Source organism: Eubalaena glacialis, chromosome 11, assembly GCF_028564815.1.
Source record: "Eubalaena glacialis isolate mEubGla1 chromosome 11, mEubGla1.1.hap2.+ XY, whole genome shotgun sequence".
In the NCBI taxonomy this organism is placed as follows: Eukaryota; Metazoa; Chordata; class Mammalia; order Artiodactyla; family Balaenidae; genus Eubalaena; species Eubalaena glacialis.
Genome location: NC_083726.1, coordinates 9,175,778 through 9,454,943, shown reverse-complemented (window position 1 = coordinate 9,454,943; position 279,166 = coordinate 9,175,778). Strand labels below are relative to the sequence as shown.

At 54.8% G+C, this 279,166-nt stretch overlaps 7 protein-coding genes and 1 non-coding gene across 10 annotated transcripts; 6 read left to right on the top strand and 2 right to left on the bottom strand.

The window, feature by feature from the left end:
- The first annotated feature begins 12,278 nt into the window (after positions 1-12,278).
- TAB1 (TGF-beta activated kinase 1 (MAP3K7) binding protein 1) lies at positions 12,279-38,348 on the top strand. 2 transcript variants are annotated; one of them, XM_061206174.1, is made up of 11 exons: positions 12,279-12,333; positions 25,719-25,855; positions 26,229-26,382; positions 27,510-27,596; positions 28,090-28,228; positions 29,197-29,310; positions 29,933-30,044; positions 31,808-31,952; positions 33,540-33,762; positions 34,734-34,896; positions 36,496-38,348. In XM_061206174.1, exons 1-11 carry the CDS (start codon positions 12,301-12,303, stop codon positions 36,701-36,703), a joined length of 1,515 nt encoding a protein of 504 aa, XP_061062157.1. In that variant the 5' UTR covers positions 12,279-12,300; the 3' UTR covers positions 36,704-38,348. The 2 variants fall into 2 exon arrangements, with proteins under 2 accessions (XP_061062157.1, XP_061062158.1); XM_061206175.1 differs by having other exon boundaries at positions 36,500-36,608.
- Positions 38,349-64,012: 25,664 nt separating this feature from the next.
- MGAT3 (beta-1,4-mannosyl-glycoprotein 4-beta-N-acetylglucosaminyltransferase) lies at positions 64,013-91,555 on the top strand. Its single transcript, XM_061204512.1, has 2 exons — positions 64,013-64,140; positions 89,650-91,555. Exon 2 carries the CDS (start codon positions 89,651-89,653, stop codon positions 91,250-91,252), a length of 1,602 nt encoding a protein of 533 aa, XP_061060495.1. The 5' UTR covers positions 64,013-64,140; position 89,650; the 3' UTR covers positions 91,253-91,555.
- Positions 91,556-111,049: 19,494 nt separating this feature from the next.
- Positions 111,050-113,313, top strand: LOC133101016 (mitochondrial ribosome and complex I assembly factor AltMIEF1). Its single transcript, XM_061205568.1, has 2 exons — positions 111,050-111,192; positions 113,073-113,313. The coding sequence occupies exon 2, from the start codon at positions 113,101-113,103 to the stop codon at positions 113,311-113,313; it is 213 nt and encodes a 70-aa protein (XP_061061551.1). The 5' UTR covers positions 111,050-111,192; positions 113,073-113,100.
- A 22-nt stretch (positions 113,314-113,335) lies between these two features.
- Positions 113,336-125,307, top strand: MIEF1 (mitochondrial elongation factor 1). 2 transcript variants are annotated; one of them, XM_061205565.1, is made up of 5 exons: positions 113,336-113,415; positions 119,179-119,329; positions 120,167-120,344; positions 120,544-120,806; positions 121,632-125,307. In XM_061205565.1, the coding sequence occupies exons 2-5, from the start codon at positions 119,186-119,188 to the stop codon at positions 122,436-122,438; spliced, it is 1,392 nt and encodes a 463-aa protein (XP_061061548.1). In that variant the 5' UTR covers positions 113,336-113,415; positions 119,179-119,185; the 3' UTR covers positions 122,439-125,307. The 2 variants fall into 2 exon arrangements, with proteins under 2 accessions (XP_061061548.1, XP_061061547.1); XM_061205564.1 differs by having other exon boundaries at positions 113,341-113,429.
- A 2,841-nt stretch (positions 125,308-128,148) lies between these two features.
- Positions 128,149-130,241, top strand: ATF4 (activating transcription factor 4). The gene is made up of 3 exons (XM_061204475.1): positions 128,149-128,352; positions 128,917-129,234; positions 129,322-130,241. Exons 2-3 carry the CDS (start codon positions 129,009-129,011, stop codon positions 130,152-130,154), a joined length of 1,059 nt encoding a protein of 352 aa, XP_061060458.1. The 5' UTR covers positions 128,149-128,352; positions 128,917-129,008; the 3' UTR covers positions 130,155-130,241.
- Positions 130,242-133,292: 3,051 nt separating this feature from the next.
- Positions 133,293-136,771, bottom strand: RPS19BP1 (ribosomal protein S19 binding protein 1). The gene is made up of 4 exons (XM_061205460.1): positions 136,668-136,771; positions 136,377-136,505; positions 134,156-134,253; positions 133,293-133,764 (listed from the first exon to the last, which is right to left on the bottom strand). Exons 1-4 carry the CDS (start codon positions 136,717-136,719, stop codon positions 133,630-133,632), a joined length of 414 nt encoding a protein of 137 aa, XP_061061443.1. The 5' UTR covers positions 136,720-136,771; the 3' UTR covers positions 133,293-133,629.
- A 35,530-nt stretch (positions 136,772-172,301) lies between these two features.
- CACNA1I (calcium voltage-gated channel subunit alpha1 I) lies at positions 172,302-276,744 on the top strand. Its single transcript, XM_061205491.1, has 36 exons — positions 172,302-172,534; positions 191,297-191,408; positions 193,368-193,501; positions 212,088-212,185; positions 226,495-226,654; positions 232,989-233,304; positions 234,459-234,551; positions 237,803-238,109; positions 240,555-240,976; positions 247,173-247,324; positions 247,994-248,179; positions 248,491-248,608; positions 249,340-249,495; positions 249,978-250,071; positions 250,740-250,942; positions 251,613-252,086; positions 252,461-252,561; positions 253,327-253,450; positions 253,725-253,793; positions 254,333-254,517; positions 254,971-255,097; positions 256,413-256,538; positions 258,943-259,032; positions 260,426-260,618; positions 261,165-261,316; positions 262,578-262,687; positions 263,319-263,452; positions 264,303-264,373; positions 267,602-267,680; positions 268,375-268,496; positions 268,976-269,320; positions 269,569-269,715; positions 270,568-270,690; positions 272,327-272,492; positions 273,992-274,188; positions 275,491-276,744. Exons 1-36 carry the CDS (start codon positions 172,302-172,304, stop codon positions 276,139-276,141), a joined length of 6,570 nt encoding a protein of 2,189 aa, XP_061061474.1. The 3' UTR covers positions 276,142-276,744.
- Positions 193,964-194,036, bottom strand: TRNAW-CCA (transfer RNA tryptophan (anticodon CCA)). Its single transcript has one exon. It is a non-coding gene; the product is annotated as a tRNA-Trp (tRNA).
- Positions 276,745-279,166: the final 2,422 nt, after the last annotated feature.

Here is a 279,166-nt window from a genome sequence, read left to right as displayed (position 1 = left end):
AAACTTACTGGGGTCATCATTTCATGATGTATGTAAGTCAAATCACTATGTTGTACACTTTAAACTTATACAGTGCTGTGTGTCAATTATATCTCAGTAAAGCCGACAGAAAATAAAATTGAGCAGGAGGGAATTCCCTGGTGATCCAGTGGTTAGGACTTGGCGCTTTCACTGCCAAGGGCCCGGGTTCAATCCCAGGTTGGGGAACTAAGATCTCACAAGCCATGCTGCGTGGCCAAAAAAAAAGAAAAAATTAAAATTGAGCAGGAAGGGACTTCCCTGGTGGTGCAGTGGTTAAGAATCCGCCTGCCAATGCAGGGGACACAGCTTCGAGCCCTGGTCCGGGAAGATCCCACATGCCACGGAGCAACTAAGCCCGTTAGCCGTAACTACTGAACCTGCGCTCTGGAGCCTGTGAGCCACAACTACTGAGCCCGCGCGCCTCAACGAAGAGTAGCCCCTGCTCGCCGCAACTAGAGAAAGCCTGTGTGCAGCAACGAACACCCAACACAGCCAAAAATAAATTAATTAATAAATTAGTTTTTTTTAAAGTGTTAAAAAAATTGAGCAGGAAATACAGAAAGTTCCCACATACTTCTCGTCTCACTGCCCCCAGAGTTTACCCTATTATTAATGTCCTGCATTACTGATACATTTGTAACCATTGATAAACCAATAATGATGCATTATTATTACTACTTTTAAAAAATTTATTTTGTTGAAGTACAGTTGATTTACAATGTTGTGTTAATTTCTACTGTACAGCAAAGTGATTCAGTTATACATATATATATATATATATTCTTTTTCATATTCTTTTCCATTATGGTTTATCACAGGATATCAAATATAGTTCCCTGCTCTATACAGTAGGACCTTGTTGTTTACCCATTCTATATATAATAGTTTTCATCTGCTAACCCCAAACTCCCAATCCTTCCCTCCCCCACCCCCCTTCTCCCTTGGCAACCACAAGTCTGTTCTCTCTGTCTGTGAGTCTGTTTCTGTTTCATAGATAAGTTCATTTGTGTTATATTTTATTTTATTTATTTAAAAAAAATTAATTTATTTATTTTTGGCTGCATTGGGTCTTCATTGCTGCGCGCGGGCTTTCTCTAGTTGTGGCGAGCAGAGGCTACTCCTCGTTGTGGTGTGCGGGCTTCTCATTGCGGTGGCTTCTCTTGTTGCGGAGCACGGGCTCTAGGCATGCGGGCTTCAGTAGTTGTGGCTCGCAGGCTCTAGAGCACAGGCTCAGTAGTTGTAGCACACGGGCTTAGCTGCACCATGGCATGTGGGATCTTCCCGGACCAGCGCTCGAACCTGTGTCCCCTGCATTGGCAGGCAGATTCTTTACCACTGCGCCACCAGGGAAGCCCTGTGTTATATTTTAGATTCCACATATAAGTGATATCATATGGTATTTATCTTTCTCTTCCTGACTTACTTCACTTAGTATGATAATCTCTAGGCCCATCCACGTTGCTGCAAATGTCATTATTTCAATTTTTTTTATGGCTGAGTAGTATTTCATTGTATATATGAATGATACATTATTCTTAACTAAAGTCCACAGTTTACATCAGGGTTCACTCTTTATGTTGCACATTCTATGGGTTTTGACAAATGCATAATGTCACGTGTCCACCATTACAGTACCATATAGAATATTTACATTGCCCTAGAAATGCCCTGTGCTTCACCTATTCCTCCCTTCCTCTCTCTTCCTGAACCCCTGGAACCACTGATTTTTTACTGTGTCTAGTTTTGCCTTTTCCAGAATGTCATATAGCTGGTATCATACAGCATGTGGCCTTTTCAGACTGGCTTCGTTACTTAACAATATGCAGTTAAGGTTACTCCACGTCTTTTCATGAAGCTTAATAGCTCTTTTTTTTTTTTTTTTTTTGGCCATGTTGCGCGGCTTGCAGGATCTTAATTCCTTCACCAGGGATTGAACCCCGGGTCACAGCAGTGAAAAGTGCAGAGTCCTGACCACTGGACCGCCAGGGAAGTCCCAATAGCTCATTTCTTTTTATCTCTGATAATATTTCATTGTCTGGATTCCCACAGTTCTTTATCCATTCATCTACTGAAGAATATCTTGGTTGCTTCAGTTTTGGCAATCATGAATAAAGCTTCTATAAACATCCATGTGCAGGTTTTTGTGTGGATGTAATTTTCAACTCATTTAGATAAATACTAAGGTGCGCAATTGCTGGATCATATGGTGAAACTATGTTTAACTCTGTAAGAAACCACCAAACTGTCTTCCAAAGTGTCTGTGCCGTTTTGCATTCCCACCAGCAATGAAGGAAAATTCCTCTTGTTCTACATCCTTGCGAGCATCTGGTGGTGTCAGTGTTTTGGATTTTAGACATTCTAATAGGTATGTAGTGGTATCTCATTGTTGTTTAATTTGCAGTTCCCCAAAGACATGTGGAGCATCTTTTCATATGCTTATTTGCCATTCCTGCTCCAGGTTTAATCACAAGCTTAGGTGATGCCTTCTGTAGGAAGGCTATCCTCCCCCACTGTTATCAGTTAGCCTTTGCTGTGTAACACACTATTCCAAAACTCAGTAGTTTATTTATTTTTAATATTTATTTCTATTTATTTATTTATTTGGTTGTGCCGGGTCTTAGTTGCGGCAGGAGGGCTCCTTAGTTGAGGCTCCAGGGCTCCTTAGTTGCAGCACGTGGCCTCCTTAGTTGTGGCATGTGAACTCTTAGTTGCGGCATGCATGCGGGATCTAGTTCCCTGACCAGGGATCGAACCCGGGCCCCCTGCCTTGGGAGCGCAGAGTCTTAGCCACTGCTCCACCAGGGAAGTCCCAAAACTCAGTGGTTTAAAATAAACTCACGCATCTGTGGGTGTTGCAGGGTTCAGCTGATTGCGGCTGGGTGGGGCTGGGTGCTTCAGGCCACACCCAGCCTGAAGACCCGTGGGCTGCTCTGTTCCACGGGTCTCACACCTTCTTTGGACCACTGTAGCCCAATTTAAAAATATATTTTGATAAATGTGTTTCAAGATAATTGGTTTCCTTTGCAAACTTTGGTATATTATTTTATGCATTTTAAAATATTATTTTTGGGTGGTGGGAGGCTTCTCCTGGTGGCCAGAGGCTCTCTTGCATAGAGAAGTTTAAGAAATCTTGGTCTACAGGGATACACCATGCAACCTGGAGTTGAATCCTGAGAAGCAGGAAACAACCAAGACATCATGCAAGGGAAACTGGTTAATTAATCTTGGTTGTATCTTTACAATGGAATACCATGAGGGAAATAAGAACTTTATTGTAGAAGAATAATGAAATAAAACATTAAAATTATATTCAGTGAAAAAAACAGGTTATAAAGTAATATGTACAGTACTATCCAACTGCTTCCCTGCACCCCTGGTACCTACTGACCTGCTTTTGGTGACTATAGTTTTGCCTAAGAATTACTCATTAAAGAAAATAAACAATTGATGAGATGTTTAGAGAAGTTAGCTGAATTCCCTAAGGTTGGGCACCTCCTCCGGGAAGCCTTTTGGATTCTCCATCCTCTTTATTCCTTCCCGCCCCCACCCCATCCAGCATGTCTGTCCTTCTATGCCGAACCCAGGGTGTGTTTTTACTAATCACTGATTCAGGTTCATCTCTCTCTCTCCATTTGCTTCTCAAGGGCAGGGGCTCCATGTTACTTACCTTTCAACCTCCAGCACCTTCTACAGCAGCAACAAGGCCATTTATGGAGTACTCATTGGGTGCCGGGTGCATGCAAAACTCCTTACTGATGTCTATTCTATCTTTCCAGCAGTCCTGAAAAGAGGATGGTAAAAATCCTTCCATTTAACTGATGAGACAAAGAAAGCTCAGAGAGGTTAAGCAACTCATCTGAGGTCACACAGTAAAGGGCTGAGCTGGAACTTGAACCAGGTCTGTCCCTGTCCAGAGTCGTGCATATACTGCCCTCTCTAAGGGTCTGATGCATGGTAGGTGCTAGGTAGGTATTTGTTGAATGAGTGGCTGGATGGAAGGCCATGCAGCTAGCAGTGCTCTAGCTGAGACTCAAACGCCGGTCCTTCTTTTTCCATAGCCCTCTGGATGCTCAGGAAAGACACCTTTTGCCCTTTTCTTTGTCAGCTCTGACCGTCTTCCAGCAAACCCCCCTTCCTTTGGGCTCCTGAAACCTGGGGTGGGCACTGGGGGTCTGGGGTGCTCAGGGAGGGGTCTGGAGTGCCGGAAAGGAGAGGCCTTGTCTCCAGGAGCTGCCAGGTGGGGAAACAGCCTGCCTGGCAGATGGGCAGCCTGGTGGCACCGGGCTGGACTCAAGGAGGACCTGCTTCCCTTGGACGGCTCGGAAGCCAGGAGTCTCCACAGACAGAGCTGAGGGGCAGATGCAGGAGGGAGGTCACGACTGGGCCCTGGGGGGTGGCTGGCCAGAGGAGTCCCCCGCACAGATATCCTCCAGAGGGTTGAGCCACAGGAGGCAGGGACAGGAGCCACAGGACATGGTGTGGTCCGCGAGAACCCGACCATGGTCAGGAGCTGGAACCGAGCCGGGGAAGGATTCCCAGCCTCGGTAATGCTGCTGGCTGGGGGCCGGGGCACATTCCTGCTGGAGTCGGCTTCCTCTTGTCACGCTGGGCCATTTCCAGGGGTTGGCAGGGACCAGAGGAAGTCATATCCACCTGGGGCTCTGAGGGGCCTGCGTTCACATCCTGGCTGTGCCACATTCTAGCTGTCGCTTCAACTCCCTGGGCCTCAGTCTCCCTCTCTGTAATAAGAGCACCACCTTGCCTTTCCCAGTTTGGACATCTTTGCATACATTCCCCCGTGTGTTGTGAACCCATGACAACACTGTGAAGTAGGTATTACAGCTCCACTTTAGAGAGGAATTCACACCGTCATATTGGATTAGAGGCCCACCTGACTCCAGTATGATCACATATTAACATATTACATCTGGGACTTCCCTGGTGGTCCAGTGGTTAAGACTCTGTGCTTCCACTGCAGGGGGCGTGGGTTCGATCCCTGACTGGGGAACTAAGATCCCACATGCCATGCAGCACGGCCAAAACAAAACAAAAAAAAACATATTACATCTGCAACGACCTATTTTCAAATAAGGTCACATTCTGAGGTACTGGGGGTTAGGACTTCATGAATCTGAGGAGACACAATTCAACCCATAACAACACTGTCACGAAGTAGGGGGTCACAAAGACAGCCCTTGAGGCAAAGGAGCTCCACTGCTTCTTAGCTGTGTGACCTTGGGCAAGTGACCTAACTTCTCTGGGCCTCAGTTTCCATGACTGTAAAATAGGGATTGTGCATATCATTGACAGAAGGCTCCAGCTGCTGCCTTTCCAGATTCACCCTCATGTTCCTGCCGAGGTTGCAGGAATGGGCTGCTCCCAACTGGTGACTGAGCAGAGGGGAGCTAACTCGGGCTGGTCCCCACGAGACACAGGACGCCTTTAACCAGGACTTTCCAGGTCACCTGACTGACACTTTCCTATGACTGCACTACCTGCCATCTGAGACCCTTCTTACTCAACCCCCCGCCCCCCACCCCCAGGAGTCAGACCTTCAGACCTGCATCATGGTCCGATGGCATATCCCAGACAGGGGTAATAGTAACACATTCCACAGGAGTGGTTATGACAACCCTGCACACGAAGTAATACGCGTACAGCACTGAGAAAAGTGCTTGGCACTTGGTACGTGCTCAATAAAAGTTCATTCATTCACAAAGCATTTATTTAGTGTCTGCTATGTGCTAAACACTGGGGTTGCAGAGATGAGTAAAACCTAGTCCCTGCTTTCAAAGAGGTCACAGCATCTTTGCAGAGGTAAACCAAAGTGAAGATAGCAGCAGTGCACAGAGAAATTGAGAGCACAACGTGGGGGTGAGCATTCTGGAAATGATCTTAAAGGAGTAATTCAGGGGAAAGTAAAGCTGCAAACATGAGGATGCCCGGGGCTTTCTCCACCACCCACAATCCACCCTGCGCCCAGGAATCATAGAGATCAGAACGATCATCCTCAAATCCAGATCTGATCACATCCTTCCCCAGCTGCCAGGCACCTGGAGGCCCCCAGACACTTTCGGTTCACGAAGCACCGCTGGTCCTGCCCCCGCCTCTGCTCCAGCTTTGGCTCAGCCTCACCAACACTGAAGCCAGACCAGACCATCGCTTCAGGCTTTAGCTGCCACCTTTCTTTCTCTACCAGTTGTATGCTCTTGCAGGTACCTCTGCCTGGAACACCCTTCCCTTCCATATCATTTGACCACCTCCTATGTATCCTTCAGGCCTCAGCTAAGATGTCACTTCCTCTGGGAAGCCTTCCCTGATTTCCTAAGCCAGAGGAGGTGGCCCTCTTCTGGGTCCCCTAGCCCCATGCTAGCCCTGTCACACTGCTCTGCCAGGGTCTGGTTCCTTGTCTGTTTCCTTGCAGGACTGTGAGTTCCTTGAGGGCAGGAACTGTGTTTACATTTCTATTTTTAAATTTTTATGAAAAATTTCAAACATACACAAAAAAGGGAGAGAACAGCACCATAAAATCCCATTCACCCATCACCCCAGATTATACTGATTTTGTCCCATTGGTTCTATCTCTCTCCCCTTTTCTTTGTTTTCTTTTTCCCCCTTTGCTAAAATTGTAAAGCAAATCATTCCTTCCCCCCCCCCCCCCGCCATGTATTTCACTGTGCTTCTCTAAGAAATTTAATGAATAGTTTTTAATCATACGAATGACTGCTGCCAAGCTGTTTATAATAGCCCCCAACTGGAAACACGCTTATCAGCTAACATTTGAAAATGAGGGGGCTCCCAAAGGACTCTGATGCCTCCTTTCAGATGGTCAGCATGAAGACCACACAGCCCCATGGCAAAATGCTTGTGACCAAGAAAAGCCCAGAAAGGCAGAGAGCCCAGTCCAAGGTGGTCTCTGCATTCTCTTTTGGCAACCAGGCCAAAATATCTGCCTGGGTTCCCAGCCAGAATGGAGAAGGCAGAAAGGAAGGTGAGGATGAGGGTGGTGGGATGTGGGCGAATATGCTATTCTCTCTTCCAAATATTCTTCAGCGTCTTTAACAGCACCTTTCCAAGCTGTTACCTGCAAACCAGACTCGCTGCGGGGCTGTGTGTGAGGCTGAACAAAGGACTGATGGCATCTGCTGGCTCCATGGGGAGCTGGCTGGAGCCACAGAAAGCCTTGCTGCAGACCTGATGACACAGGGCGGATCCAACCCCCAGGCACAGCCCTTCTCAGTTCCCAGAAGGTGGCCAACGAGCTGCACGGCTGTTTGTTCTTCTGCTGTTGGGGGTTTGGAAAGGCCACGGTGGGGTGGCACGGAGTCATCTGATGTCCCGGGCCACGTGTGTGCTTCACAGTGCATCGGGGCCCTTGTCCCCGCCAGGTGGCCTGCCCACCTGGGCACCTGGAGCTTGCTCTGGCTGTTTAAACAGTTATCAAGGTCAGCAGTTGTGACATCTTTGTTCCTCTGGCAGAAGCATGACTTGGACTGATGGCAAACCCTGACCCACAGGGTCGTCCTGGGGAAAACAGGATCCACTTTACAGCTTGGTTCCCAGGCACGGTGACCCCAGAGGAGAAGGGGGCCTGTCCCCAGTGGACTTCCTTGGATCCACCCCTACCCCTTGGGAGCTCAGTGTCCTGCAAACAGGAGGCGCTGACTTAATGCTTGTTCTCCCAAGTGCCATGCTGAGCCCAGTGTCTTTTTGCTCCCTGGAAAATCAGACTCGAATTTTGGAAAAAGGAACCCATCATAGTGCATTGGTTAGGGGGTCAGGGGTGGAAAGAGGCATTGGGGGGTTATCTAGAAGCCCCAAGTCTAGTCCCAGCTCTCCTGTAAGTCACTTGGGGACCTTGGGACTGCCTGTCCCCAACTTGCCTCATCTACCAATGTATCCATTCATCTCCATCTGACTCTTCAACCAATTTGATGCCACACACGGTCACTGAGCAGCTTCCCCAGGGCCTACGAGGAGACCCAGAGCTGAACCGCCATAGTTCCTGTCCTCGGAAAGGTCACTCCAAACAATAACTGTGGTTTTAAATGATCAAAAAATGACTGAGGGAGTGAGTCTTGGTGAGGGAATTGATGGGGTTCAAGGCAGGCCACCCCCAAACATGCCACTCTGGCATATTGATTATTTTGAATTAAAGTTTCTTGGGAAACAGCCAGTGCGAGAACACGCTTACCCTCCTTTGTCCCCCTGAAAAAGCAGGAAATAAATCTCCCATGTGAAGATACCCTCTACCAGGAGGAGAGGAGGCATCCTTATCGCCAGAGATAGGAAATTCAAGGTCTCAAGGCCAAGAAGGCTGTATAAACAAACTTTGTTACTTCTTCATTATTAATTTGCTACCCCAAGCAAAAAGGCTTCCGTTTTGTCAAATCTTCACAAGTAATTGTTTCTTTGCCTACAAGGTATAAAAGCTGGCTGCTTTAGTCACTCCTTTGAGCTTCATATGTTTGGGGCTCCTGTACGTTTGAAATTAAATTTGATTGTTTTTCTCCTGTTGATCTGTCTTATGCCAATTTAATTATATTAGACCAGCCAAAGAGAACCTAGAAGGGCAGAGGGAAATTTTTCCTCCCCTACAGGATCAAGAAAAATGTCAAGGGCTTTCATTTGCTAAGGGCCTTGAAGATGGAGCAGAAGTTCACCGGGCAGGCAAGTGTGGGAACCACAGGGACAAAGACGGAGGCAGGAAACATGTGGTTGTCTGAGAAACTTGAAGAAGTTATGCCGAGGCTTAGCTGGGAAGGGCCTTGGTGGGTCTGCTTACTTCACAGGTTGCCAGGAAAGGCCTTGGCGTCTCCTACTAACGTGTTTTTACCCACAACAGCAGGACACTTCTGACACCAAGTGTGTGGGTTCCCCCAGCCAGCAATTCTCCAGTTCTCTGCAGACACCAATGGGGCGCCCTGTAATTTAATTCATTCTAATGCTAACCACCTGTAGTCAGTGCAGACCCCACAGGTTAAGGGTCGAGTACACAAGACCGTCCCCCTCTTCAGTTGCAAGTAGAGGGTCCTCAGGTTACCCACATTTCTGTACAATTTGGCTACAAATCAGGGATTCCCTCCACCCCCTCCTCACCTTTCATAATTTGCTATAACAGCTCACATAACTCAGGGAAACACCATACTTCTGCCGGTTTATTACAAAGGATACAAACAGCTACATGAAGAGGTACATAGGGTAAGATCTGGTAGGGTCCACAGAGGACAGAGCTTCTGTCCCCATGGAGTTTGGGGTGTACCACGCTCCCAGGAAGTGGATGTACTCACAACCCAGAAGCTCTCCAAACCCCTTCGTTTAGGGTTTTTATGGAGGTTCCATTACATAGGCATGATTGATGAAATCACTGGCCACTGGTGATTAACTCAATTTCCAGCCCCTCTCCCCTCCCCGGGGCAGGGGAGGGGGGCACTGAAAGTTCCAATCCTCTAATCACAAGGCTGGTCCCTCTGCGATTAACCCCCAACCTGAAGTTATCTAGGGGCCTCCAGACACCAGTCATTCATTAACCGTAAACTCCAGTACAGTGGAAAGCTGCTTGTTATGAAAAACAAAAGATGCTCCTATCACCTCTGTCAGGAAATTTCAAAACCCTTTCAGAAGCTCTGCGCTAAGAACTGGGACGAAGACAAAATACACATTTCTTATTATATCACAACATCGCAGAGTCAGAAGACCTAAGTTCAAAATCCTGACATTTCTATGTTGGATGACTTGCTGAATTGGAGTTTCCTGCTTTATAAATTAGGATGATTACAATACCTATCTCACCAGGTTGGAGTGAGAAGTAAGTAAGTGTATGATGAAAAAACATCCAACAAGTTCCTGGCATCCAGTAGGTGCTCAATGCGTGTTTATTCTCTTTTAAAAAATTAAAGTTTACTCTGAATGTAATAAACATCAGCACCTACCACAGGTCAGGTCTTCCCGTGGCATCTCATTTAATCCTTGCAGTCATTCTGCCAGGTAGATTATCACTCTCATTCTACAGAGGAAGATACTGAGGCTCAGAGAGGGCAGGTGGCTTGTTCAAGGTCACACAGGCGACAGGATATGGAGCCGGAATTAGAATGGAGTGGGCTGGACTCCAAATCTTAATTCTTTCCAGACTCTTCCTCAACAGACAAACCACCAGGCCTCAGCAACCCCCTTCATGGCAGAGACTGCACATAAGCTCCTGGTATCCATTTCCCAAACCTTTTTCAGTAACAGAAACTGTAGTTGGTCACTTTGTAGCTCAGTCCAAAGTCTTCATTTCCTGACCTCCCTTTCAGTGAGATATGGCCATGGGGCTAGGTTACAGCCGTTGAGATGTAAGGAGAAGCATTATGAGGAACCTCTGAAGTCTCCTTTAAAGGGAAGGGAGATTGCTTGCAAGTAAATGTTGATTTGGAAAAAAAAAAAAAAAAAAGGAGGAAGCAAATGCCATCTTCCTACCTTTCTCTTTCCTTCCTGCTGGATGAACTCAGACTAAATGACTGGAGCTCAAGCAGTCATCTTGGGCCATGTGGAGCTGTGCTGGTAGGACAGCAAGATGGTGAATCACCATCCCAGTCCTAGACTGCCTCCCTCTTCCCTCTTCTGAGTATCAGCTCTTCTCTATTAAGCCTTTCCTTCAGCATTTAAACAGGCTCAAGTTTCTCCCAACCTAAAAGAAAAAACTCTTCTCAAACCCACGTTCCCTCCCAACTGGGAAGAACCACCTATTCTCAAGGTCTTTGTGTCTCCATTTCCCAGCCATTCCTCAACTCACTGCATCTGGGTTTCTGTCCTACCATTCCATCCGAATTGCCTGGGCCAAGGGCCTCCGGACGGCTAAATCTAACAGGCTTTCTTCAGTTACCTTCTAACTGGATCTCTCAAAAGCATGTCAATGTTGCTGCCCATGCCCCCCTCATCTTGGGTTCTGTGCCACCTCTGCTCCTCCTGCCTCTCTAGCTGCTCACTCTCTGTTGGCTTTGCTTACTAACCCACTGCTCTGAGCGCTAGTCTTCTCTGTCTAAGGAATGATCTGACTTCTTTTCTTGCATGTCTCAAAAGCAACTCAAACTCAACATATCCAGGGAATTCCCTGGCGGTCCAGTGGTTAGGACTCTGCGCTTTCACTGCCGAGGGCCGGGGTTCAATCCCTGGTTGGGCAACTAAGATCCCACAAGCCACGCTGCGCAGCCAAAAAAAACCCAACATGTCGAAAATGAACATTCTCCCTCTCCTCACACCTAGCTGTTCTTGCCAGAAATCTGGGAGAATCTTTGACACATCTCTTCCCATCATCACCCACAACCAATCCATGGTCAAGCCCTGACGATTTCATCTCCTAAATAAAGTTCACCAACCGCCATCAGCTGACACAAACCATTCTAGGGACTGTTGCCTGGATCCAGTACAACAGTCCCCTAATTGGTCTTTCTGTCTCCACGCCAATCCTCTTCTAAACACCAATTCTGTACACAGTAGTCAAAGGGATCTTTCTACCAACAGGGTCATGTCAATGGCTTGCTCAGAAGTCAACAACTTTCCTTTGTCCTCCAGACAAATAGCCCAACTCCTGCCTGGGGCTAGCAAGGTCAGAGCCTGCCCCCTACCCCCTTCACCTCACTTCCCCTCCATCTCTGTTCCAGCCACAGCGGCCTTCGGTGACACCCATGCTTCCTGAACCCACCCGCTCCCTTTCCTCGTGCCTTGTGCACTAGCTGTCCCCTCCTGCCCTTCCTTGTCGCCAGTTACCTGTCACACTGCCACGCCTGCCACATCCATAAACTCCCTTCCCAGTAAGCAGCACCATTCGAAATGACTTACGTATGTAAATGTTGTCCTCCCCACTTAAAATGTTAGCTTTTGGAGGGCCTGTCTTGCTTGCTGCTTCACCCCAAAGGGCCAGGCACAGTCACCCAATGAATATTTATTGAGTGAATGAACAATTCGCCCTCTCCCGCCCCCATAGCGCTCATAAAGTACCCTAATCCAGGGTCTTAGGAGCCCCACCTGAAAGGGATCCTGGAGAAAGTTCGTAAATAAAGATGAAGAAGGGCAACCACATAAGGAAGCCGTCCTTCCCTTTATCTCTCAGGGGTGAAAGGATGGAAGAGCGCGCCTGCGCGCTCGCTTCCCTACGGCCGCATCCTACTTCGGCCGTAGGGTGGCGCTGGGCGCAAGCTCTCTGGCAGCGCGGTCCTCCTGGCCGGCTTTGGGCCGCTCTAGCCGCCTTTCTCGCCTGCTCTGCCGGGAGGCGGGCACGCCTGCGGGGGTCCCTCCAAGATGGCGGCGCAGAGGAGGAGTCTGCTGCAGAGTGTGAGGAACCCAGTCGCTCTTCGGGGTGGGGGTTGGGAGCCCGGGGGGACCTGTTGGGTGCAGGCGCGGCTCCTTCTCCGCCTTTGGTCGCCTCCCCGTCCCTAGCGGGGTGTGGCCGCCGCCCTCCCCTTTCCCGGGCCGGCCCCCCCTCATTTCCGACCCCGGGTGCGTGCGGCCCCGCAAGGCCGGCGCGCGTGCGCGTTGCCGGCCGGGCCGTCGGGGGCTCGGATTCGCCATCCAGCGGCCGCGAGCGTCAGGGGCGCGTGGAGGGTGGGAGCGTTCTGGAGCCTGCAGGGACAGTGGCGCGCGGCCTTCGAGAGAGCCGGGGTAGCGAGCCTACCCCGGGCCCTGGGCGGGTCGTGCGATAATAATAAACATAGCAGCAGCAGCAGCAGCCAGTTGTGTATCGCTTACTATATCCCAGGCTTTGTGCCAGTAGCTTTATATTTCTAAGTTTAATTTTTCATAACAGCCCTGTGAGACAAGTACTGTAATTCTTCCTGTTTTACAGATGAGGAAACTGAGGCACAGAGAGGTGGTCATTTGCCAAAGGCCACACAGCTGGTAAGTGGCAGAGGCAGGATTAAAATCAGGGATTCTGATTCCAGAAACCCTCTTAACCTCTAAGCTATACGGAAGGAATGACTGGGTTCTGGTCTTGGCTGTAACTCACTGTGCTTCCATCAGCCTCAGTTTCCTTATCCGTTAGGTAAGAGCAGGCAGTGGGAGGATTGTCTTGAGACTCCCCCCTCCCATCTCCCCCGAGTCTGGACCCTCATGGGTTTGTCACTGGTGTCTTCCAGCCCCTGCATCCTTTTGACACTCATATACATAGATGCACATGCGTGTTGGCACCATGGACCGAGGGCAGGTTGCTGGTCCCCTGGGTCCTCCTCAGACATGGCAGTCTGTTGTACTTGCCTGTGGACTTGTCTGCCTCCTGTAGTGGAAAGTGAACTTGAAGAGAGGGTAACACTGAATAGTGTTACCAGCACCTCCCACCACTAGGTGCCGGGCATTCAATAAATTGTTTATAAAATAATGAGTAAAGCATTTGAGGCCAGGTCCAGTCCTCAGCCCTGACTTTACAGAAATGCAGCAGATCTTGGCCCTACTGCCCTAAGGGGTCTTGAAGCATTGGAACCGGAGGGTAAGGGTGGCCTTCACTGCTGTAATCTAATGAGAGGCTTTGTGTAGACTCCCTTTGAAATTGCTCTTCCAGGACAGCAATTCCCAGCTTTTCCCAGTGGGGAATGCTCTCTTCCCCTCCACACCTTTGGCTGTCCCTTTATTTTACTGCTGCCTGGCAGTTTGGCCTTATCCTTGAGTTGGTTAGGTAGGCCTAGCCCTTTGCTTTGTAGGAGGGCAGGGCCCCTATGTAAATGTCCCCAGTGTAGTAAATATTCCAGAAATACTGGGTGGATTGTGGCAGATGCTGGTGTGGTAACTGTCGTAGGCTGACGTGGCTTGCTGGAAGTGGCTACCGGCTTCCCTCCCTTATTGGTGTGATGGAGCCCAGGGGACTCGGGTTAGACAGAGGCGAGCTTTGCTAGCTCCAGAATGTGTTCCTTGGTGGTGTGCAATCTTTTAAAGTTGGATGGTTAGCTTTAAGCACATAGCACTGTGATGAAAGGCAAAGGGATGGCAGGGATGTCCACACCAGACCCCTCCCACGCTAATGATGATCAAGACATCTCTGCTCACAGGGTATCCAAGGGTCCACGCGGTGTGCTGGGCTTGACCTGCCCTCCACTGTCCTGAGTCTGGTGAGAGTAGCTCAAACACCGTCATTCAGCAGGTGGCTATGAGAGCTGCTGGTCTGTAGTTAGTGGGCCTGGGGATACGGAGATAAATAAAGCAGGTGTCCACCCCCACTGCATTTGCAGTCCTGCGTGGGAGAAGGAGCCTGTATCACTAATGTGATGTGTAAGGCACTCTAGTGTCAATGTGTTGAGGGGCTGCAGATGGCCTAATTTGACCAGGTCAGTGCAGGCTTGCAGGAGGGGCTGGGGATCTGCTGTCATGGTGCTGGGAGGGAGTGCCAGGGACAAGATGGCAGAGCACTTCGTGGAATGTCACCGTGAGGAGTTTCACCTTTGCTCCCCAGGTAGTGTAGTACCTTAAAAGGTCTTTTGAAGAAAAGATGAGCTTTTGAAGTAGCTTCAAAAAAACTTGGGGGGCTTCCCTGGTGGCGCAGTGGTTAAGAATCTGCCTGCCAATGCAGGGGACACGGGTTCAAGCCCTGGTCTGGGAAGATCCCACATGCCACGGAGCAACTAGGCCCGTGAGCCACAACTACTGAGCCTGCGCGTCTGGAGCCTGTGCCCTGCAATAAGAGAGGCCGCGACAGTGAAAGGCCCGCGCACCGCGATGAAGAGCGGCCCCCGCTTGCTGCAACTAGAGAAAGCCCTCGCACAGAAACGAGGACCCAACACAGCCAAAAATAAATAAATTAATTAATTAATTTTAAAAAAAAAACCAAAAAACTGGGGCCCTTCACAGCCTGATAAAACAGCTCACGGGTCCTGTATGGCCTTGGGCAAGTCACTAACATCCCTAAACCTTGATTTTTCACTTAACATCCCTGAACCTTGGTTTCCCCACCCGAGAGGACTCCCAGGAGTGTTGTTAGTATTAAATGAACACGTTACACTCCTGGCCTGGTGTGGTTACCCTCCAGCCGTGAAGCTCCACCTTCAGTCCTGATGTGAATGAAGGCCTACGGTTCATTCCCTTAAATGTCACTGAGTACTCAGTATGTGGCAGGCACTGTGTAGGTGCAGGGGACCCTGCCCTCGTGAAGCTTATGTTTTAGTAAGGGAGATAGGAAACAGAAAAGTACAGATTATATATGATATAATAATATCCAGAATATAACATGGGGGTGCTGCGAGGAAGAATAGGCAGGATTCACAGACAGCGGGGTGAAGGGCCTGTTTTAGACAGAGTGGTCGGGGAAGACTGTTGAACGTTTGATGAGATGAGGTGGGCGATGTGGGAGGGAGTATTCCCGCGTGAGGGAACAGGGGTGCAAAGGCTCCCCTATTAGGGGAGCGTCAGGGAGGCCAGCGTGGCTGGAGTGGAGTACGTTGGGGGAGTAGTAGAAGCCGAGGTCCGAGGGAGCCTTGTGGATCCTGATGTGAGCTTTGGATTCTTCGCTAAGTGTGATGTGGAACTCTAGGGTGGGTTTGAGTAGCGGTGTGAAGTGATCTGATTCGTGGCTGGAGAAAGAGCCTTCTGTCGAGAGGCAGGCGTTTGAGCGGCGAGAGTGGAAGCCTGGGACCTGCTGCGTGGTGCTCCCCGTGGGCCAGGTGTGAGACGACAGAGGCTTGGTCAGAGTGACGGGAGAGGAGTGGTGAGAAGGACCGAGTTCTGGCTGCGTTTGGGGGGAAGAGCTGATACAGTTTGCTGACGGATCAAGTGTGAGGTGTGTGACAGAGGAAGAAGAGTCGAGAAGGACTACAAGGTTTTGGTTGGAACAACAGTGGTGCCATTTACTGAGGTGGGGAGCCCTGGAGGAGGCGTGCCCTGGGAGCAGGGAGAATCAAGAGTTTAATTTTGCCTAAACTACTATTTACTTAATTATTTTAAAAGTCAACTTGAAATCAAATTTTTCCTGAGCAATTATATCTATGAAATCACAGGTCCTAGCCACATATTTTTCTTCTAATGTATGTTAAACACACAGCCTTAAAAACATCCTTTAGACCATCACCTACAACCATCTCATATGCCGTCAGAATGTGGTCCAGCTGCTGCAGCACACGGTAAGCTCCACAATTATTAGTAGCCCCTTTAAGAATGTATTAGTGCTATATTTGTGATGAAAACATAGAGGACCTTTGATGGAAACCCTAGTGAAAGAGGTGGGGGCCAGGAGTGGGGTCGGTCCCAGAGAAGCGAGGAAGGAAAAGGGGGTCATTCAGAAAGATAGAGATGGCAGGAGGCATCGGGGTGTTTTAGGCTTTTTGGAGAGAAAGAACTGCTGCCCCCACCCAGAGCCATCTTCCTGGGGGCATGATTCTCCCTTTCTGAGCTTCCTTTTTGCTTCTAAGGAATCCGGGTGCTTTCCCCACAAAAACACTCGGCCTTTTCATACTATAATTTGATATTCAAGCTGTGGCCTGAACTTGGAATCATGCTTTTGTCTATTTCTGCTGCCCAGGAGTTTGAGATGAGTCTCTGTGGGGACTTTTATGGACTACTTTTTTTAAAAATTAATTAATTAATTTAATTTATTTTATTTTTGGCTGTGTTGGGCCTTCATTGCTGCGCTCAGGCTTTCTCTAGTTGCGGTGAGCGGGGGTTACTCTTCGTTGCGGTGCGCGGGCTTCTCATTGCAGTGGCTTCTTTTGTTGCGGAGCACGGGCTGTAGGTGTGTGGGCTTCAGTAGTTGTGGCTCCCGGGCTCTAGAGCGCAGGCTCAGTAGTTGTGGCGCACGGGCTTAGTTGCTCCGCGGCATGTGGGATCTTCCCAGGCCAGGGCTCGAACCCGTGTCCCCTGCATTGGCCGGTGGATTCTTAACCACTGCGCCACCAGGGAAGCCCTTATGGACTATTTTTATGTGACATGGTCACGTGTACATGAGGTGCTAATGCTGAAATATATATGTACAAGGTGTGACTCCCTTAATGGGTTAAATACAATTGAATAACTAGAGAAATTTATACCAAAATATGAATTTTGGAATCTCCCTCAGACAATCAAGTTAAAATTAGGCTTTTCGAAACAGATTCTTTCTTGTGAGAAATGAATTTGTAACCCATCAAAGAGTTAAGTGAGCCATACTCACTGTTGTATGTGTTTATGAGGCTCTGAGCCTGAGACTCCCCTTTCTCAGCTTCTCACGACTCATGTTCAGGCGCTAAGCACCGCTTGCTGCTGGTGCTGCGGGCCTGGCATTTGCGGGCGTGGGAGAAAGTGTGCATCAGTGTGTGCAGAGGTGGAGGGGTGGGTGGTTTGTGTGAATAGAAAATACGTGACCTTTCCGAAAATTGTTCAGAAACGTGGAGGAGGGAAGCAAGAGTGTTGGCAGTCTGGTGGGTTTTAATAGAATCAGCAATGAATGCTTGGTATGGATAATCCCCGATGGCGGTGGAGAGAAGGGGGAGAATACAATTGAAGCTTACCCGGCCACAGCAGGGTGAGAATGATTTGAGGGCCACTGCTGAAATCAGGGAGGACCAGATACTCTCCCACTCCCACACGGGTAGCACCTCCTGGAATTCTCTGGCAGCTTGTTACTGAATGTTTGAGCTGCTGTGGGGACTGCACTCTACGCAGGGCCGTCGCTGAAGGAGCACTCATGAGTATCTGAGAAACTGCCCATATGTCATTGGGTCTAAGACACTATGGATTATAAGGACACATCATTATTTTATATACTACTAAGAAAGAAAGTGCCCTGCTAATTAACTTGTAACACACTAACTTCAGGGATACTAAAAATGTTGAAAATACATGTCTTTGAATCGGTGAAATAAAGTAGCCAATTAACAATACCAGGCTATAACCTGAGAGTTGCCACAAGTTGCCAAATAGTTAATAGCCAGTGAGTAGGTACCCAGAATGCACGGTGAGGCCACGGGATGGATTTCTCAGGGAAGGGGCCCCACGGCCTTGGGCAGTATTTTCCCAGAACCTGGAACACATTCAGTGAGGTGGTTAGGTGTATGCCGATGTAAAATGCATCCTTACATATGGAGGTTATTTGCTTTTTAGTTCTCTTTGAAACTTTCTGATGATATCAGGAGATAAACTTGGTTTGGTCCTAGTATGTATGTAACACCTTTCTGATTCTTGCTAATCTCCCTTTATCTCAACAGAGAGAACAGGGCTTCAGCTCAGAGTGCAGCAGCCCATGAGTTCAGCTAGAATTTAATAACCTTGTTTTGTTTTCCTTTTTTATTACCATCAAGATTTGGCAGGTAATAATGGTTTTCCACTTATAATACTGAAAAGTTTACATTCAAAATGAAGTCATTTGAATAAAAGAAAAAATGGCAGATTAAAGAAAAAACATGAAATGGATGATTTGTTGAAGATGGTGAGTGGATGGTTGAGGTTTGGGAAACACGGGCCTCTGGCACCAGTGGGATTTGAGCCGGGCTTTTGTGGGTGGATAGGACTTGGAAAGACAGAAGGGGGGGGGCTCTGCCTTACCATAGATACTATTTAATATGCTCTTTGGGTAATTTTTTTCTTATTTCTTCTTTCTTTATTTAAATAGCAAGCCAAGTTGGCTAGAAACTCATTGTTTAAAGAATGTCAATGTGAAATAGGAGAACTTTGCTCAGCAAGGTTCATATATAAATGGTTTGTTTTAAAGTATGTGCTTGTTTCTGTGACTGTACCTCTAGGGTCAGTAGCCTCTTTATTTGAGTCTCCAAAAATACATATGGCTTTTCAAGTATCATAAACCTTTGGCGGAGGTGTTACTTCCCTTCTGTGTTTGGTGCAGACACCTCCTGTCAGAAGTGGGTTAGCTTCCCACGCTTTTTGTTCTGGTCACGGTGTTTTAGAAGTCATTTGGAACACTCTGTAGCAGGCCTTATCTGTACAAGATAGACAGCTGAGTGAGATTGTTAATCTGTCAAAGGGTGAGATTCAAAACTATGTCAACAGGCTGGATGGCTGAGATGAAAGCATTAAGATATAATCCAACCGATATAAATTTAAGTTTAAAAAACTGTACAGGAGTGTGGTTTTGGGGAACTGACTCAAGAGAACTTCAGAGGAAAAAGACTGTTATTTTAGTTGACAGTAAGTAGAGGCTAGATGCCCATCTTTTCTTTAAGTATGTGAAGGCTGTTGTTTTTTGTGTTGATTTTGTATCCTGCCACCTTACTGATTTATTTCATTTGAGTTAGTTTTATTATTTATTCTTTAGGGTTTCCAAATACCATCATATCAACTGCAAATAGAGTTAACTGTACGTCTTTTCCAAGTCGTATGCTCTCCTTCTTTTCTCTTGTCTAATTGCATGTGCTAACACCTCCAGTTCATTATTAAGTAATGGAGATTATAGGTATCCTTGCTGTGTTCCTGATCCTAATGCGAATGCCTTTTGTGTTTACCCACTAAGTAAGGTGCTGGTATTAGGACTGACCGAAGTATATATATAATGGCACATTAAGAAAATATCCATCAATTACTGTTTCCTTAAGTGTTTTTATCAGAAATGGACAAACACTGCCCTTAAGCCCTGGAGTCTTTACCCACTGACCTAAACACTGATTGCCAATTACTAAAATAATGCATTTCCAAAATATTACTAGCCCAACATTATGAAAATCAAATTTCAGAAAAAGCACTTAACACTGTAGAAGTATCCGGACACTAGGCATAAATACTTTCTGAAGAATAAGGTGCTTGTTAAGTAGGTTGACCACTGTCAGACACACAGTCCTTCTGGTTTGGGGAGCTTGCTACGCTCATGTCAGCCGGGCATGGCTGCAGCAACCAGCGCGGCATCAGCCCGCTCCTGAGAGCAGCTTCGTGAGCTCCCATCGTGAAGTGCTTTTACATGAATTGTTCCTCTGCCACGACACACTGATGTGGCAAGTTCCTCAGTCATCCATTTGAGTTTGTCTCCTTCCTTGTGAAAGGCTAATGTACTAGTCTTTTTCATAGTGTATTTCTCAATGCCGAGTGGGCCCATAAGTTGCTTGGGTAATATTTATTTTTTTTGCTGGAAAGTATGAATTTATTGGAAAGATTTAAGTCCCTGGAAGCCTGTCTCTGTCCCTTGTGGGAGTTAGATAATGGCAGAGGAAACACTGTGACTGCAGCATCGATGACAGGTTTTGCATCGTGGGCGACACATTCATATTGTTCATCTCAAATTAGAGGACGAGTTCAATCCATCTTAATCTCAGTTTTAATCACAGACAGGATTCTAGAAAGTATAAATGTCTTCTCCTCCCATGCTTTAAAACAGCTGTGACACTTTGGGGTGCCAAATACTGGCTTCTTGGCCCATCTTTTCAGGACAGGGGACACTCCTAGTTGGGGAGATGCTTTTGTGCCTCTGCTTAATCTTATGCTTAATTTCATCCCAGTTGGAGGCAGGAGACAGACCCTAGAAAAAGGAGTTTCTTTGGGAAATTTACTTGCGAGGTTGCCTGAGACCTTTGTGAGGTCCTTGGTGATGGAGGTATATTAATCAGATCTAAGACATAGGGGATGATTGGCAATATCTGTTCCTTGAAATATAATTCCTTGGCAATGAACTCCTTTCTGTGGCCTAAAAGGCCTTACACTGTCCCTACTTGGGCACACACGTGCATGCATGTGTGGGAACGCAGGAGCAAGCCACTTTCCCCGCTACTCACTACAGAGGCCACGCCAGCCTCACACTTCCTTAAACCCAAGTCATTTTATTTTCTACCTCAAGGTCTTTGCATCTGCCTGGAAGGCTCCTTCCCCACTTTCTGAAATGGCCACTGCTCCATAATCGTTCAGGTCTGTCTCGGAGGTCACCTCCCCAGAGAGGCTTCTTCTGACCACCTCATCTGAAAGAGCCCTCCCCACCACTGTCTGTCCCCTTACCCTGATGTATTTTCTCCATAGCACATTTCCTTGTCTAAAAGTGCCTTGTTTATTTATCGTATTACATGTTTGAAGTCTCTCTCCCTAGAAAGGAAGTTTCAAGCCAGGACCCTCGGTTGTTTTCTCCACTGTGTCCACAGCACCTGGAGTAATGCCAGCCTGTTGTAAATGTTCAGTAAACATTTGTTGAATGAATATATGTATTAATCAAATATACTCTCATTGCATAATGTCATATGTGGATTCCAAAGACTGAAGTTCTCACTTATGTTAAGAGAGACATTTTTGTTGCTTTAAAATGAGACAGGTCAGGATTAAAACTAGAAACAATTTCGTGTTACTATGAAGCAGTTTTTTGTTTTGATTTATTTCCCTGTAGCTTGACCTGAAAGAGTTAAATGCTCAGCATCATCAGGAGCTGAGCAGAATTTCAGCTCTTGTTGCTGTTCCTTTTCCATTAGTAGCTTTTAGTCATATGTTCTGTTGTCAAAGACTGCTAGTAGGCATTGGTAGCGTTTTAGCCCTTGTGGTGAAGTTGTGTGAATTTTTAAAATCCCATAAAGAAGACACAAGGACTTTTAAAGACATAGCATTTGATGAATTGCAAGATTCAACATAGTGAAGATGTCACATCTCCTCAGATTGATCTATAGATTTGAAACAATTCCAATCAAAATCCCAGCAGGATTTTCTTGTAGATACAAGCTGATTCTAAAATTTATATGGAAAGGTAAAGGAACTAGAATAGCCAAAACAGTTTTGAAAAAGAATAAAGTTAGAGGCATCACACCAACTGATGTTATAATGTAGATTTTAAATACAGATTAATAAAGCTGTGGTCATCAAGAGCATTGAGTTGGTGGAAGGATAGACACATAGATCAATGGAATAGAATAGAGTCAAGAAATAGACCCATACGTGTATGGCCAGTTAATTTTTGACAAAGGTGCAAAAGGTAATTAAATGGAGAAAGGATAGTCTTTTTTTCTTTTTTTTAAAGTAACCGGAGGTATTTAAAATACTCTTTTTTTTTAAAAAAATTTATTTTTGGCTGCGTTGGGTCTTTGTTGCTGCGCGCGGGCTTTCTCTAGTTGCGGCGACCGGGGGGGCTGCTCTTCGTTGCGGTGCATGGGCTTCTCACTGCGGTGGCTTCTCTTGTTGCAGAGCACAGGCTGTAGGTGCACGGGCTTCAGTAGTTGTGGCACACGGACTCTAGAGCGCAGGCTCAGTAGTTGTGGCGCACGGGCCTAGCTGCTCTGCGGCATGTGGGGTCTTCCCAGACTAGGGCTCGAACCCATGTCCCCTGCATTGGCAGGCGGATTCTTAACCACAGCGCCACCAGGGAAGTCCAGAGAAAGGATGGTCTTTTCAACAAATAGTATTGGAAAAATTGGACATCCATTTGCCAAAAAAAAAAAAAAAAAAAAAATTTACCTAAATCTCCTGCCTTATATAGAAATTAACTCAAAATGGATCACAGGTCTAAATGTAAAACTATAACACTTTTATTTTTTATTTATTTATTTTTAAATTTGTTTATTTGGCTGTGCTGGGTCTTAGTTGTGGCATGAGGGATCCTTTAGTTGAGGCCTGCAGGCTCTTAGTTGCAGCATGCATGTGGGATCTAATTCCCTGACCAGGGATCGATCCTGGGCACCCTGCATTAGGAGCATGGAGTCTTAACCACTGGACCACCAGAGAAGTCCCTATAACACTTTTAGAAGAAAACAGAAGATACCTTGACCTGGGACTGGGCAAAGAGTTCTTAGACATGACATCAAAAGCATGAACCATGAAAGAAAAAAAATGATTAAATGGATTTCATCAGGGGCCACAACTATTGAGCTCGCGCGCCTCAGTGAGAGAGCCCGCGTGCTGCAAACTACAGAGCCCACGTGCTCTGGAGCCCGTGCGCCACAACAGGAGAGAAGCCCGAGCACTGCAACGCAGAGACGGTGCACTGTAACGAAAGATGCCACATGCCTTAACAAAGATCCTGTGTGCTGCAACTAAGACCTGACGCAGCCAAAAAAATAAGGAAAATAAATAAATATTTTTTAAAAAAGGATTTCATCACAACTAAAAACTTTTGCTTTACAAAAGACACTGGTAAGTGAATGAAATAGCAGGTAGAGACTGGGAAAAATATTTGCAAATCACATATGCAAGAAAAGACTTTTATCCAAAATATATGAAGGACTCTCAAAATTCAGTAGTTAAGAAAACAAACAACACAATTAAAACATAGGTATGAGACTTAAAGAGACACTTCACCAAAGAAGATATGTGAATGGCAAATAGGCACATGAAAAGATGCTCAACATCATTATTAGCCATTAGGGAAATGCAAATTAAAGCTGTGATGAGATATCATTATACACTTCTTAGAATGTCTAAAAAAAAAAAAAAACCGTGTGATGAGAATGTGGAGCAACAAGAACTGTCGTGCATTACCTGTGGGATGCAGATGGTACACCACTTTGGAAAACAGTTTGGCAGTTCCTTATAAAGTTAAACAGCAGTCTCACTCCTAGGTATTTACCCTAGAGATATGAAAAGTTACGTTCACACAGAAACCTGCCCATGAGTGTTTATAACAGCTCTCTTCATAATTGCCAAAAACTGGAAACAGCCCAAATGCCCTTCAGGGGATGAATGGATAAACTGTACTACATCCATACGATGGAATACTGCTCTACAATAAAAAGGGACCAACTGTTGATGCACGCACCAGCTTGGATGAATCTCAAAGGCATAATGCTGAGTGAGAGAAGCCAGTCTCAAAAGGTTATGTACTTAAAGACATAGAGTACAATGGTGGTTGCCAGGGGCTGGAGGGAAGGGAGAACGGGGAGTTTTTGTTTAATGGGTATAGAGTTTCAGTTTTACAAGATGAAAAGAGTTATGGGGATGGATGGTGGTGATGGCTGCACAACATTGTGAATATATTTAATACCAGTAAAATGTACACTTAAAGATGGCTTAAAAAATGGTTAAGATGATAAAGTTTATGTTATATGTGTTAACCACAATAAAAAGAGGAAGAAAAAGGTTATGCACTGCATAATTTGATTTATGGCGTTCTCGAAAAGACTGTAGAGTGATGGGGCACAGGTCAGTGGTTGCCAGGAGTTAGGGGAGGGTGTGGCTTCAAAGGGGCAGCATGAGGGCGTGTTTGGGGAAGATGGGCTGTGCTGTGTCTTTATTGTGGCAGTAGTTACACAAATCTCTACGAGTGTTAAAATTCATAGACCTGCCCACCAGAAAGGCAATTTTACTATACGCTAATTTAAAAATAAAAACAAACTCCCACACCCTGCTGAAGTTGCTCCAGGGTGCAAAGCACAAAACTAAAGCGCTGGAATAAATGCAGCATAAAAGCAATTGAAATGAAAAAATGAAAATGAAAAAGCTATAAAGTCACTCCCTGTCAGTATGTAAATAAACAAAAGATGAAATTTGCCACGAAAGCTAACCACAGGCTTTTTACATGTCTGATTGCAAAAGCCTGTTGAAGTAGTTTTCACATCCTTTTTTGAAGTCTGTTACTGCTAACTTGTAAGAAGTTGTGCACGGTATTCGTGCTTGTTTAATTTTCAATAAAGCTTTCAATCCAAATTTTACTCTCCTTGCAGTTGAACTTTGATTTTCCCAGTTTTAGTTTGCTCTAGTTCAGACTGGTGGGCACGGGAATGCCTTTGTGAACCAGGCACGGCTCTCAAGTGGGGGCTGGGTGTAGGGGAGGCTTTCAGTGAGTTAGTGGATCACACCTGCGCCTGGTGTCAGGGTCGTTTCTGGGGCTTAGTAAACGCAGGTGCTCAGAGTGCCCCCCCCAAGGAGGTTTAGGGAATTCAGAGTCTGTGTTTGGGCTGGCTCCTAGACAGCTCTGTTTATATGTGTGTGTGTTTGTGTTTAAAGCTCTGTTGTGGTTATACTGAACAGCCTGCTTTGAGATCCGTGGGGTAGAATGGGAGTCAGACACAGGCAAGAGTGGGGGGCCAAATGTAGTAGGGATACACAAGAGGGCTGGCAACCAAGCCTGGGGAGGGGCTTCCTGAAGGAAGACTTCCTGGAGGCGGTGACTCCCAAGCCAGAGTCCCGAAGGACATGGAGAATTATTAGACAAGGACAAGGAGAGTGTTGCACGCAGAGGGAAAGAGCAGGATGCGGACAGGGTACTGCAAGCATTTGGTACTAGTGGAGAAGCATATGGCAGGGGGGCAGACGGGAGAGGACGACACCAGGGTGGAGTGGGGACCAGGGCGTGGTGACCCCAGTGCCAGGAAGAGTGACTGAGGCTGAGCTTCTAAGTCAGTTTTTCTAGGTGTGGATCTGGGTTGCTTGAATCCGTCCCCTGGGAGGAGCCGGCTACACTGCATATATCCTGAGCCCCCGCCAGGATCAGACATTCTGTGGGAGGGGCCTGGAAATCTGCGGTTTTAACCAGTGCCTGAGGGATTGGAGTCAGAGCCGTTGCAGTGCAAGGTGGGGACCACCAAAGAGTTTTATACGAGGAGTTTGCTTCATTTGTGTATGTGTGTTTCACTCATGCTCCATAGCGTAGCGCACTCCTGGAGATCACTGCTGAGCCTTGCATGTGGGAACTCTAGTCTTTTTCAGGTTTCCTGGGGAAGTTTGTGGATTAGCCATAAACCACGCAAACCCTTCTGCAGGTGTTTGTTCATACACGCATCATTGTTTTCCAGGAGGAAGTGGAACCCTCTGGGTGGGGCTCCGGGCCTGCTAGGTTTTTGTCGGGGAAGAAAAAGAAGATGAGGTGGGGTCTGCCCTGGGCGAGAAGGTAATGCGTCTTGGTTTCCTGGTGTCCTTCCCAGGAACTGCAGCCAAGCTGGACGGACGACCTGCCACTCTGCCACCTCTCTGGAGTTGGCTCAGCCTCCAACCGCAGCTACTCTGCTGATGGCAAGGGCACTGAGAGCCACCCACCAGAGGACAACTGGCTCAAGTTCAGGTGAGGGTGCTGGCAGCGCTCTCCTGGGCATCAGAAGTAGGTTTGCAAGCAAGAGAAAGCAGTTTTGCAGCTGTTTTCCTTGGGGCTTCCTGTTGAGATATGGCCCACGGGAGGTGGTGTCTGCTGCTGTCCCCTCCACATCTAGACGTTAGACCAGCTGAAGGCCTGCTGCAGGGGGCAGGGGTATCCTAGAAGGTCATGGCCAGAGTGCAATGATGGTCAAAGTGGGGGACCCACGTGGGCACCTGAAGCCACAGCTGCTGTGTCTTTTGTCTCCCCAATGCCTTTCCCTCCTCCCCCTCACTCTGGAGCTGGCATCACTCTTCTGTGAGTCCCTGGTCTCAGGCCACCTCCTGCCCTCTCCCTCTGTCAGGAGTGAGAACAACTGCTTCCTGTACGGGGTCTTCAACGGCTACGATGGCAACCGGGTAACTAACTTCGTGGCCCAGCGGCTGTCCGCGGAGCTCCTGCTGGGCCAGCTCAGCGCCGAGCACACTGAGGCCGACGTGCGGCGGGTCCTGCTGCAGGTACTGGGGCTCGGGCTGGCTGGCCGTGGCTGAGTTCCCTGGGCCTCGGCCCTGCGACTGCAGAGCCTGCGGTTAGCCCGGGGCTGGTCTGAAGACCTCGCTGGCTCCTTGTCTCTGCAGAAGAACCAGCTCTGGGAGCCTCTCCCAGCGGCAGGGGCACCCCACTTCCCAGGTGCAGGGCCGGGCAGCCAGCAGCAGTCCTTCCCCACGACTGGCAGGGTTGGCTCTGGACGAGATGCTCCTGGGGAAGGGGATTATGGACGTCACCTTGGACGTGGGGTATGGTGGCAGTTGCTGAGCCCTGGTAGAAACAAGGTCGTTGAGGGTGATCCTCTCCCTCCGTGTGGCTCAGGCACTCAGCCGCTAGTCACTGCGGGCTCCCCAGGCCCTGCCTCCTCACTCCCAGTTGGCTCGTGCTTGTTTGCCACTTCTGCGTTTCTGCTTGCTGCTGTTCTGGAGTTTTTCCTCCTGGCATCTCCTTTTGGAAGCAAGTCCAGGGGCACTTAGTTTTAGATGAGAAGTGTGGATTCCTCTTCCTCGAAAACAGCGCTCCCAGCCATTATCCTGCCTTGGCACCTGAGGGCCCGAGCACCGGCCATGGCCTTAGGGCCCAGTGCCAGTGATTCTCAGCTGGTGCCCTTGGGAAAGGTGGCAGCATGAGCTGTGTTGAGGGGCCCTCAGGATGTGGCAATGACCCTAGCTGTCACTGACCTAGACTTAGTCTGGGCCGGGCGCTGGGTGCTCGGGGTGGATACCCTCAGTCACTCTCAGAGCAGCACTTCGTCTGTTTCATCGATCCATGAGGAGGCCGCGCTGCCTGGCCGGCAAGTGCAGAGCTGGCTGTCACCCTCAGGCAGCCTGACTCCAAGCCTGTGCTCCTCACCTCTCTGCCGCGTCCCGCCTCTCTGGTCGCTCTGCACTGCCACCTGGAAGGCACCAGCCCCGCGGGGCCATCTTTATCAGACCTTGCTCTGCAGGAGCAGCAGTGCCTGGTGGTGCACCGTGTGAAGCCCCATCACGTGGTAACCTGCAGCTGATACAACTTGTTGCTGTTAATAGTGAGCATTTCAGCATCAGATGACAGAGGTGTTTGAACTGGCCTTTGCCTCCTTGTCCTCTGCCTCCAGGCCTTCGATGTGGTGGAGAGGAGCTTCCTGGAGTCCATCGACGACGCATTGGCAGAGAAGGCGAGCCTCCAGTCCCAGCTGCCTGAGGTAACGTCTCCAGCCTGTGCCCCAGGAGAAGCAGATCAAGGTCCAGCTTTGCTAGGAGCAAGGACTCATCTGCCATGTCCCTCCCAGGCCATTGATACAACTGGGCCAGAGCAGCAGGCGTTAGGGGACAGTTTCTGATGGGATGCGGGTGGCAACGGGTCTGCCCTCCTAGGGCCCTCCTTGGCTGGCTACGAGCAGCCACACTCTGAGACTCCACTTGGGGTGGGCATAGGGTGTAAGAGAAGCTCCTTCCAGGTCGGTCCTCTGCCCGAATCTGTCCAGGCCTCGTCACCTGCCTGCTCACGTCATGCGCAGGTACCTTCAGGGCCGACGGGACGAGTTAGGTCACGCCTGGCTCTGCTGAAAGAAGCCTGCCCTGGAGCTGCAGCCAGCTTCCTTCCCGGCCGGGCCTCAGATGCTCTCTCTTTAAGGGAGGTTGGTGAGATGGTCTCCAAGGCCCTGGCCCGCTCTGACCGCCGATGATGGCTTCTAGGGCGTCCCTCAGCACCAGCTGCCTCCTCAGTATCAGAAGATCCTCGAAAGACTCAAGACGTTGGAGAAGGAGATTTCGGGAGGAGCCATGGCCGTGGTGGCGGTCCTTCTCAACAACAGGCTCTATGTCGCCAATGTCGGTGAGCCACCTGCCTGTCCCAAGATGGGAGAGCAGGGGAGAAGGTCAGCCTCGGGATCCATGTGTCCTTTGGGCGGTCTGCTTCCCAGACACGGAAGACCTCCACCTCGAGCGTCCTGAGACCACTAAGAGTTTCCCGTTAACTCCATAGGACGTCTCAGTCCCAGCCCGGGGCATTTGAAGTACCTGCTGAGAGGCTGGTGTCCCGGCTTGAGTCCCCCCTGTGCCCCTAACTGGCTTGTGGCCTTGGGGAGTTGTGTCCCCTCTCTGGGCTACCTCAGTGGCTTCCTTGTCTGGAAGAGGTTGCCCGGCTGTGGAAGACCCACTTGGCATGAAGGGCGGCAAGATGGGCTGGGTGTGGGCTGGAGGGTGAGAGGTCACAGGGACATTTGGATTTGTAGGTGAAGAAGGGCCATCTGGGAGCCCGAGAAGGCGGTGCCCTCAGGGTGCAGTTTACGGCAGGGGCTCTGGAGAGACCCCACTGATACGGTCCCTTTTCTCTTCCTCTTTTCCTTAAGATTTCGTTATGGAAAAAATTCAAAACTGTAATAAACAGCAGAGTGAAGAGCATTTAATGAACTGCTGTGGGCCCATCCCCCAGCCCCAGCATCCCTTCCCCGGCCAGCCTCGCTTCATCTACAGCCCTCTGTCCCCGCGTTGTTGTTAAGCAAACCCAGACATTGTGTCGTGCTATCTGTAAATATTGCAGTGTGGCTCCTTAGAGAGAAGGTCTCTTATTAAAATCCTAATCGTAACTGTCCTCGGATGTCACTGGAAAAGTTTAACCTAATTCCTTAATGTTATCAGCTCTCCCTGACTGGTGACTGGCTCCAGTGGTCTGAGCCTATTTTCTTTGCTCATTTCAAGGATTTCCATGTGTGAGATGCTTGCCTTTTCTCTCTTTTCTCAACGTGTCCTGTTCTTCGCTGTGCTCTCAGTCTTCGCTCAGCTGCTCAAATTCTCCTGCAGGTACGAACCGTGCACTTTTATGCAAATCCACGGTGGATGGTCTGCAGGTGACACAGCTGAACGTGGACCACACCACAGAGAATGAGGATGAGCTCTTCCGGCTCTCACAGCTGGGTGAGTGGGGGGCGGGGCCTGGTGGCTCGCCCTGTGCCTTCTGTTGGCCATGTAGAGAGAGGCATGAAGTGGACGGGCTGTGACCTTGGGCTTGGGGCCAGCCTGCCTGGGGTTGAATCCCAGCTCTGACACTTACTAGTTGGTGATTTTGGAACTTACTCAAGTTTTCTGTGCCTCAGTTTCCCGTTCTGTGTAATGAGGATAATAGTAACACTTACCTCAGGGTGTTGTGAGGATTGAAAGAGTTACTACATGTGAAATGCCTCCAGGAGTCTCTGGTATGCACTGTTATTGGTGGAGACTGAGAGGCCAAAGAAGTCCTGGGGCTCCAGCTGCCGCCATGGCCACCCTCTCCCTTCCCTGTGAGCCCAGGCTGCAGAGGGAGCTGAGCTGGGCGGTGCTGGATCTGCTGTCCCGTAGGGGAGGACTCAGCCACGGGTGTTCTGATGGGGATGGGGGCTGAGGACACTGGGGGACTTTGGGCTCACTGCCCTCCAAGGTGCCTGCTATGATCTCACTTCCTGTTCAGTGCCTGGTTTTTGTGGATATGTCTGTATCCCCTTCTTTTGGTTCTTCTTTATGAACAAACTCTGAGGTTGTCGTGTTGTTCTTCCTCTGGTAGGTTTGGATGCAGGAAAGATCAAGCAAGTGGGGGTCATCTGTGGGCAGGAGAGCACCAGGCGCATTGGGGATTACAAGGTCAAATACGGCTACACTGACATCGACCTACTCAGGTGAGTGGCCGGCCCAGCTGCCCCCATTTGTAAGACCAGAGGCCTGGGGCAGATGCAGATTTTAGGCTCTAGGAACAAAAGGTACAGTTGAGGTAGTATGGAGCCCAAGGAGATTCTTTCGTTCTCCCAGAGAGGTTGGTGTGGGGCAGGCCCTGGACCCAGCAGGCCAGGAGTTGGGGTCCTGTAGAGCTAGGCTGGCAAGGGGTTAGGTGGGGAGCTGGGCCAAAGCCAAGGGCAGCAACCAGTGCCACAGGGCCTGGCAGGAGAGGCCAGAGTTGGCATGAGCTGCCTGGTATGGATAGAGACAGACCGAAGGCCTATTGGTCGGTATTGTCATGGCTGGGGCCAGGGCGGGGCTGCCAGATGGGTTGTCCCTTCTGGATGCCACCCACTGCTCATAGCAAACAGACGATGATAATAACGTGAGCCTTCATCCAAGCCCGTGCACAGTTTTTTACATCCGTTCTCTTATTCAGTCCTCAGGCCCTGTGAGGTGGGTGCTGTTATTGCCCCAAAGGTATTTTCGTATGAGGAAACTGACACATGCAGACACTCGGTAGCCTGCCTGGTCTCAGGGCTAATAGTGGGCTTAGGCAAGACTTGAACCCAGGCAGGCTGAATTCAGAGCTCGTGTCCTGAACTACGGCGACCCTGTATGCGAGAACACTGTGTGTGTGTGTGTGTGTGTGTGTGTGTGTGTGAGATGCCCATCTTGTGTCTTAGAAAACATGTGTTACAGCTCCTTACCCTCACAAGGTTTAAATAATTACATTTGGAACCTTTTGTCTCTAATTTGTCGAGTTCTGTTTGCTTTATGGAAAGGTCCATCTGTGATTTAAAACAATTCAAACAGTGCCCAGGATATGCAGTGAAAAGTGAATCTTCCTCCCACCCCAAGCCCAGACTCCTTCCTCAGAAGCTGCTAGTTTCTGAGGTATCCTGCCCTGGAGTTTCTGTGTACATGCGCGCGTGTGTGTGCGCGCCGCCTGCCCTGCGCATGGCGCGTGCTTGTTGGGGGTGGGGAGGGAGCAAGCTGCTTTTTCAAAACACCCACAAATGCTAGCATTCCGCGCCCAGTGTTGTGCACCTCACTTTTTTCAGTATAGGCACCCACTCCTCCATTCCTGCACACCTACAATTTAGGCTGGCAGCATTCTTGGTAACAGTTGCTAGGATTCCAGTGTGTAGCTGTCAGCACTCACCTAACCCGCCCCTACTGATGGACCGACTTTCAGGATGTTGCCAGACTCACTCTTTCAAATCGTGTTGCCAGGAACATCTTCTTATCCCTGCCCATGTGTGCATGTGTGCATGTTGGAGCTTCCCGACATTGAGCAGCTCTGATGGTGCGTCAGTTCATAGTCCCTCTGCAGCTAGAGTGTATGTGGGGCCTGGGTCAGCTTGGAGGAGCCCAAGAGGAGTGGGCTTTTAAAAGAGAACCCATCCCTCTGGCTGTCCCACCCTCCCCCTGCCACCCCCCGGCTCTGTGGACCGGAAATGCGGAGTGGGACCAGGATTGGGCATTTGATCTTGGCCGTTGTGACCCCAGCCTCCCCCTGGCTTTCCTGACCCTCTGAGCTTTATTTTAAGAGCTGCCCTCAGAAGACAGGTCTGTTTTTCTGGTTTTCTCTCTCCTCTCTTTCTTTTCCTCTTGTCAGATGTGTGTTTTATTTTACATTCTGGGTGTAGATTCTTCTCACCGGAATAAGTGTCCCCAGGGGGCCATTCCAAGCACAGCTGTCCCCTCTGCTCTCTTCCTACAGCGCCGCCAAGTCCAAGCCCATCATCGCGGAGCCTGAAATCCACGGTGCACAGCCCCTGGATGGGGTGACTGGCTTCCTGGTGCTGATGTCCGAGGGGCTGTACAAGGCCCTGGAGGCAGCTCACGGGCCTGGGCAGGCCAACCAGGTGAGCTGGGCCCGAGGAGAGCACGGCTGGCCAGCCTGCAGGGTGGCATGCTCCCCAGAGCTCTGATTCTCACATGCTTTCACCAGACATCTTCTCTGGGTTCAAAGTTGGGGGAAGAAAAAGCCCAGAGTTCCAAGAACACCCATCCTACCCAAAAGCTTTGCTCATCTGGGCTTGAAGCAGTGTCAGTTCCCAGGGCCCTGAGCAAAGCCTAAGGGAAGAGGGTGAGGGAAATGAATTTCCACAGGCACACGTGGCTCTGGAGACTGTCTGGGAAGGGCCCGGGTGGGCCGCGGAGGAAAGCCCAGCAGGGGCGCGGCCTGGTACACAGAGCGCTGGCCAAGGAGTCGTGCGGCCCGCCCAGGTCCCGCTCCACTGCCTCCTTCGCTTCCCTCTTTGAGTTGCAGATGATATACAGTTCATTCCTTGTTTCTGAGACGGGGATGATGACATCTACCTTTGTGGGGTTGTGATGAGGGCTGGGCGTGGTAGACATAGGTTCTCAGCCAGGAGGAGCTGCTGCTTTTTCCTGCACCTTGGAATGCACGTGTCAGATGGTCGTCACTAAAGTGGGACTTGGAGGCAGTCACATCGAGGATGATCTAGAAGGGAAGCTGCCTTTACCTGACCTGGGCTTGCTGGGTCAGTCAGAGAAGTTCAGCTTGCGTTTCTCCTTCCATCTGTGATTCTGGTGAGAAGGTAACCTTTTCTGCTCTGTCCTAATTAAAAATAATGAGGGAAAGTCTTAGGTGCCTAAGTGTCTCCCAATACCTGTGTTCAAGGTTTTTCATCTATTTTATCTCATTCCTTCCAGTAGCCTTATAACATAGTAGGAGCAGGGGCTCACTGCCATGTCAAGCTAGGGAACTTGGGGCTCACAGAGTTCAGGGTCTTGCCTGAGGTGACAAAGCTGGTCAGTGCTGGAGCTGAGCCCCCCGGACCGGGCCCAGGTCATTTCCTGTTACCTGCCCCTGCCCTCCTACCTCCAAGAGACTGCAGCCAGCCATCATGTAGAGGATTTTGTGTTTATATTTTTTATCTTACCATAAATGTGATTTTTTTTCCTTTCTTTGCTCTTCGCGATAAGACTATCCAGTGGCTTTTACTGGGTTCTAGAATACACTGGACAGTGGACTTTTCTGAGGGCAGGGACCCTCTCTTCATCCTGTATCCTCAATTTCTGACAAAATCGACATATCATCTCCTACAATAAGTTTGTTCCAGGAAAGAAAGCTGAATAATAATGACAATTTGTACTGAGCTTTTTAGTAGTCTCCGAAGTGCCCTCACATCCATTATGTTATTTAATCCTCGCTGTAATGCAGTGAGGTGGATATTATCCCCCATTTTTTTGGTGTGTGGAAGCCAAAAATCAGAGAAATCACAAGGTCACACCTTTTCTGATGAGAAAGTTCCAAAAGAATTATCCTGAATACCTTGAGAAGCTCAGGTTGCAGGCTTGGCTGGTGGGGACGTCCACTTGCTTGGCTGGTGACCCCTAAGTGTCCTGATTCGGCTGTGAAGGTGTGGCCTACACTCCCTGGGCCCCCTCGTTCCTCACCAGGTTTCTGCTCCCCTCGCCCCCAGGAGATCGCCGCCATGATCGACACGGAGTTCGCCAAGCAGACTTCCCTGGATGCAGTGGCCCAGGCCGTGGTGGACCGGGTGAAGCGCATCCACAGTGACACCTTCGCCAGTGGCGGGGAGCGTGCCAAGTTCTGCCCAAGGCACGAGGACATGACCCTGCTGGTGCGGAACTTTGGCTACCCCCTGGGAGAGATGAGCCAGGCCGCACCCTCCCCCGCCCCAGGTATGTGTGCGCAAGCCTGCACTAGGAAGGTGCCGGAGGCCGTTTGGGGCTGGGGCCTTGCTGCCTGGGGCGGAGTGGAGTCGGGAGGCCCAGCTTTGAGCAGTTCCAGGCCAGGCCCTGACTTGAAAGCTCTCTGAGCTGTGCTTATTTTTCCCTTTCTGTCTGTGAAATGAGGACAGTACCACCTGCCCTGGCCTCCTTTGAAAGACCTGAGTGCGCGGGAAGCACTTTGCAGCGCCACGTCGCGGGGACAGCGGCCGCTGCGGGCTCGGTGCCTGCTGTGCGCCAGCCACCTCACCCGCATATTTCCTTTCGTCCTCATTAACAACCCTTTCACAGAAAGGAAACTGAGGCCCTAGAAGGAAGGGACGTAGCCGAGGTTGGGCATGTCAGAGGTGAGGGAGAGACACTTTACTCTCTACCTTTTTAATTCTAAATCAAGTTGCCCAGGAAGAATTATTCTTTTGTTCTCCCTCCCAGTGCTGCTTTAGTGTCAAGACCATCAATTCCTGGGGGCTGCATTTCTTTTTCTTTTTTTCAAACAAGCAAGCCCTAGCACTCAAGCATCAGATGGATTTGTTCTCCCACGGACACCGGGGTTACTGGAGTTTCTCTAGCTTGTTATTGCAACCGTATTTTTGTTGGGCCAACCTCAACTAGGAGCATACTTAGCCCTTGGGTTAAAGCACCGTGGGAAGCCAGGCAGTAACCCTTTCGTTGAGGCAGCTCAGCACTTCTCTTCCTGCTTTGAGCACCAGCAGTGCTTTGCTGCTGAGAGGAGGCCCCTGCTGGGCCCGGAAGAGTCTCTGCCACAGATACTCCTTCGCTGTCCTAAGGGGCAGAGGGTCAAGCTAGGGGATCCGAGCCGGGCCACCACCTACCTTCTCAGGCCCTGGAGCGGCCCTGTTGCTGCCACCCCAGGGTCCCCCCCCAGCCGCGCCCTGTAGCCCACCACTCTCTTCCTCCCAAAGCTGCAGGAGGACGCGTGTACCCCGTATCCGTGCCTTACTCAAGCGCCCAGAGCACCAGCAAAACCAGCGTGACCCTGTCCCTCGTCATGCCCTCCCAGGGCCAGCTAGTCAATGGGGCCCACAGCGCCTCCACCCTGGATGAAGCCACTCCCACCCTCACCAAGTAAGCGGCCACCCCCAGCCCCAGCCATCTCAGGCCTGCTTCCTGGGCACAGCCCTGGGTCCCTGGACAGGAGTGGCTGTAGGGCCACGTCCTGTGCCTGAGGAACCTTGGGTGAGATGCCCTGAGATGCGCTGGGGTCTTGTTCCTCTCAAATCCCCCAGTTCCATCCCTGGGGAGGCCTCCCTAGCCTCCGAGGGAGGCTGCAGGTTCCAGCAGCTCCTTGAAGCCGGAAGGGAGGGGGTGGAGACAGGCAGCTCCTGCTGACAGCCTGCTGCTCATTTCTTCTTGCAGGTGCCATGCATTTGTTTTCATTTAATGGGAAGGTTGTCCTCTTGTTCTTTTCTCTTCTCCCGTCTTGGAGTGTGTGATCTGGGGGGCCTCCCCCATGGTATCTGTGCTTGTGGGACATTGTTTGGCCTGTGCCGGCTTATGAGAGCCAGTGCTCTCTGACTAAAGCGTCCGATTTTAGCTTTGAAGCGAGTTCTCTAGTTTCAGGCTGGGGGAGGGGTGGAGGCAGCAGGGGGTCTGGAGCCTGGGGGTGTGGTGGGCAGGCCCCCTCCTCACTCCTGGCAGACCTGCCTGACAGGTCTGGTGTCTGCCCTGCCCCCTCCACGTCTGGGGAACGTACCCCCACCTGCCACACCAGGGGGCTGGGCTCTGGTTTCCACATTCCAGCCCTGCACAGAATAATAGAGGTGCCCCACCCAGCCCACTCAGGATCTGGCCGGTTGGAAGGGCCACCGGGAAGGTTTCCCTGTGCCTCGCAGGGGGCCTTTCCTTCTCCCTGCCCCCAGGCTGCTGCCACTGCCACCACTGCTGCCGCCACCCCTGTGGGCTGGAGGGGCCTGCCAGGCAGCTGAGTGATGGGCATCCTGAGCGTTGTACGGGTGGCCTCCCCACCCCTGCAGGGCTGCTCAGAGGAGCCACCAGCTGTGTCCACAAAGGCAGGGCGTGATAGCAGCCATCCCAGACCAGGCAGGAGAACCAGCCATTCTTCTGTGCCTCCAGCTCCCTGGGTCCCTCCATCCCGCGTCGGAGCTTAGTTGCCACCACCCCCCCCGCCCCCACCCCCCCGCCGCTGCCGGGCTGGCCCAGCTCTGAGTGCTGGGAGTGTGCGGGACAGTGGGTTAGTAGGTAATTCCCAGATGTCACAGGCTGTGTGGCACAGGGTGGGTGCCTGGGGGGCCCGTCCCCACCCAGCTTGCGAGAGGAGCGAGGAGGAGGGAGTGAGGAGGTTTTCCGGGAGAAGAGCCCTGGCCTGCCTGTGACCAGTGGGGTTTGGTCTAGGATGGATTTGGAGAGGTTGGAGTGGATGGCGTCCAGCTTGGCGCCGCTCTGAGGGTGGCAAGTTCTGCATCCTACGCGGTAGCCACTAGCCACGCGTAATTACTGAGCACCGAAGTGAGGGGTCCATTTTATTTAACTCTAGTTAATTTAAATAGCCACACGTAGCTAGAGCTTCAAAAATACATTTGACTTTTCCTCTGCCCCGAAGAACATCTGACCGGCTGGCTCTTGTGGTTGCCTTTGTGGCCTGTGCCCTGAGGGGCTGGCCAGACGCCACGGCCTGTGACTGATTTGCCCCTGTTGTGCTCCCAGCCAGAGCCCGACCCTGACCCTGCAGTCCACCAACACGCACACCCAGAGCAGCAGCTCCAGCTCTGACGGGGGCCTCTTCCGCTCCCGGCCCGCCCACTCGCTCCCGCCCGGCGAGGATGGCCGCGTGGAGCCTTACGTGGACTTCGCGGAGTTCTACCGCCTCTGGAGCGTGGACCACGGCGAGCAGAGTGTGGTGGCGGCGCCATAGCCCGGCCGCGGAGTGCAGCCCGAGCGGGACCTTGCCCGGGGACGGGGCCCGGCTCCGGGCAGGACGGGCCTTTTCCTGCCGTTCGCCGGTGCCCCAGGGGCCAGCGGGGGCCTGGTGCTCAGCCTGCCTCGTACTCTCACTCCGCAGCCCGCGGCGCTGTACAGGCTGCCTCTCAGCGCACCAACGCGGACCGGACCCCTCGTCGCGGCGGCTGCACAGGGGCCGGAGGCAGTCCGCCGGGCCGCCGCGGCCACGACCATTGCCGTTTCTCAGAACAAGGGGCACAAGTGCGGCAGCCCACGAGCCCCCCGAGTGGCAGCCACTGCTCTCCCAAGGCCACCCCCTTCCCGCCACCACCTCCCCTGGAGGAGCCTGTGGCCACTGCTAGCGCCCCCTCGCCCCTGGGCGGTGGTTCCCGCCTTTCTTCTCCAGCCGGCCTCCAGAGTGGAACCCCAGTTGGCGTCCGCACCTTCGAGGCCTGCACCCGTCCCTGGGCCCCGTCCTAGGCCTCCTTGGGCTCAGGGGGACTGGGATGGCTGCAGAGGGGGCAGTCAGGTGGAAAGGAACCGGAGAGAACTGGTCCAAGAGGAGCACTGGTGCTGGAGCCCACCAGAGTGGGTAGGCTGGGCAGGGCTGGCTCCCCAGAGCCGGGTGAAGAGGTGAGGTGTGCCCACACTGAGTGGGGGCAGGGGCCGCCCTTGTCAGGCCCCTCCGGCAGCGGCGAGGCCGAGTCGGGGTGAGCAGTCCTGCTCTGCTTTTTCCCTGCTGGAGCTGGGGGGGGCCCCAGGGTGGGAGCCGCTAAGACTTCAGTCTTAGCCACTGACTGTGAGCCTCTGCCAGCTCCACGGGAACACACAGGTCTCAGGCCAGGCCTTGGGGCTCACTGGAAACAGAGAACAGTGGAGATGGTTCCAAGAGGGAAGAGGTTCCTGGAGCCCTGCTGCTCTGGGTGGTCGAGGGCTTTGGAGACGTGAACTGTTTTTACAGACACTTAGGGTCGGGATCAGGCCAGCCCAGGCCCTCCGTTAGACCATTTCATGCATGTTCTCTGCCTTCGGTGGGGAAGGGGTGCCACCAGGGCTGTCAGCTGGAATTGCCCTTTGTATTTTCAGAGGAGGAAGCAGGCTCAGGAGACTCACACCTTGTCCAAGTCACACAGTCAGTGGTGGAGCAGACCTCAAACTTTCTTGTCAGTCTCTGAGGCCCCCCTGGATTCTTGCCCACACCCCCCTGGTGCCCAGCCTCCTGCCCCATGATGCCCCAGACACAGCTCACCAGGGACTGGCCGCTGTGCGTGGCCTCCAGTGTGCTTGGACTCTGAAAAGTCAAAGGCCAGTTCCGAGGTTCCCTGTTCGCCCTGTGGTCCAGGAATATGTTTTCCTGTGGCAGGGCAGGGCCCACTGTGGTGCCGGTTTCCGAGGGGAGCCGCGGCATGAGCAGAGGAAAAGCGGATCTCAGCGGAGGGCCCTGACCCCCCTCCGCTACGAAGCCATCTCTGTTGTGCAGGTGAGCAGATTTAAAATCAGTCACAGAGGCTTGGGCACGAAGGGATTCTCTTCTGAGAATGTCTCTGTATGCTGTTTGGTCTCTAGAAATAGAATCACTTTTTTACGGCAGTAAAGAGATAATAAAGGGAGGTATAATACGTCGTGGTGTTAATAGTCTTTTACGGGTGTCTCGTGTAACTCGCGGCGGCCCTGGGAGGTGGCTGCCGCCTCCTGCCCCGCTCAGCAGCCGGAAGCACCAGCTCACCAGGCCGGGGAGTGGCAGAGCCAGGATGCGAACACGGCCTCCGGACCGGACCGGCTGCCACCTCCCAGCCTGAGGGGAGAGCGCTGGGTTGCTCAGCGTCCCCCCAGGTCCCTGCACATCTGGAGGGGGTGACAGTTCTGCCCTGCTGCGGGCCAGCTCCTCCTCTTCCTGCAGGCAAGGCTGGCTCTCAGCGTGTGAGTGTGGTGTGGCTGTCAAGGCTGTGGTCGTCAGGACCCAGCCCTCCCACTCCCACTCCCGCTCCCACTCCCACTGGTTAGTAGACCTTGAGAAGGTTCCTTGGCCTCGTTTTGGTTTCGTCTGCGTGGAGGGTATTCTGTGAATATGAGTCCACAAAGCGCCTCTTCCCGCTTTACGGGACTTAAGACCTTGTCCCTCTAACACTGTAAAGTCATGTATAAGGAAGTGTCTGCCTGGGGCCTTGCGTGTAGCAGGTGCTACTTGCCACTTCCCCTGGGAACCGGGACGTTGGGCCGTGGGTGTGGTTATTGCCTCTTCTCAGCGAAGCCCAGAGGGAGGCTGCCAACCGGGCTCCCAGACGTTTCCTCCAGCAAGGGCATCTTTCATGATTCTTCTTCCTGGGCCCCTGCTTTGAAGCCAAACAAGGACACAGATCCCTGCCAATCCTGACGGGCTCGGCACGAGCACGCGCTTTGTTCCCACGCAGAGGTGATGTCAGCCCGGAGCAAAGAAGGGCATTTCCATGAGCCTGGGCGTGCAGCCTCCTCAAGGAGGGACACAGCGTCTGGCAGCCGGCTTTGAGGAGTATTGACACCAGCTCAGGGACTCCATTCCTGCCTCCAAGACACCCCTGCCCTCAGGCTGTGTGGAACAGCTGGCTCATTCAGCCCCTTCTTGCCCTGTTCTCCCAGGTCCCTCGGTGGGCCCCACCCATTGCCTCAAGGCCAGAGCCCCCGACTCTTTCCGCACCCTCTTGCAATTGTCATTTCAGCAAAGCCTGCCCTTTGCCCAGATGGTGCTGAGCTCAAGAACCTTCCAGAGCTCCTGCGTCCTGCCTCGAGGCACCTGCTGCGTTGGAATCCTTTGTGTGCTTACCCGTCTACCCCCGCCCCTCCACCCTGGACCCTGCGCAGCTCCTGGGCAGGTCGAAGAAATGTCAGGTGAACGACCGTAGGTGCACTGCCCAGAGAACTTCTGCAACTTTCCTACAGGAAACATCTTTACCCTGTAGAAAACTCCCACCCCAGTACCCCCAGGGTTTGGAAGTTTGTAAGCAATTAGATGTCTCATAACTTACTTTGAATATCTAGGTGAATTCTGCAGTCAAATCCACAATAATCTCATGTTTGTTTTAGTATAAAAGCAACATTTTTTTCAAAAATATTTAAAATTACTTATTATAAAGTAAATTGATGCTTCAGGAAGTGCTCCATGTCAGTCCTATAGGTTTGTAGGTCTCAGCCCATCGCAGGGAACCCAGCAGGACCCAGGTGGAGGGGCCCAGGTGACCCTATAAAACCCGGTAACTGCTATGTGCCAGATGGGAACTTGCAAGGCATTAACTCCTGAGAGAGGCCCTCACGGTGGTCGCCCCCCACATGCCCCCCAGTGCCCCCAGGCAGGGATTTGTGTCTGAAGGTTCACTGGGTCCTATTGTTAGTTCCCACTTTGGAGATGAGGAAATAAAGCACAGACAGATGAAGGAGTTTGCGCAGAGTGATCAGGAGACAGATTTCTGCTCAGGATCGGAAAGAACTTTCTAATAGCGTGTGAGTTGTTAAACGTCGGAAGGGGCTGCCTATGGGAGGTGGGAGATTCCGATCTTTACGGCATGTGAGCAGAGCTGCACCCACAGCGTGTGATGGAGCCGGAAGTGTTGAGGTGCAGGCCCAGCCTGGGTGCACGTCAGAGCCATGTGCCAATGGGGGGGGGGGGTAGTTGTTAAAAATATAGATTCCTTGGCCCTACCCTGGACTCACAAATCACAACGTCCAGAGGGAGGCCCCCGAGTCTGGAATCTCACAAGACCATGTGCTCCTGGAGTTCCTGACTAAAGGCCGAGCTGAATGGCTTCTGCCCTCCTGCCCCCTCTGTGTGCCCTTCCGTGATTTGGTGCTTCGGTGAGTCCTACGTCTGTGTGTCCCTGAGTGGCCTTGGATGAGGCCCAAAAGCTCTCTGATCCCTGTCTCATCTCCAAATGAAGGTTTACGGTTCAGCTTTTTGTGAAAACAAAAACCCCACACCTATCATTTAATGAGTTGTAACCATGTACCAGGCATGTACCTGACATGTGATCTCACGTGATAGTTAACTCCGCAAGGAGCAGGTGTCAGTGATCCCACTGTAGACATAAGGAAGCCAAGACTCAGAGAAAATAAGCCAGGTGCCCAAGATCACACAGGAGCAGGAATTTGAACTCGGGACTTTTCTCCATGCCCCACAATGTTTCCTCATGATTTTCAAAGGCCCTTCCAGGCCTGAGAGCTGGGATTTGACAGCAGTCTCTCAATGCTAGTTTAACACATCCTGACTCTCCTGGGTGTAGGAGGGAAACTTTCACAAGGACCCTCTGAGATCAAAGGTCACACTGGAATTTTGTCACCTGGTCTGACTTGTCTGCTGGATTGGGGACAAGGGAGGTACCAAGCCTTTCCCAACACTGGGACTTGGCCCTCAACTTCAGACCAGGTGGGAATCAACCATGGCCCTGTCCTGGCAGAGCTCACAGGCTGGGGCTACCCCTGACCAAGACTCAGGGGCTCCTGGAAGGTTGCCCGGAGGAAGTGGGCTTGCATCTTGATGGAGCAGTGGCGATCAGCGGGGGGAGGAAGGAAGAGAAGGCAGCTCCAGGCGGCCAGAAAGGCAGGAGCACAGGCCTAGGGTGTGGAGGGCCTGGGGAGGGGGCGGCAGCAGGGGGCCTGGGGAGGCCATGGGGGTCAGGCCATTCTTCCTCGAGAGTCCTGGAGGAGACAGTGCACGTTTTAGCAGGGAGTGGGGCTGGGCTGACAGCAGGTGACAGGGATCTGGGAGGAGAGTCAGGCAGTGGTGGGGTGGCAGGGAGTGTTGCTGGCGCCAGTCCTTCCCAGGAGGTCCCAACCCCTGAGGCTCTGTGTCTGTAGCACCTAATGAGGTCGGCCCTGCCTCGCAGGGACGGCAGCAGGGCCTCAGTTCCCTTTAGTGGGGTGGTCTGCAGTTGAGGTCCTGGCCCCAGCCTTCCTGAACTTCCAAGCACTCCTGGGGTCTCAGGCCCAGGAAGAAGATCCAAGAAAGGTTCAAGAGCAGGTAGGGGGAGATCAGGAGATGAAAGCAGAGGAATGTCCCCTCACACTTGGCACTCGGCAGCTCCAAGCCTTTGCCCAGCTGTGTCTTCTTTCCCGTGTGCCCTTCCCTTTTTCCTCTGTCTAGCGACAAAACACACTGAGTGCCATCTGTGTGCAGCCCCGAGCCAGAGGTTGTGGGTGGGAGGGTGGAGAGAGAGGAGGGAGTCAAATGACCCAGTTAAGACTCCTGCCCTGGAGAGAAGATGAACCAGCACCTGGACCTCCAGCCCGAATAGGCCCCGAGACCCAGGCTGAGCTGGGGACCGCTTCTGGCTGATGGGTTCAGAAGCTCCCCGGAGTGGGGGCTGGTGTACTTCTGAAGGATATGGGCTTCCAGGCTAGTCGTATCCTGACAACCTCGCTAAAGGTGGCAGACTAAACACATGCGCCAAACGTCTTCTGCTCCTAAAGCCCCATGAAGACTACAGAAAGGAATTGCTTCTCTTTTTTTTAAGGTATAGGATTCCCTGGCGGTCCAGTGGTTAGGACTCCACGCTTGAAAGCAGAGGACCTGGGTTCAATCCCTAGTTGGGGACTAAGATCCCACAAGACGTGCGGCACGGCCGGGAAAAAAAAAAAAAAAAAAGTATAAACCCATGAGGATGGGGCAAGCAGGACAGGAGGCAAATCAGTGCAATTTTGAAGCTGGAAAGTAAACGTAGAGCGGCGGCTGACTTAAAGGACTCAGAAAAGCCACATGCCAGTCAAGCAGGGTGGCAGCTAAGCCGCAGCATGATTTACCCCACAGAACCACCAAGGACTCAGCCTGAGCTGGCAGCCCCAAGTGGGGGTAATGGGAGGGGGTGAAATAAGGAGCAGTCAGACCCCCAAATGCCCTCCCAGAACTGCTAGGTAGCCACCCTCCCTCCCCCAGCAGGAAACCAGAGGCATTCTCTGGCGACGGTAAACCAGGAGTCCCTGGCCTGGGGATAGGGGCATTGTACTGAAAACAGGGAGCTGAGAGGGGCTTCTGAGTCTGGGGTCCCACCCTTGTCTCCAGTCCTGCTCCCAGCGACAGCCAGGCCTTTACCCTCCAGGCAGGACACTGAAGGTCCTCTCTGGAGATTCAAATCCTCCCAAGAACAAAGTCCCCAAAATACTGACATGGTGGGGGGATCCCCAGCAAGTGCCCCCCAAGCCTCCCTTCAGCAAGCTCAAGTGCCTGTCCTAACACACCTTGAGGAAGCAGTCGTCTCTTTTTTTTGTAAACTTTTTACACGTTTAGCTTCTTTCCCTTGACTCTGGTTTTTTTTTTTTTTTTTTTAATTTATTTTCATTTATTTATTTTTGGCTGTGTTGGGTCCTCGCCTCTGTGCAAGGGCCCTCTCCAGTTGCGGCAAGCGGGGGCCACTCTTCATCGCGGTGCAGTCGTCTCTTTGACAAAGTGTATCTAGGACTTTGGTAAATAAGTAAGGTAAAAAAGACAAACAGAACCAGCCTTTACCATATGACCGAGCAATTCCACTCCCAGGGTATGGAAACATATGTCCACACAGAATTTATACACAAATGTTCATAACAGCATTGCTTATAACAGCCAAAAGGCAGAAACAACCCAAACATCCCTCAGTGGGTGAATGGATAAGCTAATGGTGGTCTGTGCGTACAATGGAATATTATTCAGCCATAAAAAGCAACGAAGCCCTGATAGATTCTATAAAATGGATGACCCTTGAAAACATTATGCCCAGTGAAAGAAGATAGACACAAAAGGTCATGTATTATATAATTCCATTTATATGAAATGTCCAGAATAGGCAAATCCATAGAGACAGAAAGCAGATTAGTGGTTGCCAGGGGCTGGGGGAGGAAAGAATGGGAGTGATTACTCAGTGGATACATGGTGTTTTTCTGGGGTGATGAAAGAGTCTGAAACTAGAGAGAGGTGGTGGTTGTCCAGTGTTGTAAACACACCAGGGACCACATAGAATTGTACGCTTTAACATGGTTGAGTGTATGTTATGTGAACTTTATCTCAATTAAAAATAAACAAGTAAGAGAACCAGCCAAGGCTTCCGAGCTCCAAGTGGCTACTCTAGACTCGCAAAGCACCTGGATTAACCTGCGAGGGTTATGTTTCCAACAGAGAGAGAATTCAAACCATAAACACCATGCTAGATTCCCTAGTGGTCACACTCAAAAAGTGAAAAGATACAAGTGAAATTGATAGGGACAGAGTAAAGGGACAAAGTAGGTGATTAAATAGTTAATCCCAATAGGGGACTGTAAGTAAAGAAAAAAAAGCATGGGAGACCCCTGTAAGTTAATGATAACTCAAGAAAGCAGGTTTGCTTAACCACAAAACCAAACAGGCTTGCTTAGCAACAAAACCATGCAACGGAAGCATGAGACAAAACAATAAAACAATGGTGGAATGAGACCCACGTCCTGCCCAGTGAGCTCAGTCAGTAAGTTAATGATTCCCAGGACACGCTCCTCTGTGTGCGCTAACAACAGAAATATAAGGAAAGGGTGACATTATACTGAAACCTGAGATGATTTACCATATTTTAGTATATGTTACCACTTTTTGCCCATTTCTGTTGCACCATGACAGTCCCAGCTTGACCATGGAGGGACAAGAAAACCCCCCCACCTGACGTGGAGGAGGAACTGATGATGGAAGCTTGACATCTACTCAAGAATGAGGAAGAAGGTGGTCTTCTCCCTCTCCCCACTTTTCCTTTGATTATAAAACTGTAGCCCACTAAATTCTTGGGGCAGCACCCTCTGGCCCACCTGCTTGTAAGCCTCACAAACGTTCTGTTCTAATAAGTCACTTCTTACCTATCACTTTGCCTCTTGCTGAATTCTTTCTGCCCTGAGACATAAAGAACCGGAGCTCCTTGGAGCCCCCAAGACGTATTGCTGGGGTTTCAAAATTAATTTTAGTACTCTACTTCCTTTAACCCAGCATAGCCAAAATATTATCATTTCAACCTGCAATCAATATAAAAATTACTAATGAGATGGCTCTTTCATGCTAAGTCTTTGAAACATGGGTGCCTTTACCCGCACAAAGCATCTCAAGTGCAGGAAGGCTGGCCGAGTTCCTGCACTTCATAGCCACTCGTGGCACACGGTCACCCAAATAGGACGGCATAGCTCTAGAGAGTCTCAAACTAGAGTCTCGGGACATAATTTGCAGAGTATGAGAGTTTTAAAATTAAAACTATGAATTAGGGACTTCCCTGGTGGCGCAGTGGTTAAGAATCCGCCTGCCAATGCAGGGGACACGGGTTCGATCCCTGGTCCGGGAAGATCCCACATGCCACGGAGCAGCTAAGCCCATGCGCCACAACTACTGAGCCTGCGCTCTAGAGCCCACGAGCCACAACTACTGAAGCCTGCGCGTCTAGAGCCCGTGCTCCGCAACAACAGAAGCCACCACAATGAGAAGCCCGCGCACCGAAACGAAGACCCAATGCAGCCAAAAATAAATAAATAAATAAAAATTTTAAAAACCTATGAATTAAAAACAAATTGACGATAATCCTATTTAGTATCATCTGAGCAATCACCTAAAAATAAGTCCTAAATTAAACATAGAATTACCATATGTTCCAGCAAATCCGTTTCTGGGTACATACCCAGGAGAAGAGAAAGCAGGGACTTGAACAATTATTTATACACCAACGTCCATGGCAGCATTATTCACAGTAGGGAAAAGGTGGAAACAACCCATCGATGGATAAAATGCCCATTGACGATGAATGGATAAGCGAAATATATCCACACAGTGGGATATTATTCAACTGTAAAAAGGAAGGAAATTCTGACACAGGCTACAACACGTGAACTTGAGGATTACACTAAAGAGAAATAAGCCAGTCACAAAGACCAATACTGTGTGACTCACTCATATGCCGTACTTAGAGGAGTCAAATTCATGGAGACAGAAGGCAGAAGGGTGGGTGCTGTGGCGTAGGGGAGGCGGGGATGAGGAGTTAGTGGTCAATAGGGACAGAGTTTCAGTTTGGGAAGATGAAAAAGTGCAGGAGATGGATGCTGGTGGCTCTGCAACAATGTGAATGTACTAAATGCCACTGAATTATACACTTAAAAGTGGCTTAAATGGTAGATTTTATGTTATGTATATTTTACCACAATTTAGAAAAATAGGTCCTGCCACTCAATGTGTTTGGGTGTGTGTTGACCAGGGCAGCTGAGAGTTTACAGTCTCTGGTGGTTAATGAGAAAAGATGCGGGGAGACTTTGTGCCCAGCGAGGGCTGCCTGGCTGCCCAGGACGGCCAGGAGCTGTCCTGGCACTGTCCCTGCTGGGACCTCGCAGGGTGGGTGGGAGTGGACAGAGGTGGTGCAAGGAGCGGGGAGGGCCCACACTGTGGCCAAAGCCCCCCAGCCCCAGAGAACCAGCTCTTCGTTGTGTCCCCTGGACTGCAGACCTGTGGTGAGAGCTGACAAGGTCCCTTCCTGTGGTCAACTTGTATTTTTTTTTTTTTTGGCTACGTCATCATGTGGGATCTTAGTTCCCTGACCAGGGATCGAACCCCTGCCCCCCACAGTGGAAGCACAGAGTCCTAACCACTGGACCACCAGGGAATTCCCCTGTCAACTTGTACTTTTATTGGTTCTGCTAATATTCTTTATATTTGTTTGTACATTTGCTTTGGTTTTAATGTGGGAGGTAAACCTAAGCACAAGAGGTTTATACCTGGCTCTGTGTCTGTGCATAGTTAAGAAACACTGTAATAAAAACCATCGAAGACAACCCCAGGGTCCCGGAACTAACTTTTTTCTTTAAGAGAGCGTCCACGCGTCATTGCTTGGATGTTGGGGTAACGCTGCGTTTTGGCTTCTGGGACTGTTTCCCTTGACGCACAGTCATCTGTGTGTCCCTGCAGGGCCAGCACCCGGGCGGGGCCAGCGAGGCAGCAGAGCAGGAGACTCAGGGAAGGCTGGGGTGGGGCTGCATCCTGGGTCTGGAAGGGGGAGTTTGAGGAGTAGGAGATGGGGCTGGGGAAGGGCCCATCTCGGGGGGAGGCACCCGCCGCAGCCCAGAGGGTGTCAGGGCGTCCAAACAAAGCCCCTGCTTTGCCCGACTGTCAAGGGTGGGCGGCCAAGGGATCAGCCTTCCCCCTCAGACACCCCGCAACTCCCTCCTCCCCCTACCCCGGACGTTACCTCGTCCTGTCGGTCTCACCTCCTCTCTCAGCCCCACCTCACCTGGCCCAGCCACCATCACTTCTTCCCTACATCCCTGCACCTTTAGCCTCCCCTGCCGGTAAGGGATGTACTGGGTCCAGCAGGCCTTCACTCATTCACTCAGTAAACATGCACTGACTAGGGTAGCACCGATTAGGAACCAAGCAAAGGCCCTGCCCAGTGGGAGACAGACAACAAACAAGAAAATGTAAGTGACATATGACGGCAAGCGGCCACAAGAGCCAGAGGAAAACAAAAGGAATCTGGGGAGGGGTGCTGTGATACCTTCCCTGGGTCCTCAGGTGGGTCCGCGGCTCCAGGGCCCTCCGGGGATGCCTGCCATGATCCAGCCCCCGCTCCTGGAGGATCTGATCACCTAGCCTGGCAGCCCCAGTGAGTGCTCTAGCCACAAGTGGTGAGAAAGCCGCCTTGGTGTGGCCTCAGGAAAGGGGGCCTCAGGGAAGCGACATGTCCAAGGCTGCACAGCTTAGGGGGTGTGCTCCTGGGGCTGGGCCCAGGCCTGACCCCACTTGGCCATCACATTACGTGGTGTGGCTGTGTGACGTTGGGCATGTTGCCGTCCAGTTCCGAGCCTCAGCTTCTCCACCTGTAGGATGGGTATGGAATGGTAGGCAGGGACACTGCAGGAATCAGCAGGGCCCGGAATCCTCCAGGGAGGTTGAAGAGGAGCAGCCCAGGGAGGGAGGAGTGACTGTCATCCCAGCCTGAATTAGAAGCAGCCCCTCTCCTGGCTCCAGGGCTGGAGACACCGGAATCTCACGGTTGTCTGCAAAGACAGATGTAGGAGGCCTGGCAGGCTCCCAGCTCCCATCAGATCGCCCTGTGGTCCAAGAGTCCAGGTAACAGACGCCCCCACCAGCAGCCTCAGAGTCTGCCATGTGACCATCAACGCCTCCTCCTACCCCCAGGGCCCAAGTACTGACAAGCCTGGGAGGTGGAGGAGACCGGTTGGGAAAGCAGGAGCTCTAAAGCCCCCCTAACAACTCTGGGTTCAGGGCTTGCTCTGCACCGCAAGCCCTGGGACTTCCAAACCTCTCCCAGCCTCAGTTTCCATGTCTATAAAGTGAAGGTGGTCCCTCCCGAGGTAGTAGGAATTGTAGATCATGATAGGTAAACCATCCTCTATTGGGAACGAGCGGTTTTTTTTGCTGTTTTTTTTTTAATTTATTTTTGGCTGCATTCGGTCTTCGTTGCTGCACGCGGGCTTTCTCTAGTTGCAGCGAGCGGGGGCTACTCTTCGTTGTGGTGCGCAGGCTTCTCATTGCGGTGGCTTCTCTTGTTGCGGAGCACGGGCTCTAGGCTCGCAGGCTTCAGTAGTTGTGGCACGTGGGCTCAGTAGTTGTGGCTCGCGGGCTCTAGAGCGCAGGCTCAGTAGTTGTGACGCACGGGCTTAGTTGCTCCACGGCATGTGGGATCTTCCTGGACCAGGGCTCGAATCTGTGTCCCCTGCATTAGCAGGCGGATTCTTAACCTCTGCGCCACCAGGGAAGTCCCAGGAACGAGCGTTTTTAAGTTGGTGATCATCTTGGTGGCAGTGGAGTGTTGGTCACAGGAAATGGGGTGGGGGGATCTGGGGTCACCTTTGTCCTCCCTTCAGCCCCAAAGGAGCCATTTCCCGTGAGCTGCTGAGAATTCGATCGGGAAGCTGGGGTCTGGGTGCAGTGCCAGGCCCAGCTCTGTCTCTTTCCTGCTGTGTGGTGTGGGCAGGTCACTCCCCCTCTCTGGGCCTCTGCTTTCTCTTTGGGGGCTGGTCTTGAAGGTAGCGAGGGTCGGCCCCCTAGGGGCTAGCCCCAAGACCCAGCTGCTTTGGACGTCGTCCCCACCCCCGCCCAGGGCGAATGACAAGGTCTGCTTAGGCGGCCCTGGCACCCACCCAGGCTCCTTCCTGCACAGAGATGACCCACAAGATAAAGTGGCGGGAGTGTGGAGACACAGCTTTCAGGAGACAGCGGGCAGTGAGCAGTGCATGTGTCCAGGCCCACAGGAAGGAGGGTGGGGGATGGGGGAGGGCAAAGCTGGGCACAGGGGTGCGAGTGGACACCCGGCTGGGGGACAGACACATACAGACAGATGGCCCCACGGTTGTCTTGGCAACCCCCAAACTCCATCAGCCCCAAGTAGACCTGCTTGCTCTGGGGAGCAGCTGAAGACACAGCTCTTCCTCAAGATCCCCCCTTGCACAAGCCTCTCCTGTGTAGAAATGTGGTCCTACAGCCCGTCTGGGGCAGACTGAGTGCCCTTCTTTCCGGCAATTTCTCAAACAGGAGAGCCAGAAATGGGCTGGTGGGCGAGGGGAGGAATGCGGCACCTGGGGGAGAGCGTGGGCCAGGCCGCTGCTCTCTTGCTGTGTGGCCTGTGGACTCAAGGCCCTCCAAGGGCCCTTTCAGCCCAGCCCTTCCACACCTGGCCCCGCAAGAGGGACCCCAGTACCGCAGGGGCTTGGTGGGGCTGGCAGAGGTGTGGCAGTGGATGGCCGTCTGCTGCCCATGAGTAGCCTGGCTGGGGCCACTGGCTTGTCTCCATCTTCCCCAGAGCAGGAAAGGGTGGAGGTGGAGGGGAAGGTGGACAGGCGTGGAGACACAGGTCTAGGTGATGTCGGGGAGTCACTTTGTCTTTTGGCCTCACCCTCCCCTTCTGTCACTTGGGGCTCCATCATACGTCTCACAGGACGGTCGGAGGCTCGGAAGGGGTGGTGTTCCTTTGCAGACATGGCGGACATGGCGGCTAGTAGGTCCCTGTGGCAATAGCCCTGGAGAGTATCCTGGTATCTCCGGGTCCCAGGAGACTTTGGCCAGCTTGAGAGGGGTCTGCCTGATTCAGTCCTGGAGAACTTTTTTTTTAAAATAAATTTATTTATTTATTTATTTATTTAGGCTGTGTTGGGTCTTCATTGTTGGGTCTTTGTTGCTGCGCGCGGGCTTTCTCTAGTTGTGGCGAGCAAGGGCTACTCTTCGTTGCGGTGTGTGGGCTTCTCATCAGGGTGGCTTCTCTTATTGTGCAGCACAGGCTCTAGGGCCCACGGGGTTCAATAGTTGTGGCACGCGGCCTCAGTAGTTGTGGCTCACGGGCTCTAGAGCGCAGTCTCAGTAGTTGTGGCACACGGGCTTAGTTGCTCCGCGGCATGTGGGATCTTTCAGGACCAGGGCTCGAACCTGCATCCCCTGCATTTGTAGGCGGTTTCTTAACCACTGCGCCACCAGCAAAGTCCCAGTCCTGGAGAACTTTTTAATTCAAAAGACCCAAACTCCAGAAGCCTGATGACTTCCCTGGTATGGGGGAAGAGAATGACCCCCTTTGTCTCCCACAGCAGCCCCCTCAGCAGGTTAGGTGGAAGCAGCAGTATCAGCCATGGTGCTGTCAGGAAGAGGCGGGGAGGGACCATCGTTCTGCAGGGAGGGCTGTTGGCCCAGGGACCCCCCAACCCCAGGAGCAGGAGTGGCCAGGCCTCCACACCTCTTGTCTCTCCGACACAACCTCTGGGCCAGCTTCACTCTGCACCCTCATGCCAGGCCATGCGGTGCTGTTGTTATCCCTGTTTGTGGGGGAAACCAAGTCCCAGAGAGGTGATGTTACTGGCCCAGGCCGCCAGTGGAAGCAGGACTTGAACCCGGTCTGACTGTCATGTTGCTGTGATCTTGAGATTTCAGGGCCTTAAGATTCATGACTTGAAGTGTATTGGTTAACTATTGCTGAGTAACAAACAAGCCCCAAACCTAGTGCCTCAGTTCAAACACCAGCATGGATTTGCTCACAACTCTGCAGTTTGGCAGGGCTGGGCAGGGACTGCTTGTCTCTGCTGGGTGCGGTGTGGCTGGGGCAGCCTGACTGGTCTCCCTCACACGTCCGGTGCGCCGGTGGGAAAGGCAGGCTGGGTCACTCTCCTCCCTCCTGGCTCTAGGGCTTCTCTTCAGTGCAGAGTGGCCTCTCTCCAGCAAGGTAATCCAATTTCCTTACGTGGCCTCTGGCTCCCAAGCCGAGAAAATGTATGCTGCAAGGCCTCTTAAGGCCTAAGCCTGGAATCTTATCCTATTAGTCACTTCTATCTTGTCTTATTAGTCAAGGAAAGTTGCACACAGGCCACCCAGACTCCAGGGGAGAGGAGATGGTGGGCCTTGTGGCCGAGTTACAGGGTTGGGAGCAATTGCTGGCAGCCATCTTGGCAGACATACTTCCACCCAAGGGCCCCCGGCCTTAGAGCCACTGTTGCCGGCTGACAGATTTCTGTGTGACGAGGGGTGGGAGAGTGGATGGTGACTCATGAGAATGCGGAGGAGGGAGCGCCCAGGAAGCTCAGAGGCCCAGCTGCAGGGAGACGAGAAGGGTAGACCAGTTCTGGCCAGGTCCAAGGGGACCCAAGGTCTCAGAGCCCTCTCTCTCCAGTCTCCTGGGTCTTTCCCCCTCCTAAGGCCTAGCGGCCCTGCTCCCTGCCCCGCCCCCCCCAGGTGTGAGACTGCGAGCCCCAGTGGGGAATGAGGCCGGGCCTGCTCTTCCTGTTGGTGACAACACTCTGACAACTCCCTGCCCCGGCTTTGCTGGGGGTGCCTCGCTGGCAGGGAGAGACGCTGTGGCCTTGCCCGCCACCAGCCCTGCCCTGATCGGGCCTCCCTGATACTGAGAAACTTCCTTCCAGCAGTGCCACCTCGGCCCCACCGTAGCCTCACAGGTTCTGAGCAAATGCAGTCCTACATAGTGATGTTCACAAGGGGGCCAGTGGGGAGGAGACCATGCAAACCCTTCCCCCACCTCCAGCCTCTGAGGACCTCAGAAACTTCACGGCGGCCCCTGAGTACAGGCTGTGGATTCAATCCTGGCTCTGCCACTCTTAGCTGTACCATCTTGGGAAAGTTACCTCTTTGTGCCTCAGTTGCCTCATCTAAAAAATGGGGAGAAGAGAGGGCAAATGTAACCACTCTGTGCAGGCCCTGTTCTCAGCACTTTACATCTAGCACCTCATTTAATCCTCCCCAAAACTCTATGTGGGCCAGGGGCAGGGGCCTCTGTTATTAGTCTCACTTTACAGATGAGGAGATGAAAGCACAGAGAGGTCAAGTAACTAGCCTGGGCTCACACAGTCATCATTCTGGAGCCTATGCTCCATCCACTCCTGCAGTGTCTGCTCCCCATCTCCTAACTCCTTCCTTTTTTTTTTTATTATGGTAAAATATACATAACATAAAATTTACTGTTTTAACCACTTTTAAATGTATAATTCAGTGGCATTAAGTACATTCACATTGTTGTAAAACCATGACCACCATCCATTTCCAGAACTCTTTTCATCTTCCCAAACTGAAACTACCCATTAAACAATAATTCCCCAGGACTTCCCTGGCAGTCCAGTGGTTAAGACTGCACTTCCACTGCAGGGGGCACGGGTTCAAGCCCTGGTTGGGGAACTAAGATCCTGTATGCTGTGCAGCCAAAAAAAAATAAAAACAAAACAACCCAATAACTCCCCATTTCCTGGCACCCACCATCCTGTCTCTATGAATTTGGCTCCTCTGGATACCTCATAGAACTGGAATCATACACTATTTTGTCCTTTTGTGGCTGGCTTATTTCATTTATAATGCCTTCAAGTTTCACCCATGTTGTAGCATCTGTCAGAATTTCCTTCTTTTTTAAGGCCGAATAATATTCTGTTGCATATTGACACCACATTTTGCTTATCCATTTATTCATCAGTGGACACCTGGGTTGCTTCTACATTTGGCTATTGTGATTAAAGAGACTGTGAACATGGATGCATAACTACCTGTTCAAGTCCGCGCTTTCCATTCTTTTGGGTATATACCCAGAAGTAACATCGCTGGATCATAGGCTAATTCTATGTTTAATTTTTTGAGGAACTGCTGTACTGTTTTCCACAGTGGCTGCACCATTTTACATTCCCACCAGCAAAACACAAGGGTTCCTTCTTTCACCCAAGTGTGACTCCAAGCCCAGGGAATGCTGGCAGCCCTGGCAGGGCCGGGTAAGAAGCTGGCAGAGACTGTCCAGCAGCTCCTGAGTGAGGGGCATGCGGGGAGGGGCAGTGATGCCATCCTGGTGGGCACCAGAAAGCCTGTCCTGCCAACATCCCCCTCGGTGGACACTGAGCCCTGGGCTCAGTCCTCTGGCTCTGACCTTTCCTGACCCCTCTCTGCCAGACCAGGCTGCCCCAGGGCAGAGGGAATGAGAGGGGCCCACGTGGGAGACGCTGGCAGGCTTAAGGCCATGGGACAGTCAGACCCTGGGCCAGGAGGGTCCCTGCTCAACCAGGCCTCACCCTGCCCTGCTGCATCCCTTTACCCTGTCATCCCCCTTCCCCAGCCTCCGTTACCTCCTCGCTCTTGTAGAGACAAGCCTGAGAATTGGCTTTGTGACCTGGGAGATGCAAAGCTCCTTTGAAGAACTGCCAAGGCCAAGGTCCTCACTGTGCAGGTGGCTGTTGGTGAGTCAAGGGGTGTGGCTGTTCTAGAACCCTGGCTCCTGGCTCCCACCCTGGCTTTCTCTACACCCTGCCCAGGCTGCCAGCATCCTCCCAAGAGGTGTAAGGCCAGCAGGCCCCCAAAAGTCTGGATTCATTGAAGGCCCTGGTCCCAGGCTGAGGGTGGGTGCGCTGCCCTCCAGAGAAGGTGCCAGAAACAGGGTGTCTCTTCTGCATAGGCCCCGGTCCTGGCGAGGCCTCTTTGGGTCCTATGACCCCAACCTCCGCAGCCCCAGTCCTGGGGGGAGGCAGGGGCCAAACATTCTGAAGGTGGCAGCGCAGAGCCCAGGGGAGTGGTCTGGGCTTCAGAGCCTTGGGGCCACACACATGCTGTAGGTTGAAGGCCATGGTTATGGGGTCTTGTCCTAGCAGCTTCGTATGGTCTCGGACAGGCCCCAGCCTCTCTGTGAGCCCTGTCTCCTCACTGGTGTAATGGGGGTAGGCTGGAACTCAGTGGTCTTCAAAGACCCTTCCATCTGGAAGATTCCATGACCCTAAACTTTCAGAAAGGGAGGAGAAGTCACCGAGGGGGGCTCTGAGCGGCTGGAGTTTCCGGACAATAATCACCTACAAGTAGTAGTAATAATGGCACTTGCTATGTTCCAAGCATTTTGACACGTGTAAACTTATTTCATCTTTACAACAACCTTATGCAGTAGATACGATTCTTTTTTTTTTTTTTGGCTGCGCCCCGTGGCATGCGGGATCTTAGTTCCCCGACCAGGGATCGAACCCGTGCCCCCTGCAGTGGAAACGCAGAGTCCTAACCACTGGACCGCCAGGGAATTCCCAGTAGATGCGATTCTTATTCCTACTGATATTTTACAAAAGAGGAAACTGAGGCACAGAGAGGTTAAATGACTGGCCCAAAGCTACAACAATAGCAAAATTCAAACCCTGCCTTATTGATCCATGTTCTAACCCACGATCCTATACCATAATGTGGCTGAGGTTTTTTTTTTTAAACCAGAATTTTTGTGAGCACCTGAGCCTCTCCAAGTGCCAAGACCCTGAACTTCAGGTAGCAGCTGGCAGGAAGTGTACAAGAGTGGTCAGAAACCTGACCGCAAAGGCAGGCCACGTAAACCGGATGGTCGGCCCGTAGGGGGAGGGGAGAGGCCCTCGGCCTTTGTCTGTACTAGTCAGGCCGCATCTGGGGAAGGGCAGGGGCAAGTGGGAGAGTGGCTGGAATGGAAATTTCTAGAAACCCTGTCATAAGAGGAGCCGCTAAAGAACCTGGGAGGAGAAGTGGTGCAGGGACTCTTGCCAAATTTCTGAAGGACTGTGGCATTCATGAAGAAACTGACTTGCTCTAACCAGTTCCAGGTGGCGGGATCTAGGATTTCTAACAGCCAAATCTGTCCCACAATAAAGAGCTGCTGTGGGAGAGAGTGAGCGCCATGTCACAGGAAACATGTAAGCAGAGCTGCCTGGGACGGGGGTTGGAGGAGATGACCTTGAGCGTGAGGCTCAGTCGAGCCACTTCTGGGCAGCCACAGTAGCCTCGGGGTGCACATGGGTGAGAGGTTACCAGCTGAGCCCCTGCTGCCAGCTTGGGCCCCCAGGTGGAGACCCAGACCCGCCCGGGGCCTTTCTCTGTGGCCTACCCACAGAACAGATTTCGGGATGAATTCCTCTTTTCTTCCACTCCCACCCGTCCACCCAGCTCCAGCTGGACAGCCAGGGCTCCCCGCAGCACCTCATTATTTACATTTCTGGTGTCAAAAGGACCAGAGAGCCTGCTGAGCCAAAGGACCTCTGAGACCCCTGGAGGACCACCTCTGGGCCCGGGGCTTTCAGGCTCAGACAAGTGAAAACAGTCTGGACGTTCCAAAGGTCGCCTTCCAGGCATGGGAGATGTGACCGAGGGGCTGTGGGCAAGGTCCTGGCTCAGCAGCTGTGAGGATGGAACCTCGCTGATGGGCCCCAGGAGCGCAAGCTGCCGTCGGGTGGACAGGCCGTGTGCCAGCATCGTGGGCTTGTGCCCCTACCTCTGTTCATGGCGTTTCAAGGCGCATTTGCCAAGGCAGGTGCTGGTGGTATGGATGGGAGCAGCGGCTGCAGAGGAGGGGGCTCTGGGTGGGCGGGGCCCAGTCCTGCCCTCCCGGCCCCCGTGGCCCACAGGAGTGTTGTCGGGTGAGTCTGTGGGGAGTGCCCAGCAGTGTTTTGTGGGTGCAGGGGGTGTATCCTGTGTGTGTGCACATGGGGTGTGTCTGTGGGTCTCTGTGTACAAGGCTGAGTGTGCATGTGTGAGTGTGTGAGTGACACTAGGGTGGGGAGTCTCCAGTGGGCGCACCTGCTCCATGCATGTGCCAGGCATAGGCACGCAGGTGTGGTTGTGCGTACTCCTCTCTGTGGGCACGACCGCTGGTGTGACCCAGCGCATTCCCCTTGGCGACCCGGCCCCCGAGCCTCACTCCAGCAGGCCCCACTGCTGGGCTGGCATCTGCCGCAGCGGGGTCACTAGCTCAGCTTGTGACTGTCCAGCTCTCAGCATCTTTGGCGTCCTTGGAGCTTGTGGGGGTCCTCAGGCTGAATCACTCCCTCTGTGTCCCCTGCACACTTTCTGGCTCTAACCAGTCCCTTCCCTGTCCATCCTCAGCCTGGATGCCCTTTCCCCTCTTTTGCTAGTTTCCAAATCTGCCCCAACCTTTGAGGCCTGGCTGAGATGCTGCTTCCACCTTCCCAGCCCCGCAGGGGGATGGCACGGCTGCCTCCCGTTGTGTGTGTTTCTGTCTCATCCCCTGCTCCCCATGGCCTAGGTTCTCCTGGGGGCAGGAAAGAGTCTGATTTGTCTAGCCCAGGGCCTGGCGTACGGTAGGTGCTCAATCAATGAATAGATGTAACCTCGGCCCCGCCCAAATGTGCTCTCCTTCCTCTCTCAATGGGGCCTGCAGATGTGGATGAGAGGACTTGCGGGGGGACCTGCCCCTGGTGGCTGGAGCTCTGGCTCTGGAGTCTGAGTCCTGGCTCTGCCCTCAGCTGTCGGGTGGGCTCTGCCTATCAGTTTCCTCACCTGGGGTTCCCGTGTGTGAGGCTTCGGGGGGGCTCCGGGGAAGGCAGGGTGGTGGAGATGGAACAGGCTCCCGAGTTTATAGGAGGGGTTGCTGGGGCCCAACTAAGTGTGCAGTTCATGGTACAAAAAGCGACTGGCTTCCTGGGTCACATCCGTTTACAACCACACAGCCGCCCTGGCCCTGATGGGAGGACTCTTCCATCCAAAGGTCTCCCCCACCCCGCTCCCACCGGAAGGCTGACACTTCCCTCTCTAGGCTCCCACCAGCCCTCAAGCCCCACACAGAAGACACTTACAGCTGAGGGATGTCCCCCAAACCCACATGGGAGCGAGGCTTCCTTCCTACGGAACAGAGCTTACTGAGCGGCTGCTATGTGCCAGGCTTGTGGGTACTGGGGAGACAACAGCGGGGTCAGGACAGAGATCGCTGCCTTGCTAGGGGTTATATTTAGTGGGGAGACAAGCAAAGAACAAGAAACATAGGAGGGGGTGTTCCCTGGTGGCCTAGTGTTTAGGATTCTGGGCTTTCACTGCCGTGGCCTGGGTTCAGTCCCTGTTCAGGGAACTGAGATTTTGCAAGCCGTGCAGCACAGGAAAGGAAGGAAGGGAAGAAGGGAGGGAGGGAGGGAGGGAGAGACAGAGAGAGAGAGAGACAGAGAGAGAAAGAAAGAAAGAGAAAGAGAGAAAGAAAGAAAGAAAAAAAAGAAAGAAAGAAAGAAAAAGAAAGAAAGAAAGGAAGGAAGGAAGGAAGAAAGGAAGAAAGAAAGAAAGAAAGGAAGGAAGGAAGAAAGGAAGGAAGGAAGAAAGGAAGAAAGAAAGAAAGAAAGAAAAATAGGAAATTACCTAGTGTGTCAGAGGTGAACTACTGGGCGTATACCCTGAGAAAACCATAATTCAAAAAGAGTCATGTACCACAATGTTCATTGCAGCACTATTTACAATAGCCAGGACATGGAAGCAACCTAAGTGTCCATCAACAGATGAATGGATAAAGAAGGTGTGGCACATATACACAATGGAATATTACTCAGCCATATAAAGAAACGAAATTGAGTTATTTGTAGTGAGGTGGATGGACCTAGAGACTGTCATACAAAGTGAAGTAAGTCAGAAGGAGAAAAATAAATACCATATGCTAACACATACATATGGAATCTAAAAAAATGGTACTGATGAACCTAGGGGCAGGACAGGAATAAAGACGCAGACGTAGAGAATGGACTTGAGGACATGGGGAGGGGGAAGGGTAAGCTGGGATGAAGTGAGAGAGTGGCATGGACTTACATATACTACCAAATGTAAAATAGATAACTAGTGGGAAGCAGCTGCGTAGCACGGGGAGATCAGCTCCGTGCTTTGTGACCACCTAGAGGGGTGGGATAGGGAGGGTGGGAGGGAGACGCAAGAGGGAGGAGATATGGGGATATATGTATATGTATAGCTGATTCACTTTGCTGTAAAGCAGAAACTAACACACCATTGTAAAGCAATTATACTCCAATAAAGATGTTAAAAAAAAAATAGTGCTAAGAAAAAAAGAAGAGCAGGCAGAGCGATCAGGGTGCTTGGGGAGTCCCCGCATTTGCACCGAGACTGGGAGGAGGAGGAGCCCTGTGGTACCGGGGGAAGAGTATTCCAGAGGAGGGAACAGCCAGCCCGAAGGAAGTAGATGAGCTCAGGGAGCGCTGAGGGGAACGGGGCAGGGAGGCAGCAGCTCAGACCAGGCAGGCCCTTGTGGCTCCTGAAGGACTCTGACCTCACGGTGGGTGAGACGGGAGCCACAGCAGGATTTGAGCAGAGGAGGGAGGGGGTCTGACTTGTGCTTTCCAGAAACACACTGACTGCTCTATGAGGCAGGAGCAGAAGCACGAGTGGGAAAGCCACGGCAAGAATGCAGTGAGAGCCATGGAGGGGGGAGAGGGCAATTTGGGAGCCCACAGGAACCTCTACTGTGGGAGGAGAGTGGAAGAATTGGAGGAAGGGCCTCAGCCATGGACCCTCAGTAGCAGCAAAGGCCTTGAGGGGGGAACTCTCCAAATCGGGCATGAGCAAGGCCTCTGGGAACCAGAGTGGCCTTCAGGGGTAGGGGATATGTGGGTTGGGCCTTGAAGGATGAGTAGGAGTTTTTCCAGAAAGGCTCTCTGGGCAGGGCTAATATATGCCAAGGCACAGAGATAAGAAAAGTTGGAGAAACTACAAGCTTTTCAGAGGGCTGCTTGCTGTGCGCTTTGGGGAGGGGCTCAGTAATGAAGGACTGGATGAATGAATGAATGAATGAATGGAGAGCATGTGGGGGAGGGTAGGAGAGGATGCCAAGTTTGGTGACTTCATCTGGCAGGTGATGAGGAAGGAGGGGGACTAACATTTATGGAATCCTCCTGCTGCCAGCCCACCCGCTGTCAGGCAGTCGCCTCATGTCCATTCTGCAGATGAAGAAGCCAAAGCTTTATTTATTTATTTATTTTTGGCCACACCACCAGGCGGCATGCGGGATCTCAGTTCCCTGACCAGGGATGGAAACGGTGCCCTTGGCAGTGAAAGCGCAGAGTCCTAACCACTGGACCGCCAGGGAAGTCCCGAAGGCAAAGCTTTGAGCCAGCTCACTCCGCCCGTGGTGCTGCCGTGCTCCTGGCTCCCAAGGAACCTTGGCAGGGCAGGTGCTTGGCCCTCATCACGGGTCAGGGGACTCCTCAACTGGAGACCCAGGACCAGGCATGAGATGACCCAGGGAGGGGAGAACGTAGTTCCCACAGGCCAGGCAGCAGCTGCCAAAAGGGATAACAGACCTAGCGATTGTTCCCAGAACCAAACAGGTCCCTGGTGAAAGGGGACAGCAGATCTGTAAGGCAACACCTGCCTTGGGGTGGCTAATCTTGTATCTGGGCCTCTCTCAGCTCCAGCCTCCCACAGCCTCCTTGTCAGGCAGCCTGGCCCCAGAGGAGGAGTGGAGAGGGAGGACCACCTACTGAGCCTCTGCCTCCCCACATCCCTCTGATGGCGTGGAGACATGGCGGGAAGTGAGTGAGGGGAAGGGAGAGGATGGGGACGTCCAGGTTCCACTAATATCAATGTGATGACTGGGCAGGAATCATCCCCATTTTCCAGATGAGGAAACAGAGGCTTAGCACAGTGAAATGACTGGAACAGGCAGTGGAGCTGCATTTAGAACCCAGGTCTTTTTTTTTTAATTTTTTATTTTATTGAAATATAGTTGATTTACAATGTTGTGCTGTTGTGTTAGTTTCAGGTATACAGCAAAGTGATTCATATATATATATATATATATATATACTTTTTTAGATTATTTTCCATTATAGGTTATTACAAGATTTTTTTAAAATAAATTTATTTATTTATTTTTGGCTGCGTTGGGTCTTCGTCGCTGTGTGTGGGCTCCTCATTGTGGTGGCTTCTCTTGTTGCGGAGCATCGGCTTCAGTAGTTGTGGCGCACAGGCTCAGTAGTTGTGGCTCACGGGCTCTGGAGCACAGGCTCAGCAGCTGTGGCGCACGGGCTTAGTTGCTCCGCGGCATGTGGGATCTTCCCGGACCAGGGCTCAAACCCATGTCCCCTGCATTGGCAGGTGGATTCTTAACCACTGTGCCACCAGGGAAGCCCCTAGAACCCAGGTCTTAATCACGACAATACTTGGCTTCTCCCCCTGTCGAGCACCTACTGGGGGCCAGCCCTCTATAAAAGCTGGAGGGGAAGAGACTGGGGAGGAAAGAACTAGGGGTTGTTGCCCTCCTGGCAGCTATCTCAGAGGTGGGCTCCTGGCGCTGCAGGGCCTGTACAGAGAGGGTGGAGAGGTAGGGCCTGGTATGCCCAGCTCTGCCAGAGGCAGGTTGTGTGTGACTGGGCAAGTCACCTGTCATCTCTGTTGGGGTGGGTGGCAGGCATTTGCCACGTGCAGTCCCCAACACAATGGGCAGATGGAGGCCGACCTTGGTGTGGCCCCAACCAAGTCTGACTCCCCTGTGGTCTCCCAAGAAGCTTGGGAATCTGGAAAGTTCCAGAGAACAAGGACCCAAGTGGGGAGAGGACACAGCATGCTTGAGCAGGCCCCAGAGTCTCCCTGACCCGGCCAGCTCCGGGCAGGGCAGGCCAATCCCACTCTTGTTCCTCCACACAACTGCCCTCCCTGCGGGGTGCCTGCCTTTAGGTCCCTCTCCAGTGCATGGGCCTAAAAGCACCCACATGTGGGTGGAGGTGCCCCAGTGAGGGATGCAGGGTATAGCCCCCTGAAGCAGGACACTGGGGACACAGCTTTCCCAAGTGACCATTTTCAGACAGGTCAAAATGGCCAATCACTGTTTTTTTTAATGACAAGCAATAGGCACACAGCATGAACTCATTTTTTTTTTTTTTCTCTGCAAATATTGATTGAGTGCCTCCTGCATGCCAAGCCCTGTACTCAGGGCTCAGGAGACGGCAGCCCTGAAGCTAAGATAGACTGGATGGCAGGCCCCGAGGAGGGCCTCATGTACAGGGACCCATTTCACCCTCTGAGCAGCCTTATGAGGGAGGCTTCCTTATCTCCATTTTATAGACAAGGAAACTGAGGATTAAGTCATTTGCACAAAAACCCAGACTGAAACCAGATGTCTCTGGTTCCTGAACCCAGTTACCACCGTGCAAAGTGACCTGCCCACAAGCCTTACCTCTCACTCGGCTCCACGGGCAGGGCCTGGGGGCTCAACGACAGGTGACCACATCAATTTTGCACCTTACTAAAAAAACCAAAAGGCAGTCAGGCTATAAGTGGAATGGATTGGTTTTTAGGTCACAACAAAATGGCTTCACATCAAACAAGCTGCATCACAAAAAATGTCATAAGGGTAAAATCCTTACATAGAGGGAAGCGTGCTTTCCACCTGCCACCCTTCAATAATTTTCAAATTTGCACTGTGTGCAGCTATTCTCTCTTCGCTCAAGTCAATTAAAAAATTTCAAAGGACAAAAAGGCGTACTTGTGGCTCAGGCCTTGATCTGGACCTGCGGGACTCGTAGTCTAGGGGGGAGCCAGAGCTTGTCAGGGCCAGAAAGAGCACACACGAAGTGACAGATGAATGCTACGGACCACCCACCATGAGCATCCTGGCAAAGAGAGTGAAGACTGAGAAAGCCCCACAAACTTGAACTCGAGCCCAGGGCATGTCACTTCACCTCCTCCCCTTTGCTGGAAGCTGTGAAGACTGAGGGATATGATATTTTGTGCCCAGCTTGGTGCTGGGCCGGTGTCCAGGTTTCTTAGATGACCAGAACAAGTCTGCTGGGGAAGCCAGACCTGAAACAGTGCTCCACTTCTGGGCCGAGGGATGCCCAAGCTACTGCAGGAGTCCGTGGGAGGAGATTCTCCTGGGGACGTGGGGGGCAAGGAAAGTGTCTCTGAGAGCACCCTTTCCAGGTGGCAGGAATCCCCAGGCAGAGGCACAGGGAGGGGCATGGCGAGGTGGAGGTGAGTGTGTGTGAGCAGTAGTGAGGATTCCGTGGGGGTGGAGAGACAAGGGCAGAGAGTCTGCTAGAGAGGCAGGTGGGGGAGAAGAGGAGGCTGACATCCTCAGGGTAGAATCGATGGGGTTTGGGGGGAGTGACAGAGTACCTGAAGCAGGTGAGTCATGGGGATGATACATAGGGCTCAGGGATATATATACCTAGAGCAGTGCCAGCTAGGAATGGTTTTTACGTTTTCAAGTGGTTGGGGAAAAAAAATCAAAAGAAGAATAATGGTTTGCCTTGAGTGGTCATAAATAAAGTTTTATTGGAACACAGCCATGCTCATTCCTTTACACAATATCTATGGTTGATTTTATGCTACAATGGCAGAGTTGAGTAGTTGAGACAGAGGCCCTATGAGCAGCAAAGCCGAAAATATTTACTATCTGGCTCTTACAGACAATAGTTTGCTCATCTTCGGCTTAGAGGGAATTTTCAGGCAGAGATGAACAGTAGGGGGTGATGCTGAAAAACCGGATGGGTCCAGGTCACCAGGGCCTCCTTCTTCCCTGCCCAAGAACTGAGCTTAATCTGAGAGCAAGTGGGAGCCATCTGGGGTTCAGGGAGGAGAGTGACCTGCTCAAATGAATGTTGAAGAAGGGTCACCCTGGCTGCTTAGCAAGAATAGATAAAGGTGGGCCCGGAGCACCAGGAGAAGGAGATGGCTCCAAAGGTCCGTGGGACTGCCCTTGGGAACATTTGCTGGGACCTAGCCTTGAGGCATCTCCCTGCCCTGCCCCGCTCTCCTTTGCCGATGGTCTACAGTGGTGCTGCTGCATACCCAAGATGCCTTGCACATGCGGGTGGAAGTGATTGCTCAACGGGCCCCCCAGAGCGGAAGCTTGAAGCCCACCGCCCTGGAAGGGGAGGAAGCACATGGCGGGCGCCTCGAGCCCGGAGCAAGAGCGTGAGGAGCCAAGGTGTGCAATGGTGGGCACTTGGAGAACTAATGCTGGCCATGTAGCAGGAGAGGACGCCCAAGCAGTGGGCAGGGCCAGTGGGCTTTGAGTGCCCGCTGCGGAGGGAGGGGAAGTTTCCGCCCGGAGTCAGTGGGCCATGCCTGGGGGAGAGGGAGCATCACAGTTGTGTTGGTCATATGCATGGATGGAGGGGGTCAGAAGGATACAAGTGAGCCAAGGCCCAAGGCCCACAGGCCAGTGTACATCGGGGATCTTTACCGACACACAGACCTGTGTAGACGCAGTAACAGGCCCAGCGCTATGCGTGCACCACAGTACAAAACCAGGCCTCTGCCCACGGTCACAAATGCGTATATACATCATCACAGACGCCCAGGGCCAGGCACGCACACAATACAAGACCTAGAGGCCTCTCTGCACACGGTCAGAGATGTGTGCACACAATCACGATCCAGGTACACACAGGCACAGCGCCCGGGATCCACACCCATGCACACACGAGAACAGACCCGGGTACACGCTGCAGGTCACACAGACCCATTCACACTGCCAAACAGACTCACGCATCCAGGCGCACGCAGAACCGGACACGCAGACGCATGCACATGCCAGACACACATACTCTCCGACCCGCTCCGCCTCCCATCGCACACACACAACCGCACAGGACGCACCGGGCCGTGGGCCGGCGCACGCACGGTCACAGGCAGGGGCGCGCGCGCGCGCGCGCGCTCACACACACACACACACACACACACACACACACACACAATTTGATCGCACGCGCGGGAGGCGCGGAGCGGCGGCGGCCCGAGACTGCGGTCCGAGGCACCCCAGTCCCGCGGCTGCGAGCAGAGCCCGGCTGGCGGCGGAGGGGAGGGGGCGCCGGTGGGGGCGGGGCGGGGCGGGGGCCGGAGCCGCCCGAGCCCGGAGGGAGCGGCACCTCTGCGCTCAGCGCTCGGGCCTCGGCTCCGCACCCCTCGCGCGCCTCCCGTGGGGCCCTCCCCGGCGCCGGTCTGCTCGTCGGGCCCCCGCTGCGGCCCCGTGGTGCAGGCAGGCGGCCGCGCCTGGCCCGCGGGACGGGGTGGAGGTGGGGGTGGGGGGCGGGGGGCGGGGATCGGGGCCGGGCCGGGGCCGCGCCGCCTGCGATGCCGGGCGCCCGCCGCAGCCGCCGCCGCCGGAGCCCGGGATGGGGCGAGAGGTTGCGGCGGACGCCAGCATCTCCCCGCCGGGGGCCCCGGGGGCCGCGGAGCCGCCGCCGCCGCTGATGCCGCCGCTGCTGAGACCCGGCGGGCGATGGGTGAGTTGACCCTGGCGTCCTGGGGGCCCGAGCCGCAGCCCCTCCATCCCTGCACTCCGGCCCTCCGCCTCCATCTCCGCGCCTCCTCTGCGCTCGCTGCGCCCCCAGTCACAGCTCCCACAGACCCTCTCCCTGAGCGTGACCTTTGGGGGTGGGGGCGGGAGCACTTCGCTGGGGGGCCGGGGTGGGGGGCCGAGATGAGGGGCGGATGCAGAGGCGGCTTTCCAGTTCTGGCGCCCCCTCCCCCAACCCGGCTGCTCAGTGGAGCTTTCCGTGGCCCCGGAGGGCAAAGCCTCATCCCCTCGACCCCCCCACCCCCGGCCTGGGCTGGGGGCGTCCCCGAGCCTCGGGGCTTGAGCCAGGCTTTGTGCGCTGCGCCCCCGACAAACCTCCCGCGCGGCGCGGGACTGGGGGTGGGAGGCCTCAGCGCCCGCCTTCCCCCATCCACCTCCCCCCACCCCGGGTTGCGGCGGCGGCAGGGGCCCAGGCGCTGTCTGGGTGCTGGGCGGGTGCGGAGGCCGGGACCAGGCAGAGGGGAGTGGGGGAAGAACCCCAACCCTTCCTGGTGAGGGGGCTCCCGCTCTTTCCACTGCACTGCCCAGGGCGGGGGAGGCAACCAGGCTGGGGGAGGGCGCTATAAATATCTGCAAATAGTGAGTTCTGGAACCGGGGTGGGGAGGGGAGTGCACCTGGGTTATATTGGGAGGCGGGTGCCTGAGCTGGGGTGCCAGAGAGGCAGAGATGGGTCTCAGCCAACCCTGGTGACCTGAGGTCGGGTGACTGTCTAGGCTCTAGAAGACTTCCTAGAAGGGGCGTGGGCAGGGACACTACCCCGATGAGCTCTCTCCAGGGTCCCCCAGCACTGGCACTTTCCACCCCAGAGCACTCCTCTTCACTCTTGGGCCACCAGGCCAGACCTTCCTTGATGGGGGAGTTGCGGGCACTGTTGTGTCACCTCCCGGGCAGTTACTAAAAATCCAGGCAACAGGCCAGGCCTGAGGATGGAGGGAAGAGCAAGACAAGTGCCTCCCCACCCCCTACCTGGAGGAGCTGGCAATTCTGTGGGGTTATCAGTGCTAAAGAGATAGGCACAGGGTCCTAGGAAAGTTTGAAAAAGGGGCTGCCAGCCCAAGGGGGAGAGAGAACTTGCTGGGAAACCTAAAAGGAAGCTGGAAGGGTTTGCTTGGTGGAGAAAGTGGGAAGGGCATTCTGGGAGGAGGGATGGCATGAGCAAAGGCTCAGAGATGTGAGTATGTGCTGAGAGATGGAGGTGGGGGGATGGTCAAGCACTGCGGCAGGCCAAAATCAGAAGCCAGATGAAGAGAGGGGAGCCAAGGCTGGAGGGAAGGAGCGCCAGGTGGAGGCGAGATGGCGGGTCACACCAGGGAGCTGGCACGAGGACAGCACAGTGAGGGGCTGACTTGACTGGGATGGCGCCATCTGGCTCAGCTGCCCCCCTTCTGAGGGTCTGCCCAGTGCCCTTGATGTGGTCAGGGCTGCTTGACCCACACTGGTGATCCCTTTTACTGTGGAAGTTGGACCACCTCAGGCTGGGCAGCTTTCAGAACCTCAGTTTCCACATCTGTCACGTGGGGAGAATCCTCCACAGAGTTGTGGTGAGGACTGCATGAGATGCTGCATGCCGCACCTGAGAAGCACTCGGGAAGCGCTGGCTGCTGCATCCGTACTTTTACCTGTAAAACAGGGACATGGATACCAGCTGGCGGGCCACGTCCACTTCATGGGTGGTGGTGAGGATCCCGTGAGGGCTGGATGTGACTCGGAGGTAGCTGAGGCCTGGGGGAGCTGTGTGTCCGTGTCCTCCTTCTAGGAGGAGCGGTGAGGGGCGACCGGGGGCAGGGGGGTCTGCACAGACAGCCTCCTCTTGCCCTCGTGGGCACCCACCACCTTCTGGCCCCCAGCCATGCCTATCAGGGGGCTCTGCTCTGCTCCCCAAGGCCAAAGCCTCTTTGTTCCCCACACCGCATGTTGCACCCCACTCCCAGCTTGCTCTAGTCTACCACATGGGGACCAGGGCTCCCCTCCAGAAGTTTCTTCAGATATTCTGACCAACGAACATGATGTCCTCCTGTGAGGGGCAGTGTGCCGGGCAGCCAGGTGGAGAGGACACAGGCCTTGCCCCCCGGAGATTGGAATCTAGTTGGCCAGCAGATATCCCTGGGCACCCATGGTCTGCCTAGCTCTGTGCTGGCTGCTTGGGGGTAAGGGGAGAGTCTCAATAATTGTGCCGTGAGGCAGCCAAGTGCAGAAGTTAAAAAGCAAGGATTCCAGATCCAGTGGCCCAGGTTCGAATCCCGATCCTGTCACTTCTTACTGTGTGGCAGTGTACTAGTGACTCTGCCTCCCTGTGCCTCTGTTTCCTTGTCTCTAAAATGGGGATGATGCACATTATTGCTATTTGAACAGCCTGGTTCAATTTCCATTGGGCATTCGCTGCCCCCCTTCCTGAATGAGTCTCCCTCTTTGCCCCTGCTTCCTCAGAGACTACACAGCCTGCCCCGGTAGATGTGTTGTCCACTTCTGTGCTGCCTTCCCCCCTGTCTGTGAGTCCCCATGGGCCAGAGCCTGCCTTTCTGTACCCATTGCTTGAGCAGGGGGCAGTGGTATGCTGGCAACTGGGTCTCGAATGAGCTGGGGTGTAAATGATTCTCAGCCCAGGGGAACGGCCCTGCTCTTCCTTCCACCCATTCCTCCCCCTTCTCCATCCCTGATGGAGGACGCTGACCCTCCAGAGGGCAGCCTCACTTGCAGCAGAATGGTCACAGGGACCTTGCTTGTCCCCATCTTCCAGAAGGGGAAAGAGAGGCTTCAGGAACGGGTGGGAACGTCGCAAGGGCTGGAAGCGGGCCTGGGGGGTGGGGGGTGGAAGGGTAGTGGCCCAGGGTCCTGTGGTCTAGAATGGGCTGACAAGGGGGCCCGAGGTTTTGCCCATAATCCAAGAAGTTAACAGAGTCCCCAAATACTTTTCCTCGAACTGCTGAAATTCCCCTGTTGGCTCACTTATTTTCATCTTTTCCATAAAAATAAAACTGGAACAATAAGGATCATTCACACACCTAATTACTCTGTTGTTTTATGAATTTAGAGCTTATTTGGCTAAGACTTTGGTTGCCACTGAAGTGGGACTCCCGGGGGTGGGGTGGGGTGCAGGGTGAAGGCCAGGACAGAAGGTAGGAGTCTGTGTGGACACTGGGGCCTCCTGAGGGCCCAGCCTCTGGCTACCTCTCTAGGCAGGCCAGGAACTTCCCAGAAGGAACAGGCCAGACAGCGTCTGGTGGAGGAAGGGTGGCCAGAGGCAGTCTCTGAGATTCCGGTTGAGAGACCCATGATGGAGGACTTTCCAGTCACAATAATTTGCTGCTATTTATCGAGCACTTACTATGTGTTGGGCACTGGGCCAAAGCACTTTGTCTGCATTATCCTAGAGATGCCTCTAACTTCCCTCGAGGTAGGTACTATCAATATTATTAGCCCATTTGGCAGTTTGAGGGGGCCTGGGGCCCAGGGACGGGAAGTGGCAGGGCTGGGGTTATATCCAGCCTGTAGGACCCCAAAGCTTGATGGGGCTGCCTGTCTAGGCAATCACCCAGAGGTGACTGCTCTCTGAGGCTTGGATGCCTGAGACAGCTGCCTCACCCGTGTCCTGGCCTCCAGACCACCCTCTTCAGGGCCCTGGTGCTACTTCCTTCCTTCCCATAGTCCTGGGACCCTGCCTCAGGAAGGCCTGCTCAGCCTCACCTGGGCAGCTTGGGGAAAGTACGTATTTCCCAGGCCTCACCCTGCCCTGCTGAGTCAGAATCACACCATGGGAGGGAGGGCTGGAAACCCAGATTTGAATCCCCTGGGGATTCAGAGGTCTGTGGACTCCAAGAACCACTGCTTAGCCCCATGAATTCCAGGATGAGACCCCCGCCCTCCGGGACCCAGATCCCTATGACTCAGCCCCCTCCTGTGTTCTCGGCCTCTGCTCCACCCCCAGCCTCAACCCAGCTCTGCACACACTGTGCCACGCCCCCCGCCCACTCCTCCCCTCCTCCCGCCCACTCCTCCCCTCCTCCCGCCCATCGCTTTTATCCCAGCACCTGCTACTGCCGCTTTCTCCAGGGAACAGGTCCTGGGCTGGCTGTGGAACCCCCAGAGCTTGCTTAGTACTTTGGACAAATCCCTCGTCACCACTCTCCTCTTGTTACTGGGGACCAGCACACAGTCTGGGTGAACTCGTGGTGGCCAGGGAAGGGGGACCAGGGAGAGCTGCCCATTAAGGCGGGGGACTCGTTCCTGGGCTGGGCACACAGGCACTCTCTGGGGGCTGGCACCATGCCTCACACAGAGGAGGCACTCGAGAAGTTTTTTTTTTAAATTTATTTATTTATTTTGTTTATTTATTTTTGGCTGCGTTGGGTCTTCGTTGCTGCGTGCGTGCTTTCTCTAGTTGCGGCGAGCGGGGGCTACTCTTCATTGCGGTGCGCGGGCTTCTCATTGCGGTGGCTTCTCTTGTTGCGGAGCACGGCTCTAGGCGCGCGGGCTTCCGTAGTTGTGGCTCGTGGGCTCTAGAGCGCAGGCTCAGTAGTTGTGGCGCACGGGCTTAGTTGCTCTGCGGCATGTGGGATCTCCCTGGACCAGGGCTTGAACTCGTGTCCCCTGCGTTGGCAGGCAGATTCTTAACCACTGTGCCACCAGGGAAGCCCGAGAAGTATTTCTTTAGTACTTGTTGAATGGTAATTTTGAGAGTGGAAGGTGAGGACCACTTCCGGAAACAAGGCAGATTGGCTGGTTTAGGTGAAAGATTGAGAAGGTGCCTTCTCGACCCATCGCCCGGGACTGTGAATGTTAATGGTCGTAACTCATATTTATGGCACAAATGGGAACGAGATGCTGGTGCTCTCTTGCGTGATTTCATTTCCATACCTCAGGGGCAATGCACCAGCTCCCCCAGCCAGACTAGAAATCCAGGTTCCACCTTTCCTCTCAAGCCTTTTCTGCTGCTGTCCCTCTGTCCAGAATGCCCTTCCCCTCCTCTCCTGACTCATCCTTTAAGACTCCTTCAGGAAGCCACGCCGTACCCCTACCCCAAAGGCAAGGCTGATCCTCCTCGCCGGGGATTTCTGTCTGTCCGTCCCCATGGGATGAGAACCTTGTGCAGGACAGGTCTATTGAGGGTCTGGCAGGGATGCCAGTGGAGTGAACAGAGAGGACTGGGTCAGGGGACTCGGGTGCAGCTCACTAGGGCCAGCAGTGGGGCTGCTTTGCTGTTCCTTGTGTCTAGGTGGCAAAGGGAGGGGATTCTGGGAAAGACCAAGGGGCCTCCCGGCGCAGCTCCTGAAGGCAACTGCAAAGTGCAGCCCAGTCGGTGACTGTCACCTCAGTCCAGAGAGGGGGCCAGACTGGGGAGCTTGGGGCCACCGGGGAGCTGAACCGGCTCATTTCCCAGAGGGAAGATTGGATCCCGGGGTGCTTGGCACTGACCCAGACCTTTGTGGTCTGTAGGAGGAGAGCCCGGGACTGTGGGGCTGCACCCCACCCCCTTTCCTGTCCCAAGCTGGGGTGTTTCTCAGTGGGGTCCAGGTTAGGGGGTGGATGAGAAGGAGTCGAGGAGAGCAGCATCCCCAGGGCTCAGGTCTGCCCTCTGGTCCTCCGGTGTGGGAGACAAAGCTCCTTAGGAAAAATGTGTGTTGCCCCAAAGCTGGCAGGAAATCCATGTCAATAGCTCATTCCAGCAAAAAGGTGTGCAGGAAAAAACTCCGTAAGAACTTAAGCCAAAATGTTAGCCCAGGGGGTGGCGGGATGGTGGGTGGTATCATCCTGTTTCTTTCGCTGTGATGTCCAGATTCCCTAAAATGTATGAGAAACCTTTATAACCAGAAAGATGAAGTAATATTCTAAAGGAGAGAGGTAAGAAAAGGTGCCGTGGGAATCCCTGATGGTGCAGTGGTTAAGAATCTGCCTGCCAATGCAGGGGACATGGGTTCGAGCCCTGGTCCGGGAAGATACCACATGCCACGGAGCAACTAAGCCTGTGCGCCACAACTACTGAGCCCACGTGCCACAACTACTGAAGCCCATGCACCTAGAGCCCATGCTCTGCAACGAGAGAAGCCACCGCAATGAGAAGCCTGCGCACCGCAACAAAGAGTAGTCCTCGCTCGCCGCAACTAGAGAAAGCCCGCGCACAGCAATGAAGACCCAACGCAACCAAAAATAAATTAATTAATTAATTTAAAAAAGAAAATGAAAGAAAAGGTGCCGTGAGAACAGCCACCTCCCCATTTTTTGGATTCTGGGGTCACTGCTTGTGGGCGGCCTCCAGGGGGACTGGCTGTGGGGTCTCAGGGTGGGAGTTGGCCCGTCCCAGGCACATCCCCCAGAACAGATGCACCCGTGGCAAACAGCTTGCGTCTCTCTCATTCCTGGAAATTGGGTCAGTGAGAGTCCAGGCCTGGGGCTACTGGGATGCAGTGCCCTGAGAATTCCGTCCCAACCTCTGACTTCCTATGGCGCCAGTCCGGCCTTCGCTCCTCTTCTCCCATGTACCCCACGTTCCAGCCTCGGGGCCGTTGCTGTGCTGGACCCTCCACCTGGAAAGCCAACCCACTCCACCCCAGGTGCTGCCACCCACTCAGGAAGCCATTCCTGCCCCTTCCAGCCAGGGGTGACCCCAGAGCTGTTGGCTTTACCCCCGCACCCCTGTGCCCAGTGGGTGTGCATCGCTGTTGACTGCCTTCCTGACGGACTCCTTTCTGCAGTCCTGCAATGTGGTCAAGTTCTCCCGTGTGGTAATAGTATTCCTAATCACAGCTCAGCCCTGAGTCCGGGTGGGGACTCAATCTCTGCCTCCCCCATGGCCCCTGACTCTGTCCCTGGTACAAAGCACTCATTCATTCATTCAGCACTTAATCACCAGGTGCCTACTCTGTGCCAGGGGCTGGGCTAGGTGCCAGGGCACAGATCTGCCGACTGCAGGGTGTGAGCGTGTCTGTTTTTGTGCACACTTTTTTTTTTTTTTTTTTGTGCGTCACCAGCGCATGCACACAGCAGGAGCACCTCCGTCGTATGAATGTGTGTCCCTTAGGCTGTGCCCATGTGTAACCTTGCCAGTCTTGAGCACGCCTAGCTAATTCATTCAGCAAGCGTTTATTGAGTGCCCACAAGGGGGTGCCAGGCCATGACCCTGAAGATGAGTGTCCCAAGGTCTCTGCTCTTGGGAAGTGCCCATCTTGTCGGGCCATCCCAGTGCAGACTGGTGGGGACGGTGGCCAGCAGGGGTGGGGGTGGGCAGGATGGCATCCTGGAGGGACGGGGAGAAGGGTGAGGAGGGGCATTCCTGCCCAGCTGTGGGTGTGCTCTGCAATCCCCCGATGGCCCTGGGACCCCAAGCTGACCCTCCTTGCCGGTTTTGCTGCTCTGAAGTGCTCCTGAAGGCTGATGGGGCTGGAACACGGAGCTGTGGGCTGTGAGCCCCGCTCCCAGTGCAGGGAGGAGAGTACAGTGCCCTGAAGAAGTAGCGTGTTGGCTGGAGAGCCCGGGCTGCAGAACTTTCCATGAGAGGAGAGCCTCGGGACCAGACCCCGGAACACAGCACCTAGAAGTAGAACCCGTCAATTCAGAGCAGAGAAACTGGATTATGGAAGTTGGAGGGGGGAAATGGAGCAGCAAACCTAGAATGCGGCCTTCTGGAACGCGGAACACTGATATCAGTCAGAGCTGGAAGGTCAAGTCCGTGCCCCCAGGGGTCAGTGGGAAACTGAGGTCCAGAGAGGATGGGGCGGTCCTGCACCTTGGTGAGCAGCAGTGGGCACGCACGTGGTCTCTGCTGAGCCAGGCCCTTCCCATGGCCTGCTGGTACCTGACCTTGGACAAGGCACGTCCCCTCTCTAAGCCCCGGTCCCCATCTGTGAAGTGGGCTCGCGAAGATGAGCTGAGATGAAGTGCATCACCTGGGAAGGGGGTGCTGCTCTGGGCGCCCAGGGTCTCCCGGGAGGTTAGCAGAATTGCTGAGACCGGGACCCCAGCCACCTGACCCCTGGAATGATCTTCTCACCTGTGGTGATGCTTCTGTCACTGCTGTTTCATTCCCTCTCTCCTGCCCCACGGTCAGTGGGAAGTTTGAGCACTTGCAGGCCTGTTCCAGAATGCTCTCTGGATCCAGCAGGTGGGAAGGACTAAGTAATTAAAGGAGCAAGAACAGATTGGTGGCTTCCATGAAATTAAGGAGCGGGGCGCAGTGCCTGCAGCCCTGCGTGATGTCCCCTGCCATTTGGTGAGGGCTTACTGAGAGTCCCTGGTGGGGACTGACCCAAGGAAGCTATGGCCCCTCGCAGGCAGGGGCGGACAGAGAGTAATCGGGAAGGGAAAAGAGAAAAGGCTCATTGTTCAGCCTCGAGGAGCCTCACTGGGTGCCCAGAGCCGCAGAGCCAAGCAGCTGTGCACCTGCTCCGTCAGAACCACTCCCAGCAGGAGGCTAATTGCGGTGCTCAGGTTCCCAGGTTGCAGGAGCCACAGGCTCTGGGCCAGGTGCAGCCCCACGTCCCTCCGAGGACCCTGCAGGTGGTGTTACCAGCCTCCCTTTAATGGCTCAGCAGACAGGCCTGGAGAGGGTAGGACTTTTGCTTGGGGCCACAGAGCTATGGGTGGCAGAGCCAGGGTTCAAGCCCATTTCTTCATTCAGCAGCGGCTGCTTGAGGCCAGGCCTGGCTCTGGGCACTGAGCACGCAGCGGTGAGCCATGGTGGGGAGGATCCTCACCTGCTCGAAGCCGTTGCTTCATTTTCCACCTTCTTCCTTCCCGTACTGCCTCCCAGCCATCAGCCGTCATGTTGCTGAGCACTCTGAGGATGGAACCATTCCCTTCACCACCAGCCCATTGGAAGGGACCCTGAGAATTCACGTAGATGAGCCGCTTCACTGGGGCGTGCTGAGCCCGAGGTCACATGGCAGGCAGGACTAGGACCTGCAGGCACTTTTCCAAGCCCCAGACCAGGCCTGAGAGCCCGGCGGTATTGACTGAAAAGTGCAGGTGTGTGGATTTGGGAGGAAGGTCTTTCATTCATTCAGCAAACCTCTGTGTCAGGCGCTGTGCTGGAGCTGGGGACCAGGGGAGTGGGGGCCAGGCCAGGGTTGAAAGAGCTCGGCTCTTTCCATAGCCTGGGGTCAGGGAGACCCGGAGGAAGTCCAGTTCAGCTGAACCCTCCCCAGACCGGCATGGGGAGGGGGAGTGTAAGATTACACAGAAACATCGAGCCTCCTGGAAGATCTGGACTTTATCCTGAGGACACTGGTTCCAAGCTAGGAGGGGCAGCGTCAGATGGGGCTTTTGCTTGGCTTACAGGCACCTGGCTGGGAGCCCCCTTGGGAAGGCCACTCCTGTTGTGCAGGTGAGCATTGGTGGTGGCACAACCAGTGTGGAACAGTGGCACAGGGAAAAGGGTGAGACTTGAGAGGTATCAGGGCATGGAATAGACAGGCCTAGTCAGGCAGGGTCAGTGAGGGAGGATTTAGGGTGGTTCCTGGGTTCCTGGCGTGGGCGGCTGGGTGGATGGTTACATCCCTGATGGGTTCCAGAAGGAGGAAAGTTGGTAATGCCCGAAGCTGTACAAGCATCCTGGGTGCCAGGCTCAGGTCACAGGTTATCAGCTCAGGTTGTTGGAACAACTGTTTGAGCAAGTTCTTTGTGCCCTGTCTTTTTTTTTTTAATATTGATTGATTGATTGATTTTTGGCTGCGTTGGGTCTTTATTGCTGCGCGCGGGCTTTCTCTGTTTGCGGTGAGCGGGGGCTACTCTTCATTGCAGTGCGCGGGCTTCTCATTGCGGTGGCTTCTCTTGTTGCGGAGCACGGGCTCTAGGCGCGCCGGCTTCATAGTTGTGGCACGCGGGCTCAGTAGTTGTGGTGCACGGGCTTAGTTGCTCTGCGGCATGTGGGATCTCCCTGGACCAGGGCTTGAACTCGTGTCCCCTGCATTGGCAGGCGGATTCTTAACCACTGCGCCACCAGGGAAGTCCCTTGTGCCCTGTCTTGCAGTGGAGGGTCCCAGGCATGATGGGAACCGACTGTAAAGCCCAGGTCCCCACCCTCCCTGCAGCCTGGCCCAGACCCCACTGGCCCTGCTCCTCTGTCTCCCTTACCCAGCCGGCACTCGGGCCTCCCGCATGCACAGGTGTACCCACCACCTGCCGCCCTGTACATGTGGGGAGGTGCCCGTGGGAGTCCTTCCACTCCTACTGCCTAGGAACACGGGGGCCAACCTCTGCCTCCATCCTGGGCATGGGCACCGCTCCGCCCCCCACGTGGGCACTCACCTACCCCCGCCCCCCAGGGTGCAGCACATGGGACAGAGTCTCTCCAGCTATCGCTTGATTCTGTCACCCACCCTGCATCCTGCCTGTGCTAGAGAAAGCTCCACGAGGACAGAGGAGGGGTGGGGTGTGCCCTCCCCTCCCTTCCCCCACACTCAGGCCTGCTGGGCTGGAGATGGAGCTGAGGCTCCGAACTGAAGTGGCCCTTTGTACATTGTCCCTGGAGGATGGGCGAGCCTGGCGGGAGGGGCTGGCACTGCCGGGGCTGCCTGGGCAGGACGGCGCTGATCTCAGCAGGGCTGGGGGGGCTTTCTCTGGAGCAGAGGAGGGAGCCCTGCTAGGTGTGGGTGTGCACTGGCGGGCCTGCTGCCTCAGGCACCCCCAAACCAGATGATACTTGCCACCAGGGGTCTAGCATCACTTCTCATATGAGTTCCATCCTCATTCAACAGCTGTTTATGGAGCTCCTGCTCTGGGCCAGGCTTTGTCCTAGGGGGTGGGGAGCTGTGACCGATGACTGGGGCCCATGGTGACCCTGCTCTCATGTTGTTGACATTCCAAGCGAGCAGGGTGTGGGTGGGGGAGACAGACCACTAACACATAAACAAGGAGACACATAGCTTCTGCGGTGAGGAGTGTTGTGGAGCAGATGACCTGGGAGGGGACGGCCCCTTTAGCTGCTGGTCAGGAAGGCCCCTCTGAGCAGGCGGCTGGCATGTGGAGATCTGAGGGAAGGGCATTCCAGGCGGAGGGAACAGCCAGTGCGAGGACCCTGAGACAGGTGAGCCTGGGGTGTGGGAGGGATGGGAAGGCAGGGACTGTGGCTGGAGTCAAGTGGACAAGGGAGGCGTGGTCAGCAAAGATGCAGGGACCTGATGGCTAGGGCCTGTGGGTGCAGAAAGGAGTTTGGATTTTATTCTGAGTGTGATGAGGGGTTTGAGCAGAGATATGTGGCCTGATGGGGATTTGCAGCGATAGAATTTGTGGGGCTCAGTGCCAAATGAAAATGCAGGGCCCCTTGTTCAAAAATTAAGAATTTCAAGACAGAAAATAAATAAAGGCAAGGGGAGCCAGTGAGGAGGAGGAGTAGAGGCATTTTGGAGGGAGGTGCCAACAGGCCTAGCAACACCCCAGCCAGGCCACCCAGGCACGTGGTGAGGCTGTGTGAGAGCCGCCATGAACCTCAGCCTAGGAGATCAGAGGACTGGTCTCTGTCAAGGTGCTTTGGGTGTTACCCCGTTTAATTCTCCTGAGGTGAGGGGCTGGGATGATCCCACATTGTAGACGGGGACTCCGAGGTCCAGGGATATTGAGTGACCTGCCCAGGATCACACAGGGGGTCGAGAAGGTGCAGGGGCCGGATTTGAGTACAGTTCCCCTGGAGTTTGGATTCCAGGGAGCTGCTGCCCCATTGCTCTGTCACTGAGTGCTCTGTCTCCTGAGAGATGGGGCCGGGGGCATCTCACATCGTGCCGGGCCCCGAAATGAGTTCTTGTAGAGGCAGAAAGTGCTCAGCCCCGGCCTGACTGGCCTTGTTTTTCCTCACTGTGAGTCTGGGAGGTGTGGGTGTTCTGATTTCCATTCCACAGATGTGGAGACTGAGGCAGGGCAGGGCTGGTCTCGGCCCCTGGACTTGTCTGCTCTGGCCGCCCTCTCTTCCTGACGGGCCAGGGCGGGTCATTTGGGTCTGGAAGGCCGAGTGGCTGGGAGGTGGGCCAGGAGCTGCAAGCCCGAGGTGCAGGGGTCTCTGGGGGGGTTTCCTCCCCACTGGCCTCAGTGGGCTCCGTAAGGATGTGAGCAATAGGCCTGCGTGGGGCGGGGCTCCGTCCACGTCGTTGAAGGACTTGCAGCGTGTTACTGTCATGAACTGGAAGAAGCCGGGTTCTTCTCAGTCCTTCAATCAGAAGCTCTATTAGTGATTAATAGTCTGCCCGAGTCATCATTGCTGCCTCCTGCTGCCTTGGCTCCACCTTGGCTGGACCCTGACCTCCTCTCTCTTCCTCCTTTCTCTCCCTTCCGGCGCCGCACGCCACCCCGCCTCTCCCAGCCCTCTCCCTGCAGAGGTGACCCAGCCCCTGGGCCCTTGGGACGTCCCCCTACATGGGGGTGTCCTCTCAACTCTCCTCACTCGGGCCTCCAGCCACTCTACTGGGTGGGGCTGACCCTATGTGACAGAGGGAGACACTGAGGCACAGGGGGGCTGCAGGGCAGGCAGACAGACCAACAGGAAGTTTCTCTCCCGAGCAGGCTGGGGTTGAGGCGCCCCTGCAGCGCCGCGCCCCCCGCCCCCCCGGGAGCCGAGGGCTAAGCTGGATTGTGAGGACGGGGAGAAGGAGTCCCAGGGGTATGGGGCAGTGTGTTTAAAGGACTCTGATGCATCCACCCTCCAGCAGCACGAATGCTGGCAGCTCTGCCGGCCAGCCCCTTTCTGCGCCAGGGCCTGATTTATGTCTTCACCCTCTCGGGAGGACCCCAGAGAGGGCCATTCCTAACGCAGAGAACTAATGCCTTGCCAGTGGTGGGCTTGGACGTGGAGCCAGGCAGTACGGTAGCTGTTTGGGGGTCTCCTCTGAGCCCTCTGATTTCTCATACCTGGCCAGCCTCTTTTCCCACCCCCACCCCCGGAGAGCTGGGCCCCCATGCAGGTGAACGGCCCAGGTTCTCTAATGGGCAGAGTCGGATTCAGACCCAGGTTCCCCAGCTCCTCTCCCCGCCCCCAGCCCCCGCTTTGTTTGAGCCACTGGGTCCCACCAGTGGAGCAAGTTTGCTTCCGAGCTCTTCTGCGTGTACCGCCGTGTCCCATCCGCGTCCCGCTGAACGTGCCCAGCAGCCCCTTGGGAGTCAGGGCACAGTTCACGGTGACCTTCTGCCCAGAGAGGGAGCAGGGAGAGACTCCAAGAGGAGCTGGGCTCGCGGTTTACTGAGCGCAGGGCACCGACAGGCCCCTCACCTGTGAGACGGAAACGCCGGGTGCCCTCACCTCCTCAGCTCCTGGCTCTGGGGAGCGGCTCCCGCAGGGTGGGGCTGCCTTGCCCTGCTGCTCGGTTACCTGTTTGTACCTCGTAGATGAGGAGACTCAGGCCCCGAGAGGTGAGGCCACCCAGCTGGGAAGAGGTGGAGCCAGGAAACCAGGTTACCTGTTTGTAACTCGTAGATGAGGAGACTGAGGCCCAGAGAGGTGAGGCCACCCAGCTGGGAAGAGGTGGAGCCAGGAAACCAGCCCCGATGAAGGGCAGAGCTGGTGTCAGGCCAGGCCAGAGTTGGCTCACCACACAGTCACCTAACTGCTGCCTGCGCTCAGCTTGGGGGTTGGGGGACAGCTTCCAGGGACAAACAGCTGCCATCAAGCCATATAGGCCGGGAGCGGGGTCGGGAAGCACGGTGCAGCCGCCGGGATGGGACACTGCCTTACCTGTGGCGGGCCACGCCAGGACCCGGGGCAGGTGCTGGGTCAGGTGAGGGGAGGGTGGGCCTGGGGGTTCCAGGGAGGTGCCAGGCAGAGATCAAGGCAGGGTGGGGTGATGGGGAGTGGGAGGGCCCAGGGGCTGGGTCGGCCACTCTGCTACCACTTAGAGGGTGAGTCAGGCTGGTCACTCAGACTCTGAACCCCTTTCCTTACCTGGGATGGTGATGGGGGCTAATGTAAGGGTCAGATTAGAGCTAAAGCACTTAGTGCACCTGCCAGAGAGTGGCTCTGGGATAGGCCTCAGGTGGGCCCTCTTCTTCCCCCCATACGGTGACAGGCTGGTAGGGGTGGCCACGGGCGCGGGGGTTTGTGTGTCCCCAGGCAATACGGCCAGGCCCAGCTGGCAAACTGCAAGCAAACAGAAACCCCTGAGTGGTGGGTGCAGTCGGTGTGGGACCCTCCCTCACTGTCTCTGAGCTCCAGGCCAGCAGGGCTAGGGAAAAAATAATGGGGAAGGTGGGGATAGAAGTTGAAGAGAGGGAGGGTGTGGGCAAGAGGGCAGTACACATGGGCAGGTGACAACCCCTGGCAGGGGTCTGCAGGAGTCAGGTCCCCTAAGGAGCTTCAGGCCGCCAGAGCTCCTGAAGTCCAGGCCTGCCCTCAGAGGTTTCTCAACTTTTTAGAGCACCAGACCCCCTTCAGGCTACTGGAGACCCTGACACGGGACCCTGTCCAGGGTGATCTGTTACCATTGGAGTTGGTGGGGGATGGGAAAGGGCTCTGGGGCTCCTTCAGCCTTTCAGGGAAGCCTGGGTTTTGTGAAATGCGGTTTTAAGTCAATGCAGCCCAGCCTTGAGAGTGCCACAGGGGAAGGGGGCGCTCACACTGTTCCAGGGGGAGTCGGGGCGGGGGGCGGGGAAGCTGCAGGCAGAGGGGTTTTGGGAGGGTGCAGCTCTCCTGGGCACGGGGCTCTGGTGGCTGGTCTGGGCACATGCCAGAGCCAGGGAGGATTGTGACCCACAAACGCAGGCCCATGGGCTCCTGCTGGGGGCCGGGGCAGACGTGCGGGGGCCTTTGGCCCGGGCTAGGCTCAAGGCAGCAGCCTAGACTTTGTGCGGGAAACCCTGAATGAGAAGCCGCAGCGGTGGCGTGTGGGTGTGAGTCCTGCTGCTGCCAGCTGAGTCTCAGGCAGGTCCCTCAGCCCCTGTGCCCCTCTCCTCACCCCCCAGTTGCCTTGAGGATAATGGAGTAAGGCCAGCGCACACAGCGCCTGGCACCCGCGGGCACTCGCAATCAGTAAGTGCCAGCTGCCCTGAAGAAGGCGGTGGTGATGGAGGCGCCATCTCCTGGGAGGAATGTTCCGGGCTTGCTGCTCTCCAGCCCTGCCCAGCCCTGCCCAGCTAGAGGGTGTAGCTGTGTTGACCTCAATAAAGAGGTAAACTGAGGCCAGCTCAAAGAGGTGAGGGCTTGAAGTTTGGGACAAGCAAACTGGAGCCAGCTAGGACCAAGTCTGTGGAGGGTTTGGGGCAGGTCGTATTTACGGGCAGGGACTGTAGAGGGGAGAGTTCAGTGAGGGTTTGTTAAAATCAGAAACAAAAGACCAGCCTTAAAAACTTCTTGAGCAGACAGAATCAGTCTAGTCACACAAACAAAGCTCAGTCTGGTCCACTTTGTGAGACCAACTCGACCTGGGTCATCTTCCATTCTGCCTCTGGCAAAACTTTCCAAGGTTGATAGGAGGCAACCTCTGATCAACCCTCCAATCCAAGAAAATTCCATCGCTATCAGTTTTCGGGAAATCAAGTCTCCCGGTCTTTTAAGTTTTGTCTCCCTGAGGGCACATGCGTGAGACTCTCCATTTTACATCCTCTGGTTCTATTTTAGATTGAAAATCTTTCACAGCAGCCTTAGGATTGCTGACCCAAGAGGGTGCTGACCACGATGGGGTGCCCAGGCTTCTGCCTAAGGAGCCCCTGAAGTGTGGGGAGTGTCCTTGCCACTCCTCGAGGCCCTACACCCCCTCACAAGACTTGGGGCCCCTGCTTTGCTGCCGCTGCACTGGGGTTCCCAACACACAGGCTTCTGTGCCCTTGGCCCAATGCCTGGGCCGCTGTCCCCACTCTGCGCGGTGGCTCCTTCTTGACCTTGGGTCTCAGCTGAAGTGTCCTCTCCTCGGGAGGCCCTCCCTGACGCCTGGCATCCTCTGTTGGCCGGTTCTCTCATTTGTCCTCTGTCCCTCCACTGGACAGAGCTCTGTGAGGACCTCATCCCCCCATCTGGCTCCTGCTGCACCCCCAGCTCCACGCCCGGGGCCAGTCTGCTCTCTCCACCCATCCCAGGACAGGGCAGAAGCACCAGCGGCCCGACCTCGGTCCTCATATCCCCGCAAGGCCCTCTCACAGCCCCAGGGTGGCTTCCCTCCATCCTAGCCCAGCGCCCCCAGATCTCCGTGCCTGAAATTCCGCCGTAGTGCTCCTCGCTCTGGCTTGTCCTGAACACTCACTGAATGTCTGTCTGTCTGGGCCCCAGGCTGGGTGTGGGGAGCACGGGCCCCACCTGACTTGGAGAATTCACTGTGTGGGAATGGAGGTTGGCGAGGCAGGGGACCAGCCCAGTTGCTGCTGAGGTTTGCTGTGACAGGGCAGAAGCAGGGGTTGGAGGAGACGGTTCGGTGGCGCCCGGTCACGTGGAGGGGGGGTTAGGGTTAGGGTTAGGGCTGGGGCACCTTGGAGGGGTGCCGGATTTGGGAACACCTGTTCTCAGCGCCCACAGAGCCCTTTCTGTGGGGTGTTTGTATGTCTCTGCGTCTAGCCCCTCTCCTTGTCCCCAAAGCCACCCAGGAGTCCCTGCTTCCACCTCAGAGGCCTTGGTCTCCCTCCTCCTGTGACAAACGTTCACCGTGTGCCCCTCACCAGCTGTTGTTTCACACCCACTTCCTGTTCCAGGCACTTTAGATACGCGGACCGCTCACCACAGCCCTGTGACATGGACGCCATTATAGCCCCATTACACTGATGAGGAAGCCGAGGCCCAGGGAAATGGCGAAGTCCTGCCGTCTGGCTGCAGGGTCTGGACACTGCCTCAGGTGGCCTGTGTGCAGATCCAGGCCTAGGCCCCTCCCCCAGGCTTGGGGCAGTGTGTGTCCCGGCCTCGCACTGACCACTGGCACCTGCTTGTCCTCCACGGCTCTGCTTCTTCTCTTCTTCCTTCCCAGACTTTCCCCAGGTCCCGCCTCCAGCCCCCACTCTCGGTCCCAGGATGTCTGGCCCCAGTGCCCCCAGGGCTGCATCCCTCCTCCCGCTCCCTCCCTCAGTCACCTAGTATTTAGCAGGTACCTCACCAACGGCTCACCACTGCCCCCTCACTTCAGCACCACGGCTGTCCTGCTGTGTGTCCCCGCCCCCTCAGCTCCTCCACCACTCCCACAGGGCGGGTGCAGTAGACCCGGCTCCCTGCCTCCGTCCTCCACAGTCTAATCCTGGGCGGTCCAATGCAGTAGCCACTAGCACACGTGGCTATTAAAACTAAAAATTAAATTATTAATTAGTTCCTCAATCTCCCCTGTCAATTTCAAGTGCTCAGTAGCCACACGTGGCTAGTGGATGGTGCGTTGGACAGCCCAGACCTAGACGTTTCCACCATTGCAGACTGCTGTTGGACAGCTCTGGAAGCAAACAGATTGATCACTCTGAGGCACAGGCTGTTGGGGTTGCTCCACTCAGAGCCTTCAGTGGCCTGGGGCTCAGGCCAGTGTCACCTCCCCCTGCCCCCTTTAAAAGTGGAGGCTGTGTGGGGCTCAGACCCTGGAGAGCACTGGGGTTGCACAGGTGAGCAGAGGAATACTCTACAAGTTGCTTTACCCTCTGAGCCTCAGTTTCCTCATCTGTAAAATGGGGACAATAATTCCTACCTCCGAAGATGGTTGTGAGGGTCAAGTACAAGTAAAACCCCCAGCTGACAGCTGGCACAGATTTAAGCACGTGCTGGGCGGTGACCATCGAGTTAACACGAATAAGGCAGAGGCAGCTTTCAAGGCAGGGGTCACAACAGCTGTGAACTTCAGTTCTGGACGGAGGGAGTCACTGCAGGCTTCTGAACACAAACACCCCACTGGCTGGTGCCTGAGGATGACTCATCTGTTTAGCCTCCAGTGCTGTCCAATAGGACATCCTGGGATGGTGGAAATGTTCTATATCTTCACCGCCCATGGGCTTTTGGGGACCAGAGGCTGATGTCCAGGGTGGGCCAGTGACCGGTGGGAAGAGGGGAGGAAGCCCCAGGGAGTCGAGGGCGGGTCCCAGCCTTGGAGACTAACTTTCCCAGGCACGTGCTAGCCACTCTGTGGGAAAGTCCTCAGGCAGCTGAAGGGGCTGGGATCAGGTGGAGTGGGGAGGGGTTTGGAGGAAGGAGAGGGAGGGCCAGGGTGCACAGGGGCTTGCTGTGGAGTAGCAGGGAGGGGGTGGGCTTCAGCATGGGCATGGGACTGAGCCTTCAGCCAGGCTCCCACCCTGGAGCCGAGCCAGCAGAGAGAGTGGGGCCCAGACCCTTGTGCCCAGGGAAGTGGCCTGGGTGCCCCGTCCGGCTAGTCCAAGAACTGGCTCCCAGTATGGCTCTGCCTCGCCTCTCTGGGCCTTGGTGTCCTTATCTGTGGATGGGAAGAGCAGCAGCTGACCCCACCCCCAGCCCATGGTAAACAGGTTTTGCCAAGACATTCTGGTCACCTGGGCAAAGGGAGTCCTTGGCCGGGGCTGGCCCCTTGAGCCAATTCCCTCTCTCCGGGGAGTGCCAGGGGAGCAGAGTTCCTGGGGACTGAGGGTCATGATACACCAGGCCCTCCCTTGGCCAAGACATTCATGCTTAGCCTGGGACAGGACTCCCAAATCTGCAGCCCCACTGGGCTCCAGGTCTACCTGTTGGCAGGTGCAGGATGCTTGGGGAGCCTCAGTTTCCATCTGCTTCATTCCCACAAGCCCTGGCTGGCTGAGCAAATAGCTTAGCCTCTTATTTATTTATTTATTTATTTATGGCTGCCTTGGGTCTTCGTTGCTGCACACGGGCTTTTCTCTAGTTGCGGCAAGCGGGGGCTACTCTTCGTTGCGGTGCGTGGGCTTCTCATTGCGGTGGCTTCTCTTGTGGCGGAGCACGGGCTCTAGGTGCGCGGGCTTCAGTAGTTGTGGCTCGCGGGCTCTAGAGTGCAGGCTCAGTAGTTGCGGCACACGGGCTTAGTTGCTCCACGGCATGTGGGATCTTCCCAGACCAGGGCTCAAACCCACGTCCCCTGCCTTGGCAGGCGGATTCTCAAAAACTGCGCCACCAGGGAAGCCCCAGCTTAGCCTCTTGAAGCCTCCATGTCCTCATCTGCAAAATGGAGACACACATATACCTTCCTTCAGGGTTGGCCCCATGAATGTGCCCCTGATTTCTCTCCAGCCCTTGCATCGGCAGTGCCTGGCTCACGGCAGGTTCTTGGTAAATGTCCGCCAGCAGCCTGGATGATGTGCTGCCGGTAGAGTGATCCCAGGGTGTAGGCTTGTTTTTTGTGGAGCCTGCCTGATGGATATGAACCAAAGGAATGAATAAAACAAGGAGAGACGCAGGAATAAACACAGCGTCAGCTGTTTCTCCCATCTTGCCAGAACTCTGGAATCTATCATATTCTGTAGCCACCTCCTCTGCCTCTCTTCTCCGTGTGGGATTATGGAACCTCACGTTGGAAAGACCTTTATTTAGTTTCAGAGTCGGGTGGTGGTTGCCGTCTTCTGATCCCTGAGACGCTGATTGGTTCTGCTTAACCCCAAGGAAGAACCCAGAAGTGGTAGCGGAAGTTCCAGGGAGGCTGATTTAGGCCAATAGAAAGAAGAATTTCTAGCAGCGCAAATGGCCTGGAATGGGCGATACTAAGAATTGGACGAGCAGAGGCCAGATGGGCACTTGGCAGGGACACTGGCCTAGGGTGAAGGTTTGGGCAATATTCTTTTTCCAGGGTCCTTCAAACCTTGGGAGAGGAGTCTGGACCCTCCATGGGGCTCCAGATTTCCCAGTTCTGGCCTTGGTTCTGAAAGCCAGATGAGTCACTGAGAATGCCCTGCAGGGTGATGGGTGCCAGTCAGTAGTAAGCAGCCCCCCAGTTGGCCTAGTCCTTTAACAGAGCTGGCCAGGAGCAAGGCCTGGCCCACGGAACTGGCAGAGCCTTTTGGTAACATGGGGCAGAACTGGGATGGGGTGGAAGTCAGCCTTCAGCTCAAAGTCAAGATGCCCTTTGAAGCAGATGGGTGGTGGTGAAGGTCCATCTGACGGTACTTTTGGGTTGGGGGTTGTAGATGGGCCAATTCCTGCCAGGAATGGAGACTGAGGGTGGGCTGTGCGACCTCCAAGATTCCCCCATGGATATTCCAAGAATACCCCGAGCACCTACTAGGTGTCGGACCTGTTCCCTGCTGGCCCCTTCTCCCAGTTGGAGGAGTTCAGTGCCCTGCAGCTCTCCCAGAGCTGAGGACACCAGGGATCACAGCTGTCACCAGGGTGTTGTAAGGCAGGTGGGGAAGGGGGCCAGAGGGTGGCAGACAGGGGAAGTGGCCATTAGGACAGAAGCTGCTGAACCACAGAGGAGGCTGGCCAAAGGCATCCCAGGGCCGAGCTAGGACCCTGGTCAGCGCATGTGAGCTCAGGACCACGGAGAGCTCCACAGGAGACTCCTGTCACCCGGTGACAGCTGTCAGGGTGCATCTGCACCCGAGAGGCTGCTGCCCACCTGGCTAGCCCCAAAGTCACAGCCTGTGACCTCCAGGGAGCACCTGTCTTCTCTCTGGCCAGGAGCCCCCACTGGACTCAGCCTGAGCCCAGACCCCAAGGTTGTGACTGGGTCGTGGGGTGAGGCTCATCTGCTTCCGTCTCTCACCTCATAAGCTTATCAAGCAGAGCCCAAGGAAAGAGGTCACAAGGAGAAGGGAGAAGTGGGAAGAGGGAGGGAAGGAAGAAAATCTGCCCAGCTAGAACCTTCTGGGCATGGGCACGGCTGCAAGTCAGTACAGAAAGAGGAGGCCCAGGGTGGGCTGGTCCTGCCACTATCCTGGGTCTGGGTCAGCCTCCTGCATCCACGATTATCTGGCTACCAGGAAGCACCTGGCCCATCCCCCATCACCTTCACGCCGGAAACCCAGGCCTCTGGGGCTGGGTGCAACTCACGGAGCGTGGGTATGTGTGTGTGGACTCTTCTAGGGAGGCTCCCAGAGAGCCTCACTGTTCTTCCCTCCTTTCCTTGGAGGCCCAGGACGCGGGTCACTCGTTTCCCAGCCCACCCCCCGTCAGGCTCAGGTTCTGTCCGGGCTCCACTTGGGCCCCCACTCTGCTCCTTGCTGCTCTTAAACAAGGCAGCACCCACCAGGGCCCAGGCCCTGCCAGGGGCTCAGCTCCGAGCCTTTGCACCAGCTGCGCCCCCCACCTGAAGTCCCTCTCTACTTACTCTTCTTCCAGGCAGGAGAATAACAGTAATGATAAGATGAGCTGAAGCTTACTGGGCTCTTACTATGTGCTAGGCACTCTGCATGGATTATTATTCGACCCTCATTTTCTAGATGAGCCAAAGGAGGAAAGTTATTCACCTGCTCCAGGCCACACAGATAGGAAATGGCAGAGCCGGGATTGGAGCTGGGCAGTCTGATTCTAGAGTCTGTGCGTGCGCAAGTAACAGTGAGCCCGTGGAGGCAGCTCTGGAGGCTGGGGCTCTGGAGGCTGAGCCCCCCTGCCTCGGGGGCTCGTGTCCAGCTGGGGAGACAGACACCTGGGGAGATGGGCTGAGCATGGCGAGCGCTGGGGAAGGGGCAGGGGTGGGGCTGTGGATTGGTCTCTCCGATTTGGTGTCTCATTTGAAGTGGGCAGGGCAGCGCTTAGAGAGAGGACCCTGCAGAGAGAGCTGCCTCCAGCCCCAGCTCTGCCATTGGCCATCTCCATGGAGGCCGTTGAGGGGTGGCCTCCGCCCCAGTCAAAAGCTGGTCCATCCCGCAGGTCCTGGATCCACCAAATGTGACTCCTTGCTCACACTTCACATCCAGGTCATCGGCAATCCAGCAGAATCTAACCGCTTCCTGCAGCCCCGCCTCTCGCCCAGACACTGCAGTGACCTCCTCGCCACTCTCCCTGCTCTGCCTTCGAGGCAACAGTCTGCTGTCAGCCAAGCAGCCCAAGCGAGCCTGTTCAGACTGGAGGCTCTGCTCAGAATCCTCCCGTGAAAGCCGCACTTCCGGCCGCGGCCCCAGACCCCGTGTGATCTGGCCTGTCCACCTCCCTCCGCTCTGCCCTCCATGTGGCTCCTCGCTCGTGGGCGGCAGATGCTCTCCTTCTGGGCACCGGCTGTTCTGTTGCCCGGAACCCACTGCCCTGCACCCTCGTCTTCTGGCCTCACCCTTCTCAGTGAGGCCCTCCCTGGCCACCTGATTACCACTGAACCTGCCCCCTCCTATCCTTTACCCTGTTTTATTTTTCTCCAGAGCACGACTCTTTGTAACGTACCATATGATTTGCAGCAGTCCCTTGCCCTGCTCACCCCCGTGCCCGCTCCACGGGATGGGGGTTCTTGTCATCCGCGTCCCCTGTGCTCCCAGGGACAGCGCAGTGCCTGGCACCCAGTGGGCTCTCAGTAAGTAGTCGCTGAGTGAATGGAGGAGACGGGTTGGGTGACACCCCGCGGGGGGTCATGTGGGTCAAATGCAATGGTGGCTGTTCCATCCACTGGGTTGTCTTCACTGGTCACTGGTGGACTGTCCGTGGGACCCTTATCACCCCACTTGGGTTGATCTTGGCAGATGGAAGGGACCCAGGACAGCTTTACCACTGGATGAAATCCCATTATTGACCCCACAGAATCAAGTCTGACCCTTGCTAATTGTGTGTCAGAACAAGTTATACCATCTCTCTGGCCTCGGTCTCCTCATCTGTATAATGGAGAGGACAAGGGTACCTGCTGCGTGTTGGGGGGATTCAGTGAGGACATGCATGTAATGTGCTCAGGACAGTAGCTGGCCTGTAAGGGTCAGCGATCATCAGCTTTATCGTTACACCCGATGGTTCTGGATGAAGCTTTATAACGGAGGTAGAAATGCTGGAGCTGGGGCCAAATTTGGTTCCATGGCTTTAGCCCACAGCCAGGCCAGGGAGGGCTATGGTCTCAGCTGTCAGGAGGAAGAGGCTGGCTCAGGAACAGAACTTATGTTCAGGTCCTGTTCAGTCACCTTCTTAAGGTTCTTTGGGGAAAGTCTCATCATCTCTCTGAGTCTCAATTTCCCCACCTGTAAAAATGGGGCGATTACAGTCCTCAGTCTCCCAGGGTTGGTGAGACTTACATGAGACCCCGGGTGCCAATGCTTATTTATTTGGTTTCTTATTAATATGCCATTCAGTCTAAAAAATGTATCTGAAGCACTTATCAAAATACTTGAAGATAAGATAAAAAGGGATCGGGCCAAGAAGAATAAGTTTAAAAAACACAGGCAGCTGTGTGTGAAGGTGTCCTGGAAAACTTGGCCTGTGAGGCACTGACTTGCTCTGGGCCAACCATCGTGTGTCTGTGAGCCTCCTAGCAGCCCGAGCGATGAGGGAGACACACTCGGTTCCATGATTCTTGGCAGCAAGCCAGGCTGGGGCCTTATCAAATGGCCTCACCCTGAAGACCCCAGTGATTAAGAGGGGGATCCCAGGCACTGATGAGTCTGTCCTCTGAAGCGCACAGCTGGCCAGGTGTAACTAGATCCTGAAAGCCAACCTGACCAGGGAGCAAAGGGGCAGCTGGGTCAGTGTGACCTCAGCAGGGCCGTAGGGGCCTCTTTGCTCTAAGCAGGGCGTTCACTTACCTTCCTAGGGCCTTTGTTCACTGCTGCCAGGGAATTTAGTCTGAGCGGCAGCCCCGGCCTTGCCCTTCACAGCTCACGGCCAGTTCAGTCCAGCAAGGGCTGGGATTGGGGTGCCCCACAGAGACACGCCCCAAGTGGGGAAAAATAATCCGCCAGAAGAATCAGGGCTGCCTTGCCAGGTCCTAAAAGCCCTCGGGTGGGTCACTCTGGAGGCTTCTGCAGTGTCGCCTTCTGCCTAGTCCCTACCCCAGCAAGAGCTCCTATCCGCCTGCCTTCACTGGGCCTCAGCCCTTTGCCCCTCCACTCGCCCTGCTGGCCTGGCCTGCCTGGTCTCGCTTTGCCAGAGCAGGGCTGGAACCCATGGTGGGGACAGGAACCTGGAAGACCCACTTCAAAATGTTGCCAAGGAGCAGCCCTCCCTCCTGCCTCCCAGTGGAGACCTGTCCCCCCTCTGCCCTGGGGCAGCTGACATTTAGCAGAGGTCAGGCCCTCACCCCCGATTGTCCTGCCTCCTATAGTCAGCTGTGCCGGCCCCCCGATGGCAGGCTCCAGGGGGTCAGCATTTAAACTGGAGAAGGGGGGACATCTGGGTCCTGAGAGCACAAGTACCGCCCTGGCCAGCGGGATCGGCGACTCGACTGCTCCTCACTAGCGTACTCAGGACTCCTCACCAAGGTGAGGCCGGGGAGGGCGGGCCTCCTTCACAGAATGAAAGGGTTGGTGGAGATGGTCCTTAAAGTTTTGTTCTGGGTCCAGCATTTCATGATTTTGCGCCTTATGACCATGTAGCTTAGAGAAAATTTATGTTGGAGTCTTCCAGCCTCGAGCTTTGAAAGAAGCGAAAGTTTATTGAGCACCTGCTGCACAGCAGGAACTCTGTGCCCATTTCACAGATGTAGAAACTGAGGTTCAGAATGGTGAGGAGCCTTGCTTAAGTTAGGATATGAAGGGGAGGGTATGGCAGGAAGGCACCCAAATGACCCAGAGGAAGAACCAGAGATGTAAGGGGAAGCCACAGAAAGGAACATTTTAAGGGAAAGGACAGCGTCCCCTACACAGGGATCTATGGAAGGGGACATGAAAACACCAGGTGCCAAAGGCCGGTTTCTGTCCCAGCTCCTCCTGTGACTCTGTAGGTCATCCCAACCAAGTATGATAATAATTATAAAAAACTGAGAACAGAAAAATTGCATATAAGACTGGTGATACACCTCAAACACATGAACTGTTTATGGCTGGATATCAATCTACTGCCTGGCATGGGGTAATGAAGGGGAACTTTTACTTAATTTTGTTCTTTAAATATGTTAGAATTAAAAGTGTTCCCTTGAGACCTGGGAATTTTTTCAGTGAAAAAGGTTTGTCAATATAGCCACAAAAAAGATAGATAAAGAGACAGAGAGGTGGACAGATAGAACGAGAAAGCACCCTGGGCGGTACAGGGAAGGGGGCCCCACCTCTGCAGCCTGCGACACACTCTCCCCCTCCCTTGGGGCCTGGAAGCCCCCTGGGGCAGGTTCTCCATTGCAGGGTTGCGCTTTTCCCAGGATGCATTTTGTTCCTGGAGCAAAGCCTAGCAATGCAGCTGGTACAGTCAGGGTGGGGTGGGCCAGGTGCTGGAGCAGGTTGCCAGGGGGATGTGTGGTGACCTGGTGGTCTTGGAGGGGACAGGTTGTGGGAGTGGAGGGGTCCTGAGCCTGGTGGGGTTTCCTTGATGCTGGGGCTTCCAGGGGTTCTTGGTGCAGTGAGTTGGACTCACAGGCTTGACTTCTAGAGGAGTCGCCTGGAGGTGACTTCCTGCAGGGTCACCAGGCGCTGCTCAGGACATGCACAAACACGGTGGCAACAAAGCCCTCCCCGTTCCCTCCCTTAGGAGAAGAGCCTCAGGCTCCCCTTGCCCAGGTCTGCAGACCCCTGACCCATCTGCTGCCTCCCTGTTTCCTGCAGGATGAAGATGAGACGCTACAAGCTCTTTCTCATGTTCTGTATGGCCGGCCTGTGCCTCATCTCCTTCCTGCACTTCTTTAAGACCCTGTCCTATGTCACCTTCCCCCGAGAACTGGCCTCCCTCAGCCCTAACCTGGTGTCCAGCTTCTTCTGGAACAATGCCCCGGTCACGCCCCAGGCCAGCCCCGAGCCAGGCAGCCCCGACCTGCTGCGTAACCCGCTCTATTCCCACTCGCCCCTGCTCCAGCCGCTGTCGCCAAGCAAGGCCACGGAGGAAATCCACCGGATGGACTTTGTGCTGCCCGAGGACACCACCGAGTACTTCCTCCGCACCAAAGCCGGGGGCGTCTGCTTCAAGCCAGGTACCAAGATGCTGGAGAAGCCGCCATCAGGGCGGCCAGAGGAGAAGGCAGAGGCGGGCGAAGGCGCGTCGGCGCGGGGCCCGGGCCGGCAGCTGCTGAGCACTCGGGAGCGGCCAGGGGGGCGTGGCGCGCGACGCAAGTGGGTGGAGTGCGTGTGCCTCCCGGGCTGGCACGGGCCGAGCTGCGGCGTGCCCACCGTGGTGCAGTACTCCAACCTGCCCACCAAGGAGCGCCTGGTGCCCCGGGAGGTGCCGCGGCGGGTCATCAACGCCATCAACATCAACCATGAGTTCGACCTGCTGGACGTGCGCTTCCACGAGCTGGGCGACGTGGTGGATGCCTTCGTGGTGTGCGAGTCCAACTTCACGGCCTACGGGGAGCCGCGGCCGCTCAAGTTCCGCGAGATGCTGACCAACGGCACCTTCGAGTACATCCGGCACAAGGTGCTCTACGTCTTCCTGGACCACTTCCCGCTGGGCGGGCGGCAGGACGGCTGGATCGCCGACGACTACCTGCGCACCTTCCTGACGCAGGACGGCGTGTCGCGGCTGCGCAACCTGCGGCCCGACGACGTCTTCATCATCGACGACGCCGACGAGATTCCCGCTCGCGACGGCGTGCTCTTCCTCAAGCTCTACGACGGCTGGACGGAGCCCTTCGCCTTCCACATGCGCAAGTCACTGTACGGCTTCTTCTGGAAGCAGCCGGGCACCCTAGAGGTGGTGTCGGGCTGCACGGTGGGCATGCTGCAGACGGTGTACGGGCTGGACGGCATCCGCCTGCGCCGCCGCCAGTACTACACCATGCCCAACTTCCGCCAGTACGAGAACCGCACGGGCCACATCCTGGTGCAGTGGTCGCTGGGCAGCCCCCTGCACTTCGCCGGCTGGCACTGCTCCTGGTGCTTCACGCCCGAGGGCATCTACTTCAAGCTGGTGTCCGCCCAGAACGGCGACTTCCCCCGCTGGGGTGACTACGAGGACAAGCGGGACCTCAATTACATCCGGAGCTTGATCCGCACAGGGGGCTGGTTCGACGGCACGCAGCAGGAGTACCCACCGGCCGACCCCGGCGAACACATGTATGCGCCTAAGTACCTGCTCAAGAACTACGACCAGTTCCGCTACCTGCTGGACAACCCCTACCAGGAGCCCAAGAGCACAGCAGACGGTGGGCGGTGGAGCAAGGGTCCGGAGGGAAGGCCACCCGCCAGGAGCAAATTGGACGTGGTTGAAGGCTAAGGCTGCATGATCTTATAGGGCCAGTGGCCGGGGTAGGGGGCTGGGCAGCTGCCCCCCTGTTACCTTCCTGTCTCCTTCCGCCATCTGGGTGGCTCTTAAGAGAACCAGGAGTGGATAGGTGGGGGAGTCTTTCCTACTCAAGCCCTTGTGAATCCAGGGTCAGGCCTGTGAGCTCAGAAAACATCCTTCCTCGTCAGGAGAGGAGAGCAGGCCCTTTCACCCCTCCAAGAGTGCTGCAGCCAGGAGGTGCCAACGGAGAGTGCACGGTGGTTACTGGGGAGCAGGGGAGGGTGGGGAAGGGAGCCTGCAGGAACTCCCTAGGGCAGCCAAGGGGGAGCTACGGTCCCCTCCGGGGAGAAGCCCACCATTCGGCCTCCTGGGGCTTTGGACCTGCAGTGGGAAAGGGGGATGCCGGGAGATCCCAGGGCTCTGTAAATAGATGCATTCGGGCCCAGGAGGAAGAAGGGACACCAAGGTGGGAGGGGATGAAAAGTGGCAGCTGGAAGGAAGCCCCGATGGATGCTCTGTAGTGTCCTCAGGAGTGCTGGGCCAGAGAGAGAAGGGACCTCCACCCGCCTGCCCCACAGGACACACTGCGCGGATGGCCCTGTGCCCCCAGCCCCTCCGGACCTGACACAGGTGTGGGGCCTGGGGAAGCCTGGGAAGTCTTCCTTTTGGTTCCAAACCTGGCCTTGACATTCCTTCTTACTTTTGATATCGCTGTCTTGTGGGCTGCCCACCCAGTCCTTGCAAGACCGGGAGTCCAGTTCTCAGGGTGGGACGGGACCGTCAGCCAGCCTAGTAAGTCAGACCTGGGGGAGGGGCCTCCTCCTCCCCATCACCCCTTTCCACTGGATCCCACGGCCCCAGCTCTCCACCGTCTCAGGTGGATTCACCCATGTGCCCCTCCTTGGGGCTGACTAGGGGCCAGGAAGGGGCCATGAGGCTGCCCTGGGCCCAAGAGGGACATTAAGGCCAGTTGTATGTCATCTCATTCCTTAGTTGCCTCGTGGGGGAGGGGATGTACTTGTTAGAGTAGATTCTAAGCTGCTATAATTAAGAGACCCCCAAATACAGTGGTTTAAGCAGACAGAAGCTGGTTTCTAACTTAACTCTCTAGAGGGAGGTTGTCTGGATCTGGTAGGGCAGCTCTGCTTTCCTTCCTCACACTTTCCAATTCTGGGTAGAGTGGTTGCTCGAGCTCCCACCATCACATGTGCATCCATGTCTGAGGGAAGCAGAAAAAGGCATGGAAGTGCACACCCTTCCTGTTAAGAACATGAGCCAGAGATGGCACAGTCACTTCCGATGGCGTCTCACTGGCCAGGACTTAGTCACATGGCCACAAGTAGCTGCAAGGGAAGCGGGAAAAGTAGTTTTCAGCTGGGCTGCCCTGTTCATTTATTAAAGGAAGGAGGAGGAGAGGATGGATATGGGCACAAGGAGCATCTCTGGCACAAGGGGAGGAGGGAAGAGGGTAGAAATGACAGCTGCAGCTGTAGATCCTGCTCGCATGTTCAGGGCTCCTGAAACCTGCCCCTGCCCCCCTCACTGCCAGCCCAGGGCCGGGGTGCAGTGAGAGCCTGCCGCTGTGGGCCGGGAGAGACGCCCCCTCCCCGAGGCCCCCTCAGATGTTTACCCAGTGATGCCGGGTCGCAGAGCCTGCCTGTGGAACCGTACGTGTTTGTGCGTGTGTGTGTGTGTGTGTATTTATGGGCATGGGTGCATGCTTGCTGTATACTTGTACGTGACTGTGTCGGTGCGTCCCTGTACATATATGCTTGTGTGTGGATGTGGAAGCAGGGCCCAGGCCACCCTTCCCGAGACCTGGAGCCTGTGGCCACACCTCCTGCAACTTCCCAAAATGACTGAGGCAGAAAGCAAGCTGGGGAGTCCGGAAAACCAGGCTAAAGGGGATGTTGGGTCCGTCTGTCTGTCTGTCTTTCAGTCCAAGGAATGAGAATCCTCCCGACCAGAGTTCTGTAGGGCTGAGAGCCCACCACAACCCCCCGGCCCCTTCCCTCCACCCCAGCCCCTCCAGCCTCCAGCCGGGACTTTCTTGGGGTGTCTTATTGGGGGTTTCCTGATGGGCCGGGAGAGGAGGGCGTCTCCTTTGCCACAGCTCTGCCTGGGGAGGCGCCCCGCGTGGGTGTGGCTCGGGGAGCTGGCCACGGAGCAGCCTCAGGCGGGCGGGCGTGAAGCAGGCGTGGGGGGTCTCTGTTGCCCCCACTGTCCCTCCCGTCGAGGGGCTGTCCCGAGGGAACCCTTCCCTTGGAGGTAGAGCACCCCCCTTCTCTCTGGCCCCTCTTGGGGCTAAGGGGCTCAAGAGGTCAGGGTGTCCCAGTGACCTGGCCTCACCTCCCAGCCACCTCTGCTCCCCGCCGGGCGGGCGGTCCCTGGGGGCTTCTGACTCGTGCCTGAGCCCCAGCCCAGGGCCCCCCTCCTTGACAGCTTCCTCGCCCCACACCCCTGGCACCCTCTGCTGCTGCAGGGCTGCCCCCTCCAGGCTGTCAGGGGTCCCTGGCCTCCAGTTCACCAGCTCAGGGGCAGGGGAAGGCAGAGGGGAGGAGCTCAGACCTGCCAGGCCCCACCTTCCCTCTCAGACCCAGGAGGGCCGGGCGCGTTCACGGTCACCGCCAAGTGGAGGCCTGGCCATGGAGTGGAGCGCACGGCTGCCAGCGGGCTGTGGGGGCCAAGGCATGGGGTTGAAGAGTTTCACTTACAGGCATGTCAGACACTGGGAATTTCGGGGGCAGGGGAGCCCTGGGCCACTCCCCCAGTATGAAGGGAAACCAAGCTGTGAACGTGAGCACCCTGCACTGCTGGCCCTGGCGCTGCAGCCAGCTTTCTTCCTCTGGGAACCACCCGCCCTGTGGCCTCCAGACCCAAGGAGGCCCAGCACACCTCGGATCATGTTGGTTCCCATGGGCAGGCGTGGAAGAGCTTTGGGGACAAAGGTGACAGGGTGGGGAGACGGGACTTGCCCAAGCAGCGGGCAGGGTCCTGGGAAATGTGTAATTTAAGGACACCAATAATAATAATAGTATTATTTTTTTTGTAAGGGAAAATCAATATGTACATTCTGAAATCATTTTCTCTGTAAATGGTTGGATTTCATTTCACCCTTAAAGGGATGCTTAAAGGAGAAGATAATATTAATAATAAAAACAGCTACAAAGTCTGAAGTGTGTGCTTGAGTGGCCGGTTTGGGGGTGCTCTGGGGCAGGGAGGGGTGCGAGTGGGTAGCTCTGGTCTTGCTGGGTCGGTGGGGTGTGAGCCTTCCTGAGGACTGGACAGCGGTGAGGGAGGGGGCCATTCTGAGCATCTTCATTTAGAGATGCAGTTACCCCCTCCCCTTGCCCCGACCAAGGGAGCATCTGTCCCTCCCACCGGTGGAAACGGGCCTGGAGGGGGAGGGCGCTGACAGTCCTTCACAGAAGGACCTGGCCTGGCAATACCCACCCTTCTGCGGTGGGTGGGGACCCCTTTGGGGATCTAGATGAAGACTTTTGTGCCTCTAGTGAGAGTGGAGCGATTCTCCCGCAATTGTGCTCTCAGTGGTCTTCCTCCCTACGCCTGTCAGGGGTCCTAAGGCCACACAGCCACTTGGTGGCAGACCAGGGCCAGATCTGAATTCCCAGGACTAGTCCTGTCACCAACTCTCCGGGGCAGGTAAGGGCGGCAGCCTCCAGGATGGGTCATCTCCCCTATGGAGCTAATCTGGACTTGTGCTGTGATGGTGTCTGGGCTGTGCAATGTTGGGACTTCCTGACAGCTTCCTCTAGGCCTTTTGGATCGTGGCATTGTCCCGGGGAGGGGAGCCTCTGGGTGTATTCTAAGGAGAGTGTCAGAGATGGTGGGAGCGGACACACTTTGAACTCTGCCTTGGTCCCTCATGGGGTGGCTGTGAAGCATTTGTCTGTGGGGAGACTGAGGCTGGGGATAGGAAGAGGAGTGACAGCAGTGTTGGTGGCTGGAGCAGGGGCTAATGCCTCCTGAGCCCCTGCAAATTGCCAGGCACTGTACACACGTAACTCTGATGCCTGGACTCCCGGCCACACCCCCAAAGCCCAGGAAGGCGCCCACAGGTGCAGGATTGAGCAAGAGTGGAAGAGATGTAGATGTCGCGTCTATCTGGAAGAGAGCGGTGGTGACACACTTGCCACTTAAGATAAGCTTACAGTCCTTAAATCACATCTGAGGGAATTCCCTGGCAGTCCAGTGTTTAGGACTTGGCGCTCGCACTGCCGGGGAGGCGAGGCCAAAAAAAAAAAAAAAAAAGTCTGAGAGTGAATCATCACCATCATAAACATTTACAGACATTATTTATTAAATGCCTATTTTGTGCCAAACTCTGGGCTAAGAGTGTTTCCTCCCTATCATGCCCATTTTACAGATGTGGAAAGTGAGGCTTGGACACATTAAATAGGCAGTGAATGGCAGAGTCAGAGTTTGCCTAAACCCAGAAGCTGAGCTCTTAACTGCCAAACTGCACTGCCTCTATCAGCATCCACTCGGGGAGGAGGAGGAAGGGGGAGAAGAGGCGAGGAAGCGGATGAGGAGGAGAGGATGGTGGCGATGCCTGTGTCAATGTTCAGACATCATCCAGGCTCCTAACTGAGCCAGGCACAGTGCTGGGTCACCGGACATTGAGAGCGAGGACAGTCCCTGTTCTCAGAAGGACCACAGTCAGTGGGGGAACACAGACAGGTAAGCACGACCTCAGGACGGTGAGGTGAGGCTGGTGCAGAGTCCTCAGAGCCCAGGAACCGGCATGGTGCTCTGTCCGTGAGCATCAGGTACAACACTCCCCCTCAGCTGGCCGCCCAGGAGGGTGTGGGGTGCTGATGGGCTCCATGACCTTGGGAAGGACGCGTATTCCCTTCCAGACTCAGTCTTCTCTCTGTAAAAATGGCCCATAGAAAGCTTTACTGCACATAGCGGGTAAAATGAAATAAAGGGAAATGCATGGCAACCTGTTAAGCTCCATCAGGATGGAAGAGACAAGAGCAAAAGTGATGACTACAGTCAACACCAATCATTAACCACCGCCCTGCCCAGTTTGCTTTGCAAGTTGGAGCTTCAGCTGTGTGCAGATAAAACCCCCAAATCCCGAAGGCCCATCATCCTGGAGCCCATTGGAAGTCCCCACCCATGTGCCCCAAATCATGAAACATACACAAATCTCTGGTTAAAGCTCAAAGGAGTGAAAGGCCTTGCCCAGGGCCAGCCTTCTGGCCAGCATCCTTGGCCCCTCACCTGCTGTTCTAGTGAATTTCCAGAGACTCCGTTATTGCAGGAAACTAACTCTTTCAAATTCATATAGTCTTTTAATAGTTTTTTTTGTCTTACTCTATTGCTTATTTATTGCTGTAACACAAACCACCCTGAAATTTAGTAGATAAAACAACAACGTATCTGCTCACAGTTCTACCATTCAGGCTGGGTTCAGCTGAACAGTTCTTCTGCCCAGCAGCGGGCGGGCAGCTGCTACAGGGACACACCCACCTGCTCAGACCTGACCTACATTGTTGGTGACAAAGGAAGGGATAACGCACAAAAGAATGAGCCTGTCAGCCAGTCAGTCATCACACACACAGACAGGACTCCGCCAACCTCACAGACCCACTGAGAAGACGCTCTGAGAAAGACCCCACATCACCCATGAGGTCTACTGCCAAAAAAGGCATTGCCTGACAATGATCCCAAGGAAGCATCACACAAACCCACATTAAGGAACAATCTACAAAAAAACCGGCCCTTCATGTATATACCCCCCTTATTGCCTGCAACCCTGTCCTGCAGTATTTGCGAGAAAAGCCCAACCCTGTATCAGTATCACAGACCATCTTTATATATATATATATATATATATATATATATATATATATATATATATATATATATATATAAATTTGTTTATTTATTTATTTTTGGCTGCACGCAGGCTTTCTCTAGTTGCGGCAAGTGGGGGCTACTCTTTGTTGTGGTGCACAGGCTTCTCATTGCGGTGGCTTCTCTTGTTGTGGAGCACGGGCTCTTGGCGCGCGGGTTTCAGTAGTTGTGGCACACGGGCTCAGTAGTTGTGGCTCGTGGGCTCTAGAGCACAGGCTCAGCAATTCACAGACCATCTTTGAAGCACCGATCCTAGACTACTGAAAGGTTCCAGAGACAAAACATCAACAGTGACACAGATCATTACCAGTGTGGCCTCGACGTGTGGCCTGGTTGTCCCCATCATCCCAACTGGTCAAGGCCAGAGAACTTCCCAGTCGAGTCCAATCTAAAGATCAATCCAGTCTCATGAGCTGAACTGCTTTAGCCACTAAGCTGTGGGGTAATTTGTTACACAGCTAGTTGTGGCCCTGCATAACTGATACAGTTTGCTTTCAGTTAATGACAGAAAAGCCAACCCAAACTAGAAAAGCAGAGAAGGAATTTATTGGCTTGCTGGGGGTAAAGTTCAGTAATGGCAAAGGCTTTGGATCCAGCTTGAGACAGAGCTCAGTGTCACATTGTCATCCAGCTCTCTCTGTGGCTCAGCTCAGTTCCACATCCCAACCTGTGCTATCCTTATTCTTAGATGGGTTTACCCCTCATGCCTGCAAGATGGCTGTAGCAGCTCCAGGTCTCACACCATCTCATCTTGTGTACTCAGCACAGAAGAAGTAGAGCTCCTCCCCCTAAAAGTCCTGTGCCTGGATCTCACTGACTTGGATGTGGTCATGTGATCATGCCTTGAGCACTGAGACTGGAGGGGGTTGGAATATACTGATCGCCTTATTGAAAAGGAGGGGGGATGGTCCCCCCAAAGTGGGGGCAAAGATGTCACCATTGGTACAACCTCAACTGCCTCCATCAGGCCTTTTACCAGCCCTTGGTAAACTCCCTCTCCTGGATCATCTGTGAAATGAGGCTCTTTATAGAACAGACTTTCGGAGTGGTTGTGAAGATGCTCAGAGCTTGGGACAAAGCCTGGAGCACTGTGAGAGTGTCACAAGTGTGAGTTATCATCATCATGACTATGTTCTCCTGCTCCATTTCCTCACGTGGTGCATCTGACACACGGATCACACAGCCTGTCTCAACACCCCTTCCCTTAGCCTCTGTGACTTCCTCTTCCTCCTCCCTGACATTCCTCCTTGGTTGCCTTTCTGGACTCCTTTTACGCCATGCACCCCTTCAATAAGGGGCTCCCCATGACTTAGTCCTGGGCCCACTGCTCTGCTTACAGTATATGACTCTAGTCAAGGTGGCGTCGGCTCACTCTCTCCAGGGAGTCCTCTCTCCTGAGCATCTGGTCCATGGATCCCACTGTTAGATGAGTCCCCAAGGTGTCAAGGTCACCTCAAACACCAAGGAGCCACATGGAACTCAGCTTCCCCACAGGCTCTTCCCCCTGTTCTGTACTTTCCATCCCATTGATGACCCTTCATCTTCCCAATCACGACAGCTGGAAATCTGAGAGTCGTTCTTGAATTCTCTCTAATAGTAGCTACCATTTATTGAGTACCTGCTGTATACCGGGGACTGCGTTATGATCTAACCATCCAGGGTCCAAATCCCAGATTCCCACTTGCTAATCTCATGACCCTAGATGTGTTCATCTCAGCATTTGTAAAGTAGAGATGACGGGGCTTCCCTGGTGGCGCAGTGGTTAAGAATCCGTCTGCCAATGCAGGGGACAAGGGTTCGAGCCCTGGTCCGGGAAGATCCCACATGTCGTGGAGCAACTAAGCCCGTGCGCCACAACTACTGAGCCTGCGCTCTAGAGCCCGCGAGCCACAGCCACTGAAGCCCGAGCACCTAGAACCCGTGCTCTGCAACAAGAGAAGCCACCGCAATGAGAAGCCCGCACACCGCAACGAAGAGTAGTCTCCGCTCGCTGCAACTAGAGAAAGTTGCGCACAGCAACAAAAGACCCAACACAGCCATAAATAAATAAATAAATAAATAAATAAATAAATTTATTTATTAAAAAAAAAAAAAGTAGAGATGACGACTCAAAGCATTGGTTGTTGTGGGTATTAAATGATGCCTGTGAAGCAGCTGGCACAGAGTTGGGCACCCAGTAGGCACTCAGGCAGTGCTACCTGCTGTGGACATCTGCACCTGCTCTTTCTCACATCTCTTCCTCCCAGAATTTTGTTTTTTTGAATATTTGAATTTTATTTAATTTATTTTTTTATATAGCAGGTTCTTATTAGTCATCAATTTTATACACATCAGTGTATACATGTCAATCCCAATCGCCCAATTCACCACACCACCATCCCCACCCCACCCCCCTGCGGCTTTCCCCCTTTGGTGTCCATACGTTTGTTCTCTACATCTGTGTCTCAACTTCTGCCCTGCAAACCGGTTCATCTGTACCATTTTTCTAGGATCCACATACATGCATAATATACGATATTTGTTTTTCTCTTTCTGACTTACTTCACTCTGTATGACAGTCTCTAGATCCATCTACGTCTCAACAAATGACTTAATTTCATTCCTTTTTATGGCTGAGTAATATTCCATTGTATATATGTACCACATCTTCTTTATGCATTCGTCTGTCATTGGGCATTTAGGTTGATTCCATGACCTGGCTATTGTAAATAGTGCTGCAATGAACATTGAGGTGCATATGTCTTTTTGAATTATGGTTTTCTCTGGGTATATGCCCAGTAGTGGGATTGCTGGATCATATGGTAATTCTATTTTTAGTTTTTTAAGGAACCTCCATACTGTTCTCCATAGTGGCTGTATCAATTAACATTCCCACCAACAGTGCAAGAGGGTTCGCTTTTCTCCACACCCTCTCCAGCATTTGTTGTTTGTAGATTTTCTGATGATGCTCATTCTAACTGGTGTGAGGTGATACCTCATTGTAGTTTTGATTTGCATTTCTCTAATGATTAGTGATGTTGAGCAGATTTTCATGTGCTTCTTGGCCATCTGTACGTCTTCTTTGAAGAAATGTCTATTTAGGTCTTCTGCCCATTTTTGGATTGGGTTGTTTGTTTCTTTAATATTGAGCTGCATGAGCTGTTTATATATTTTGGAGATTAATCCTTTGTCCATTGATTCGTTTGCAAATATTTCCTCCCATTCTGAAGGTTGTCTTTTCGTCTTGTTTATGGTCTCCTTTGCTGTGCAAAAGCATTTAAGTTTCATTAGGTCCCACTTGTTTATTTTTGCTTTTATTTCCATTACTCTAGGAGGTGGATCAAAAAAGATCTTGCTGTGATTTATGTCAAAGAGTGTTCTTCCTATGTTTTTCTCTAAGAGTTTTATAGTGTCCGGTCTTACATTTAGTTCTCTAATCTATTTTGAGTTTATTTTTGTGTATGGTGTTAGGTAGTGTTCTAATTTCATTCTTTTACATGTAGCTGTCCAGTTTTCCCAGCACCACTTATTGAAGAGACTGTCTTTTCTCCATTGTATATCCTTGCCTCCTTTGTCATAGATTAGTTGACCATAGGTGCGTGGGTTTATCTCTGGGCTTTCTATCTTGTTCCATTGATCTACATTTCTGTTTTGGTGCCAGTACCATATTGTCCTGATTACTGTAGCTTTGTAGTATAGTCTGAAGTCAGGGAGTCTGATTCCTCCAGCTCCGTTGTTTTCCCTCAAGACTGCTTTGGCTATTCGGGGTCTTTTGTGTCTCCATACAAATTTTAAGATTTTTTGTTCTAGTTCCGTAAAAAAATGCCATTGGTAATTTGATAGGGATTGCATTGAATGTGTAGATTGCTTTGGGTAGTATAGTCATTTTCACAATATTGATTCTTCCAATCCAAGAACATGGTATATCTCTCCATATGTTGGTATCATCTTTGATTTCTTTCATCAGTGTCTTACAGTTTTCTGCATACAGGTCTTTTGTCTCCCTAGGTAGGTTTATTCCTAGGTATTTTATTCTTTTTGTTGCAATGGTAAATGGGAGTGTTTCCTTAATTTCTCTTTCAGATTTTTCATCATTAGTGTATATAGGAATGCAAGAGATTTCTGTGCATTAATTTTGTATCCTGCAACTTTACCAAATTCATTGATTAGCTCTAGTAGTTTTCTGGTGGCAGCTTTAGGGTTCTCTATGTATAGTATCATGTCATCTGCAAACAGTGACAGTTTTACTTCTTCTTTTCCAATTTGTATTCCTTTTATTTCTTTTTCTTCTCTGATTGCCATGGCTAGGACTTCCAAAACTATGTTGAATAATAGTGGTGAGAGTGAAGATAGTGGTGAAGATAGAATCTTCACTATCATTATTCTGAATTCTTTTTCTGGAAGGTTGCCTATCTCCACTTCATTTAGTTGTTTTTCTGGGGTTTTATCTTGTTCCTTCATCTGGTACATAGCCCTCTGCCTTTTCATCTTGTCTATCTTTCTGTGAATGTGGTTTTTGTTCCACAGGCTGCAGGATTGTAGTTCTTCTTCCTTCTGCTGTCTGCCCTCTGGTGGATGAGGCTATCTAAGAGGCTTGTGCAAGTTTCCTGATCTTCCTCCCAGAATTTAACCATGCATTTTGGCAAGGTTGACACACACGCACATGTGCACACACACATGCCCACACATGCACACACCAGCTCCTGAAGTAGCCCTGCATGGCTAAGCCAATTAGTGACATCCGCTGCCAGGTCAGGGCGATTGCTTCAGGGATGGACAAGTGGACCAATTCAGGCTAGAATCGCGGGAAGCTCCTAGAAAAGTTCTTCTCTCTTCTTCGATAATAATAGAAAAGGAACTACTCCCCTTCCACTACCAGAAAAAATACAGGGGTGTGTGTAGAGCATATAGCTTATAGCACTGGCTGCTGTGTGGCGCCTCCGCTAAAACCCACAGCTAGGACTTCTCAGCTATGTGAGCCCATAAATTCCCTTTTGTTAAAGACACCTTGAGGGACTTCCCTGGTGGTCCAGTGGTAAAGAGTCCGCTTTCCAATGCTGGGGACGCGGGTTCGATCCCTGGCCAGGGAGATAGGATCCCACACGCCGCGGGGCAGCTGGGCCCGCACGGCACAACTATTGAGCGCCTCAACTAGAGAGAAGCCTATGAGCTGCAACGAAGAGCCTGCGCGCCGCAACGAAAGATCCCGCGTGCCACAACAATGATCCTGCGTGCCGCAACTCAGACCCGATGCGGCCATAAAGAAAGTGGAATAAATAAATATTTTTAAAAGATAAAAAATAAAGACACTTTGGGTTGGGTTTTCTGCTACTCACAGCCAAAAACGTTTGAACTCATCTGATGGAACTCAGCACTCCTCTGCCAGTTCGTACCCACTATTCTCTCCTCCCAGAACCTTCTGCCACCATTTTGCACCCAACTTGTTCGCTCTTTTGGGCTCCACTCCGGTGTCAGGTTCTCCACACCCAGGTTAGGTGCTGACCTTCTGGGCTCCCGCTCTGCCTGAATGTCTCCAATGATGCCCTTTCCACACGGACTTAGAATTGCCTGCTTTTGGGTTTGTCTCCCAGAAACAGTTCTGGCACAACTCAATGGCTATCAGAGGAATGAATGACTAAACAACTCACGCCACTAAACAGTGGAGGCGCCAGGATTTGAACCCGGGACTGTCTCCAGTGCTCTCTGATACCCCCACTTCCCTGACCCCCTGCTCCTTGGTCACCCCACTCTGCCAGCCCGAGGGCTGATGTTCTGTCACGGACACCCTCCCTGCCCACCCGAGGGCAGTAGGTATTCTACGGCCCAAACTTCCTCCTCTGCAGGGCTTGCCCACAGGATCGGCTGCCCCGCAGTTATCCACCCAGCCTGGCCCAGACTTGCCACTTCTATTGAATATCACACTGGATCAGCCTCTGTGGCGTAATTAGAACCTCTGGCCTGTCCTGCCAGGCTGCCTCTCTGAAGACCCAGCCTGCCTCACACAAGCCCCCCTTTAGGGGCTTCTAGAGGGTCACACAGGACAAAGCCAGGCCGTCATCCATGTGACAGTCCATCAGGGAGGCAAAAATAACAATCCTCTCCCTTCCTTGATCTGCTCTGCCCGCCACTCCCTTGCCCTTCCAGGAATGGGACTTCGAGACTTTCTCCCATTTGGTTCCACAAACATTGGTCAAGGCCTGGGGCATAGGTTGAGGGGTGGGAGGAACAAGACACGACATTCTTGAGATTTGTACGAGGCAGAGAGTTTCCTGATTCACCCGTTCCAGTTAATGAGACCACTTCTTGGGACAGAAGGCTCTGCTGGGGGTGCTCAAGTCAATAAAACTTTCAAAGAGGCCCCTTGATCGTTAGCATTTGAAGCAATCTGACTAACGTGCTTAGGAGGCAGTTACGTTTTTTGCAAATCCCGTTCAGCCCTCAGGAAGCCCCACTGCTAATGCAGTCAGGCACGTGGCCCTGCTCCATGACCATCAGTCCTCTGGTCTGACGCCCGCTGGTCTTACCACCATATCCGGGCCACTACTTGCCTTTCAACTTGACCCTCCACTCAGTGACGGACTGCTGTGTGACAGGCCCTGAGGAAGATACAGAAATGGACAAGACACATTTTCTGCCTTCCAGGAGCTCAAAATCGATTGGGAGTAGACCGGGGTTTCCCCGACCTCACCGCTACCAACATGGTGGGCCAGATCGTTCTTTGCTGGGGGCGCTGTCCTGTGCACTGCAGAGGGTTTAGCAGCATCCCTGAGCTCTACCCGCTAGACGCCAGTAGAATCCACTCCCCCAAGTGTGACAACCAAACATGTCTCCAGACATTGTTAGAGGAGAACCCGACCACTGAACACCTGCCGTGTCCACGCCAGGCCCTTTGCATACGCGACCTCCTGTAATCTGAATAGTATTTGGGGGGGTTTCCTCCCACTTTCCAGCCTGCGAGATTGGAGGTGGGGAGCCTAGGATTTAGGGACATTAAGGGTAGAATTTGCTCAATGGCACACAGCTTCCCAGCTGGGATTTAGGACCAGGGTTCCACCAGCCTTCTCGTGGTGCAGCACTGCCGCCTGGTGGGAGAGCCGGGCATGTCCGTGACCCGCGGCGCTGGCTTCCCTTCTCTCCTTTCCTTCCTCTTTCTTCCTTCTCACTGGACACCACCCAGGATATGAGGTAGATTATACAAATACAGGCCACAGAATGGAAAAGCAAATGTATAAAAATCAGAACCGTGGAAAATGATAACGATAAAAGAAAACCAAACCTAGGAAGTTACTCAAAACGCTGAAGGCAGTGCTGGGGGAATGTCAAAGTGCTAAAGGCAGACAGAGGAAAGGGATCCTTTTCTCCCTTTTACAGAGGAAATGAAGTTTCCAGAACTTGCATGGGAGGTGTCAGAGCTCTGAGGAAGAACACTGGTGGAGGACACACCTCTGGAGCATTTGTCTTGTCTACCCAGCAGGGCTGGGCCTCACCCCTGGGTCCCCAGCACTCTGCCCAGGGCCTGGCCACACTCACTAAATCCTTGCTGAATTCTACTGACCTGAGATGCACGTAGTAACTCACCCTTCCTTGGGTGACCGGTCTCCCAGGTCTCTAACTGGCGTTAGAATTAGTAGTAGTAGATGTTGCTATCTGCTCCACCGGCGTGTCCCCAGTCGGGCCCCAAGGACTCAATTACTGGCCTTGCCATACACCCCAGACCTTGACCTGGAAATGCAGAAATCATCCATTGTTCTTCCTTTTCCCTCTTCCAGTTTCCCCCTACTAATCCATTCTCCATGCAGGGCTGCTGCCAGCCCATACAGGCTTTCGTGCAAAATTGGGTAGGGCATCTCTTCCTCAAGACATTTTACTTCCATCTATTGGAAAATTGCCATAATGTACTGATTTCATTAGAATGAGACAAATCACTGCCTTCTGCTAAAGAAATGTCATAAGAAACATACAACTCTACAGGGTCTAAGATGTGACAGGTGCTCCTTGGATGTGGTGTCCTTGTGCAGTACGTAACCTGAACAACCACACCCAGCACCCCTGCCTCTGCATTCTAGATCTGATTCTATTACCACCCCTTCCCAACTTAAATATAGTCTATAGCTCCTCATCACCTACAGTGCCAAGTCAAAGTTCCTGATGCAGCTCCAGGGAGCCTTGCGGAGGGCACACTCCCCCGGAAGTCGGAAAATGTAAACTTGTCACAATATTCTGAAGAACTGGAGATGGGGTGCTTACATACACACAAGAATTTAATATATGATAAAGGTGGCATTGGGGGAAAGAAGGATTATTTCATAAATATCTGACAGCCATTTAGAAAAAAGGCTAATTACAATCCCTCCGTCACTCCTTACACCAAAGTGAATTCCAGATGAATACACCGCAGATATAAAAACTTTAAAAAGTACAATTTGGCCAGTATTTTCTGTCTCTGGGTGGCTGTACAGTTGAGTGTGTGTGTGTGGGGGGGGTCAGTAGGGAGGGTTGAGCTGGATAAACTCCCAGGTCTAACAGCGGTGACAGCTGCCATTCATTCATTTCACCCCGACTCTAAGCCCAGAGACCTCAGCCCACCACACCCATCTGCCCCCTGTAACACTTTCTCCTTGACTGGAATATTCTCAGCTCTCTGGCACTCCTAGCCCCTGGGTGTGGGAGCCCTGCAGGTCTCAGCATCCCTCAGGAGCCCACCTCCCAGGCTGCACCCAGGCCTTCTGCTTCAGTTCCTTTCCGGGCTGTGGAAGTACTTACCTTGGACTTGAGCACAGCTGTGTTCTTTTGGTTTCCTTGTGCTGTATTTTAAGGCTTGGTGCTTTGTGATTGGAGCTGGGAAGATATGTCAGAGAGGGTATTCATCCTGACTCTGGTGGGCAGTCAGGCTTTCTCTCCGAATCCCTTTCCTTCCCATATCATATGAAAAATGCTCATGAGGCCTTGGCAGACTCAGCAGACTAGAGGAGCCCAATGGGTCATGCAAACGAGCGAACACCCATGGAGGAGACGAGAGGGAACGGTGGGGATTGGGGTGAGCTGGGGAGCTCATACTCTGTCCAAAGGTGGTGGCTGCTCCTCAGCATAGGTGGGGAGCCCAGTGCTTCCAGATCTTCTAAACATTTAAGCAAACCTGGAAAGCTGTCTTTTATAATTGTCTGCATCTTACAAAGCTCTTTGTGGAGCAAGGAGAACACTTCTCGGTCCAGTCCAGCATGTGGACCTCCAGTTTGCCTCTTGAGGAGGTGGAAGCTAGAGTCAGCCTGAGTGGTGCTGCCTCATCTGTAAGATGGGTACATCAATACACAGCCCTTGCAGGCTGTAGCAGTGATCCATGGGGATGAAGGATGTCAAGGGAAACCAGCTAACATTCATTGAGCGATTGCTCTGGGCTGGGCACGGTACTCAGTCTTCCTGTCCTTCTCCCAAGCCCTGAAATTTCCAGAGATGCACAGGTGGGAATTGGGGAGATGGGATCTGGGCTCCGAGACCACACAACTGCCGCCCTGGCCACCCACTCCTGCTGCCTGCCAAAGGGAGGTGTTCCGTGAACAAGCCTACGTTCCCTTTGCCCATTGCAACAGCACCTGGCACAACGTGGGCAGCAAAGATTTCACAGGACAACGGGGGAACCTCACTCCTGTCCAGGGATATCAGGTTTTAGTTTGGTGAACACAGGATCAGTGACATCTGAAGACAGCAAACCCCGTTAGGAGGGGGTTGGCTCTCTGAGAATGATTTCCAGGTCCCTGGCTGCTCACACTCCAGAGCCTCACGGATCTGGTTACAGCCAACATCTCCGTCATCCTGGGTAATAAGAGCATCTACACCTTCACTCCACCCTGGGCTCCCTTGGGAGGGCTGTGGAGGGTTGGTGGGCTGGATTGAGCCTTCTGTCTTGTCATCCAATAGCAATTTCCCTCCACTTCAGAGCACCAAGCATTTACAGAGCGTCTCAATTTTATAAGGCATCCTCCCTGGCAAAGTAAAGGGAATGAGACCGGAAAGACCCAGGCCTCAGGGTTCTCACTCTCTCTGCCTTCTTAGGGAAGCCTGGGGCTGCCCTGAGCCACTCCTCCTGCAGGTAAAGGGGTACCTGGCCCGCTCTCACTCTCCCCTCCTGCTCCTCTGTGACATCACTCCAGGGAGGGCTTACTTACGCTGGCATTTTCAGCTTCTCTCCCTCTACTGGTTCCTTCCCTCCCCTGCTTGCGGCTAGAACGAGCACCAGCCAAGCCCAAGCCCAAGCCCACTCAACCCAACCTGCTTTTCTTCCCCTCTAACCGTCCTCTCATCTTGCTCTTTCCCTTCTCAGCAAAATCACTGTGTCTCTCTCTACTTTCCATTTACTCTTCAGCCCCTGGGCCTCTGCCCCCACCTCTTGCTGAGCCAGTCAGTCAGAGACCAGCTCCTAACAGGGGAAGGATGATATGGGACTTGCTGCGGCGCCGGCCTCTGTGACCACACCCTCCCCCCCACAAGCCTGCAGGACACTCCTGTCTCCTGACTGGTCCTCTCCAGCATCCTTTGCTTCCGATCCGTGTCCCCAGGGCTGCTCCCCCTTGTGCCCTCCCTCCACCGTTGTCCTGAGTGACTTCATCTAGCCCTTGGATGGTTTGGAGCTCAGACCCTAGTCCCACCGCTTACAGCTCTTCAAGATCCCATCTCCTTGGATGCAAATGGGACAATGACAGTCTTATCCTCACAGGACTCTGATGGCAGGTGGGGGTTGGCACGTGTGTCTTGGTACAGGCGGAGAGCTCAGGAACTGTTCACTCTTACTGTCCACTGATGACCCCCTCGAGGGACACCACAGTGGCCTGGGGACTGATCTCCTGCAGGTCTCAGCCTGCCCGTCCTGTCGAACCAGGAAGAGCCCTGAGATTTCGGCACCATGGATGCATGTGGTTGCCAGATGCCTGCCCCACTGCCCCACCTCCGTTGCCATGGGAGCATGGGATGGGGTGGGCTGGGAAGAGCCTTGTGAGTCTGGAAATAAAGAGAAGACCCTGAAGAGTAAGAAGAGTCCGGGGGAGCTGATCTGAAGGGCAGACTCCTCCCCGCCAAGGGACCTCCCTCATTCCCTCCTAAAAATAATGTTCTGTAGAACAGGAGGATTAGGAGAGACATAAAAGGTCCCCTGGTCTTCCAGCTGGGAATGTCACCAATTAGATTTATTTGTGTCACAAAATTATTTCTTTAAAGAGCAAAGTAGGGCAGCCTCGAAGAGCGGAAAGAACACACATTTTGGAGTAAGACAGACGTGGGCTCCACAGCGAGCTTTTTGGCTGCCTGGCTCAGTGTCTTAGAGAAATGCCTGAACCTTTCTCTGCTTTGGTTTTCATCATCAGGATAATCATGCTGACCAAACAGGGTTGTTGGGATTAGACATAATACAACATTTGTAAACTACTCAATCCAGTGTCTGACACACAAGAGATGCTTAATAAAGGCAGATGTAGAGGCTGGTGCCCTCTCCGTGTGAGTGTTTTTCCCACACCAAGCCAGCCCTGGGGGAATGATGCCTAAGATCCCAGATGCCACACGCATTATTGCTCTTAAATCTTAAGCCTCCTCAAGGCCCCCATCTGGGCCCCTCCCTTTCCTAGAGGTTCCAGGGGTTCACAGTCTCCCCAGTATTGATGGAGCTCCCTATGCCATGGAAAGTCTTCCTTTACCTGAGTGGGGACCCTAGGGCCCTGGAAAACTGCCTTCTTTTAGCAATTTGGAAGGCCTGGAAGATGTTCCTGAATAGGCTGGAGCAGAGGGGCAGCAGGGCAATTGCTCAGGCAGGACCCCGAAGCCACGGTTGACCCTTCTATCTCACCCCCACATCAGCAACTTCTGTGGCTCTACCTCCAAATACCTCCTGGGTCTGACCACTCCCCTCCACACTGCCACCCCCTGGTCTGAACCCCTGTCCTCTCTCCCCTGGGGCTTTGCAGCAGCCTCTTGACCAGTCTCCCTGCTTTAGCCCTTGCATCCTCCCGTTAGTCTCAAAGCCAGACTGATCCTGTGAAAAATGGAAGTCAGGGACCCTTTTCACAAAGATGGTGCCGAAAGTGAAGAAGGAAGCCCCTGCCCTCCCAAAGCTGAAGCCAAAGCAAAGACTTTGAAGGCCAAGAAGGCAGTGCTGAAATGAATCCACAGACACACACACAGAAAAGACACAGCGGCTCCAACTGCAGCCTAAATATCCTCGGACGTGCGCCCCCAGGAGAAACAAGCTTGACCACTACACCAACACCACACTCCCAGACCACTGAGTCTGCCATGAAGAAGAGAGCAACGCACTTGTGTTCACTGTGGAGGTCAAGGCCATCAACACGTATCAAACAGGCTGGGAAGACACTTTTATGACATCACACAGCCAAGGCCAACACCCTGATGGGGTCTGATGGAAAGAAGAAGGCATATGTTCAACTGGCCCTGACTATGATGCTTTGGGTGGTGCCAACAAAATTGGGATCATCTAAACTGCATCCAGCTGGCTAATTCTAAATATAAATTTTTTCACCATAAACAAACAAACAAATGGAAGTCAGGTCCCATCACTCCTTTGCTCCAGACTCTCTGGTGGCTCCTGTCCCAGCAAGATTTCCCCTCCCCTGCCCCTGATAAGGACCCCCTGTCCTGCCTCTTCCCACCACCACCCCCAGCCCTTGCTCTCATGCTATTCCCCATGCACTGGCCTCCTCCATGTTGCTCCTAGGACAGCCTGAGGGCCCACCTGAGGGCCAACACCTTGAATGCCCTTCCTGAAGGTCCTACTCAGGTCCCCTTATCAGACAGGCCTTCCAGCAACACTCCAAGAAAAAAAGCAACTCCTTTCTCTCCATCCTCTCACCCAGTACTTCTCCTCCCAGCCCTTATCACCTCCTCTCACATCAGCCCCCACTAGAAGATGAGGACTTGATTTCTCTGTTCCCTGCAATGCCTGTGGCAGTGCTTTGCACACTAGACACCCCAAACAAGGATTTGTGCAAGAATAAATGGATGGGTGGGCAACTGCTCTGTGTAAGTGCCCACCCCTTCCTGATAGATGCCTTTTAAATCCTCACAAAAGCGGAGAGGGGCTGAGGGAGTTAGGAAAGTTGTCAGAGGGCAGGCAGCTGTCCTTAAGTGGTGGAGCTGCATCTGGAGCCGCCTGGGCCTGATTCCAAAGCCTGCCTCTTCCCCTCTCCCTCTACGGATTCCATAATGACATGGTTCCTGCCCTCAAATCTGATGAGAGACAGAAACTAATGCAGAAATTAAAAAACAGTGCCTGGCAAATAACAGGCGCCAATAAACACGTCTCGTTGTTGAAGGAGCGAAGCCCTAACGGTGGTGTGCAGACATTTCTGTGGGGCCCAAAGGAGACACCTAAGTGTGTTGGATGAGGGGCGAGGAAGGGGCTGTAAAAGACTTCTAGAGGGGGACATTTGAGGGGGACCTTGAAAGGTAGGTCCTTGCCAGGGGTGCGGGAACAGCACGGAGGGATGAAAAGAAAGCCGTTTGAGAAAACGGAAGACCTTTAAAAGCCATGATAGGGAATACCCTTAGTGTTAAACCTCCCCCAGGCACCCCCATGGCTCCAGCCCGAGACCAGCAGACAGTGCTGGGGTCTGAGAGGCTACAGAGCTGGCAGCAGTTTGGGGGACTACGCCGCACAACGGCTGCTCCCTACCTTCCCCCGCTCTGCCCAACCCGGACCACCGCTCCTCGGCCCTCCGACTGAGCGGGGCCCGAATGGGTGGGCGGGGCCCGAATGGCCTCGGCCGGCCCGTCCTTAGGTGACGTCACGTACGGAGGCGGGACTCCGACCTGTGGGGCGGAGCCGCGCAAGGGGCGTAGCCTGACGCGGCTCCTGGCCCCACCCCTAGAGAGGCGTAGGCCCGGAAGACCGGAAGACCGGAAGTCCTCCAGTCCCCGCCTGCCTCCAGGCTCCCTTCGGTCCCACTCCTCAGCTCCGTGCGCAAGGTCGTGTCCCGGAAGTGAAGGGGCCATGTTGGTGGGTGACCCCAGGAGAGATACCGGGCGAGAGGCGAATCCCGAGGAGTGGAAGCACGCGCGGTCCGCAGGTGAGTGAGGGCTGGAGTGAGGGCCGGGGTCGGGGGCTCGCCACGCCTTCTCTCAGGGCCACTGTCTGGGCCCCCCCATCCGGCCCGGGCCCGGGCTACCGGCCTGGTCGTCGGGGGTCTCGCCCCAGCCCGCCCTGGGCTTTCCCCTGGAGGCCGCTCCGGGGCCCCGCCTCAGCCTCTGGAGCCCTCCCGGGGCCCCTGAGCCGGCCTGCCCCAGCCTCGGGGTCTCTCCACCCCGGCTCGGTGCGACGCCCCGCAGGGTCGGGGGAGGACCTGGGGACCTGCCGGAGCCCAGCGGTCCACTCGCCGATCGACCTTGTAGTAACAGCCCTCACGTGACAATCGCCTCCTACTTCATAAAGCACTTTTCCTGTTGATTTCTGGATTCATCTCTCCCACTCCGGGAGGCCCTTGGGGCCGAGGGGCGCTCTTCTACAGCTGAGGAAAAAGGGACGCGGACAGTGGCTTCCTCAAGCTCGCGCAGCAAGTTATGAAGGCCGGAGGCTGATGGCTAGCCGACTTTGGGCCCAAAGTCCAGACCTTTTTACCAGTCAAATACCTCTTCCACTCAGTCTCAGTTCTTTATTTCATAAAGAGGGATGATGCTGTTTTCCACACAGGGACGTTGTGAGGGTTCCCTCTTTCGTTCAGTTTCTTTTTTGAGCCCTTGGTATGTGCCAGGCGCTGTGCTGGGGAAGTTTGTAAAGCACCTGGAAGTGCTGTACACATGGTAAGATCCCAGCAAATAGTAGTTATCATTACACAGGCAGTCAGAGTTGGGGTCAGGAGTGCCCCCCACCCCCTTTATAGCTGGGTGCCTGTGGGCAAGTTACTTCCCTCTGGGAGCGTCCGTTTCCTCCACTTAAAATGGGGATACTGACGACACTGGGATTGTTGATGGAATGAGAAGAGTTGTCACGTGGGATCTGCTTAGCCCATGCGTGCTACGTAGTAAACACTCCATAAGCGTTAACGGCTTCTTGTTATGAACCTTGACTACTTCATAAATTCCTCAGTTTAAATGTGATAATGGATGACAAAGCACTTTACAGATGGTAACCCTCTGTGATTGTGTAAGACTTTATTGTTACGGGAGGAAGCTGGTGACAGTTTATGTGTATCTAATTCTAATACTTATCAAGCACTTACAAACGAGGGTAGGTAGCGTTAATAATATTGATACCTGTCCCTGATAGACTGCTTAGTATATGCCGAGTGCTATTCTAACCACGTTTACATACGTTAACTCATTTAATCCTCATACAAACCATATGGTAAATACAATTTTAATCCTCATTTTACAGATGAGGAACTAAGGTAAGCCCAGAGAGGTTAAGAAACTTGCCCAAGGTAATGAGCTCATAAGCGGTGGTGCCAGGATTCAAGTATGACTGAGACCCCTCGTCTCCAACGACTCTAGACCACCCCTTGTGGTGAACTTCTGTTACAGGTGCTTTACAAGTGGTATCTCAGGCAATTCTCAAAATAACCCTATGTGGTAAGTACTGTTAGTGTATATAGTATTGATACATAGCAATATGTAAATGTAGATTGCATTATCTGTATTTTAAAAGTGAGGAAGCTGATGCTCAGAGAGGTTATGTACTTTGCCCAAAGCTATATGGCAAATAAGTGGCAGAGCCAAGATTCAAGCACACACAGCCCAGCTTCCAAGCCCTGGCCTTTCAGCGTAACCGGCAGTATCCCAGGAGCAGGAGTCGGTAGGCTGGGATATAGTCCCAGCCCCGCCACTAAGTCATATTGTGACCTTGGGGGGTCTCTGAGACCTAGATTAAGAACTACTGAATTAGATAGTCTCCACAGGCCCTTCTAGCATTAATTCTGATTCTAGGCTTCTCTTTCTTCCCTTCTGCGTATAGCTTGACGCCCAGCCCCTGTCAGTCCCCCATGGCCCCATGGAGCCGAGAGGCGGTGCTGAGTCTCTACCGGGCTCTGCTGCGCCAAGGCCGAGAGCTTCGCTACACTGATCGAGACTTCTATCTTGCCTCCATCCGCCGTGAGTTCCGGAAAAATCAGAAGCTAGAGGATCCTGCGGCCCGGGAGAGGCAGCTGGAAAAGGGCCTGGCATTCCTCCACAGCAAACTGGGAGGGATTATTTAGGATCCTCTCCTTTCCCCTCCCATCCTAATTCCAAGGGAAAGAGGACAAAAGTGCCTTCCATAGACACGCCTGCCTCTCTCCCACCTCCACCTCACAGATGCGGTAAGAAGCCTCAGGTAGGTAGGCCCTTGTTCCTATAGGTTTCATTTTTTCTGTTGCAGGGGACCAGGAGAGGGAGAACCTTTCCTTTTAGTGACCAGAGTCCTTTAGTCATAAATCAATGGAGGAAATACAAACATATTAACAGAAGTATGTTTCCTTGTTAAGGAAAAAAAGGCCCTGAGTTTCAGGCCCCACCGGGAGACCATTTTGTTTCATAAAACATTTTACATATGAAAATGCTAGAAAAGACATTGGTTAAAACTATTAGAGCTCAGTTCCTGGCTGCCTCATTCTTTGGTAGATTCACTTCTATTGAGGGCAAGATCATGTTTCCCCAAACATAACTAGACTCTGTTGCAACAGTCTCTAAAGCAAGCATAGTGTACAGACCTCGGAGGACGGTGCCTTCCTGGCACTGCTACTAACAACTGTGGGATTTAGGGTAAATCACTAAATCTGCCTAGGCCTCCATTCCCTCATTTGTAAAGTAACAGTACCTACCTCTTCAGCTTATTGCAAGAATTAAATGAGACAACTCGGGAATTCCCAGGTGGTCCAGTGGTTAGGACTCTGCGCTTTCACTGCTGAGGGCCCAGGTTCAATCCCTGGTCCGGGTACTAAGATCCTGAGGGCCGCACGGGGCGGCCAAAAAAAAAAAAAGAGATAATGCACACAAAGTACTTGGAATGGTTCTTGGCCAGTGGTATGTTAGTTCTATTTACTTCCCATGCCAGTGTGATAGTCCCACTGTAACCAAATGATTGTATTTAATTCAGCAACTTCCCAGAGGGCCTTCTCTGGCCCTGGCATTCTGGTAGGCTCTGAGGTGGAGATGAACGATGTGGCCCATCAAGGGACGGGTCTCATGTGGAGATCGACGGGAGGTAATTCCAGGGTGAACAGCTCTGTACTAGAGGTCGGGTAAAGAGCTTGGAGACAGGGATGATGCCAAAACCGTGCCTTGGCGGCGGGGTGGCGGTGGAGGAATCACAGGTGGCTACAGAACAGAGGACATTTGAGGTCTGCCTCAGGTGAGAAATAGAAGCTTGCTGGGCAGACGGGCAATAAGCAAGTGTGGAGGTGAAAACACAGACTGCCACATTTTATAGTCTGGAAACCTGAGACCAGAGTGGCTCGAATGGTGCACCTGTAAGGCAGGTGACCAGAGTTGAGGCTGGACCAGGTCTGGAAGGACATCGAATCCCCTGTTGAGGAGGTCGTGATATCTGACAGAGGGGGACCATCACAGCTTTGTCAGCAGGGGAATGGCGTGGGTGAGGGATCGTGGCTGTGGCAGCATGGAGAATACATTGGTAGGGGATACCAGAGGCCGCAGCTCTGACCAGGTGAGCTGGAGGGACTGTGGCGGTGGGGTGGCTCGTGAGCACACCGTGTGCGGCAGTGGACTTCACCAGGCGGAAGCTGGCGCAGCAGGAGGAGAGAGGAGCGAGCGATGACCGTGAGGTGTGAGGCGTGCCAGCTGGGTGGACGGCGCTGTTTTTAACGGAGGGAAAGCAGGAGGAGGAGCCTGACGTAATGGCTTTGGGTCCTCCTCGGCCACACAGGTTGATGGGCAGACTGGCTTTGGGGAGTAAAGGGCCAGGTGAGAGATGATGCCCACAAGGGCCTGCCTGCCCAGGGAGAGAGGAAGTGAACACCGAAGGCTTTGTGTTCCTAGTCTCTTGACTGAGTTGGGTTACAGGTGCTGCTACCACCTCCTCACCGCCACACACACCCCCCCGACCCAGAAAAAAAAAAGCCATAGAATCAGTAGCTCATTCATGCAACAGATATTTGCTACGTGTCAAATACTGCTGGCCCTGAGGACACAGCAGGGAATGAGCCAAAATGCCCCCGGGAAGCGTATGGCCGAGTCCGAGTGGTTAGTGGAGAGGAGACGTGTACGAGGAGGGGCTGCAGGCTACTTGGACCCCTGTAAACTACTCCCCAGCCCCGTGAGCTCTAGGTTCAACTCTTGGCTGCACAACTTTCTGACATGGTGACCTTGGGCCATTACTTAACCTCTGCCTCAGTTTCTTCATCTGTAAGTTGGAGATAACAATGTGACTGATCTCGTGGGATTGTTGTGAGGATCAAGGGAACTAATAGGTGTAAAATGCCCAGCACGTGGTACACGCTTAGTATATGTTAGCTCTTCTCAAGTTTACTCAAGCCAGATGTTTAAGTCATATGGCCTTTTCAAGGAGAATAAGTTGGAATTTTCACAGTTCTGTGCTGTCATCCTAGGAAGATACAGGGCCTCCATTACTCATCATTCCCACTGTAATGGAGTGATGAGTATTTCTATTCCCATTTTTGTATCTAAGGAGACAGGTTAAACAACTTGTCTGAAATGTGCCTAGAGTTCACATTCCCCATCCTCAGCCCTGCCCACCAGGTCAGTGTTCCGCCTCCTATTTTTTTTTTTTTCAATATTTTAACTGTTTGTAAGTGTGCAGTTCAGTGGTGTTAAGAATATTCATATTATAGGGACTTCCCTGGTGGCACAGTGGTTAAGAATCCGCCTGCCAATGCAGGGAACACGGGTTCGAGCCCTAGTCCGGGAAGATCCCACATGCCGCGGAGCAACTAAGCCCGTGCGCCACAACTACTGAGCCTGCGCTCTAGAGCCCGCGAGCCGCAACTATTGAGACCACGTGCCACAACTACTGAAGCCCGCGTGCCTAGAGCCCGTGCTCCGCAACAAGAGAAGCCACCGCAATGAGAAGCCCGCGCACCGCAATGAAGAGTAGCCCCCGCTCGCCACAACTAGAGAAAGCTCGTGCGCAGCAACGAAGACCCAATGCAGCCAAAAATAAATAAACAAATTAAAAAAAAAAAAAAGAATATTCATATTGTTGCGCAAGAGATCTCCAGAACTTTTTCATCTTGTAAAACTGGAACTAAACCCATTAAACAACAGGGCTCCTCCAGGCCCCTCTCCTTGCCAGGCAGAGCTCCCGCCTCTCGCAGGCTCCCAGCTAGTGCGGCAGAGCCTGAGTGGAGGGTAGACTGTGGTTAAGTAGTTTCAACTGGAACAGATTGAGTTCAGTGTTAGAATAGAAACTTTGATCTCCCTGTGGGAGCTGTGGCTGTTCTTTCCTCTTCCCGGTCACCAGGTCTTTGACATCACCTGGTCCTTGGACGGGGCGGGGAGTATATCGCACTAGCGTAGAAAAGCCTTTTCCCAAGCCTGCTCAACTTCATAGTTTTGGTCTCAAGCCCAGGATAGCATCACCTTGGGTTTCATAGGCCATTCCTGGCTCCATCTCAGAAGGTAAAGTGTAACTCACAGGACAGGCTGGATTGCTGACTGCCTTCTGGAAGTTGACCTTTTGTCCTGTGGATGGAGATCTTAAAAGACTTAATGATGGCCCACATTTGTAGAGTCCTTTTACGGTGTATAAAGTGTTCACATACGGTATTTTAGTAGATATGTTTTCCTCACTACAACCCTATGATTTAGGCCATGCAGGCATCATTATCCCCATTACATAGCTGAGGGGTTAAGTAACTCATTTGAGGTCACCCAGCTAATTAGGGCTCAAAGGCAAGTACTCAATCTCAAAAGATTGCCGACTAAAACCCAGGCTCTTCTGTTACGCCACCTCAGTGCCTTGTTCTCACCAGTCATCAGAGGGGCCGAGGGGCCGAGGAGCCAGAGAGGCTCCTTCCGGCTTCTGCGCGGAGTGAGAATGTGCCCTTCTTGCTCTGCTGCATCACATGCAAGGATCATTTAGAGCAGCGGTCCCCAACCTTTTTGGCACCAGGGATCGGTTTCGTGGAAGAAAATTTTTTCCCCGGGCCCGGGCGGGGGGGATGATGGCTCAGGCGGTGATGGGAGCGACGGGGAGCGACGGGGAGCGGCAGGTGAAGCTTTCCTTGTTCGCCCACCACCCGCCTCCTGCTGTGCGGCCTGGTTCCTCACAGGCTGTGGACCACTACCGGCCCGGGGGTTGGGGACCCCTGACTCAGAGGGTGGTCCTCCCTATTGTAAATACATCCCTAAAGGTTCTTTTGTTTTAAAAGCAATAAAACAGTGGTCATGGTTTTGTATCGGGAACTGTGTAATGATCAGCTTTGTCCTGATTGGATGACTCTGCCCCAGATGAGTTTCTGTCCCATCTCTGTCTCAGTGGCCACTGGAGGGAGGATGACTAGAGCTCTTGCCTGACCCCACCTGTAAATACAGAGTTTAACTCGGCTCCTCAGCCTTGTTTGCTCTGTGCATTTGAAGTGGGAGTATATTTCATTTGGCCAAGCAGTCTCTCATTAGGTCCCTAAACCTGAAGCTCCTATCGACGGTAAAACGTGGAGAAAAGAAAAGTGCCGTGGCTGTGAACTCTAGTTAGGGAAAAAAATAATTTTGGGATTGACAGCGACTCTTAGTTAACTCAATTGCTGGAATAAGTAGAGGCAGACATATTTCTGTCTTGTTGACAGGGGAGGCGGGGGCGTGACGTGCAACGCTAGCAATACCCAGTTGTAAGGGTATAGAGAGGATGTTACTTCTCACTGGGAGATGCACCAGTGATCTCGTCTCGCTCTGTCCTCCCGTTCTAGGTATATTGGTGAATGGCAAACAACTGTTTTTCCCTACATAGTTCCTGGCGTACAGGACACGGGAGGCAGGAGGAGTAGCAGTGTTCAGATTTGAGCCACTTTGCCGTCCTTTATCTGGGTCAGGCCCAGGGTTCTAACTCCACGGGAAATGGGCTTACTGGGAGACTAGGGTAGCTTCAGTCAGGATGACCCCGTTGTTGCCGGGGAGCAAAGGCGTGCTCGCCTCGCTCCAGCGCTGTGCGGAGGCCAGCCTCTTCTGCCTTGTGCCCATGAGCTCCGCGTAGGCGACCACATTTTTAGTTCATTTTCCAAGCACACTTGAGCAGGTGGGTATTTGGTTTTCCAGTTAACAGCTGAGTCTGCAGTGACCGTTTTGTTTATTCTCAGTCTCTGTCACAGTGCCAGGCTCACCTGAGCTTGTGGTGCCCCTGCACACTTTCCCCAAGAAACAAAGCGTTTGTCAAGTGGGACTGTTCACAGAGAGTTCTTTTCTTCTTTGGCTCTTTCTCACATGTGGACTTGTAGTTACGTCTCCGTGTGCCAGGGTATTTAGTCCGTGTTGTTGTTGTGGTTATTATTTTTCGCAGAAAATACGTAGAATAGGAACAGTTTGACTTGGGTAAGGGGAAACATGATACAGTAGAAAAACCATCATGCTAGGAGTTGAGAGGCGGCCTGAGTTTTGCATATGGCTTTGTCATTCCTTTTCTCTGGGACCTCTGGCAAGTCACCTCCCTATGTGTGAAGTGATGTGATGAGATTAGATGGGTCTCTAATTAATTTACACCTTCTCAGATCTAACCTTCCATAAGCAGTGGTCAGAGGATCAAAATACGATCTGCATTGTAATGTTGGGAAGGGGTCCGGAGGGTTGTATTGCGTGGGGGCGGGGTACTTCACTCACACGAGAAGGGGTTGACAGTGAGCTTATGATCGCTCTCTGTAATCTCAATAGACTGGCGGGGAGGTTTTCCCGTGACTAGCATGATCATTTCCTCCGCCTTGCATCCAGATACATAAGGGACACGACACCTGCCTCCTGACCCTAGAACATGGAGCGCTAGAGGCAGGAGGATTTGGGTTCCTGGAACTCACAGAGTACCCTGAAATTGTTGGGGACCGGCCTGACGGGGGAGGGAGGAGGAGGGCTGGTTCTCAGGGTCCGAGGTGGTGATGGCTGTGTTCTGCCTTCATCCTCAGGTGAGCAATGGCAGGCGCTGGTGAGCGCAAAAGCAAGAAGGATGATAATGGCATCGGGACGGCCATTGATTTTGTGCTCTCCAATGCCCGGCTGGTGCTGGGGGTGGGCGGAGCAGCCATGCTGGGCATTGCTACACTGGCGGTTAAGCGGGTAAGTACACTCAGCCAGGGGTTGGAGAGGTGGTGAGGCTGCCGAGTGGAGCTGACTTAGAATAAGACTTCGATACCGCTAATGGAAATGTAACTTGGTAATTTGGCATTATTAGACCTTAAGAGGATTCAGTAAATCTACTTCTAGGACTCCGCCCTAAAGAAACTGTTGGAGATACAAATAAAAAGTTTATCCCAGCGAGTGAAAAATTGCAAATAATCAAAATATCCTTCCTTGACTACCTTATTTAAAATAGCAGGACTCCCACCACACATTTTTCCTATTTCTCCTTCCTACTTTACTTTTCTTAACACCTATATCTGCATGGTTTAGCTTGTTCATTATGTATTGCCTGTATCCCTCTGCTAAATTGCAAACTCCATGAGGGCAGGGATTGGGTCTCTTTGGATTACTGCTTTATTCTGTGCACCTAGAACAACTCCTGGCACAGAGTAGCCATTCAGTGAAATTGTACCATAATGTTCAACACTGATTCATTTTTAGTGATATGGGGGAGTGATAAAAATGATACGTAAAAAAAATCATTTTTCAAAAGTATATATAGAGGAGGATCCTAATTACACAAATATATATTTTCAGAAAGAAATATACCAAAATATTAACCATTATCTCTGGGTTATGACATTATGGATAAATCTGTTTCTTATTTATATCATTTAGTATTTCCTGAGATCTTCTGTGCGGAGCAAAGTATTCCATAATCTAGAATAAAACAAAGTTATTGAAAAATAGTAGCTGAACTCATTAAGGCAAAGCTGCTGGGAAGGAGGGAAACAGGAAAGAAGGTCATGTGCTGGGTCCTCTCTGCTGTTTCAGATGTACGATAGGGCAATCAGTGCCCCTACCAGCCCCACCCGCCTGAGCCATTCAGGGAAAAGGAGCTGGGAAGAACCAAACTGGATGGGCTCCCCCCGATTGCTCAACAAGGACATGAAGACAGGCCTGAGTAGGTCCCTACAGGCCCTTCCCACAGGCTCCTTGGCCTTTGACACAGGTGAGGAAGGCTGGTACCCCTTCTGGGACTGACCTCGGGGCTCTCAGGGCTACTCATGCATTCAACACATTTCTTAAGGACATAGGTGCCAGGCACCATGCTAGCCTTTTGTGCCAAGCCCGTCTCCTTTGGGGCTGAGGCAGCCATGGATGAGCAAGCACGGGAAGAGCTCACGTGCCTCTCTCTCTTGCCTTGGCAGATACATTCTGCCTGCCCCGGCCCAAGCCATTGGCCAGGAAGGGCCAGGTAGACTTGAAGAAGTCACGACTCCGCATGTCCCTGCAGGAGAAACTTCTTACTTACTACCGGAACCGGGCGGCCATCCCTGCTGGCGAGCAGGCTCGGGCCAAGCAAGCTGCCGTGGACATATGTGCCGAGCTCCGGAGCTTCCTGCGGGCCAAGTTGCCTGACATGCCACTTCGGGACATGTACCTGAGTGGCAGCCTCTATGATGACCTGCAGGTAAGCAGGGGGTTCTTACGAAGGGCAGGGTTGTACTGACCAGGATGCTTCTCAGTAGGTGTGTTGGTACAGGAGATCAGTCTCCCAGGCTTGCCAGAAAGATTAGTCCTACTGCGTCTGAATTCCACATACTGCGGTAGCATTTGGAGATCCCTGCCTTTAACGTTTTTTGTTTTTTAGTCATACTCACAACTTCTAGGAAGCTGTCAGAGGCCTCCTCCTTCCTATATTCTTGTCCCTATCTTTCCTTTCTGGCTTTCCTTCGGGTCGTCAAGGCCTGGGGGATGTCGTGTGTACTTCTGTGTCCAGAGGCAACGTGGTGTGTGGAATGAGCACGGGCGCCAGTGTCCGACAGACCTGGGTTGAAATCCACACTCTGAATTGATATGGTCACGTGGAAGAATTCTTAGTTTCCCCTTTTTTTAAAAAAATTTATTTATTTATTTATTTATGGCTGTGTTGGGTCTTCGTTTCTGTGCGAGGGCTTTCTCCAGTTGCGGGAAGCGGGGGCCGCTCTTCATCGAGGTGCGCGGCCCTCTCACTATCGCGGCCTCTCTTGTTGCGGAGCACAGGCTCCAGACGCGCAGGCTCAGTAATTGTGGCTCACGGGCCCAGTTGCTCCGTGGCATGTGGGATCTTCCCAGACCAGGGCTCGAACCCGTGTCCCCTGCATTGGCAGGCAGATTCTCAACCACTGCGCCACCACGGAAGCCCTAGTTTCCCTTTTTGTTGGGGGGGATATAAGATGGTGGGACCTGTGTTTGGGGAAACTTGGCTCTTGAGCAGATTAAATCCCTCAAAACCTTTTTAATTCTTCTCCACCAGGTGGTGACAGCCGACCACATCCAACTCATCGTGCCCCTCGTGCTGGAGCAGAACCTGTGGTCGTGTATCCCCGGAGAGGAAACCATCATGAACGTCCCCGGCTTCTTCCTGGTTCGCCGGGAGAACCCAGAGTACTTTCCTCGTGGTAGCAGTTACTGGGACCGCTGTGTAGTAGGGGGCTACCTCTCTCCAAAGACAGTGGCAGACACGTTCGAAAAGGTAGTGGCTGGCTCCATCAACTGGCCGGCCATCGGGTCCCTCTTGGACTATGTGATTCGACCGGCCCCACCCCCAGAGGCTCTGACTCTGGAAGTGCAGTATGAGCGCGACAGGCATCTCGTCATTGACTTCCTGCCATCAGTGACCCTTGGTGACACTGTCTTGGTGGCCAAACCACACCGGCTAGCCCAGTATGACAACCTGTGGCGGCTGAGCCTGCGTCCCGCCGAGACGGCGCGCTTGCGGGCTCTGGACCAGGCCGACTCGGGCTGCCGCTCTCTGTGCCTCAAGATCCTCAAGGCCGTGTGCAAGTCCACTCCGGCCCTGGGCCACCTCACCGCCAGCCAGCTCACCAACGCCATCCTCCACTTGGCCCAGGAGGAGGCTGACTGGTCTCCAGATGTGCTGGCTGACCGATTCCTGCAGGCCTTGAGGGGACTCATCAGCTACTTAGAGGCCGGAGTTCTGCCCAGTGCCCTAAACCCCAAGGTGAACTTATTTGCAGAGCTCACCCCTGAGGAAATAGACGAATTGGGATACACTCTCTATTGCTCACTGTCTGAGCCAGAGGTGCTGCTGCAGACATAGGGCAGGTGAAGGCAGGTGTCGGGCGGTCAGGCCCTGGATTCTCTGTTAGAAACACTTGGTTCCATAGTTGGTGCCTCACAGGGTCCCTAGGTGCCTCCCATCTTTGCTGGTCATTGGCCTGGGCACTTCACGCTGATTAGAAAGGCATCTCTCTCTCCTCTTTTCTCACCAACCGTTTCTATTTTCGTTACCAAGCACTGTGCTCCCTACTCTTCCCCTCCCCCTTGCTCCAGGCTGGTTTTTCTTTGAATGAATTGAGAAGGTGGAGCACTGGCCCGAGCTGTGGAGACCACTTGGTGTTTTGCATTTTGGCACGGCTCTGCTGTGTCTGCCCTGCCACCTGCCCCTTTTCAGTGTCTTCTCTTTTTCCACCTGTTCACACCTGTTTTGCTTTTTTTTCTGGAGCACATCTGCCTAATCAAGATGCTGTCTTGTAGTTGACTGTCACTGAAGTTATGATTGCATGTTTCAAACTGAACTCTGCAGAGAGCGCCCAGACAGTATTTAGGGTTTCTAGGGGTAAAGCTGGTGGAAAAGCTGGCCTTTGACCCAGGTTCCTGGAAAAGAAGCCCATCCCCCCACCCCCCCCGCCAACTCTTGACCAACTCATATCCGTAAGTGCTAAGAAGGTCTCTCATGGGAGCACTGTTGATGCCGCACACGGGAGTGAGGGCTCAAGATAAACTGGATGCAGAGTTATTCGGAGACTGTGTTTCTTAGTGGCCATCAGTGAGAGTGTAGAGTGGGGGAACCTGGAGATGGTGGAGAGGGTCTGCGTGCTTGATGTCTGTGCCTCATCTGTGGCTGGTCCAGCCCAGCACCACCGCGTGCAGGAGTCAGACAAAGACCGGGAGGGAAGGGGCTGTTGTTTGCCCCCTTCCTCACCTTCTTGCCAATTAGGACAGGGCCTTCAAGGACACAGTCTTAGTGCTAGAGGTTCAGCTATACAGGCGGCTGAACGTCAGTGACCATGTTTCTCCCACGTCAGGCCCTGCCTTTCTAGGATGTTGCCTTAGAGCAAGAACGGGCCCAACAGCCAGGCCTCCGCTCCCCAGTGTCTGTCACAGGAACGTGATGGAGGTGTTTGCTGAACTCTCCAGGCACCTCCAGAGGCCAAAGGGCAGGCACATATGCACAGACCTCTTCCCCCTGTCCTGTCTCTCACCCAGCACCTGGGGAAATCGGTGCTACCTAGGAAGAGAGCATATGGCTAAAACACATATGAGAGGGAGGTGGGTACTTGCCACGTTCCTTCTTGTTTCCCGCTGCTAGAATTGCACTATTTATTGCAATGTAAAAAGTATCCTGAGAGTGGGGAGGAATGTTTAATATACAATGTCAGTGCATCTTCTTGTTCTGTGTTTATTTTTTCCTGTTTGTGCCAAGAGGCTGATGATAATTCTGTTTCTGATCTGCCCATCCAGTATTTTGTTCTCCTCCCGTCAAATCCTATTATTATTTTTATTCTTACTACCTCTCCATCAGTGAGATTCTGGTGAAGCTCTCTGCAGCTGTCTCATTCCTTCCCAATGACCGCGACATGAAATGACTCTTTAAATAGCATTGAAACCTTAGCTTCTCTTTGAATTTGAGGTAGAGCTTCCTGTCCCCTTTTTTGTCCTGGATTAGGAGGTTGAGAACTAGGGTTAACCTTGGCTATATTTGGAGACTCTTCCTGCCTCTTCTCTCATATACATGCAAAGCTTCCCTAAAATGGTTCAGTTGTTTCATTTGTATGAACACATTGAGCGAGCATGAAAAATAGAAAACCCAGAACCCTGAGAGAGATCCTCCATCCTGGCTGTTCATCAGAATCAACTTGGAGTTTATAAAACACTCCATATGCCTGAGTGCTACCCTGGGGGGTTGGCGTAGAGGACGTACAGAGGGTGTAGAGGATGTGGGGTGGAGCCTGGCACGGACGTTTCCAGTGCGCCATCTGGTGTCACTGGAAGGAGGGGAGAGGGGAGTGCTGAATGTGTTGGAAAAGCATGGGTTTGTCTTCATTCACATAAAGGATTTGGTTTTCCCAATGTGAATATTATAAAACCTATAATTTTCCCAAGCTGGAGTCTGACCAAATTCCATATAAAACATTGGAAGGAGAGCTCAAAAAAGAAAAGATTTTAAAGATCAAGTCCCGAATTATCAAAGCCAAGTGTAATGGTGATTTGAGTGTATCTCCTCTTAAAGAGCATCTTTCTCAGGGCAGCTCTGTCTCTTACCTATGTTTCACAAAACCAAAAACCAGAACTTTGCCACTTCACAAGCAAGAACCTCTTAGAAGTCCTCAGAACTAGAAGCGGTGGGAATCCTTGGCTCAGGTCCTGGTGGGTTTGCTGACTGAGATGGGGCAAGTCTCATCATAATACCTGGACGACAGTCAAGTGCTTTGAGATTCTCGGTTGGAGGAGGGGAAGACCCCCCCAACACACACACATTTTTTGTTTTTAATCTCTGGGGAAAGATGTAGGGCCTCTTCCTGCTTCTCTGCCCTTCTGCTCAGTAACCCCCACCTGTGCCTGAAGCAACAGCATCTGCTGCTCCTTCTCCAGCTGGAAGTTTTTGGCACCATCTAGGTTAGCAAAGCACATAGTTAGCCTAATGCTTGAAAAAAGACTCATCATCTTGAAAACCCAATCAGTTTCAAAGTGTATTTTGCTTTTCCCTGTTGCCCCTTCCTAAAACATGAGTTCAGGACAACAGTATTTTTCTTTATACGCTTGGTTGTGACTCTTTTTTTTCAAATAAAAAAATAATTGAAGCTCATGTTTGGAAAAACTGTTGTGAGGCCTACAGTCTTTCCTGCTGGGCTCAGCCCTTGGTGGTCCTCTTCACACTCCGGATTAGCTGATTTTGCTCCCTTCTACTCCACTCAAGTTGAGAGCTCAGATGGTTTTGACAAGGAATCAGCTTCAGGATCAAAAGGTCCTGGAGAGGTGCCAGTGGGGGGGGGGGGGCGCGCTGGGATCCCTGCATGTGTCCAGAGGCTCTGCTGTGGCACATCTTTGACACTATGACCCTGGCTGAGAACTTCTGCTCTCACAGGATTTGTGAGAACCCTGCTCTTCGTGCTGAAGCTCAAGGCCTAAGAGAATGGTAAGAGGACTTAGGACTAGAGCTGTGAGGCTGTAGCCCTTGTAGATACACTTGGCTGATTCGAAGCGGCCAAAACACCAGAGATGTGAGTTCTGGGGTTAACCGCATATAGCGTGGTGTTTACCTTTCCATTTCTGATCACGGTATGCTCTCTATGCTTGGCCCCTGAGGCCAAGTCCACAACCTGCCTTCCAGTCACTTGCTTGCCCTTCAATAAGCAGTTGATGTGTTTAGCTGATAGATTTGGAATTAGTCACCAGTCTTTCTGTCCTGTCTTGGCTAGGTCCATATAGAAGCAGCTTAGCCCTGAGAGCCAGAAAACTACTGTCCTTTTTCTCCTTGAGGGAGGAAATAAAGCTGGGGAACATGCTGTCCTTCCACAGCATGGGAAGAAGAAAATAAAAGTCTCCTTTCCAACAGCTTTGACTTGTGTGTGTGGTATGAAACATTTTCCTACAGCAGTGGGACTGGTTCTCCACTTGCAGTTAGGAGAACCTTTGAAGTGCTTGATCTGGGTCATCATAATAGAAAGGATGGGACAAGGTGCCACTGGAGTCATTCTCCCACCCCTCTGCGGTGTCAACCTGGGACAGCATTACTTTAATTCTCAACCATCTGCATGGTCATCTGACAGCGAAAGGAGGACATGCCCCGAGGGTCCTTTGTAAGATTTGGGTAGTGGCTCAGGGATTCTTACTGCCTTTGCACTGAAAGACTAGATGCCTTATATATATGTAGATACTCGTGATTCCCCAAGAGGAAAAAAAAAAAACACATCAAGCATCCAGTATGCTTTGCATATACCAGTTGTTCATAGTTGTTGATTTCATCTCAGTAAAAGTCCCCTGAGGAAGCAGGATGATGTAATGAAGATGGGGAGGGGGCCTTGGGAGGTGTGTCAGAAGACCTGAGTTCTAATAATAGCAGTAATAGCAACCATTTATCCAGCACTTATCAGATACCAGGCGCTTAGCTCAGTGCCTTCTTATATTATCTTACTTCATTCTAAGTGTAAGGATACTCACCATTAGCTTCATTTTACAGCTCAGGAAACTGAGACTCAGCGAGGATAAGTCTCTCAACCAAAATGTCTCCGCTAATAAATGGAAGAGCCAAGTTTTGGGGGTTTGCCCCTAAAATCTCTTATAACTCCTACCCCATACTGCCTTCACTGGGCAAGACCCTTCATCCCTTTAGTCCTCAGTTTCCCATTGTAAAATTGCTGGACTAGACTGAATCAAGTCAATGGTCAGTAATGTAGGACAGTCCTTCCCAAATTTTTGACATCAGTCCTCAGAAATAATATTTGTAGGGCTTACTGAAAGGAATGGAAGCAGAAACTCAAGGTTTCCGCCCCTGCAGTGCCTGACGAGAGGGCTGGAGGGTGCGGGAGGGCTTTCTTGTTGCTCTTAACAGTTCCCCAGTAGAGAGGGCAAGTTGTTGGCCTGACCTGGACTGCGGCCTCCAAACACACAAACTCCGGCAATTGGGCATTAGGAGGACTTGCTGGGAAGCGGTTATGCCTGGGAGTTACAGCGTTGGGAGCTAACTGAAACTACCCTAGAGTGAGAGATAGCAGCTGAATAAAATTTCTCCTTCTTCTTAGAGGAACTGAAACTACATAAACCGAAAGAAGTTCCCCTGTGATAGGCTGCATTCTTCAATAAAATAGCGAAGTTATATTTTAGCTAAACGGATATGTAAAACTACGATAGGTTAGACTATAGGATTACGCATTTCCCCGACTCGCCTTTGATGGTAAGTGAGCATAGATCGGCTGATCTCGACTGAGGTCATCACCCTCCCCGTTCAACTACTGAAGGGCTTGCACGTCCTCAGTATTTTGCAAGTGTTCGCGTGTGAAAATGCACACGAAATGACATTTCCTTTTGCCTAGTTTCATCTTTGGGCCTGAACCTGGTCGCTAGTTTGGAGCTTCACTGAGGACGGCAGGAAAGGACTGCAAGGGCCGGGGGCTAACGCCACTATTTGGGACGCACTGGGCCAGGGCTGCCTGGGGCAATCCTGACCGGCTGCGGATGGGCAGGGCTGAGGAAGCCACTGCAAAGCGGCGTCACAGAGAAGACCGAGTGAACCGCAGAACCAGACGGCTGGAACCGTCGGCCGCTCCGCCCCTCCCCGCGCAGATCAGGGGCCTGAGCCAATAGAAACTCGAGATATATATGACTCACCATGTCTGACCAATCATCTTGATGCGCGCTCTCCTCCAGCATCTCGCGCGAGAACTAGGAGAACTCGTACTTCACAGTAAAAACCTTTCTTGGGATGAAAGACTTCTCTCTCCTCCCTTCGGACTAACGCCGGAAATGAGTGTGGAGGATCCCTCCGCGCTCCCCGGCGGCGGACGGGAGTGACCCTTTGATCTTAAAAGCCTTGTAAAGTAGTGCGCCTTTTTCTTTGAGCCGTAAATAAAAACAATTCATTCTCTCTTCACAGCTACGCCCTAGACTTAAAAGTCGGAGATTGGAAACGGTAGGGGCGTCGAATAGATGGCAATGCGTGGGTGGGAGGAGCGAGTCACGTGACCGTGGCGGAGGGATGTGGTCTGTGATGCGTCCTTACAGGGAGCAGAGTTTATAAAGGACCCGCGCTCGGCGTCTCGCCGCCATTTTTTTTTCTTCTGTCTAAATGTGGTTTCTGTGTGCGAGCGCGTGCCTTCTTTCCTCCGCTCTCGCAGGGTCCGCGGCCACCATGGCGTATTAGAGGCAGCAGTGCCTGCGGCAGCATTGGCTTTTGCAGCAGCGGCAGCAGCACCAGGCTCTGCAGCGGCACCCCCAGCGGCTTAAGCCATGGCGTAAGTACTGAGCCTGCGCCGCTCTGGCCGTGCGCCCCCGGGTCGGTGAGGGGTTTCTGCCTGCTTGGGCGCGGCTGGCGGCTGGGCGGCTTCGCGGAGGCGGGAGCGGTTTTACGAGCGCCCGGGACGCGTGGCCCCTGCTTGGGTGTCCCCAAAACGCCGGCGCCCTTGGGTCGGGAGCCCCCGGCAGCCCCGGCCCCCGCCCCGAACCCGCCGGGTTCCACCTGGCGCCCCGCGAAACGTGGCAGCAGCCAAGATGGCGGCGTGGCAGGGCGGCGGCCGCGGCGTGAGTCATGGGGGGGCGTGGGCGGGGCCGGGCGTCCAGAGCCGGATTTGGACATGCGGGTGGGGCGGCTTCCCCTTTTGGCCGGTTGGGGAACGGCCGGGCGTCCATCTTGTGCAGCCTGATGGACGCGGGGGTGACACGATGGCTCTGGGGCCACGTGGTCCCGATTCTCAACACCGAATGGAGTTCTGTTTTGGCCATCTTGCCTTACGGATGAAAAGATGAAATTCTTAGGACAGCTGATCTTTAATGGGACTTGGTTTGTGATTCGTATTCAGGTTTTTCACGGCATTCAGCAGCAGCGTTGCTGTAACCGACAAAGACACCTTCGAATTAAGCACATTCCTCGATTCCACCAAAACCTCACAACATGGCCGAGATGAGCTTCCTGAGCAGCGAGGTGTTGGTGGGGGACTTCATGTCCCCCTTCGACCAGTCGGGTTTGGGGGCTGAAGAGAGCCTGGGTCTCCTAGATGACTACCTGGAGGTGGCCAAGCACTTCAAACCTCATGGGTTCTCTGGCGACAAGGCTAAGGCGGGCTTCTCCGAATGGCTGGCTGTGGATGGGTTGGTCAGTGCCTCAGATAACGGCAAGGGTGAGTGAGCTTTTATCTGCTGGTGGGATCTGGTGATAGTCTTGTACATTTGACTCATTGGTTCCAACTCTCTTTAATCTTTTGCAGAGGATGCTTTCTCTGGGACAGATTGGATGGTGGAGAAAATGGATCTGAAGGAGTTTGATTTTAATGCTCTGTTGGGTATAGATGATCTGGAAACCATGCCAGATGAGCTTTTGGCCACGTTGGATGACACGTGTGATCTTTTTGACCCCCTACTCCAGGAGGCTAATAAGGAGCCCCCCCAGATAGTGAACCCAATAGGCCATCTTCCAGAAAGTTTGCCAACAACTGACCAGGGTGCCCCTTTCACTTTCTTACAGCCTCTACCCCTCTCCCCAGGGGCCCTGTCCTCCTCCATTCCAGATCATTCTTTTACTTTAGAGCTATGCAGTGAAGTGGTGATCTCTGAAGAAGATAGGAAGCCAGACTCCACTGCTTACGTTACGGTGCACCCTCAGTGCGTAAAGGAAGAGGATGCCTCCTCAGATAATGATAGTGGCATCTGTATGAGCCCTGACTCCTATCTGGGCTCTCCCCAGCATAGCCCCCCTACCTCAAGGGGCTCTCCAAATAGAAGCCTGCTATCTCCAGGTGCCCCTGGTGGCTCTGCCCGCCCCAAACCCTACGATCCTCCTGGAGAGAAGATGATAGCAAAAGTAAAGGGTGAGAAACTAGATAAGAAACTGAAGAAAATGGAGCAGAACAAAACAGCAGCCACTAGGTATCGCCAGAAGAAGAGGGCAGAGCAGGAGGCCCTCACTGGTGAATGTAAAGAACTAGAAAAGAAGAATGAGGCTCTGAAAGAGAAGGCAGATTCCTTGGCCAAGGAGATCCAGTATCTGAAAGATTTAATAGAAGAGGTCCGCAAGGCAAGGGGGAAGAAGAGGATCCCCTAGTTAGGGTAGTCAGGAGGGTGTGTGCTTGTACATAGGAGACTAGTGCTGAAGCTGTGTGTTTTAATAAATTATTTTGTAGTGAAAGTACTTCTGTAGACTGCTGTGTCTGGTTTCTTGTCTTTGGTAAAGAGCCCAGTCAATCCCCAGAAGCAGCATTTTGTTGTGGGGTTCGTTGTCAGGACTTGAAATTTAAGCCTGGAGTCAGATTTTTTTTTTTTCCTGACACTGTTGGGCTGTATGTCAGGGTCACTGATGACTTCAGTTGGACCCCTGTTGAGACAGGGAGTTGGGCTAGATCCCCCCTAGTAGGTGGCTGGGTGATTTCCCCAGAACCAAAAACTTTGACTCGATGTTAACCACTTTTGGGTGCGAGTGAGGCTGGGGAATTTTAGCCTAAGGAACAGGGTGGCAGAGAAGAGCCTGGGCTCCACCTGTTCCCTCATGATTGTTGCTTTGTGCCAACATTAAGTACCCAGATGAGGCCCCACAGTCTGAGCTGGGCACACAAGGGGATTAGGTTTCACTGATAAGGTGCTGCAATTCTGTAGAGGCTTTCCCAGAAGGGTCTATTTAGGGAAAGATGTCTTAGCTTTTGCTGGAACAAACGGAAGAGCAGGGCCCAAAGGCTGGCTGGTTCCTAGGCTTCCCTGGCTGGCACCTTGGCAAGCTGGAAGGCCTGCCATCCCTGATGTCGGGATGGAAGGGCACTGGAGCCACGCTACCTTATTGCAATCCTGGCTGGTAACTTATTTTACTGCAAGATAAGGCAGACATCATCTCTCGTTGAGTACAAGAGTCTGAACCCAGCCTGGGCAGGTTTCTTCTTGTGTCCTTTAGGGCCTGCTGAGGGAGGACCAGTTTTCCATTGTGAAAGACAATGTAGACGAGTGGCTGGGATGTGGGTGATGCAGATGTGGCACCAGGCACTGTTGTAAACACTGCACGCAGTCCCCGTGGTGACCCCGTCCCAGGTTTTGCGGCAGAGGGCATTTGGAGGAGTTGCAGAGCCTATTTGAACCCAGGGTTACGGGCTTTTGCCTGTTTTGCTCCCTGTGGTGGGGCTGATACTTCCCTGACTTGCTTCCTGATGCCTAACAGGGTGATGTGGGAGAAGTAATGGTGCTGGCCCAGATGGGAATGCTTCCCCAAGGCACCAAGGGAGTAGGTGTCACATGTGGACCTTGGACCTGGTGGCCTTCGATGTCTTAACTGCCCTGAGCTGGGCTTCGAAGGACAGGGAAAGTTGTGCACTAGAATGGGGAAGAGCACCCTGGGAAAAAGCCTCGGAGGTGGGGACGAATGGCACACAGTCCCAGCCACCTCTCCAAGAGGGCTCCCCGGCTCCAGCTGTGCTGGAGAAAGTCACCTGATGGGGATCCGCCCAGCTCCTGCAGGAACTTGTTAAGCCTCCCATACACACACACCCTGGCGGAGGTCCCACGTGGCAGTCCTGCCCTCTCCTGGGTCTCTAGGCAAATGTGTCAGCTGCTCCAAACCACCGGAGATAAAGCCGCTCCATCAGGGAAGGCCTCTTCCGGCCCTCAATGTGGCACCCCAGTGTCCTCTGACTTGGTTCCTGTCCCTTTCCCAGAAGATTGTCAGTCACCAGGTCCGCAGCTCTCGGTCAGCACCCCCATGTGTGGCTCTTGCACCGGCGCCCCCCTCCCCAGGGCCCCCTGCTGCCCTCTCACCACCTGCAACAGAACCGTCCAGGGTGACTGTTCACAGTAGATTCTGGAGTCCCACCCTGACCCGTAGGACCAGTCTCTGGTGAACGCTAATGTCAGTCACGCCTAGGGGTCACGGACACACACCTACTGGTGCTACTCGACACAAACGTTAAGACCGGAAAACTCAGGAGCAGAGAAGCGCAGGACCCCTGCTCTCAGCCTCCCGCAGAGGCAGGCCCCTCATTCTACACCTGGGGAGGGGGCAGGAACCCGTACGTGATGACATAACAGCAGGTGCGTGCCTGTTAGAAACGGGCCCTGGTCAGCCAGTTCTTCAGAGAACTTCTGGTGAGAGAGAGCGAGCTGAGGCTGCTGCTTGCTAAGCTGCTTAAAAGAGGAAGGGAATGAGCCTCCAAGGACACGGGAGTGTCTCTCCTCACGGGGGTCACTGAAGCTCAGCAGGCGGCAGGAGAGCTTGGGAAAACACCCCCTTCTCCCTTCTTGGAACAAGCCATCTGAGGACGGCGGCGCAATTCCGGTTTGGAGTCACGGCACCTCTTCTGCCCACCTTGACTTCCTGGATGGCTGGTCTGCTTCCTACTCTCAGAGGCCACCTGCACTGCAGACAGGACAGGCGCCAACTCTGCCTCAGGCAATTCTGTGGTCCCCTCCTGTCCCCGCTTAGGATGGAAAGCTGGCTAGTAACCAGGAACAGCCCCGCCGGGGTCTGGCTGTGTGAGGGATAAAACTTTCCCTCCTCTTGCACAGAAGAACCCACGGCGGGGTCCCTTCAGAAGTCGTCTATCAGACAACACATGTCCCAAGGAGCCCTTAGGCATGCGGGGGGCGGCGCTAGGTGAGCCAGACCGAGCCGCCTGGAGGCCTCCAGGCCCCCCTCCCCAGAAGGGACTCCTGGGCTTCGAGGACTTGTCATCAGTGCCACACTGAAGACCCAGGTGGGCACCGCCCACCCACTCGGGCGTCTGCTCAACAGCACTTGCCCTGCGCTGCCCCACCGGGCGCGGCCCGGCCTCCGCCGTCCGCTGGCGGTGCAGCTCTGGGCCGGCACCACCCCTCTGCTCGGCACACCTGAGCGTAAAACCCTGTTTCTTGAGCTCACCTCCTGAGTCACCCCACTAGTCCCCACCTCCTGTGACAGAAGTAAGAGAAAAAAAAAGTGGCCTTTGATCCACCCCCCAGCCAAACACACAAGGGCACAAGCCCTGGGCACTGGGCTGAGGCAGCCACGCTCCCTCCCTCAGCTTCCTCAAGAGCTGCCTTCTCAGCTGGGGCTGCCACCCCAGGGAGAGGAGGCCTGCGGGGTCTGCAGATGCGGTGAACTGCTCTCCGGTGGTGCCTGCGCTGGGGCTGGGCTGCAGGACTTCTGACCTGGAGCCCTAAGAACCAGCCGGGAGGTGGGGGAGGGAGGGAAGGCTCCCCGGTGCCAGAGGAGGCGGGAGACACCCTGTTAGAGCAGCGCACACAGCCCCTGGGCCACGTTTATTAGAACCTGGAAGCCCACCCAGCGGCCCTCCTCCTATCAGAGGTGTGGTCCCCAAGGGCCCAGTGACCGGCCTCTCCACAGCCAACAGCCCCGAGGCCCTCCCTGGGCCAAAGCAGACAAAACAGCCCGACGTGTTCCTTTCCAGCAGGCAGGTGGCATCTCCCGAGCCTGCAGATGTCAGTTCGGGTCTGAGCGAAGGTCCTCCCTGGGCTTCCAGCTCGCCAGCTTCACCCCAGCCTCCACTCCAGGGCTTCCCTGAGCCAGGCTGAGAGGCCCGAGGAGGCTGTGCCCTCCCGGGAGCCTAACTGCCGAAGTACTCCTGCTGGAACTTCTGGAAGTCTTCCTCGGTGAACACGGTGCCCTCGGCCTTCTTCTTCTTCTTAGTCTTGCCCACAGGCCGGTCGCAGGCCTTGCGGCCCCGGTCCTGGCGCACAATCTGGGGGGGTGTGAGAGTCAGGAGCCCTGGGTGGTGACTCCCAGCCACTTGCAGCCACACACCCTGGTGCAGCCGACCAAGTGCCGCCCTCACCTGGCCCTCACCCCGTCCCGGCAGGCAGGGCACGCGGTTCCCATTTGCAGAGGCGCCAACGGAGGCCCACAGGGGTCCCAGGGGAGCAAGGCCAGGCCCAGCCTCCCACCTTCCCCGCTCTGCTCTCGGCCCTCCAGGGGGAGGCCCCTCACAGCACAGCCGGGTGTCCAGCTCTTAGGAGCCTGGAGGGGGCCCCACCCTCCAGCCTATGCTCAGGGCTGAGACTCCCACGGATCCCAGGAACAGCCTCAGTTCTCACCCCCCAGGTTCCTTCCCACAGCCCATCCCCCTGACGAACCTGCTGGGTGACGGATTCGGCCACTGTGCTTCTTGCACTAGTCATAAACCTCAGGTTTAATCCAAGGTAACCTCGACGCTCTCGCTTCTGGAACTCAGCTGTGGATGGCAGGCAGGGTGGCATCATTTCAGATTCACTCCCTGGAAGCCTTCTGGGTCCCTTCCTGACATCTCCCCACTCCACTCCCACCTCCCATGGCCCTGCCAAAGGCCCCGTCGTCCCTTCCCCAGGTCACTGCAACAGCCTGGGCTCTTCTGTCAAAACCACACTCCACACAGATCCTGCTCAAAGTCCCCCTTGGTTCCACCTGCTCAAGTGATTTACTCAACAAAGGTGTCCTGGGCGCTTACTGTGTGTGTGTCAGGCACTGTTCTAGGTGCAAGAGCACAGAGCAGGAAACAGAACAGACAAAAAGTCCTGCCCTCATGGAACTTCCATTCCGTGGAAAGAGAGATGGTACACAAGGTAAACAGTATTTCAGAGGGTGATCATTTTATGGAGAAAAAGATAATAGTAAACAGAAATGAGAAATGCCGGGGGGAGGGTTGCAATTCTAAACAGGAGGCTCTGAGAAGGCCTCACTGAAATGAATTCTGAGCAAAGACTGGAGAGAGAGAGAGTGTGACACTGTGGGGGAAGAGCATTCTGGGTAGAGGGAAGAGCCAGTGCAAAGGCTCTGAGGCAGAAGTGTGACTAATGTGCTTGAAGAACAGAAGGTGGTTAGACAGAGAGGGGAGAAGCCAAGGAGATGAAGCTGGAAGGAGCAGATCATGTGGGGCCTCAGCAGGCACCGAAAAACTCAGGCTCTCACCCTGGTGGGTGCAGGGCAGAGGAGAGACAGGTCTGGCTCAGGATTTTACGGGATCACTTCGGCTGCTATGGTGAGAACAACATTACTGGGGGAGGGGGGAGTGGAAGGGAGACCAGTTAGGAGGCTTCTGCAATAATCCAGGCAAGAGATGGTGTAGCTCAGACCAAGGTGGCAGCCACAGAGGTGTTCTTTAGGTTGGCCACTGAGGGTTGAGAGAGTCCCCTCAGTCCTCAGTCATGTGCCATGACAGGGCGGTGGGGCGGGGGCTGGGATGGAGGAGTGACCTCCCTCGGGCCCCTTGTGTGCCTGCTCCACACCAGCATCACTGTGGCTCAACCCAGGCTCACTTTCCTGCCTCCACACTTTTGCTCATGCTGTATTTCCTCGGAATTCATAGTTCTTTTAACAAACAACTTGAACACCTTTTATGCACCAGGCCCTGGAGATTCAAAGACACACTAGGAGCTCACCAAGTCCTGCCACAGGTCAAAAATACCCTGCATTCCTGCCCACTCCTGCTCCTCTTCAAGTCTGTAGGTCTCGTTAAGTGGCGCCACATCCCCCAAGATACTCCGTACTCGCTGACTCCCTCCTCCTCCATCCTCACAGCCAATTCACCACCGACGCCATCAATGCCCCCTCCTCACCACATCTTCCACCTGCACAATCCTCTTATCTCCGCACCATCACCACTGCCCAGGCCATAGCACCTTGAAGCAGTAGGTGGGATCAGGGCTCTGGAGACAATCTGCCTGGTTTCTACCTGTACTATCTGGGCAGGGGCCTGTTTCTGCTTATGTAAAATGGAGGTAATGACAGTGCCGACCTCACAGGGTTGCTGTGAGCAATTACGTGAGCAAACATTTGTACGAGGCTTAGAACGGCACCTGGCACACGGAGTATTAATTTTATTTAATGCTCCGTCTCTGACCCTCGTTCACTGTATGTCACTATGACCAGGCTTCTTTTTTTCAAAATTTCAAAGGCAATAAACTTCTTTCTGACTCCGCATATGCCATTCTCTCTAGAATACTCTTCCCCCGGTTCACTCGTATACTTCCATCGGGTCTGGGCTTAAATGTTGCTTCCTCAGAGAAGCCTGATTTGGCCTTTCATTCTAAGTCCCTCTCAGAGCACCACAGTCTTAATGCATAGACCCCATCACAGCAACCATACGCTGATTTTGAAACTCTTCGATGCTTCTCTCCCTATTACGGCTGTAGACCTTGAAGGCCAGGACAATGTGATTCGTTCACCTCCGTGTTCCCAGGGTCCCGCCCCGCGCCCGTCGCACAGCAGGTATTCTAGAAACTCCTGGGGAACATTTCAAGCCCTCACTCTAGCGCCCCTTCCTCCAGGGCACCGCCCCCGACCCCGGGAGCAGCGCGTCCAGCCCCTTGCCGAGCTCACCCAGCGCCGATTTGGGCGCCTTTCCCTTGGCCGAGTTCCGCAGTTTCTGGGCCTGGGTCGCCTTCGCCTTCCGCGTCCGCTTCATCGGAGCCTCGCTCGGCTTGGTTTGGCCTGGCGCGTCCCTGGGGGCTGTAGGGGAAGAGAGGAACCGACTCGGTTCGGAGGGCGCTCAGGGTTCCCATCCCACCGAGGCTAAGCCCGGTCTGGATCGTTCGCACCCTCGGGGCTCCTGCCCCCAGCCCCTGCCGCCTTCCCGCCCAGGCTGGACGTCTCTGGGAAGAAGCTCCTCACCCTCAGGCACCCCCAAAAGCTCCAGACCCCGCCGCAGCAAGGAAGCCGACATAGCGGTGCTTAGCTCCGCCCACACGCCTCAACTACTTCCGCCTTGGCCGCACTTGTCGTTTCGGTGGAAACGCGAGCTAGAACAAAAGGTTCCGCAGTGGGCGGGCGGAAGTGCCCACCTTCCTTAGGACGCATGCGTTAGGTTTACCACTGGGCGGGATCTGGAGGCGGGGCCAACGCGCCGAAGGACGCATTTGTCGTCCAATCGCAACCCAACCGACCCTTTGGGAGCCAGGCCCCGCCTTCTCCCGGAAGCCGTCCACCGCTAGCCCAGCCTGGTGGGTCAGTTCTCTCGCGTCAGGCGTCTCCGTAGTGGGCGAGGCCGGGGGCGGGACGGAGTGTTAGTATTCTCAATTTTTACGAAAAAGGGGAATGTATTTTTGGAAGTATTTTTTCATATACTTCAACCAGAGCAACATATCGCACAGATCTAGTTCGGCATGAGAATCCAGCTATCTTCCATTAGAGACGTTTGCAAAAATGCAAAGCAATAGCAGTGTTTTCCCACTATTTTGTTTTGTTGTGTTTTCATTAAAATATGTCACTTATGTTAATATGTGGGCTTGTTATTGTTGTTTTCAATGAATTAATAAGTATTTTTTAAAATTCCGTTTTCGTTCCTAACATGGTAACTCTTGTTAGATAGTTACACATACAAAAGCTCTTTGGGATCCTGAATTTTTTTAAGAGTAAAGAGTTCTTAGACAAAATAGTTTGAGAACTTCTGGCTTAGAAATTAGTACTCTTCTTGCTGTGGGGAGGAAACCTGTCTTGTTCACTGCTCCATCTGCAGCTCCTAGCCCAGTACTTTGCATGCAGATGGCACTCAATAAATCAGTGGTGAATGAGGGGGAACCACTGAATTCACCGTACAAACATGTTCTGAGATCCTTTTGTATACCTGACACTGTAGAGTGTAGGACATGGAGATGACTCAGTTGGTCCTTTGTGAATGAACCTCACTAACCTCCATCAGCTAGTCCAGGAGGGAAAAACCTAAACAGACATTAATAATAACAAACACTGTGTCAAGGTGCTGTCTTAAGTGTTTTACATTTGTTAACTCCCGTATACCACCACCGCCCTCGCCTCCTCTGGAGCAGGAACAACTGCTTTCCCCATTTTACAAATGAGGAAACGGGCACAGAGAGGCCAAGGAACCTGTCCAGGTCACAAGGTGGTGTCAGAGCTGGGAATCAAGACAGACAGCCTGGCCTGAGCAGTTATGCACTGCTCTCCAGTGCCAGCCACCCGGGAGAGTATTGCTGGGGCGCTGGGTGGGGGTCAGGAGGGCTCTGGAGGAGAAGAGGAGCTGGCCATGTGGGAGGGGAGTATCTCAGGCAGGAGGATCCTGTAGTGAGGGCATGTCCCTTGGGACAGGAGTGGCCCCAGAGGAGCAAGGAGGGCTGCATGGTTTCATTGGCATCAGGCTCCACGGATTTGCCCTGAGGGTTGTGGGTCCCCTGGAGCTCAGTGATGCTGTCAGACAGGCTCTTTTTCTCCTGCTTCTGAAATAGCCAGATTGTTTTAAAATTTCTTTTATTATCTTCATTTATTGTTTAATTTTAATTTTTTTTTTTTTTTTGGCTGCACCGAGTCCTAGTTGTGGCAGGAGGGTTCCTTAGTTGTGGCATGCGAACTCTTAGTTGTGGTATGCATGTGGGATCTAGTTCCCCGAGCAGGGATCAAACCTGGGCCCCCTGAACGGGGAGCATGGAGTCTTATCCACTGCCCACCAGGGAAGTCCCACTCATTTATTGTTTATTGACTGTTTCCCCACCCATTCCCCACTGTAAACTCTACAAAGGCAGGGATGTTTCTTTGTTCACTGTTACATCTCTAGCGCCTGGAATAAAGTCTGGCATATAGTAAGGGCTCCATAAATGCACGAATCAGATAGACGAAGGCAGAGATGTCCAGGTGGGATGAGTGAGCCTGCCCCTCAGGAGGGCAAAGTGCCAAACTCCACCGTACCCTCTTTCTCCTCCCGACCTGGGATGGTCAGAACACGGTCCCCAGGGTGGAGGGATTTTTTGTGTTCCAATGTCCCAGCGAAGCAGTAGATTCCTGCAGCGTCTCTGCCAGACTCTGGAGGGGCCGAGCGGCCACTCTGGCCACTAGGTGGCGCCGCAGGACAGCTTTCTCGCACGGCGCGGCTCCGCGATCTGGTCCGCCGCCGTCCAGGTTGGGGTGTCCGAGGGTGGGGTCTGGACGCCCCTTGACGTCAGCTGGCTGTTTGCGGCCAGCCCTGCGTGGCCCTGGCTTCCGGCTGTCCCTGCCCCGCGGCCTTCCAAGACTGAGTGGGGAAGCTGAGGCAGAACCACCAGGCTGGGCTGCCCAGCGGGGAGATGAGGCTTTCTTCCGGAAAGGTGTGCACATGACAGCTGGGCACTCACTCGCTCAATCCCTTAATAGACAGTGCCTCAGTTTGTTCATCTGTTAAATGGGGCTTAGCTCCGTAATAAAGTGGGTGTGAGGAGCCAGTAAGTTAATACGGGTGAAGCTCTTATTACCCGAATAGGGACTGGGGTGGTCAGTGATATTACAGACGGGTCCGCCCCACTCTGAGCAAGAGCGAGGTGCCCGCATATGGGCACCTAAGAAGTGCCAGTCCTGTCTTGGACCCCTGTTGGGACAGGCTCTGAAAGGGCAGCTCCCTCCTGCTCTGTCCCTGTCCCTGTGGGGAGTGGAGGGCGGGAGTCGTGAGGTCTCACAGGTGGGTTCCTGTCCTGGTTGCCTGGCTTCAGGGTGCTTTCCTGCTCTCAGCCTGTTTCCTCATCTACACGTGGAAGCACTGGGCTCCCGCCTGGCCCTGGCCCTTCTCTGGATGCCCCTCGGTGCCTGCTCAGCCCAGGCCCTTGGCCACACAGAAGCAGCATCACAGTGAGGTGGCCCCCTCCCTAGCCTCTGTCGCCCACGTGCCCCATCCCGGTCTCCTTCCTGGCCTTTCTGGAACCAACTTAACCTCACCAGGCCTTGGTGGGGGGAACCCCAAGGCTCAGAGGGAGGTAGGGTCTTCTGCAAGGTCACAGGGTATTTCAAGAGCAGAGGGAAAACTAGAACCCAGGTCTCTGAGTCCTGAGCAAGAGCGTGAGTGAGCGTGTGTGTGACCTTTTTGAATTGTGTGTTGGGGGGGGACACCTGGGATCTTGTAATTTGCTTTTGCCTCCCCATCTTTCTGTGTGTCTCTGTCTCCTTGTCTCTGACTCTTTCCTTCTCTTCCGCAGTCACCACCCCCTCTCCCCCCAAGTTCCTGGCCTTTCTCCACCTTCAAATTGAAAACCCAAATGGAATTTCCAATTGCCTTTTCTGACCGGTGATTGCCTGGCCCTCTCCCTTCTCTCTGCTGCCTGGCCCTGTGTTACTTCCGAGGCCCCTCTCCCTCCCTCCCTCTCACTTCCAACTCCTGCCATCAGTGGCTTTGAAGTGTGTTCACAAGAGCTCTCAAGAGAAAATCCATTTCTGTGCTGTCTGGTTCTAAATGGACGAGGAATGGGCTCCTTTCGGCCTCTGGTTTCATCACGTCCCTCTCAGGGTCTCTGGAGCTTTCTTTTCTGAGAGGTGATGCTCATGTCTCAGGTCTCATTTCCTCCTGACCAGGCTGTCACCAGGCAATCACTCCTCCTCAGTCCCCCCGGGTGGGGGAGGGCACCGTGGGCAGAGGGAAGGGTTGGGAGATGGGCAGGACTGGGGGAACCCCCAGGGGGCTGGGGCTGATGCAGATGCTCTGGGCTTCACAGCCTGGGCTCACAGAGCTGTGTACCCCAAAGCAGGCCACCTTCTTTCTCCAGACCTGTTTCCTCCTCTGTGAATTGGGCTTTGAGAAATATTGTCCAGCCCTCCTCCCAGGGCTGAGGGTGGTGGGGGCCCAGAGCTCCTGGCTCTGGGGTCCTGAGGTCTGGAGGGAGCATGCATTCTGGAGCCAGGCTGTGTAGGTTCTGATTCTGGCTTTTTCATTCACTAGCTGTGTGACTTTGGGCAAGTCACATAACCTCTCTGTGCCTTGGTTTCCTCATCTGTATGTTAATGGTCCCTACCTTGCAGGGTGGCTGTGAGGATTGAGTACAACGTATATACTTGGAACAGCACATTGGGCACAGAGTAAGCACTATATGTTTGAAAATAAAGGATTGCCATGTGGGCCAGCAGTGTGCCCGTGGGACCCGTGTCCACGTTTGTGAGTGTGACCTGCACATGTATGTAGCTGCTGGACCTCCATGCTCTTGTGATCAGCACAAGGGGAGAGTAATGCTCAAGAGCCTGGAGTCAGCGGGTCTGTGTTCAAATGTAGCCTTTGCCACCTACCAGCTGTGTGACCCGGGGAAGTTACATGGCCTCTCTGAGCTTCATGGGGGCTCTTGCGGGGGCGGGTCTGTGGAAGGGGAGGGTGCAGCGGGAGTTTGCATGGCATGTCCTCATCACCAGGCCTGGCGCTTAATCATCTATTCACTCGATGAACATCTGCTGAGCCCATACTAGGAGCCAGGCCATGTGCAGGGAAGTGGATTTTAGGTGAACAAGGGATCTGGGTCCTGTGCTGCTCACACACTCGTATTAACACTCTCAGCAGGTGTGAGCCTTTTCTGCCTCTTGAGGGCCTGTGTTTGTGACCCCAGGGTTTGTGGAGTTTAGGGTGGTGCCCATAGACAGTCCCCAGGGACAGCAGCCTGTCTGGGGGTGTCCAGGCAGAGGCAGAGTGGCTTCTTTTCAACGACTTGAAAAGACAAAATTGCTGGCATGACTGATTTTAAGAACTTGATAAAGACACAGGAAGAAGCTGCTAGAAATTCTCCACAGAGATCTGGGGTCAGATAGTGACTCTGGGTAGGGGGATCAAGGGTGGGATATTTTTAAGGGCTCAGCGCTGACCAGCCAAAGGCACAGCTCTGCCACTAAGCTGCTGTGTGACGGTGGCACATCCCTTGGGCCTCAGTTCCCCCTGGGCTGAGATGGGAGGAGTCCCCCAGCCCTGCCAGGCCCCCAGGGCCACTGAGAGGTTGTGAGGTTACAGGGAGAGGAAGGGTGAGCTTGGAAGAGTTAGGGGAGGACTTGAGGGGCCCTCAGCAAGCCAGCACCCCTGCCTCCAGCCAACTCTTGCTCTGAGACCTCACCACCACGGAGGGGGTCAATTTGAGAGTCCTTAGGCAGAGCAGACCTTGGGGACTTGTCCTCGCTGTGAGATCCTGAATAAGTCCCTTCTCTGCTCGGGGCCTCAGGGTCCCCATCTGGGCAGTGGGGACAGGCGCCAGGAGTATAGCGGTTGTGAAAGTGTCAGAATAGGGCTCTGGGTGGAGCAGAGGGTGAGTAGTGGGAGGGGGGGTTCTGGCTCCCCAGAGACTGGGAAGGATTCTGTCCTTTCCAGCCTCAGCTTTTAAATTCTAATTACATCTCCATTAAAATGCAAATTTCCAACAAACACCCGGAATGGAGGCCCTGTTGTCATGGCAACTGGAGTCTGAGGTTGGGGAGAGGGGAACTGGTCTCCATCTCCTGAACCTTCCTGACCAAGCTGGGGCCTGCCTGGGAACCCCACTTCTCCCCCTCTCAGAACTCTGAGCATTTCATCCACAGCTTGGGGGTCTCCTGCCCTGAGGCTCGGTCTTTAGGGGAAGCTGGGTAACATTGCTGAAGTCATTTCCCTTCTTGGCCTCAGTATCTCCATTTGCGAATTGGGGATATAGGCCTCTCTTGCAGGGTCATCCTGGGGATTCAGTGATTTAACGTGTAGGACATCAGGGAAGGGGGCGTCTGCCCTCCAGATGCAGTTCCAGGGTACTTGATGAAGCCATGGCCTGGACCCCTCCCCATGAAGAATAAGGTATCTCTTGCCCTGGAGTTCTAGCCTCTGCTCCATCCCTGAACCAAGAGCCAAAAGAGTGACAGTGACCTTCAAGTCCTGTGTATGCTCAGTTCTTCAGGTTGGAGCTTCCCTTACACTAATACTGTAGCCATTTGACTTTTTTTTTTTAAACATCTTTATTGGAGTATAATTGCTTTGCAATGGTGTGTTAGTTTCTGCTTTATAACAAAGTGAATCAGCTATACATATACATATATCTCCATATCTCCTCCCTCTTGCGTCTCCCTCCCACCCGCCCTATCATCCCACCCCTCTAGGTGGTCACAAAGCACCGAGCTGATCTCCCTGCGCTATGCGGCTGCTTCCCACTAGCTATCTGTTTTACATTTGGTAGTGTATATATGTCCATGCCATTCTCTCACTTCATCCCAGCTTACCCTTCCCCCTCCCCGTGTCCTCTATGTCTGCGTCTTTATTCCCGTCCTGCCCAGAACCTTTTTTTCCCCTTTTTTTTAGATTCCATATATATGTGTTAGCGTATGGTATTTGTTTTTCTCTTTCTGACTTACTTCACCCTGTATGAGACTCTAAGTCCATCCACCTTGCTACAAATAACTCAATTTCATTTCTTTTTATGGCTGAGTAATATTCCATTGTATATATGTGCCACATCTTTATCCATTCATCTGTCAATGGACACTTAGGTTGCTTCCATGTCCTTAGCCATTTGACTTTATGCTGTTCTTTCCTTGCAAGGGGGACATGGGTGCCTAAAAAATGGTGGGGGGATCTCTCTATCCCCAGTGGATCTGAAAACAAGGGAGGATAAACAGAAAGAACTTTGGGAAGGGAAAAGAGCACTGGCAAAAGAAGCAGGAAGGGATGACTATATGGAGGAAGAAGTTGTTTCCCTTTTTGCCTCTGTTGCTAGGAAGCTCAGGTTGGACAGCATTATTACTGTACTGCAGTAATAAATGTAACTGATTACATGATTGTATTACATTACTATACTATTCAACTGTAATGTGTCCATTTCAACTTTCTAATATATCTAGCTCATTCCTGTTCCCTAAATGATTTCTAATCTTTTATTTCACTTTCTAAGAAATCCTCTTTAGAAATAGCTGAGAGTATAAATGGTAAATTAACAATTATGACAGAGAGAGAAAGAATGAGCATGGGCTGTTCTGTGCAAACCTTTCAGCTCCTGAACTTCTGGGTGATTGTGGGCTTATGCTAAGTGCTGGGAGGGGAAGACAGGGGTGGGGAGTAACGGCTGTAAAATGCGACTGATGATTGATTTTGAGTTCTTAATGCTAAACTGGTAAGATTGCATCCCTGCAAGAACAAGGGTGGGGCTCTAGGGGCTGGTCTTGGAGGGGCCAGATATTGAACAAGACAGGGGCTCAGTTCTCAGAAGTGACCAGAGAATATGCATTAACTCCCTTACCAATCATGATTGGACAGTGCTGGTGTTTACATCAGCTCCCCTACCTCTACCGCTGCTTCCTTTGCAATTAGGTAGGGTAGGAAATTAGTTCTGGCTGATGGAGTGTTGGTGGAGGGGATGATGCCACTCTGGGCCTGGCCTGGCTCTTGAAAGCATCCCTTGCAAGCTTCGGCTCATGTTTCTTGCTACCATGACCTTGGTACATTACACTGTGAATGGCAGAGGATGGTCCAGTTGAACTGTGACACAGATAAGCAATAAACTCTTTTTTTTTTTTAATAAATTTATTTATTTATTTATGGCTGCGTTGGGTCTTCATTGCTGCACGCGGGCTTTCTCTAGTTGCGGCAAGTGGAGGCTACTCTTCATTGCGGTGCGCAGGCTTCTCACTGCGGTGGCTTCTCTTGTTGTGGAGCACGGGCTCTAGGCGCGCGGGCTTCAGTAGTTGAGGCACGTGGGCTCAGTAGTTGTGGCGCGTGGGCTTAGTTGCTGTGTGGCATGTGGAATCTTCCCGGACCAGGGCTCGAACCTGTGTCCCCTGCGTTGGTTGGCAGGAGGATTCTTAACCACTACGCCACCAGGGAAGCCCAAGCAATAAACTCTTGCTGTTATAGTTTTTATAGCTCTGAGATTTCAGGATCGATTTGTTACCACAGCATAGCCAGTCATATCCTGACTAATACACCTCCCAGTTCCCCTCCTGACCGTCCCCAGGAGCCTCCAGGAGGTCAGGCGGGGGCTCTGGAATGACCTGTGTCATGTGAAGGTTATGAACAGAGGCAGAACGAGGAGGAGCAGGCTTTGTCACGGCTTCAGGGTCCTGTGTCTGCTCGGTGGTGAAAACCCTGGTCCCCTGCAGGCTCAGGCTTCGAGAATGCAGAGGATGAAGAAGCCTGGAGCTGGAGCTTCAGGCCCATGGGTGTACTGAGACTTTGGCCAGGCCTCTGGGGCTTCCTCAGCCACAGAGGAGGAACCCCCAGGGTCCTGAGCTGCTCAGAGGGGGGACTTAGAGAGGAACAAAGGTCAGAGGCTGGGGCTCCCATCCCGCTCCTGCACGTCCTTGCTCTCAGCCCAGGAGAGGCAGCCCCCTTTGATCCTCTTTGCCAACCCGTGGAAAGAGAAGGTGTGAAACGTCTGACTGTCTTCACCCCACACAGGTGGAGCTGAGGGTGCAGGGGGCAGGGGCTGGGCGGGTGGTGGGGACGTCCCTGGACCCCGGAGCCCCTAATTGGGCGTGTCCTGAGAGGATGCCTCCCAGTCAGGAGCCTGGGATCAGGGGGCAGGGGCTGGGCGGGTGGTGGGGACGTCCCTGGACCCCAGAGCCCCTAATTGAGTGTGTCCTGAGAGGATGCCTCCCAGTCAGCAGCCTGGGATCAGGGGGCAGGGGCTGGGCGGGTGGTGGGGACGTCCCTGGACCCCAGAGCCCCTAATTGGGCGTGTCCTGAGAGGATGCCTCCCAGTCAGGAGCCTGGGATCAGGAGTCAGATGTGGCCAGAGGGGAATCGCAGGATCTCCCAGAAGGAGGCAGAGTTGTTAGAGATTTGCACCAATAACTCCACCAAGGACCCCCAAGAGGGGCCAGTTCATTCCATCCCAACCCAGCTGGTCCAACCCAGCCAACAGTCCCAGAGGGTCTGCTTTTGCCCGCTGGGCTTTGGAGACACAGAGAAGGAACGCTCTGTCCCCACCACCGTCAAGGAGTCTGGTGGGGAAGACGGGTGACAGTGCCCCTTGGCTGTGTGATTAGGGCTGGCAGGCCTGAGGAAGAGGGGCTGGGAGTGGGGGTGGGGAGAGCCCATGTTCTCTGAGGGCAGGACTGGCTACCTATTTGTGGATCCCAGTGCAAAATAAAAGTGCAGGGCCCCTTGTTCAAAAATAATTGAGATGGGGGAACTTCCCTGGTGGTCCAGTGGCTAAGACTCCGCGCTCCCAATGCAGGGGGCCCGGGTTCGATCCCTGGTCAGGGAACTAGGTTCCACGTGCCGCAACTAAGGGTTGGCATGCCGCAACTAAAAGATCCCGCACACTGCAACGAAGATCCCGCATACCGCAGTTAAAGACCCGGCACAGCCAAATAACTAACTAACTAACTAACTAAATATTTTAAAAAATAATAACTATTAAAAAATAATTGAGATGGTGAGCTGAGAGCAGAGCATTGAACTAAGCATGAGGCCCTTCCGGGGGCGGGGGGAGGGGAGCCCCGTGAGACTGTGCCTGTCACACCCCAGTGATGTTGCCCTGCCCAAGGGCGAGGGCACACGGGTTGCCTGGAAGGATTTTCTAAGACGCTCTCACCCCACCCTCCCAGCACAGGAACCAGACAGCCTGGTTCAAGTCCTGTGTGAGACCAGGGGCCAGAGACTCACCCTGCCTGTGCCTCGGTTTCCTCATCTGCAAAATGAAAAGAATGACACCCACCTTCTAGGGTTGTGAGGACTCAGGAGTGCTAGCATGTAAAGCCTCGAGCCAGCGTGGGGCAGTAATGGATCCATAGGTGGATCACCCTGGGATCTTCAAATTACCGTGGCCTGCCCCCCAACACCCCACTCCCCGCACCCCTCCCTGCTGTTCCCTCCACAGCACTTACCATGGTCTGACCACCAGATATTTTACTTCCACTTCTTATTCTTGTTTGTTGTCTGTCTTCTCAATCATGATGTGAGGGCCACAGAGCTTCTATACACCCTGTTTTCCCCTGAGTCTTTTGATTGAAGCCTTTAGTCCATTTACATTTAAATTAATTATTAAATGTAATAGGAGTGCACTTATTGCCATTTTGTTAATTACTTCTGGTTGTTGTTCTTCTCTGTTCCTTTCTTCTCTTGCTCTCTACCCTTGTGATTTGATGACTTTCTTTAGTGTTATGTTTGTCTTCCTTTCTCTATTTTTTGTGTATCTGTTATTGGTTTTTGGTTTGTGGTTACCATGAGGTTTTATATAACAACCTATGTATATAGCAGTCTCTTGTAAGTGGATGGTCGCTTAAGTTTGAGTGTGCTCTAAAAGCACTACATTTTTACTCCCACTCCCACATTTTATGGTTTTTTTTTTTAAATTTATTTATTTGTTTGTTTTTATTTTTGGCTGTGTTGGGTTGTCATTGCTGTGCACCAGCTTTCTCTAGTTGCGGTGCGCGGGCTTCTCATTGCGGTGGCTTCTCTTGTTGCGGAGCACGGGCTCTAGGCACGCAGGCTTCAGTAGTTGTGGCACGTGGGCTCAGTAGTTGTGGCTTGCGGGCTCTTGAGCGCAGGCTCAGTAGTTGTGGTGCACGGGCTTAGCTGCTCCGCAGCATGTGGGATCTTCCCGGGGCAGGGCTCGAACCTGTGTCCCTTGCACTGGCAGGCAGATTCTTAACCACTGTGCCACCAGGAAGCCCCAGTTCCCACGTTCTTGATAATATAACCTGTTACATTGTTTAAAACCTCCTTTAGATGACTGAAACTATGCAGCAGAGGATCCCGTTCTTCATTCAGTGGAGTATGGGTGCTCCATCGCGCATTTCGTTTGATGGCCCCAACCACAATGCTAATTTCCCCTTGAATGATGTAAATATTTTTATCCACCATCCTGGCAAACCTGTCAGCGGATCCAAAATGGCGGGGCCTAGTCCCAGGACCGGCAGCCGCTGTTCATGTCCAGCCCGGGCCCCGAAGGCGTCTCCGAGTGGCTCTCCCGGCTCTGGTGGCAGATGGGAGCAGGGAAGGAGCCCGTTTCTGGGAGTTGAGGCCGAAGTCAAGGCCCGCAGAGTCGGTCAGGAAGAGTCGGCCGGAACGGGCGGTGGAGCCGGCTACCTTCCCTGTCAGCTCACTGACGTGGTCCACATTTTATGTTTTTGACGTCATATTTTGCATCTTTTTGTTTTGTGTATCCCTTAACTCATTATTGTAGAATAGACGGTTTCACTGCTTTTGTCTTTTAACCTTCGTACTAGCTGTATAGGTGGTTGTTCTATTGCCTTTATTATATGTTTGTCTTTACTGTGAGATTTTCTCTTTCATAATATTTGTATTTCTAGTTATGGCCTTTTCTTTTCTTTTTAAAGGAATCCCTTTAACATTTCTTGTAAGGTTGGCTTAGTGGTGATGAACTCCTTTAGCTTTTGCTTGTCTGGGAAACAGTTTATATCTCGTTCTTGCCTGTAGCCGCAGACCCTCAAATGGTGACTGGAAGATGTTTGTTGAATGAATGAATGAATGTCAAGCCATTTGTTAGGTAAAAAATATTATTGAGCACTTACTATGTGCCGGAGACTGTTTCCTCATCCAGTATGAGCGAGGTTTGAGGCAGGAAGCGTGACAGGGGAGCAGGGTGAGTGTGAATGTGAGATGGTAGAGCCTGGTGTGATGGGTGGGGTACAGATGGTGTCCACAGACTCAAAGACAGGGAGATGGGTGGGAAGGCTTGGTTGGGAGGAGGGAGCATTCATTAGTTGTGTGGCTGTAACCTGTCATGGGGAGCTCACTCCTTAGCGGGCAGCCTGTTCCCTGGCAGGATGGCTTTCAGATTTGGAGAGTTCTCCCTGAAGCTGGGGTAAAGTCAGCCCCTGGTGCCCACACTGTCTGCCAGCATCTGTGCTTGAGGTCCTGTCTCTTGAATTGCCTGGACGGGAGGCAAAGCCCAGCCTGAGGACAGCGCAACCTGCAGCCTCCGTCTAGGAGGGAGTCCTGGGTGACCCCCCCCGCCCCCCCCACTGGGGCCCTGGCTTGGTGGACGGTGGCAGGAGATGTCCCCAGAGGGTCCTGGCAGCTCCACTCAACTCCTCTCCTGAGAAACAGGTAAAAGGAGGCTGGTGAGTCCACCAGCCCTTGGCTGAGCCATCCCAGGCTGTATGGCTTCTACATGAGCTCAGACCTCTCTCCAGGGCCCCAGACTCATGTCTCCATGGCCTCCTGGGTGTGTCCTCTGCTCTTGCATGTTGCATAAACCTCTCAGACTCAACTTGTCCCAACTGGAGTTTGCTTTCCTCCCCCAAACCTGCTTCTCCTCTCCTCTGTCTCACGCCAGCCAGAAACTGGGGTGCCACTCTCCCCTTGTCCTTTATCCCCCATGAGAGGTGTCACCCGTCCTGTCCATTCAACTTTCTAAATCACCTCAGACTCTCCTGTCTCTCCACCTCCAGGACTGCACCCCAGCCCAGGTCATCAGCCCCTCTGGACAGCCTCTCATCTGCCCCCAGGCCTGTCCCCCTTCAGATGCTTCCTTGTGGCAGGAGTTGCTGGGCACCTTTTGCCTGTCCAGCTGGTGGCCCATGTGGCCTTTAGGGCTGCTGTTGCCCCATCTGCTGGCCCCTGGGTTGGCAAGACACCCCCTCCCCACCATACAAACCTTTGTGCCTGGGGCCCCATGGCTTTGGCTTCTACACAAATAGGCTCCTAAGACCCCTCGGTCCTGGGGGTGGGGCGCTAGGCTGTGTCCCCACCCCAGGTCTGGTCCCAGAATTGTCCCCTCTTCTTCATCTGCTCTCCCCTCTTCTCTGCCAGATGACCTCCTTCTGTGTCCTCCCAGGCCTCATCACTGGCTCGCATCCCTTCCCCACCCTCCCTGATGCTCCCAGGTGGAGGGAGCAGAGCATGGTGGTTAAGGGCATGACTCTGGAGTCAGCTGCCTGGGTTCAAATCTTAGCTCCACCATCTATGGGCTGTGTGACCTTAGGCAAATTACTTAAACTCTCTGTGCTTTAGTTTCCTCATCATAAATTGTGCTTAACCATAATGTCAACCCTGTAGGTTGTTGTGAGGATTAAATGAACACATTCTAAGTGCCTTAGGAACGTAGCTGTCATGTTTTTGGTGCCTATCCATTTACAGAGTGCTTTCCCAGTTAACATCTGGTCCTCACACTTAATCTGTGACACAGAAGTCTGACCTATTCGACAAATGAGGAAATTGAGGTTCCCACCTACTCAATGCAATGGAGAGCTTGGAACTTGGTCAGACCTGGGTGTGAGTTTAAGTTAGGTCATTTCCTGTGTGTCTTTGGGAGATGCCCTGCCCCTTCTAAGCCTGTTTCCTGATCTTTAGAGTCAGGATTATAAACCTTACTCTGCAGGACTCTAAGAACCCACTACTTCCCAGGTATGTGACCTTTAGCCAGGTTACTCGCCTCTCAGTGCCTCAGTCTCCTCATCTGTAAAATGGGGGTGATAATACTAGCACCTACCTCATAAGACTGATGTGAAGGTTAAATGAGTTAATACGTGAAAGTGCTTAAACAGTGCCTAACTCACAGTAAAGACTGTGTAAATGTCTGCCCTTATTATTATAAGTTGATGAAATTTGCACATAGGCACAAGATTTCCCAAATACTTCCAAGAGGTTCATCCCTGGAGTGTCAGCATCCTTGGATTAGACATCTCCTGGGATTCCTTGTCTGAGATGCGGCGGGTGGGGGTGGGGGTGGAGGTAGAGTTTATGGGCAGCGGCTTCGAGCCAGAAAGGAAACTGTTGAGTTCTGGTTGTGTCTCTTACCTACCTTATGGTCTTGGGCAAGTCATTTCCTCTCCTTGGAGCCTTGGTTTCCTCTTTTGCAAAACACAGATGGTAATATTGAGAGGTAAAAGTTAAGTTGGATGCAGTGCCTGACAACAGAAGACCCTCAAGAAATGACTGCAGTGATTATGAGGCTCCAGCACACAGAAGGCAGTCCACAACCAATTCCCTGCCGTGTGAGTGAGCAATGTGTCTTTTAAAATAGTGGGGGGGGTTCCCCAATACCCCCTGCTTCCTCCATCAGCTGCCACCCTGCCCTCTGCCGGCACCTTGTTTGTCTCAAAGTCCAAGTCTGATGGAAGGATTCCCTGCAGGGAAAGTAGGGGGCACACACAGTCCCAGAGGAAAAGGGGACCACGGCCTCTCTTTCTCCCTTCTCTGAAACAGGAAAGGAAGTCCTCCCTCCCTCTCGGAAACTATTGAGCATTTCCTCAGACTCCAGCTCAAAGCTCCTCAGAGACCCAAATGAATTAAAGATATAATTAAATTAGGAATCGTTCATTATTTGAAGGCTGGGATTCTCTGGCAGGTGGGGTGGTGGAGGAGAGGGGGTGGGGCCATCTTTCTGCCAGGGCTGATAGATTCTCTCCTAAGGGATATGTATGGCCAAGCTGGGGCCCAGGGGCCTGGAAGAGAGAGCCAGCCCTCTCCCCGCCTGCTCCCATTCAGAAGGACATCCCTGCCGTCTCGGGATGCCCACTATCTCCCTGGACAACCGTGCACCAAAGCCCTTCCTCTCTCAGTCTCAGTTTTCTCATCTGCAAAATGAGACAAAGCAGGGAGGGAGGATTCTATTAAACTTCCCTTAAGGTTGCTTTATGCAGTAAGTTTCTGTCTAAGGACTTGGAGACCTCTCCCTTTGAACACCTGCAACACTCTCCTTGCTAGAAAAGTCAATTTGCACCCCTCCTCCCTGATCCTAGGATATTTAGTCAAGTGTTTCTTCAGTTCAGCTCACTCATCTAAATGGAAGGGAAACCCAGTAAATGGGTATGACAGACTCTATGCTGGCTGCTGGGGATACTGAGATGAGTGTGGTACTTCCTGCCCTGCAGTGTCCAGCAGAGGAGACAGAGAAGCTTGGCCTAGAAGGAGAAAAGGGGGAAGGAAGGCACTTCAGGTTTGTGTGGGGAAACAGCATGTGCAAAGGCCTTGGAGGCATGAGACAGCATAGGGAGGGAGCAAGTGTAATTAGAGCATTGGTGGGGGGGCAGGTGTGTGCTAGGGAACGAGGCTCCTGAGCCTGGCGTGTGATGGGGAAAGGGAGGGTTAGCATTCTTCTACGTTCCCAGAGGAAAACAAAAATTTTCGAAACTGTCAAGAATGTGATGGAGCTGTCAGGAGTACATGAAATAGCCACATACCCTGGGAAACGGAAGTCACGGCTCTGTTTGTTCTGTGACAGTGTGAAAACTCACAATCTTTTCATCAAGATGGGTAATAAAAACACAGGAAAACTAGAAGCGTTTTGGTTCAAGTCTGCTGAGGACGTTACTCTCAGCCTGCCCAGTTCCTGCCCTCCGGCCTGGATTCATTTGTGCGTGTCAACACTTGCCCAGATTTGCAGACATCTCACTCTGCCTTGGTTCCGCGACTTGTCAGCCATCTTTGCTGTGGTGTTCTTGGTCACTGTGGTTATTTGAAAACTATGTCAAAGGAGAAATCACTCTCTCTCCCTGAAAATCTTTGGCTGAGGCCACCTCCTTCACAATCCCTGTCCTTTGTCTCCATCTCCCCCTTCCTTTCCACCACTATCTCATCCCTCAACCCTGCTGAACTGCTGGGAGAGGTTTGGGTGGGAATGGACACTGTCCAGGCTGGGGAGAGGCCATGGAGAGGTTCAGCACCACGGACAGCGACACGGCCCACGATCTACAGGATGGGATCCTACAGGCTTATGACTGGGCTGGTGGGGTGGCCTTGTATGCCAACTCAGGAGGTCTGGGCGCAGGGAGCTGGGTTGGGGGCTGATGATGACAGAAGAGCTCCCTGTGGGTCCAGAGATGATTTCGCCAATGGAATTCACTTTCTCCTTTTCTCCCAAGACCCTCAATCACCACCCCCTACCATCAGCCCAGTTCCATTTCTTCCTTGTTCTGCAGGATTTGGCTTGTGCTCTCTCTCCCTCCAAGCTCCACTCTCCCTTCTCGAGGCCCCAGCCTGCCTGCCCCTGGGCACTCAGTCCCACCACCTCAGGCCCTCACCTCTGTCTCCTGTGGGAGTTTCTGGCTTGGCAGTCACAGGAGGCTCTGGTGGGGCTCATCTACTTGCATGCTGTGTGACCTTGGACAAGTGTCAACCCCTCCCACCTGACCTCCTGAAATCAGAAAGGGGCAGTTTGGACCATGTTATTTCTGAGCTTGGAGCCGAGATCCATGGTCAGCTCCTGGCAGCCAATACACTGGTGGGGAGAGCTGTAGGCAAGGGCAGGATGTGTGCTGGTGGCTGCAGGAGGGCACAGGCAGGGCCCTGTGGGCTTGGGGGAAGGAGAGGCAGGGGCTCTGAGTGTGTGTGTGTGTGTGTGTGTGTGTGCGTGCGTGTGTGTGCCTGTGTTTGCTAGGGAGGGGAGGTGAGGGCGGGAGGAAGAACGCAGAGGAGCTGCTGGACCAGAACAGAAGAACCCCTTAGCCTGTATATTTAGCTCATCGAGGTATATAAACAGAAGCCTGGAGCCAACCCAACGCTCCCCCCCGAGTGTGAGTCATCAGCGCTGCTGCAGCTAAAGTTAGGCTCCAATCACAGGCTCCCTCTCCCTCTTTCCCTTCTTCATTCTCCGTCCCCTTACTGCCTCCTTGTCTCCTTATTTTTCCTCCCCATCTTTCCCCTCTCCTCTCCTATCTTTCTCCCTAAATCTCTCTCCTCTTGGATGTTCTAAACTTGCTCCCTCCCTGATCTGCCCGTTCCCTCACTCTCTCTCTCTCCCTTGATTTTTCCACCTTCCTCCTCTTTCTCGTCCTTCCCTTTCCCTCTGTCTCTCTAACACTTAACTATGTCTTTCTCCCTTCATGAGTGCATTTGAGAAAGGGTATTTTTGCTCTTGTGTTTGTGTTTGTGTGAACCTAATAGCAGTAACACTCAAGTGGCTGTGTGTACTTGAGAGGGAGTGTGAACGTATCTGTGCGAATTTGTGTCTTGCTGTGAGGATGTATTTAATAAAAATTCTATCTGTTTGGGTGTATGTGTGAGGCTGTCTGTGGTGTTTGTGGTGTACACACAGGAGTGTGGGGATTGTGTGTCTCTGTGGGTTTCTTCTTCTTTGGGGGCGTGCAGCTCTATACTCCGGAAGCGAAAGCAGTGGAGAACCCCTCTCCAGTTTTACCCAGAGGCTTGGGGTGCGGGGGGATCGCCAGGTCCCCAAAGACTGGGAGCAGGGTGGCTGCAAGCTCCAGGCTATCTAGAGAGTGGACCCAGGCCGGGCTTTTGAGCTCTGTCGCTTTCTGCTGTGTGACCTCGGGCCAGTCTCTTGGCCTCTCTGGTCCTTGCTTCTGCATCTGCCAGAGGAACATGATGACCCTGCTCACCTTGAAAAGCTGGGGGTGGGGAGCAAGGGAATTCACGGATGTGGAGGTGGTGAGGTCATGCTGGTTACCAGAACACCTGAGGCCTCTCCATCAGGTGTGTGCTTTTCTGCTTCAGTGGGTTGGCTCATACTGCTTCCCCAACCGTGTATATATAATTTGACGTTCAAACAGAATTGCAGGCTGGATTCTGAGACCCCCCACCCCCCACTGGAAGTGTCCCCCCATCTTAATCTGTGGATGGCTACTCTCACCTTCAAGGTGCATCTTGAAAGCCACTCTCTGCAGGAAGCCTCCCAGATCTCCGCTGAGGATGTGCACCTGTGTCCTCCATTGCCTCGTGGACCCCTCAAACACCCTGACCATGGTCTGTGTCTCTGCCCTAGATGGAGGGACTCCTGGAAAGGTTTTATAAAGGGAATGTGTGCGTCCTGGGGATGGTGGAAGAGAATGGAAGATGAGAGATGGACGGGAGGGGTTGAGATAAAGTGGGGCAGCTTGAGCCCCAGGCTCTGCTCACCCAGAGGGAGAAGGAAGAGTCTGGGCCCTCAGCTGGGTAGGTGGGCCCAGATGTCAAGGGCCATTTGCATCAGGGACCAAGGACCTGCTGAGAAAGCGTCGGTCCTCTGGCCCTAGAGCGTGCAGAGACCGATGAGCAATGCCCCCTCCCAGCCTGGTCGCTATGCAGCAGCCAGGATGATTTTTTAGGATCTGAGTCTGATCATGTCCCTGACTACCTCGCTTAAAATGATCCCTCCATCCTCACTGTCTATCTTTCTCCCCAGCTTTATTTTTCTCTACAGGCTGATCATATCTGATGTACTATATATTTCACATTTTTATCTTACATATTTTCTGACTCGCTGACTACAATATAAGCTCCATGACAGGGCAAGGACTTCATTTTGTTCATTGCTGTACCCCCAGGGCCTAAAACTGTGCCTGGCACATAGTTGGGGCTCAGAGAGGAGCTGCTAAACGGGCAAAGTGGCCCTGTTACACTCTCCTGTGTGATAATCATTCATGCATTCATTCATCCATTCATTCATTCAGCAAGCCTCTGCCACCTGCTCTATGCCCAGCTCTGCCCTTCTTTGCAGGGGTCCCAGTCTGGCAGGGGCAGGACAGAGTGCTAGGCCATCAAGTCAGGGTGGGGTGAGGAGTGAGGGACCTCTGACTCGTCTGGTGTGATGGGGGGAAGAGACTGAGCTGGCCTTGAGGATGCAAAGGCACTCTCTAGGTGGAGACATTTGATTATGGCTTTTCATCCCCTCCCCCCAACCCCCAAGACCAAGGCCAAACAGAGGGCAGGACTGGGGATTATTCTCTAAAACCCAGAGTTGGCATAGGTACAGACCTGGCCCCAAGGCTGGGGAACTGGGCTCCATGATTCTTCCCGGAGCCAGGGGTGGGGGGGGCGGTAGGGGAGTGGGAGGTGGGGTGAGGTGGGTTCCAGTTTTAACAAAGATCAGAACCTTAAAAGAAAGGAAGAATTTCAACCACGCAGGGAGGTCTAGGAGCTGCTCCCTCCAATGCCTATCCTGAGCCAGCAGGGGTCCCGAGGTTGCAGGGTGAGGACTGAGGCCAACCTGGAGCAGCCTCTCCAGCCCAGGGCCCCTCTCCCACCCGCACAGCCCCAAATCATCTCTCCTTGAGGGCGACATTGAAGGTGGCTTCCCGGAGGCCTGACTGCAGGGGTGCCAGCCTTTGTCCAGCGGAGGATAAAGGGAAGAGATGCCTGCTCCATTATTCTTTCTCCAAACAGCAGGAAGGGCAGAGAGAAAAAGACAGTGAGAGCATGTGTGCAGGGAGACTTACACACAGAGGATGAAGACAGATGGAGAGGGAGTGGCCCCCGGAGTTAGGGAGACAGGGAAATACTGGGAGGAGAGGTGGACATGGACAGAGGGGGATGGAGGAAGAAAGATGGACAGAGTCAGAGAAAGGAGAAGACAGAGAGGCAGCTGAGGAGGAAGGGAGACGGGAAAGAGGAAGAGGAAAAAGGAGAAGCACTCCCACAGAGACAGAGACAGAGAGAAGAAAGCAGAGGCTGATTTCCCTTGGTTCCTCCCATCACTCTCCCCTCCGGCTCCATTGTGTCTCTGGTCTCTCCCTTCGCCTTTCTCTTCCCATGTCCTTTATCTCATACTCTCTTATCTCTCTCGTTTGCTGTCTCTCCCTCACTGTGCCTGTCTCACCCCCATCCCACTGCCTGCCTTCGCAGGCTGGGAGGAGCCCTGGGCGCTCTGCTGGGGGAGATGTCAGGCACCACCATCCACCTGGGGAAGGACCAGAAACCAGGGCCCTCCCTCCCTAAGTTTCTAAGTCCTGTCCCTCTGCCTCCAAAACATCCCTCAAGTCTGTCCCCATCCCTCCTGTCAGCAATACAGCCCAGGCTAGTTAGGCCTCTGGGCCCTAATCCTGCCTTCTGCGATGGGCTCTCACATGGCACCCAGGTCCGGGCTTCCACAACAAACCTGACCTTGCCACTCCCCACTTACACCCCCTTGGCCTGGCATTCAAAGCAGGGTTGTTCCCACAACAAGCTCTGCTCCTTCACACCCCCAGGCCTTTGCTCCTCCTGACCCCTGCCTGAGATGACCTTCCTGCAATGTTCTGCCAGGAAAGCCCTCGCCCACCCACCGCCCACTGCCCCCCACCAAGCCTTCAGAGGGTTGCTCTGCATGTGAAGCCTGCTTTGACCCTCCCCCACCAGAAAAGACGGTTTCCTCGTGGGCCCCCTTCTCCACTGCGCTTAACACCTGTTATCTGAACATGGCCATCCCCCTGCTGGGCTGGGTTTCATTCGTCTCTGTGTACATCCAATACCTGGCACATAGTAGGTGGTTCAGAAATGTCACTGAGTGACCACCTGGAGTGACTGTCCTCATGCCACATCACCTCAATTCCCTTATCAGTAACGTGGACCTGGAAATGACTGTTTGAGTGCTGGCATTCAAGGAATGCACTGAGCAAATACTGAGCACCTACTGCATGCCGGGTTATGCGTGCCGGATGTTGTGAGGCACAGAGGGGGTGATTTGCCAATGGTCAAGCGCTAGTCGGATGTTAGGGGGTTTCTGGTGCCCTGTCTGGGCTGGGGGTCTGGGCAGGGCTGCCGTTCTCTTCTCTGACGTTCACCCTGGAATAAAGTTGTTGCCCCTCCTTGCCCCCCGCCCCCGCCCCCGCCCCCACCCACTGCAGACTTCTGGGGCATCCAGCAGCCCTGTCCACTGCGCCCAGACTAGGTTCTTCAAGCCCCATCTGGGAAGCTTCTAGGGCAACAAAGGCTTCTTTTGGCTGTGAGTCAGGGGTCTCCCACCTGTCAGGAAACTGGGGGTCCTGAGATCTGTCCCCTCTCCCTCTGCCCATCTCCAGCCTCCTTCCTGGGCAGGTGGAGATGGATCTCTATCCTCCCTCTTCTCTCTCTCTCTCTCTCTCTCACACACACACACTCACTCACTCACTCACTCACTCTGGCATAGAACCGTTTCTGCCGCTCATTAGCTATGTGACCCTGGGCAATTGATTTAATTTCTCTGGGTCTTGGTTCTCTCATCTGTAAAATGAGCTTCGTGATCCCTCTCACCAGGGTTAAGTGGGCTGATGGAGGAGATGGACACCTGTTCGGGGGAGGGGGCTGCCTCTCTTCAGCTGGGTAAGATGCTGGACCACCATCCTTCCAGCCTGGGCGGGATTCCTGTGGCCGCAGCGACTCTGAAGGGATGCCAGTGTCCTCCTGGGCCCCTCTGGCTCTGACCTTTGCTTCTGCCAGCTTAGTCCAGTTGGGGGATGGGCTGGCTGACCTGCCCAGGGCTGGCCTCGTGCACATCAGCTCCCAGGGGGTTTCATCCCTTTCTTGACATTCCCACACTGAAAACCCCACTCTCACAAGGCCTGTGTGCACCTAGCAACTTCCTGGGGGCTTGTGGGGAAAGGGGACTGGCACATCGGAGTCCTGCTCTCCGGGGGCTCCTCCCCAGGGGCTCTCCTTCCCTGTGACCCTGCCCCCTCATCTTCTCTCCTCTCCCTTCACTCTCTGCTCTTTCCCTTCTGAAGCTTCCGGTTCTTCTCTCCCCTGACCAATCCAGCCACGACCCTCCAGACTGGGCTCTGGGTCCGTCTTGGCCTCTCTGAACCCATCAAGCACCTGCCTCTGGGGGGCCCAGCTTTGGCCCACCTTCCCTCTGAGTCTGACTCCAAATCTCCGCCCTGTTTCATCCAGTCAGCATTTCTGTTACCTTTCTGTCTTGTCACGTCCTTCAGCCCTGGCATAGGCCCGGTACCCAGTAGATGCTTAATAAAAGCTCTTGGAATGTTGAAGTTCGTTTTCTGCCATTGGTTTTCTTCTATCCCTAGCTCTGATCATGGTGGGCGGCTCCCAGGGCCTGGTTCTTAGGCATCCAGGGTACTGGGCTGAGAGCAGTCCCTCTCCATGCCCCGGGGGAATGTGCTCGAAGCGGCACGGGGTGGCCCATGTGAGGGTATCTCAGGCCATCCCCTCCCTGCTCTAGTAGGTGGGGTTATTCTGCCTGTTGGGAATCCTGGAAACCTTGACTCTTAGAGTTTTTGAACCTTTTTTTTTTTTAAATTAAATTAATTAATTAATTAATTAATTTATTTATTTTTGGCTGTGTTGGGTCTTCGTTGCTGCACGCCGGCTTTCTCTAGCTGCGGCGGGCGGGGGCTACTCTCTGTTGCGGTGCGCAGGCTTCTCATTGCGGTGGCTTCTCTTGTTGCGGAGCACAGGCTCTAGGCGCGTGGGCTTCAGTAGTTGTGGCACATGGGCTCAGTAGTTGGGGCACACGGGCTTAGTTGCTCCGCGGCATGTGGGAATCTTCCTGGACCAGGGCTCGAACCCATGTCTCCTGCATGGGCAGGCGGATTCTTAACCACTGCGCTACCAGGGAAGCCTCAGAATTTTTGAATCTTAGAATCCAGAATCCTCGTTAAGAGCATAGACTTTGGAGCCTGGTCCCCTGAATTCAAACACCAGCTCTGCCATTTATTAGCTGTGTGACCTTGAGCAAGTTACCTAACTTCTCTCTGCCACTGGCTCCTCATCTGTAAAATAGTAGTGACAATTTACAAGACTGCGGAAAGGATTAAACGCGTTAATAATATTTGTCAAGGGCTTAGACAAGGGCCTGGCACAGAAAAATGCTTTGTAAGTGTTTGAGAAATAAATCAGTGTGGATTCTGAGGATATTGGAATCTTTGTCTCTGTACTCTTTGGATCTTTAGGCCTGGAAGGGACCTATCTCATGTCCTAGGGCAGGAATCCTGCCCCAGCTTCCTTTAGTCCCAGCTTGTTTATCCCCATTGACAGGTGTTCCCTACCCTTCCAGCCACTACAATTGCTAGAAAGTTCTCCTCGGGGACGGGCAGAGAAGCCCAGCAGCTGCTGGAATAGGGAGTGAGGGCCCAACAAGGATTGGGCCTTGTCCCTAGGGGAGGGGATAGGGAGCCTGGCCCAGCTGTCAGGTGGGTGCACTAGGGGACTCCGGGCTGGGGCCCATCACACCTACCTCCTGGCAGGGCCCTGGCAGGCTCCCGCTCCCAGGGCACGGCGGGGCCTAATGAGTGTGCGCGGCTGCTGCAGCCTTCTGCAAATACCAGGCCCAATATAAATAGCAATAATGAATAAATGAAGCTCCTGCAGCCAGCGAGGGCCTCCAGGAGAGACTGCCACAGCCTTGCTTCTTGCGGAGACCTGGAATTGCACTCCCATTCACCAGCAGGTTTGAGGGTCGCCCCTCATCAACACTCCTTCCGTGACCTTTAGTCTATGTGCGCCCCCCATGTGCACAGAGCCCATCCCAATGCTGAGCGGTGGGGTGGGCAGAGGAGTGAAGGAGTGGACAATGAAGGTTTTAGTTGAAGCATAAAGCATTTAGGTTGGACATAAAGCAGGACTTCCTGCCAGTGTGGATGCTTGAAGGAGGCTGGGAGGGGTTGTTAGTCCTGTCCGGACAGGGAAGGGACTTGGATCATGGAGGGGGGGCGCAAATTTCTCCTTAAATCTGAAACAGAACTTGAATGATCAGAGATGCACAGAGAACAAAGGAGCTGCCCCAGGAGGTGGTGAGATTTATGTCACTCCAGGTATGCAGCTGGGGTGGGGGCAGCTGAGCAGTCCCTTTGGGAGACTGTAACTGAAAAGCCCCAGTCCTGAGAACTCACCATATGGTGGCTTCTCAGGGTCCCGTCCAGCCTTTGAACTTAATGTAAGTGTTGCCAGAGGAGAATGGAGAGGAAGTGAGCAAGAGTTGGCATCTTCTCCCTGCCTTGCTGCCTGATCTCTTTCACCCTCCCAGGCTTGGGGTTGTCCAGCTGGGCACTCAGCCTGTCAGGGCATGGAGTGCCTGCTCTCGCCACCTCATTCCCACCTCCATGTCTTTGCACATGTCCTTTATCCCTTCTCGATGCCATTTCTCCACCCACCCCCTCTCCTCTTATCTCAATCCTGCAAAAGCCTTCGAGGTCCGGTGCAAGCCCCTGGCCTTTGATGAGGTCTTCCCCGAGACTCCTGATCTGAAGCCCACTCTGTTCTGAAATAAATCCATCCCACCGGTGGACACCTTCTGGCCTGCTCAGTTCATGCTTGTGAGACACCGCCTAGCCTGGTGTGTGCTTATAAGACCTTGCACTGTGGTCTGGTGACAAAGGTTTGTCTTGTTTCCCTGGACAGACAAAAAGGTAAGAAGCGATGAATATTTGTTGAGCACCTACTATGCGCCAGGCACGGTGCTAAAACCTTTTTAGACTCCTCTCATTCTGCAAAATGTGAACTTTTACCCCCATTTCACAGATGAGGAACCTGAGGCTCAGAGACCTTAAGGGGCTTGCCCAAGGCCCTCAGTCAGGAAGGGGCCAAGCTGGGATCAAGCCTGAAGGCACCCTCCCCCAACATTCTGTCCATCTGCCAGACCAAGCAGTACCAGGGCAGGCTTCAGTATCCCCCCACCACAGCCCCCAGCTCAGCAGGATGCCCCCACCCACCAACCTCCAAGAAGATGAAGTGGGGGTGGGAGAGCTGAGCTGAGGTTCCTGACCCCTCAGGTTCCTGTGGCCTGGGCTGCCCAGGGGAATTGGCAAGGCTGGGGCATTTGCAGCTGGAGAGAGGCATCTGTTCCACTTGGGAGCCCTCTTGGAAGCCTTCCTGGAGGAGGTGGCTTTTCAGCGAAGCCTTGAAGGGTGGGAAGAAGCTGGATGTGGATGAGAAGAGGGGAGGCTGCCTGGGCTGTGGAGTGACCTTTGGAGTTGAGTTCTAGCCAGGCTCCACCTTGTAAAAGCTGGTGGTCTTAGATGGGCAGCCCCTCACTGGGGCAGTGAAGGACCCTCTCCCCACCCTTCTTACAGCATCTCGGTGAGAATCCGGACTGTAATGTGGGCAAACCAGGCACCTGGGACTTGGGAGTGGTCGGTAATAGGGTCCCTCCCGTTTTATGCATGACGCAGCCCCCATGTTGAGGGGATAGGACCCTCCCCCAGGCACGACCCTGAATTTTAAGGAGGTGGCCTCAAGGCTGGGGGCTACCTGTCCGCTTGGGAGAAGTGGGGGCTCACCAGCCGTCGCCGTCAGTCTGTCTGTCGCCTCCACGCCTCCCCCCTCCAGCGTCCCGCGCCTGCAGCTTTCCCCGAAGACATTTGGTGTCAGTATAAGGACGGCTTTGCCTCGCACGCGACGTGGCTCGGTCTCGCCGCTGCCGCACGTCCCCGCACCGCCGGGCGCTCGGGCTCCTCCGCAGCCCCCGCCGCGCGCAGACCCCGCGCCTCGAGCCCGGGGCCGGAGGCGCGAGCCCAGCCGAGCCGGGCGGGGGACGCGGCCCCGACCCCGCGTCCCCGCCCTGGGCCGCCGCCCGCGCGGCTCCCCTCCGGGCACTTGCCCGCCGCTCGGTCCCCGCAGCGCCCCCGCCCCCGGCCTCGGCCCCGGCCCCGGAGCGCCGCGCTCCCGCCCGCCCGCCGCCTGCCGCGCGCTCCAACTCCGGCTCGGTCCGCGGCTCGTCCGCGCTGCCGGCTTCTCGCCGCTCGCCTGAGCCGCGCGACACTCCCGCCAGCCCGCCGCCTCCTCCAGCCATGGCCCGGGCCCCGGGGCCCGCAGCCCACTGCCCGCCGCCCCTCGCGCCCCGGGGGCTCAGCTGATCCTGAATTGGCGGGGGGCAGCTGGCGGGGCTGCGGGTCCCCCTCGATTTCTGGCTTCGGGGGGCCGCGTCGTCCCTGCGGCTCTAACGTGGACGACCCCCCGCTGCCCGGCTAAGTCCATGCCAAGGTAGGTGGGTTGGGGGCGGGGATGGGGGGAAGGGGAAGCAAGGGAGGGCTCCGCTCCATGCCAGTTTCTTGGCGCGTCGGGTTCTTTCTTTATTGAGGCGTTTATTTATTTATTTCTGGGGACCGGTCCCCCACCCGCGCGTGCCCATCAGGCCGGCCCCCCACCCCGTGCCTTCGGGGTAGGTGCCTCGGGAGGAAGGACGGGAAACTTTGACCGGTCCCTTCTCCAAGGCCACGAAAGTTCTCTCGGTGCCAATGCTGAAGCCGGCTGAGCCAGCGCTGCAGAAATTTATTCAACAAGTCAGGCTGCCGGCCGGGGGCTGTCAGTTCCGCTGCCCCTAAGCTGCTGCGGCTCTGCGGCCAGCGGGACCATAGCTGGTGCCAGTGTCCAGGGGGCTGAGCTGGGAGTGCTGGTGGAGGGAGAGCCGCAGCAGGGGATGGAATGGGGGAAATCCCAGGCAGCCTTAACTTTCCTCGAGGCCCGGGTGGGGGGGAGAGCCGGCCCCCTCTCTGGTCAGCACCCAGGGGGTGCCCAATTCCTCGCTGTAGGAAGCCAGGAGGGAGCTGGGACTCTAGGGGGTAAAAGGAATCCTCAGCAGGTCGGGGCTGGTTATATAATGAGTGTTCATGATGATCGGGTTTTAACTGTCTGCTGGGTGGTGTGTGTGTGGGATGTGGGGGGCAAGAGGCCTTGGCAGGGAGTGGGAGGGCCTCTGGGGGAGGTCATGATGCCTGGGGGAGGGGGCTCTTGGATGGGCCCAGGCGGAAGCGTCAGTCAGCTGCTCTGCTTGTGTCTTTCTTTCCCTTTAGGGTCCTGGGGGCTCCTGAGCCATGAGACTGGCATTTGGAGAGAACCCTGAGCCGTATTCAGGCCCTAGGAGTCTATGTTCTGGGCCCAGGTGTATGCATGTGTGCGTGTGTCCCTATTTGCGTGTGTGTGTATGAAAGAGAGAGAGAGAGAGAGAGAGAGAGAGAGAGAGGAAGCTTGCTTGCATCTGCCGTGCAGTGTGATGGGGTCTGACACGCCATGTGAGCAGCGTCCTAGGGGCTGGGGTGCTCAGGTTGGCCTGACCAGGGAGCCAGTCTGTCCTTCTGTCTCTCTCGTCGCCTGGGGGATTTACCCAGCAGATACTGGCACTGCCTAGGGCTAGGGTGCTGTGCAGATGGAGCTGTGGGTCCGTGGGCTAGGCCCCGCGGGAGAGGGTCTCGCTGAGGAGTTTGGGCCTGCGTCCCCACCGTCTCAATCCTCAGGCCCTGCCCATGCTGTGAGGCCACCTCTCGGATCAGTGTCTCCCCTCAGCCCCAAGGACTGGCTTTGGAAACTCTTGTCCACGCTTGAGGACAAACTTTCTGTTCAGGCTCCAGGACCCCGGCCTGGGATGGGGACTGGGCGGGGGAGTCTAGAGACCTCCCTGTCCCCTTCCCACCTCCACCATCCATGCTGAGACCAGAGGGAGAGGATCCAGTAGGTGTCAGGGCAGGTGGCACTGAGTGGGACTGATTCTGGGGCTGCAGTCCGGTGGGGAGGAAGAGGAAGAGGGAAGAGCACATCCTGGGGGGGTGCCGAGCTGGCTGGCACCAAACTCGCTCCCGCCCTCCCCAACACACACACCCCGGGGGCCTGGGTACCACACCAGGACCTCTGAGCTCCGTGCCTGGCTCCTCAGAGCTGCCCAGGCCTGCCTCTGGAGCACTGTGGAGGGCAGCTTGGGGGAGGGGCTACCGGCCTGGCTGAAGGTCCCTCCCGGTTCCTCTGACCAAGGTTCTCTGCCCCCTTCCCCCCCACCCCCGTTCCAGGTGCTTCTGGGAGGGCATCTTCTAGGCCCACCAGGGGGCACCAAGCAGCAATTCCACATCCCTGTGCCCTGACTCCCCTTGACCTTGGGTGGGGAGGTGGCTGCCAGAACCCCTCCTCTCCCACTCGCTGTCGCTGGCTCCAGACAGCCTGACCCTCGTGAGCCCGCAGCCAAGCTGGGAGCAGCTTCAAGGACTGGCCTGGCTGCAGCCTCCCTGTGGTCCTGGACCCAGACCCACAGCCTGAACCCGTGGGGGGTCGCCTCCGACGCTCCTGCCCTTGTCCCCCTCCACTGCCACCTCTGCCACCCTCACCCTGTGCCCCGAGTGGGGCTCCCCAGGAAAGTCTGCTTCTGGGCACCGCTCTGTCCCACCCCCAGCAGCTTCTGAACATGATCCAAGGTAATAACAGGTTCTTGTGGGGCTCCTTGAGTCGCGTCTGTCTCCCCCTCGGCTGCCTTGTTCTCTGGGTGCCCAGCCCCCAGCTCAGGGTGCTCAAAAACCATGTCTGGAAAGAGAGGCTGCTGGGCTGGCTGGGGGCTGCAGGGGGAGCAGCACCCTCCTCCCCTCTCCCCCATCCTCTCTCCCCCTCTTCTGGCTCCCCTCTTCTCGTCTATCCTCCCTTCCCCTTGCTCCTTTCCGACCCCTCCACTCCTTCTTGTTCTTTGCTGCAGAATGTTTTCTTCCCGCACGTTCCCAGGATGTGCTCTTGCCTTGTGCCTTCAATCCTTATGCCCCCAGGAGTGCTACGGCTGGGTTGGGGGCTCAGAGACAGTCCAGGGAGCTGGGAGCATGGTCTGTGGGCCCATGCTCCATGATCCGTGGTCTGTGGATCTCTGAATGTGTGAGTGTGTAGGTCTGTGAGTCTTTAGGTCCGTGGGTCTGTGGATCTATAGATCTGTGGGTATATGTGTCTGTGAACCTGTGGATGTGTGGATTCATGGGTCCGTGGGCGTAGGTTCGTGGGTCTGTGGCTCCTGATATCCGGAAAGATGTGGGCTGAGTCTCTCCCCCTCATGGCTGCCAGTCTAAGGAGGGAAGAAAACAAACCTGATTTCCTGATTCCCTTCTCTCTCTTTCTCTTTTGTATTTGTTAAGCACCTACTATGTGCCAAGCTCTGTTCTGCTCACTGGGGGACATAGCAGTGAACAGAAGGGAACAGACAAAGTCTTGGAGCTTCTGTGCCCCTGGGAGGGGGCCTGGGGCATCCCCTGTGCCAGGTGCCGTGTGGGCACATGGCCATAGGGCCTGATTTCTTCTTGTGCTCTCAGAAAGGAGAACCAGGGCTGTGGTTGGTGCATGTGCAGAGGGGTGCTTTGGAAGCACGAGGTGTTTGGATACCCTTGGAGCAAGTGCTGGGAGCTTCTGGGGCTCCTTGTGCAGGAGAGGATGAGAGGGAAGTGGTTTCTCCAGGGTGGAAGCCACAGTCTTTTGGGGCCAAGGTCAGCACAGGCCTGACCCTGCCTTGCAGACCTTCTCCTTTCATCTTGGAGGTCCTCCCTCTACCAAATCCCCCTTTCCTGCACTCTGGCCTGGGCAGTCTCGCTGATGATGCTATTTGAGAAGAGCATCAGGGTTTTCCCTCTCCTCAGCCCTGACCACCGGCCCTGATGAGCAGTCAGGGCTGTGTTTCCCTCATCGTTGGTCCAGGGACTTAGGCCTCCACCCTGCATCACTCAGCTCTTGTCCTGGCCGGGAGACACATGAGCCAGTCCATGGTCACAGGCCTGGCCCCGAGGGGCAAGGCACTTAGCATCAGGGGAGCATCGGCTTCTCGTAAAATTGGGATAATAACTTGCACCTTAAGGGATTTTTGTGAGGCTTAGAAATGTCTCTACAGTGCCTAGCATGGGGCCTGGTACAGGGAAGCCGTTTTTCTTTCATTAAGGTACTTTCCGAATCTCTTTTCCCATTTGCTGTCCCTTTTGTGAGGTAGAGAAAGAATCCTGTTCTGCATTTTATACAAGAGGAAATGAAGCTTGCTGAGACTATACGATGCAGAGAGGGTGGAGCTGGGACTTGAACCTGGGCCCTGGGGCTCCTGACCCAGTGCTCTTCCTGCTAGAATACTCTCCCTCCATCAGGGACCATGTTCACCCTGATTTGTTTGCTGAAGTAAGACCCAAAGCTCTAATTACTGCAGAGTGAGTGAAAAATGATCAGCAGTCACCTGCTGGGAAATGTTCAAACACACTGATCAGGATTCAAACACAGCCTCACTTGCTGGTACTTGTCATGAGGCCGAGGGCCAACAAACAAATGATGATGCCTAGTGACAGACACATGGACAGGTACTGGGGGAGGGGGAGGGGGCTGCAACCTTCTGTATACAGCCAGGCCTGGACAACCCTTTAACAGGGTACCTGGATTTGGACCTCCCAGATCCAAATCCCAGCTCTTTGACTAAGTAGCTCTTGACCTTGAGAAAATCCCTTAATCTCTCTGTGCCTCAGTTTCTTCACCTATAAATTGGAGCGGGCAAAAGTGCTTACTTCACTGGGTTGTAATGAGGTACCTGGCACATAGTAAGTGCTCAACAAATAATGTTGGCTATGAGTTAGCCATCATGGGAGGGGTTGCTGATCCAACTCATTTAATACTGCAAAGCTGGGAGGGCGGGTTGTTGATTTTGGTGACAGAACCACGGTGGCTGCAATATGTGGGCAGGCTTAGCTGACCAGACCAGAGCAAGTTTTGTGTCAGGTTCTGCACTTAGAGGCCAGATTTCAGCCATTCCTCTTTAGGCTAGAGGAACCTTGACTTGGCTGCAGCTCCTCTGAAGAAGATCAGAGGGGACCAGTGGACCACATGCCCCATAGTTGCTTCAGTCTGACTGGGTTGCCAGCTGGGCTCTGGGGCTCCCAGACTGCATCAAGAGAGATCTATCTCTGTCCCTGCAGAATCAGGCAGGTGACCTGTCTGCTCTACTCTGGGTGACTTGGTGCAAACCTGGTCCAATCCTTGCGGAGGAAAGAAGGCAAACTTGAGCATGACTGGGGAGAGGTCCCAAGGAACAGATGATCTGGAAATTGCCACCCAAGGAATGGATGAGGGAGCTGGTGACAAGAGGCTTGGGTTAGATGAGGCTTGGGGGTGGGCAGGCTGTCGTCACGCATCTGCAGGGCTGTCATGCGGAAGAGGGAACAGACAGAGGGTTCCAGGGGCTCTGAGACACCGGCTGGAAGATTCTGGGAGGCAGGTTTCCCGCAGCCTCATAGAGACTTTTCTCCAGGCCTCTAGATGCGGGCTCTGCATTGGTGTGTGTGGTGTGTGAGTGGGTGCTGTGGTGTGTGTCTGTGATAATGAGTGTGTGAGGTGTGTGAGTGCATGTCTATGTGAGTAAACGTTGTATGTGTCTGTGTGTGAGTGTGTGTCATTGTGAGTGTGTGTCTGTGTGTGAGTTTGATCGTGTCTGTCTGTGAGTGTGATAGTAAGATGGATGTCTGTGTGACTGGGTGTCGTGTGAGTGTGTAATTGTGTGAATGTCTCTGTGTGTGCTTGTGTGTGTGAGGGTGTGTGTGAGTGTGACTGTGTGATCTTTGTGCTGGTGAATGTGTGTGGTGATGATTAGGCCACTTCAGGGGTCCCAGTCTTTTCAGAGATTCCCTGTGTAAAGATCTGGAGCCCACAGGGTCTAAAACCAGACGCTGTGTTTCTGGGATGCCTACGTTCCAGGGTTCTGGAATTCCGTGGCTGATGGCGCTCACAAGCATGGGAGACCATCACGGGCTCACTGTGTGCTGGCCTAGTGGCTGGTGGCGTGGTCAGGTGCTGATGTGTTACCCCAGTTCATCCTCCCAGCGAGCCTGCCACGGAGCAGCCGACACCCTCATTTTATAGACAGGGTACCTGAGGTCCCTGCCAGGCTGAGCCATGTGCCAAGGTGGGCTGGTGTCAGAGCCGGGACTCTGACACAGGTCTCGGCTTCCAGCACCTGTTCTCTGAAACACACACTATAGAGTGCAAGGTGACCGTAATTAATATCTTGGGCCTCTAAGGTCCTGGGTGATTCTAAGATATTCTGATTCTGAGATTCCTGGATTCTAGAATTCTCGGACTGAATTTGTAGCTTGTTCTTCGAGCTGTGACATTAGCTGATGTGTGGTTGTTGACAAAGGGATAAGCAAGTTGCTTATTGCCTGTGTGCACCTGTGAACAGACACACATGCACACACACGCACATGGCCTGGGGTGACCAGGCCAGGCCTCAGGTCCTTCTCCACCAGGACTCTGAGCTCTGCAGACGCAAGGCTTCCCCCTACCACACTCTAAAGGCTCTGGGAGGCAGATTTCCCCATAGACGTGGGAAGACTTGGAGGGTCTTTGCCCACACTGGGGGTCTTGGCTGGACCAGCATCTATATCTGCACTGCCTGGTGACTTAGGTGGGAGGGAAGGGCTGGTTCCAGGGCACCTTTCCTTATCCCAAAGGGGTGCCTGTGATGGTTCAGCGCTTGGGCTCAGGGGTTGCAGACCTGGACTGGGGCCTTGACTCTGCCCTATACTAGTTGCATGGTCTTGGGCACTGCCGGACTTCCCTGGTCCCCGGTCTCCTTCTCCGTAAAGTAGGAATAAGCATGGTCTGTATGTCATGGGACTGTGTTGGGAATCGACATAAACAATGCATAGAAAGCCCTCTGCCCATTGCCTGGTACAGGGTCAGACTCAATCAGAGCCTCTGTGATGCTGTGATGATGGTGGCAGTGGTGATGACGGTGGAGATGATGGTGATGGCGGTGATGGCAGTTCTGGTGGTGGTGACGGTGGTGAGAGCAAAGAGAGGGCTGGGGTGGCAGCCCCTGGGGATGGCACAGCTGGCCCCATACACGCTTGGACAGCCACCTTCATGGGTCCTAGAGAGCCTTTCCATCGAGGTTACGTTGCCTCTTCACAGGGGCCTGCAGAGGGAGGCAGGAGAGGAAGGCTGAGCTTAACGGAGAGGAAGGCTGAGGCTCCAGGAGGCCAGTGGGGTCAGGAGTGGGGGGTGTGTGTGTGTTCTAGACACAGTGGGGTCCTGCTCCTGCCCCTGCTCGTGGAGGCCAGTCGAGTTATGACACCACTGCGGGGCCCCCCGCGGAGCATCTAGAGGGAGGAGCCTCTGGCTGTGGAAGCAGCTCAGACTCTGGGGCCAGATGGACCTGAGTTGGAATCCACCAATACTGCCACCTAAGGCAAGTCCTCTGCCTCTCCGAGGTCCATCTGCAGACAGGTTGGAGCCCAGGGGGCCCCAGCGGCCAAATGCCCAAGAGCCTTCCGCTGTGGGCACACGGGCAGCTGGGGACAGGAGCTGGGCTACAGGCATGGAGCAGAGGGAATTGGGAATGGGGAGCAGGCCAGAAGGCTGTCGCCTGGGCAGCTGCGAGGGAGCAGGTCAGAGGGAGATGGTCCGGGTGGTCCCTGGGGAGCAGGTCAGAGGTGGGCCGTGGGGAGTGGGTTGGTGGCTTTGGCAGTCATGGTCTCTAGGAGCCCCGCAGCGTGTGGGGAGAGGTGTGAGGGCAAAGGACCGCACAGTGTGACAGCTTTAAACAGGGCCGAGCGAGGCAAAGAGCAAGTTAGTACAACATGGACGGAGCTGAGAGGGAGGAGAGGAGGCGGCTCTGTGTGGTCCCAGAGGCCACGGCAGCCCTTTCCGCCTCTGCGGTTGCAGGCAGGACTTCGGCAGAGCTGGATGGGGTGGCACTGGGGCCAAGGCGAGGCCAGGCTCTCCTGCCTGTGAAATATACCTCAAATCCACCGCCTTCTTTTCACCTCCACCAGCATCCCAGGCCAGCCCAGCCCATCTCTCCCGTCTCCTTCTGGCCGTCCTTGCTTCACCCCTGCCCCTCCACCCTGTCTCCCTTCAGCCCACAGAAGGATGGCCTAAAAAAAGAGACCAGAGCAAACCACTCCCTGCGTAAAAACCCTCCTGTGGCTTCCTGTTGCGCTCGGACTAAAACGCGAGCTCCTTCCGTGGGCTCACAGTGGGCCCTGCCAAATTCTTCAATTTCATCCCCCCTCCTTGCCCCTTGCTCAGCCACACTGGTCTCGTTTCCGTTCCTTAAATGCACTGAGCGTTCCAGCCTCCCAGCCATTCCTGGTACCTGGAGGGCTCTTCCCCGAGACCACCCATGGCTGGTGCCTTCTGATTCTTGTTTTTATCTTAAAGGTCTTTCTTTAGAGAGGGCGAGGTGGGTTCTCCCCACTCCCACCTTTCTTCCTTGTTTATTTACTTCCCAGTACTTTTTACTTATTCACCAAATATTTATTGAGTACCTAGTATGTTCCAGGCACTGTTTCAGGCTCTGAGGGATACAGTAGTGAACGAAACAGACCACAGTCCCTGCTCTCTTACAGCCTCCTTTCAGGTCGGGAGACAGACACTGAATCATAAATACATAAATACGTAAATTATACGGCATGTTCGGTGGTGATAAGAGCTATGGAAACCCAGAGAGAAAAATGAATTGACCCATGTGCCTCTTTCCCTCGCTGGAGTGAAGGCTGAATGAGGGCTGGCGCCCAGTCTGGCTTCTTCACCAGCCTAACCCCAGAGCCCTCACAGTGCCTGCACATAGTAGGTGCTCAGGAAATAATTGTTGGACAGATGAATGAATCATCAGGGCCTGGGAGAACGGTGGATGGGAGATGGGGAGAGGGTGCTCCCGGCAGAGGGAGCCGTGTGAGCAGAGACCTAGGGGAGGCAGCCGGCGCCCTGGGACCTGACGAGGTCGAGTTTGGCGGGAGCGAGGGCCAGTGTGGGGAGCGGTGGACTTGGGCTGGCACGGCGGTGAGCAGACCTGCAGCAATCCCGGGGATGATGTTTTTCCGCCCAGTGGTTGACACGTGGAGGGCCGAGGCGCCTGGGAGCTTATGTAAGGCCCGTGGCTGTTTTTCTAGAACCAAGAGCAAAGCCCTGAGCTCAGGAGAAAACTCTGCCTGTCTGACCAGCCGGGCGAAGTGGCGGGAGGCACCAACTCCCGCCTGTTGCCCCCAGGAGCCAGAGAAATGTCCAAATGTATCAGCTCTGGGCGGCTCAGCTGACTGCCCAGCGGCCGCGGGCAGCAGCCGGGTGGGTGCCAGGGATCTCTTACTCCTAGTGCCCAGCCTGGCACTGCCAGGGTGCCAGGGCCCAGGAGACCCCAGTGGGTGAAGATTCAGGGATTGGTAACCTCTTGGGTGAGGTGCGGAGGGGCGGGCCCTGCTGTTGGCTGGCTGAGGAGGGGGCTAAGCAAGGCCACAGTCAGTCATCACTGAATCTGGTGGGCTGGTGCTGGGCTTCTGGCCTCTAGACATGCCCTAGTTCAGTGTGTAGCCTTGGCATGCCCCTCCTTTCTCAGTTTCTCCATCTGCTAAATGGGCCTAATAAGGCTTCTGGGGTTGTAATGAGCATTAGACGAGGCCAGGATGCCAGAGTACCTCTGTGTTGAAGTCACGACCAGCTACGTGATTTGCAGGGCCCAGCGCAAAATGAGAATGTGGGCCCCTTGATCAAAAAGTATTAAGGATTTCAAGTTGGTGACAGCCGGGCTTTAAACCAAGCACAGGGCCCTTCTGAGTGCTGCCGTGGGTGGGTGCCCAGGTGACACACCCAGGAATCCAGCCCTGGTGGAGCTCCGTCTCTGCTGTTACCTGGCTGTGTCCATCCTGTCCCTTCTCTGAGCCTCAGCTTCTCCATCTGTAAAGCAGAGAGGTTGGTGTGTGAGGGCTCTGTGTTCTCAGCTTTGTGGGGCAGTGGGTGGGGGTGCCTCTGGGCTCAGCTGTAAGTCTCGTCTCACATGTCACTTCCTCGGGGAAGTCTGCCTTGATTCCATCCTGGCTTGCCCAGGTACGCTGGTATCTGGTCCCACGGCACCCCAACCTCTGCTTTGTAACACACATCATCCTGGCAGTAATGTCTGTCTTTACGATCACTTTCACCTTTTTCCTGCAAATTTTCTTTACTTCGATGATGCAATAAATACACAACTCTAGTCTCATTGAAAAAAACCAACCAACCAACCAACAACTCACAACAATATCACAACTACACTCTAAGAAGGTTTTTTTCTCCCCACTTTTCATCTCCCCAAACTGAGGCTCAGCAAGGTTGACCAGACCTGCCCCAGGACCACCAGCTCTTTCCTAATCCTCACAGCCAGAGTGAGGCCGAGGGGCCTGAGGCTGGGCTGTCTGAGCCGTGTCCCCTTGTCGGGGGAGGCGGGTCGCGGAACGGGTGCCAAGCTTGTCCCCCACCAAGTGCCATCTCTTTTTCTTCCGCAGGGCTCCCTGCTCAGTGCCGACATGGCCGAGAGCTCCCCACTGCCCTCCTCCCCTGCCGCAGCCCGGGCAGCTGAGCCAGGAGTCACGGAGCAGCCCGGGCCCCAGAGCCCCCCTCCCTCCCCTCCAGGCCCGGAGGAGCCCCTGGACGGAGTCAATCCAGACGTCCCTCACCCAGACCTGGCGCCCGTTGCCTTCTTCTGCCTGCGACAGACCACCAGCCCCCGGAACTGGTGCATCAAGATGGTGTGTAACCCATATCCTTTGTGCAGCCTGGGTTTGTCTGGGTCCTGCCCGGGGCCCGGCTGTTCCCTCTGGTCAGGAGGCCTGAGGCCTGGACTGAGGCTTCAGGGCTCTGGTGGTGGTGAGCCAACTCACGTGCTGGGTCAGGGGACACCTTGCTCGGGCCGTGGAGCTCGGATGGATGAGGACCTGGTGTCCTGCTGATGTGAATGTTCTGGAAGTTGCTGATGACCGTGGGGGTCAGTGCAGTGTCTCGCTGGCTCAGGAAGCCCTCACGTGTGAACCTCAGGTCTGCACCGGGACTGAGGAGGAAGAGTTAAGTCAGACCCTGGCCTGTGGCCCAGCTCCCAGTGGCTGAGCCATTTGGTGGGTGGTGACTACAGGGGTGATGAGAGCCTGACGGGGAGCCCAGGGGCCTGGACCGGAGGCAGTTGACCCCAGCACGCAGGGCGAGGCTCCACCCACCTTGCCTCCTACAGTTCTTCCTGCGTCTACCTGCTGCCTCTCGTCTGCTCGGGTCACCCCTGCTCAAGACCCTTACTGTTTCCCATTGCCCTGCAGGAGCAGAGCAAAGTCCTAACCAGCCCCCTAAGCCCTGCCTCGCTTACCTCACTCTGCTTCCCGAGCTCTTCCAGGCCTCAGGGCCTTCTCACGTGCTCTTCCTCTTAAAATGCTTTCCTTTCCTCTTCACCTGGCCAGGTCCTTTGTTGCAGCCTTCAAATCACAGTTAAGTGCCACCTCCTCAGGGCAGCCCTCTGTGATTCCCCCTTAGCCCCTCCGTTTTATTAGCCCCTCCGTTTTAGCCAGTATGGGATTCTGAATCTAACACTTGCCTCCTCCAGGGTGCTGTCAGGTGACCAGGACACAGACCGAGCCTGTCTTGTTCATTGCGGGACCCCAGCACCCAGCACAGTGCGTGGCGCACCACGGGTGCTCCTGTAGTGTTCGCTGGGGGCGTGTTGGCAGTGTCCTCGCTGGGTCTCCAGTAGTGAATGGAGCGGAGGCTTAACCGTGGGGCACTCAGGCTGGGCTTTTGGGTCTTGGGGTGGGGGGGGGGAAGGGGGATGTCATTGATCAGGTGCTGAGGGTTCCAGGATTCTTCCTTGGCCAGAAACCTCCCTCCCGCCCCTCATCCGTGGGAGGGAGCTCAGGGAGGGTGCAGTGATTAACGCAGTACTCCTCAATGCGGGCACGGTTGGCATTTTGGGTGTGACAGTGTTTTGTGGTCTGAGCTGTCTTGCACAATACAGGACATTTGGTGTTCCTGGTCCCTAAATATTGGCAGGTAGTGGCCCTCAATCATTGTGACAACCAAAAATGACCCTTCGCATTTCCAGACGTTGCAGGATTCTGCTCCCCATCAAGGACCCAAAGGAACATGGGTGGACATGTAGGCATCAGTGTCAGGCCAGCGGGAATGGCTATCAGGACCAGCAGCCTGGGAGGGGGCAGGGCAGTGTGGGAGGTCTGCCCCAGACAGACTGTCCTGAGCGCCAGTGTCCCTGGAGCTGAGGGGCCCTGGCTCAGAGCCAGCTGCCCTTTGAAGCTTGGTGCTCCCTGACTCAGCTCCTTACCCAGCCCAGAGGTAGGCCCTGAGTCACCGCCTGACTCACTGGAGAGCCAGAAGGCTGCTGGGACCCTCCATGACCTGGTGAGCCGGGGTGGGAAAGGTCTGCACATCCAAATGTCAGCACCACTCCCTGCCTGCCTGGCCTGGGCCTTGAGCATGCACCGTCAGCAGGGTTTCAGCAGGGAGGACCCTGGGTCTGAAATGTCAAGGGGTCCGTGGTGCTGTTTTTTTTTTTTTTTCCCGTGGTGCTGTTTGACTCATGGGTAGGTGGCGTGTGGAAAGCATTGGGAACCAGAGTGAGACAGACCCATGGGCTGGTTCTGCCTGTTGTTTGCTGTGTGACCATAAGCCAGTTTCTTAGCCTCACTGATCCCCAGTTTCTCCACCTGTCAAACGGGGGTGGTATTTACCCATTTCACAGGATTGCACTGAAGACCAAAGCAGTACATAATGCGAAAATGGATCTTTGTAAACTCAAAAAACTGCCACACATGTGATTATCACTCTTATTACCTGTGCCCAAAAGGTGAACAGAGCCCTCACATACAGCTGAGTAAACACTGCTCGTGGTAGATTCAATAAGACATTGGGCATAAAATCTTTAGATAGAACATAATGCCTTCAGAGGACATTGTTTCCAGGGAAAATCAGATTTTATCTCTGTGATTTAGGTACATTTGTGCCAGTTTCGCTGCTAGTACCCATGCCTTATCCGTGCAGACATTGCTAGTCGATAACAGCATCCTCCAGCAGGGCACCTGTGGCAGCATGACTAATCAGTTGGAAACCTATTTTCCACCCTAGATTAGACTTTGAGAGCCTTTCTTAGGCGTGTAACTGGCTGCATGTGGGAGAAGGGCCAGTGGTGGGCTGTACTCGCTCTAGTTTCCCTTCCCTGAGCTTTAGTTTTCTCATCTCTAAAATGGGACGATTAAAGATGATTAGAGATGATTCCTGCAAAGCACCCAGCTGTGTGTCCAGCACAGAGGAGGGCTCAGGAATGATAATAACAAGAGCTGGCGCTTCCTGTGCTGAACGCTTTGCCTGAAGTATCACCTTTTAACCCTTATAACCACCCCAAGAGGTAGGTGCTGTCAGAGGCTCAGAGAGGCTGAGTAACTTTTATCCAGGTTGTGCAGCCAGGATGTGGTAAAGCTGGCGTGAAATCCTCAATTTCTCTGAATCCCAGGCTCAGCTTTTATCCAGGACATGGCTGCCCCCTGCGGAGCCTGGAGACGGGGTTCTCCCCACTCCACCGGAGCAGGGACATTTGCTTTGCAGTCCCGGGTGGCCGGGCAAGGGTCTTCCTGGGTTCCAGTGTCTGCCTTCGGCAGCCACCTCACTGTGCCCTGCCAGGGCCTGCCCCCTGGAGGAGCTCGCAGCCCCCTGCCTTCCGGCATGCTCCTGGCTGCTGTCTCCCCCGCGCCAGCCAGCGCTGAGCCAGCGCTTCTGCCGTGGCGCGAACCAGCCATGCACGGTGGAAGCCGGTCGGCTGTAAAGGCTGCCTCTCTGCTGGGCAGGGGGAGGGCGCCAGCCTGGGCCGGGAGCGGGGAGCCACCAGCTGCCAGTGACCTTGGATAAGTCACTTCCCCTCTCTTGCCCTCAGTCTCCCTGTCTGCAGGTTGGGGATACTTGGGCAGTGAAGTCAGGAGAGGCTGCCTGGGGTGCCCATTTCCCTGCCGCCTTTGTCAGGAAACATCTCAGTGGTGTCTGTGGGGACGGGGCTCTGTGTTCCTTGTGGGTGGGCTCAATTGCTCTGTGCTTTCATGGCTGTGGTCCTGGTTCTCATCTGCCGCTTTGTCCCACTTCTGTTTGCTTCTGGTCCCCTACTGGGGGACCCTCTGCCACTAGGATGGGGTCTGTGGGTGCTCTTGCTTTGAAGTCCACCTGGCTGAGACCCCCACCTTGCAGACCCTCTGACCTGGGTCATCACTGGGCAGGAAGAGGGCAGGGCCCAGGGTCTCATCATAGCCCTGCGGTGCCAAGCCTTGTGCTGTTCATTGTGAGGGTTCAGTGTGTTGGTTCTGGGGGTGAAAGGGATCTTGTTCATCCATCCTTCACTCATCCATTCATGAGCTTGGTCAACAAGCCTTTACTGAGTGTGTGCCATGTACCAGGCACGTACAGAGGACAGCTATGGCCATTTTGGGCAGGAGAGGGTCACTCTGGCTCCCTTGGAGAGACGTCAACCAGGAGACCATCATTAGAGGGGACCTGTGGGATGGTGACAAGGGATGATGGTGGCCCAGGGTGCTGGTGGGACCTGGAGAGGGGGGTCTGAGTGGAGATGTGGCTGCTTTGGGGTTGGTGTTGGAAGGAGAGGACTTAGAGGTGACCGCCGGGACTGTGGCTTGGTTGAGTGTGAATGATGACCTGCTCCTGGCTTCTTGGCCGAGAGACCTTTGTCTTTGCTGAGCCTCTGTTTGCTCATCTGTGAAATGGGAGCCTCTGCGACCCCCCCCCCCCCGAGTTGGGAATGTCAGGGGGTCCAGTGAGAATTTCAGGGCAAGCATTGACTGGGCAAACTGTTAAGTGCAGAGTGGCAGCTGTGTGCACACTGGAGCTGATGATGGAGCTTTCAGGGTTAGGGTGGCTCGGGTGCCCTGGCTCTGGACAAGGGTCCTGAAGGCTGGCGGGGAGCTGGGCCCCACGTCTTTGATGATGGTCTGAGAAGGTTGTGGGCTGGGCTGCCAGGGAGAGCGGTGCTGGCGAGGGTGGGAATGTGCTGGCTCCTGCAGGGTCGAGGTGGGGAGAGGGCATGATGGCTGGGGAGTGAGAGGGGGGAAAACCTGAAAAGCCCTAACCATGGGGAGAGAAACGGGGCCATCACCAGCAGGAAGACCCCTCTCCCATCACCCTGCTCCCCCTGTTCTGGTCATTTAGTCCATCCCCCTGCCTCTGGCGGCTACCTCTCAGTCCTGCTGCACCAGACGGGGCCTTGGGCCTCCTGATAAGGACCTTTAGGGCCTCTGAGGGCTCCTGACTATCAGGAAGTCCTCCTTAATCTCACCCCCACCCCTCCTGTCCTGAGCCCTTTCCCGGTGTCTGGGCCCTTGGGAAATCTGGGCTTGCGTTCCTCCACCTCTTCCTGTCTAAGCAGGTGGCTCCCGGGATCTCACCCCTCCTGCCCCACTGACAGCTGGCGTCACCCTCCCTCTTCTTCCCTGCACAGTGGAAAGAGCACCCAACCAGGAGCCTAAAGCTTAGCAACCTCGGATGAGTGCCTCTCCCCTGGACCCCCTCTCTCCTTCCCACTCGCCTTCACCCTCAGGGGGTCCTGGGGCTCCCAGCATGGAAGCGGTTTGCCATTTGTCAGGTACTGTTTCCTCCCTCCCTGCCTGCCTTCTTCCATTTGTTTGCTTATTCATTCCTCACTCAAACACCTTCAGCGGCTCTCTGTCACCCCCAGAATAGTCTCACTTAGCCTGGATTCAGGGCCTTCCATGATCCACCTCGTTGGCCTCCAGCTGCCTTTCTGCTATTTCCCTTCACGCACTCTGCTCTGAAGCCCAAACAAGCTGCTGGTGTTTCCTGACACCCCTGCTTCCCTGACTTTGCTTCTGCTGGGTCTGCCCGCACAATGCCCTCTCCCCCATCTCCATGGTGCCAAATCCTGCCAGCCCCACCAGCCCCAGCTTCCTGGCCGCCACCTACAGGAAGTTTTCCTGGATCTCAGCTTTTTCCTCTCTAGGCTCCCTCTGCCTTTTATCAGTCCTTCCCTATCTTAGTTTCCTCCTGCCTCAGGGAATTGTTTGTTGCTGGCCTTGTCTCCTCCTCCAGGCGTGAGGCCCCAGAGGGCTGGACCTGTGGCTCTCACTTTACTCTGTGCCTCCAACGCCCAGGCCTGGCACGGATGGGCTTGCTCATCACTTTCCGGTTTACAAAGTACTTTCCCACTCGCCATGACCTCTCAGATACTCTCAGCTCCTCCCATGCAGTGGCAGGGCTGGGAGTGTGCTAACTCCCCATTCTACAGCTGGGGAGACTGAGGCCAAGGAAGGGAGCGTGAACTGCCCGAGGTCACGTGTTGAGTAGTTGGCAAAGCCAGGGCAGACCGGAGCCCAGGACTCTCAGGCCAGGGCCTGCTCGCAGCCAGGGAAGGGGTTCTTTCGGAGAAGGTGTCCCCTCCTCCTTCAGCCCTGGCCCAAGTGGAATGCCCAGACGGACGGCAAGTGTTGCTGGAAGAAGCAACACATGTCTGGGAAATTGTCCGTTTCCCTCCATCTGGTGTAGAGAAGGTTGTTTTTCTCAGAACTAAAAGTCAGCACCAAGTTATGCCCTGGGGATGTTCATGGTGGTCAGAGTGGACGCTGCACGCTCATTGGTCAGCAGGGTAGACTGGACGGCCAGTTAGAGGAGCCTGGCTGGGCCAGGGAGAGCCTGACTCACAGGTCAATCTCAGGTACCATCACCTGGAGATTTATATATAAAGAGAGCTACAGGGGGCTTCTCTGGTGGCGCAGTGGTTAAGAATCCGCCTGCCAGTGCACGGGACATGGGTTCGAGCCCTGGTCCGGGAAGATCCCACATGCCACGGAGCAACTAAGCCCGTGAGCCACAACTACTGAGCCCGCGTGCCACAACTACTGAAGCCTGCGAGCCTAGAGCCCGTGCTCCGCAACAAGAGAAGCCACTGCAATGAGAACCTCATGCACGGCAACGAAGGGTAGCGCCCGCTCGCCGCAACTAGAGAAAGCCCATGAGCAGCAACAAAGACCCAACGCAGCCAAAAAAAAAGAAAAAGAGAGCTACAGGTGCAGAAGCTGCCCCTGACCCAGCCTGGGAGCATTGGTGAAGCCTACCTGGAGGGGGCACACTTGGCCTGGGTCTTGCTGCATGAGTAGGAGTTTTCCAGGAGAACAGTTGAGGGATGGTATTTTAGGCAGAGGGAATAGTGTAGAGAACAGTGAGGAGTTTAGTGTGGCTGTAACAGTGTGAGGCAGGGGCTGGATAGCAGGGTATGAAGTGTCAGGTTAGAGCTTGCTCTCCATCTTGTGGGCACTGGGGAGCCATTGAAGGGGGTCCAGCAGGGATAGGACATGAGTAATTTCATTTATTAGAATGGTCCCTCCTGGAGCAGAATGGAGGATGATTGAGGGAGAGAGACTAAGTTCTGCAGACCAAGCAGAGGCACCTATAATGAAGATTGATTGATTGATTGATTGATTGATTCAACAAGTGTTTATCGAAGCCCAGCTTCAGTAGTGTTGGACACTGTTCCAGACTTGAGCAGAGGAGCCCCCAGGGCTGTTCAGCCATGTTGGGTGGGACCACGGTGTACCAGGCCCGGAACCCAGCAGTGACCCCTAGGAGTCCCCAGCCTGATGGGGGAGGCAGAACCGCACCCGAATCATACTCCAGTGAAGAAAAATGGGGTAAGGACCGGGCAGAGGGACCCTGAGGGGCTGAGGGCACCAGGAGGCTGCAGCGGTCAGCCCGTCCTGACCCGGGATGCAGCAGGAGCCGTCGGTGGAGGAAGAGCAGGGCAGGAGAGACTTTGATGGGAAGTGGGCGGAGGCGCATGGCGTCCCAGTTGAGGAAACAGCCTGGTCAAAGGCTCCAGGCCAAGCTGGGGTCACCAGGGCTGCTGATTATAGCCTGGGGTGTGGGTGGGGAGAAGACAGGAGTGGAGACTGAGCGTGCAAGGACGTTCGAGGTCCAGCTTCTGGAAGGCTGTGCTGGAGCGGGCGCTGCGTCCCCTAAGGGCCTCCCGTGCGCTGGGTGCAGCTCAGCGCCCCTCTCGAGATCGCCCATTTGCTAGTCGAGGCCAGCTCGTGCGGGCCACCCAGGCTGGCGGTGGCGGAGGTGGGTTGGGGGGCGGCCTGTGCGCCGGCCCTGTGAAGCCCGAGAGCCCAGACCAGGGGAAGTCTCCTTGTGACTGATGCACAGCAGGAAGATTAGAAAGAGGGCTGGCTAATGAAGAGTCAGCCCCCTCCTGTGGCATTTAAAACGTGATTGGATTTTTACTCGTCCGTCCTGCCTGGGCTGCAGCTTCGTGTCAGAAGCCAACTTTGACCAGTCGCCTCCCTCAGACCGCGTCATGGTCCTGTGGGGAGACAAATGGCCCTGTTTGTTTCCCTTGGAGAGAAATCGATACGTCTTTTTAATCAGCCAGAGTGTCTTTCTGCTCATCTCCCTCCAGCTCTCCTATAGGGCTGCCTTCCACATTTCCGCCCCCAGCTGCCCTGTGGAGCTGTGCTCTGCTCCCCCGTCTCCCTCGTCTCTCCCCAAGTTCAAATCCTGACACGGGTGCTTACTGCTGTGTGATACTGAGCAAACAACTGGACCTCTCTGGGCGCCGGTTTCCATCTGGCTCATCTAGATGAGAAAGCAGGAGGAGAAGGCTCGGCTGATGGTGAGGTGCTGTATGAATGTGGAGGCGCTGGGCTGGGGAGAGAGGCCGAGCCCACGTGCAAGCCCCGTGACCTCAGGCCGGTCACTCCTCCTGTCTGCGTCTCAGTTTTCTCATCCCTAAAATTGTTGGTGAGGGAAGGTTGAGCTGTATCAACTGTGATTTTTCAGTCGGGAGTGATTTTTCCCTCGGGCCACATTTGGCAATGTCTGGAGATGCTTTTGGCTGTCACAGCTTGGGGAGGGTGTGCTACTGATTTCCAGTGGATAAAGGTCAAACATCCTACAACGCACAGGACAGCCTCCCACAGCAAAGAATTATCCAGCCCCAAATGTCAATAATGCTGAGGCTCAGAAGCACTGGCCTAGGTGATCCCTGCGATCTCTTGAAGCTCTGAGAAAGAACGGAGTTGAGGGTCTTGTGAGGAGGAGGGCTGGGACGGAGGGTGGGAATCACTCAAAGAGGAGTCGAGGACGGTGCTGAGTCCCAACCGGAAGGGTTTCCTGTGGTCCCGTAGACTTGGGTTTGAGTCCTGGAGCTGCCATTTACTAGAGAGTCACATTCCCAATCACCCTCCCCTATGCCCACCCATCCATCTGTCCCCCATTCACCCATGCACCCACCCACCCATCTCCCCACCTGCCTTTCTTTACTTCATCCATCCATCCATCCACCCACCAACCCACTCATCCATGCATCCACCCACCCGCTCATCCATCCATCCACCCATCCATGCATCCATCTTTTCATCTCTGCATCCATTTATCTGCCCACCCACCCACCTATCCACCCATCTCTTACAACCGTGCATTCATTCACTCATCTTCCCAACTATCTACCCATTCAATCATCCATTCATCCAACTACCCGAAGGCCCTACCCCACCCTCCTACCTACCCATCTGTCAATCCATTCACCCATTCATCCATTCACTTGTTTGGCAGATGCTGAATCCCCAGCTCAACCCTGTGTTGGGCACCATCACTCTCTCCTTGTACTATTTACTTACAAGACCTCTTGTACCTGACTTATTCTCCTCACCTTCTGCTAGACTGTGAGCTCCTTGAGGACAGGTGCCATGTTCCATTAATGCCTGTCTCTGATTTAGCTTTGACCCTCAGCCCTGCACATAGTAGGTGTGCAGCAAAGCTTTCAATGAGGTGCATCCTAGTAAACAAGGTTGGAGGTGGAGGTTATATGCGCAGAGACGAGGCCGACCCAGAGCCCTCACACGAAGGAATGCCGAGCCAAGGAATTTGGAAATTCTCTGGAAGGCAGTGGAGCCACGGAAGGCTTTTGGTTTTGGAGGAGCCCTCAGGCTGCTGCGTGGAGGATGTGGCAGAGGAGGCAGGGCTGGAGGGGGAGGCTGTTCACGGGCTTAGGGGTGAGACAGTGCAGCCTGCCTGGGGCAGTGGGGTGCCGAGGAGCGGGTGGGCTCTGAAGGGTTCTAGTCTGGACGACTTGCAGGATTGGTGGTGGTTGGGGTCCTTGTTCATGGGGGTGGGAAGTTCAGGGGAGAATTTGGTGGTCTGGGGAGAGGAGGACCTATTCCGTCTTGGATCTGATGAATTTGAGGTTCCCAGAGACGTTCCAGAGCAGTGTCCGGGAGGCCAGTTCAGCAGGGAGTGAGCCTGTGGCTGGACCAGACAGGACCTGGTCAGCCCAGGGACGGTTGTCAAGGCTCTGGGAGAGGGTATGGGGTCAGGGGATGGAGAAGGGAGATCGGGCACTGGGGAGCCTGAGAAGGGCCAGCATTCAAGGAGTGGAGTCCACGAAGCAGGAAGGGCATCCGCCCAGGGGCTTGTGGTGTCCCCAGCGCCCAGGAGGAGAAAGTTTCTAGAACAAGGGTCTTAAACTAAGGTTCGTGAACTTGGATGGGGACAAGTTGCATGTTTGTTTTCACTGACTTCTGACTGAAATGGAGCATTTCTATCTATTATGAATGGAGGCAACCAAGCACGGTGGGGTTACTGGCAGTTCCTGCGACTGTCGCCAGTAGCAGTCACCGATATTTAATATTTCTGTGCCGCATGGTCGTTGTAGAGCTCTCGGAATGTCATTGACATTCATCCCTGCTTCCCAGGCAGACAGTATCAGACCCGCCCCAGCTCTGGTTATTCGTTGTGTTGATAACGAAACACACCCCCATCACAAATTTGTTTTTCTAAAAAATATTTTGACAACTATTTTAACAGAGCTGGCTTCCTTCCTTTCTAATACTAAGCATTCTTTTAAGAACAATTTTGCACTTAAAAACATTATTCTGAGAAAGGGTTCATGAGCTTCCCCAGGGAGAGAGTGGGTCGGCCGTACCCAGTGCTGCTGCCTGGGGGGTGTGGAGGATGGTGTGCACGCGGGTTAGCGCGTGTACGTGCGGGAGGGGCTGTGGGGCTCCATGGGAATGCACACGTGAATGTGTGTACGTGGGTGGTCAGGGGCAGGCGGGGGAGATGTGTGGTGGGGACAGGCCCCCAGGAGGCTGAGGGAGATTGTCATCACCCTCTGTCCAGCCCTCACCTTCTCCGTCTGTGTCTCCACGGAGTGTTTGCTCATGGTTTCTGGAGGGCAGGGACCATATCTTCTTTATTTGGGGTTCCCGGAGCCAACGTGGGCCAGAAGGGACCCTCAGTGAAGAGGGGCTGAATATATGAATAGTGAGTGATGGATGTTAAAAAGGAGAGGAGGGGGAGTTCAGGGTGGGGAGGAAGGCTGCAGATCCCTCTGGTGTAGAAGGCCCTCCTTAGCCTCCTTGATGCCTCCAGGTGACGGGGACCTCACTCCCTCCTGAGGCTGCAGATGCCCCTGAGCTGCTGCTCCAGGTGGGCCTCTGGGCACAGAGAGGGTCGGATATGCTCTGCCCTTGGAGAGCACGGCCTGGTTGGGGGCGGGAGGCCAGGACAGACCACACCGTCGTCAGGGGGACGTCCAAGGTGCTGGGAGGGCCCAGGGGAGGCATCCACACCCAGTGTCTAGGACTCCAGGAGGCTCCCCTGCAGTGCACCTTCTTTGTGGATGGGCTCCTGAGGCTGGGGTAGCTCACAGACAGAGGGACCCTGGCCCCCCAGGGGCCTTCCCTGCTCTTCTCTTCAGCGATGGCTGAGGTGTGACGTCTGGAGAGTGTACTTGGCTGGAGCTTCTTTCCTGTGGACCATCCGCCCCGGGTTTTCTTCCAAGCTGACGGCCCCAGTTCCCTCACCATTGCCTCCCCCACTCCAGCTGTCTGCACTGGGCACGGAGGCCTGCTGGGCATCTGGGAATCAGAGACTGGCCAAATTCAATGAGTTGTCAAATTACAGGGACTCTAAGAAGTGGGCTTGGGGGCAGGGACAAGGAAGGGAGAGCTCAGTCCTTCTAAGGGATCTCAGCCCACTGAGGCTCCATAGCTTATAACCAGAACCAATCAGCCTGGGCAGGGCTGTGTGTCATGTGGGGAGCTCCCTGTTGCTAGAGCCATGTAAGTGGAGAGAGGCCTAGGACCATCTGCCCAGCAGGTCTCTTCACTTTGTGGAACAATTTTCTGTCTCAGCTCAACAACTGTGACACCTTGGGCAAGTCCTGCAGTCTCTGGACCTTCATTTTCATATCTGTTAAGTGGGTGTGATGATGTCTGCCATGCCTGTCTCCCAAGGCTGCCGTGGGTTTGGACAGAACAAATCTTTAAACAAACAAAGATGGAATGGTGTGAGGTTCAAATCTGGTTCTGTCCCTTGTTGTGGCCTTGGGCAAGTCTGTGAAACAAGGATGGCACCCTTCTCTTGCAGGGTTGTGGTGAAGGTGCCCTGGGGGTCCATCACAGCTGGTGCCCCAGCGGGTGCTTGTGTTTTTTTAATTGTTGCATTTTATTTTTCCTTATAGCTGTGATTCTTTATCATTTTTTTTGTTACACTTTTTTTTAAAAAAATTTATTTATTTAATTTATTTTTGGTTGCGTTGGGTTCCACATTGCCGCGCGCGGGCTCTCCCTAGTTGCAGTGAGCGGGGGCCCCTCTTTGTTGCGGTGCACGGGCTTCTCACCGTGGCGGCCCCCACGCACTGTGGAGCACGGGCTCCAGGTGCGCGGGCTTCAGTAGTTGTGGCACGCGGACTCAGTAGTTGTGGCTCGCGGGCTCCAGAGCGCAGGCTCAGTAGTTGTGGCACACAGGCCTAGTTGCTCCGCGGCACGTGGGATCCTCCTGGACCAGGGCTCGAACCCGTGTCCCCTGCATTGGCAGGCAGATTCGTAACCACTGCGCCACCAGGGAAGCCCTGTTACACTTTTTATTGGGATAAAGTGTGCTTGAAGTAGAGCTCACAAATCTTAATGTCCAGCTCAAGGCATTTTTCCATATACACACACTCCTGTGACCCCAGTCAGGCCAAGAAGAACATCTCCAGCCCCGCAAGCTCCCTCACCCCCACCTGCGATGGACCCCCAGAGTTACCGCCGTTCTGACCTCCTTCCCTATTGGTTTGCTTTGCCTGGGTTTTCACTTCGTGTAATTGGATTCGGACACTCTTTGCTCTTTCGCATCTGGCTCCTGTTGCCAGCGTTATGCCTGGCAGCTCCATCCATGCTGCTGCAGTAGTTTGTTCTTTTTCATCACTGGGTAGTATTCCATCGAAAGGATGTACCACAGAGTTTCTCAGCCTCGGCACAGTTGACATTTTGGGCTGGATAATTCTTTGCAGTGGGGCCGCCCTGTGCATTGTAGGGTTTTGAGCAGCGTCCCTGGTCTCCACCCACCGGGTGCCAAGAGCATCCTTCAAACCCCAGTTGTGACAACCAAACATGTCCCCAGACATGGCCACATGTCCACTGGGGGCCAAAATCATCCCCAGCTGAAATCTCCTGCCCGACTCATTCTCCTGTTGATGGACACTTGGGTTGTTCCCAGGTTGGGGCTGTTAAGAATCGCACGTGCCTTTTTGTGGACTTATTTGGGCATTTCTCTGGGGTATGGACCGAGGAGTGGCACAGCTGGATCCTAGCATAGGTTTATGTTTAGTTTTAATAAATGCTGCCAAGCAGCTTTCCAGAGTGGTTGTTGCTCATAAAGATAAGTCGAATGAATGAATGAATGAGTGAATGGATATCCTCTTTAAAGCCCAGGACCTGGAGCATAGTTGACATTCAAAATGGTAACCACCTTTACGACGTGGCCTCGCACCACGGCGGGTCCTGGAGCATGGAAGCACTCTGGACGTCTCCCGGGCAGGAGTGAGCCTGGTTCATCTCAGTACACTGATGCACAGCCCAGGTATACAGTAGGTGCTCCATGGATGCTTGTGAACCTGGCCTCGGAGGATCAAAGAGCTGGCCCAAGAACAGGGATCTGGAACCTCAGGCCCTGGTCTATGAAGGGCCGAGGCCTGCGTGCCCATCCTTGGACTGCCTGGGGACGTATATGGGAGGGACCCTGTATAGGGGCTGGCCCACTTTCCCTGCCTCCCTGGTCCAGGAGGATGCAGCTCCCAGCCCCCTTCCTCCACTTGATTTATTTAGACAACTGAGGTGCACCCTGGGAAATGGATCTGATTTCAGATTTGACAAAAATTAAAACAAACTTGGCCGCCCCAGCGAAACCCAGCACTCCCACCCCCCGCCCACCTTCCCAGAGCCCCCCAAATGACAGAAACCATGACTGTCAGCTGGGCCTACAGGATGGAGGGTGGTGGTTGCCATGGTAACTGTGCAGGCCTTGGCTCTGGCTCCTGGAGAGGGAGGCTGCCCTGAGGGGCCTGCTCGGGCTTTGGACACTGCCCAGCTGGTCATTCTTCTCTTTGGGAAGTGGCAGGTTTGAGGGGGCCCCTGGCATTGTGGCTTCCCTGGTGACCCTGTCCTCCCAGATCACACCCCGGCCTTCTTAAGACAGCAGCCAGGCATGGCGTGGAGATGGTACTGATCTAGCTCAGCTCTTACTGGGGGCCTTGAGGCCAGCACCCTCTCCTCACTGGCTTCCCCTCCTGCCATCTCCTGCACACAGGTCCTTCCTTCCCAGCCACGGCGGGGGTGGACTATCCCCCTTCCTGACCCCGCACTGCTGACCCATGCCCAATCGGGAGGAGCCAATGTGGGCGAGAAGGGAAAAGCAGATATTCCACAGAGCCCATGCCAGTCCAGACCCTGTGCCTGGGGCCAGAGAGCATGCGGCCGAGAACAGGGGGTTTGGAGTCAACAGAAGCAGGTTCAAATCCTGCCCTTGCCACATACCAGCCATGTGACCCTGGGTGGCTGTGGCTGGAGCCCTGGAGCCAGCACTGGTGCCTCAGTTTCCTTATCTGTAAAATGGGGATAACAATAGTACCTGCCAGCTGGGGGGAGTTGGCTGAACTTGCAGGGCGACTCTCCACGCTGCCAGGCCTGAATTGATTGATCGTATTTAAAGGCTGTGAGCGAACGTTCAGCACTTGGAAGACAGCCATTGTGTAAAGGGTTTGTGATGGAATCTCTTATTCTTACTCAAGGTCATGTTAAGTAATCAGCAGATAACAGCAGCCTGGGATTTTCAGTCCTTTGCTGGTGAGGTGGCTTTTTTTTCCCCCCAAAGCCAAAGAATGGGAAACTCTGGACCCTGTTATAGAAGAGGTTGACAAGGACCGGGGCTTCCCCTGTTGCACACAGATGATAGGCCCCGGTCCTCAGTCCATGGCTATGCGGGCTCTGTGTTCTGGGGCCCCGGGAATAGGGCCTGGACTGGCATGTAAGGTTTAAATGAGATAATACATGCTGTTTGATTAGAAAGCTCCTTGGCAGACAAACACTCAAGAACACTTGAGATGTGTTTGCCATTGTTACCATTATCGCTGTTGTTAACCTGGTCCCGGGCACACAGCAGGCGCTCAGTAGGTGCGCATTAATTCACTGCTGGGCTCTGAGGCCCCAGTTCTGAGGGCCATAGGCACTGAGAGCAGAGCAGGGGAGCAGAGCAGGGGGTGCGGGGAGATGGGCCGGCTCCTAAGGCGGGGCTGGCAGGAGGTGGGGCTGAGATGGGGGCAGGAGTGGAGCTGGGAGGTGGGGTGGTGACCTGTGCCTAGTAGCTGCTACACACGCAGAGCCTGGACGTTTGGGGACATGTGGGGTTTTGGTAGGGTTTGGAATCCAGCCGTGGCTCACGGACCCCTGTGGGCGGGGAATCTCTTGTCAGAGGGTCACTTCCGATCCAGGCTCACCGTGTTGCTGGGATGCTCTCTGCCCCTCTGTGTCCCCTCTGTGCAGTGGGGGATGGGATCAGGGGCTCTCTGAGGACCTGGGGTTGTTCTGTGACAAAGGTCACCCAGAGAGGGATGCAAGTCTGGGCGACGAAGTGGGCAAGGGGGCAGGGTCCTAACTGCAGAGCCTCAGGTGCCAGACGGGGGCCCTGAGCTTCTCTGTGGGAGGTAACGCAGGGCCGTTGACAAGCCCCTGACCTCGTGGAGCTGGCACTCAGACCCCTGCCTGCCCTGTTCCCCAGAAATCCCTTACCACCCTCTCTGGGCCTCTGTCCTCCCTCACATTGTCCCAGAACCCCGGAGCTTTGCCTGATGGCTTTTGGAGCTCCTCAGCGCTTGTGACTAATGATGGCAACATTGGGCGTTGGGCCAGGCCACCAGGTTGCTCAGCCCGCGACCTTTACTCCCTCTGACGTTCTCCGATCCCGCACCATGTGGTCTGGTTTAACTTCAAGGAGGGCTGGTGCCTTTGATCCCCAAGCCAGTGGGGAGCGTGTCAGGAACCACGGGCAGCGATGCCAGCTCTGGCCTGACTTCTGAGCCTCATGGGCTCCTGGAAAGGGCCCAGGCTGTGCCATCTGGGATTTCCCCCACCGCCTCGGGGCAGGGCTGAGACTGTCCATCTCTGAGTGTCTGAAGCTGAGCAATCTAGAGGTGAAAGCCGTTCCATCTGCCCCTTCGAGGGATGAGCCACAGAGGCACCCCCGTGGCGGCGGCTCCCGCACCACTAAGTCAGACCGTTTGGGCCACTCACTGACTGTGTGACCTTGGACAGGTCACTCCAGCTCTCCAGACCGTTTCTCCACCTGCCCCCAGTGGGCTGTGATGAGCGTTAGGGCCATGCCCCTAGGGGCTTGGCATGCAGTAGTCGTGATTACTGCCAAGTTCATTACTGTGATATGAGCTAGACCAGGTGGGTGGGGAGCACTTCCGGAGAGGATGCTGAGCCACCACTATGTGAGTGGGGAAAGGTGCTTCAAGGGAAGCTTCAAGAAGAGGTGACAGGGCTTCCCTGGTGGCACAGTGGTTGAGAATCTGCCTGCCAATGCAGGGGACATGGGTTCGAGCCCTGGTCTGGGAAGATCCCACATGCCGCGGAGCAACTAGGCCCGTAAGCCACAATTACTGAGCCTGCGCGTCTGGAGCTTGTGCTCCGCAATGGGAGAGGCCACAATAGTGAGAGGCCCGCGCACTGCGATGAAGAGTGGCCCCCACTTGCTGCAACTAGAGAAAGCCCTCGCACAGAAACAAAGACCCAACATTGCCATGAATAAATAAATAAAAATTAAAAAAAAAAAAAAAAGAAGAGGTGACAAATGACCTGGGCTGTCACCTGAAGGATGTGTAGGAGTTTGCCTAGTAAAGATGGTAGAAGAAAATACATGCAAAGCGTATGCTTGGGGACAGCAAGAAGTTCAATGCATGCAAAGGCTGGTGGGAGGTAAGGCCAGAAGAGTTCAGTGAGGTCAGAATGTAGGAGGCCTTGAGTGTCAGGCCAGGGAAGGTGATGGGGAGCCATGGAAGGTTTTTGAACAGGGGAGAGGTATCATCAGAGTTCTGCTTCAGCCAGATTAATCTGGCAGTGATGAAATAGCTTGGGGGCAAGAAAAGCAGGCTCTGGTTTTGTATCCCAGCTCTGCCTTTTCCCAGCTGGGGTCCTTGGGCAAATTGTGTTCCCTTTTGTGACTCAGTTTCCTCACTTGTAAATGGGGCTTATAACAGTGCTGGAGGATTAAATGAGATAACACTTGCAAAGAGCTCGGATAGTGTTGGCCACACAGCAAGTGCCTGGGGATCGTGTGCAGGGCAGATTGGAGGGGCAGAGACCAGAGCTGGAGGCTATGGGGGAGGCTGTGCAGGGTCCAGGCGAGAGACGCTGAGGATGGGCTGAGGCCTCAGAGAGGGGTGGTGAAGACACAGGCAGAGATGGGCCCTGCGTTACAGAGGAGAGCAGGCCTGGTGTGAATCTCAGCACCGGTGCTTTCCAGCTGTGTGACCTAGGAGAGGCCCCTTGTTTCTCTAAGCCTCAGTTTTCCTCATCTGTAAAATGGGCCTGCTGACCTCCACTGCTCAGGGCCTTGGTGAGGAAGAAGTGGGAGTGCCAGGCTCCTGGGAGACACCTGCCAAGTGCACTTTGAACATGAAACTGGCGGGAAGGGCAGAGGGAGCAGAAGAGGTGGCTGGAAGGAGAGCGAGCACGACAGGCAGGGGGAAAAGGCAAGGGGGTGGGGGACGTTCGCTGGTAATTAGAACGTTTGAACTTCAAAAAACTTAATTAATGATGAAGCTGCTGCTGGAGCGATGCTCAGGCTAGAAGGGGGCCCTGGCAGCGACTGAAATTAATTACAGACTGTGGCAGGAGAGTGACAGAGGTTTGGGGGGGCAGGAAGGAGCAGGGCTGGGGCGAGGAGGGTCTGAGGGGAAGGCGGGAAGGAAGGCAGCATCCCACGGTGAGCAAGGGCTGGGAATGGGAAGGAGTTCGTTGCCAAGGAAACCAGGTCAGTCTTCCATCAGGCAAGAGGTACTCCCTGCCCTCTGCGCTGGATGGGGTCTGGCTAAGGGTCTGGCCTCCATAGCTACATCTGAGCTCAGGGCAAGGGCTTTGAAATTGAGGGGCCAGGGCTTTCATTTGAGGACCCTCAAGAATCCTTGGGTGTCAGAGTGGGCAGTGCCTAGAGAGATTTACTTAATCACAACAGACGTTTACTGAACTCCTCCTAGGTGCCTGTCCCTGTCAGGGCTGTGAATGTAACCCCCCGTCCCCCTGGAATGTCGGTTCTAGTTGTGGATAAAGACCACGAGCATGTCAGCAAGATAACTTGTGAATGACCCAGGCCCTCAGGTCCCTTCGAGCTCTGGCCCCCCTGGTTCTAGGACTCTAGGTGGCTTGGGAGGGGTGGGCTGAACATCAGTCGGCTGTGTTCTAAGACTGGGCAGGAACCAGTCAGGAAGCAGGAGGGTGTTAGTGAGGAGAGCGGCCTGGCCTGGGGAGCCCACTCATCTGGGCCCAAGCAGTGCCCCTGAGGCCCTGCCCAAGGCTGGTGGCTGCAGGAGACCTTCTGCCTGGACAGGCCCAAGGAGGCTGAGCCCCACCCCGCCTGGTGCAGGGACTGGGGAGGGCCTAGGCACAGACGTGCCTGAGTCTGGTCACGAGTTGTAACGCAGCCACAGGAGAGGAGAGAAGGGCAGGGTGTCCAGCCAATCTCAGCCACGCTGGGCGGGCCCTCTGCAGGCTTCAGCTCCAGGGGTCGGACAGAGATGGAGGGGCCGTGGGTTGCGGAGACGAAGGGTGGTCAGAGAAGGGAGGCAAAGACAGTCAGAGGGAGGTGGTGGTCAGAGACAGAGCGGCTGGGGTAGTCCGGAGATGGCCTGCCAGCTGGGCCTCTGGGGACCTCTCCCTTTCTGGGTCTGAGGGGTACTCTCAGGCTGGGGCAAGGTGGTGGGGCGTCCTGGCAGGCGGTGGCTTGGTGGGGTTTGGGTTCCCTGGTGGATTTGGCACGTGTGGCCCTGTCTGTTGTGAGAGGGGTAGGCTGGCTCCAAGGTCTTTGAAAATGGGGGCATTGACCCATCAGGGGAGGCACCTGGAGGGAAATGGGGTGGCCCTGTGTTTGTGGTGGGTGGTGCACCACGGTCCCCCAGCTGTTTTGTCCTTGACTTGGTGCGCACGTGGTTTGAATGTATCAGCATGCTGGTGATCCTGCTGAACTGCGTGACACTTGGCATGTACCAGCCGTGCGACGACATGGACTGCCTGTCAGACCGCTGCAAGATCCTACAGGTGAGGCCGGCTGCCATGCCCCGCCCCTCCTGCCGTGCCCCGCCCATTCTTGCCATGCCCCGCCCCACCCTGCCCAGCCACATCTTCACCACCTGGCCTGCCCTCTCTCTTGTCCTCTTCTTCCTCACTCCCAGCTGGTCTTACCCGTTTCCCTTCCATCCTCTCTATCTCGAGGTCTCTGCCCTAGTCCACACCCCCTTTATCTCCCACCACCAGCTTCCTCCTGTTCTCCCCACCCCTACCCCGTATCCAGTAAAGCACAGGTGACTGGACACTCCCTGCAGAAAGCCTGCCCTTTGTTCCCAGTGCTCATGGAATAAAGGCCGAGCTCCATAACTCTGTCTGTGCCTTACGAGTGGCCTCCTGGACCTCTCCTGGTCTCATCTCACCAAGGTTCCAGATGGAGGCCTGACGTTTGGTCCCTGTGGCACATGTACACCCGTAGTGCAGGGTGTTAGGTTTATACCCATTTTACAGATGTGGAAACATCCAATTCTGTCTCCCTGAGAAAGTCAGATTCCTCCTGGGAAGACTTGCCCTCTGCTTCCTGTGTTCCCACAGGACTCAGTGGTTCCCAAGCAGCCCAAGGCCTCAGGTTCCCTTGGGGCACTAGTTAAAGATCCAGACCCCTGACCCATCCCAAACCTGCAGAATTAGAATATCTGGGGAGGGTCTGGGGTCCAAGTGGGTAACATGCTCCTCAGCGAGCCCCAGGGCCCTGGGTAGAGCTAGAACCACTTAGCCTCAGTGGGTACTAGGCTGGCTTCCCTACCAGGTGGTGAGTTTACCGAGCACTCACCTCTGTGTCCCCAACACCCAGCCTATGTGCTGCCCACAGAAGGGGCTCAGCGCCCATTTGTTGAATTGACTGTAGCCCTCATTGATCCTGGGAAGAGGAATTCCACCCAGGCCCCATCCTCAGGAAATACATACTCACCTGAGCCCATGACTAGGGACATATTTGGGGCCTCCTTTCTGAGCGGAAGAAGGCAGCACCGAGACCTGTGCCCACTGGAGGTGTCAGGCCTGTTTTTTTTTTTTTTTTTTTTTTTTCTTTTTATGTGAACCCACCAAATTTTCTTTTTTTTTTTTTTAAACATCTTTATTGAAGTATAATTGCTTTACAATGGTGTGCTAGCTTCTGCTTTACAACAAAGTGAATCAGTTACACATATACATATGTTGCCATATCTCTTCCCTCTTGCATCTCCCTCCCTCCCACCCTCCCTATCCCACCCCTCTAGGTGGTCACAAAGCACCGAGCTGATCTCCCTGTGCTATGCGGCTGCTTCCCACTAGTTATCTATTTTACATTTGGTAGTGTATATATGTCCATGACACTCTCTCACCCTGTCACATCTCACCCCTCCCCCTCCCCATATCCTCAAGTCCATTCTCTAGTAGGTCTGTGTCTTTATTCCCATCTTGCAGGCGTGTTTTGAGAAAGCTCCTTCCATGTAGGTTTTGGAGTCAGATAGACCTGAGTGTCATTTCTGGTCTGCCATTCACTGCTGTGTGACCTGTGACAAGTCACTTAAACAATCTGAGCTCCAGTTTCCTCATCTGTAAAATGGGAGCATTCATGGGGTCATTGTGAGAATTGAAGAGGTCACATATCTAGCCCAGTGCATGGCGATTATCAGGGAGACCCCCTTTGCCCCACTCCCATCTGGGTCCCTCGTCATTATGCTTGCTTTTAGGGAACAAATAGAGTGGGCTGGATGACCCTGGGCAAGCTCATTCCCCATTCTGGGCCTCAGTCTCCTCATCTGTGAAATGACTCCATTGGACGAGGATCTCTGAGGTTCTCTCCCTGCCTAGGAGAAGAAGTTTCCAGGTCTTTCCCTGGCCCCTCGTGTCCGTGCCCATGTTCCCACCTCACACCGTGGCTCTGACCCTGGGTCCTGCTCCAGAACCTCATGCTGTCCCTTGCTTCTTGCCTTCCTCCTGCCCCTGCAGGTCTTTGATGACTTCATCTTTGTCTTCTTTGCCATGGAAATGGTGCTCAAGATGGTGGCCCTGGGCATTTTTGGCAAGAAGTGCTACCTTGGGGACACATGGAACCGACTGGATTTCTTCATTGTCATGGCAGGGTAGGTAGACCGTATCAGACAGGTCCTAGCCTCTGGTACATGCCAGACATCATTTGAATAATCCCTGGGGCTTCTTGGTAATATTGAAGAAGCTGTGTGGTATTGTCTGGGTCCTTCCTGGATGCCTGCAAAGGAAGGAATTATGTCCCTTCCCTGAATGGCCTGGACAGACAGACATTCATACCTCCCCATTCGGGTAAATCGTGTGTCTTCCTGCACTGTCAGCTGATACTGGGTCTGTTTTATACTAACTATGACCTTGAGAAAGCCACTTAACCTCTCTAAGCCTCAGTTTCCTCATCTGTGAAATGGAGATAATTTAATGAATAGTAGCTACATCAAAGTGAACACCCAATAAATGTTAGCTATTATTATTTAAAATATTTATTTGTTTATTTGGCTGTGCACATGGGAGCTCCGTTGCTCTGTGTGGGATCTTTAGTTGTGGCATGCGGGATCTAGTTCCCTGACCAGGGATCGAACCTGGGCCCCCTGCACTGGGAGCATGGAGTCTTAACCACTGGACCACCAGGGAAATCCCAGCTATTATTATTATTATTATCAATCTAGATCACTCGGCAAGTCAGAGATCCAGCACAGACTCAAGTACTGTCTGACTCCAAACTGTGGTTATTTCTGCCAAGACTTAAGCTACAGTCAGAGAGAGGCCAGGTGACAACTCAGCTTGTTTGGAGCATTTTGGACTCTGCTCTGTGCCTTGTCCTTGCTTTCCTGGGTCAAACCAGGCTGGTGGCCCATTCACACATTCAACAGCCAGGGGTTGACTGAGCTCCTACTAAGTGTCAGCGCTGTCCTCGATGTGGGGTATGGAGGATGGCAAATCCAGACATAGGCCTTGTCCTTCCCAACTACCATCTGGAAAGAGGCATCCAGCAGCCACATGGGTGAACATGCCACATGCTGAGACCAGAGCTCTGGGAAAGTGTTATGATTTTCTGAGAGCATTTCTGGGCCAGGCTGGGGGCTCGGGAGCTTGAGGACTTGCCTGAGGAGGTGACACACACACAGGAGCTGAAGGACGAGCAGGTGTTAACCATGCCCAGTAATGGTCAATATGGCAGAGGTGAGAAGGGGGGAGACAAAAAGGCTGGAGGCCCACGAGTGTGTGTGTGAGTGTATACACATGTCAGTATCTGTGAGAGCATGTACATTTGCATATGTGTGCATTCCAGCATATGTGTGTGATGCCCTTGAGAAGGGGCAGGGAGGGTGGCCAGGCACATGGCTGAGATGGGGAGTTGGTATCACCAAGTATATGCTGAATTCCACAGATGAGTCCTGAAGGGCAGTGGTTCGCTCACTGGTGTTCTTTAAAATGTGGCAGCTCTTCTGAGTATCCTTTCCTAAGAGCTGTATTCAGTTTTACAACCACATTATCAGCAATGATTTAGACCAAACTAGAAGTTAATGCTGGGGTCCCTATGCTGGGAGCTGTGTCACCCCTTTGTCAAATTCTTCATTCTCATTCTCATTTTGGTTTGGCTGGAGGACATCCTTAAGCAGTTTTTTTTAAAAAGAAAAGGTGTTTGGATAGTGTCATTTTTCAGTCTTGCCTGTCCGAGCGTATATTCCTTTTATCTTTGTGGGTGAAGGGCAGTTTTTGTCTGTACTGTTCTAGAGTCATAGTTTTTCTCCCTCAGAACCCTGCCCATGATACCAGCCAAATCGACACCATAGCATTGCAGCTGAGGCCACTATAGATCTGGTTCTTTTTTCTTGGGAGACAGCCTGCTTTTTCCTTGCTAGATGCTTGTAGGTTTTCTCCTCACCTTCAGAATTCAGAGATTTCACAAGGGCAGGTGTAAGTGAAGAACTGCTCCCTGTGGGGCCTTTTGGAACTCAAGACTCATGTATTCCTTCAAGTCAGAAAAAAAATCTTCTGTATCTTCTTTAGTGATTGCCCATTCTTCTCTGCTCTCTCCTGGAATTCCCAGTAAGTGGTTATTTCCCTCCTCTATTCTCTGCATTTTTCCTCATTTCTCTCACAGATTTCATCTGTACTTGGAGAGAATTCCTTGACTTGGCCTTCTGAATCACTAACGATGTCCTTTTCTCTATTTACCGCCCCTAATGGAAGCGTTCCTCTCCTCTGTGTCTTTTTAATTCCCAGGATCACTTCTGGCTCTTGAATTTATTTTTCAGAGCAGCTTATTTTTATGGACGCATTATTCACTCGTATCTCTTTATAGATACAAATCAGCCTTCTTAAAAGTCCTTTCCTGATCCTGAAGTCAAAGTGTAATTTCCAAAAAGTTAAAAAAAAATTACCCTCACACAAATCTTAGAAGGAACATGTATCAGATTTATTCAACTCATTAATGAGGAACAAGCAGGATGGTAATCAGCAGAATTAGGAAGACAGGCACTGGAGAAAAAATGTGGGGATAAGAGGCAGTTAGAATCAAAGCTGGTTAACAGCCTTATAAGGTCATAAAACATAACCTTTGGGGTTATCTTTTATATTGGGCAGAAATCACTTACATGTTTGGTAGAATTCACCTGTGAAGCCATCTGGTCCTGGACTTTTGTTTGTTGGAAGATTTTTAATCACAGTTTCAATTTCATTACTTGTGATTGGTCTGTTCATATTTTCTATTTCTTCCTGGTTCAGTCTTGGAAGTTATACCTTTCTAAGAATTTGTCCGTTCCTTCCAGGTTGTCCATTTTATTGGCATAGAGTTGCTTGTAGTAGTCTCTTAGGATGCTTTGTATTTCTGCGGTGTCTGTTGTAACTTCTCCTTTTTCATTTCTGATTTTATTGATTTGAGTCCTCTCCCTCTTTTTCTTGATGAGTCTGGCTAATAATGGTTTATCAATTTTGTTTATCTTCTCAAAGAACCAGCTTTTAGTTTTATTGATCTTTGCTATTGCTTTCTTTGTTTCTATTTCATTTATTTCTGCTCTGATCTTTATGATTTCTTTCCTTCTGCTAACTTTGGGTTTTGTTTGTTCTTCTTTCTCTAGTTCCTTTAGGTGTAAGGTTAGATTGTTTATTTAAGATTTTTCTCGTTTCTTGAGGTAGGCTTGTATAGCTATAAAACTCCCTCTTAGAACTGCTTTTGCTGCATCCCATAGGTTTTGGATCATCGTGTTTTCATTGTCATTTGTCTCTAGGTATTTTTTGATTTCCTCTTTGATTTCTTCAGTGATCTCTTGCTTATTTAGTAATGTATTGTTTAGCCTCCATGTGTTTGTGTTTTTTACGTTTTTTTCCCTGCAATTCATTTCTGATCTCATAGCGTTGTGGTCAGAAAAGATGCTTGATATGATTTCAATTTTCTTAAATTTACTGGGGCTTGATTTGTGACCCAAGGTGTGATCTATCCTGGAGAATGTTTGTGCGGGCTTGAGAAGAAAGTGTTATCTGCTGTTTTTGGATGGAATGTCCCGTAAATATCAATTAAGTCTATCTGGTCTATTGTGTCACTTAAAGCTTCTGTTTCCTTATTTATTTTCATTTTGGATGATCTGTCCATTGGTTTAAGTGAGGTGTTAAAGTTCCCCACTATTATTGTGTTACTGTCGATTTCCTCTTTTATAGCTGTTAGCAGTTGCCTTATGTATTGAGGTGCTCCTATGTTGGGTGCATATATATTTATAATTGTTATATCTTCTTCCTGGATTGATCCCTTGATCATTATGTAGTGTCCTTTCTTGTCTCTTGTAACATTCTTTATTTTAAAGTCTATTTTATCTGATATGAGTATTGCTACTCCAGCTTTCTTTTGATTTCCATTTGCATGGAATATCTTTTTCCATCCCCTCACTTTCAGTCTGTATGTGTCCCTAGGTCTGAAGTGGGTCTCTTGTAGACAGCATATACATAGGTCTTGTTTTTGTATCCATTCAGCAAGCCTGTGTCTTTTGGTTGGAGCATTTAATCCATTCACGTTTAAGGTAATTATTGATATGTATGTTCCTATGACCATTTTCTTAATTGTTTTGGGTTTGTTTTTGTAGGTCCTTTTCTTCTCTTGTGTTTCCCACTTAGAGAAGTTCCTTTAGCATTTGTTGTAGAGCTGGTTTGGTGGTGCTGAATTCTCTTAGCTTTTGCTTGTCTGTAAAGCTGTTGATTTCTCCATCGAATCTGAATGAGATCCTTGCCAGGTAGAGTAATCTTGGCTGTAGGTTCTTCCCTTTCATCACTTTAAGTATATCATGCCACTCCCTTCTGGCTTGTAGAGTTTCTGCTGAGAAATCAGCTGTTAACCTTATGGGAGTTCCCTTGTATGTTATTTGTCATTTTTCCCGTGCTGCTTTCAATACTTTGTCTTTAATTTTTGCCAGTTTGATTACTATGTGTCTCGGCGTGTTTCTCCTTGGGTTTATCCTGTATGGGACTCGCTGCGCTTCCTGGACTTAGGTGGCTATTTCCTTTCCCATGTTAGGGAAGTTTTCCACTATAATCTCTTCAAATATTTTCTCTGGTCCTTTCTCTCTCTCTTCTCCTTCTGGGACCCCTATAATGCGAACGTTGTTGCATTTAATGTTGTCCCAGAGGTCTCTAAGGCTGTCTTCATTTCTTTTCATTCTTTTTTCTTTATTCTGTTCCGCAGCAGTGAATTCCACCATTCTGTCTTCCAGATCACTTACCCGTTCTTCTGCCTCAGTTATTCTGCTATTGATTCCTTCTAGTGTAGTTTTCATTTCAGTTATTGTATTGTTCATCTCTGTTTGTTTGTTCTTTAATTCTTCTAGGTCTTTGTTAAACATTTCTTGCATCTTCTCGATCTTTGCCCCCATTCTTTTTCCGAGGTCCTGGATCATCTTCACTGTCATTATTCTGAATTCTTTTTCTGGAAGGTTGCCTATCTCCACTTCATTTAGTTGTTTTTCTGGGGTTTTATCTTGTTCCTTCATCTGGTACATAGCCCTCTGCCTTTTCATCTTGTCTATCTTTCTGTGAATGTGGTTTTTGTTCCACAGGCTGCAGGATTGTAGTTCTTCTTGCCTCTGCTGTCTGCCCTCTCAGAAATCACTTACAAATATTTCCGAGTTTACATGTAATTGCACAGCAGCCAGACTGTTAATTAATGGTAAAGAGTGAATCAAACAAAGGTATATTCCCCTAGATGATGAAATAATCCTTAGATAGGTCTGTTAAATAATGCTCCAAAAGACACTGTGAGAAATACTGCCTTCCCTTTGCTGTATTTCCACGTTTTAGGATAATTTTTCTTAACTCCTGTTTCAGGGAAGTCTTTTTTTTTTTTTTTTAAGTCAGTACTGCATGATTGATTGATTTATTTATTTTGGCTGTGCTGGGTCTTCCTTGCTGCGCTCAGGCTTTTCTCTAGTTGCAGTGAGCAGGGGCTACTCCTCGTTGCGGTGCGCGGGCTTCTCATTGCGGTGGCTTCTCTTGTCATGGAGCACGGCCTCTAGGCACACGGGCTTCAGTAGTTGCAGCACGTGGGCTCAGTAGTTGTGGCACACACGGGCCCCAGAGCGCACAGGCTTCAGTAGTTGCGATGCGTGGGCTCCGTAATTGTGGCTTGCGGGCTCTAGAGCTTGGGCTCAGTTGCCCCGCGGCACGTGGGATCTTCCCGGACCAGGAATCGAACCCGTGTCCCCTGCATTGGAAGGCGGATTCTTAACCATTGGACCACCAGGGAGGTGCCCCCACTCTGCCCTTTTGACTTGAAGAGTCTCCTCTATTGCTTAGTGATTTCCCCCTCACCGTCTGCTCATATTTATAAATAAAGACACTGAAGATCTAAGCTGGGCAGAGTGAGGCACTGGCCCGGCTTCAGCGTTGTGGCGAGGTCTCCGTCTGATGTCTTCTCTTGGTCCTTGGGGTGGGGGTGGGATGGGGTGGGGTCCACGGGCCAGCATCCTCCTGGGGGTCGGGGGGGCTGGGTGCATATGGAGTCCCCTAGGGCCCCATGCTTGGTTTAATGCTCTGATTTCACCATTTTGAAATTCTTAATACGTTTTGAACAAGCGGTCCTACGTTTTCACTTAGCACTGGGCCCCACAAATTATGTCGCCAGTCCTGGCTTAGGGGGAGGGTTCAATGAAGACATTTTGTGAGTTATGAACAGCCCCGTGTGGGATGCTGGGAACTCTGGTGACCCAGACCTACCCCTGTCCTGGGTCCTTCCTGTCCTTTGTGCCTAGGGATGGTGTGGGTGCAGAGGGCAGGATGGGAAGCCACAAGCCTGGACTCCAGAGCCCAACCCCCCGCCCAGTCCCACCCAAGCTCGCAGCTATAAATGTCCTGTTTCCCGAGTAACCGGCCTGCCATCCCGAGGATGTTTTCTTCCTTCCTGCTCCTCCTCTTCCCCAAATTACTGGCTCCCTCTTCAAGCGATGGAGGAGACAGAACCTCTGTACTGGAAGGTTCCTTAGCGGTCAGAGCCTTCACCTCCACATCCATTCGGCCCCTGCTTGTGTGCTGCCACTGGGGGCAACTCACAAGGCAGCCGATTGCATACTGGGACAGCCTAATGTGCTAGGAAGTTCTTTCACGAAGCTGAAATTTGTCTTCCTGTAGCTCCCACCTGATGGGACCATTCATTCACTTACTCATTCACAAAATCAGCATTTATTGAGCACCTACTACACGCCAGGTGCTGTGCAGCGGGGACACGAGAGGAACAAGACAGATGCCGCTGTGATTTCATGGAGCTCCCGATTTAGAAAATGGATATAAAACAGATAATAAAGTTCTAAATAACTTCTAAATTGGGACCAATGTTGTTGCAAAGAAGTATAGAAGGGCCATGAGGGCGTGGAATGGGGACCTGATTTAGATGGCGGGGGAGGGTTAGTGTACGGCTTCCTGAGGAAGAGAGGCCAGGCGGGGGGTGGGTGGGGGGAGGGGTGTGTGCAAGAGCTGACCAGGCAGGGGGTGGGGGAGGGTGTCTGTCAGAGCCCAGGAATCTGGGGCATGGGTGGGTGCTTAGAGATGAAGCCAGAGACGGGGGCAGGGGCCTGATCGCACAGAGGGGCCTGGAGTGCATGGGCAGGTGCCTCCCCGACAGACTCATGACAGCCTTCACAAATTGGAAGGCGACTCATATCCTCCCTGAGTCTCCCCAGCACCTGCCACCATTCGTCAAAGGACAGGTGGGTGGCCTCACCTGCTGGACATATTTCAGGCTGTCTTGGTCCCTGACTGAGGAGCAGGACCCCAATTTTCCAATGATGACTTATGGGGGAGAGAAGGGACTGCCCTTGCCCCAGGGTCATGTGGGATCATGGTGACCTGTGAGGGGCTGTGCTACCTACCACCCCTAGGTCGTGTTCACTTTCCAAGCCAGGTCTCTCCCACCCTGGAACTAAACACAGTTGATTTTTTTTTTGAAACCACAAATACCAAACTTTGCATTTATTGTTATTAATTTCATCTTATAGTGATATCTTGGAGTCTTGATTCAGTCACTCATTACATTTATTTCCTGTGCTTGATCAGCCCAGGACAGTGAGCCCTGTGGCACCTCACTAGAGACTCTCTTCCAGTGTGTGACAAAGCCCCACTAATCCATGGGTAATAGTTGAACCTACCTCACTGTCTTGTTTAAGCTACGCTTTTCTGTCTTAGTCCATTAGGAGGCCGTGAAATATTCAATGACATTCTTGTTGAACTTGAGATTTTTATCTGTATATCTCCCTTGCTGCATCAAGCTGGTAATACTACCGCCTCCCCTAACCAACAACATGAACTGGCCGTTGACGTCTGTGGGGAGGGGTCTGGGTGCCTCTGTTAAAACCTTCCCAAAGAATTCTGATGACTGGTGTCTGTGGTGGGGTTGAGCCAGGGCTCTAGGGCTGGGCTGTAGGGACCTTTCCAGAATGAGGCTGAGCCAGAGCCCTTGCCAAGGGCATGGCTGGTGTGGGCCTCGCCTTGGAAGAGTGCAGGGAACAGTAGTGGCCTTGAGTCTGATGTCCCTTGAAAGCTTCGAGTATGATGGTATCCTGGAAAGGACCTCGGTGTAGAAAATGGAGCAGCTGAGGGATGAGCGTGAACAGATCAGGAGTGGGCAACCTCCCCAATCCTCAAACATATGTGCAGCCTGGTACCCCTTCTCAGTGCTCCTCAAAATTCAGAGAGTGACAGGATTACTGGGGCACATGTTAAAATATAGATTCTTGGGCCTCACCCAAGGGATCTAGACCCAGCAGGTACAGAGGGCCTAGGAATCTGCATTATATGCAAATGCCCAGGTGGCCCTGATGCAAGTGGGTCTAGTTCATTTGACCCTCACAGAGCCCCTCATTGGGAGTGCTTCAGGTGGAGAGCACGATTCCCAGTTCTGGAAGCCGCAGGAAGGGGGAGAGGCATGGGGAGGGCTTCATCTCTGATCTGTGTCCAGGACCTGAATTAATGCTCATGACAAGCAGATGTGCTGTGTCAACGGAACAGTGGGGACTCCTTGTAAGACTTTCTATCATCGTTAATAATATTAACACAAATAGCAGTAACGTCTGGAACTCTGCGCCTTGGCCAGGGAGGGAGAAGGAGAGGCTGGACCAGGATCTATCCCACCCTGGAGACAGCTTCTCCCGAGAACGCGTGGGGAACAGCTTCTCCAACCTGACTCTTACAGGCTCTCGGGAAACAAAATGTCAGTAAGAATTGTTCCTTATCCCTGGACTAGAGCTTTCCAGGAAGATCAGGCAGATGCGTCCCCTCTGTGGTTGCTTGCTGAGAGCTCCTGTTGCCCAAAGTGCCCCATCAGTGGGACTTTAAAAAGCAAAGGGAATTGAATTGAAAGGCATTATCCAGGTGATAAAAATAAGAGCATCTACTGTTTGCTGAGTACTCACCTTGGGCCTGATGCTGTGCGTTATCTGCAGACTAGCTCTGCGAGGGAGGGACTCTGGTCAGTTCCATTTCACAGATGAGGCACGGGGACAGGGAGTGACCTGCCCGAGGTCATGGACTGGCAAGGGGCAGAGTCAGGAGTTGAACCCAGGCAGCTTGGCTCCATGGGCTGGGATCAAATCCTGGTTCTGTGTAACTTGCTGGGTGTCTTGGTCAGGGATGCATTTGGCTGCAAGTAACAGAACATATGACCAACAGTGACTTGTGCAAATCCTGGGGTGTTTTGTCTGACATAACACGATGTTCTGAGGTCAGTGGTTACCAGTGATGGCTCTGTGATGTGGGGGCTGATGTCCTTGTGATTTTCCAGGTCTTTCTTTCATGGTCACAAGGTGGCTGTTGAAGCTGTGGGCGTCGTGTCTGCACTGAAGGCAGGAAGGGTGAAGGGAGACAGGGCTATGCCAGCGCGCCTGTCTACTTGGATCTGGAAAACAACATTTTCTTTTCTAGATCCTTCCCCTGTCCCAGCATGCTCGGCCAGAACTGGATCTCATGGCCATCCTTAGCTGTAAGGGAAGCTAGGAAAATAGAAAACATCATTGAATTTGGGTAAATCAACCAAGAGTCGTTCCCTGGGGCCAGGCAAGATTGGAAGAAGAGAGAATGCATATTGGGTGGGCAGCTCTCCAAGTCTGCCACACGCCTCTCCTAGGGTCTGAGTTTCTTCGTCTGCTCTTGGCCAAAGCTGTGGCCCTACCATGTCTCCAAGCCCTGGTTGGAGCCTTGGGAGCACTACCTGGGCTGACTGTGGGTGCACATGATCTGTTGAGAGATCTAAAGTCAATTACCAACCTGTGTAAGCTCCACAGAGGCCCATGCCCGCCAGCAGACCCGCTGTGGTTACCAGCATCAGAGAGTCACCACTGGGCTGTTTCCAGAAGCCTTTGCTGCCGGCCTCCCTCCTGCATGGCTGTGTGTGCATGATCTCTGGGTCAGGGAAGCACTCCACGTGTTAGCAGGCCCAGGGCATCCTCCTGGCTCTGCCACTGACTTTACACCCTGCTTTATCCTGGGCTCTACAGGTCTGTCTGCTCCAAGGCCTGCATGCTGCAGGGCAGGGCTGAGGCTGAGCCATCGACCTGGAGTCCCTGGAGCCTGGCCCTGAGCCAGCATGGTGGAGAGGCTCCATGACATGTTTGTTTTGTACCTTTGTGCCCAGTCACTGCAGAGCTGGGGGATCTGGGGCCATTTTCTTGTAGCCGAACTGGCCCTTGGGTGGGTGTGGACCTGGGAAGGTTCCAGGGAGAATCCTGGTGTGGATGATTTTTCATTTGCATATGGAGAAAAGTGGGAGGGAGGGAGAGAGTGATGATCACTGCTCTGGTCCGTTTCCATGGAAACAGGATGCTAGATGTCATGGGGGGCGGGGTAGGGGGTAAATCACCAGAGATTCTCAGGCTACAGGTTGACAAGCCAGACACCAGTCAATCATAAATCATTCAGAATTCTCTCAGTTATATGGACAGGAACCTGCCGAACCTTGTTTAAGGGGGTTTATCATCTCCTTTACTGAAAGTCGAGGGGTCTCTGACTTCAGGACACGCTTAATCCAGAATCCTGAAAGATGTCACCAGGCAGTGTGTCCTCCCGTCCCACAGCTCTTCTCATTCTTCTGTGTCCACCTCCATCCCTGGCAGCTTTCCTCTTAGTGGGGGGATGGTGGCGGGCAGCCCTGAGTGCCCAGCCTCCTCCCTCTGGTTCAACAGAAAGACACCTTTGCTTTCTCAGCCACTCCAACGAGGGCGGAACAGAGTCTCCTTGGCTTGGATTGGCATGTGCTCATCCCTGAACCAATCACTGTAGCCTAGATGCGGCAGCACTCTGATTGGCCAGACCTAGGTCAAGACCCTCCCCCTGGCGCTGGGTGTGGGGTCGACCTCTCTCATACCACGTGGCCTAAGAGTGGGGAGGATGGACTTGGAAAATCCCAGGACTGTTACCCTACAAGCAGAGAAGGGTGCTCTAGGTAGGCACAAACCACCGCTGCTTAGGTGGGTTACCAGAACTAAAGTTTCCTGACTGGGCTGGGCTCTCTTACATCCCCACAGTCCAGAGAACTTGGGGTTGTTAACCTCATTTACCAGATGGGGAAATGGAGGCTCAGAGAGATTAGCAGCCTGCCTCAGGTCACACAGCCCGTATGGACCAGATCTGGGATGTGCTCAGGTACAACCGTCCCCAGAGCCCATGCTCACTCACAATATGAAGGGTTTTACCTTTTCAGAGGCCAAAATATTCTAGTTGATCTCCCCTGGAGGACTTGGGCAGCCTCACCAGCTCTCAGAAGGATGTGGGGTGAGTCTCGGAAGAGGGACCTTTCCCTCAAGCTGTGGTAGAGCCAAAAGAATCTCTGTCTAGTTTCCAGCAGCTGCGCCCAACTACCGTGGTGCCAAGACTACCCTGGAGTAAGGGAGCTGAATTTTGTGGGAGGCTCATCAGGAGGCATATTTGGGATGTATGCTAAAAAATTATATATTGTTGTTTGCCTGAAGTTCAAACTTAACTGGGCATCCTGTATGTATCTGGCAATTCTACCCAGAGATAAAGTCACTGGAGTGTTGTCACCTGAGTGGAGCCTTGTCGAGAGAAGGTCCAGGGTCTCCTACTGCTGAGGTCCCCAAATTCTTTTGTGGCCCCCCAGTTCCCCCTTTACTCTGAACTTGGCCTGAGTTGGTTTCAGCGCATCAGTTTCTTTGTCAAATGGGCTAAAGAAACCCTGTTCTTCTGGTCTCATAGGATTTGTGTGAGGATATATGGGTAAAAATGACCCATAAATCATAAAACGCTGGCCAAAGTCAAGGGTTAATGTTATCACTCCCTAATTCTCTCTTTCCATTATTTCCTTCCTCTCTCCCTCCACTGAACACCTACTATGTGCTGGGTACCGGCATAGTAGCATAGGCTGGTGGTCCAGTTATCAAGCAACACAAGCCTGAATCATCACAGAACTGCCTCCTGAGAGACGATCTGCCATTTCCAGCATCTCAGCTTCCTTTCCATTAGCTACATCTTACATTACATTTTAAGAAAGCCCCCGTGGGTCCCTTGTAAAGATTGAGGAAACACCCTATTTTTATCAGCAACACACAAGAATCATCTCCTGGGAGGGGTATTTCCTGGAAAGATGTTAAGTCTCAGTCATTTTATGGTGCTTGTCAGCTCCAAGCTTCTTTTTTTTTTCTGATCTTGTCCCTCAAGTTATTTGTTTGACAAGCTGGCAAGGGAGCTGCCTCCAAGCCAGGCCCTGGGCCGGGGGCTGGGGACTCAACTAGGACTCTGAGCTAGCCCCTGAGGAACAGGGGCAACGACAGCACCCCTCAGGGCCAGACGTGCCCTAGTAGAGGCACAGTGGGACCCAGAGCAGGAGAGTTCAATTCTGCCTGGGGGTGGGATCTGGACTGCCGGGAAGGGCACTCCAGGTAGAGAGACTGGCAAGTGCAAAGGCATGTCGGCTGGAAACAGCATGGTGCACTCTGGGAAACTGAGATGGTGGGTGTCCCTGGACTGCAGGGCGAATGGTGGGCAGTGCTGAGGTCATGGTCAGAGAACTTCCGGAGGCCCTTACTGCCTGGGCTTTCCCCGGCAGGAGGTGGGATCCAGGGAAGGGTTTAAGCAGGTATCATGTGATTCGTGGGCCAGTGTGAACCGAGGCAGCGAATGAGGCTGTGATATGATAATAGCTGGCTCTTTCTTGTGCCAGGCCCTGTCCTAGGCACTGAACCCATATGTGAACGCATTCCAGCCTCCCCACACCCCCATGAGGTCAATTCAGTGACTTGCCCAAGGTCACATACTAGCAGCAGAGCTGGGATTGGAACCCAGGCTCCATGCTCTAACCATTGGGCAGCACTTCCCCCATGGATGTTGGCTCTACTCCCAGCGCTGCTGATCCAGTTTACTGGTACTTACTGGCCGCCTGGCCAGCTGTGGGAGGTGCTCACGCCTGGCCTGATGACTGATGAGGTGGGGAGGGGCCATGCAGAGCTCTTGGGTCCCCCACTACTCAGCTGGGTGACCTGGGCTCTGTCTGAGCCTCAGCTTCCTCATCTGCGTGGGGCGCCGTAATCCCACAGTGGGAAAGGGTGTGAAGTGCTTGGCACATGGTGAGTGCTCCAGAAACCCCTCTGAATCAGCAGGACTCTGAGTTGCCAGTGACAGAAACCCAACTCAAATGAGCCCCAAGGCCCAAAGGGCAGGTACTGGCTCACGTGCCTGGGAAGAATAGAGGGGCAGCTCTTCAATTCGGGTGCAGCTGGAGGGAGTGCTCGAACCATATGGTCAGGATCCTGCTTCTCTCCAGTTCTGGCCTCAGCCTTCCTTTGTGTTGGCAAAACTCTTGGGCCACCACGGAGGCAAGATGGCCATTAGTGCCTCCGGGTTTCCTGGCGGTGGCTTAGCCGGGGAGAGCACCTCTTCCCTGCAGTCCCAGCTCAAGGACTGGCTGCCCCTCATGGCCCATCCTGAGCCAGTCGTGGTGGCCGGGGAATGGTTGTCCACTGGTTGACCAGGCCTGGGTCTCTGGGCCTGTCCCGGGAGCCAGGGCAACTGGGAGTGGGGCAGGGTGTCCCCTCAGCAGGAATCCGTGGGGAGGGCCCTGGAGAGCAGATGTCCACCCCGCCTGCCCACCCCGGCACGGTCCCCACCTCAGCACGGCCACATCCGAGCCCCTCTCCCCAGATGACATGACACCCGGGAGCTGGGTGCAGTCAGCCTTCTGGGGTGATGTCAGGACGAAAGTGCTCGCTTTAAAGCAAAATTACTTACCTAATTAGGCACTTGGGAGCTGGCAGGAGGCAGTGGGGGTTTTTGTTGATTTTTTTTTTAGACTTTTAGCACTGAAGCCGCACCATAAAGTAACTGTGTAATTAGGGATTAATTTCTCACTCCCGCAAGTGATGTCTTACTTGGGGCCTAAGGGAAGTCAGCCGGGTGGTTATTCACCCACAGAGCGGCCCTCTTCACCCTCTTTCTTTTTGGAGGTGGGGGATGCTCCCTTAGCTTTCACCCAGGGGGGAGGAGGAGGAAGGAGGCGGAAGGTGGCTGCTTCTGTCACAGGCGTTCTTCATGCTGCGTAGATTCGCCGGGCGCCGGCTTTGCGTGGCGGTGCTGGAGTGGGGTGCGTCTGAGGAGAGAGGTGCCCGGCCAGCATCCAGCCGGTCAGTCGATGGATAATGCTGCAGCCCCACCCTCGCTGGTCCACGTCTGAGGCACACAGCCCGTCGGGGTCCCTGCTGGGACTGCACCCCAGGGGAACCTGCTCCTGAACAGCCCCTTGCTGGCTTTTCCCTCTCTGCTGCTCTCTCTCTGTGCCTCCTGGGATCACCCCCAAATAAACTGCTGCTCCCAAGCCCTTGGCTGAGTCTGCTTTGGGGGAACCCAAACTAGACAGGAGGTGTGAACAGAGTGTGGAAGGAGCCAGAGCAGAGAGGGTTGAATTCAGCCTGCCATGCAGGGAGGGCGTGAGCAGGGCTTCATGGAGGAGGGCGTCTTGAAGGACGAGAGTGAGGAGAACAGGCAACGCACAAAGGGAAGGGGGCAGAGAATCGCGTGTTTGGTGAGCTCGGTGGGCCTGGCCTGGTGCCCGAGGTGCATGGAGTAGGAGCAAGGGGTGGGGGGAGGGGGCCGAGGCCAGACTGCAGGGCCTTGAAGGGCAATGGGGAGCCATTGAGGGTTTAAGGCCGGGAGTGACACAGCTAGATTTGAGGTTTTTTTTGGCTGCGTTGGGTCTTCATTGCCGCGCGCGGGCTTTCTCTAGTTGCGGTGAGCGGGGGCTACTCTTCATTGCGGTACGTGGGCTTCTCATTACGGTGGCTTCTCTTGTTGCAGAGCACGGGCTCTAGAGCACGTGGGCTTCAGTAGTTGTGGTACGAGGGCTCAGTAGTTGTGGCTCGCAGGCTCTAGAGCGCAGGCTCAGTAGCTGTGGCCCATGGGCTTAGTTGCTCCGCGGCACATGGGATCTTCCAGGACCAGGGCTCGAATCTGTGTCCCCTGCATTGGCAGGGGGATTCTTAACCAGTGCGCCACCAAGGAAGTCCCTAGATTCGAGTTTTAGGAGGTTTGGACTAACCGAGGATGGGCCGTGTGGAGAGGAAGCAGGTGGCTGCTGCAGCTGTCAGCAGAGAGGGCTGGGTGCTGGAGCTGTCAGCGACTGTCCCACGTGTTGGGCTTGTTGGTGCTCGGTCACCGTCAGGACAGCGTGATCCCGGGGCAGAGACTTAAACCCGCAGTTCCTACCTCCTGGCTACTCGCTCAGCCCCTCTCTCCCCGTCCTTGTCCAATGTCCAGCTTTCTATCCTCTTCCCCTCAGGGAACGGGAACTCCTGGATTCCTCACTGCGCACCTGCTATTTGCTCTTTATCACTGAAAGCATTTCCAGCTGGTCTTGCTCCCACAGACGGGAGATGCGGCTGCAGCAGGACACCCTCCCCCGCCACCCTGATGGGTTCACGAAATATAGAAGAGAGAGTTAGGACCTGGGAGAAACATTTAGGAACTGAGATCCCGCCAGCCGTGTGGTGCAGCCAAAAAACAAACAGAACCCCCCAGAGCCAAGGTCGTTCATGCTGCTAAGAACTTAGTGACTCATCGCATTTCTCCTTTTGACTCAACTGCCAGGAAGCTCAGAGCTAAGATCTTGACACTAAATTCTCCTAGAAATTTCTCTTGAGGGCTTTTCAGTGGGGACCCTGAGGGCTGCAACTGATGAATTCCTAGGGGAATTTTTGCAGTAGAGGATCAGGTCAGAGGTGAAGGGAAGGGACTGGGTCACTGTGTCGCTCTGGGTCTGCCAGGCTGTGGCTGCTTAGTCGCCTTCAGGGATGGGGACAAGAGTCAGATCAGCCTCCCATGAGATGGGGTCTAGGAGGCGTTCAGACCCTAAAGCTTACTAACTCTGGGTAACTGTGGGCCTCGGTGACACCCAGCCATAAGTTGTATCTCACTCAGGACCCAGAGGCCGCCCCCCCCCCCAACACTTATTTTAGAGAAAGGAAGGTGAACCTGAATCCTCACCATGGGGCCTGACTACACAGCGCATCTGTAGTTTCCCATTCTTGCCTCTCAGCCTATCCTGGGGCAGGGGCCATGGTGGGTGCCCCTCACTTAATTAAGAACCAGTAGTCCCAGACGGTGGGCTATGGGTTCCTTGAGGGGGGATGGAGGGGCACAGAGCCCGTGTGGCAGAGTGGGGCGGGAGAGTCAGGGACCAGGCAGGATTGTCCTGAGGGCTCCTGCAGCAGGCAGGCCCTGGTGTGGCTTGTAGCCGTGGGCCCGGCCTGGTCCAGGGCAGCACGGAGAGGGATGAGGTGGGATCTGAGAAATGTAGAGGGGGCTCGAGCCGGTTAACGCAGGTAACACACACAAGAGGCCCTCAAAAACCATTCGCTTTTCTGTCCACCCAGCGTCTGTGAAGCATCTGTTTATTTCTGTGGTGAGACTTCACGGGATGGGAACAAATCCTGGGCTGGCACTTGGTGGATCTCGGCAGGTGTGCCCAGGGGCTCCTGGGACGTAGTACCTGGGTGGGTTCAGTCTGGTGTGGGCTGGGATCTCCCACCTCCAGCACACCCAGCAAAGCATAAAGCGAGCCCACTGGCAGGAGGGAGAGGACCAGGCAGAAGGAAGAGGGTCTGTGTTTGAGAGGCTGGGCCTGGGGGAGGGGCTGCCTGCCATGGGGCGGCTCTCCTAGGCCTGGTGTGTGTGTGCGTGCGCACGTGTGCGTGTGCGCGCCAGTGTGAGAGCCTGTTTGTGGGCCCGTGTGTGCTGCCCCCGCAGTGCCTCCATCACACACATCTCCCTGGCTGCCTGGAGAGCTCTTTCTACCAAATACGAAAATGACAGTTTGACTCACCCACGCGCGGAATCCTTACGTCGCTCCACGCCCTCGGCGCCCCCTTCCCAGATCACCCCCTGCCCCTGGGCGCCTCAGCCCTCACCCTCTCTGCCTGATTGCTGTCCCCCTGCCCCCCCCCCCCACCGCCCCCTCCTCTGGACCCCTGGTCTCCGTCTCCAGTTCTTAGGTCTCTGTCACTTTTTTTGTCATGTCCCTTCATCTGAATTTGGGCCCTGGTAGGAGTGAGTGTGGATGAGGGTGTCCAAGGAGTGAGTGTGCATGTGTGTGCGCACCAATGGTTGTGTGCAGACGTTTGACTTTGTGTTGCATATGTGTGTGTGAAAAAGGAGAGAGAGAGAGAGAGAGCACACGAACATGGGAGCCGGAGCCTGTGCCCCAGAAAGCTGGAGGATGGATGGAGGCATTTCAGGCAAACGGAGCTTTCACTCGATTACACTTCAAGCAGCGGGAGGGGGCGATGGCTCCACAACAATCGGGCAGGTTTGCATGGTGTGCAGGAAAAGCCTTCACTTCCCGCTGATGGTGGTGATAGGTGGAGCTGGCGGCAGTGCCGGCGTCCCAGGGTGGGGGGCCCAGGTCCGGTGACTGGGACGTCTGGGGTCAGGTTGGGGCTGCAGGCCCCTGGGACCTGTCTTTCAGAGGGGGAAACGGGGGGCAGGTAGCAACTGAGCAGGAAGGATCTGACGGACGTGCAGGAAACTACAGAGGGGACACCGGAGATCTGCCTCCCCTGGAGATCTGGGGAGGCCTCCTGGAGGAGGCAGACTGGAAGGGGAGGGGGACCTGTTTGGTGAGGCCCCGAGGATGAGAACTAGGGCAGTGGTGAGGGCTCCAGTGCTGTCTTTGCTTTTCGGTCTCTCCCCTGCCTGAGTGCGGACGCCTGAGGGTAGGGGCCGGTCTGAGTCATTCTTGGGTCCATAGCACCTAGACTGGCCTGCTTCATCATGGACACAGGTGTGGAGAAACTTCCAGGACTCCAGGGGCATCTGCACAGAACCCGAGGAAGGTTTCAATGGACAGAGATGATGGAGGCGCTGCCGGCAGAAGGGACAGTGGGAGAAAGGCCGCGAGTGGGCCCTGCGAGGCTGGAGCCGGGCGCCTTGCCGGGGCTGGCTGGGTGGGTGTGCCCAGGAGAGAGGGATTATTCCTGCAGGCCAAGTACAGTTTGCGCCTGGCCTTGCTGAGCCGGCAGCGGAGCTGGGAGTTGGGGGGTGGGGGATGGGTGTGAGGGGGTGGAGGGGGGCAGAACTGGTGTGACTCCTGGCTTGAGCCTCTACCGGTTTGCTGGGTGACCTGGGACACGTGGTGTCACCTCTCTTACAGCCTCATCTCTTCATAAATCTGGGCGTCTAACCCTGACTTGGGGGGCCCCTGGGGACTTGGGGAGACGGAGGGAATGGGGCTCCACTCCAGCCTCTGCCCTCAGCAAAATCTTCGCAGACGCTGCTGCTGCTGTGTCTGTGGTGTCCAGTCACCGTCTGGGCTCAGCCTGGGGGCCGCTCGGCGGTTCCTCCGTTCTCCCCTCTGAGGAATGGGGCGAATCCTCCCTGTTTCAGAGGCTGCCCTGGCAGCGGGGGCCGGAGCCGCCTGGCACAGTGCTGGGCATGCATTGGGGCCCCAGGGTCTCTGCTCCTCCATTCCCTCTGCCCCTGGCCGCATCTACTGGGACCCTCAGGGCAGTCCACGAGGTGGATGTCACCTGCGCTGCTTACAGAGAAGGAGACAGGCCCAAGGAGACAGCCCAAGGCCAGAGGGCTGACTGGGCCTTAGCCGGGTTTCTGACCACTTGTCTTACCCCGTCCAGGCAGGCGTGGGCGTGGCCGGCCCGGCCGTGGCCCTGCTGTCCCTCGTGCTCCGGGCCTCACTCTTCTCCCCTCTCTTCGCAGGATGGTCGAGTACTCCCTGGACCTCCAGAACATCAACCTGTCGGCCATCCGCACCGTGCGTGTCCTGAGGCCCCTCAAAGCCATCAACCGTGTGCCCAGTGAGTTGGTGCCCCCTGCCCTGCCCCAGGGCACTCACTCACTCAGCAGAGACTGACCGGCATCTCCCCATGCCAGGCCTGTGCTGGGCACGGGATAGACAGATGTGGGCCCTGCTGCCAGGGGTTCAAGGGGCACTATTTGGGCCTGAAGATGCTGGAAGGTGGCCCTGGCGCCTCTGGGTCCCAAAAGGACTCGGACTGCAGCAAGTGCTGGCTTTTGGGGGACAAGGTTCCTTGTGGGGGGGCTGTCAAGGTGGCAGGTGTGTGAAAAGAAGCTGCTCGGTTTGAGGGAGGGCGTCGTGCAGCATTCCACTGGGGAGGGGCTCCCAGACCCCCCACTTGTGCTGACTTGGAGCTCGAGCTCCCGACCCACCCACTCACCCCCTCCATAGGTTCGTCCCCCACAGGTCCACCCACCCGCTCCCCCATCTGACCCGCTGCCCATCCATCTGTCCGCCCACCTAGTATTGAGAGAGGTTATCTGATAACAACAAACCCTGACACCTGCCCAGAATCATGGAGCTTTCAAAGCTTTTCATCTCTGTGATTTCTTCGGAGCCTCACAGTCTCCCTGGCGGGAGGTGGGTTAGTCTCATGAAAAACTGAGATGAAAAAACTGAGACTTGGAGACTTGAGGTTACTTGCCCACGAGGTCTCCTGACTCTTTCCACTGCCCTGTGTCTGGAATGGGATGGGGATCCAGGGAAGGAGAGGGGGAGGGCCCTGCCTGCAGGGGGCTTCAGCCCTGATGGGGAAGGTCAGGAACTTTTATGAGCATTTACTCACCACCTGTGTGCCAGGCTCTTGACATGCCGCTGGCTGACTTAACCCTCTGAACAACCTATGTGAGGCTCAGAGAGGTTAAGTGGCTTGCATAAGGTCACACAGCAATTCAGGGGCAAGGCAGGGATCTGAGCAGAGTTATGTCTGTCCTAAGCCCAGCTCTTTCCCTGGCTCTGTCTGACCCCTTGCTTCTCTTCCCTGCCTGAGCCTCAGTTTCCCAATCTGCAGAAGGTGAGAGGGCTCCTGGCACCTCGTCCTCCTCCACAGTCACCACTGACCCCACTCTGCCAATACCCAGGCTTGGGGCCTTGGGGGTCCCTGCCACTCTCCCTGCCCACCTCTCTGCAGCCGTCCGCTGTGAGTGCCTGCGGGGCCAGCCTGACTCTGGGCTCACAGAGCGTGTTGGTCAGCCCGGACAGGCCTGGCTGGGCAGTGGAGGCTGTGCTCTGGGATATTTGTGGAGCAAGATGACCTGTGAGGGCAGGTTGGCACAGGTTGGGTGAATTACATAGGGGGTCTTGGAGTGCTGGGGTCTCAAGGTCGCACATACAAGGTCACCTCCCCACACATGAGCCTTGATGTGATGGGAAACTCCAGGGGCCCCTGAGAGTTGCTGTGAAGGTCCTGAGGGAGGGGTTGAGAGGTGGGGGTGGGGCTGGGGGTGAGCGGTGAGAACCAAAGCTGTGGGAGAGGGGGGAGGAGCAGTTCAGCTGTATCACCTTTGCCCCTCCCACTGTCCTGGGGAGACTCCCTCGGGGGCAGAGAAGGGACATCCAGAGAGGCCATCCTAGGTGGCAGACTGTCTCTGTCCTTCCCACTTGCCACCAAGCCTAGAAGTCTCCTTAAAGATTACCTTGTTCAAAACCATCTTTACCCCTTTTAACAAATGTAGAGAATGAGACCCAGAGAGGGCCATGACCAGCCCAAGGTCACACAGCAGGTTAGTGGCAGGGACTAATCTGGAGCCTGTTTCTAACCAGCCCACCTTCCCCAGGGGTGCATGTTCCTCTCTCTCAGGTGCCACCTCCTACTGGGAAACTGACCACAAGGCAGACTTTGTTCCCTCAGTGCCCAGAACTATGCCTGGTGTGTGGAAAGCGCTCAGTAAATAGGTGTGAAGTGGACCCGCTGGCCAAGTTTATCGAGTAGCTGTCTGTGCAGTCAGTGCTCAGACGGAGGGGTGCCGGGCATGTGGAGCTTATGGGGGTGCAGAGAGGGGCAGAGTGGGGGGCACTGGGGGTCTGAGGTGGAGTCTGAGCTGAGACCCAGCGGAGCGTGGGGATTGACCTGGCAAGGGAGTGGACACAGAGGACTGCTCTGGTAATGTGGGTGAGCAGTGGCCAGGCCAGGCAGGGTGGAGAGGCGCAGGTGGGCAGAAGGCCTGGTCCCCACCCTGGAGAGTCACGGAGGAAGCCCAGCGTCTGGCCTGGGCAATCTCAGCAGGGAGGGCACCAGGCAGGGGCCACATCTTTCCTGGGCGCCCCCTCAGTGCTCCCCATTTCTGTCCCAGGGGAAGGCAGGTGGTGCCCTCAGGAAGCAGCCACCATGTGGCCACTATCACGCTCCTAGCCACGCAGCCCACAGGCCCGGCCCCCTTTCCAGAGATGCGGGTGCATGTGTCAGGGTCACACAGGGGCGTTTGTACACGATCCTGCATCCTGCACCTCCTGTCAGGTCTCGGGATCTGACAGGCTTGGGAGCAGCGATGTGACAGGACATTTCAGAAGAGATGGTCTGGGTGGGGGACAGACAGGATAGACACACAGGGTATGGGCCTCTCTCTCTGGGTGGGTTTCTGTACCCCTGTGCACGTGTGTGTGCGCGTGTGAGTGTGAGGGTCTCTGTCTCTATGAGAGACCATGTGCTGTATGTATATGTGTGTGCACGTGTGCGGGGTGTGCACGTGTGTGGGGTGTGGGCCCATGTGCCTCTCCTCCCTGCCCTTTTCGCCCTCTCTCACTGCCCGCGTGAGGAGCTCATTTGCAGCTCCTGGCTGTAGGGGTCACTTCCAGGTCCCCAGAGCCAGTCCGTTCACTTCTCTGGAGAAGGGCGGGGTTGGGCCCTGCGCTCCTGGAGGTTCCGAGTTTGGAGGCTGGGTAGCCCCAAGGGCCCAGAGAGGAGTTCGGGTCTTTCCTTAGGGGCCTCTTTCCTTCTAATAGGCTTCGCTGGGAGGCCCAGGGTGGCCTGAGGTGGGCAGTTCTGTTTCCACTCTGAGCTGATTCCGCCTCTCAGCTGACAAATGAATCTCGAATCTTGCTTTCTCAGAACCTGGAAGCACAACCCTCCAGGATCCAAAATATAACCGATGCGCCCCCCTGGAAAGGGACCTTAAGATAAATCCATCTTCATGAACAACTTGATTAACAGGAGCCTCAGGCTTTTGGAGCAGGTCCTCTGATCCAGACCCTCATTTACAGAAGGGGCAGCGTCCTTCCCAGGTGCCAGGAGTTCTGCCCAGAGTCACTGGGGAATGAGTGGCATGGGGGGAGGGCACAGAGTCTTAGAAGTGTGTCTTTGAGAAGTTTGGTTGGTTACCTTCTTTTTTCCTAGATGTTTCCCTGAACATTCCAGGTCCTCCCATTTATTTATCTTTAGAGACGCTTCTGCCCTGGGACTCTTTCTTTTCAACAATAGCCTGTAGCTTTCAATTTGGCCACTAGATGGCAGGCTAGAGAATTGGGACTAGGCTAAGTGAAATTATGGGTTATTAAGTGCAAAGCTGTGGAGAGCGGGGTGGCTGCCTGTAGTTTAAAAACACGACCAACCAGGAAGACTCAGTTGGGTTGTCAGGGAATGTAATTTCTGCTTCTTAGCTCTGCAGGGAGCCTGCTTTGTGACCTGGGAAGCCCCTGGGTGTCTCTGGGCCTCAGTTTCCCTATTTGCACAAAGGAGGAGGAGGGACTGATTAGATGTGTGGTTCTGACTTTGTCCAGGATGGTTGGGGCACCTGGGAGCCGTGGTGCTCTTTACAGAACCTCGTTAAAAATATGTCCCTCCACCCTACTCCTGCCAGGTCTGTCCTGGCCACTGAACCATTGGTGGATAAAGGGCAGGAGATAGTGCATGGGAGAAGGTTGGGGAGGGAGGGAAGAAGCACTAGACTGCCAGTCAGGAGGCTGGGTTCTGGTTCCTTGCTGTGTGACCTTTCATAAGTTGCTATCCCTTTCTGGGCCTTGGCAAGATGGGGCTGGATTGTCTCTGAAAGTGCCCCCTCCTGGCACCAGCGGGCTCCAGGCCTCACCCAGCCTATACACCCCTCAATCAGCTGCAATGCCTCCAAAAGCCCATTGGCCAAGCCATTTAAATATGAAAAGTGCTTTTTTCTCCAGTAAGAAACTAGGGCAGTTACTGCTGAAGCCTGAGCTGGCTGAGTCTGAGCTGCTGGCCCACATCTACACCCTGCCACTGCACACCCCTGCCCAGTCTGTGGAGGGGGTTGGGAGGGAGGCCTGGGGAGCTCAGGGGCAGCTGCTGGGGATGCTGAGCCTCACCTGGGCCCCTGCCCACCTCCTGGAGCCCCATCCAACTGACAACCCCTGGGTCAGCAAGAAGCCACCTCTGTGCAGGGGCCTCTGGGATGGGGCTGGGCTGGGCAGGGCCCAGGGACAGGGAGGCAGAGCTGACAGTGCTGTCGGTGAGGCTCCTGTCCAGCCCCAGCTGCAGGCAGGACTGGAGATTTACTCTGTGCTGACAGGCCCCGGTTCTAGTCTTTTCACCTGCCTGTTGTGGGACCCTGGGCCTCTATTTCTCCAATGATAAGATGGGGTTAATAATACCAATTTCCATATGGTTTTGTAAGGATGAAATGCCCTCATGTGTGTAGAGACCTTAGCACGGAGCCTTGTATGCAGTAAGTGGCCAATAGGTGCTACTATTATGAAGAAGGTGCTGGGAGCATTGGGGGTGGAAGGTGGGGGCATCAGGACCTCTTTGCAGAGGCTGGTTTTGGAAGATGCTCACCAAGGACACAGAGGGCTGGGGAGGGTGGTCCCTGCAGACGGAGTGGAATTGCATGTGCCAAGGTGGAGAGGAGGGGCTGTCCTGGGAACAGTGGGGCTGGGCAGAGGACTGCATGTCATGGGGAGGTGGGAGGTGAGCATTCCACATCTTCTAGGGATTTCCTAATAATGATAAATGGCTAAAATTTATCAGATGCTTTACATGGGCTGTATCATTTCACCTTCATAACAGCCCTAGGATGTTGGTACCATTGTGATGCCCACTTTACAGATGGGGAAACGGAGTCAGAGAGAGGTTGAGTAACCTGCCCAAGGCCACACAGCTGGCCAGAGCTTTTTGCTCCTTTTCACAACCTCCTTCCTTTCCATTTAGTGTGTAGGCATCTCAGCCGCCCACTCTATCTGCAGGGCATCAGGAAAGACCCCTGCCCACATCCAAGGTCAAAGTAGAAAGGCCCCGTGGGCTGAAGTAATGCCCTCAAGGCCCCTTCTCTTCCCATCTACCCCCAAGTATGGTGTGCCCCAGACCTCCGAACGCCTTTCACTGTCAGGGTGCAGAGTTCTCATGGTGCCAGGCCCCAAGCAGCCCAAGGGGGATGAGTCAGGGCAGGAAGGAGGATGGCGCAATGGTTAGTGCAGAGCATGGTGTCTGAGTCACCCTGCCAGCATTCAAAGCTTGGTCCTGTGTTAATTAGCTGCAGGACCTGGGGAAAGATTCTTCTCTTGTTTCGGACCCCTGTCTGCACAAGGGGGATGGCACACAGCACCTTCATGTGGGTTAGTCTGCAGCACCAGGTGTAGAACATGTGCCCTGTGAACTGCCCCATCCCTGCCCTTTTCACAGAGGGAGGGTCCCAGTGTTGGAGCTACAGACTGCTGCATCCAGAGCAGTTAGACCAGGGTTTGTGCCTGGGATCTTGGCCAGTGGCTCCACCTCTCGGACCTCAGTTTCTCCATCCATAAAATGGGGTCCCAGCCCTTCTGCGCTAGGCTGTGGGGCAGCAAAACATCCTTATGACATCTGCTCCTAGAAGGTGCCCAGTGAAGGTGCAAACACCGTATGTTGATCACGTGGGGGTCTCATACTCCGCATCTATTGGCAGTGGGGCTGGGGGACCTTGAAACAGAGCTTGCATGGGAATCTCAGCACTTCCACTCTGTACGTGTGTTTAATGGGACTTAGGGTGCAGGACCTTGGACTTCAGACTGTCTGTCCTTGGATCCCACAAGGGTCCCCCAGCTGCCCTGAGGAAGAAAGGTCTGGCAGCTCCCAAGGAAGGAAGGGAGGGAAGGAGGAAGGTGGGGAGAGAAGAGAGAAGAGGCAGTGGAGGGGCCCAATTTCCCCAGGGCTGCTGCCTTTCAGAAGAGGCGGGGGTGGGCGGGAGAGCATCTGGCCGGAACATCTGATGAGAACCTGGCTTGGGAACAGAAAAGAGCAGCCGGGACTGTGAGAGGAGAGATGCTTGGGGTGGGGGTGGGGTGAAGGTAGCCCCCCTACCGCCACCTCCTCCGCCAGGGTCAAGTTCTATTCTACAAATCAGGAAGGAGTGATTCGGGGACAGGACACAAGATTAAGGGAGAGAGGCACTGTGTATGCATTCATTCATCCATTCATCCAATCATCCGTTCATCCAAAGTAGCATCCACTAAGGGGCAACGGGGCCAGGCCTCGGGTCAGCTGTGGGGTCATGGAGAAGACTCAGATGCAGCCTCATGTCTGTAGGCAGACACTCAAGCCAGGAGCTCTAGGCCGGGGGACGTGTGCTCTAATGGAAGCATCAGGGCCGAGGGGAAGGGCCACCAACGACGTACTTTGAGGAGGCTTCAGAGAGGAGGGGGGCACAGGACGTTTGAAGAATGAGTAAGAGGGCAGCAGGGACCCCAGTGGGGGGGGACCTTCAGTGGCACAGGGCCAGGCCCACCCTCTAGGGAGTGAGCCCTGACAGCCTTGGGGAGGAAACCAAGGCCTCCCCTCAGGTGGAGGGTGCAGGGCTGCAGACTCCTTGCCTGGGGATTGTTTCTTATCTCAGGAGTGGGCACTGAGGGCCCTCTTCAGCCCACAGGCCCCTCCCAGGCTGGGCTGGGGCCAGTAGCTGTGTCCTCGGCAGCCCAGCCGTATGCTGCCTGGCCCGGCCTCCCGGTACCCACTGTGCCCCTGATTAGTTGGCACTGGCCATGGCAGGAGCAGCGGACGGCCTCTCCCGGCTGCTCAGCGCCCTCCGCTGACCTGGCCAGACCAGGGAGAGAGGGGATCCCCCAGGCCAACCCCAGCCTCGGCGCCCCTTGCCCCGGGCCTGGCTCCCCTCCTCCTGGCTGCGGGCTGTGCCCCTGGCAGAGGCTGGTGCGAGTTCGGCTCTTTCTACTTGAGCTGGCCTGGCAGAGCGGCCCCGCTAATGTGGGCTGACCGTTCCTGTCTGCAGAGAGCACCCCGGACCCCCAGGGGAGATGCCTGTCAGGAAGCACACCCCCATCTTCCTCCTGGCCCCCTACTGCCACCAGGGCCCTCTGCCTCGCTACTGCCCAGCTTCCCTTAGGGCAGAGGGTCTGGTCTGGGGAGGTCCCCGGCGAGAAGGGGCGAAAAGGTTGAGCAGCTCCATCAGTTTGCCCACCTGTCATCCATCTCCCCCAGCTCCTGGCTTTAAATGCCACCTAGAGACCATTTCTACCCTGATGCTACCCACGTGACGCTCCAGGCCATACTCCTCTCTCCTGAACCCTAGACCTGAGATCTTATGAAGCGACTTCACATGGGTGTACGCCACGCACCCCAGACTCCACTCATCCCCGCGGATCCCCATCTTTACTGAGGGCTGCTCCGTGCCTCTAGTCTCAGGGCCCCAAGCTTGGAGATGCCTGGGCTCCTCTCTACCGCCCGCATCCACATCCCACCCCTCGGCTCAACCTTCAAAATGTCTCCTGAACCCAGCCACGACCCCCTCCACTGCCATGTCATCTGGACCAGCCAGATGTGCATTATCAGGATGGCAGGTGAGCGATGGCTGGGCCAGGCCAGGTGGGATGGAGAGGAGCAGGTGGACGGAAGGCCCAGTCCCCACCCTGGAGAGTCACGGAGGAAGCCCAGCATCTGGCCCAGGCAATCTCAGCAGGGAGGGCACCGGGCAGGGGCCGCATCTTTCTTGGGCGCCCCCTCAGTGCTCCCCATTTCTGTCCCACGGGAAGGCAGGAGGTGCCCTCAGGAAGCAGCCACCGTGTGGCCACTCTCACCCTCCTGGCCATGCAGTCCACAGGCCCGGCCCCCTTTCCAGAGATGCGTCCGCATGTGCCAGGGTCACACAGGTGTGTTTGTAGACCATCCTGCAGGCTGGGGCTCCTAACGGGCCTCCTTCTTCCTTCCTGGCCCACACCGTCCATTTTCTCCCCAGCAGCTGGGAGACCATGTCTCTCTTCTGCCCACAACACTCAGAGTGAATCGAAGCCAGAGTTTCACAGTCGCCTGCAGGCAGCCCCATTTCCTCCCATCTTTGCCCTGGCTGTTCCCCCTGCCTGGAGAGCTCTTCCCCAGGTGTGCACACAGTTGCTCTATGCATCTTGCTGGTGTGGCCTTTCCTGGCCCCCATTTTATACCAGCCTGACCCCCGGCCCCAGCCTGGCCCTCCCCATCTCCTCCCCCATTCTACTTTTTGTGTTCGTAGCACTTACCACCCAACAAATGAGGAAATGTACTTACTTATTTTTTTTTTTTTTTTTTTTTTCTTTTTTTCTTTTTTTTTTTTTTGTACTTACTTATTATGTTTGCTGTTTCTCTGTCTGTCTCTCCCTACCCCTACTTAGAATGTGTGCTTCACAAGGGCAGGGGATTTGGGGTGTGTGTGTGTGTGTGTGTGTGTGTGTGTGTGTGTGTGTGTTTCTGTGTCTTAGGCCGTGCCGCGTGGTATGTGGGATCCTAGTTCCCGGATCAGGGATGGAACCCTCGCCCCCTGCAGTGGAAGTGAGGGGTCTTAACCACTGGACTTCCAGGGAAGTCCCTTTTGTGTGTTTTTTTAAACTGATGTATCCTTAGAGCTTAAAACAGTGCCTGGCACGTAGTAGGCCCTCACTAAATATTTGTTGAACAGATCCATCCACTCAGCCATCACGCCTACATTCGTTCAAGCTGCCCTCCTCGGAGGGGCCACTCTGTGCCAGGCCCTGGGCTGGGGTGGAGGATGCAGAACACCCCTGGCGGGCCTTGCCTTCCTGGTTTCCGGCGGGGAGAGGAGGGCAGAGCTGTGATGAAGACCGACAGTGTAACAAGTGCTGTGATGGAGGGAGGATGGGGCTGTGGCAGCTCATTGCAGGAGCACGAGCTCAGCCTGGGGACCAGAAGAGGCGACCACGCAGCTGAGTTTTAAACATGGAGGAGAGATGGACTTCTGGGCAACTTTGAGGGCCCGGCGGTGACCCAGAACCTGGGCTTCCCGGGGACTGGAAGTGGGTCAGTCTGGCTCCAGCATGGACCCCGTCCTGCCGTGGGAAGTGCACCCGGCATTGCCCCTGGCAGCACAATAGCAAAGGAACCCTTGTGGCAGAGAGTGGCGGGCGGTGTGAGTGGGGCAGAGTGTGTGCAGAGGTGGGGAGTCGGGGTGCCGGGCGCATCCACCGTCTGGCTTGAGCAGCAGGTTTGGGTGCGGCGTGGAGGACGCGGGGGGTGAGGCTTGGGGGCTAGACTGGAGCCTGTTTGTGGGGCCTGTGGGTGGGGGATGGGAGGCAGCTGGGATGAGGATTTACACTTTCCCCAGGGGGGTGGTTGGGCTGCTGGAGGCTTCTAACTTTGGGGGCACCCCACTCTGAGGTGTCCTGGCCTTGGGGTGTTCCTGAGGCTGGACAGGAACCACCGTCCTCTTCTGTAGATGAGGCCGCTGGGGCCCAGAGAGGGCAAGCTCTGTTTCAAGGATGCCCAGCCAGGACTGGGACCCAGATGTCCTGTTGTGGGTTGATGCTCTGGGTGCTCATCAGGGTAGGGGCTACATTGGATGTTCTGAGGACTCCGGGGTCCTCTTTCCCTTCTAAACTAGGGAAGCAGGGCCCTCAACCACACTCATGGGTCGCCTGCAGCCTGCCCTCACCAAGGCACACCTGGTCCCCACCCCAGGCTGAAGGCCTGAAAAGTCACACTAAGAGAGCAGAACCAGGTAAGCTCATCCTGAGAGAGGAAAAAGGAGAGCCATGGGGGAACTAGATGCAGGAAGCCTTCCTAAGTATCTGGGAGTGAGAATCAGAGAAGACTGCCTGGAGGAGGAGGCTTTGGCTGGGGGACGGTGTGGAGGGAGATGAGCAGGAAGGATGGTCCGAGGCAGATGGTGACGGGTCTTAAAGGCAGTCTCTCTCTGTCTCTCTGTCTCTCCATCTCTGTTCTCTGTCTACAGTTCTCTCTCTGTTTCACTTTCTGTCTGTCTGTCTCTCTCTCCTGTACACAGTGCCATGGGAAATGAGGGCAGAGTGGAACCATCGGATTTGCCTTAGCTAATTACTTACTTGACCGTGGGCATAAAAGGAGGATTAGCTGGGCTCTCGCGGGGTCCTCCCTGGCTCCCTAATCGCGTGGCCCCTGTTTCCTGGTGCGGAAGTGATGAACTCGTTCTGAGTCCCTAATTAGCTAATTATGTGGTGGCTCAGTGGCCCTGGGACTCCCCGGGCCCCAGGGGGGCTGTGAAGTGAGCTGTGGCCCAGCTCAGCAGAGGGTGGCAGGAGGGGAGGAGGGACCGGGCTGCCATTCAGGGAAACCAGCCTGGCAGGTTCTCAGGAGCATTTCAGAATTTCAATGTCCTGGAGAACTGAGAAATGTAATTAATTGAGCAACAAAGGCTGGGCCCGGGGAGCAGGCATGGAGAAGCGGGGCTGGGATGGTGCGGAGCCGCCTCCTCGAGGCCTTTCCGATCTCACCCCTTCTCACAGCTGCCACCTGGCCCTCCGTGCTTGCCTCCTGCCTCTGTCCTGTCCTCTGTCCTGTCCTCCAGGATTACTCCTTCCCCTTTAAAGCCCAGAGCTGATCAAGTGCTCGGCCTGTTTAGAAATCTGCCCATGGACCACCCTGAACAGCCACCTAACAGAGAGCCCCGCTCTCTTTAGACCCCCAAGCACAGTCTGGATGCCCTCTCTGAATGGTCACCCCTCTGTGCCTTTGCCACAGCTCCTGGCATCCTGCAGGGCCCAGCTCGAGTCAGCCCCTCCAGGAATGTGCCTAGAGCTGCCCTCACTGCCCAGGCATGGTCCCTTTCCCCAACACTGTGGTCCCCTGACCCCCTGCTGGTAGACTGCAAGCTCTACCAGCAGGGGTAAAAAATGAGGGCATAAAAAAATGAGGATTTTGGTTTCCCCATGTGCCCAGCACTGTGCCTGGTATGCAACAGTATTTATAAGTGTTTGATGAGTGAATGAATGATGGGGCATCAGAAAGGCCTGCAACTGACTTAACATTTGGACGGATTGCAGGGTGCTTGCTCTGTTTTCTCGCTTCCCTCTTCTGCACACCCCCTGGCTACCCTGCACTGGGGGGGAGCAGATGTGGCGAGGTGGGGTATTGAGCCTTCACTCACCCTGGCTTGCTCTCAATTGGAGAGCAGGAGCTTGCAAGGGAGCCCCACTGCCTTTCCCAAGAGGAGGCTGACCTAGTTTTGTGGGGAGGGAGGATGGGGGTGGGCATTAATTATTGATTGGAAATCACTCCATACAGAGCTCGTGATGCAAATCCCAAATAATTACCCTCATTAATAACTACCTCAGCCATCACCCCTGGAATAAATAAAAATCTGGACAGGGCCACTGTTCTCCTTGTCACCATCCTTCCATCCTCCCCTCTCCAATATTCCACTCCCTCCCTATGACTTAGCACATCATTCATTCACAAGCAGTCATTCAATAAATGTTGGCTGAGCCTCTGCTCTGGGCCAGGACCTGCTGGGTTCCAAGAACACTGAGGTGACACAGACACAGGCCCTGCCCCCAGGAGGTTAGAGCCAAGTGGAAGAGACAGGAGGGTAAACAGATGACTACACACTAGAGTTAGAAGAAGATTGGATGTTGATGTAAATGGTGCCTCCAAGGTTGTGCAGTATGCAACCTGCACAACTGTACATGGCACAACTGTACATCCTAGGCTAGGTCAGAGGTGCTGAGTTTGCCCAGAGCAGAAGAGAGAGGGATGGGGTTAGAAAGGGTATGGGAAGTCTTCACAGAGAGAAAGCAGATCCTTAACTGAGCTGTGGTGGCTGAATAGAGGTTTGCCAGGCACAAGAGAGGTGGAAGAGTGTTTAGAAAGAGGGAACAGCATGAGTAAAAAAGCATGGAGGTGTGAAATCCCATGGTAGCTTTATGGAACTTTAAATAATTTGATATTGCTAGACATAGGGTGCACACTGGGGACAGAGGGAGGGAGAGAGGAAGATGAGGCTAGAGAGGTAGGCAGGGTTCACAGGAATCACAGGATCTTGGGGGGTGTGCACTCAAGGGTGACCCACAAGCTCTTGACACTCTTTGGGGCCACAGACACTTGTGTGGACCTTCTCCCCAGAAAAATTCATGGCATCATACTTGCATACTTTACAGCAATTCCATAAGGTTCATGGACCTTCTGTAGTCCTTCCAGGGACCTCCCCCAACCTGCCAGGGGTCCACAAACCACAGCTTCTGTAACTGATAAGAGTGCCAGCAATTTTCATACATAGTGATGACATGCCCAGATTTGTGTTGTAGAGTGTGTTATCAGGAATCACTCCCTCTCTGTCCTGGGCTCTGCTTTCCTTGGGCTGGCTTCAACCCCAGGCAGGCATTATTCCCGGGAGGCAAATGGCCCCAGCAGCTCCAGGCTTAACTCCTCCCAGCTTGTAACTTCTGCAGAAAGAGAGCATCTCTTTTCCTGTAGTTCCAGCAGAAGTCTCAGTGCAGACTCCTGGATGGAGTGACGTGCCCATCCTGGACCAATCATTGAGGCTAGAGGAACAAGCTATGCTGATTGGTCAGGCCTAGGTCATGTGATCTCCATGTCAGCCCACCCAAACCACAAGACTGGAACAGGGGAATTGGTGCTGTTTTCATAGGACTGGGAAAGGGAGCTGGGCAAAACTACAGAGGTGACCCACCTGTCTGGGGCTTGCATTCCTGTGGATTCTCCAGTGACTGGGTTGGCTGGATCTTCTTGAGGAGTCAGGAGGGAGTGGGTGACATGCAGACAGTTACTGAAGCTGTGCAGATGATGTCACCCAGACTTGGGAGAGCTGGGTCCTTTTCACAGCTGGGGTACTGAGCCCACGGGGAGAGAGAGGGCATGGAGGGTGCAGATGGGTCAGCCCAGGGCAGGAGGGGCAGAAGGGAAGGATGGGGAGACAGACGTGAAGGGTGGTAAGTGTGTGGAGCAGTGCCGGAAGCTGAGCATCTTCTCCACTTCCTCTGTGGGGTGGGAGCCCCGGAGTTTGCTGAGAGTTGGGTGTGGGCCCTGAGCTGGGGAATCTTTGTAGAGTGGGTGTTGTCTTCTTGGGCCCCTCTGCTGAGGAGCCTTATCCTCCAAGAGGGGAAGGGACTGGTTCAGGTCCCACAGGTCCCAGAGGCTAGCAGGGTGAGGATTTGAACCCGAATCTCTCTAAATCAGAGGCTACGTGCTTTCCACAGGCTTTCCCTACCTGAGGCATTTCAGGATGTCAGACCTCCCCAGGAACACATGTTCTGCCCCCCTTCCCATGCCTGCCTGAAGCCCCCTTCAAGTCACCCCGTCACCCTCCCTGGGGATGTCTATCTCCACTCCCATTTCCCCATTTTCTCCTCTTTTGCCTCTGGCTTGGGGTGTTCATTGCAGCTATTTCTTAGGAAAGGAAAAATCCTCTTCCTCTGGCATCAGGCCAGGTCTGAGTCCCTCAGCTGGCCAAGGTTCTTCTGTGGGTGGCTCTGAGAGCTCTGCCTGGTTCCATCATGCAGTGGGCGGCGGGTCAGCAGGGTGGTTTTGGCTGGTACTGATGTGTCCTGGCAAGGTCAGGGAACCACTGACTGCCCCGGAGATGAAGGACACTTATTAGGCACCTACTGTGCCCATCCTGGGTGGGTGCTGGGCATAGGGAGATGAGCCGGCCTCAGTCCTAGGCCTTCGGGTACTTGGGGGTTGTGGAAGGAGTGCTAACTTGGTGTCAAGACACCTGGTTTAAATCCAGACCCTGCTGCTTCTTATCTGTGTGACCTTGGGCGAGTAGCTTCAGTTCTAAGAACCTCCAGTTGCCTCTTCTATAAAATAGGGATAATATTACCACCCTCACGAAGGAGATCATATTTGTGCATTACCCAGAAAATCACTTGGCACGTAAAAGGTGCTCCATAAATGCCTGCCTATTCACCCAGAATCTAGTGGAAGTGTCGTGGGGCCCAGAGCCATTTCCATGGCCTCTGGGAGGAGGGGCAGGTACCAAGGAGGAAGTCTGTCTGGTGGCCACTGAGCAGGATGAGGGCAGTAAGGAGCCCCTGCCCATATGCCCCACCTCTCCTTTCACTGCCCCCTCTCTGTTCCTCTAACCCCGCTCTCCCTCTGTCCTCTCTGGGACCTCTGCCCCGTCTGCCCATCCCTTCACCCACCCTTCCCCCTCTCAGGTATGCGGATCCTGGTGAACCTGCTCCTGGACACGCTGCCCATGCTGGGGAATGTCCTCCTGCTCTGCTTCTTTGTCTTCTTCATCTTTGGCATCATCGGCGTGCAGCTCTGGGCGGGCCTGCTGCGTAACCGCTGCTTCCTGGAGGAGAACTTCACCATGTAAGTGCAGTCCCACCCCCACCCTGTACCCTCCTGCCCCAGGCTCCTGGCCAGCTTTAGCTGGGGGAGCAGTGGCGCTGAATGTTTCAGGGCTAGGAAGGTCTCCACATTGAGACCTGGTCCCAATCCTTATTTCCAGTGGTGCAGAGAGATTAAGGGATGTGCCCAGGTGAGTTGGTGGTAGGTCTCTCATGAATGGCTGGACACCAGAATGAGCACAAAAGTCCTCTGAGCTCTCAAAATTGGTATCACAAAGTCCCAGTCCAAGATAGGCCCTTAGATGCTAATTCAGTGCCTAGTGAGTCTTACTTAACACATAGTTTTAACTTACTTGGGAATTGGGACCAAGAGTGGAAACAGCAAACGAGAAGGAGGTTGGGTAAGAGGGGAAAGGGCAGTTAAGATCCAAGCAGAAGTGATGACAACAAGGAATAAAGAGACAGAAAACCTTAAAAGCAGACATGGAACCTGGCTTTCTAATTACAGCACAGACATTCCTATCAGTGACTCTGAGTCATCAGGGAAAGGTCAACTCACACGTGGCCCACTTTCGTCTAAAAGCAGTGGGGTGAGCAACTCCTCAGAGAGATGATTGTCCAAAGCTATGTAAACAGAAATCAAGCTTTGGCTCTTGGAGGAATTGCATTGAGTTGTCTGAGAAATGTGACATCTACAGAATCTGAGCGACGAGGCATAAGCAGCGTCTTTCAGTGTACATACATGCCCATATGTATTTGGACATGACTATACTTTCATTTTGTTTCACTAATATGCATTAGTGCACTCCTGCTGTGTGCCAGGCCCCAGGGAGACTGAAGTAAAAAAGCATTTTCATTCATCCTGTCACTCGACAAACTCATCCAAGTGGCAGCTCTTGCCCAGCCCGTGCTCGGGCCGAGGACGCAGCAGAAGGAATTCCTGCCCCTGGGGAGCGAGGACTGCAGGAGGGACAGTTCCTGCCCCTGGGGACACTGCACAGGCGTGGGCTGGGCCTCCCTCTTGGCCTGACTGTTGGTTGTGGGGATGGAGCTAAGCTGGAGAGCCAGGGGAAAGCCTGGGGAAGGGACTGACCCGACCACCACTGTGGGCGTGAACAGTAGGGTACCTGGGTAGATCAGGGACGGGGCACCCTTGTGGGTAAGAGCCCTGTGGGGGGCAGGGGTGCCCTCACTGTGTCAGTCATTTGGAAGAGGTGGCCCCTGAGTCAGGGCCTGGGGCAGCAGGAGAGGTCGACCCTGCTTCTCCTGATCTGGCCTTCAAAGATGGAGACGGGTAGGTATGAGCTCTCAGCTTTGGGTTCAGGTCTCATCCAGGCCCCTCCGTCCCATATGGATCTTTCTCTAGGTCATTCCGACATGGCCCCCTTCTCATTATCCCAGCTCAGCCCCGATGTCGCCTCGTCCTGGAGGCCTTCCCTCACCACCCCCCTCCCCCAGACCCTCTATTGCCTTATCCTGCTTGATTTTCTTGGCACTATCTCTGTCTGAAATTATGTCACTTGTGAGTTTATTTTCTTCGTTGCTGGGTATCTCTAGACCAGTTTATTTACTTGGTTAGCAAGGATGAAGCGCTCCTCTGTGACAGGGGCCGTGGAGGTGATGCTTGACTTTTGATCCCATGTGGAGACCAGGAAACTGAGGCTGAGAGAGGAGAATCTTGCTCCAGGGCACCCAGCTTGGCGAAGTGAGAGACAGAATTAGAACCTGGGTTCCCCTGACTCTAAAGCCTCCCGTGACTGCCCCCAGGGAGTGTGCGCGAAGCAGCCTTCCAGGCACGTGAGCCCCTCAGGAGACCCCAGATGGTCATTTGGAGTGTTCTTGATGAGCACAGAATCAGGACGATGTCACACAGCTAGGAAGTGGCAGGGCCTGGAATCTGAGCCCTGGTCTGGTGTCCTCTGCAAAGCATCTGGTCCCTTCTTGCAGATTCTGTCTAGGCATTAATGCATACACACGACTATTTACACCCCAGACAGGTTTTAAAAATGAGAATTGCTCTGGCAGCGTGTCTTGAGTGTGTTTTTCATCAGTGTTTCTTATTCCACGAATGAATAAGAAGCTGGCGAGCCAGCTTCTGTTGATGGACCTTGCGTGGTTTCCAAGTTTTTGCTCTTACATACAAGCCTGCAGGGAGCATCGTGTACGCTTGCGCTCTTTGTGATCAATGGCTAGACTCATAATTGCTAGTCAAAATGTAAGGCATTCCTCACAGATATTGTGGGTTTGGTTCCAGACCACCACAATAAAGCGAGTCATACGACGTTTTTGGTTTCTCAGTGCATATTATGTTTACACTATACGGTAGTCTACTGATTGTGCAATAGTATTAAAAAAAGAGCATACCCCAATTAAAAAGTACTTTATTACCAAAAAATGCTAGCCATCATCTGAGCCTTCAGTGAGTTGTAATAGTAACAACAAAGATCCCTGATCACAGATCACCATGACAAATATAATAATAACAAAAGTTTGAAATATTACAAGAATAATCAAAATGTGACAGAGACACAAAGTGAGCAAATGCTGTTGGAAAAATGGCGCCGATAGATGTGCTCGATACAGGGTTCCCACAAACCTTCAATTTGTAAGATGCGCAATAAAGCAAAGCTCAAAAAAAACGAGGTATGCCCCTGTGTCCATTTTTTTAAAATACTTTTTTTGGTTAAGGTATAAATTACACTCAGTAGCAGGCACAGCTATTAAGTGCTCAATGAGGTTTTACCTGGGTTGTACATCACTGTAAATCTACCCTAAGAAACTTACTGTCCCCAGCAAGGCTCCCTCCTGCCCTTTCCCAGTCACCTTCCCCCTCACCCCAAAGTAGCCACTATTCTGATCTCTATCACCATAGATTCCCTTTGCCTGTTTCTGAGGTTTCTTTAGATGGAATCATATAGGCCGTTACCTTTTGTGTCTGCATTTTTGTCTCAGTGTCTGTGAGGTTCATCCAAGTTGTTGCTTGTGTATTTCCTTTTTCATTTTTTAAAAAAAATCATCTCTAGATTACTTATTTTTTTTAAAAAATATTTATTTATTTATTTATTTTGGCTGCACCGGGTCTTAGTTGTGGCACGGGGGATCTTTGTTGTGGCGTGCAGACTCTTAGTTACAGCATGCATGCAGGATCTAGTTCCTTGACCAGGGGTCGAACCCGGCCCCATGTTTTGGGAGCGTGGAGTCTTACCCACTGGACCACCAGAGAAGTTCCTCCTTCTTTTTCACTGCTGTGAGGATTCTGCTGAGTGAATATACCACTATGTGTTTTTCCATTCTCCTGTTGATCTGGGTGGTTTCTGGTTCTTTGGCTCTATGGCTCATGAATATTCTTGTCCAAGTCTTTGGGTGGATATGGCCATTCCTTCTCTTGGGTAAATTCTCAGGGGTGGAATTGCTGGGTTAAGGGAGTGCATATGTTTATTGGCTTTAGTAGGTTTTGCCAAACTGTTTTCCAGGATGGTTGCACTAAATGTTTGCTAGCAAAGTCTAAGAGTTCCAGTTGCCCTACATCCTTTAGCAACATTTGGAATTGTCAGTCCTTTAATTTTTACTATTCTAGTGAGAGTGCAATGGTGCCTTATTGTGGTTTTAATTTGAATTTGCCTGATGGCTAGTGGTGATAAGCACCTTTCCGTGTGTTTATCAGCCATTGGTGTATCTTCTTGTGAAGTGTTTGTATGGTCTTTTGCCATGTTAAAATTGGATTGCCTTTCTTTTTCTTATAAATTTGTAGCGGACCTTTATATTCTGGATTTGAGTCCTTTGGTGGATATATATATATTGCAAATATTTGATTCCAGTCTAAGTTTTCTGTTTTCACTCTCTCTCTTTTTTTTAATATTTTAAATTTTGTTCTTTTTCTTTAAAATTTTTTTTTCCTTTTTGTTTTTTATTTCTTTTTAAATAAAAAGTTCTTTTTGTTCTTTTGTATATTTTTTGTTTTTCTTTTATTGTCTTTAAAATTTTTTTCCTTTTTGTTTTTCTTCTGTTTTCACTCTGTTTTTCCTTTTTAAAATATTTTTTATTGTTTTTTATTTCTTTAAAAATTTTTTTGTTCCTTTATATTTTTTGTTTTTTCTTTTCTTTTTAAAAATTTTTTCTTTTTTCTTTTTGTTCTTTTTCTGTTTTCACTCTCTTAATGGTGTCATTTGATTGATAAACAGAAGCTCTCAGTTGTTATGAAGACCAGATATCAATCATTTTCCTAGTATGCTTTTTGTTTCCAGTTTAAGAAATCTTTTCCTAACCCAAGGTTACCAACTGTCCTCCAGTGTTTTCTTTTAGAAGCTTTCTTGTTTTTATCTTTCACATTTAGGTCTATATTCCATTTCAAATAATTTTTAGTACGACCTGTGGTTGGGGTCAAGATTCATTTTTTATATGGATGACCGATTGTCCCAGCACCACTGATGGAGAAGTCCATCCTTTCTCCACTGAATTGCAGTAGTGCCTTTATTAAACTGTCAGGGGACCATATGTATTTGGGTTGGATGTCCACATGTTAATTGTTAACGGATGTTGTTGCCAAATTGCCCTCTAAAAAGGTCATGTCAACTTACACTCCCACCAATAGTGTATTAGCATGTTTGCACTCACCCCATACTCAATATTATCAGCCCTGAAATGTTTGCTGTTTGGATGGATGTAAAATGATCTCACTGTTATTTTTGTTTGTATTTTCCTGTTATTAGTGAGGTGAGCATCTTTTCCTGTATGTTGGCCATTTTGATTTCTTCTGTGAATTTTCCATTCTTTTGTCCTTTCCCCCCAAGTGGGTTCTTTTTCTTATTGAGTTATAGGAGATTTTAATATGCTTTAGGTGGTTATTTTTTATCTGTTTTATACATTGCAAATACTTTATCCCAGGGGATGGCAAACTCTGGCCTGTTTTCGTAAATAAAGTTTTATTGGAACACAGCCATTCCCACTTGTTTACTTGTTTCTTATGACTGTTTTCATGTTATAATGGTGGAGTTGCATGACTGGGACAGAGACCATGTGGTCTGCAAAAAAATACTTACTATTTGGCCCTTTATGGAAAAAGTTTGCCTACTTTGTATACTATTGTTTGTCTCATAGAAATTTTGTATATAATCAATCTTGTCAACCTTTTCCTTTATAGATTTTGGATTTTATGTGTCTTATACAAGAAGGCCTTACCTATCCTGAGTTAACAAAAATATTTCATATTTCCTTGTAATGTTTTTGTGGTTATTTTGGTTGCATTTATGCTTTTTAATGCACCAGTTTACTATTTTAAATTTTATGATATATTTTACTTAACCTAATATATCCAAAATATTATTATTTTCAGTGTGCAATCAATATAAACAATTACTGATGAGATAATAGACATTCTTTTTTCCTTTTGATACCATGTCTTCAAGACATGTTTATGGTGTGAGGTAAGGATCTAACTTTTTTATTTTCCAAATGGATAGCAAATGTCTTAACACCATTTACTGACTAGTCCTTCCATTCTCCATGGACCTCTAAAGGTGTCTCTATAATATACTAATTTCTGTTTTATACCTGGGTTTGTCCCTGTGCTCTGTGGTGTTCCACAAATCTTTCTGTTCCTGTTGCAATACCACACTGTAATAATAATCGTACTTGTGGAGTATTTTGTTCTCCTGTAGGGCTGCGCTCCACTCATCTTTATTCTTTTAAAAAATTGTATTGACTATTCTCCCGTTCATATAACTCCTAGAACCACCTGGCCAGGTTTCATAGACAAAAACATGTTGGGATTTTGATTGGGATTGCAGTGAATCATAGATTAGCTCTACGGGATGGGCAGGGCAGGCATTGTCATCTCTGTTTTACAGATGAAGAAATTGAGGTCCAGAGAGGGGAAGTGACCAGCCCAAGGTCACATAGATGGGAGAGGGTGGGGCAGGAAGGTCTCTTACCTTAATCTGTCGCATCAGTAAAATTTAGCATTTGTAGATTGAGCACCTACTCTGCGCCGACCAAACAGTGTGTGGGTACTAGGGATGCTGAGACCCAGTCCTTGCCCTAAAAGAGCTCCAGCCTCCCAGGGGAGTTGCATGCATTTTCCCCAAGAGCAATAATGGGGGTGAGTGCAGGGCCCAGTCTTCCCTGAGGCTCCCCCAGGGAAGGCTCCCTCTTGGTGGGTGGGGGGACCCTGGAACTGCCCACAGTGGGCAGGTGGGAGTTTTTGTTACCATGGCAGAGGTGGGGAAGGGTGTCCCAGGCAGGGGGAACAGCATGTGCGAAGGCCTGGAGGCGATGGTGGCATGTTGGGCCAGTCCTGCCATGCTGTGTGGCAGTGACCCCTCCCCTTCTCCTCTTTCCCCACCATCACCTGTGGACAGACAAGGGGATGTGGCCCTGCCCCCCTACTACCAGCCGGAGGAGGACGACGAGATGCCCTTCATCTGCTCCCTGTCGGGGGACAACGGCATCATGGGCTGCCACGAGATCCCCCCGCTCAAGGAGCAGGGCCGCGAGTGCTGCCTGTCCAAGGACGACATCTATGACTTCGGGGCGGGGCGCCAGGACCTCAACGCCAGTGGGCTCTGCGTCAACTGGAACCGCTACTACAATGTGTGCCGCACAGGGAGCGCCAACCCCCACAAGGGCGCCATCAACTTTGACAACATCGGCTATGCCTGGATCGTCATCTTCCAGGTGGGGCCCTCGGGCCTGGCACCGGCCGCCATGCTGGGGGCTGAGGGTGGGGAGGGGTGGGGTGAGCAGCTTCACCTGGCAGGCGGGGCTCTGTGCTGGGGGTTTGCCACCCAAGTCATTGAAATCTACCTGTTCTGCTGGCACAACAGGCACTATCATGCCCATGTCACAGACAGAGCAACTGAGGTTCGAAGAAAGGGCTGTAGGCCCTCGGGTGTATTGCCTGATGCCTCTATGCCTCAGTTTTCTTATCTCTAAAATGGGGGTAATAACAGCTCCCCCCCCACTTGAGTGGCTGAGAAGAATAAACCAGATGGTGCGAGCCGAGCCTAGTGTGCAGTGAGTGCTCAGTCAAGGTTGCCTTCCTGCTGTCGTCAGAAGGCAGGATGGGGCAGGTGCAGGGGGTGGTGGCTGAGAAGGCGCTGAGGGGTCTGCTTGGCACGCTTTGCTCTGGGGAGCAGCAGGGTCACAGAATTCAGAGCTGCAAGGTGTGATGTGATCACAGCCCAGCAGCTGCGTTTTGGGACCCTTCGGCCCCGAGAGGGTGGGTGGCAGTGACCTGGCAAATGCTCTGTGCATTTGCCAGAAGCGAACAAGACCGTGGTGCTGGGGGGGCCCAGCGTTCGTCTCCCCCAAGGCTCCTCTGCTTTCCTCTCTGGGAAAGTGCATGGGGGACAGAGTCACACCAGGCTTCTCATAGCCCCCCTCCTGGGCTCACCTGAGCTGCCAGGTGGGCTCTGTTAATCCCACACAGTGAAGAAGCAGCCGAGGCTCAGAGAGTGGCCCGGGGGGGGGAGCTGGAGCCGCAGCCCAGGGCCCCCTGCCTCCAGTCCTCCTGCCTTGGTGTGGAAGACTGGAAGGTGGGGGGCTCTGGAGCGAGAGGGACCAGGTTAAGTCCCTGGTCCACTCCTTCCTGGCTGTGTGGCATTGGGCAAGTGTCCTGACCTTCTGAGCCTCAGTTTCCTCACTTGCATGTTGGGGATGAGGATGGCTGCCTGGTGGAGCCCTTGGGAGAAGTACGAGAGGGAACATGTGTAGAGAGTCCCGGCACGCAGTGGGGCTTCTGTCTGGGGCACTCCCTTTGCTGCCTGCCTTTCTGGAGGCTCAGCCGTCTCAGCTTCTCTCTCTCCTCTTCTGCTCTGTCCTGGCTGCAGGTGATTACTCTGGAAGGCTGGGTGGAGATCATGTACTACGTGATGGATGCTCACTCCTTCTACAACTTCATCTATTTTATCCTGCTTATCATAGTAAGTGTCAGGGGAGCTGGGGCTCTCTGGGCAAGCTCAAGGACCCATGGGCCAGGGGACCCCAGAGTGGGGGCGGGGGTCTTTGGGAGTCCCCAGGGTGCCCCTTCAGAGCCCGGAGAGCTGAGTGGGAGAGAGCAGGAGGGGCAGTTTTTAAAATGCAGCCGAGCAGCAGGTGATTGAGGGAGCTCGTCGGGGGTGGCTGTGGAGGCATCCATCACTTCCGATTGCCTTCATTTCTCATTTCTGGGCATTTAAGTCCACCCGCTGCTCCTGCGTGTTTCTCTGCCTCGTAGTCTCTGGGAATACATTCTTTTATGACCATAGCAGGGATGCAGCCTCAGGATGGAAGCTCCCCAAGGGCTCCAGCACCTCCCTCGTTTCCTGGGGCGGGAAGATGAGATGCTGTGAAACGGAAGCCCAGGGCTGCTTCCCGGGCAGGGTGTGGAGGGGAGGCTGAGCCTGGTTGTGAGCTGGTAGAACTCCCTGAAATTCTCGGAGGGACTCCCAGCTCTCGGGCAGCTCTGTCTTGTGGGGGAGACCTGGAGATGAAGGGGTGCTCTCTCCGCTCCCAGAGAGGGCCCCCTGTCTGGCCGGCCCCTCCCACCTTCCCCTGCAGTCTCCCCAGAGCTCGTCCACCTTGTCATGCCTGACTGCGGCTTCAGCCACAGCATGGTCCCCAGATGTCAAGGTGATTCACTCCTGGGAGAGTCGCTGCTGGCTCCCTGCTGCTGCAGGGCTGGGTTTTCTGGCTTCCTGGCGGTGGGAGAGAGCACGCTTGGGACTCCGGGGCAGCACCCCATCCTGGGCTGCTGGGACTTTGACCTGGGGGCTCAGGACAAGCTGACCTGAGACACCCCCACTGTTGGCTTAGCTTCCATGCCTTCCTGGGGGTGCTGGGGCCTCGGACCCATGAGGAGACACCCTAGATAGAAAGAGAGGGACCCAGGCTTTGTTCAGCATTGCTGTCCATCCACTGGCTTGTTCATTCCCTAGCACATTCAGGGAAGCCTGCTCTGCGCCAGGCCCTGAGCCGAGTGCTGGGTACTGAGCAGTGAGTCAGGCCCTCCCTGCCCCCTGGGAGCTCACAGTCTTGTGGGGGAAGATGGGCTACAGCAGACAGGTACCAGACTGCATCTTAGGAGCCACCACAGAAGGAAGCCCAAGAGGCTGAGGGAGCCCACAGGAGGCCTCTCACCTGGCTTGGAGAAGGGATAGGGGAAGTGAGAGGCTTCCTGGAGGAGGTGATGCCAGAATTGAGCCTTAAAGGCTGGAGGGGGAAGAACCTTCTGGGCAGGGGACGCCTCACAGAGACCCTGAAGCCAGACAAAATCCTGCAGTGGGGGGACTGTGAACCACCGAGGTTGCGAGAGGAGCCTTGAGTTCCAGAGAGAGGCTGGAGGACGCTTCATCTGCTTCTCCTGATGGACTTAGGGGTGGAGTCCGGGGTTGGTAACCCCCAGCATGACCCTGGGCAGGACCCTTAGCTCCCTGAGCTCACAGTGAAGTGGGGAACAGTAACGGCACCTGCCTCAAGGGCCCTGGGAAGGGTTAGAGGAGACAGAGCCTGCGGCTGCACAGCCCCTGGCACACAGTACATGCTCAATAAATGTGCCCTGCTGCTATTATTGCTGCGATTATTGGGCCCCGGGTGGCCCTGTCACAGGAGAAAGGGTGCTGGTAGGAGGCTGAGGATGCTGAGTTTTCCACGTGCTGGGAAGCATCCAGCGAGCAGAGGCTGAGTGACCGTGCCGTTCTTTTACCCTCACAACCCTGGCCACGCAGGGTCACCTGGTTGTTTCCCAGGTGTGGACTCTGAGCCCCAGAGAGGCGAGGTGGCTGCCCTGGGCCACACAGCCGGTGAGGGGTCCTCAGCCTTTGCACGCAGGTCCCCAGGGCTCCTCCTGATTGCAGAGGTCCTAAGCTCGTCCGAGCCGTATGTTTTTGATGGGGAAATGGAGGTCCAGAGGGGGTGGGGAGCTGCCTAGTTACCCAGGGACAGCAGCCACAGAGGCAGGCTGGGTAGAGGCTGCCAGGTGTGAGCTCCCAGCGGACAGGGCCCGTGCCCCTCACACAGGCCTGCCGAGCGGGTCTCCAGGAAATGCGGAGAGAGCAAATGAGTGAGGCATCTTCTTACTTTAGAGGCAGGGGATTTTCCCAGAGTCCTCTGGGCCAGGAAGCCCCCCTGCCCCCGTACCCCCCTCCTGAGCCCCAGCTCCCCAGCTATGCTGTTGGGGAGAGGAAGGAAGGGGGATCAGCGGCCGGGGCTGCGGCCTACAGGATCCTCCTGGCAGGCAGCCTGGAGGAGGGTGAAACACACGCTGCCCCCTCCCTCTGGCAGGCGAGAGTCTGTTCAAGGCTTAGCGTGTGCCTGGGAGGAGCTGCCTCTGGAAACTGGGGCTCTTCTGCCTGTGGTGGCCCCTGGAGCTGGGCCCTGAGACTCGAGGTGGCAGAATTCCTAGCACTAGCCGGGGAGCCTTTCCCCGCCACCCCATCCGAGCCCGGATAAAGACACCCAACTAAGCCCTTTCTGAGGGAAGCTTCCCTTTTCTTGTCTGGAGGCCCAAAGTCAAGGCCGCAGTGAGGGCAGGGCTGGGGTGGGACTCAGGGCCTGGGTAGCCTGAGGGGGGCTGTGCCTCCCTCCCTGCCCTCAGCGCTGATGTCCCAGGTGGGAGGGCAGCCGTGGCCAAGGCCTAGGGGCCTGAGGGGAGAGGGCTTGGAAGCAGGCCTCAGGGGGGCCTGGGGAGCTGCCTGGGCCACCGCTGTCCTGAGCCCCGGCCTCCTCCCAGAGCAAGGCCTGAGCGATCTTTTCCTGTCCCTATCTGTGCCCGTGCCTCTCTGTCTCTCTGGGCGCTCCGCCCTCCCCTCCTCTCTCCCTGTCTCCACCCGCCCCTGTCACTTTGTGCCTCCCACACCCTCCGTTTCTGTCCTCTCTGAGCCTGTCTCACTCTCCCTTGGTGTCCCTCCTTGCTCTTGTCTGTCTGTACCCCCCTGTCTCTGGCTTTCTCTTTCCCTGTTCCATGTCTGGGATCTGCCCCTGCCCCTCCTCCGGTCTTCCTTTCGGCCTCTGTATCCCTCTGCTTCTCGCCCTGCCTCCGTCCCTCCACCTCCATCGCCCTCTCTCCATCTCCATCGCCGTCTCCCGTCTCTCTTTCTCCTTCTCTGTCTCCCTCTCCCACCCTCCCGCCCCTGCTCCCACCTCCTCTCACCCCACCGTCCCCTCTGTCCCTGTCCTCTCCTCCCGTTGGTCACAGGTGGGCTCCTTCTTCATGATCAACCTGTGCCTCGTTGTCATAGCGACCCAGTTCTCGGAGACCAAGCAGCGGGAGCACCGACTGATGCTGGAGCAGCGGCAGCGTTACCTGTCCTCCAGCACGGTGGCCAGCTACGCCGAGCCTGGTGACTGCTACGAGGAGATCTTCCAGTACGTCTGCCACATCCTGCGCAAGGCCAAGCGCCGGGCCCTGGGCCTCTACCAGGCCCTGCAGAGCCGGCGCCAGGTCCCAGGGGCACCCGGCTCCACCAAGCCCGGGCCCCATGTCAAGGAGCCCAGGCACTACAGTAAGTGGCCCTACCTCCTCTGGCCTCCAGGGTGCCCCACGCAGGCCTCGTGTGCCTCTGGCTGGGGACTCAGAAACTGCACTGTTTGCAAACGTGCCCTGTCTTCCCAGCAAAAGCAGAGGTATCCAGCAAGTTCAGAACCCGGATCTTCCCCTGGCAGCTCCAATCCACACCCCCGGGTTCCCTGCCCCCCTTTCCTGACCACCTGCTGGTGCCTGGCCTGGGCTAGCCCTGCGCTTGGGGGACCTAGCCCTGCCCTGGAGGGATTTTCTTCTGATCCCACGTGTGCACAGGGGCTTGGGCTCCGCCCTGGGAGCCACACTTGAAAGAATGAACAATAGTCTGTCCTTAGTCTTGTGAAACTATAAAATCCCTGCACCACTGTAGCCTGTCTCCATTCTCACCCCGCTGATGCCCCATGGGTTCCTGTGGCCGCCTGCCTGCTTGCTAGCACACCTGAGCAGCGATGTCGGGCACCTGGAATGAGAGGGCCGCGGCCAGCCCTGCAGAGAGAGGCAGGGCGTGCTGGGGACACACGAACACTGTGATCTGCTCCTGCCTTGGGGCCGTTTCTCCTGCTCGACTGTAGACGGTTCCAGAGAGTTAGCAGCGTAGGCTTAAAAAGGGGTTTCCATTCGTTTTCTCATCTGTTCTAGAAAACAGTCCTGCGAAGGGAACAGAGTGAGTAATATTAGCCTCAGTGTTCAGATGGGAAAACTAACGTCCAGAGGGATGAAGGGAGTCACTTAAGGTCACACAGTGTGTCAGTGACAAAAGCTCGGCATTGGGGACGTCAGAGTTGCAGGCTCTGCTGAGCCCAGCTCTAGGGGGACGTGAACCGCTCCCGTAGGAGGAGGCAAAGGGCCACAGGAGGTGGGCTCCACCCCAGGCCCAGTCCTGCCCCCAGGCGGTGCCCACAAGGAAGTCAGCCGGCATCAGCGCAGAGTAGGCGCAGCTGTGACGGTGGACGGCCCGGCTCCCCGCCGTGGAGTGAGGACGAGGCCGAGCGCCGTGGGAGCCAGCCACCCCCAGGCCCTGCCCCTGCAGGTCTCATGTTCTGGGCACCTGAGGTTCTCGGAGGCAAGCTGGAGAATTCATCCTCAGAGCTGCCGCCCAGCCGCCCCTGGGGGCCAGCCGTCCAGGCGTGGTCTTGGAGGAGGCTCCAGGTGGCCCATGGGCTGGCCCAGCACGTGGACAGGGGAGCTGGGGTCGGGCAAGGCTGGCACCCCGTGTTCCTGGATGACGTGGGGAGGGCTGTTTACAGCTCAGGGCTTCCTGCTGCCGCCCATCGCCCTCTCCATGGAAACCTCGTGGAGAGAAGCCCTGGACAGGCTTCTGGAGGGAGGCCGTGCCCCCTGTCCTGGGCCTTCGTGCCTCCCCCATCTCCCTTCCTTGGGAAACAAGTGTCAGGGGGCCCAGCCCCATGTACAGTTGGGCTGGGAAGGGCTTTGCCGTGACCGCCAGCACTGAGGTGGCCCACCCTTGGGCTTCTGGCCGCCCCACTGGTCTAGAGGGTGAATGAGTCAGAGAGCCGTGTCCTGACATAGGGAGGTGTTTGGAAGCAAGTGTGGAAATGAACGGTAGACATTACAGGTTTTTCTTTCCCTTTAACGTTATTTATTTATTTTTTGCTACGCAAGCCAAACCTGTGTATTGTAGGAAAACACAGACAAATATAAAGAAGGAACCGAACTATCCAGAAAGAGCCTCTCTGACACCTCTTTGAAATGGTTCACAGATCACAGAACGTGTGGGTCCAAGACCGGCCCAGCTTCTCGCACTCTCCCTGGGCAGCTCGGGGGATGACAGCTCCTGCCCCTCCCAGGGTTAACCCTGACTCAGCTGTGCAGGAGGGGGGGCGGCGGGGGGTGGGGAAGTCGTAGGGGGTGGTGCTTCTAGAGCAAGGGCTTGCCCCTGCCCGGGGCTCCTGCCCCCTTCCTCCCTGGTGATAGGCCCCCCACGCGGGCAGGAGAACTGAGGAACGCCGAGGCCACCTTGGCTTCCTCTGAGGGGTGTCTCCCCTCCACAATGGCCTTTTCAGCTGTTTTCCAAGCTCCATGATGTCATGAAGCAGGACGGTGGGGAGGGGCTGGGGTTCCTGGAGGGTCTTTCGGTGACCAACCTGGGGCCACGGGGCAGGAAGTGACAGGGCGAGGACACCGCTCTGGGCTCATCCCGTGTATTAACCAACAGAATCCGCCCCATGGCCCCGGTGTGTGGGTGCTTCCGGTCCCCGCTTTTCCTCGGGGGCCAACGAAGCCCAGAGGGTGAAGCTGCTTCCCCAGGAACCACGAGCCACTTGGCCTCCAGGCGGGGCTGGCGGGTTCCAGGCAGACCCTGTGGGCACATGCGAGTGGTAACCCAGGTTGGGCCGGGCCTAGTGCACGCAGGGGCCGCCTCCTGCGGGACCCGAGGCACCAACCCCGCCCTCGGCTTATTTTCCAGAGCTGTGCCCCCGACACAGCCCCCCGGACTCGACGCTCCACACGCTGGTGCAGCCCATCTCTGCCATTCTGGCCTCCGACCCCGCCAGCTGCCCCCGCTGCCTGCACGAGGCGGGCCGGCGGCCCTCGGGCCTGGGCAGCAGCAACTCGGGCCAGGAGGGCTCGGGCTCCGGGGGCTCGGGCGGCGGCGAGGACGAGGCCGGCGGGCACAGGGCCCGGAGCAGTGAGGACGGGGCCTCCTCGGAGCTGGAGAACGAGGACGAGGAGGGGCAGGCGGACGGGGCTGCCTGGCTGTGCGGAGACATGTGGCGGGAGACGCGAGCCAAGCTGCGGGGCATCGTGGAGAGCAAGTACTTCAACAGGGGCATCATGATGGCCATCCTGGTCAACACCGTCAGCATGGGCATTGAGCACCACCAGCAGGCGAGTGTCGGGGGGCGGGGCCCGGGGGGGCCTGGCACGGGTGAGCCCGGGCCTGTCGAACACCCGCTGTCTGTCTGTCTTCCCCTGACCTGGGTCCCCTTCAGCCACGTGACCTCAGTGCCCAGCCCAGGGCCAGGCACAGAGGGGGCGGAGCTCAGGGTGAACGAGTGACCGAATGGCCCCTTGGGGTGTGAACAGGGGGATGTGGTTCCTTTCCCTCTGAGCCTCTCAGCGTGGACACCAGGTCCCCCACAACCCATGCCCCGCCAGTCCCTGCAGAGTCCTAACTTCCATTTGTCACCTCTCCATGTGGCCCTCCTGCCTCTTCTCTCCAAAACGGCTGGAGTGGTCTTTCCAGAGGCTGGGAGCGCCCCTGCCCCCAAACTTCCAGAGCCCCCGCTGACCTTGGCACAAAATGCAGACCTTTCCACTGACATTCAAGGCCCTTCGTGCTCCACCTGCGACATACTGATACCTTCCGCAGGTGGGACGCCCTCCTGCCCCTCACGCCCCCCACTTACTACTGATTGTGCAATAGTATTGTGCACTGAGGGGCCCCAGGGTTGCCCCGCAAAGGCTGTCCCCCATCTCCCTTCTTGGCCAAACCTGTGGTTTCTTCTGTCTTCAGCTCTGGGTGCGTGGGGCGCAGGGAGGGTGTTGGCTGCGTTGATTGGTGTGTCCCAGGCCCCCTAGGCCATCGGGGGTACTGCTGGGGGTTCACAGGTGAGCTGAGTTCAGAGAAAGGGTCCCCAAGGGGGGATAGCACATGGAGGAGGGCATGGCTTCTGGGAAGTGGCAGGAGCACAGGGAGGATGTGTACAAGAGGGTATTTGTGGGGACACAGGATGGAGGGCTCTGGGGGGTTCGCACAGATGTCCCCAATCCATAGGTCGCACCCCAGGTGACAGCCTGGACAAGTCCAGCCCTGGATCCATTTGGAAAAACATCATTTTCTGGCTCCCACTGTCCCCCAGCTGCTAGGTGGGGCCCCTCCCTTAACCTGCACCCCTTTCCTATGAGGCACTCCATCTGGCAGTTGGTGACCCTGAGGCCCAGGGAGGGGATGTCACTGGCCCAAGGTCCCATAGCCAGTCAGGGGCCGAATTTGAACCCACATCTTTGTGTGGCAAGACTGACACCACCGCAGAGTTTAGGGTTTCGACGCCTCCTTGGCTTCCCCGTGGCCCTCTTTCTGCAGGCCCCCCCACCCACCCCTCTGTGCCCCGTGGTGGGCCACACTCTCATTTCCGTCTTCATTCGCTCACCAGGCACAGGCTTCATTCAATTTACTTAAATGCGGCCCCTGGGGCTGCCGCCACGCTCCGCTCGGAGCTGCCTGTTTGCCAGTTATTCCGGCTTAACTAAGTGTCTCTGGGGAGGGCTGGGGAGGCTTTCTGCAGGGTAAAGCTGGTGAGACAGGCAGGCTGGACCCCCTCGCCTAGGGTCCAGCCTTCTGGCCTCCCTCGCCTAGGGTCCAGCCTTCTGGCCTTTGCCTGGCCCAGTATCCCCGGGGAAGGCCCCACAGGGAGCCTGCGCTGTTGGGGTGCTGGCTCTAGCTTCTGGGTGGGGCAGCACCAGGCCCTGAGCACCACCCCTGCCAGTGGCTTGTGGAACCAGCTCGCAAGAGCCAATTTCCTCATACTCAAGGATTTTGCAAGCCCACCGTTATAAACAGTTGGTAGCTTGAAATTGGCCATGGTGGGAGTATTTACACTATGGAAATTGACATACGCTGCAAATCAGGGCTATTTTTCAGAGGCCCCTTTGCCAGTGTACTACTGGTTCCTGCCTTCTCAGCCATCCCTCCACGGCAAAACACGGTGGCCAGGGTGGCTCCATCCTCTGGGTCCAGCTTCTCCCTCTCTCTGCAGCCCCAGCCTCAGGCCAGGCTATGGTCCCTGCCCAAGCCTCCTCTGGGTCTTCCTGCCTGGCCTGTCCCCCCCTCACTCCTTCTGCCACGTCCTTTTGGGCAAACTTTCTAGCCTCCAGATGGGGGAGCCTCTTCTCTCTGGCACCATAGGACCCCTCTTGGTCCCCCCACTGGGTTGCCCTCAGTAGGCACTCTCTGCCCCTTCAAAGGATCCTCCCTGGCCTCGTCATCCACGAGCAGGTGCCCTAACTTCGTGCCCTTTCCATCATAGGGATCGGCTCCCTGGCACCTACTAAGCGCCAGGCCCCGAGCCAGCCTGGTGTATTGAGTCCTCACAACCATCCTCAAGGCAGGTATTAACACCCCCCCTCCGCCCCCCAACCCCGGCCGCACTCTGAAGACCACCGCCAGAGAGCTGCAATCCGCCGCCCCAGGTCTGGGCTCCATCCCTGGTTCTGCTGTCGACTGGTAGGGTGGCCTTGGGCAAGTCACTTGGCCTCCTTCGGCCAGTGTCCCCCATCTGGAAATGGGCCCACGGACCCCCTCCTCCCAGAGTAGCTGGGAGGGTTCGATGCATTAAGAAGCCTGGCGCATAGTAGGTGCCCACTCGTTAGGAAAGATTTGTGAATCTTTTGTTGGAGCCTTACACCACCACCCTTGGGGTAAGTTTACCAGCTGCCCTCTGGAGCCTCAAAAAATTATTAATTAAGGAAAAAGTGAGGGGGAGGGAGAATTTTAAAAATACTCTCTTTAAAGCAGCTCCGAGTGGCAGCCATTGTTTGGCCAAGCTCTGTGCAGGGCCTGCTTGTGGGGGGCATGGGCATTCCTACGAAAGACCCTGAGCCCTCAAGGAGGATGTGCACATGGGGCAGGGCAGACAGCCCAAGAGGCCAGGGGCTGTCAATCCATGAAGGGTCTTGAGACTGGCTTTATCCTTAGGGCAGTGGGGAGCCATGGAAGGCTTATAAGCAGGGCAGTGACATGTCCATGCTGAACTGGAGCCTGAAGTCAGAAAAGTAGTGCAGGTGAAGGCACCTGGGCCACGGGGAGGTGGGGCGGGCCAGAGGGAGGAGACCTGGGTTTGAGATCGGATTTTACCACTGCCTGGCTGTGGCCAGGGACAGTCACTTCTCTCTGAGCCTCAGGTTTCCTGGCTGTAAAATGGGGATACTATAGGGTAATGTTTGAGCTTAGACGGGATAATCCGTGGAAAGTGCTTAGCACCGCCTGGCACATGGGAGGTGTTTCAACACCAGCTTCCCTTGTTATCAAGAGGATGATGTTGGGCTCAAGGGGTTCCTGGGGGCAGCTTAGAGACCCCTGCCCAGCTGGGCCCTTATCTGGCCCTGCAGAAATGACCAGAGGCTGGGCAGCTGGGCCTCCCAAGCCTGGCATCCAGCAGGGATGAGCTGGCCCCGCCCCTGCCCCGTCTCCTTCTGCTCTGGCCTCACCTTCAGGTTGCAGCCCCTCCTCATCGGCCCTCTATCCTCCTGCCTCTGGCTTAACCTGGTTTTTCTGCCCTTCGGCACCTCCTCTTCCATGGGGTGGGTCTTTGCCATCTCCAGCCACCTCTCTGCAGTCTCTGCCTGTCTGTCTGTCTGTCTGCCTGCTCTCTCTCACTTTCTGGCTCTGTCTCTGACTCACAGTGTCATGATCTTGGTCCTTCATTATGTGTTTATCTCTGTTTTTTTCTCTCTGTCTTGTCTCTCCACACCCTGCATTTGCTTCTCACTCCCTGGGTCTATATTTGTCTATCGGTCCACCTCTCTTTCGAGTCTCTCTTTGTCCATCTCTCTCGTGGCTGCCCTGTCCCTCTCCACATACCTCCCCCTTTGGTCTCACTCACTGTGTCTGTATTTGTCAGTCTCTCTCTCCCACTTGCTGTCTCTCTCAGAAAAATGCTTGCAGGAGTGATGGATGGTCCATTAGAAAAAGATTAACAGGTGTACGCTTGACTAGAGAAACAGCTGTTGCGAGGGAGGAGGGGAGCGAGTGGGTGACCTACCTTTCGGGGAGAGCAGAGCTGCGGGCTCCGCATCAGTTGCAGGTGGGCGGGAGTGTGGCCCAGAGCAGGGTGACTGCCATTACGGCCTGTCAGCGTCCAAATCTTTCACCTCTGTTTTGGCGGGCTAAGAAATTGGTGGCTCTGAGTAGCATCTGGGCCCTGGCTCAGCCAGGGATGCCGGGCCCCAGCCCCTCCCCCACTGGGGGCCTCTCTCGGGGTCCCACTCCCCTTTTGGGACCATTTTGTGAGTCAGATGTAATTACAGATAGAAATGGTGCCTTCTCCTTTTATCTGGCCTTGAGAGGAGCTGGCAGTTTTATTAGATTTCCCAGGCACCAGGCGGGAAGAGGGAGGGTTGGGTTGTTATTTTTTTCTCTTCTCCTTTTGGCCCAAGTGGAATCAAAGTCAGGCGCCTGAGGCCCTGTTGCTCGGTGCAGGGGTGGGGGGTGGGGGGTGGGGCTGGGCTGGAGTGGGCGGTGCTGATGCTGGGAACTCTCTCGCCTCCCAGCCCGAGTTCGGGCTGGTCCCTTTGCCTGGACAACCTTCTCTTCTCTCTGTCACCCACTCCCCCTCTTGGCTTTGAGGTCTCGCTGAGATGTCGTTTCCTATAGGAAGCTGCTCCTGACTCCACTGCCCTGTTCCCCCAAACCACCCTCAAGTTCCCTCTGTTTTTATCACTGCTGAGTGGTTTGTTAACTTGAGCGATGGGCTTTGCCAGCGGAGCCTGCACTTCTCAAGGGCAGGAAGAATGTGCTGATTCATTCACCACCGCCCACCCTGGGTAGCACAAGCCCAGCCCCTGACGGATGCTTGGGAGACCTGTGGGGTGCATGCAGTGATGAACAAGTGGATGATGGATGGACGAGTTTGGGGAGGTGTGGCTGTGGATACCGGGAGAGCAGTTTGGAGTCTGACTTGGTGGCTCTGCCACAGCCTTGCCGGGTGGCTCTGAGCAAGGCAGTTCCCTTCTCTGAGCCTCAGTTTCCTCATCTGTAAAATGGAGTTGCTAACAGTGGCCTCACAGATTGACTGTCAGTAATTGTGCTGGGGTCGAGCTCAACACGGGCACATGTTCAGGCCTAACAAATGGCCCTTCCCTTCTCCGTGATTCAGGCGGGAACAACCTGGCTCAGGGTGAGCAGAGACCAGGAACTTCACCAGTCCTGGCGGGGCCAGGGCTGGGGGAGGGGCGGGGAGAGAAGGGGCTGGAGCCTCGTATGGCCCTCATCTTATTCCATCCCCTTGTTTTATGGATGAGGAAACTGAGGCCCAGGCTGTTGAGGGGAGGACCTGGAACCCCACCCCCAGTCGTGGCCAACAGGGCGGCTTGTTTCCTACACTGGGGCTCCTTGGGTGGTGCCACTTGCAGGGGTGTCACCTACTGCTAATAACCAGCAGGTAAACAGCTCCAGGGGCAGAGGTTGGGTCTGCGGCCAGAGGGGCCAGTCTCCCTCTGAGCAGCTGGTGACTTTGACCCTTCACCACTCTGGGCCTTTGTGTCCTCCTCTGAGAAGCGGGCGAAGTAAGCCCCACTGACCAGGTGGTCAGGTGGATTGGGAGCCGTGGTGGCGCACAGTAGGTGCACGGTCTCTGTCCTCCCTTCACAGGGCAGATGGTCTCCAGCCACCCACAATCCTGAGATGGCCATTGCTAAGGAAGGAAGGAGGTGGGGGGAAGGCTGTGTAGGGAGGTCTGCACAGGCAGGGGTTAAGGGTGGAGACTTGGAGCCAGGCTGCCTGGGTTCAAACCCTGGCTCTGCCCCTTACTAACTGTGCAGTCTCAGGCAGGGGACTGGCCTTCTCTGAACCTGCTTCTTCATATGCATAATGGGCTCTTGTGAGGGACTAAGTGACATGATGCCTATGAAGTGCACAGGGCAGGTCCTGCACGTGCTCCCAAAATGGGTTAGGGTCGTGGGCAAACGGGGTTTCCGCAGCCACTGGTTTGCCTTCTTGTCTTGCTCTGTGTCTAGCCATGTAACCTCTGGCTGGCTTCTGAGCCTTAGTTTCCTTATCTGTAAAATGGATATCATAATGTGACCCTTAGTGTGCAGTACCAGCATCATTGCCAACTTTGTGGAAGGTTAGCCCCATGTGTTCCCATCTCAGTGGACCTCTCAAGACAGCAGAGATGAGGCAGAGTTGTAAGGTTCTTGAGGCCAAGTGCAGGGGGAGGATGGAGCTCCGGCGAGGACACTGACCTGCAGGTCACGGAGCCGGGGTGGCAGAGCCGGGCCTCCCCGGAGGTTCTAGAGCTGATGGGTGTCCCGGCTGCCTTCTGGCCTGACCGGGTCCCCGTTCCCTTCCCCAACACCCCCACAGCCCGAGGAGCTGACCAACATCCTGGAGATCTGCAATGTGGTCTTCACCAGCATGTTCGCCCTGGAGATGCTGCTCAAGCTGGCCGCCTTCGGGCTCTTTGACTACCTGCGGAACCCCTACAACATCTTCGACAGCATCATTGTCATCATCAGGTGCCGACCTCCCCTCCCCAACCCCGCCCTTAGGCTGTGGGCGTAGAAACAGAGCGGGGTGGGAGGGGGATTTAATGCACTGACCCCAGACAGTAAATGAAGTACATAAGATCAAAGGAAGCTAATTACACTGAAATACAGTTATCAAAATATTTGAAAATTTGTGATTTAGCAATATATGTACTTCTGGATTAATTCATTAAATAGCAAGATCTAGCAGTGGGTCTGTGACTACCATCATTCCAAAGAAAGGATGAGCATAAATAATATCTGGAAACATCTGTATCGGCTGTCATGTGATAGAAAAATATCAGTGATTTCGATTGGCCACAAGGTCATAGGAAGTGCTAATTCTCTGCTGTTTGTTGTTGACGTTCATAATCAAAAGAATGTTAAATCTCAAAAAGAGGTCAGTGATATTTATGGGCCATAGACTTCTTGGGTGGGGGGTGGTCCATGGAATCCAGGTTCAGAGCTCTGGCTTTAGGGTGCCACGAGACGCAGTGACCTGTGAAACAATACCCATTGGATGAATGAGTGAATGAATGGAAGCTGTCCATCTCTCCGCCCACCTGGCCTCTCCTTCTTCCTTTGCCCTCGTCTCCTCCCGGCCTCCCTCTGACCCTTCCTGCCTCTCTCCCCTCCCCACCCCTGCCTGGCGGGCCGCAGCATCTGGGAGATTGTGGGGCAGGCGGACGGCGGGCTGTCGGTGCTGCGGACCTTCCGGCTGCTGCGGGTGCTGAAGCTGGTGCGCTTCATGCCTGCGCTGCGGCGGCAGCTCGTGGTGCTCATGAAGACCATGGACAACGTGGCCACCTTCTGCATGCTGCTCATGCTCTTCATCTTCATCTTCAGGTGAGTCCCGCCCACCCTGCGGCCACACCTGCGGGGCCTGCCAGGCCCTTGGGCAGGAACCTGGGGGAGTGTGGCTGGTTGAGCTTCTCCGGGCAACACCCCAGACCTGGATATGAATCCTGGCACCATCACTCAATCCCCTATGGCTCTGGGCGAGTACTGCCCCTCTGAGCCTCTGTGTTCACGTCTGTAAAATGGGACCAACACTGGCCCCTCCCATCTTAGTGGGTTGTTCTGAGAATGAAACAAGGTGGGTGGTCAGAGAGCTCGGTGTGTGTGAGTCCCTTGAGCCACCTCTGTCTCTCCCCCAGCATCCTTGGGATGCACATCTTTGGCTGCAAATTCAGCCTCCGCACGGACACGGGAGACACAGTCCCTGACCGGAAGAACTTTGACTCCCTGCTGTGGGCCATCGTCACGGTGTTCCAGGTGAGCCCCAGCATGTGTCCATGGGTGTCTGGGGAAGGGGTTTCTTCCAGGATCACCTTTTGGAGGTGCCCCCAGCCTCAGAGAATCCAGGGAAGAACAGTGGCCTGACAAGGAGGCCCCTCAACCCCGGCCTCCAGTGGCCAGGCTGACGCAGCGCTGGCTCTGGGAGCTGGACTGACTGCCCAGCGCCCGTCCCCGCCCCCTCGCTCCTACCCTGAGACTGTGGGGTTAGGATTCTTCCCTGAGACTGTTTCCTCCCGTGTACTGTGGCCGTGGTTGAGTGGGTGTGCACACACAGGTGTGGTGGGGGCAGAAGGAACAAGGGGAGAAGGCTTGTGCCCAGGGTGGTGGGATACGGTGCTGAGAGGATGGGGTTGGGGAGCAGCCAGGAGGGAGCACAGGTCAGTGGGGAGCGCGTGTCAGGGCAGGAGTGTGTGACGTAGGCCTCGAGGGTGTGGGCAGGCCGGGCAGCAGGAAGAGCAGTGTGTGTGTGTATATGTGTGTGTGTGGGGGGGTGTGTGTGTGTGCGCACACACGCGCACGTGCATGATTCTGCGGCTCTGCCCCCAGCTAGGGCCATGGTTTTCGAGGACCCTGGGTGTGCCCGAGCGTGTGTGAGAGGATGCTCTAGGTGCCCATGGGCTGCGGCGTGCCTGCACCTAGGGCACCCAGTGGGCTGGGGGGCCTGGAGATACTCAGGGGCTGAGCTGTCATCCCTCTTCCCCGCACAGATCCTTACCCAGGAGGACTGGAACGTCGTTCTCTACAATGGCATGGCCTCCACCTCCCCCTGGGCCTCCCTCTACTTCGTTGCCCTCATGACCTTCGGCAACTATGTGCTCTTCAACCTGCTGGTGGCCATCCTGGTGGAGGGCTTCCAGGCGGAGGTGACTGTGGCCCTGGTGGAGGAAGCACCCCTTTGGGGCCTGCACGAGACTGGGCGGGGGGTGGTCTGGATGGAGGAGGACTGCGATTCAAACATCTAGCAGGCGACGGGTCTCCAGAGGAGGGGGTTGCCAGTGAGGTGATGAGCTTCCCAGCACAGGAAGCATGCAAGTGGGGTCTGCATCTAGGATCCCTGCCTCTTCCCCAGGGGTGTAGGCCTAGGCTTCTCCATCTCTGAGATCCTAAAGTCCCCAAGATCTGGGATTCTGGATCCTGCCTCCTTCATTTTCTGAGGCTTTGGGGACACTTACAATCAGGCAGATGTGGGTTTGTGGCCTAGGTCCTCGTTAGCTTCTCGCTTCCCTTTTCTGAGCCTCAGTTTCCCCATCTGTAAAATGGGGGGGTGAAAACACCCATTGAAAAATTCAGGAGGGAGGGAAGGGCTAAGCTGACTTTCGTTCCAATGTGAGGGACGGTCTCCCAGGGCGACGCCAATCGCTCCTACTCGGACGAGGACCAGAGCTCATCCAACATGGAGGAGTTTGACAAGCTCCAGGAGGGCCTGGACAGTGGCGGAGGTAAACGGACCTCCACTCATCACCTAGGAGGCCAGGACTCTTCCCCAGATCTAGGTGGGCAGAGGGCACAGCATCTGGTTTCCCCTCGCCAAGGCTCCAGGACTGCTCATTCTCTATGGTTTGTTGTTTACATTTATAATTAAAAGAATTGCTAAATCTCCAAGGTCAGTGACATTCATGGCTCTCCTGAATTCTAGCCACAGGGGTGGATGCAGCCCACCCTCACCCCTCCATACAGCTGGCCTGTAGCGAAGAGCCTTGGGCCTCAGGATACCTGGGTTTTGTTTAGCACCACCGCGCAGCTTGGAAGAAACCTCCCCAGCCCATGCTGTGTCCTTCTCAGTAACTGGGCTAACCAAGCTCTGCCTTCTTCCTGCATTGGGCATGGGAGTGAGGTTCCTATATTGGGTGAAGCTCGGAGCTGGCCCTGAACACGGAAGGCTAGGGATCCACTCATCCAAAAATAAAGCTGAGAGCCTTGCAGATGGGGCAGAGGGGAGGCACATGTGATGGGGTCCAAGCAGGAGGACTTCCTGGTGGAGGAGGTCTCTCCAGAAAAACTCTTCATTTCTGTTACTGTCCCTGTCTGTTTCTTTGTCTCATGGCTTCTTTTGCTCTTGTCTGTCCTCTTGTCTGCTCCTCCCTCTGTCTCTATCTGAACCCTCCAGATCCCAAGCTCTGCCCAATCCCCATGACCCCCAATGGGCACCTGGACCCCAATCTCCCACTGGGTGGACATCTGGGCCCCACTGGGGCTGCAGCATCCGCCCCCCGCCTCTCGCTGCAGCCAGACCCCGTGCTAATGGCCTTGGGCTCCCGCAAGAGCAGTGTCATGTCACTGGGGAGGGTGAGCTACGACCAGCGCTCCCTGGTGAGTCCTCGTGGGGTGCTCTGGATGGCTTCTCCCTGCTGGGTGTGTGCTGAGGGACCCTGAGAAGAAGTGTCTGCCAGTCCAGCCTCAGACTGGTACCTAGGCTTAGGGCACCAGACTGCCCAGCCAGAACCAGGCAGGGACCATGTCTGTTGCACTCCTGGGTGCCCAGGGACAGAGCAGGACCTGGCAACAAGGAATGAGTGAATGAATGAATGAGTAGTGCCAGTGGGTCTGGTGTAGAGAGTTGGGTTTTTGTCTTAGCAGCAATGTGTAGGGTTAAGAGCTGGGCCTTGGGGTTGGGCAGACCTGAGCTTGTATCTGGCCTCTGCCACTGCCAAAATTTGTAACCATGACCAAGTTACAGCCCTTCTTGAGCCTCAGTTTCCCTTCCTGTAAAATGGGAAGATGCCGTGACTTGCTGTACCTTTATCAAGGGAAGGGAGGTGGCAGGAGGGACGTAGCCACACAGTGGAGGTGCCCATGTGTCTGTAGATGTGGATGGAGTGAGAGGCAGAGCAGGGAGAGGACCCCTGGGGTCTAGCCCCTTCTGTCACCCACTGGCCAGGTGGGCAGCCCTCTTTGGGCCTCAGCGGGTGTGCAGGCTCCCTTCAGTCACAACCGTAGGTGTGTGTGTTGGCGCTGACCGGAGCCCCGGGCTTCCTCCCAGTCCAGCTCTCGGAGCTCCTATCACGGGCCGTGGGGCCGCAGTGGGGCCTGGGCCAGCCGTCGCTCCAGCTGGAACAGCCTCAAGCACAAGCCACCGTCGGCGGAGCACGAGTCCCTGCTCTCGGCGGCGGAGCGCGGCAGCGGCGCCCGGGCCTGCGAGGGTGCCCGGGAGGAGGGGCCGCTGCGGGCCGCGCCCCTGCACGCCCCGCACGCCCACCAAGCGCAGCATGGTCCCCACCTGGCGCACTGTCACCGCCACCACCGCCGGACGCTGTCCCTCGACACCAGAGATTCGGTGGACCTGGCCGAGCTGGTGCCCGCCATGGGCACCCACCCACGGGCTGCCTGGAGGGCGGCAGGCCCGGCCCCCGGGCACGAGGACTGCAATGGCAGGATGCCCAGCATCGCCAAGGACGTCTTCACTAAGATGGACGACCGCCGGGATCGCGGGGAGGACGAGGAGGAGATGGACTACGTGAGTGCACGAGGCTCTAGGGGCCACGGAGGGGACCACGAGGAGGTCAGCTGGGGCGCAACGGGGAGTGGTCGAGGGGCGGCGCTGGAGTGGGAGGGACCGACAGGGGTCCCGCCTAAGGGGGGGCTTGGCCATGGGGAGAGGGCTTCAGGTGGGCGAACAGGGGGCGGGGCCGGAACTGCCCACCTCTGAGCTGGGCCCGCCCCTGGGAGAGAAGCCCTCCCTGACCACCCTGGGTGGGGCGAGGGTTCTGGTCTTGCTGGGAGAGTTCGGAGGTCATCCAGTGGCCGCACTTTGCTGGATGGCCAGGGTGGGTGGAGATGAGCGGCTCTGGGCAGCGCTGACCCGCCAGCACCCCGTCCTCCCCTTGCCAGACTCTGTGCTTCCGTGTCCGCAAGATGATTGACGTCTACAAGCCTGACTGGTGCGAAGTCCGTGAGGACTGGTCTGTCTACCTCTTCTCTCCCGAGAACAGGTGGGCAGGGCCAGGCTCGGGGTGGGGTTAGAGTAGGGGGTTGACACGTCTGGGAGGGAGAGATTTCTGCCAAGCCAAGCAGGGCCATTGGCGGGGCGCGGGTGGGGAGGTAGAGGGGCGGGCAGGTGGTTTCCCACACCCCAGAGGACCTTCCCCGCCCTGTAGTGGAGGGTCTGCAGGGGAGGGAGGGGTTCGTGTGGGGGCTTTCCTGGGCATCTCCTCCAGTCTAGGTCATCCTGTGCTGGGCACCAGGTTGGATAAATCTTCTGGTAACCTGGGGTGCTTCCATCTGGAGGGGGGCATCCGAAGTCTTCCTGGGGGAGGAGGCCTTTGTGCTGGGCTTTGGAGGCAGACAGCATTCTGTAGATGAAGAAGGGGTGGTAAGGAGGTGGAGGCTGGTCCAGGTGGAGGGAGCAGCCCGAGGGAAGGCCTGGGGGCAGAAGCTGAGGGTATCAGACGATGTGTCCATGCAGCTGGAGGACAAGGCTTAGAGATTCGGGCCAGTGTTTGGAAAGCTTTGAGTGCCAGGGCTAGGCGGGTGCCCTTCACCCTGTGGTGCCAGGAGCTTGCAGTGTGGTCAGCAGAGGTGGCTTCAGGTGGGCATCCTGAGCAGAGACCTAAAGCCGCCACCTATTGTGTGGCCAGAGAAAAGAAGGATCAGCTTCCTCTAGGCCATCCTGGTTCTCATGTGTTCCTGGTGCCTTCCTCCTGGCCAGGGTAAGGGCCAAACTGACACTCACATGGCCCCCTGCCCACCCTGCCCAGGTTCCGGGTCCTGTGTCAGACCATCATTGCCCACAAGCTCTTCGATTATGTCGTCCTGGCCTTCATCTTCCTCAACTGCATCACCATCGCCCTGGAGCGGCCCCAGATTGAGGCCGGCAGCACCGTGAGTGGCTGGGGCCTTCGGCCGGTGGAAGGAATGAGGCAGAGGGACAGGTCTCCAGGGCCTGCTGGGGGACAGCATGCTGGGCTGAGAGGGTTGGAGAGCCCAGCGAGACCGGATGCCATGGAGGGAGATGTGGCCGGGAGCTTGCCTCTGGAGAGGGGGCCGCCTCCTTGGACTGTGAAGTGGCAGCCTCTCCTGGGTGCCCCTTGGCTGAAGGCAGAGGCTGACCAATCCTGGGAGACCCTGGATCCATGGCATCTCCCGGTTCTTTCAGGAACGCATCTTCCTCACTGTGTCCAACTACATATTCACAGCCATCTTCGTGGGCGAGATGACACTGAAGGTACCTGGCTTCACCTGGGACCTCTCCTCCCCCTTGTCCGGGGCCCCAGGCCCTGGCCCAGCCCCGCTCAGCTTGTCACTCACCTGCCCCTCAACAGCATTCTACAGGTGGCCTTGGAGGCTCACCCCCACTTGGTCCCAGCCACTGGGTTGGGCTCCTGGGACTGGGGAAGGCGGGATGCGGTCAGCTTCGTGCCCGCTGCCCAGGAGCTCACAACCCATTTCCAGTGTCGTGGAGGTATCTGCTGGAGGTGCAGGGCACAGGGGGAGGGTTCCATCTAGGATGCTTCCCAGAGCACGTGGCTTCAAATTGGGTTAACCAGATGTGCAGGGAGAAGGGAATGGGGTGCTTCAGGGAGTGGCTCCCTGGGTAGGGAGAGACCTATAGCCCGTCTTCAGAGGGGGTGGCAGGGCACGTGTCCGCTCCAGCCCACCCGCTCCCGGCTCTCCCACACCTACCTGACTCTGCCCGTCGCCCAGCTGATCTCACTCCACCCTCTGGAGGAGTCTGGCTGACCCCGCCCATCGCCCCTCCCCCAGGTGGTCTCGCTGGGCCTGTACTTCGGTGAGCAGGCGTACCTGCGCAGCAGCTGGAATGTGCTGGATGGCTTCCTGGTCTTCGTGTCAATCATCGACATCGTGGTGTCCCTGGCCTCAGCCGGGGGAGCCAAGATCCTGGGGGTCCTCCGGGTCCTGAGGCTCCTGCGCACCCTACGACCCCTGCGGTGAGGACCCTCGCATCCGAGGATGGGGGATCCCTGCACTGTCCAAGGAAGCCCCCAGAGTCTAAGTGGACCCCTCACTCCGGCCATCCACACCCACTCAGTCCTCCATAGCATGTGCCGAGCACCAGCTGAGCAGGGCCAGGGTCACACCTGTGGGCCCTGCTCCTGGGGGAGGAGCCTGGAGCAGGTGCTGGAAAGCGGGGGCTGAAGGTGGCCCCCAGGGCTGCTACCCACTCCCTGTGTGTCCTTGGTGGCTCACTGCCGTCTCTGGGCGTTAATACCTAGAGGAGGTGTGGTGTGGATCCCAAGGGGTTAGGGTGAAAGCACAGTGCCTTGCTGTTCATATAGATCTGGAGCCTGGGAGCCTCTGCTCTGGTGACTCTGGGCCAAGTAGGGGTTGTCTTCGGGCCTGGCTGACGGCTAACGGTACCCTTGACCCCTTCCTGCCTGCAGTGTCATCAGCCGGGCCCCTGGCCTGAAGCTGGTGGTGGAGACACTCATCTCCTCCCTCAAGCCCATCGGCAACATTGTCCTCATCTGCTGTGCCTTCTTCATCATCTTTGGCATCCTGGGGGTGCAGGTGAGGGGCACCCAGGCTGGGCAGGGGGTGGGGTGGGCTCTGTAGTCAGGGAAGAGGCTCCACACTCCTGCCCAACTCTCCAGACCTTGTGCCAGGCGGCCCTGGTGGAGCATGGTCCCTGCCAGCAGTTAGCGCCCATTCCAGGGAGGGAGACAGACACCGCCCAAATGGCTGACTGCCAGGCAGGCTGGGTAAATGGGAGCACAGGGGTGGGCTGGGGACAGTGGGGAAAACAGCCTGAAGGAGGTGGCCTTGGCACTGGGCCTTGAAAGACAGGAGGTTTGGGCAGGTCACGGGGTGGGGGGGGGGAAAGGTGTGTCAGGGGCAGATGGGCAACGTGTGGGGAGGCGGGACGAAGCAGGGCATGTGTGGAGAGAGAGCCCCGGGGCTACGGCTGGCATGGAGAGATGAGCCGGGCTGAGTGGGGAGAGACCTGGAATGGCAGCTAAAGAGTTGGGGCTTGGCTTCTCTTGGGTAGGGGTCACGGAGGGTCTCTGACCGAGGCAGGGCCTTGAGCTGACTCAGATTTGGGGTTGGGGCCCAGCCCAGGAATAGAATGAGGCCTCAGGGCTGGACAGCAAGGAGTGGGGCAGATCGCAGAGTGTGTGTTGGGGGGCGGCCAGAATGACCTGGGCCTTCTGCGGTCTGAGCTGCTGCTGAGACCCTATTTCTTGAGGGTCTGAACCCCGTGCTGAGGCCCCCAGGCTCCCCACCTGGTCCTGTGTTTGGGGCTGTAGGTTTGGAGGAACCCCATGCACAGGTGTCCTTTGGGGTTGCTGAGAGATTCACAGCGTGGCCTCCTGGGCAGAACGGGCTTGGTGTGGACCCTGTGTGGGCAGTGGCCTTGCCCCTTCCAGACAGTTGACATGGAGAGGGCTTGGGTCCCTAGAGAGGGTCCCTTTACTTCTCTCTGTCTCTCAGGGATGTACAGGCAACTTTCTCGCGTGGAGTCACTGCCCGAATCCCCAGTGTGGATACTGGTGTCTGATCTCTGGGGTCTGTGGAAGAGCTAAGAATCAGACAGACCAGGGTGTGAAGCTTGGCTCTGCTACTTCTTAAACCTCAAATGACTTTGGGAAAATTGCCTAACACCGCTGGGCCTCAGTTTCCTCACTTGTGAGATGGGATGCGAGCAGCCCCGCTTCATGCTGGGGGACTTGGAGAGACGGTGGGGTGGAGTGGTCGGCTCAGGCTGTACAAGGAGGAAGTGACCCCGAGGGGCGGGGCCCTCTTCTGATTTGTGCTCCCCCCCCCCACCCCCTGGGAGCACTGGCAAGATGGTCACTAACCCTGTGACCCGTGTCCCTACCCCCAGCTCTTCAAGGGCAAGTTCTACCACTGTCTGGGCATAGACACCCGCAATATCACCAACCGCTCCGACTGCATGGCCGCCAGCTACCGCTGGGTCCATCACAAGTACAACTTCGACAATCTGGGCCAGGTGAGTGCCCCCTTCTGCTCTTGACCTGACCCATCCCCGGTGGGGGGGGCGGGTGACAACTCTTTGGTGCCGGCAGCCCTGGGATTACGGACCAGGCTCCAGTCCTCCCCTGCCAGGGCTTCTGCATTGCAAGCCTTTATTTCCTTATCTGCAGAATGGGTAGGGGTAGAACTCACTTCACAGGTAGCATGAGGCTTAGGGACCCTGAATACAGTGTCCAGCAGGTGCCTGGCATTTAGGAAGTGCTTTAGTGGACATTGCTTCCTGGCCCCCATCCCCTACCCGGGGGCCCTGACAGGCATTTTTGGAGTCAGCCAGACCAGGTGTGAATCCTGGCTTTGCCACTTACTGTAGGTGTAACCTCTCTGAGCCTCAGTTTCCCTGTTGGTAAAATGGGAATGTTACAGGCCACCATACAGGCTGTGGCAGAGATTAAAGTGTATCAAGCTCCTGGCCCAGGGTGGGTTTCTTCTCCCATCACCCATCTCCTCTGGTCCCGACTCTAGTTGGCAGGCAGGCCCCTGCCCAGTTCCTGCTTTGCCCTTGGTCCTCTCTCCTGGGGGCCTTCCAGGCTCGGCCATCTGGGTAGTGTCCCAGATGAGAGCCCCCAGCTGGCTGCCTCCAAAGAGCTCCCCCCACCCCCAAACTGCTCCTGTTTCTTGAGGGCCCACCTAGGTGGCTGGGTATGACTAGCCTTGGAGTGCCTTCCCCAGTTCACACAGAAAGGGAGCACGGATCCAACTCTGGGTGGCCCAGGGCCCGGGCCTCTCTGCTAAGGACCGTCCAACTGTATCCACTGAAGCGCTCATCCCCATGACCAGGGATTCCACTCCTCGGGGCCCCTGGGAAAGGAGCTGTGGGGCCTCAGAGGGGCAGTGAGTGGCCGGGAAATGGGGTCAGGAACTGGGTCCCAGTTACCCCCCGCCCCTCCGGATTCTCCAGAGGTAGTACATTTTCAAGTTCTTAACAACTCAGTGGTTGGTAAGACAATGTTTTATTTTTTAAATTTTTTAAATTTTTATTTTGTTCTAAGTTTTATTTATTTATTTGGCCGCACCACGCAGTATGTGGGATCTTAGTTTCCCGACCAAGTATCGAACCCCCGCCCCCTGAATTGGAAACGCGGAGTCTTAACCACTGGACTGCCAGGGAAGTCCCAAGACAATATTTTAAAAGAGATGTTCCAGGAGGCTGAGGGAAAGCCACGGGAGGCCCTTTATGATCTTGTTCCTGACTCCCTGACCTCAGCGCCAGGCCCAGGCCTGGCTGCTATGGAGCATCCCCAGCTCTTTCCCGTTCTGGGCATGCTTGATGCCAGGCTGATGCCCTGGGACCCCTGAGTAGGGTGTTCTCAGCCTGCAGAGCCATGTGGGAGGTTACAGCATGGCCTGAAACCTTGGATTCCTTGTTGGGCCATTTATCAGCAGTGTGCCCTCAGGCCAGTATTGACCCTCGCTCTGCTTCAGTGTCCTCGTCTGTAAATGGGGACAGTGATAGCAGGTCTGTGATTCCAAGGTCCCAGGCTCTCTGTACTTCAGGCCTCTGTGATCCAGGGGCTCACGGGGACATTTGCCCCTTGGTGTGTGAGGGCTTCGTGTGCCTCCCTGGCAGGGAGGGCTCCCTCTTTGTCCCCTGCCCTGCCCTCCTCCTGGGCCTGAGCCCTTTCTGGGCAGCCCTCAGCACCATTCCCGCCTGGAAGGGAAGAGGAGGGGTCTGTGCCCTGGGTGGGTAGGAAGGAGGGGCCAGTTCAGGGCAGGAGATCTATCCTGAGGATGCTTCGGCCTGCCGTCTGTATAGGAGCCTTAGCTGGCTGTCTCCTGGGGATCACCTCTGTTTCTAAAATCTGTTAGATGGGGCAGTTATTGCCATTTACAAGCAAAGAAGCTGGGGCCCAGAGACATTAAGGAGCCTGCCCCAAGTCACATAGCCAGTGAGTGGCAGAGCTTGGGCTGGTCCTGACTTCTCTCACGAGCTCCTGTTTTCAGGTGCCAGAGGCAAGCTTGGAGTGATGGTGGCAGGGCCCCACATGTTTGTCAGGAACCTTCCAGTTTAAAGTCTCAGCTGACCCTCCCATCCAGCATGGCAGGCAGTCACTGAAGTGTTAGCGCCATTCCGTGGGTGAGAGGAAAAGACCTCATGAATTTTCTTGTGCAGTTAATTTCAGAGCTGAGACCGGAGCCCAGGACTCCCGGTCCCGTGCTCATTCTCTTGCAGCAGTGCCTGCAGGGCATATGGCAGGCACACAGTGCATCCTCAGAAAAGGTTTGTCGGTTGAGGACACAGCTCTGCCCTGGACTTGGGGAAGGCCTCTTTGCCCCTCTGCCTCCCAGAGCTATGGCGGGGGCAGATGCAGCCTGAACTGCCCGCGCCCATTGCCCCTGTACCCTTTCCTCCCGTGTTCCAGGCCCTGATGTCCCTCTTCGTGCTGGCCTCCAAGGACGGCTGGGTGAACATCATGTACAATGGACTGGACGCGGTCGCTGTGGACCAGCAGGTGGGCGTGGCTGGGCCAGGTCCAGCCCGGGCAGTGGGGGAGGGACACGGTGTCTCTGGGGGCCTCGGGGTCTGAAGCTGGTGTTTCCCACTGTCAGCCACAGCCCGCCCCTCCTCGCCCTGGCCTGCACCCTGCCCCACGAGGGCCGCTCCCTGGCTGGTGTAAGTCACTGCTCTGTTTGCCTCAACAAACCCGCTCTGTGCAGGGCGAGCGCTGCGAGCTGGCTCCGCCAGGAGGGCTGCAGAGCCCGTGTGTGGAGAACTGAGTGTGTGGGAGGAGGCCGGGGGCCAGCCAGCTCTGGGGACGGCAGGTGCAGGCCTGGGCCGGACAGTGGCGTGCTCAGGGAGTCGTGAGGCCAGGGCCAGGGCTAGAGGTGGAGGGAGAGTGGCAGGAGGCGGGTGGCGCAGGGAAGCAGGGTGGGAAAGTCAGGAAGACCTGCGTATGCCGCCGGGGGTGGGGCGTAGCTGAGGGCAGTGGGTGTCAGTGAAGGGGTTATAGCGAGGTGAGCTTGCGGGAGCTTCCCGGGGCTGCTGGGTGAGGATGGATTTGGGAGTGGGAGGGTGGAAGGGGTCAGGGAGGAGGCCAGGCCCGAGAGGAGGCCTGAGCCCTCGCTCCCAAGATCCCCCTGAGAGTGGGGACCCCCTCTGGGGCTGGGCTGGGACTTTAGGCAAGACACGTGGCTGACCAGGGTCGGCAGTGCCGTGGCTGTGGGGGTCATGGGAGAAGGAGCAGGGAGTTGCTCTTGGTCATGACAGGGCCCATTCAGTGCAGGAATCGGGGCTGGGGGTAGTGCCTAGGCCTGTAAGCAGTCTCGGCTCTTGGCTTCTTGGGCCTCACCCCGTAGACTCTAGAGCTGGAGGTAGAGGTGGGGCTTGGGGATGTGGGGGGCATAGAGCACGTGGAGACATCCTCCTCCACTTCTTAGTTTGTACCCTCCTGCCTGCCACCCCTACCAACACACACAACACACACGCACACACACACACACACACACACACACACACACAGACTCCATCAGGGTTGCGCTCTCTCCTCTGCTGGCTGCTTTGTTTCCTGCCTTGTTTCTAGATGGATGAATAAGTGGATGAATGGTTGGATAAATGGACGGATGATCAGTGGACGGATGAATAAGTGGATGGGGGATGGATAGATGGTGGGTGAGAGGAAGAAGACAGATGGCGGGGAAGGGGAGGGCTCTCTTTGCTGAGCACCATACTTGTGCCAAGCAGGGTGGGCACTTCCTACCTCTGCCTCCTTCAAATCTCCCAGTTGCCCAGGAGGCTGCTGCCGGTGCCCCCACTGCACGGAGGCTCGGCGAGGTGGGGCGCGCCCCGCACAGTGGGCCCCCCCCGGTGCCCAACCAGCCTCCCTCAGCCCCATCTGGTCCCCGCAGCCCGTGCCCAACCACAACCCCTGGATGCTGCTCTACTTCATCTCCTTCCTGCTCATCGTCAGCTTCTTCGTGCTCAACATGTTCGTGGGCGTCGTGGTGGAGAACTTCCACAAGTGCCGGCAGCACCAGGAGGCCGAGGAGGCGCGGCGGCGCGAGGAGAAGCGGCTGCGGCGCCTGGAGAAGAAACGCCGGAGTGAGTGGGTGACGCGGGGGGCGGGGCGCAGGGGCCGAGGCCGGGGCGTGACCCCAGCCGCTGAGCCTTTGGAGCCAGAAGGGAACAGAGAACATGGCCCCCAGGCCCCTGGCCTTGCCCTTCCCCCAGCATCCACCTGTCCAGGTGACCTGACTCCTCTCGGTGTCCACCCGGAGTCTGATGGTGACCCCACTGCCCACCTGAATGAGGCCCTGGCAGCTCAGTCCAGGGAGAGCCTTGATGCCCCGCCCCGAGCTGCGGGATCCGTGTCCTGCCCCCAGCAGACCGGACCCCCCACAGGGGCACCATGGGGAGAATCGGTGCCCCCTTTGCCACCTTCCCTCACATCCTACCCCTTTCCCTCAAGGCGCCCTGGCCTGGGGGAGGAGACCTAACTGATTCCCAGGGCCTGGTGTGGACTGGCGCCTCTCCCCCTTGCTTCCTCCCTCCCCTCCACCTCTCCCTCCGTGTGCTCTGCCCCCACCTCGGCCCCAACCCTCTGTGGTCTGTGCCGCTCTGACCCCTGCCGCCCCACACCCCCTGCAGAGGCCCAGCGGCTGCCCTACTATGCCACCTACTGTCCCACGCGACTGCTCATCCACTCCATGTGCACCAGCCACTACCTGGACATCTTTATCACCTTCATCATCTGCCTCAATGTGGTCACCATGTCCCTGGAGCACTACAATCAGCCCACGGTGAGCCTGGCCTGGCCTCTGGCCCGAGGTCACGTGGTGGGGTTGGGTCCTCAGCAAGACCCCACCCCAGGGATGGGGTGGAGCAGGGTCTGAACCGTCCCCACTGGGGGTCCTATGCTCAGGAGGCGCAGGGCCTGGTAGGACAGATGAGTGAGAGGGAAAGGTCACTCGGTCCTGGTGAGCGGGGTGGGGCGGGGGTGAGGGTAGGAGGGATGATATTCGGACCCAGCCTTGAACATGGGTGACAGTAGCTGTGGTATGTTCAGTGTGACTCTGCAGGGCACACTGCAGATATTAACTCCCTAATCCTCACAGCAATCCTAAGGTGTGTCTGGGGGAGGCTTTTGTAGATGAGGAAACCGAGGCTCAGAGAGGTAAAATATGCGCAAGTTACTCAGCCAGTGAGTGGTGGAGGCAGGACCGGAACTTTGATTTGCATTCAAGGCCTGCCAGCTGGCTCCACCACTACGGGGCATATGGAGACTGGGGGAAGGGCAGGACCACTGGGGGCAAACACTGCGGTAGGAGAGGTGACCAGTTCCCAGCTAGTTGCAGGCAGTGTGCGTGAGGGACACATGAGGGGTACGTAGGGGCAAGTCTTCTTAAAGACTTACTGGAGTCGGGGAAGGAGGGGAGAGCAGAGGCTCCAGATGAGGAATTAGTATCTTATTTTACATGGTAGGAGAGGAATATTATGAGTGCAGGGAAAAGGAAGGCAACCATTGGTGGAATGGAACAGTAATTGTAGAACTTCTAAATTAACATGAAGAAATGGAGTAATAATAGTTCACAGTTACCAAGTATTTATTCTGTCTGGTCTTGGGCTATTACCTCATTTAATTTTTATAGCAGCTTTCTGAGGTGGGTGCTATTATCATCCCCAATTCATAGATCAGAAAACTAAGTCCCAGAGAGGTCAAGTGACTTGCCAAGTTTACACAGTGAATAAGGAGTAAGTGCTGAGTCTGGATTCAAATCTAGGCAGTCTGGTTCTTAACCACAACCCTTAACCATTACCCCATACTGCCTCCATAGAGTGGCAATTGGATCAAGCCAGCAGAAATAAGGAAAAGAAAACAGCAATGTAAAGTAAATCGTACACATTAAGTAAGGCGGAAAGCATAAAAGTAGATATGTAAATCATTGCATTAAATGTGAATGGAGTAAATTTTCCCCTTAAAAGGCAGAGATTTTCTGGCTGGAGTAAGGTGAGGGACAGGTCATGGGGCCTGGATCATGCTTCTCTTTGCTGCCCCTGCAGTCTCTGGAGACAGCCCTCAAGTACTGCAACTACATGTTCACCACTGTCTTTGTGCTGGAGGCTGTGCTGAAGCTGGTGGCATTTGGTCTGAGGCGCTTCTTCAAGGACCGGTGAGCAGCTGGGCTGGGGCAGCAGAGAGTGGGCTGCAGGATGAGGAAGCAGTCCTGACCTCTGGGGAAGCCTGGAGCAGCTGGAGGAGGGGAACCAATAAGTGTCTGGGTACTGATGGCCAGGGACCCCAGGGCTGCCTACAGCCCTGATGGCCAGGGACCCCAGGGCTGCCTACAGCCCTGATGGGTGCAGGGCATTCTGCCAAGCCCTCCTCAGCTCATCTCTTGTGGGTCCTCCATACCCCACAGGCAGAGCAGGGCATATCTCATGCTAGTCCTTCTTTTCAGAGGGAACACATTGGGCCCAGAGAGGTTGATGGACTCGCCCAAGGCCACACAGGGGGAGCACCTGGCTCAAGATTCAGACCTAGGAGTCAGAGCCCATTCCTCTTTCCCTGCAGAGGCCAGAGATGTTCATTTAGCCTGGTCAGCCTCTTGCTTGAGGGATCAGAGGCTGTGGGGGGCAGAGAAGGAGCTGGAACCACTGGGGTCTGGAGGGGCTGTTAGGGATCCCCTTGGGCCACGGCAGGAGGGTGGAGAGCTGGGAAGTTCCTCCCAGCTGGGGCGTATCTAACCTCGAGTGCCTCTCACCCTGCTTCTCACTCCTGCCCTCCTCTGCCCGGCCGCAAAGGTGGAACCAGCTGGACCTGGCCATCGTGCTGCTGTCTGTCATGGGCATCACGCTGGAGGAGATCGAGATCAACGCGGCGCTGCCCATCAACCCCACCATCATCCGCATCATGCGGGTCCTGCGCATTGCCCGGGGTTAGGGGCGGGCCGGGCACCGGGTGGGGACAGGTGGGGGAGGGCTGCGGGGCAGCATGGGCTTCCTGCTGAGCAGGGGAAACAGGAGCCAGGAGGAGCCCATACCTGATACACACTCAGCCCACCATCCCGTGGGCACACACGCACCCTGGTCCTGACAGCTCTGTACTGCACCCTGCATGCCCCCTCCATATAACACCCTGATCCTTGCGGTCCAGTCTGAGGTTGGGTTGAAAGGAACCCAGTGCAGCTGGGAAGACACTGGGTCCTCACCAGCATTTCTCCAACACTGCCTGGGACGCGCTTTCCTTGAAATCCTCTTTCTTCTCCCGGAAGCCTCCCTTTCTCTGCACGGCTGTCCTCACACTTCTTTCAAAAACCTCCTGCCTAAATGCTCACCCTTCCACCTGCCCTGCCTGTTGCCCCCAGATTCTGAAGTGGTGAGGGGGCCGGTGGAGAAACTCAGCAGTAACACTGGGGCCCTCTCCAGCCAGAGGGGAAGGGAGAGACCCCAGGGCCACTCACGCTTTGGTCGTCGTGGCCTCATCGCGGTGCATTACGCACTCACACACCTAATGTCCCTCCATTCCCACTGTGCCTGCCCCCCTTCTCTTGGACTTTTTTACACCGACGCCCCGACCTTGGGCACACATGTTTTTGTGCACCCACCCCCCGCCCCGCCCTGTTCAGCTGAACCCACGTGCTTGTAGTACGGCATCGCAGAGCTGTCATCCTTGATTTCACGCTCCTCCACTTTCTCACTCTCCTGCACTCACACACGAGCACATACGTGCACACGCCTGTCCCCACTGGCCCGGGCTGAGTGGGCCGGGCTGGGTGTCGCCCACAGTGCTGAAGCTGCTGAAGATGGCCACGGGGATGCGGGCCCTGCTGGACACCGTGGTGCAAGCTCTGCCCCAGGTAAGAGCTGCTCCTTTGGCCCCTCTCTGGGGCCCTGGGGGGCATGGGCCCTGACTTCCCTTCTCTCCAGACCTGCCCGGAGCCAGGGCAGAGTCCCACCTCCAGAGAAGCAAATGTGAGCCAGGGGCTGTGAGAGATGGGCGGGGTCCCCTCTGCTTCTTTCTCCCTGAGTCGCCAAGCGCTTGCCCACGCCTGCTGTGTACCGGACCCTGGGCTGGCCGCTGAGCCCCCATGTTCTGCCCTCAGGAGTCACCAGCCTGGTGGGGAAGACAGAGGCCTCGGGGCAGTGTGGGGAGAGGCCCTCACACTGGGGAATCAGGGAAGGCGTCAGGGCACTTTGAGCTTGACCTTGTAAGGTGGCTTGGTAGGAGAGGTGGTGATGGGGATGGAGAGGTGACAGATATGACATTCTAGGAGGAGACAGCATGAAACCCTGACCTGGGTGAGAACCCTGGGAAGTTAGGAAAGCCCCCCACATTGGTGAGCAGAAGGGAGATGGGTCAGGGCCACAGAGGGTGCATCTTTCATCCTCCTCGGAATTCTGCAGTCCCAGGCTCCCCCTCCCCGACTGTCCTGACTACTGATGGCTCCCCTTCTCCCTCCCCTCAGTGTGGTCTCACCTCACTCTGAGGTGAGCCTCATATACATTCATTTATTCATTATGACTCACCTAGTCTTAAGGAACTTTAAGTGTCTTAAAGTAAAAGGCACGGATACAGCATGCTAAAAATGAGGATAAAAGATTAACAGCCTGGGGCAGGTGAAAGCAAAGCTAATTCTCTCAGGAACCTGGGCTAAGGATGTTAATGAGTTCTGTTCTTGAGTTTGGTGTGAGTTTCCCAGCAGCCTAGCTGCAAAGGGAAAGTGACACGGCTTACAGCAGGTCTGGGTGGAAAGCAAGGGCCTTCATTCAGAGAGCTGTGGTCTTTCCTAACATGAAATCCCTTCAGAGGAATTTGTCACATGGGAGACGGGTGGGTGAGTGCTGGGCTGGGGGGGTGGGGTGTAGACAGGAAGTGGGCTGGAGCCCAGACTCAAGCCCTTTTGACCTGTGGTCAAAGCCTCATCCCCCATGAGAGCCTGGGTTTGTGACTCAATCTCTCGTGCCTTGATTTTCTTGCCTGTGAAATGGGGGATGATATCAGCGCTTACCTCAAAAGGGGTGTTGTGAGGTTTAAAATAGTTAAAGCTTATAAAGCACTGAACGGTACCTGGATCATAGGAAGTGCCAGGTAAGAGTCTGCTAAGGATGGAAATGGGGGTGGCAAGTGTGTGCCCCCAGCCTGCCTGGCCTCCTTGCCCCTTCCCCTCCCCCTTTCCCCTTGTTCTGACCCCTGGGCATCCTAGGGTGGCTCCCAGGCCAGCCCTGAGTTGGCATAGGGCACGTGGAGATGCCTAGGAGGTCCCAGCCTCGAGTAGGAGACACGTGACAGTAATTATACTTTAAGAGATGTGTGTGCCAAGAACCATGTGGTATTGGGGTGAGGGGCTTACCCCTCACCATCTACTAGCTGACCCTGGACATTTCCTCGGTTCTATGTAAAGTGATATGAAAATGAAACTTCAGCCCCATCCTTCCAGACTTTGCCTCAGGCACTCAGAGGGAGGAGACATCAGGGAAGGCTTCTCAGAGGAGGTGACCCATGATCTGGGTATTGAGGGGTGGGGAGGAGGCATTTAACAGGCAAAGACAGAGAGAGGGTCTTCCCTGCAGAGGAAACAGAATATGCAAATGGGGTCTGTTTTCTGTGTGGTTGGAGTCGGGGTGGAAAATCAGGCTGGGAGGGGTTCCGCAGGGCTGGATCACACAGGCCTTAGATGCCAAGACAGCAAACCTGGGCTTTGTCCTGTGGGCAGTGAGACCCACGGAAGGGTCTGGATAAGGGAGGCCTCAAGCAGAGCTGCCTTTAAGAAGATTGCTCTGGTGACCGTGAGGAGAATGGATTGAGGGAGAGGCTGGAGGGAGGGAGGCCGTTGAGGAGGCTGCTGTAGCCGTGCAGACTCGGAGATGCTGAGGGCAGGGAAGAGGGGGAGCTGGTAGAAAAGGTGAGGTCGAAGAAACGCTGACCTGGGCCCACACAGGGTGGGAAGCTGCGCTGAGGCTCAGGCCCTGCCGATTCCTTCTGGCAGTCGGGGCCTCACATCTGGCCTCAGAGGTACTCAATGAGTGCTTGTTTCATTAATGAACGAGCATCATTTAATTAGTCAGACACTGTTGGTGTGATTGTAGCACAGATCGGAAGGAAACCCTTGTCTGCAGCAGAGAAGCATTAGGAGTCTGTGATTAACGTGGTTTATTTTTCAGCAATTAATGCAAACATCCTCGGATTCTATTCATGCAGGTCTTCTGAGGGTTCTTGGAGATACTTCATTTCTAGGGCAGGAACATTTTTGAGCCTTATCTCATCCATAACACGAGTTAAAGGCGGTCTCTGGACTATGGATAGATTTGAAATAGGTTTGGATTCTGCGATGTTTTTCTCCCACAGGAGCTGTGGGATGGGGGTGGCTGCGTTTGCAGGAGGCTTCTGGAGCCCCCAGTCTTGCATGATTCCTATGTTCATTCCGCTCTGTGGCCGGGGCCCGTGCTGGCCTGAGGAAGCAGATCTGAATTAATCCAGCCATGTCCCTGCTCTCAAGGACTTCCCAGACTGGCAGAGACAGTGACAGGGACACACCAGTTACTCTCATGCTGTCAGACTGCATCCTGGTCTGCCTGAAGGAATCCAGGCAGGCTTCATGGAGGAGGTGGCATTATTGCTGCACCTTCCTTTCCTCTCTCTCTCCATTCATCTGTGGGATGGTACTAACCACACACAGGTGTAGCGACTGTGTGCATGGACCCTGGGGCCAGCCTGCTGGCTTGATCCCAGTCCTACCACTTACTAGCGATGTGGCCCTGGGCAAGTACTTCACCTCTCAGTACATCTGTTTCTTCACCTGAAGAATGGGGATAAAAGAGTTCATAGATCCCTGTGTGCAGTAATGAACGTGGAGTGCTTGAAACTGGGCCTCTCACAGCAAAGGCTCCACATGTGTTTTATTATTGTCCTGTGCTCTGTGCCGGATCTGGCCCGCCCTCCAGGAGGTCGTGCGGGGGTGGCAGACACGGACACAGAGCCTGGTGAAATGTTACAGCTGCCCCGACCCTCAGGCTGGTCCTTTGCCTGGAGCCTGCCACCCGCCACCTCCCCAGGCCCTGCCCAGTCCCACCTGCTGTCCCCACAGGTGGGCAACCTGGGCCTCCTCTTCATGCTGCTCTTCTTCATCTACGCTGCCCTGGGAGTGGAGCTCTTCGGGAAGCTGGGTGAGTGACGCCTGAAGCAGGCCTGGGGTTGGGGGGTTCGTGGAACAGGTCTGGTGGAGGGCCTCGGCAGGGTGGGGAGACCTGAGACCCACTCCCCCACCAGACTGTCCCGTCAAGGTCTTTGTATTGGGGAGATGCCCCCAGAGCAAGCCTTGGGGGGGGATGGATGGGCGACCCTCAGCCATCCACATGCCCCTCCCAGTGTGAATAGGAGCTTTTGAGAGACACTAGCCTGGGTCCGCAGGCACACCCAGGCCTGTGCAGTGGACCGCCGACTTGGGGCCCCCCAACTGTCTGGCCTCTCAGGGATGCCCCTTCCGGCTCCACCTGCCGGTGCCCGTCCAGAGCCAGTGCCGCCCCAGCAGGCAGAGTGGCCGGGGCACAGACCAAGGGTAACACAGCCCACATCCAGCCCAGCCCTGCACAGGGCTGGCTCCAGAAAGTGGGGCTCCCTTGGGCATTGGCCCTTACCCACCCCATCCTCTCTCTCAGGAATTGATACCTGGGTGGAGGGAGGCGCCAGGCTTACCGGAATTTGAGTCCCAGCTTGTGTGCCACCTCCTCGAGCCTCAGTTTCTCCATCTGTGGGCTGGGCACAGTCCGCACGCACCTCTGAGGTTGTCGTGGGGATTCTGAGATGAGGCTGAGAGGCAGCAGTGCAGGGCGGCCCGGGCTGACCCCACTCTCCTTCCAGTGTGCAATGACGAGAACCCGTGTGAGGGCATGAGCCGGCACGCCACCTTCGAGAACTTCGGCATGGCCTTCCTCACGCTCTTCCAGGTCTCCACTGGCGACAACTGGAACGGGATCATGAAGGTACACGTGGGTGGGCTGGGGAGGGAGAGTTGGGCGGGTTCCGGGTCCTGACAGCCAGGGCTCCCGGGCCCTCTGCCTGCCCAGCGCCCTGTCGCACACGGGAGGAGGGTGCAGGGCACAGAGAAGCAGAGGGACCTGCCCGGGACCCTGAAGCACAGTGAGGTAGAGATGAGGCTAGGGTCTCTGTCCGCCCCTAAGTGCTGCTCTGGGGTCAGTGCTCAGATTCTAGGGGACAGGACTCCGCCCAGGGCCAGAGGGTCCTGGGGGCCCACGGCCAGGGCCAGGGGCTCCGGGCACCACTCCTCCGGGTGCCAGGCCCTCGGCGTTGGCCTCACTGCCCATCACCCAGCGCAGGCTTCCTGGCTCTGGCCCGCCGTCTGGCCTGGACTGGGCGGGGAGGGGCTCGTGCGGACAGAGATGAGGCCTGTGCCTGGAGGCCCCCGGGCCTCACCGCTGCCTCCCCGCCCCGCCGGGCGCAGGACACGCTGCGGGACTGCACCCATGACGAGCGCAGCTGCCTGAGCAGCCTGCAGTTCGTGTCGCCGCTGTACTTCGTCAGCTTCGTGCTCACGGCCCAGTTCGTGCTCATCAACGTGGTGGTGGCCGTGCTCATGAAGCACCTGGACGACAGCAACAAGGAGGCCCAGGAGGACGCTGAGATGGACGCCGAGCTCGAGCTGGAGATGGCCCACGGCCTGGGCCCCGGCCCGCGGCCACCCGCCGGCTCCCCGGGGGCGCACGTGCCTGGCCGCGGGCCAGGAGGGGCGGGTAGCGTGGGCGACGCCGAGGGCCGCCTGATCCGAAACTGCTACTCGCCAGCCCAGGTGGGCGGGGCCCGGAGAGGGCAGCGGGGTCGCCGAGGGCCGGGAGGGCAGCTGGGCCGGGGCCTCGGGCAGAAAGCTCTGTCGTTTCGGGCCCCACTCGCTCAGCTCCACTGAAGGGGCGACCCTGTGATGAGGGGTCGGGCCCAGGCCACGGGCAGAGAACCAGGAGGGCAGCTGTGCCCGCCCACCCCGCCGTCCCGACCCGGCCGATAATCCCGCCTGTCCCCACCCCGTCCCCGTCCGCCTAGGAGAACCTGTGGCTGGACAGCGTCTCTTTAATCATCAAGGACTCCTTGGAGGGGGAGCTGACCATCATCGACAACCTGTCCGGCTCCATCTTCCACCACTACTCCTCCCCGGCCGGCTGCGAGAAGTGTCACCACGACAAGCAGGAGGTAGTGGCAGCCCCGGAGGGAGCTGGGGCCTCGGGGTTGGGGGCCAGCCGGAGGGGAGAGCGGCTCTGGGCGGAGGCCTGGCTGGCCTGACTTGTCCGACGCTGCCCGGGTGGCTGTGGCAGACCTGCCTCCCTGAGCCCGGGCTGGCCTGTCCCTCCGCTCAGTGCAGGCCTGTGGCGTGGCCTCAGGAGCTGCGAGGCCCCTCTCTGTGTCTGTACACAGTGGGTGCTCAGACAGGGCCCACCTTGGTGGTGGGCTGCTGGGGCCAGCACGAAGCCCATGTGTCACCTCTGGTGCAGTTTGCCTTTTCTGTGACAAACTCCAGGCGGAGTTTCCCGGATGGGCATCCCAGGGCGTCCAGTGGCCTTGGGCCTGTCTTGTGCGGGCTCAGGCGGGCCCTCTCCCCTCTCCCCAGTGGGGCCCTGAGCTCCTCCCCAGGGGTGTTCCAGCCCCTGGGAACCCCTCTAGCCTGAAGTGGCTTCAAATTCCCCAGGGTCCTCTGGGCTTGCAAACACCTCTGCACGTACGGGTAGCCTGCACAGGGCCACGGGTGAGTCAGACCCAGTCAGCCTCGAGTGGCACTCGGCCTGGGGGCAAGCAGACCAGCTTTGGTTCACAGCTCACGGCAGCTCACCTGCCCTCCAGCCCAGCCCAGGCCTGGCACTCTGCTGGCTGTGACACCCTCGTGTCGTCTCCCACCCCCTGCCCAGGCTGGGTCCCTTCACAGGGTGGACATGCTGTCCATGCTCAGATCTCTGGTTCTCTCTGACCCCTGCCCTGCATCTTTCTGGAGGACCAGACTGCCCCATCCCAGCCCCAGGGGTGACCCGACGCTGCCGCCTCTCCCTGCAGGTGCAGCTGGCCGAGACAGAGGCCTTCTCCCTGAACTCAGACAGGTCCTCGTCCATCCTGCTTGGCGATGACCTGAGTCTGGAGGACCCCGCAGCCTGCCCACCCGGCTCCAGAGACAGCAAGGTGAGCGCCCGGTGGGCTCCTGGGCAGGCGGATCTGTCCTTGAGCCTGGCCTCTGCCTGCTGTGCCAGAACACTGCTCCTTCCTGGCTCACCATTTAAGTGGCACCCACTGTGTGCTGGGCCCTCACCTCCTGTTGATCAGATGAGGGCTGGGAACAGAGAGGTGGAGTGATTTACCTGAAGTCACACAGCAACGAGGCCAGCCAGGGCTCCAATCACAGCATCCAAGTGGCCTTGGCCACTCACTGTAGCCTTGGATGTTTTTGATCCATTTAATGGGAGTTGTCCCTGGCGGGCCAAACTTACAAGGGGGCCGTAAGGCTTTAGAGTTGAAACAGGTGCAAGCACCTACTGTGTGCCAGACTTTACTTGCACTCAGTGTGTCCATTCCCCAGCTCTGTGCGGCAGGGATAATGTGGCTCCATTTCACATGTAAGGACATGAGAGCTCTGAGAAGTGAGCTAGCTTGTCCTGTCACACAGCCGGGCAAGGCAGAGCAGGGAAGCCAGCCCTGGGGCTGGTCCCCAACCTCTGCCCTCGAGGTGGTCAGTCTGAGGATGCCAGGAGGGCTGGAAGGGCCACTATGTTAATCCTGCAGACTCGGGCAGGGGAGGTCTGCCACCTGGCTTGTGACCTCAAGGCCAAGTCGTTCTTGCCCCAGCTCGGGGATGAGAGAGGGAGCCCCTGGCCTGAGGTTGGGGTGCAGTGGCCCCTCCCTAAGAGAGCCTCGGTCCCCCTGACCCCTGACTCCTGGGGCAGCCTGGGTTTGGCACCACTGCCCCCCAGGGCTGTCCTCCATCAGCTCCAGGAAGGCTGGGATGGGGGGAGTGGATCTTCCCAGCCCCTCCCTGCCCCCCTGTTCCTTCCCTGACAGCTGACAGCTCCTACAGCTCCTGCCACCCATCCCCAGCCCTTTCCTGTATCTCTTGCACCCCTGCACTGTTTTCCACACAGGATGTTGGGGTGCACAGTTTCTAGGGCCTCGTTGGGCTTAGATGGGTGCTGCTTTATTAGAACTCAAAGAACAGTTCATAGGGGGCTCATCTGCCTTGGAGGGGGCATTGAGGCAGCTTTTGAGGAGCTTACTGTGCAGAGGTCGCCTTGGGCTGCAGGGTTGAGAAGGGTTAGGGCCCAGGGAGTGCCAGGAAGGAAAGCTGGCAGCTTCTGGGTGCCAGGCCCCAGAAGGAGGGGTTACTCTCTCGTTTATGGCTGTGAGAACGGAGACTCAGCCACAAGAAGGGGCCTGCCCAGGGTCATGCTCACAGGGAGGCCCTGCACCCGCTTGGCCAATCTTCTGGTGCCTTCACCCGCCTAGACTTGGCTTTTTTACTGGCTAGGGTCTGAGCTAGGTACTTGGCTACAGAGACAAGGAAGACCCTCAAGGACCTCAGAGTCATGAGGGCAGTGAGTGGGAAACTGCTACCTGCCTGGGACATCAGAGAGGGCTTCCTGGAGGCGGGGCCCTTTCACCCAGGATTTGGAAGATGATGATTGCTGGCCAGGTGGCGGAGGCGAGAAGGCCATCCCAGGCAGTGAGCGCGACCAAGCAAAGGGCTGAAGAGCAGGGGCATGAAAGCAGCTGTGGCAGGCTGTCCCCCCTCCACCATCCTGCCCCTTTCACCTCCCTTTTCCTGTAGGGTGAGCCGGACCCGCCTGAGCCGATGCGGGTAGGGGACCTGGGTGAATGCTTCTTCCCCGTATCCAACACGGCCGTCTCGTCGGGTCCAGAGAACTTCCTGTGTGAGATGGAGTCGATCCCATTCAACCCCGTCCGGTCCTGGCTGAAACACGAGAGCAGCCAAGGTGAGGGGTGGGAGCCCCGTCCGCTCCCCACAGCCCTGATCTCGGGTGTTGGCTTCAGAGGGGGCGGGCTGAGTTTTTTCCTTGGTATTTTTGCCTAGACTATTATATTGAGTCCAGAAAGAACCAGATGGATAACTGATAATAAAAGATAGGAATCTCAGGCCTGATAGAACAATGACAGAAGATCAGGAGCCAAACAATACAGAGAAATGAGATCATAATTATACCAGAATTCTAGGCTAGTGGAAGATTCACGCTGAGTGTCCTAGGAGCCGTGGTGAAAGAGGAAACACGTTGGCACACAGCTCATCAAGCAGAATGAAAGCTGCCTAATTATTGAAGGGTTTTTCTAGAGCTGAATTCGAGAGGTGTTTATCCCACAGATCGTCACACAAGGTGATGCTGAACAACAGAAAGCCTGTTGTCCTCAACAGCCCTTTCATACAAAGCCCCGCCCTCAGCATCCTCTGTTGGCGCTTTGGGCTTGTGGCTGGGCTCTTGGCGGGAGGACGGAGGACTCAGTTGACTGGTCCATCACGGACTTACCTTCACCTCCAGTCCCCTTGGAGGGTGATGGGATCTGGCTTCACAGCACTGGCTGGGGAAGGGGGCAGAGGGGTGAGCTCAGCAGGAGAGGGGCCCCAGACCCTGAGCTCACCCCAAGTACTATTCTGGAGGGCCTGGCCTTGAGCGCTTTCCAGGAGCTGGAGGTGGAGTGACTTTTCCGAGGACCTTCCCTAAAGCTGACGGCCTCTGGACTGGACATGATGGCTGAGGGGCCAAGACCCCAGACTTCCTGAACCAAAAGTTGGGGCACAGGACCCAAGAGCCGTTCTGATCCAACGAAATCCCATCTTCTTTACCTAACCATTCATTAGCATTTTTCTTAAATAATAAGACATAGATTAGGAATCCCCCTACCTGGGGACATTCAAGCTTCCATCTTCATCCTGGAAGGCACTCAGGGGGCTGTGGACAGAGGTTGCCTCCGCAGACCGGCCCCAGCTCTCATTTCCCCCTCGCCCTCTCCTTGCCCCTCTCCGTCCCCAGCACTCTGTCTGCTCTGGCATCCTGCCTGCTGTCCTAGGGGGGCCCCCAGGCCTGGCCAGACCTCCTGGGTGTCGGGACCTGGGGGGTGACTGTCATAGTGAGCACTGCTCTGCACGGGGCTGGGAGCTCCACAGCTGCCTCTTGCTCTTACAGCCTTCTCTCCACTCCTCAAGGTGGGCAGCTGGTCCCCACTTCACAGAGGAAGGAACCCAGGGGGCCTTGAGCCTGGGTCTGCTTGGCTCCAGAACCTGTGCCTTTGCCTAGTGCCCACCCTCCCAGGACTCACACGGGCAGGCTCGGGGTTCCTCTCTTGCTTTCACAAAGGGGACACCGAGGCTCAGAGAGGGAGCCCACGGTCTCACAGCCAGTTTGTTAGGTGGCCCCTTCCTGCCAGCCACCCTCAGGGGCCTGAGCCTGCTCCCCAGCCCCCTCTTCTCCCCCCCCAGCAGCGCCCCCGAGCCCCTTCTCCCCGGATGCCTCCAGCCCACTCCTGCCCATGCCGGCCGAGTTCTTCCACCCTGCTGTGGCCGCCAGCCAGAAAGGACAGGAGAAGGGCACTGGTGCCGGGACACTCCCCAAGATTGCCCTGCAGGGCTCCTGGGCGTCCCTGCGGTTGCCGAGCGTCAACTGCACCCTCCTTCAGCAGGTATGGCACCTCCCAGCTCTGAGAGCTCTCCTGTCAGGGGACATCTGAGGGGGGCCCTTAAGTCCAAGGTGGAGGAGGAGGGGATGGGCCCAGCCAAAGGCACGGGGCACGGCAGTGCTGGGGGCACTTGGGAAAGTGAGGGGGTAGTGCTGAGACTTGAGGGAGGAGGTGGCCCTAGAGGCTGATAAAGTGGGCAGGGCCGGGTCCTAGGGCATCTGGGGACAGAAGAGTGTGGGGCGGGCCCAGGCTTGGGGGGGGGGGGCGGCCCTGAAGGAAGGTCATGGGCTCTAGCTTGAGGGGATGGGGAGGAGGGGGCGTTGGGAGGCTTTGCAGGGGGTGGGGTGGAGCTCTGAGGGGGTTGGGGTGTGATTAGGGTCAGCGGACGTGAGGTCCCTCTTCTGTGGGCGGGTGCTGGGGGAAGGGACCAGGTCTCCGGGAGAGGCACCCTGCGGGGGAGGGAGGGCGGAGGGAGGGCGGAGGGAGGGCGGGTCCTGGGGGAAGGGACCAGGTCTCCGGGAGAGGCACCCTGCGGGGGAGGGAGGGCGGAGGGAGGGCGGAGGGAGGGCGGGGCCCAGGGCCCTGGCAGTCGTTTGCTTGCTTGGTGACTGCGGACCCCAGCTGCGCGCCTGGCTGTGTGCTAGGCTTGGAGGCTACAGCGGGCGGCACAATGACAGAATCCCTGCCTCCTGAGGTTTACAGTTTAGTGTTTAGTGCGTTGCAGGGATGTGGGAGGAGAGAAGATACACCAAAAGAAATGCATGGAAAGTACAGTCTCTTTGATAGTGATACGGGCCAGGAAGAACGCTGTGCAGGGAGCGGGGGCGCGGAGGGGCTGGGAAGGCTGTGAGGGGTGAAGCGGCTGGGTATCAGCCGGGAAGAACTTTCCAGGCGGCAGCCAGAGCAGAGGTGCGGGTGGGGGTAGGGGAGTGTGGTTGGGCCGGGAGGACCCCGGTGAGCAAGGAGGAGGGTGGTGGGAAGTGAGGTCCCAGAGAGGTGGGGTGGGGCCCAAGGGCTTTTACCCCCGGTGAGCCCGGAGCCTACACCGCCGGGGCCAGGGTCTGATGGGGTCCGAGAAGGATGACGCCGACTGTCCCCGAGGGTCAGGGAGTGGGGTGGGGCAGGGGGCCGGGTCGGAGGGCCACCCAGGAGCTCAGACAGGTGGTGGTAGGGCGAAGGGGAAGCCTGGGATGCCGCCTGTGATCCGAGGGAGTTGGAAGGAGGGCTGGGCGTGCCCGCGTGTCACCGGGAGGGGCGGGCTGCGGGACACCGGGCGGTCCCCCATCCCCTGTGACCTCCCCGCAGGCCACGGGGAGCAACACGTCGCTGGAGGGCAGCCGCAGCAGCTCGGCGGGCAGCCTGCAGACCACGCTGGAGGACAGCCTGACCCTGAGCGACAGCCCGCGGCGCGCCCTGGGGCCGCCCGCGCCCGCCCTGGGGCTCCGCGCCGGCCCGTCGCCAGCCGCCCGCCGTCGCCCGAGCCTGCGGGGCCGGGGCCCGTTCAGCCTGCGCGGGCTGCGGGCGCATCAGCGCAGCCACAGCAGCGGGGGCTCCACCAGCCCGGGCTGCACCCAGCACGACTCCATGGACCCGTCGGACGAGGAGGGCGCGGGCGGCCGGGCCGACGGGGGCGGCGGGGGCGCGGGCAGCGAGCACTCGGAGACGCTCAGCAGCCTTTCGCTCACCTCCCTCTTCGGGCCGCCGCCCCCGCCGCCCGGCCTCCCGCCCGCGCGCAGGTTCAGCAGTACCAGCAGCCTGGCCGCCGGCCCCGGCCGCCCCCGCGCCGCCGCCCGGCCCCGAGGCCTGGCCCGCAGCCCCTCCTGGGCCGCCGATGGCCGCAAGGACCCGCCGTGCCAGGCCGATCCGGCCGCCGACCGGGGCCCCTGGGCGCCCGAGCCGCAGCCGCCGCCGGGGGAGCCACAGCCCGGGGACGCCGCGAGCCAGGGGAGAAGATGAGGGCCGCCGTCCACCCGCCCCGTCTCACCTTCTTTACCTCAGGAGCCAGGGGCAGACAGCAATACTTCGTCCGCGACCTGGGCGCCACGCCGAGCCGCCGGGGCTGGGGGAGGAGCAGGGTCCGGGTTGCCGAGGCTCAGATGGGCTCAGCGTGGTCCTGCCCGTGCATATACGTGTATACATATGCATATACATAGAGACAGACATATATATTTATTTATTTTTTCTACTGAGAGCTTATGACTTCCAGAAAGTGCTAAAGTTGGGGAGTGCGGGTCCGGGCCCAGATGGGGCTTTGGCCTGATGTTTGGGACCCAGGCCAGACCCACTCCAGGGCAGAAGGTCCTGCCCGGGCGTTGGCAGCTGTGATTTCTGGCGTCTCCCCTGGGCTGAGAGTAGCTTGGAGAGGGCTCTCAGGCCTCCGAGGGTCCTGTGGCCGGGGAGACAGGCCCAGAAGAAGAGGTGGAATTCAGGGTGCATTTTTTTCCTTTAAAGAAGAAACGCTGCTAAGACCCCGCCCGTCCAGGTGTTGGGGTGTCTGTCTTGTTCCCGACCGTCTAGTTGTTGTGACAGTCTTTTGTAGATGCCCCAGAGCACACAAACTCTCTTAGTCAACCAGTTAGATGTCTTTCTTTAGAAAAACCAGGGGTGAGTAGTCGTATTTTTTTAGGGCAGGGGTGGGGGGAAGGGCAGCTCCAAGGCTGGGCAGGGGCCTCTGCCTCAGGTGAGGTCCCCGGCCCAGGTGGCTTTGCCCCAAGGAGGCTGAGGGCAGCAAGGCTGCAGGAGGGAGAGGAAAGGTGGAGGCATTAAGCAGATGAGATGCTTGGAGGTCAAGGGAACCCGCGTGGTCTGTGCTGGTCGGGCTGCCCCTGGGGCTCCTGGGCTCGGGCAGTCAGTGGCTGGTTACTTATTGCCTTTTACCCCCCAGGTGGACCCTGAGCCACGGCCATTCCAGGAGGTTGTACCCCCCGTCCCCTCACAACCCCCTGTCCCCTGAGCTACTCTGCTGCCCCTTTCCCCACCCTCCATGGAGTTCAGGGTAAAGCAGATCTGACAGGATTCTAAGCAGGGGTGATGCCCAGCCTGGCACCTGGAGACCACATCCTCCCTCCTCCTCCCGCTGCTTGTCTCTGGGTCTCCGTTTCATACCCATCACCCCCACTTTCCCAGAGCTGCAGTGCTTCCCAAATGGGTTCACGGACAGGTATTTTTTTATTTGACTAGTTATGCATTTACTTTAGTATTTATTAGAAAAAAAACAGTACACTGAACCCGTGATTTCACAGACATATTGCTGAGGTCAAGGCTAGGTTTTTGAGCAGTGAATGGACTTGAAGTCAGTCTGAAGAAGGTTGGAATGTGGTGGTGGAATGGTCTGCAGACACGCAGGGGTCATGGGGTGGGAAAGGCTGCAAGTTGGGACCTACTGTGCTTCAGGAATAACCAGGCCTTTTGCCTGTGTGAGATCGTCTCAGTGGCTTCAGCTGGGCCCCACTGAGGAGCCCGTGACCTTGTTCCCAAACCCTGACCTTAAAGAGTCTGGCTTTGGGCTGGGCTGCAAGTTGTGGGGAGGGTCTGCTTGACGGGCTCTGGGTGTCTTCTGGGCAGCATAGGGCCCCCTGGGGCCTGGGCATCGTGCACAGGGAGAGGGCAATGTGGCCTGCAAAGCCTTTCCCCCAGAGCTGGTGGGGGGAAGGGTTGCCAGGCCCACTTTACACCTGAGGAAACCAAGGCCCAGGGAGGTGAAGGGGCCACCTCAGGATCCCCCGGGGCCTGGGCAGCAAAGAGGCTAGGGCGCCGTTGGGGGGCCAGCACCTGAGTACCTGGAATGTGAAACAGTGACCCTGTGTTTCAAAGCGGGTGGATTCAGAAGGCACAGCCTGGCTGCGGGCCTCTTTTGGCAGCGGGGGAGTTGAGACCTGGATTTGCCCCCGCGCTTCTGGAGCCTCCCTCTCCTCGCCCAGAAGTGTGGTGGTGGGCAGTCCTCTTCGAGAGGTCGCTATGAGGACACACAAGGCGATGCCCAGACGCTGTGCTCCCTCCCAGGACGGGAGCCTCCAGGGTGGGAGGTTGGCTGGGCCTGGGGTCGCGTCCCCTCCTGCCCCCGGTGGCCTGTTGGCTGGTGAGGGAGGCCGGGCCCAAGTCCCAAGCCGCCTGCCTGCTCCAGAGAGCCTTGCGCTGGCTGCCTTTGCCACGCCCATGGTTTCATCACGGGGACGCTCGCTCGTCTGGGGAAGAAGAGAGCACGGGTAGCCTGCCCGGTTCTGCCTTGCCCTCCCTCCCAGCGCCATGCTGGCCCCAGCCATCGATGTGGAGGGGAGGCCACGCACACAGTGGCTGCGCACGGCAGCATGTTCCTGGAGGGACGTGTGTGCTGGGGGCTGGAAGGTGGCCAGTGGGACCTGAGAGGACCGTGTGTGGAGAGTGGGTTGGCGTTCAAGGGGATGGCATCTGACACCGGTCAGCGGCTTCCGTCTTCTGGGCTCAGGTGTCATCCTGTTTACTCTGCATGGTGGCCCTGAGCCATGTGCACTGCTGCCCCATGCACAGACCAGGGAAGTGACTTTCTTGGTGTCACCGGGTTATAAGTGGCTGGACAGGGAACACATCCTGGGCGAGTCTGACACAGAGCCATCCTTTTACCCTGAACTGAGTGACCCCAGAGCAAGCAGACACGTGGGAAGAGTGATCCAGGCATCGCCTGAGCAATGGTGCGAGGGCTGGACAGAGCAGGGTGTGTCTGGAGGTGGGAATAGCTGAACACGGAAGATAGAAGCTTTGTCTGAGGGAGTTGTGGGAGATGGGGCTGGCTCCTGGAGGGTCCCAAATGCTGATCCCAGGCACTTGGCCTTTTTCCTGGGAGCTACAGGTGATGGGAGACCAGGGAAGCTGTGATTGGCTGGCCAGGAAAAGCCCAAATGGCTAAGGGTTGGGTGAATAGCCCCTCGGCCCTCCCTGATCCTGTGGCCTGTCCATCACAAAAGCACAAACCTACCCTAACCCACATGGCCTGGCACTGCGGAGA

Excerpts from the sequence above, each read along its gene's own strand:
- TAB1 (XM_061206174.1), top strand. The coding sequence starts at position 12,301 with ATGGCGGCGCAGAGGAGGAGTCTGCTGCAGAGT. Across the intron at positions 26,383-27,509 it reads TGCGGCGGGTCCTGCTGCAG|GCCTTCGATGTGGTGGAGAG; the intron begins GTACTGGGGCTC and ends CTCTGCCTCCAG. Across the intron at positions 30,045-31,807 it reads ACTGACATCGACCTACTCAG|CGCCGCCAAGTCCAAGCCCA; the intron begins GTGAGTGGCCGG and ends CTCTTCCTACAG.
- MGAT3 (XM_061204512.1), top strand. The coding sequence starts at position 89,651 with ATGAAGATGAGACGCTACAAGCTCTTTCTCATGTTCTGTATGGCCGGC.
- LOC133101016 (XM_061205568.1), top strand. The coding sequence starts at position 113,101 with ATGGCCCCATGGAGCCGAGAGGCGGTGCTGAGTCTCTACCGGGCTCTG.
- MIEF1 (XM_061205565.1), top strand. The coding sequence starts at position 119,186 with ATGGCAGGCGCTGGTGAGCGCAAAAGCAAGAAGGATGATAATGGCATC. Across the intron at positions 119,330-120,166 it reads CTACACTGGCGGTTAAGCGG|ATGTACGATAGGGCAATCAG; the intron begins GTAAGTACACTC and ends CTGCTGTTTCAG. Across the intron at positions 120,345-120,543 it reads CTCCTTGGCCTTTGACACAG|ATACATTCTGCCTGCCCCGG; the intron begins GTGAGGAAGGCT and ends TTGCCTTGGCAG.
- ATF4 (XM_061204475.1), top strand. The coding sequence starts at position 129,009 with ATGGCCGAGATGAGCTTCCTGAGCAGCGAGGTGTTGGTGGGGGACTTC. Across the intron at positions 129,235-129,321 it reads TGCCTCAGATAACGGCAAGG|AGGATGCTTTCTCTGGGACA; the intron begins GTGAGTGAGCTT and ends AATCTTTTGCAG.
- RPS19BP1 (XM_061205460.1), bottom strand. The coding sequence starts at position 136,719 with ATGTCGGCTTCCTTGCTGCGGCGGGGTCTGGAGCTTTTGGGGGTGCCT. Across the intron at positions 136,506-136,667 it reads GCTTTTGGGGGTGCCTGAGG|CCCCCAGGGACGCGCCAGGC; the intron begins GTGAGGAGCTTC and ends CTTCCCCTACAG. Across the intron at positions 133,765-134,155 it reads CCGAATCCGTCACCCAGCAG|ATTGTGCGCCAGGACCGGGG; the intron begins GTTCGTCAGGGG and ends ACACCCCCCCAG.
- CACNA1I (XM_061205491.1), top strand. The coding sequence starts at position 172,302 with ATGGCCGAGAGCTCCCCACTGCCCTCCTCCCCTGCCGCAGCCCGGGCA. Across the intron at positions 238,110-240,554 it reads CAAGGAGCCCAGGCACTACA|AGCTGTGCCCCCGACACAGC; the intron begins GTAAGTGGCCCT and ends CTTATTTTCCAG. Across the intron at positions 264,374-267,601 it reads TGGTGCAAGCTCTGCCCCAG|GTGGGCAACCTGGGCCTCCT; the intron begins GTAAGAGCTGCT and ends CTGTCCCCACAG.